Genomic DNA, 247,110 nt, shown 5'->3' with positions numbered 1-247,110 from the left:
ACCAGCTCCACAGTTTGTGGAGCTTTACTTACATTCTTATGCTGTGATCTCAGCTGTCCACCACTTCCAGACTGGTGTACAATATGTATCCAGTTACAAATGTCCCCCAACAGTTGGCTTTATGTTAGTTGTTCCAGAGGACTAAAGTCCACATTTTCCTACCTATAGTATATTTTTAATCTCTGCTATTGTGCCTTTCAGTCCCTTAATTTCTGTTGTTTCTTTTTATTCTTTCAAATTCTTCTTTATGCTCATATTTTCTTCTTAAAATCTTTCATCTTTATCCATATTTTCCTTCATCTCCTTGAATTGACTTAGATTTGCTCAAACTTCTTTGATTAGTTACAAAATCTATGTCTCCTCTAAAGTTTTATTTTGTTCCCGACTAGCCATATTTTCCTGTTTCTTAGTATGGCTTGTAACTTTTTGCTGATATCTACACATCCAATTATCTTGATGAGTTTACTATGAAAGTCAGTTTCTCCCTCTTGTCTTGGGTTTTATTATTGATTGGTATTGTGTTAAGGCTCTTCTTTGATGCTTGTCCAACTTACTCTAGGCCCCTACAGTAGCCTGTGTTTAAACGTTTCTTAGCTCTTCTTCATCTGATGCTTGTCCTGAATATGCGGTATAATTTTTAAGATTGCACTTTTTGTGCAATTGTTTGACCTCCAGGAGAAATCTTCCTTTCCTCTGTTCCTTCTCTGGGAATCTTGATCTGTTTTGCTTTTGTGCAGATTTTTCTCCCCAGCTCCTATGATATGTTTAAATTCTCCCTTTTCACTCAGTGCCCCCTTTTCCTTACAGTTTTCAGTTCTGGGACCCATTCTATCTTAAGCTAATTCATTTCTTCCCTCACCTCCAACCCCATTTTTTTTTTTTCTGTGAGGCTGTGCCAGTTTGGATATATTATGTTCCCCAGAAAAAGCCATATTATTTAATGCAATCTTGTGGTGGCAGATAGATTAATCTTTTTGATTAGGGTGTGTCCTCTGGATACAATGTTTCCATTGGAACTTGGCCCTGCCCATTCAGGGTGGGTCTTAATTAGTTTACTGCAGTCCTTTAAAAAGAGCCACACAGGCCCAGATGCTTGCTGACACTGACACTTGGAGATGCAGACAGAAGGACGTTTAGCTATGAGATGAAGCCCAGAGTCTGCTCCAGGATATGCTAAGACAGGACCCCCAGGTGCTTAGAGATAAACATTCTGGGAGAAAGAACCAAGAACACACAGGAGCTAAGAAGGGAGCTGGAACAAACTGGGATCAACAGATGCCAGCCACGTAACTTCCCAGCCAACAGGTTTTCTGGATGCCATCAGCCATCCTTCAGTGAAGGTATCATCTGTAAATGCCTTAGTTTAGACACTTTTATGGCTTTAGTACATTTAATTTTAATTTGTAACTTAATACGTCCCCTTTATTAAAGCCAATCCATTTCTGGTATTTTGCACAATGGCAGCATTAGCAAACCAGAACAGTGGCTTTTCTGCCTCCTCTTTTTTTTCCCCATTAGTGTACCCAGCCACAAGGTGCCCAGTGAGGTCAATCCAGAAAGGGGGGTCACTCCAGAAAAGTCCATTTTGCATTTACATGTTCCAGTCAATGGACACTGGATTGAGTACACATCTTGCCAGAAGTTCTACCACAGTCTGTTTCCCCCTGGGGGCTCTTTTGTATACAGTACTCCTCAGTGGCTTGTGTTCCACCCTGGGCCTCTGTGAACTTGGGACCCTATGCCTGGGTATGTGTGGGGTTCTAACTCACTTCTGTGAATGGCTCTGTCATCTGTGTCCATGGTGGGAGACGCTGTCTGCTGCCTCTGCATTAACTCCCAAGTTACACGGGACTGAGTGAGGGGCAGAGGAATGGACCTGATGGTCGAGGATGGAAATTTCCAATCTATTTTTCTTTTTCTTCAATTCAGGGTTTGCAGAGTCCTTCTCCAGTCTCTACCATCCTCCAGAGATCTGAGCATATGTGATTTGTCCTTTTATTCACTGAATCTCTGGGGAGACTTTTTCAGGGGATGCTTTATTCACCATGTTGATGATGTCACTTCCACTCCCCTTCAATAAGTTTTTTTTTGTTTTGTTTTATTTTCCACTCATCAACATTTGAGATTATAAATACCTGGAACCTCTTGGTTTAAGGAGATAATAAATACAGGAACCTTATGCCAGGGTCTATAAGGAAAATGAGTGAAAGCAAAGCCTGCTTGAAGCACTCACACCATCCACATTAATCCTATCATTACTTTCAGTCAAGCAGGTGTAGATCCAAGCAAAGCAGGCAGTGGACCTCCTTCGCTACACAAGTACTTGGATACAATCTTGAGCTCTGCTCAAACCTGGGGCTGTTTACTTTGCAGGAATTCTAAGACCCCCTCTCCACCTTAACTTCTAATCTCTTACCTTTTCTTACGACAACAGAACAAGTCTGGAATGCTTCCATATGCCTTTAAAAAAAAAAAGTTTCAAGCAGCAAAGACAATGACTGGAGAGGGGCGGAGAAGGGGTAGAGAGGAAAGTGGGGGATCCAAGCCTTTGAAATCAGAGTTATGAATCCCACTACCAACAAACCTTAGAAAATGACTTTTATGGGTAAAGCTACTGAAGTTTCAAAGATAGCAAGTAAGGCAGCAAGATATTTAACACAGTAAGTTAAAACTCTGCTACACTAGTAGACTGAGAATATATTTTAAGAAAAGCTTTAAAATTTTTTAGATAAATCTTTGATAGATTCCTAAAGTTTCATGGAACACTGGAGTGTTTTGAAGTGATCAGGAAAGAAAACCACCTCACAGATTTTTCTTGGTGACACTGTCAAGAAACAACCAACAGTGTTTCAAGTTCATGAGACCCTCAATATATGTTTGTTGACAATGGATGTGCTCGAAGGATATACTAATGCATGTTTTCAGGTGAGTGCAGGCTTTTTCTTCATTTTCTTTTTATTTCTACTTACAATGGAAAGCTTAAGTATTAAGTATCGTTCTAGGATTAAATTTGAACATCTTATATTAACAAAACAAATTTTATCAGAGGTATAATTATCTTTCCTTTTGATAATCAGTTGCTCTAGCATCAGCTCAGGCTAACCTTTAAATTCCTCTCCAGAAGAAGACACAATGTTCCACTCCTCCCTTCCTTGCTGAGTCCAGCACCTCAGCTCTCCACTCCACAACCTCCCACCCACCCCTCTCATTTTCTCAACTTATTTATTTGGTATCAAAACCACTATTTCTCTCTCAGTTGTTTTAGAGAAGATATACTTTCTTTGACTTTCTTTTTGGTCAAATGCTACTTGTTTTTATCTTTATCTCATATCTCTATGATATGGGACAGAGGAATACAAAAACCCTGAATTTTGCCAATCTTTGGGAATCTTTTCCTTGATGGTTAAGGTTGCCTTTTCTTGGAGAACAATTTTTAGTGACTTCAGTTATTAACAGCCTTGCCTTACAGGTTCCTTTGGTAACAAATTTAAAATATACATTTGTGAAGTTAAAAATGCAAATTTTAAAAAATAAAAATTCAAGAGACAATTTTCTTAACAGGAAATTAAACAGATAAAATCAAGGACACTGTGAAACAAATAATATACAAACTTTTATTCAAAGATAATTCAAGAAAGACATGTTTTGGTCATTTTTAAAGTGAGATTAGTTGAAGATCTCCAAAAAATTATACCTGATCAACACACATGACTACTCACAGGAAGTTCTCTCTTCTGTTAATAGCAGCTAATTTTGTACACACAGAAAAAATTCTTAAGACCATGCAAATTCAGTTGAATTCCATACATTCATTATATTCATCAAAAACCTGCAGTAATGTTCATGCCAAAGTGTTACTTTAAGAAAAAATTTTAAAAATACACACCAAAACATGACCAAGATTAAACTAAAGAAATAATAAATAAGCATAATTTATATTTTAGTTAAAAAGTTTGGCATCACACATATTCAGGTGTGTTACACCATGTTCATTCCTCAGAAGTGGCATTTTAAAGTGTTAAGCATTGTTAAATATCAAAAAATACAACTCTGTTTTACAATGTAGTACTGGCATAATTCAAAGTACTGTGCCAATTATAAATAGTATAATCAAGTTTCAAACATCTTTTCAAACATTTTTAAAGGAAAGCATATAGACACACATTCATATGCACACAATTTATTATACTCATGTAATCAAAGATATTTTATAAAAGCAAACAGTTTTATCCCTCAACTAGTTTGTATACTTAACATAGATTTTAATACCTGTTCAAAGAGTTTCAGTTCCTGGGTATACAGATTTTCAGGAGAAGGAATAAAGATATAAATTTAATTTTACAAGAACATACATTACTTTATCCTCCTTCGCAAAATATGTCATAGTCATTCAATGTTGATAAGAACCAGTCTGTTGAAAGTCTTTATGAAAACAACTGCTGTCTAAAGACTACAGAATATGTACTGCAGTCCAGGCTTCTTATTAAAATTCAATCAGCTGCTGCTCATTGCAGAAAAAGCCTACATGGTGCTTCTACCAAAAATAATCTTCAGTATCCAGGGCCTAGAAAGGCAGACGATCTTATCTTCTGCTGAGACTTAAAGTGCAGCTACAAGTGGAGAAGTGCTAGATTTCTTAGTCACTTCAGAAATACTTGTTGAAGCCTGTTTCTCATGTATAAATATGCAGAAAATGTCCTTCAGGCTCATAATGGTTTATCAATAACTGTGACCCCTGAGCAAAGAAATGAAGAAATGAAACAGAAGTCACAGGCAGCATTCTTTATTGCCAAGAAAATAAGGATTTCTTTTTACTACTAAAGCAAGAGGGACCAAACAAATCATGTTTTAGAATTTCCTTCTTAAACTTGAATAGTACTATCATTTTCACCTAAATGCTACTGAAATCTCCGTTTAGTTATGAAAAAGGATAATATTATATATTAGACCATTTAATCCAGAACAGGTCTTTTGATCAACTTGGGAAAATAAGTTTATTCAAAAATTACCAAAATTCACTTAATACTTAAAGGGGAACAATGAAATTTTTGGAGGTGATGGATATGTTCAGTATCCTGATTGTGGTGATGGTTTCACAGGTGCATACATATGTCAAAACAAATCAAATATATGCTGTTTACTGTATGTCAATGATACCTCAATGAAGCTGTTAAATTCACCTAATACTGAGCCATGTTATTCTGGGATCCTGCTGTACATAGCTCTTCTATGAGGTGTTATTTTGGATGATGCATAAACAACAGTGATGGCTAATTAGTATAAAGTTCTCTTTTTTTTTGTGACTACTGGATTAATTTTGTCACAGCAATATTCTAATTTTGAAGGCACTATAAATATCTATCATCAAAGAAAAATTAAAATAAATATACAGTTTTGAAATCTCACTTATAAAGCCCTAATTTTAAAAAAATGATCCAGTTTCTCTATTTATTAAAGAACATTACCATTTCTCTTACTAAGAGAATGGACCAAACATGACATTTTATTATTCAACCATGCTTAAGAAAAAAATTATTTCACATCCTCACTATAATACTATCTCAGGGAGCCCTGCAATGGGGAGATGTTTTAGAGGTCATGTTTCTTGGCTATCTGAGTAATTAAAGCCATGCCACTTAACGAAATCCATTCCACTGCAAAGGTTGATTATTACCTGCATAACTTCTCCCTGTGCTCATACAAGATGACACAATTGTCCACTTATCAGTTGTTGGGTTATAATATTCCACCGATGCCAAGTTACAGGAACCATCATCTCCTCCAACTACATATAACAGACCATTAACTGCACAAACTCCTTTAACAAAAATTACACAGAGAAAACAATTATTTCCAAAATTTGGATGAATATGAACTGCAAGATCAAGTAGAATTAATTATAATTCTATTCTGTTGTTGACAATCACAGTCCATAGTAATCACATTTAAATTGAAGAGTATTTTTTGATGTATCTTGCAATATCATCCAGTGATGTACAAGGAGTTCAAGGATCAAGACCTTATTTTAGACTATCGGAAACAGTATGAAGATAATGGCATTTTAAATAAGACTAGCATTTCCCAAAAGACTAGATAACCACCCTGAATCTATTTTCCACATGTAGTTCCCTTCCATGGGTCTTTTTTACAAGTCATTAGTTCACTAACCTTGAAGATCTCTTGAAATTATATTTTTTGATGTTGTTGCTTTAGCTTTTCCATTTTCTAAAGATCCTGAACTGCATTATATTAGGGCCACCTTCTTCAGGACTCCCCTAAGATGATATTCAACTAGCTTTTTAACTGGTTTAAATATTTCCTCAACTAGACAACAGCTCCTGAGAATCAGGATAATGGCTTATCAATCTCCAGTGTATGCCACATGGTAGGACTCAAAAATGCTTGTGATAAGAATGAATGAATTCAAGCTATCAGATAAAGAGAGCTTTTATCCTAATTAATTAGTCTCCATTAAGCAGCAAAAAGAAGTCACCACATTGAAGGTGGTTAATAGCGCAAATATAAGAATGTTCTTCCATGAACTACAACAAATATATGTCACCAGTAAGTGGTATTAATAATAGGGTGATATATGGGAAAATATGCCTAACATAAATTGTGGACTAAAGTTAACAGTAATATTATAATGTTCTTCCATCAATTGTAACAAAGGTACCACACCAATGCTAAGTGTCAATAATAAAGAAGGATATGGGGTTTTCTTTTTGGAGCATGAAAGTGTTCTAAAATTGACTGTGGTGATGAAAGCACGACTGTGATTATACTGAGAGCCACTGATTGTACATGTTGGATGGATTATAATCGTGTGTGAATAAAACTGCTTTAAAAAATATTAATCAAGTAACAATGAATACAAATTCTTTTGGTGAAGAAGATATGTGACTTTTACCTAAAAAAATAATTATGTTGAGCATTTAAAGTGAATTGGAGATGAAAGTGAAGCATATTTCCAAAGCAACAACAATAATTTAAAAATTTCTATTAGTTGTCTTGTATCTTCTTCTACCACACGAATACATTGTTTGATAATTAGAAGACACAAATGTTTACTAAATGCTTTTAAGAATCTGGTGTAAAAACTGACTGAGGTGATGTATCATTTTTCATTAAGAAATAACTTGACCAGTCATACCTTCTATGTTTACTTAGGGTATTTTTTTTTCCAGTAACTGAAAGTTGAAGGTATTTCTGTCATACTGTAGACAAACATCATAAATGTGTTAAAACATTTTTAAGTGATTTTTTTGTATAAACCTTTCATCATTACAAATTATAAATCATCTTCTGGAGACTCTCCCAGTACAAATTTAAAAAATAAAAGCAGTCATTAGTAGAAATTATAAGTATAAATGTCACAACTGCCTATGTTCTAGACACTATACTTGGTACTCACTATAAAGAATTATTATTTAAGTTTCTCGCTTTAAAGAGCTCAAACTCTATTATGAAAACCAGATTAGTAAAAACACAAACAAACAAAAACACAGGAAGACACAGTGATACTAGTGAAACTTTAACTGGAACTGAATATAAATTTCATAATCTTAATCTAGACTGATACCTGCATTTCTTCTGCACATGTTCATATCTGCAACCTGCCTCCATGTATTGGTGGTGGGATCATAAACTTCAACACTTTTTCTCACTAAAGGGCCATCATGACCTCCGACAGCATACAATAAGTTGTTTAACACACCAACACCTATAAAACACAAACAATGAAATGAAAATAGAGCAAAATGGACAAGAAATATATAACATGTTAGGGTTTATTCAATTTACTTGTAAGCAAATCTTTTCAAATTATTACTTGTAATAAAAGTAAGTTGATATTAAAGCATTCAATATAAGAAATGGAGATGGAAAAGAATTGACAATTAAACAAATATCCTAAAAAGAACTATTATTCTTAAAAAGAAGTATGTGAAAAAAATAAAAATGATTTATACAGAACACAGAAAATAAGTCCTTTAATATAATCCTTTTGAAAACAACTTTCATGATAAAAGTAAATCTGCAACAAAGCACAAAATTTGTAACAAATAGAAATAGAAATTCTTGAACATTAAAAAAGTTCCCCAATTAGCACTCAAAACAAAAAATAAAAAGGAATGCCAAGCAATATAAATATACAAATAAAACAGAAAAGAAGATTTTTAATTTAGCACTTCAAAATTAAATTTTAAAAGTACTAAACTGTGGTAAATTGTACTAAACTGCACTTAAATTAGTCTGTCATTAAAGTCAGCATATATTTTCAGATAATGTAAAGTAATGCTAGTGAATCATTTCACTTGTTTAATTATTTTCCATCCTTTCCTCCTTCAATTACTAAATGAGGTTCATATTTACCTGCGCCACTCCGTCTGGTGCTCATTTCCGCTATATACGTCCACTCGTTTGTGGTAGCATTATAGCATTCAACTGTGCTAAGACACTGACGGGAAGCTCCATCATAACCCCCTACAGCATAGAGCAAACCTAAACACAATCACAAAGAAAGCCAAATTCATGAATTTTTCACACAGTTTTTTCAAATCAGAAAATATTAATATATTTTCCTCAATGGTAACAGTTGCCTTGCAAAGTGTACTGATTTTTATGAACTAATATTAAGACTTTGCCTAATAGTTAAAAGTGGAGTCATCAAATCATATAAAGATCTGCAAGGTACAGGTAATACTTTTCACCAATAACCTTACTAATAGAAGATACACTCATTTATTTTTGCATAACACTTTGATAAGTGAATAAGATCCTGGAAAACAGAATTCAATTTTCTCTCAGTAAACTGAAAAATAAAAGTTAAACCAAGAGTTAGTATAGGGATACAATGGAATATAATTCAGCAATACAAAGAAATGAAATACTGACACATGCTACAGCATGGATAAACCTTGAAAATATTATGCTAAGTGAAAGAAGCCAGTCACAAAGGACTACATATTGTACAATTCCATTTATATGAAGTGGCCAGTAGAGGTAAATCTATAGAGACAAAAAGTAGATTAATGGTTGCCTAGGGCTGGGGATGATGGTGGGATGGGGGGGGAGGGGAACAACTAAGAGGAGCAGGGTTGCCTTTTCAGCTAATGAAATGTTCCAAAATTGATTGTGGTGATGGATGCACAACTCTGTGACAATAATACAAGCTATTAAATTATACATTTTAAATGGGTGAATTGCACTGTATATGAATTATATCTCAATAAAGATTTTTTTTTTAAGTTACTACCAGGAATTACATTCACAGTAGAAAGGGGTGCCCAAACTGATATCAAAATCACATAAAATAATAATAATACTTACAGCCTTTCTTAAATTCTATTTGGACACAAAGTAGGACATAAATAAATAAAGGTGGTAATCCATCCCTTAAATGAAACAGCTCTTCTCCAGATATAATATTTTATAAATGTCACTGATTTTCTCCCTATACAATTGTGCTAAGATCAGGTGACAATCTTACATAGGTCACACAAATACACACATATAGATAGAGAAAGAAAGAGAAGGAAAGAAGGGAGGGAGGGAGTAGGTGAAAGGAGGCCTTATACAGGAAAGTTTATATAGATTAGCTAATTTTTAAAAGAGGATAATGAAAATTTTATAATAATTACTACTTTTCTATTTTAAATGACCATTTGCTTGCCCAATTATAACATTAGTGTTTAGATCACTGGAAAACCCCACTCCCAACAATCAAGCCATATGTACTGGAAATGTTCACCTGGAAGAACCGCCAGCACCTACCTCCAACAACCCCTACACCAACACTGCTCCTCCTTGTGTTCATCGGAGCAACATGAAACCATTCATTAGACTTTATGTTATACGCTTCCACAGATGATAAACCTATAACAAAGTACAACACTCTTCATTTCCTCCTCTAAAACAAAGTTAATTGTTCTTATAGACACATATATATATATACTTTTTTAATTAGGAAAAATACTTCAGGCATGCTAAATTGGACTAACATTACAGAAGAAAACGGTGGAATGTAAATATATCATTTACATGATGAACAAGAATAGCTTCCTTTCCAGAGAGCTCCTACCCAAGCTACTTACATTTATTTATTAGCTTTTTAAGACTGGGGAGACGACTGAAACTGATGCATAAGAAAGAAAATGTATACAATTAAGACTCATATCATTTAAAGGAATACTTGATACAATTTTTAAATGTATTTTAAAAAATACCCATTAAAATATTCAAGTGTCTCCTAATGTTGCCATAATTTGTTCCATAAACATGGTTGTTGGGTTAATTCTAAAAGCAAGGTAGAAAAGATAAAAAGGAAATTACCTGTACTCCCATCAAAGCCTCCCACAGCATATAACAATCCATTTAACACAGCAGCTCCCAAAGTGCTTCTCCGGTCTCGCATGTTTGCAACGCTAGTCCACTGATCCTTCACGGGGTCGTAGGAATCTACAGTGCGGACTCTTAATGAACCATTAAAGCCACCGACAGCAAACACAAGTCCGGCCATGTAGACCATTCCTGTAAAACGAATACAGCATTTAAATATGAACATGCTACCAAGTTCCACCATAATCTTAAGACTGCTTTACAGTAAGTCTACAGATGTCAGAATGTAAGTTACTTCTATGAGGATCCTGACGGAACAGGTTCTAAGAGACACTATTCATTTGCTATATAACTATTAAATTGTCTTTCTATGGTTACTGAACATGCTCTGGCACAGGCTCAAGTACCATTCTGACTCATGTTTGATTTCTAAATATTAATTTACAGGCTTAAGTAATCAGCCAACATTTTCCAAATACTTGAACCTATAGACATCTTTTATGGCTTTCCATTTTGGATCTTCTATTGGATGTTAATAAATGAAAATCTTTATGTTTATACTTTATTTGCATAATGTACTTCCAGTTCATCATGTTAGTGGGCTAAATCAAGGTCAGCAAATTAAAACCTACCTATCAGCCAAGTCTGGCCTGTTATTTTTGTATGGGCCGTGAGCTAAAGACAGTTTTAACAATTAAGAAATTATATGAAATTCAAATTTCAGCACTCATGTTTACTGGAACACAGCCACACCCATTATTTACATATTGTCTATAGCTGCTTTTGCAGAGTGGCAGAGTTGTACAGCTGCAACTTGAGACTATGTGGGCCACAAAGCCTAAAACATTTACCTATGGCCCTTTACGAAAAGTGTGCTGACCCTGGGCTAACAAGAAAGTAGGGGATCCCTGGGTGGAACAACTGTTTTGCTACACTCAGGGTTTCAACCATCTTTTCATTTTTCTGAACTTTTGTCCATGCCATTGTCCTGAACTGAGAAGCTACTCTCACCATCCACTCTATCTTCAACTTTCAAGCCCCAGTTCAAATTCCACATTCTCTATGAGGCTTTCCCTGAGCCACTTCAGCCTAAACGGATTCCTTCCAGCTCTTGAAGCCCCACAGCAAACAATACCTATGTAGTGTATTTGTGATTAATAAATGTTGTACAGGCTGGAATTTCACTATTTTAAATTGTTCAAATTTTACTGTTCTTAATATTATTCCTGCTTATATCACTGCCCCAGCCAGATTATTAAACTACTAATGGCAGGCTTTGTGCCTCACATTTCTCTGAACTCCAGCAGGGAGAACTGAAATCACCAGATATAAGTGTCTGACTAGCTCAATGTTTTATATGATGTTTGTATTTGAATGTCATCAGGTGAGGCATGCACCACTGCTCATTACTGTCTTACCCAGATGCTTTATCTCCCCTACCCACCATCACAAATCCCCCAAAATATTTGAATGTACAGTCCTTTATATTACATGGCATCAAGACGTCTTACAGTTCAAATGAACCTGACTTCCATCAGGAAATGAATACTCAAGCTACTTCCTGGTAAATCCAGAGTGTCTGAGGCAAGTGTCTGGCCATGAATAGTTTAAGTAGGCAGAGAAATAGCAAATGATCAAGGGTAATCACTAGATTTCCTGAGCTTACAGGCCCTCCTTGGGAGGTCCGGGGAACCAGTAAGCAGTTACACAGCAGATAGCATATTTCAGAATGAAAAAATACTGTATTCAAATATCGTGACACTGGGGAACATTCACTGTGGGAATTCCGGCCAAAGCAAGTTTTATTTTCCTTTCCCTAGAAACAAAACCAAAGAAACCAAAATGTATCATCTCCTAGAGATGTTATAGTATGCTTTCAAAGCTTTAGGATATTTCGGATGGCAGAAAGAAGAGAAAAATGAATCAATCTACAAGGTGAGATTTTCCCCCAAGGTTTCTGTGTGGAGAGGATATTGAACTAAAAAGAAGTATGGGAACCTCTCACCATGTTACCAGAGAAACAGAGTACCCAGAAGTTTGAGTAGTTTGGCCAAGATTACAGTTAGTCAAAGAACAGTTATCATCAGCTCTGAGCTGAAGGGGATGGTAGGGGTAGCTGATGAGTGTTGAGAGGAATGAGGGCACAATGAAAGTAAAATTTACTAATAGTTACCCAATGAGTAAACTGTACGCTTTGGAATAAATGCAGTCTAGGGATTTATGATGCAATGAAAAGTTAACCATACCAGGACCCAGATGTGAATTAAGAAACTAGTAGGCAAATATCATAGAAGACCCCATTTCTAACAGTAACAATAAAGTATCTAAGAATAAATTTGCAAGAAACATACAGAACCATATAAAGAAAATGTTAAAAATCTGAAGGATGTAAAAGAAGACATGAATACATGGAAAGGTATCACTTGTACTTAAAGGGGAGTTTCAGTATTGTAAATGTGGAAATTTGCCCTAAATGAATCATTCCAGGGTAGCTAGGAAAATTATGATTCAACTGGAGTAATGAGGAAGGAACCAATCCTACCAAATATTAAAACATATCCTAAATTAAAACTACTTTGTTTTGACACATGAACAGTCAAGAACAAATCAAAGGACAAGAACAGAAAATTTAGAACAAAACTAAATAAATGTGAAAATTTAATAAATATTAAAGGCAGCATTTCAAGTAAGTCCAGATAGGTTGATTAGTTAATAAAGGGTATCGGGACAACTAGCTAGTCATTAAAAACAAAAATCCATACTTTTCTTGTTATACCAAAATAAAGTTCAGATGTTTTAAAAATTAATATAGAAAATATAATTGTAAAAGCACTAGAAAAATTCATGTTTTTAAAATACAGTTTTGTTACCGTGCAGAAATCAGGCAGACACAACTTCAACCAAGTGATCAAGGTTAATATCACCAGAAACAATCATACTGATACTACGTACCCTGTAAAGGAAACTTCACTCTGGGGTGTTTCATAACCTCAATCTAATCATGAGAAAACATCAGACAACCCAAACCGAGAGATATTTTAAAAATTACCTAACCAGTACTCTTCAAAAGAGTCAAGGTCATGAAAGACAAGGAAAGAATAAGGAGCTGTCACCTATCGGAAGAGACTAGAGAACATGACAACCAAACGCAATGTGGGATCCTGAAACAGAGTAAAGGCCTTAATGGAAAAGCTGGTGAAATCCGAATAAAGCTTGCAGATTAGTTCATAATACTATACCAATGCTAATTTTTTAGTTTTGATAAGTGTACCATGGTTATATAAGATGTCAATATTAGGGAAAGCCAGGTGAAGAGTGTATCAAACTCCTTGTACTATCTTTGTAACTCCTTTGTAAATCTAAAATTATTTCAACATAAAAAGTTTTAAAAAGTATGAGTGCATGATACACACACATATAAATAACACTTTTCTAAGTTAGAAACAAATCTCTAAGTCCAAAGATGCAAAATCCTGATATACAGAACTAAATAAAAAGTTAAAATTTTTACAGGGCAAAAACAGCATAGTCAGAAATAAAAGATTAAGATGTAAATATATACACCATATATGATAGACAAAAGGCTACTTTCCTTAATATATAAATGTAATTGTCAAATCAATAAAACAAAATCAAAAATGGAAAAATTCATGAACTGACAATTCAGAGAAAAATGGTTAACTTTCCTCATTAAAGAAGTACAAATTAAAGATTTGTACTTCAATTAAATAAGTACAAACCAAGAAGAGAGAGCATTTTTCAGCTATCAGACCGGCAAAGGTCCAAATATTTAAATACATGGTGTTATTAAGAGCGTAGAGAAACTAGCACCTCATATTTTACTGATAGTGGGAGTAGTCATTGGTGTACTCTCTTAGGATACCCTTTAAACCAGAATTTTATCCTACTGAAAAATATTTGAATATGTACACAATGATGTATAAGGAAATTCATTGTTGCAATATTTATAATAGCATAAGATTAAAAACAATTTTAATGTTCTTCAATTAAAAACTAGTAAACTTATACTACATCCAGACTCTGCTCCCAATACTACACAGCTCTTAAAGAATGAAACTTAGATTTGCAGATAATGTAACAGTTTCCAAGATACAGTGTTAGAATCATAGAAATGTTCCATTACACTTGGAACTCATTTTGTTATGGGAGATACAAATTATAAAAAATATGGATCCAAGTTTGAGTCTCAGGAAGTATCCTAAGAATCTGTAAATGCTTCTTGTGACTGCAGTTTTGGCTAAATAAGGTCAGTTTCAACAAATGTTTATAAAACAAATACCTGCAAGAAGACAGCTGTGGCTTACGGTTGAGGCAGGAATCTCCTAGAATTAAGAGTCTCAAACCAAAGAATTCTCTTCTGAACACATTAGCAAAGGCAACTAGGAAAATACCATGCAAATTGCTAGCTCCTCCACATTATACTTAGAAAATCAGACAGACAAGTAAATATGAACACAGAAGCAGCTTTTCCCATCTATGTCTTAAATGAGTTACTAGGCTCCTGAATCATTGTTAACCACGCAGCTATTTTAATCAAAGCTTTTCTAATAAAGATTCTTTTAATTAAAAAGTAAGACCTGAGACAGACGCTCCCAATGACCCAGCAGGAGGAAACCGACCAGAGTGCATCATGCTTACCTGCTCTGCACCTCCTGGAAGGTAATTCTGCAACTTGGTGCCATCGTTCCTCTTTAAAGTCATAGCATTCCACACTGCGGATAGCCTTTGGGGCTTGGCCGCCAACCACCACCATCAACTGGAAGGGCAGAAATATAAGTCCTTGAATAAATGACTATTACATATTCAGGGATTTAAAATATCCTACAAAGACACTGGTGTGGACACTGGTGTGGAGAGTATTAGGATGAAGATGGTAGGATGAGCTGGGGGGAAAATGACCACCTAAATCAACATTTAATAAACATCAACAAAGGGGGCACATGTTAGAACTAAAATTTTATTATCTAGCACATTGAGTTAAATATAAGGATTTCAGAAACTAAGTTTCTGATCCTTCGAGCAAAAGCAGTATTTAAGCCAAAAAACAGCAGGCAGTCAGCACTGGCAAGGCTGCAGTATGTCCTAGTAATTGCTATAAACTAGAGCCCGGTTTTGCAATGACCAGGGACTAGATCTTCACAATCTAGGAGAGCAGAGAGAAACAAAATTTATGTTAGTGGATAAGTGAGGTGAAAAGGACAGTGAGGAAAATGAAAGATGGAAGAAGGAAAAAAAAAAAAAACCTACTGAAAAAAGAGGAGTGATTGAACTGGAGTTCACAAGAGCACAGATTCCTCGATCTCAATTGTAAAGAGACCTCTCTGATGCCCACAAATAAACAGCCTGAAAGGACAGATAATGGAGATGGTAGAAATCACAATGAACAAATGCACAATAGTTTGATGCTGAGAATAAATGAGGTCTATGTATTTCTTCAATTCAACTGAATCCAACAACTATTTACTAAGGGCCTACTATATTTGACCTGAACTGTGCTAAGCATTATACATAAGAAATAGAAGACGTCGTCTCTACCCTCCAAGAGCTTATACATATCACTGAGGAAACAATAAGACTCATGAAGTAATTCAAGAACAACATACAATTTGACAATTACAAATGATCAAAAAGTTATATAATTAGTAGAGACATTAACTGCTGTTGCTGATCAGAAAATGGAAAGTTGCCTTAATTTAGTGAAAACTTTCAGGAGAGGGTGGAACCTGACCTAGGGCCTTTCGAGATGGATGGAATTTAGAAACCAACATGTTTACCTTTTACTGAGTACATACAGGCACTCTCTGACAACCCTGAAAATACAGGTGTTAAACTGGAAGAACATAAATGTTAATGATGTCTTGAATAGAAAAATACTGTAAAGAATGACAAGGACCTCGGGGAAAAGATAAATTATGACAAGAAAAGCACATGTTAAAAAGAAAAACAAAATCAAAATTAACAGAGCATGAAGTAATTATACATGCAAAAAAGAGGTCTGTGACCTTGACTGAGCAATGACCTACCAATGCTTAGAACTACAGAAAGATGGGTATATAGAAAACATAATTCCTGAATCAGAGCAAATCCCAATTTTCCAAAAAGGGTCCTATTTAATAATTAAGTTAGTAGCTGAAGAGAAGAAGGAATTATAAAGGACTTAAAAAGAAGACTGAACATAGACCAACCAAACAGTTCTTTCAGGTCTGCCATTCTTCCAGTGTTGAATGCAAATGAGTAAAAGGAAGAATTAACAAAGAAACTCACCAACACCCTCCCCTTTCACCATCAAAGGAAGAGATGGGAGGCAAGCAAGGTTGTAAAATCATAGAGGGAGAATGCTCAGTAAGATCAATATTGTATTTAGGGTTTTATATAATACCTATCCATGTTCAAAACTTCAAATTCTACCTGGCAAAGTTAGACGACTTTTGAAAGAGACTTGGATTCTATATCTGATGAAGATATTAAACAAAACAAAACAAAACAAAAAAACACCAAACAAAAAAACCTCAGAAGGGAATACAAAACCCATGAGAAAAAATATTGATTTATAGATTACATGATTCTCGAACTTTGAATTTCATGATTTCCATGAAATAATTCACTTTTGCATATCAAAACGAAGGTGGGAGGAAAAACGTGTTCCCAAGATACAGAGAACAGTGGTAATATTTGTTCTTTACTAACCCAAGAGAAGTGAATGGGGTGGGGATTTGGGACTCTAGGAATTAGGGATAACAGGGACAGGGAGAACGTACAATGGGAGGACAGGAGAAAAGGGATATTTGTATGAGATCAAGAGAATGCTAAAACCACTGTGTGGCTACCATCAAATGAACTGCTCAAACTCACACCCAGTTATTTGTAAAAGCCACCCGATCTCATTTGAGAAATTGCACACTAATTATACTAATGTAAAGAAACTAGAAAATTGGGAAGACCTTTGGTATGGAAAAGTTAAATGTAACAAATGAAGAGGGCAAGGGGTATGGAGTTAAGCAAATTAAAATAACTGACCCCAAATACAGGTTAACTAAACTTTGCTCTTTTCCATTTCTTCACTTATTACATGTTAGTTAAAAACGGAAATTCCTGAGAAATCAAGTTTCATGATTCTACAGTTGGGAATTTCAAAATATATTGGGTAAAATATTTGTGATGGTTAGGTTCCTGTGTCAATTTGTCCAGATGTTTGGTCTAGCAAGCACTGGCCTGACTGTTACTGTGAGGACATTTCATGTACTTAAATCATCAATAAGTTGATTGCATCTATGGCTGATTACATCTATAATAAATTGAGGAAACTGCCTTCAATAATGAGAGATCTTTCATGCAATCAATTGAAGACATTAGAAGGAGAAATGATAATTTCAGCAGTCTGAAGAGAGAATTTCCATCTCTACTTTGGCGAGCCAGCTTCTCCTTGGGGAATTCATCAAAAACCTTCATCAGAATTCCACCTTGCAGCTTGCCCTACAGAATTTGGACTTGTGCATCTCCTCAGTCCGATGAGACAATTTTTATAAAATCTCATAATATTTACGGATATCTCCCATCAGTTCTGTTTCCCTAGAGAACCCTGACTAATACAATATAGAAAGATATATACCCAGAAATATGACAGCATTTGTAAAAAATAGAATTCCAAAGAGAAAGAGAAGCCATCAATAAAGTATACATATACCGTTTTCATTATGATGTCTAAATCCAAGGATGCCTTATGTAATCCCAGTGCTATTAATCAAGAATGCAAAACAAATATTCAAAATATAAAAAGAATCATTCATGCAAATTATTACCAGTCCTAGATTAGATTTCATTCTAACTTAGATTTAATCTTAAAGGTAACTACTCTCAAATGACAAATGGTACTGTTGAAAGAGCATACAATACAAGCAACTTTAAAGATAAACCTTGAGAAGAGATAATGCCAGTAGACATGCAAAGTCAAAGAAATACTGTTGCTCCTTGCTGTCTACCAGCTCTGCTGCCACTCCTTCTTAGCCACATTGACAAAGCATTATAAAAGAGAACCTTTATGGATCAGTACACCCATCACAAAATAAAAGATAAAGAATTGAGATTTAAAAGTACAACACGGTTGTATGTCAAAAGACATAATTCAGTGGAGAGGATAGAGAGTAATAACTAAAGATGAAAGATATAAGAAAACAATGGATAACATATTAACTATTAATCCATCACTGCCCCCGCATACAAGAGTAGAAAATAAACAAACAAACAAAATAAGTAAATAAAAACATATTATGGATCATTCTGATAAGACCATATACAAAGTGGTGCTTAAAGTGTTGGTATTCCAGTACTGTGGCCATTCCAAGGCCACAACTGAGAAGTACCCAAACAATGTCAACTGAACAGACAGCACAACCCCACCAGAGAAAGAAAAATAAAATACTTGATAGGATTTTACTAAGAACTCTCCAGAAAGTTTTCAAAAATGACGTGTGTATTTCAGAAATTCGAAGTAAATTAGTTCACCCTAAAGGTCTCTCAGCAAAGCTAAAGATGGTAGAAGATAATTCTATGGGTTAAAAAGAGCTATTTTTTACAAATATGTAATGTTTAAAAAGTATTAAAGATAAAACAAATTACTTAGAAGGAAGTTGGAAAGACTACCATGAAAGAAATGATAACTTTAAGTTGACTAAGATGCTGAACACTTTTTATAAATTTATTTCTTGTAAGAACAAAAACTGACACCAAATAATATGGACAATTATGAAGTAATGAAGGCATATAAAGATGGCTACTCATAAAAGCAGGTAAAAGGGAAATTGGGAAATGTAAACATTTATAAAATCAGCAGACCCAGATGGCATGCATACTAAGGTATCAAGGGAACTAGCTAATGTACTTACTGAGCCACTTACAATTATTTTTGAAAAATCTTGGAGAACTGAGGAGAGATCAGAAAATTTTAAAAAGGCAAATACCAATTTTCAAAACAGAATAGGAGGTGAATGCCTTGTAAATACCTTTTGTTAAGAGATAATATTCTCAGTAAAACTTTCGACTATTTTGAGAAGAATATTCAAACTTCTAGGGGCCAACAAATGATGAGAAGCAGACAAAGGGATGTTAAAAAAAAATCTTTCCAAATTTGAAACCATTTGATCCTGAATCTCATTGGATGTTATATGCCAAATCGTTTTATTTTTGGTTTGGGTAACAATCATAATCATATGGACCGAAACTTTCTACAAATAGACTGTGTCAGTGGGTGGGTATTTCTAATGAGATGTCACCAGGGAGAGTGTTGGGGTTCATTCTAAATTAAAATATTTACTAATGATCTAGAAAAGGAGTAAAAAGCACACTGGCAAAATCTGCAGTTGGTTCTAAATTGAGAACTGTTGCTAACACTGGGCACAACAGAAAAACAATACCAATACAGATTTGAAGCAATCAAAAATGTAGACTCCAAAAATAAAACCTGGAGAAACATTAAATAAAAGCATTAATATGAAAGAATTTAAAAAACGTAAGTCAATGGAGAGGATAGAGAGTAATAACTAAAGATGAAAGATATAGAAAACAATGGATAACAGATTATTAATCCATCATCCCTTCCCACAAGAGCCAAAAATAAATAAACAAACAAATAAGTAAATAAAAGCATTTTATTATGGATCATTCTGATAAGACCATACATCAAATGGTGCTTAAAGTGTTGGTCTTCTGGTACTATAAAGATGCAAAGAGCAGAAGGAATTGCAAACAAATGCAATTATGAAGGGTTATGTTGTAAGGACAATTAAATCAATAAAACAAGAATGGCTTCAACTAAAAAAATAAAGGTGGGATATGGACTTTTTAAACAGGAAAATATGAACACTGATGATATGGGTAGACATATGAGAAATCTACGCTGAAATGGCTACATATGATGTCTGGGCGCACCTTCAAATAGTATATACATTAGGGGACAGTAAGGAGATGAACTGATCAAGCTATTTTACCATCCTAGTTCCAATACGTACTTCTGTGAAAACACTGGGATTCCAGTTATATAAACACTTAGCTTAACAGAGAAATTTTGCTACCTTGTCTGATTTGCCTCTTTCTATTTTAACTAGAGCTAACACAACTCAGAAGGGACAAAAACCAGTTGCCTTCTGTTTCAGAAGAGTGACATCATACAATTTATAAAGATTAAATGAGCCAAACAATCCCCACCTTAAAGGGACAAAATCAATAGAGGAGTTCAATTCAATACAGTACAATGAATTCTTAGATGTACTGTGTTGTTTGTGGCAGGGAAATTAAAACAACACAGCACAGAAATTCAGGCAAGCTAAAATTAACAGTTCATTTCACTATGGGCCTTTCCTGTGAGGTGATAACAAGTGTGAACAACATATCCTACTTTGGGAAGGTTCATCGGTGTCCTCAGCCGTGTCCGGACACTCTTCATTAATATACGTTGCTCTGTTGGCAGCAAATGGTACTTCATAGCTTCAATGAGGTAATCTTTGCAAGCGCTGCTGTTTTTGACCAATGCTTCCTCTTCAACCCTCTGTAAGAAGAAATCAGGCATACTCCGTGAGAAGACTGCTATTTCATGATAAAACCGACAACAAAACAGAAATAAAGAAAAGGGTGGGGGGGGGGGGGGACAAAAAACCAGTAACTACCCAAGCCAGTAACTATCCTCTGCAGTTCAGCCTAAAAGTAAGAAAGTTTGAAGATCACCAAGAAAATAAAACAAACAAACAAACAAAAAGATCACAAAGAGAAAAATAAATCAAAACAAAAAAGTGCTCAAGTATCTGGCCTGCAGAAATAAACATATATATGGGTAATAAAGAGAAGAACTACAATGAAAAATATGACATACTTCAATGTCAGCTATACAATATGATGCACTCTAGACACTACTATACTCATTTATTTCTTTTTTAAACATCAAGCCAGACAGAAAAACAAGAAAAAAGATAATGAGTACTTCGGGAGGGGTAGGCAATACTAATAAACTGAAGATGCCCTGTCAAACACAAGATGGCAAATAAAATATCCAGCAAAGAGATTCAAACTACTTTAAAATAATGTGTCTATAGCACCAATTAAGTCTTGTCTTTACTATGCCTGACCCCAAAAGCAGGACAGTTTTTTTTGTTCATTTTTTAATGGTAGAGCTCTGACCAATGATTACACAGACTACAAAAAATAGAGGTATTAAGAAATCCTAAAGTGCGCACAGATCTAATCTCTTAACAAAGAAATAGTGCGTTAGATGGTTTTGATTATAAAAATGTTGAAATTTTTCTAACAAGATGAGAATAATAAAAGAGTAAATTGAAAATTGTTCAGGGACTACTGAAGAATTATGTATTCCTATTTCTAATAGGCTGATTTTCCTCAGCTTAAAAATAAAGATGAGCACCAAATGCATACCACTGGGAAATTATGAAGTAGAATTAAACAGTATTTGGGTCAAATCACCAAATTCCATTTCTGCGGGTGAACTAGAAGAGACGAACAAAAGAGAAGCAGAGAAGAACAAGGCAGTGATGTAGAGGCAGAGGCACACATTCATTAGTTAAATGACCATGACACATATTGCCTCGATAAGCTCTAATACTTGACTACCCAAACCAGAAAAAGGGATGGCAAACAAATTTCTAATAATGGGGAACAGCCTAAGAGGGGGCAGCTGCCAAAGACTGCAGGTGCCTTTATGGCTCTGCCTTGCGCTCGTTGGCTCTACCTGTGTTCTGCAGCTCTCATCACTGACTACTGGGCACCTACACACTCCTCAGGCTGGTGACAAAGTGTTATATGTAGTCAGGTGCTTTGCATTCATTTACCTGAACTAAATACTCCCGAGGAAGCAAAGGTAACCTTACATGTTCCATCAGCCGGGCCATAAACTCTTGCCTTACATCTTTGTCATGGTTCACCCAAGCTATTACAGCTTCAAATACCTTCCAGAAAATATGGGGAGAAGAAAAATAAACAATGAGTTATATAGTAAGGCATGTGGAAGAAATATGATGAGATTACTTTTAACATACAACTACTGCTAAGATACCCAAGTTTAATCCATCACTCAAACTTTTTAGAAAATCCTGATTTATGATGTATTTACAAAGCCAGTCACTCTATTCCCCTTGCCCTATTTGGTATTCAGTAAGTACATTTGACATTTGTGAAGCATTTTGACAAGTACATTACCTAATCTTCTTGAATTTGAGCAATCACTAGCTGTAATAATCTGATGATATATAATTTTCATTGTTGATAACCTTTCCAAATTGAATTTAGTTCTACTTACCTAGATTTAAATCTCAAGTCCCTTTGGAATAAGGATGGTAAAGCACCCAAAATAATGAAGCAAAGTGAAGTTCTAGAATAAAAATTGATGTACCCTTAAAAACAATTCATTTTTTGGCTTTTTATTTAGATTTACAAACTAACAAGCCCATGCACTTATAAATCAAGACAAGAGATTAACTCTCCTTTTTCATAATCACAGAATATATTAAAATATTTTGAGGTCTTAAAAATAAACTAAATAAGGGGCATTACTACTTACAACATATATGAATGAGAAAGCTAATAAACTAATGTGAATACTATATTTCACTACATAATTTCTTTTCAGACTGATGAATATATCATCCAATAACCTCTAAAAGGTTGTTGAAAGTGTTTGACAATATAAATGGATTACTGGTAGCAAAAAAAAAAAAATAGTTATTTTGATTCAGGAACACAGCAAAAAGCTAAAAATAGTCCACATTACAATTATCATCCCTTTTTAATTTATTCACTTAACAAATATTTATCTGTGCTTGGTGCAAGAGATAAAGTGAATAACCGAGAGATAGACCACATCCTGCCAATTCTACTATTTCTCAATTGTGTGTCCTCTTCTCCACCCCTGCTTCTACTAACCTATATCAGATCCTTAATGCTCACTGGTATGACTTCACCAACCTCCTATTGGGCCCCCACATCCATTCTCACCCCACTTTTGGTCCACTCTACACACTGTGATACTGGTTTCCAAAAATGCCCCTAATATACCACATCTCCCAATATTCACACCTTTATGTAACAACCTCCCACAAACTGAATCTGAGTTGGCCCTTTGTAACCAATAGCATGTGGTAGAAGGAACACTGTGTTGCTTCTGAAATTCTGAAGCTGGGTCATAAAACCTTGAGGCTTCCCATCCTCATCTCCTGAAATACTCATTTTGGGGAAACCAGATGTCATGTAAAAAGCTTGACTACCTTAAGACTACTATCTTAAGACCAGGTGTTCTACTGTGCTGATGCTGCCAGAATGCAAAACACCAGAAATGGATTGGCTTTTATAAAAGGGGGTTTATTTGGTTACACAGTTAAGTCTTAAGGCCATAAAGCGTCCAAGGTAAATGCATCAACAATCAGGTACCTTCATTGGAGGATGGCCAATGGTGTCCGGAAGACCTCCGTTAGCTGGGAAGGCACGTGGCTGGCGTCTGCTCCAAAGTTCTGGTTTCAAAATGGCTTTCTCCTGGGATGCTCCTCTCTAGGCTGCTGTTACTCAAAAATGTCACTCTAAGCTGCCCTTGGAGTGTTTGCCCTCTCTTAGCTTCTCTGGAGCAAGAGTCTGCTTTCAACGGCCTCTTCAAACTGTCTCTCATCTGCAGCTCCTATGCTTTCTTCAAAGTGTCCCTCTTGGCTGTAGCAGCTTGCTCCTTCTGTCTGATCTTATATAGTGCTCCAATAATTTAATTCAGACTTAACCTGAATGGGCGGGCCAACACCTCCATGGAAATTATCCAATCAGAGCCATCACCCACAGTTGGGTGGAGCACATCTCCATGGAAACACTCAAGGAATTACAATCTAATTAACACTGATAGGTCTGCCCACACAAGATTACATCAAAGATAATGGCATTTTGGGGGACATAATACATCCAAACAGCACATTCCACTCCCTGGACTGCAAAATGACATGATCTTTCCATATACAAAGTACATTCATCCCACCACAATATCACAGAAACTTAAATCATTTCTGTAACAATAGTTAAGTACAAGATCCCATCAAAATCAATTATAGGCATGGTCACTCTTAAGGCATAATTTTTCTTTAGCTTTGGATCTGTGAACTTAGAACAAGTTATGTGCTCCCAATATACAAAGGAGGGACATTCATAGGATAAACATTCCCATTGCCGTAAGGAGAAACAGTAAGGAAAACAGGGTTCACAGGACCAAAACATTTCCTAAAACCCGCAAGACAAACTTCACTAGATTTCAAAGTCTGAGAGTCATTTACAGAACGATGTTGCATCCTCGAGGCTTGAGAGAGTGGGAGTCTAACCCTTCCTAAGGGCCTTTTTGGCAGCCCTTTCCTCTCCAAACACTGGGGTGAGTGCTCCAACATATCTACACATTGGGGAGACCACCTTCTCGGGCCCACCCTCCTCAAACATTGGGGTAGCACCCGGATTCCCTTCCATCTCCAGGGCACATGCTCAATCCCTTCAGAACTGTGGGGTGGCAGCCAGGCTCTCCCCAATTCCCTGGGAATGTGCTCCACCCTCTTTGGGGTTTGGGGTGGCAGAACACTTCCTGAGCATTGAGGCAGAAGGCCCACCCTCGACCTCCAGGGCAAATTCACCCTTTCCATGTGTGTGGGCCACTCCGCTCTCCCAGTCTGAGACCTCTTGACTCCAGACTTCAACCTCCATGGCACTGTCTTTGAAGAAATTTTTCCTTCAATTTGTTCCTTGTCTGTCCTCTCCAGTCCAGATCGGCAGCAGCTCTGTCTATAAAGATTTCGTAAAAATTCTGTTGGCTTCGCACGAAGCACAGGGGTCAAAGCTGTCAGACAATAGGACTTTCCACAAATTCTTTCTGCTTAACTCCTTTTCCAATCTTGGCTTGTACTGAAATGGCGACTGGGTTCCATGTTTGGTTACATCCTCATGTTGGGCTGTAGCTTCTGGGATTCCACTCCCTGGAAGCCCGTAATTTTCCAAGCCATCAGCTTCTGGTTTCTTTGAACCCAAGAGTTCAGTTCTAAGTCTCTCTCTCTCCGCTTGCATTGTACTATAAGCTGCAAGGAGAAGCCAGGGTACATCCTCCACATGTAGTCTGGAGATCTCCTCAGCTAAATATTCCAGGTCATTGCTTTCAAATTTTGCCTTCCATCCAACAACAGGACTCATTTTGCCAAATTCTCTGCCACTTTAAAACAAGGATCACCTTCCTTCCAATTTGCAACAATACATTCATCATTTCTATTCAAGGCCTCGTCAGAAGTATCTTTAGAGTCCATATTTCCACAAACAGTCTCTTCAAAGCAGTTTAGGCCTTTTCTATCAAGCTCCTCACAATTCTTCCAGAATCTACCCCTTATCCATTTAAAAAGCCATTGCAACATGTTTGGTATTTGCAAACTCAGCAGCAAAAGCACCCCACTTCTGGTACCAAAATCCGTTCTAGTTTGCTAATGCTGCCAGAATGCGAAACACCAGAAACGGACTGGCTTTTATAAAAGGGGGTTTATTTGGTTACACAGTTACAGTCTTAAGGCCATAAAGTGTCCAAGGTAAGGCAACAACAACATGGTACCTTCACTGGAGAAAGGCCATCGGCATGCAGAAAGCATCTGTTAGCTCAGAAGGCACGTACCTGACGTTTGCTGACCCTGAGTTGTGTTCCAGCTCTTCTCTTGGCTCCTATGCATTCTTCAAAATGTTGCCCTTGGGGCATTTTGTCCTCTCTTTGCTGCAGCTCCTCTTCAAAATGTCACTCTTAGTTGCACTCTCTTGGCTGAAGCTCTGAGCTCCCTCTGTCTTGAGCACTTACAGGCCTCTCATAAGCTAATCAAGGTCCATGCTGAATAGGCAGAGCCTCGATTCCATGGAAATTATCCAATCAGAGTCATCATCCACAGTTGGGTGGGGCACATCTCCATGGAAACACTCAGGGAATTACAATCTAATTAACACTGATAGGTCTGCCCACACAAGATTACATCAAAGATAATGGCATTTGGGGGGACATAATACATTCAAACTGGCACACCAGGCTAGCGACAGGAGGAAGGGAGAAGAAAGAAAGAAGGAGAGAAAGAGAAAGAGGTAAAGAGATAGAACGATGCCAAACAACCCCTAGCCAAGAAGACAGACAAATGGGTGAAGGAACCATCTTAGGGATACCAGAACCAGAAGATGCCATACAGAGAAGAACTGAAGTGCTAGGTATATGGCTCTAATAGAACCATCCCAGGTACCTCCAGCTATTCAAGCCACCCCTGCTGAGGCCCCAGAAATCGTGAAGCAAAGACAAGCTGTCCCTATTCTGCCTTACCTGAATCCTGACCTACAAAATTGTGAGCATAATAAAATAGCTAATGTTTCATGCCACTACATTTTGGGGTAATTTATTACCCAGCAGTAGATAACCAGAACAGCTCTCATGACATTTCTATTATGCAGGTCTTATCATGGCATTCGCCTATTGTTTAAAAAACTTTAGTGACTCACCATCACTATGATAAAGTCAATGTTTTTTAATTTGCCTGAGAAGATTATTATGTCTTCATTATGTCATTATGTCATCTTTCCATCTTATCTCCCACCAGTCTCCCCAACATCTTCTGAAATCCAGTCATAATGAACCAATCAAATAAAATTATTTTTCACACCTCTTCATATTTGCATATTTTGATTCTGTTCCCTCTATATGGAATGCCCTTTTCATTCCCACCCCTCATTTCCCTAGCAAACTCATACTCATTTTTAGAAACTTACATCATAAATCTCACCCAAACTAAACTCCTACCCCCATCCCAAGAATAATTAAATGTTCTCTCAACTGTGCTCTTATAGTACCCTCTAATCATTTATCATGCTATTAGTTATCTTTCTAGTCTATGAGTAAAGAATTTTATTTTGTTCTTCTTTTCATATTTAGGGATCATGACAGTGTCTGGTACATGCTTGGCACTCAATGTATGTTTATTAAATGTTAAAAGTAATGTCTTCCTCTTTTATATTTCTAGAATGCTAAGCTTATACATCTCACAACCAGTTTTTACAATTTTTCTCATACTCTAGATATTGGAGTAAATGTGTTTTGTTTTGTTTTTTACCCCCAGGGGGAAAGAATATCCTTGAGGAATATCAGAGTTTATGTAACTTTAAATGCAAAATACACAAAAGAGAAACTCAAGTTTCATTTCCAGCAAGAATAATGTTTTCACAAGCTTTTGAGCTCTAATTTCAATGTGCTAGAAAACCCACCTAAAGCAAAGTTCATAAGCGAAGCCTCTCTCCAACTGTACAAAAGATGCAGGTGGCTGACAGAGGCAACCCCAAATGTGGGGAGACAGAAGGCTACGACCAGACAAAGCAACTAACTGCACAGTGCTCTGGAAGGAAGGAGGCAGGGGCAGGGGTAGAGACGTAAGGGGCAGGGAACCACCTAAAGGAAGCGGATTATGGAGGATGTTCATTCCGGAATAAGCTAAACTTTGCCAGCCTCGAGAACTTCTCCCTGCTCATAGGATGGTGAAAGTTACTTTGGTTTGAGAAATGCAGCTTTTGGATCACAATTCTGATAGGCATAGAAATGTGGAGAGAAACCTGCTTCCCAAAAGGCAACTGTTTCAGATATTTTAATGTGTGTAAGCTCTTGCTGAGGGGGTCAAGTATAAAGCTCTAATGTCTGACAATTTAGGGAAACCAACCTCCTAAGAAGTGGAGAAACAAATTTTCACAATCAATATATCAAGTAGCTGAATTTCTTAACTTCCAGATTAAAGATTACTACTGGCTTTCACCACATATAAAGGATTCCAAAGTTATGAAACCACTTGAAATAAAGAAAGGGAAAATACCATATTATATTGCATTATAGTACATGGGACAAGAAAAATACACGTACCTTCTCTTCTGAGGAAATGGTAAGTTTATCACTTGAGATTAAGCTGCACACTTGTTCTATGCCAAGATTGAGAAATTCCTCACTGAGTACAACATCTGCAAAATGTTGTTCTGTTTGGGGGTTAAAAGAAAATCCATTAACACCAACATTCCATTATCATAGTTTCAAAACGCTTAAAAAACAAGAGGTCACACTTAGTCTGAGAATGAGAAAACCAACTGCACTTCCTATACATAAGACCTAAAAAGACAAACCTAAAGAAACTCAGAGACACCTGAGGAAATGGTTTGTACTTGAGTGATTTGTTTATGGCATAGCAAAGCAGAAGCACAGGTATGAAGGTTGCCTTAATATATATACACTGGTTTAGTGAAATCCTCTCTGTTTTACATGGTGGTATTTTAAACATCCATTCCTTATATGCTGATAAGACCATAAGAGTTTACATTTGTAAAACCTTTTGCTTTCACCAATAAGTGTATATTACGTTATATATTCAAACATTTGAATGTATTATGTAAGATATTAAGGAACTCTAGAAAATTAATGGAGTAAGGAAGAAAACCCTGCTTTATCTGATGAGAAGAAAAAGATGTGCAATAATAACCAACACTAATCACAGGAACCATATTTTTAAAAAATCTGTTTGTCAAATCTATCTGAATACAGTAAGACCTACATTTCTAAAACAAGACACCTCTTAAAGGAACTGTTATTAGTCAGGGTTCTCCAGGGAAACAGAACCAAAAAGTGATATCTGTAAATATGAGATTTATGAAAGTGTCTCATGCAACTGTAGAGATGCACAATTCCAAATTCTGTAGTGCAGGTCTCAAGCTGGTGAAGTCTCTGATGAAGGTCTTTGATGAACTTCTCAGGAGAGGCTGGCTGGCTGAAGAAGTGAAAATTCTCTCTTCTCCCTTAAAAGTCTTCAACTGATTGGATTAAATCCACCTGATTGTATTCTCTCATTGCAGAAGACACTACCTTAGCTAACTGTAGATGTAATCAGCCATGGATGCAATCAACTGATGATTTAATAAACCAGCCTTCTGGCTTATTAACCAGCCACAAATGTCCTTGCAATAATGGTTAGGTCAGTGCTTGCTTGACCAGACATCTGGGCACCATCACCTGGCCAAGTTGACACATGAACCTAATCATCACAGTCCATCCCTTGTCAGCTTGGCAGCTATACACATCACTTTAAACATACTTATTCTCTAAATAGAACACAATAACAGACATATGTTTCGCCTAACAATACTCAGCTGACCTGCATACTATCAGAAATGCACTAATTCTCTCCAGAATAGGGTGCAAATCCTTGGGTAGTATTCACTCTTAAACTTGAAACCCTAGAACTTAAATACTGTAACATGAACAATACAACTTATGTCATAAGATAAGGGTATAAGATAGAAAGAAAGCAAAGATATTTGCTTTATGTACAAATACAAACATACTCATAACGAAACAAGGAGGAAATATTCATGCAATCACAGTCCTTATTTCTGTAACTGGTCATGTGGTCATAGTTTGTATTTATCACTACCTTCTTCCACTACCCATTCCATGTTCCCTTTACTCTCAGCAAGCACTTCAGCACTTTGTCTGGTGGGGTGACCCAAACTTTCATTCCTGAAGTTTCTGAACCATTAGTAGTCCTGCTCGGATTGTTTTTCTTGCAGTTTTCCATTGACTTTAATTACAGTGCATGGTAGTACTAAGAGATGCCCTAGGGAATCTCCTATATTCCAGGAAAACTCTTCTTTTCCTCCATTGTGTAGCTGCAGTCCTATTTCCCCTGGATAGTCAGGATCAATCACCCCAGCCAGTACAGTAATCCACTTCCTTGCCTGTTGATTCAGAGGCATGAGAAACCCAAAGTGACCCAGGAAGCAGTCTTAACTTTCAGTTCAGTGGATTTATTGTGTCTTCTGGTGGGAGCACTCCTCCTTTTGGAACTAAGACTTGTAGACCAGCAGAGCTTAAGGCTGCAGGGACAGGAAGCAAAAATTTTCCTAGTGCATCAATAGAGGTGATAGTGAATGGTGTCACTCCCATTTTCACCCCTTGATTCCTGGACCCATGAATCCTGGCTATTGAAGAAACAGCCCCATAGAGTGGATGCTGATTCAGAGCATACACAGCCTCCTGGAGAACACTGCCCCAGCCATGCAAGGTATTGCCACCTAGTTGGTGCCATAATTGAGTCGTCAAAAGGCTATTCCATCGTTCTATCAACCCAGCTGCCTCTGGATGATGGGGAACATGGTAAGACCAGAGGATTCCATGAGCATATGCCCATTCCCATTTCATTTGCTGTGAAGTGGGTTTCCTGGTCAGAAGCAATGCTGTGTGAAATACCATGATGGTGGATAAGGCATTCCGTAAGTCCATGAATGGTAGTTTTGGCCTTTGGCATTGCTTGTAGAGAAGGCAAACCCATATCTAGAGTATGTGTCTGTTCCAGTTAGAACAAATTGCTGCCCCTTCCGTGATGGAAGTAGTCCAGTGTAATTAACTTGCCATGAGGTAGCAGGCTGATCACCTCAGGGAATGCTGCCATATTGGGGACTAAGTGTGGGTCTCTGCTGCTGGCAGACTGGGCACTCAGCAGTGGCTCTGGCCAGATTGGCCTTGGTGACTGGAAGTCCATGTTGCTGAGCACATGTATAACCTCCATCCCCACCACCATGACCACTTTGTTCATAAGCTCATCAAGCAATGACAGGAGTAGCTGGGGAAGAGGCTGACTGGTATCCACAGAACAGGTCATCTTATCCAATTAATTATTAAGACCATCCTAAGCTGAAGTCACCCTCCGGTGAGCACTCACATGGAACACAAATATCTTCATGTTTTTTTGCCCACTCAGAAAAGTCTATCCACATACCTCTTTGTCACCAATTTTCCAATCATACTCCTTCCAAATCCCTGACCATCCAGTCAAACTATGAGCAACAGCCCATGAATCAGTACACAAACACACCTCTGGCCAGTTTATCTTCCAAGCAAAATGAACAACCAGGTGCACTGCTCAGAGTTCCACCCACTGGGAGGATTTCCACTGACTACTGTACTTCAGGAACATCCCAGAAAGAGGATGCAATGCTGCAGGTGTCCACTTTCAGGTGGTACCTACATATCATGCAGAACCATCTGTAAACCAGACCCAAATTTTCTCGGCAACTCGAGTCTCATGGTAACTTGGTGACACTGGCTCAGAAGCGACATTAATTCCAGGAGACCCAAAACATCACTCTGGTCCACCAGTCAGAGTAGGGGCTTATGGAGGTCAGGTGATGGATGGAGTTTTAGCTCAGATCCATCTCACAGTGGAGCCAGTGAATCCCTGGACCTATTCTATGGTTATTTCCCCAATTCCAGAATGCATAATTGGAACAGACATACTCAGCAACTAGCAGAATCCCCACATTGGTTCCCTGACTTGTGGAGTTAGGGTTATTATGGTAGGAAAGGCCAAGTGGAAGCCACTAGAACTGCCTCTGCCTAGCAAAATAGTAAATCAGAAGCAATACCAGATTCCTGGAGGGACCGCAGAGATTAACGCCTCTCTTAAGGACTTGCAGGAGTGGTGATTCCCACATTCTCATTTAACTCTCCTATTTGGCTGTGCAGAAAAAAGATGAATCTTGGATGATAATAGTGGATTATTATAAACTTAATCAGGTGGTGACTCCAATTGCAGCTGCTGTTCCAGATGGTATCATTGCTTGAGCAAATCAACACATCCCCTGGTACCTGGTATGGGTTGGTGACCACTCCTTCCTCTCAGGGCCCCCATTCACTAAGCTATGTTCTTGTGGCTTCCAGAGCAAGGGGTCCCAAAGGACACCACAGACAGTCTCTCTGATGGAGAACTTTGGGGAAGATACAATCTAGAAGGAGGACCATGGGCTCAACAGGGACAATCTGCCCCTGCATAACCCCCTCCCCATAATCCCAAGACATGGATGGTAAAGGAGGAGGATCCTATAGGTCTCCCACTCCTCCCTTCAGCCCCAACTGAGAAGTCTGGCCCCAGGAAGGACATCTGTACCCAGACTTGACTAAATTGAAAATACCCTAGGGGTGGGGCCAAGGGCCCTGACCACCCCGCAGGGGCAGAAGGCAATATATCCCACTGTGTGCAGAATTTGGGCATAGTAAACAAAGCTTTATAGTGCTTTTGGATACAGGAGCCCAGGTCACTATCATTCTCGGAGAAGCCCAGTGGAGGGGGTGACAAATAGCTTTGGAGTTACGGGCATTCTACCACATGACTTTGGGGAGGGAAGTTACTGTCACCCAGTGAGTTGGTTCCTTTGCCCCTGTGGTTCTGTTTCCCTCCAGGGAATGCATAATAGGGACTTACATCCTGCCCTGCAGCACATTCCAGCGACAGTTGCAGGGATACACTCCCCTATCCCAACAAATTCTGACCATCACTGTTAGATGAGTGACGAACCACACACTCCCAATGTTCCCATCTCCTCACTGAATTGTCCAACAGTGGCAATACCCCCTCCCTGGTGGGAAAAAGGACACACTTAACTCATAAAGGGCCTTTAATCTGCGGGTGTCCTCTGCTTCCACAATCTCTGCCTATCATAGCTTGGCGCGGCCAATAATAAAGGCAAGTGGAGCTTGGCAGCTGACAATGGACTATGGGTGTGTGAATACAGAAGTGTCCCCTTTGGCGCCTGCGGTCCTAGACATTGGGCTATTTGCATATTGGTACCAGCATATTCCCCATCTCAGTATCCTCTTGGCACTCCTATATTGGGTCATATGGAAAGCAGGTGCTTTCCACTGGGAAACGAAGAGGAACAAGCCCTGTAAGACATAAAGGTGGCCATTTCAGCTGCCCTGCCTCTAGGACCTTTAGACCCTGGATCTCCATTCGAGCTACAGGGTTCTGCCAGCCAGACCTATGTCAACTGGTCCTTTTGGCTGAAGGAAGGAGCAAAAGGAATTTGCAGAACCCTGAATTTTTAGGATCAAGAAGTTCCCAGATGCAGCCTAGTGCTACTTACCCTTAGAGAGGCAACTTCTGTGTGCTACAGGGTCTTGGTGGAAACAGAAGGGATTACTGAGAGCTCTCAGGTCTTCCTAAGGCCAGAAACCCCCTTCATGTCCTGAGTCCTGGGTAATCAAAACACTAACCCAGGCAGTGCTTAACAGCAGAGCACCATCAAATGGAAGGGCTATATTCAGGATTACACTCACCCCAGGAAGTGACGTGCTTTCATGACCATGCGACAGAGGCTCCCCTCAACAAGGATCTGGTTCCAACACCAGATGAGGGCCCTTCCCTCCCTGCATTGGTATCTTAAGGACCCCAACTCAAAGATGCTCCACCCGATGCTCAGCACTGGTTCAATGATGGTTCAGCCAAGTTGAAGCCATCTGGAGTTCATTGGGCAGCAGCTGCGATTTCCCTTGCCTCAGGCAGACTATATACCACCTCTGGCATTAGAAAAAATACCCAAAGGGCTGAAATGCAAGTAGTCCTCTTAGCCCTGGAACACTCGGACTCAAGCACCTCCATGTATCTATTTACTGATTCATGGGCCATTGCCAATAGCTTAGCAGTCTGGTCAGGTTCACGAAGGGAACACAATTGGAGAATCAAGGGTTCCCCAGTGTAGGAAAGCAACCTTTGGAAACAAGTGGCAGCGTTTATGTTACCCAAGTTGATGCACATGGCAAAGGGCCATATCATGATGAACATTATTGGAATGACCAAGTCCCTAAGGGATGCAATATGTGTGTTGCACCCAAGGAGGCTGGAGATCTTCCTGGGAGAGAGGCAAAGCATAAGCCCCAACCAGGAGATGAGGACAATGAACTTATCCTTGTTGACTCACGAAATAGCTGAACTTCTTTGCTTCCACCATGGGGTAGATCCACTACCAAAATGGATATGGAAATTCTAACACCATGAAATTATGGGTCTAGGAAAAAAAAAGTAATTCCTTCATTAAAAGAGGCCAAATTTGCCATTTAAAAATGTGAGAGATGCCAACTGCCAGCCATAACCCGAAAAGAGCATTTAAATGCTACTTCCAATGGGACTGCTGTGGGCTGCTCATGACAAGTAGACCACATCAGCCTTCTTCCACCATCCCAAGGTATGTCCTATGCCCTGGTCACAGAAGACACCTATTCAGGCTCTGGCCTTGCCTTTTCAGTTCATCACACACATGCAGTACATACATGGGATACCTTGGGAGAGCATCCTTGCCACTCGTTTGGGTACCAAGATGACATCTCCTCTGACCAAGGATCCCATGGCTCCAGACTCACAGAATTAGATGGACCTTCCATGTTACCCACCACCCCCAGGCAGCCAGCATTGTGGAGAACATTGAAAAGGGAGCTTTGGCACCTACACCTTAACAGCTCTCTTACTGTCGCCTTATTTGGGACCTCTGTAAGCTGAACTTGGCAGTTCTCTGGAAGGGAAACATGACCTTATCCCACCTCCAAGCATAGGGAGGAGACAAGCGTGGGGGCGGAACTCAGGCTATGCCACACATGTGTCTTACACCCATCAAGATGAGGATTGGCCCATAAAGGGGAACCAAGGACACACAAATTCGGACTCTACTTTTCAGCCACTGTCAGGGAATCATACCGCTTTTTCCTCCATACACCCTCATGTGATTTCCAGGACAGTGGGAGGTTAGGGCAGCAGGCAGAGGGGTGGAGTGACAGAAGTGGACCTAGAAGTGCTTAGTACACATGGGGTGACAATCCAGTAGGTTGGACCTATGCAGCCTGGCACACATACTGGAGGTTGGTGGGCAACATCCACACACCTACCTGATTGGGCCACTAGCCCTCCTAGGAACAGTCATGGGACACCTTCATGGAGTCCTGACACCTCCCATCTATCAGGAAGGGGTGGAAGTAGGCTGGAAAATATGAGTAAGGCACTCAAATCAATGGGAAGGAGGTGAGATTATAGCTTAGAGCAAGGGGCAGAGAGACTGGGTGGCCTCAGAGAGAAAAGATAAGTTACTGTAAATAGGCTGAGCAAAGTCTTCCATGGGAAGTGGTTGCATGACCACCCTGTAGGACTAGTTATTAATTCCCCCTTCTGCTTCCTATAGATTTGGCCTGGTGGCAACCTGGAAGGAAAACAGTTTTGTCCAGCTGTCCTGGGCCACTGCAGCAGCAGGAAATGTGACCAACTGCCGGATCTGCCATCTGACCCCTCGCTCCCTCTACTCTTTGCTGAGTCGGACTGACACTCAAGAACTGCTTTGCCCTGACTCATGCTCGAACTAACATCTGGAAGACCTTAATTTATGCAGTGTGACAAAGATAATGACACTGCCTTTGGCTAAGGACTCTTATTGGCTAAGGACTCTTATTGTCAACATCTCTGGACAACCTGTCAGGATGCAACAACTCCCGATGTAATGAAACAGGTGAATGGCTCAGTCATCTTTAAAGCTGGTTCACCAGTGAACATGTGACAATCTATCATCCACCTTGGCTGACATTGCTGAGGTCACAGCAGAAGTCCTTCAGGTTCAGCAAACATCATTAGACTCAAAAACGAAAAATAAATAAATAGAAAAAAATTTAAAAAAATAAAATAAAATCATTTGATACTCAAGTCAAAGTAGTGCCTGATAATCACATTGCCTTAGACTTTCTCCTAGACCAACAAGGGGACAGACATGTTACTGCTAACACCTCCTGCTATATGTGGGTTAATACCTCAGGGGAGGTGGAACAGGAGGAAACTAAAACCCAACGGCAAGCCCACTGGCTGCAAAGTGTACAAACTGATTCCATGTGGGACCTCTTCAGCTGTCTTTCAGCAGGAAGGGAGGCATGGATGCCACCATTATTCCAGACAGGCCTGATCATGCCATTTGGAGTAATGGTATGCACAGGTGAAGCCCTCCTAATGTGCTACAGCCGCTAGTTTTCCCAAATCTTTACTGTCAAAATTGTGAGTGCCATGAGCCAGTACCGATCTCCACCTTGGTATCTGAGGTGGAAGGTGGGCTTATGTAGTGGAAGCTAACCTGGACGAATAGGCTAGGCCTGGTAGAGAGGGTGAGGGGTGGGCAGCTGGGGAAGTCACAAACACACCTGGAGGCCAATTCCCAGCCTTCACTATCCCTCCCTTCCTTCCTTTGTGTGCAGATGTTCCGATGCTTTCTTTCTGCAGCCTTGGGGAGATATTAGGTCTAACAGAGTACCCTAACCATCCCTGAAAAGCAGCACTACCCCAGCTGCTTTTCAGGGAATTCTCAGTGGCAGGGCCTCTTACTCCTGGGTTGTATAAATACCCTATCCTTGAGCAGCACAGACCTGTCTCTCCTCTCCAAAGTGAAGTGGGGCATGTAGAGCAGCCAATCCCTGACCGAACAGTTGGTCTCCCCAGGTGACTGTCCACTAGGGGATCTCTTCCCCTGGTCTTTTGGACTCTTTGTGCAGTGTAAGTAATAAAGTGGTCATTTGCTGAAAGTTTCTGTTGTGCCTGAGCCTGTTTTCCTATGACACACCATATAGCAACTCACTCCACACTGGCCACACTGTATTTGGCTATGTGGGCTGAACGCCCTGCCCAGTCTGGGAACCTCCAAATTGATACTGCCCTTCACTGCTGGTTCTCCCTCAAGCGATCAGGACTATGACCCCACATGCTCCTCAAACAGCTTCACAGCTTCCTCCCCACACCTGCTCAACCTCTTGTGCTCCTTCTGTCTCTTAATGGCTCCCACTAACCAATCTGTTTCTAAGGCTGAATGGAGCTTTAGTCATAATTGATTCCTCTGTCTCCCTAAACCCTAAAATAAATCATTTCCCAAATCCTGTTGATTATTCCTAACACCATAGAAATCGTAAGACTGAGTAGTATAAGGGATCTGAAAGGTTACCTGATACAGCCTTTATCATATGTATGAGTAACCTCCAAAACAGCCATAATAAATGGTTAACTAGCCACAGTTTGCACACAGCAACATCATTCCTGAGCACTTGTAATTGGTGGAAAGATATTCCTTACACTGCAATAAACTCTCCTTCTCATTCTATAACAATGGTTTCTGTTCTAGTCAAAAGAACAAGATTATGCAATTCCTTCAAAATTTTGTAGAGAGCATTAATTCTTCCAAATTCGCCTTCCTTGTCCATACTTCTAGATCCTTCAACCATGTGTGACATGGTTTGGGGTCCTCACCATCATCCTGGCTCTGAATTCGGGGCTTCTGTCAAAATGCAACACCTACAAATGAACTCAATTTCACAGATACAGTCTGACCTGGGTAGAACAGAACAGAATCTTCTTGATACAATTATACTATTGATTCATACTGAATACACTATCAACTAAAACCCTAACATCTTTGGATTAATTTGGCCAATACAGGTCTAATCATTGTCATAATGCTGGAGCAAGAAATTCATTTTCACTGAACGAATATTTATTCTACTCATGGTGCCTCAGTAAAGTATAGCAAAAATCAGCAGCTACTGCAAACTGGCAATAAATACGCACACACTAAAACGTGCCTACAAAGCATTTACCTAAAATGTATTGGTAAAGGGCAGGGCAGCTCAGAATTTAATCTGTTTTCTCTATTTCTCATACATGATTCCCATATTTGTAATTTTGTTTCAGTCCTCTTCTTTCTGTCCTCATCACTGCTACTCTAGTTCTCACCCTGTTATGAAACTCAACTATTGTTTCCAATCCTTTGAATCATGTGTTGACAAATTAATTTGCTTATAGAGCACAACCTTCATTGTGATACTAGTAGTTTGTAGCTGGCCACTAAATAAAGCCCAATCTATTCATACTGGCATTCAACATTTAGTTCCTTTTGTCTGAACAAATATCATGTGCCAGTTTGAATATATTGTGTCCCCCAAAAGCCACTGTCTTTGATGTAATCTTGTGTGGGAAGATGTTATCAGTGTTGATTAGATTGTAATTCTTTGAGTGTTTCTTTGGAATGTGCCCCACCCAGCTGTGGGTGAGGACTCTGATTGGATAATTTTCATGGAGGTGTTGCTCCACCCATTCAGGGTGGGTCTAAGTTGATCAGTGGAGCCATATAAATTAGCTGACATAACAGAATGAACTCAGTGCAGCTGTGAGTGACGTTTTGAAGAGGAGCAAGCTTGCTAGAGAGGAATGTTCTGGGAGAGAGCCATTTTGAAACCAGAACTTTGGAGCAGACGCCAGCCACATGCCTTCCGAGCTAACAGAGGTTTTCCAGACGCCATTGGCCATCCTCCAGTGAAGGTACCTGATTACTGATGTGTTACCTTGGACACTTTATGGCCTTAAGACTGTAACTGTGTAGCCAAATAAACCCCCTTTTTATAAAAGCCAATCCATCTCTGGTGTTTCGCATTCCGCAGCATTAGCAAACTAGAACATACCATAACTGCAATTGGGCAAAATTCCTAGTTATACAGAATATGCCATAAAGATGGAATACACATTAAACACACACATTGTGCATGTATAATTTGCAATATATATTCTTCCATATATATTAAGTAAGGATTCTCCCCACTCTTTAGAACAACTGAGCTTTTCTGGTTGCTTCCCTCCAGCAAATAAAACAAGTTTATCAGGAAATGAAAGACAAGTCCCTAGGATGTATCACAGCAGATCTATACGGTATATTAGGTCAGGTCCCTCATTCCAAATTAAGTCCAATGAATTCAACAAAATTTTACTCATTCTGTTTTATGCCCTGTGATGAGCTACAAATTACACTTGATTTCTAAACACCAAGCACTTTTATTTTAAAACCAAAATTAAATGCCATGAGAGGTTCCTATAATTTCTCTACATTCTGTCTAGTGCAGAATTTCATTTGGAAAGTGAGGGTAAGTGCATGGATAACAACAGCATCTCACACCCACAACAGCTGACTTCTGAGAGACTGCTGGTAAAAATCAAAATATATCTGGTCTGCATCTCCTAACTTATTAAATGAGAATACTGGACTAAATAGCTGCTCATGTTTTTTACAAGTACTAACATTGTGCTCCTCTGATTTTGAATACTGTTAGTTTCCAGGAAAAAAAAAATCCAGCAATTCCATTAACAGTTTGGAGAAACCTGAAAACAGTTAACTCAGCTAGAAAAACTTTCAACAAAACAGGGCAGAGAAACTACACGTAGTTTCCCAAGATATAAATGAAGATGAAAATGAATACAAGAATATAAAAATTAGTTCCTTTGAGTCAGCATGAAGTGCTATACATCAAATGCTTTCACAGTTCTCCAGAGGAAGAATCTTCTGTATTAGTAAATTCATATTACAACAGACTCTCAAATAATCAACATCTATTCTCTACTATGTGTATCACAAAATTGAGACCAGTAATACCGCTATTAATAACTACTCTCTCGACACAGGTTTCTTTCAAGAGGGCAGCTTTCAAAATCATGGGCTTATTTTCACAGATGTTTACCCCAGGTAGTGATTCCTGGCATAAATTATACAAGGGCAGGTAACTGATTGAAATAAACTGATTATAGAAGAAAAGGTTAAGGGAACTACTTTTACACAGAATAAGCTACAAATTGGTTACACTTAATTTTCCTTGTAAGAAGCACCTAAATCTTATAGAGCCCGTAGGATGACACGCTTATCACCTGTAGCAGAATAGGGAAATGCCAAGCACATAAAGTGGGTAGCTCTGAAACGACTGACCACTGGGCCTAACGTGAACAGCCAAGAGATGACTGGGAAAACTGGAACCACTGAGCACAGAAAATACATAAAGAAACACAAGAGAATGAGAAGAGAGGAACATGGTCAGCACAAAGCTGAGACTTTGGAGGTTCACATACCAACAGGGTCCACCATGTACTGGAATTGTAGCCTAAGGAGGTCAGTGGGTTTAGTGGGGGAAAAGTGACAGTCATGAGGCACAATGAAGAAGGATCTCAAGTGAGTCAACGGTATAGATTTTGAAGTTTCTGAGCTGATGGCAGGAGTCACAGGTACAGAGGAACAATACAATCTAAGTGTCAAAGAGTATGCAAAAGGAGGCCTACAGAAAGAGGGCTACAGGAAGAATGCTGTAGGCTAATAGCCAGTTGATGCAGAAGCAAGAATGATGATCGTGACAGAACAACAGTCTGGAAGGAGTACTCTTCTAACCACCTTCCCAGTGAGTTGGCGGAACAGTCCCTTAAAGAAGTGTGCCCCCAGTATGTAGGTTTTTGAAAAAGCCAAGTTTCAGTTAGGACAACAGGAGTAAGACACACAAGAAAATAGTTGATGATATAAGAGTTTCACCATTTCACAGGCAGTAGAAGGGACAGAAGACAGACAGTATGGGATACCTGGATAGGCATGGGTAGGGGTAGTTACTATCCCTGAGCCTGGGAGGTGCAAATAGTTAGCAGGGTTAAGAGCAGGAAGAGAACGGGAAATAAATTAAAACTACATTAGTGAGGGAGAACCTAAGATGGTGGTTAGGTGAGACAGAGCAAAAAACACCTCTGTGAAAAACACTAGATAAAAGCCAGAAAGTGACCCAGAACACCAGTTCCAGCGAGGCACCAGCTGGACAAGGTCTGCTAAATCCCCAGGGACCATACATTTGGTGAAACCAGGAGCCTGCATTCAGAAACGAGTGAGTGAGCTGCCTGAAAGTCTGGCGGCTGCGCTGCGGTGTGGGGAAACCATAGGTTTGCATTTGGAGATGGACTAGTTCTTTTTAAAAAAAACAAAAAAACCAAACAACAACAACAACAACAAAAAACCCTGGGAGCGGCTGCGGTTACAACAGTGAGAACCGTGCAGTGAAGCACGGTGGGAGCATGCTGTGTCAACATCTCAGTGTCTGGTCTGGAGGACAGCCCGCTGCTGATAGTCTCAGGGCCAGGGGGCAAAGGGGAGCCAAAAGGAGAAAGAGACCGTACCCCTTGCAGCCATCTTCCTGCCGGCTGGGAATGCTCCTGCCCAGGGCCGGAGCTATAGCCCAGAGCCACGCCAAAGGTCCCAATGTGACGGGGAGTACTTCCCGCAGCACTGCACACACGCCACAATATTGGCCGTGGACAGTGGCCTTTAGTGCACTCACAGCTAACTGTCCCAGAGCTGGGAAGGTGAGGAGCCGTGTGAAAAGGGGGATATTAACCTGCCCCATTCAACCGTCTTTACAACAGGCTGGGAATGCCCCTACATGGCCCAGCAGTCCCAGAGCTTCCCTAGAGGGCCAGCGTGCACTTGTGATGTGTCACAGCCTTCCCTAGGCAGAGGTCCTGGAAGAGCACAGCTGGGAAGGGGGACCCACTCGGAAATCCCAGGGACCCTACGCCAATACCAAGGACTTGTGGGTCAGCGGCAGAGACAATCTGTGGCAAGACTGAAATGAAGGCTTAGACTCTTGCAACAGCCTTAAATCTCCAGCCGGGAACACCTGGGAGGTTTGATTATTAAAGCTGTCCTGCCTCCCTAACCACACAGACACATGCCCCACATTAAGCACCAACAACACATCCAAACATAGTACACCAATTGGATCCCACAAGAATCAGATCCCCACACACCACAAAGACAAAGTTGGGAAGAACTCACTTGAGGGGAATAGGTGACTCGCGGACACCATCTACTGGCTTGTTAGAGAAAGTGCACACCACCAAGCTGTAGATCTGGCAAATCAGAGATCAGTACTTTTTATATCCAGAAAGAACCCTATTAAGTAAAGCAAATGCCAAGAGGCCAAAAACAACAGAAAATCCTAAAGCATATGTTAAAACCCGACAATATGGAGAACCCAAACCCAAACACCCAAGTCAAAAGATCAGAAGAGACACAGTACTTGGTGCAATTAATCAAAGAACTAAAGTTAAACAACGAGAGCATGGCACAGGACATAAACGACATGAAGAAGAGCATGGCACAGGACATAAAGGACATAAAGAAGACCCTAGAAGAGCATAAAGAAGAAATTGCAAGAGTAAATAAAAAAATAGAAGATTTTATGGAAATAAACTGCTGGCCAAATTAAAAAGACTCTGGATACTCATAATACAAGATTAGAGGAAACTTAACAATGACTCAGTGTCCTCAAGGACCACAGAATGGAAGATGAAAGAATAAAAGAAAGAATGGGGAAAAAAATTTAAAAAATCAAAATGGATCTCAGGGATATGATAGGTAAAATAAAACCTCCAAATTCAAGACTCGTTGGTGTCCCAGAAGGGGAAGAAAAGGGTAAAGGTCTAGAAAGAGTATTCAAAGAAATTGTTGGGGAAAACTTCCAAAACCTTCTAAACAATATAAATACAAAAAGTATAAATGCCCAGCGAACTCCAAATAGAATAAATCCAAATAAACCCACTTCAAGACATATTCTGATCAGACTGTCAAATACTGAAGAGAATGAGCAAGTTCTGAAAGCAGCAAGAGAAAAGCAATAAGACTAAGTAGTGACTACTCAGCAGCCACGATGGAGGCAAGAAAGCAGTGGCATGACATATTTAAAATTCTGAGAGAGAAAAATTTCCAAACAAGAATACTTTATCCAGCAAAATTCTCCTTCAAATTTGAGAGCTTAAATTTTTCACAGACAAACAAATGCTGAGAGATTTTGCTAATAAAAGACCTGCCCTACTTCAGATACTAAAGGGAGCCCTACCGACAAAGAAACAAAGAAAGGAGAGAGAGAGAGAGAGAGAGAGAGAGAGAGAGAGAGAGAGAAATTTAACAGACATATATAGAACAATACATCCCAAATCACCAGGACACACATTCTTCTCTAGTGATCATGGATCTTTCTCAAGAATAGACCACATGCTGGGACATAAAATAAGCCTAAATAAATTTTTAAAAAAAATGAATTTATTCAAAGCACATTCTCTGACTACAATGGAATACAAACAGAAGTCAATAACCATCAGAGACTTAGAAAATTCACAAACAACTGGAGCGTAAAAATGAGGGAGAGATGAAAACATTCCCGGATAATCAAAAGCTGAGGGACTTCACCACTAGTAGATCAGTCCTATAAGAAACACTAAAGGGAACTGAGCAGACTGAAAGGAAGGGACACTAAACAGTTGACTGAAACCACATGAAGAAATAAAGATTTCCAGTAAAGATCACATGGCAAATATAAATACCAATACTACCATATTTTTGATTTGTAACTCCACTATTTACAGGATCTAAAATACATAAACTGCAATGAAAAATCAGTGGTTTTGGACTCAATGTAAAATATGTAATTTTTGACAAGAACTACATAAAGGTGGGGGAATGGAGGAATATAGGAACATAGTTTACGTGTCCTGTTGAAGTTAAGTTGGTATCAAAGAAAAACAAGACTGTTATAGGCTTAAGAGGTTAAATTTAAGCCCCATGGTAAACACAAAGAACGTATCAGAGAATAGGACCATAGAGATGAAAAGTAGAGTATGGGTTACGAGAAGTGGGGGAAGGGGCAATGGGGAGTTAAGAAATGAGTGTAGGGTTTCTGTTTGGGGTGAAGGGAAATTTCTAGTAATGGATGGTGGGAAGGTGATAGCCTTGCAACATTCTAAATGTGATTAATCCCACTAATTGAATGCTAGGGAGGGGGTGGAATGGGAAGATTTAGGCTATATATATGTTTCCACAATAGAAAAAAAAAAAAAAGTCTAAATAAATAATGGCTATTAAATGCCAAGGATGCTCCTGGATGGGATCTGAGGATGGAGGAGAGGAGGCTCAAAGGGACACAGTTGGGACAAAAGAAAGAAAAAAAAGGAAATATAGAATGTAAGCTTTGTATCAATGTTGAATTTCTTGAACTTCTTAGCTGCGCTTAATGGGATTGCATAAAAGAATTTTCTTGTACATGGGAAATGTATATGTGAATTATATTGTTTGTTCAAGGATGTGTGTAGCTTGCTCTCATATGTTCAGAAAACAGAGCAATAGATGATGGATGATAGGGAGGCAAAGAAAGAAATGTTGGTGTGACAGGATGTTAAAGTTGGTGGATGGGGGTATCAGGGGAGGGGGGTCAGGGTATGCTGGAGTTCTGTGTATGGGGTTTGTATTGTTTTTCAAAATAAAATTTAAAAATTAAATTAAATTAAATTAAATTAAAATTTAAAAAAAAAAGGTACATGAGTGACTGGGGAAGAAGAGGACTTCATCATAGGCAGTCTTGTTACTGAGGAATGTTCAGTATTTACCAACACCAAGAATTTCAACTAGAGCACTGGTTTGAAAATGATACTGCAAATTCCCCCAAAGGTCAATTAGAACAGGTATTAAGTAGCTTCTCAGATTTTTAGCATGGGGGTGGGGGATTATGGCAAGAAATGGGGATGACTAAGAATTTGAAACTACTTTTTCCCTTAAATTTGCTTGAAATTCTTGAAATCTACTGCTGGTAAATCCTGACTATCAACAGAGAGCTTTAAATGAAATTCATTTTTCTATTTATAATTATAATCTAATTTCCAAAAAAGTCTTTTGCTGGAACTGCTAAAATGCATCTAAACTGATGAATTCAATATTTATCTTCCTTTTGGTCTGCCAAAATTGCTAAAAGCAAAGGTCACAATGATTTGGAAAATGGCTAAAATTTGGACACCATACAGAAAATACCGCTCTTTTCCTTAAGAGCCTACAAAGCAGCATTCCCCAAACAAGTCAGTACACTTTGAGCGAGCGGCAAAACTTTTCCTTTTTAGGTATGAAGCAAAAAATAATTTCATACAATTTTCAGCTAAGAAAATAATCATTCAAGAACAAAACAAAAGCTGACTACAGTCCAGAACACCAAGCCTCAACATGCAGGCCACTGAACCTGGCTGGTCTGGTGGCTCTCAGTTGTCACTGGTTTGAAGCTGCTCACTGCATACCTTGCAGAAGCAGCGCCGGCCAGCAGGCCAGGTTGGGATTGCCAGCCTCATGGGGCTGAGCCATGAGAGCAAGTGCAGCAGGATGAGGGGGATGATTCCAAGCCCCCCTCAATTCATCAGACTCTGAGATTCTCACATTTTTACTTTCTCTGATGATGCTGATACTATTAAAAATAAGCGTTTGAGTTCACTGAAGAAATTTCCACCTTAATTCTTTCACTACCCCTGTACGATTTAACTACAGTAGACATTAGAAATCACAATTCCAATCTGCAATAGTAAGGCATGCAATGGATCTTATGTCCAGAATCTCTGGGGGGTTTTCAAAGTACAAGGAGCGCTCCAGACACTAGGGCACACAGAGTCATACCTCGGAACAGAAAGTACCCCAAGCCTAGCAAAGTTTCCTCCCTTTTCCATCCTTTCTTCCCACCTCAGCTCTTTTCTCTCCTTCCCCCTTTCCATTCATTAATTCAATAATTCAGTTCTATTCCTCTGTCACTGCTATTCATCTCTTCCTTTTCTTGTTCTTAAGCCTGCCATAGGTCCTAATTAATTAGCCCACTGCTTAAGATATGGAAAAGAAAAGATAAGCTATGAACCTTATTGCCACAGTCCCACTTCACGCTCCTAGAGCCTTTCACATGCTATACGATTTGATGTGGGTAGATTTTTCTGAACATTTAAGGTGCTTGGGTTTAGAATAATTAATTAGGAAACTAGAAAACAATTGTTTATGGCAGAAAGAGAGTGCTATGGGCATCTTCCTGCATGAACTCCTTACTTGCCCTCCTTTTCGCTTCATTATGAAGAACAATTTTTATTATTATAATGGATTATTTATTTAGAAAGCTTGTTGCAACTAGTTATCAAAATGCCAAAGACATGGACAAAAGACATGGAAATAGCTCTGTTATATAAAGTTGGTCTTTGTAATAAAATTCGTTAAAAAATCAAAAGGATAAAGCATATGGATGAAAATAATATGACAGAATTTACTTCAAAATACCATAAGAGAATGCAAAAACTCACCAAGCTAAAGACACACATGTATTGGTGCACTTTTTTATGTGTATTAGATGCCAATAAAAAATTCATATATAAAAACAATAACAGAGGAGGGAGAAGTAAAGAGGGATATAGTAGAAACAGGATTGTGGTAGTTTGGAAGCTGTATGTACCCTAGAAAGAATCATGTTCTTCTAATCCATTCCTGTGGGTGTAGACCTATTGTAGGTGGGACCTTTTTTCTTTAATTCAGTTTTTTTTTTGAGATATATTCACATATCATACAATCATACATGGTGTACAATCAACTGTTCACAGTACCATCATATAGTGGTGCATTCATCACCCCAATCTATTTTGTGAACATTTTCCTTGTATCAGAAAAAGTAAAAATAATGAAAAAATAGAAGTAAAAAAGAACACCCAAGTCATCCCCCCCAACCTATTTTTCATTTAGTTTTTTCTATTCACCCATCTATTGTAGGTGGGTCCTTTTGATTAGGTTATTTCAATTGAGATGTGACCTATCTCATTCAAGGTGGGTCTTAACCCTTTAAATAGGTTATCCTTTATAATAGGATAAAACACATACAGAAGCTTAGAAATGAAATTAAAGAAGCTCATGGAAAAGCCCCTAGAAAAGCTAAAAGAGACAGAAGCTAGGAGAGAGAAACATTCAGAGAAGTTTAGAGAAAAAGCCACAGACAGAGAAGCCAGAAGCTGAAGCAACAAAACCCGGGAGAGAAGGACAAGTAGATGTCGCCATGTACCTGGCTATCTGGCAGAGGAGCCCAAGCTCACTGATAACCCAGTCTTCAGAAAAGGTATTGTCCAGTTGATGCCTTATTTAGGACATTTTCATGGCCTTAGAACTCTAAATTTATAAGCTAATAAATCCCCATTGTAAAAGCCAACCCATTTCTGGTATATTGCATTTTGTCAGCAAACTGAAACAAAGAATATCCGTGAATTGACAACTGCTGAAGTTGGAAGATGGGTACTATTCTAATTTTGTATGTGTTTGCAGATCTCCATAATTAAAAGTTTTTAATGTTACCTATAACCTAAGGAACCCAAGCAAATATAAGATTCAGAATCATGGCATGAAAGGAGAACATCCTTTAAGATTAAACACTGATTTAAAATTAAGAGCATTAAAAATGAAGAATAATGAATCCTTATAATTTTGATGAAAGTGACAATTTTTCCTGAAAACTTTTTTATATAGTTATGAAGATGGAATCTAAGCTAAAATAATGAGATGTTCTAATTCTGGTGTAAATTGTTCATATTTTGTATTATTCTACAGTAAATTTAAAGTTTTTAAAAGAGAAAAATAATAAAAGAAAATCCAATTGTGGCCTAGAAACAAGGTAAATGAGCTGGTTCTTGTATGAGTGAAACTAAGAGTTCTTTTGCATTAATCTTTTACATTAATTCCACTTTACTCATTCTTCCCCTTTCCTCCATCTTAATAGTTAGTAGTATTTATCAAGCACTATGGAGAAGACTAGCAGCCCAAGAAAGATATTATATTAAATAGCAATTGCTTCAAGCAGGAAAAAAATACCAAAAATGCACACGCCTCCTTGCTGTTCTTCCAAATATAAACCATTGATAACAGGTGTATCCAGCAGTTAATGGCATTTAGATTTAGGAAGAGTAATTTCTATTTAGCTGAAGAACAGAACTGGCTGCACTGGAATACATCAATGAATCCAAATCTATCCTTGTTCTTCTTAAAATGCCTCATCCCACCCAGAGATTACATGAATATCGTTAAAAATTGTAAGCATTCCCCAACTTACAGATGGGTTGTGTTCTAAAAATTCACCTGTAAATCAGCTCTTTGGAATTCAGATCACATTTTACCAGTGAAGCAATTTATAAAAGGGTAGTCTGGCTATCAGGCCACTCCACAGAATAAAGTTCAAATTTACTGGATTACTCTGTTTTATGGATGCACTGTGGGTTTTTTCAACAGCCATAGGGACCCCCTGTACCATTATTTCTTCAGTGAATTCAATACAGATTCTAGGAATATTTCTCCTCCCCAATGCTCTGCATCAGCCATTTTCTGCCCCAATCCCCACCACCTCACCCTAGCACACACACACAAATGTTGTCCAGGTCTAAGTGCCAAAATGTCTCCTCACTCATCACAGAGTGAGAACTCTTACTAAGCACGCTGAAGCCAAGCTTAGATGAGGGGCTCTAGCATTTCAAGGCTGAGGGGAAGTCAGAGTTCTAGACCTAATTAGGAGTCAGTGGTCATGAAAGCTTCTGTAGGAACTGTGCCTGCTGGATCTCACAGGTGCAGGACAGATGGTGGAATATAACTTCCACCAGGTTTATCTTTCAGAAAGATGGTTTAAAAAAATTAGAAAGCGTAAAAGAAAACTTCCTAATAATCACTTTTAATACTTATTTTTAAATGTTAATAACTCAGAGCAAATTAAATTAGAGATTACTATCGTGAACTTAAACTACATCCAAAGCTATATTAAGAATCTCTCCTTCCCTACAAGAGAGGGGCGTGGGGGTAGTATCTGAGTGTCCTGCATAGCTACTAAAGTGACCGCTTCCTCAACAACAGCAATGGACCCTAAATCTGCCAGTGGGAGAGGGTGCTAGCAGGAGGACATGGAAATCACAGTGTCTATTTGGGTCTACTTTTCTAGGTCACCGAAAGGCATCTAGATTTCATTGTTTTAAAATCTTAAGCCAGAAGATGTAAAGAGAGAGAGAGAGACTCTCTAACCAAGCCACATTGGAAGGTGATCTCACTGCCCTCCCCCCATATGGGACCTGACTCCCAGGGATATAAATCTCCCTGGCAATGTAGGATATGACTCCTGGGGATGAATCTGGACCCGGCATCGTGGGATTGAGAACATCTTCTTGACCAAAAGGGGAGTGTAAAATGAAACAAAATAAAGCTTCAGTGGCTGAGAGATTTCAAATGGAGTTGAGAGGTCACTCTTGTGGACATTCTTACGCACTATACAGATAACACTTTTTAGGTTTTAATGTATTGGAATAGCTAGAAGCAAATACCTGAAACTACCAAACTCCAACCCAGTAGCCTTGACTCTTGATGATTGTATAACAATATAGATTACAAGCGGTGACAGTGTGATCGACAGCTGGGTAAGTAGGAAATACTCAATATAATTCTTCAGCTGGAAAATGCTTAGCATAGTCTTCAATAGCCAATAGGAAAGGAAAAAAAAAACTGTTTATTAAGATCACTTCATTCAAGCAGCCTTGAGTTATTCTGACCATGAAAAGCCCTCGTTAAAATAACTTGCTGTTGCTCTAATTTAAACAACAAAAAAAAAACTTGCTCTTTTTAAAAAAACACTGGTTTGATAAAGAACTGGCATTTTGAAAAACAAACCTGAATGAAGGGAGGACTTCAGGACTTCAAGATAACAAGGAGATGCTGACAGAACAGCTTTCTCTCTTCTGTTTTTCTTCCTCTCTGCTTCCTTCTGGCTTCTAGCCATTTCTTTGTCTGTCTGGGGTTATAAAAGCCCAACCAATTCTTCTCACTTTGAACTGGGCTTGAAAGGTTTTCCTTTCCTCCAGTTCCTTGTTGATGCATCTTCAATAAACTCACCTTCTCACCAAAGAAAGAGACTTGTTTCTCTGTTTGATGCGGGATCAGGCGGGCCTGACTACCTGAGACTGGTTTTTCTACCAGTAACGTGATTGTGAAAACCTTGTGGATCACACTGCCTTTATCCAGTGCATAGATGGATGAGTAGAAAACTGGGGACAAAAACTAAATGAAAAATAGGATGGAATGGGGGGGATGATTTGGGTGTTCTTTTTCATTTTTATTTTTTATCCTTATTCTGATTCTTTCCGGTATAAAGAAAATGTTCAAAAATAGATTGGGGTGATGAATGCACAACTCTATGATAGTACTATAAACAGCTGATTTTACACCATGGGTGATTGTATGGTTTGTGAATATATCTCAAAATGATTAAAAAAAAATAAAAAAAATAAAAAATAAATAAAAAAAAAACTGAATTAAAAAACAAAGAGAGACAGATGTAAACCATCACTGAGATAAAATGACAATTTCATGTGCAAATGCTTACTTATATGCCATTCATTTGACAATTTAAAAGAAAAATACACAGATTAAATACTTGCACAAAACGACCTGTTCTACTGTTCACATACAATGTATCAGTGTTTTTTTCAAAAGTTCAGAATTTTATGAGCATGCTTCAATTATGCACTACCACCATTTTAAGATTTTAAATGTATTTGCCCAGATCCCAGAAACAAGGCACAGTTTTCCAGAGACCACTGTAAAATCATATTAGAACTCAAAAGTCCTAGATTCTTGGTCTCAAACTCAGTCAGCGGTCTGTTCTACTTGCCTGCATAGGTGTTGGCCTTGTGTAAGAGATCTGTGCACGCGTGCATATCAGCGAAAGCCCGGATTCCTAAGCAGTTGACAGGGTGAAGCTGGGATTCCAAAAACTCACAGCAAGTCTTCTTCACATCCTGTAACTGTAACAGACCAGCTGCTGGAAGAAGTACCTGCAACACACAGTAAGCATGTTTAGCTGGCTGGAAAAACAATGTCATTATTTACTGCTTCTAAAGTAAGGCATGAGAAGTCCAGCTGTAGTTTATAATCTGTACCTAGCTCCGAATATTCCACAGAAAACAAACATGAAAAATATTTTCAAAAATGGTTGTTGAAGATGGCGGAATGGTGAGGTGCAGAATTTCGTCTCTCCCCTAGAGCAGCTGGCAATTACCCAAGAACTATATGAAACAGTGTTTTCAGGGTCTCCATAACCAGTCACACATCGGACACAAGTTTGGAATCTGAGGAAAGCTGAGATCGCAGCGAACATTGTAAGTTCCTGGGACCAGGGGTCTGGTGCCCCTCCCCACCCAGACCTCACAGACCGTCTTGCTGCTGGCTCCCTCAAAAGGAAAACAAAAAACAAAAAGCTATCTGCTGAGGGCAAGAAGTGGGGCTCAAGCCAGCCTCAACTGCAGAATTTAACAAATTAATTAACTAATTTTGGAGCTGGGGGTGCTAAAGAAGGGCTGGGATCTGAGAAGGGGGAGCACATAAAAGTGAGCACCCATTCCCAGGCTCCAAAAAAGCCATTTTTCCCCCTACATTTTGTCCCTTCTGGCTTCTCACTGACTCCTTATCTATTTGCATTTCAATAGCCCCCAGCAGGAGTGGAATTGAAGCTGTTGGAGAGTAATTATCAGACAATAGCCCAAAGTACATCTTTAAATGCTCTATTCTGACACTGACAAACCTTCTAGGATGGGGAAAGACTATTAAAAGGGACTCCTTGTTCTTTTCCTTTTTTCTTTTTCCTTTTTCTTGTTTTTCTTTTCTATTTTTTTAATCTGAAAGTAACATACATGGTTATTTTCTATTGGAAAGCCCAGGTTGAGGGACTAAGCTGGGCTTGGGGGGAGACACAGTATCCACAGCATCTTTGATTCCAGATTCACTTCTCAAGGTCTCTACCCCGTCTTTAACTGGCAACTCAGGTTGACCAAGGAATTTATCTGGAGATGCCCCAAAGAGGAGAGGGGAGAAGGGAATAGTGCCCCTGAGAGACAACTGGAGTTCCTAGGATTGGGAGAGTGGAGAGGTCCAGCTCAACCCATAGCCCTACTTCTGGGAACTCAGACCCCAGGGGCTGCAATTCAGATTCCAGCTTCAGTCAGCCACGTCCCCAACAGGATCAGAGTCACCAGGAGAACTAAAGTCTCCATACCTCCTTACACTGGTGGGGGAGATGCGGGCTGGCAGGTGCCACCTGCTGGACAGGAGAGGAAAAGCGCCAATTCTAAAGGCCTCATAGGAGGGTCTCATTCTCAGGAAAACTCCATATCCTCCCAATGAGACCTGGGCCTCTCTAGACTGGGAAAATCTGACTGGGGTTGACCATATCTGAGAAGACCCTCTCACAAAAAGGCTACACAGAGGCAGGGTGTGCCAGTTTGAATGTACTGTGTCCCCCAAACGCCATTATCTTTTATGTAATCTTGTGTGGGCAGACGTTATCAGTTTTGATCAGATTTCTTTGAATGTTTCCTTGGAGGTGCGCCCCACCCAACTGTAGGTGATAACTCTGATTAGATATTTCCATAGAAGGCCCATTCAGGGTGGGCCTTGATCAGTGGAGCTATATAAATGAGCTGACAGGCAGAGGGAACTCAGTGTAGCTGAGAGTGACATTTTGAAGAGGAGCTACAGCCAAGAGGGACACTTTGAAGAAAGCACAGGAGCTGCAGATGAGAGACATTTTGAAAATGGCCGTTGAAAGCAGACTCTTGTTCCGGAGAAGCTGAGAGAGGACAAATATCCCAAGTGCAACTAAGAGTGACATTTTTGAGAAACTACAGCCCAGAAAGGAACATCCTGGGAGAAAGCCATTTTGAAACAAGAACTTTGGAGCAGATGCCAGCCACGTGCCTTCCCAGCTAACAGAGGTTTTCCGGACACCATTGGCCATCCTCCAGTGAAGGTACCCGATTGCTGATGTGTTACCTTGGACACTTTCTGGCCTTAAGACTGTAACTATGTAGCCAAATAAACCCCCTTTTATAAAAGCCAATCCATTTCTGGTGTTTTGCATTCTGGCAGCATTAGCAAACTAGAACACAGGGCAAGAAACAGAAAAACTAAGTGAAAAATTCTGATCAACTAAATAGAACCAAAATTAGAGGTTTAGAATAAGTTGAACTGAATAACAGAGGTCAGAGAACTAAGCCAACCAACAAGAAACCCCTAGGTAAAAGATAGAAAACGAGCTCCAGAATAAACTAATCAAGAAAATCAGATGCCTAGACAACATAAGATAACAAGCCATACCAGGAAACACAAAAACATGGACCAGCCAAAGGAACAAACTAATAGTTCAACCAAGATACAGGAACTGAGGCAACTAATGCTAAATCAATTCAATGAACTGAAGGAAGATACAGCAAAAGAGATGAAGGATATAAAGAAGACACTGAATGACCATAAAGAAGAATTTGTAAACTTGAAAAAACAACAGTAGATTTGAACAGGCAGAAGAAAGGATCAGTGAACTGGAAGACAAGACATTTGAATTCACACACACAAAAAAACAGATGGTGGAAAAAATGGAAAAATATGAGCAGGGTCTTAGGGAGCTGAGTGACAACATGAAACGCACAAATATACGTGTTATGGGTATCCCAGAAGGAGAAGAGAGGGGAAAGGGGGCAGAAAGAATAAAAGAAGAAATATTCACTGAAAATTTCCCAACTCTTATAAAAGACAGAAAATTAGAGATTCAAGAAGTACAGCATACCCCAAACAGAATACATCCCAATAGACCTACTCCAAGAGACTTACTGATCAGATTGTCCAATGTCAAAGAGAGGATTCTGAAAGCAGCAAGAGAAAAGCAATCCATCACAGACAAGAAAAGGTCAATAAGACTATGTACAGATTTCTCCGCAAAAACCATGGAGGCAAGAAGACAGTGGCATGATATATTTAAGATACTGAAAGAGAAAAACTGCCAACCAAGAATTCTATATCCAGCAAAACTGTCCTTCAAAAATGAGGGAGAGATTAAAATATTTTAAGACAAACAGACACTGAGAGAGTTTGTGAATAAGAGACCAGCACTACAAGAAATACTAAAGGGCATGCTACAGGCTGATAGGAAAAGACAGGAGAGAGAAAGTTGGAGAAGAGTGCAGAAATGAAGATTATCATGAAAGGTAAAAGGAGAGAGAGGAAAAAATAAGATATTACATATAAATTCCAAAAGACAAAATGGTAGTAGAAAGTACTGCCCTTACAGTAATAACACTAAATGTAAATGGGTTAAACGCCCCAATAAAAAGACACAGACTGGCAGAACGGATTAAAACACAGGACCCATCTATATGCTGTCTACAAGAAACTCACTTCAGACACAAGGACAAAAAAGACTGAAAGTAAAAGGTTGGAAAAAGATACTTCATGCAAACCACAACCAGAAAAAAGCAGGAGTACCTATATTAATATCAGACAAATTAGACTTCAAAAGTAAAACAATTAAAAGAGACAAGAACACTATACATTAATAAAAGGGTCAATTCATCAAGAAAACATAACAATCATAAATATTTATGCACCAAGCCAGAATGCCCCGAAATTCATGAGGCAAACCCTTAGATCACTGAAAGGAGAAGTAGACACCTCTAAAATAATAGCTGGAGACTTCCATATACCGCTCTCATCAATGGATAGAACATCTAGACAGAGGATCACTACAGAAATGGAGATGTTGAATTGTATAATAAATGAACTAGACTTGACAGACATTTATAGAACACTACATCCAACAACAGCATGATACACTTTTTTCTCAAGTGCTCATGGAACATTCTCTAGGATAGACATGTTGGATCACAAAGCAAGTCTCAACAAATTTAAAAATATTAATATTACACAAAACACTTTCTCAGACCATAAAGGAATGAAGTTGGAAATAAATAAAATGCAGAAGGTCGTAAAATTCACAAACATATGGAGGCTAAACAACACCCTCTTAGAAAACCAGTGGGTAAAGGAAGAAATTACAAGAGAAATTAGTAAATACTTTCAGGCAAATGACAATGAAAACACAACATATCAAAACTTATGGGATACAGCAAAGGCAGTGCTGATAGGGAAATTTATTGCCCTAAATGCCTATTATTAAAAGAGAAGAGAGAGCAAAAATACAAGAGTTAACTGTTCACCTGGAGGAATTAAAGAACAGTAAACTAACCCCAAAGCAAACAAAAAGGAAGAAATAACAAAGATTAGAGCAGAAATAAATGTAATCGAGGAAAGGAAAACAATAGAGAGAATCAACAAAACCAAAAGTTGGTTCTTTGAGAAAAATAATAATATTGATGGCCTGCTGGCTAGGCTAACAAAAAAATAAAAAAGAGCGAGCGGATGCAAATAAATGCAATCAGAAATGGGAAAGGAAACATAACTGGAGACCCTGCAGAAATTAAGGAGATAATGAGAAGATACTATGAACAACTACATGCTAATAAACTAGACAACTTAGAAGAAATGGACAACTTCCTAGAAAAGCATAAACAACCAACACTGACTCAAGAAGAAACAGATGACCTCAACAAACCAATAACAAGTAAAGAGACTGAGTGAGTCATCAAAAAGCTCCCAAAAAGGAAAAGCCCGGGACCAGATAGCTTCACATGTGAATTCTACCAAGCATTCAAGAAAGAATTAGTACCAATTCTGCTCAAACTCTTTAAAAAAATAGAAGAAGAGGGAAAGCTACCTAACTCATTCTATGAAGCCAACATCCCCCTAATACCAAAATCAGACAGATAATATAAAAAAAAGAAAATTATAGACCAATCTCTTTAATGAATATAGATGCAAAAATCCTCAACAAAATACTTGCAAATCAAATGCAGCAACATATTGAAAGAATTATACACCACGACCAGGTGGGATTTATTCCAGGTATGCAAGGCTGGTTCAACACAAGAAAATCAATTAATGTAGTACAACACATCAATAAATCAAAGGAGAAGAACCACATGATCATCTCGATAGATGCAGAAAAGGCATTTGACAAAATTCAACATCCTTTCCTGATGAAAACACTTCAAAGGATAGGAATAGAAGGGAACTTTTTCAATATGATAAAGGTGATATATGAAAAACCCACAGCTAACATCATACTCAATAGGGAGAGACTGAAAGCTTTTCCTCTAAGATCAGGAACAAGACAGGGATGCCCACTGTCACCATTGTTATTCAACATTGTGCTGGAAGTTCTAGCTAGAGCAATTAGGCAAGAAAAAGAAATAAAAGGCATCCAAACTGGAGAGGAAGAACTAAACGTTTCACTATTTGCAGATGACATGATTCTATATGTAGAAAATCCAGAAAAATCTACAGCAAAGCTACTAGAACTAGTCAATGAATACAGCAAAATGGCTGGCTACAAGATCAACACGCAAAAATCTGTAGTGTTCCTATACACAAGTAATGTGCAACAAGAGGAGGAAATAAAGAAAAAAATCCCATTTACAATAGCAACCAAAAGAATCAAGTACTTAGGAATAAACTTAACCAAGGACAAAAAAGACCTTTACACAGAGAACTATAAAAAACTGCTAAAAGAAATTGAACAGGACCTAAAAAAATGGAAGAACATACCATGTTCATGGACTGGAAGACTAAATATAGTTAAGATGGCAATTTTACCTAAACTGATTTATAGATTCAATGCGATACCAATTAAAATCCCAACAACTTACTTTACAGAAATAGAAAAACCAATAACCAAATTTATTTGGAAGGGCAAGGCGCCTCGAATAGCCAAAAATATCTTGAGAAAGAGGAACAAAGTGGGAGGTCTCACACTACCTGACTTTGAAGCATATTATAAAGTTATAGTGCTCAAAACAGCATGGTACTGGCATAAGGACAGATATACCGACCAATGGAATGGAATTGAGTGTTCAGAAGTAGACCCTCGCATCTACAGACAATTGATCTTTGATAAGGCAGTCAAGCCAAAGCAACTGGGACAGAGCAGCCTCTTCAATTAATGGTGTTTGGAGAACTGGATATCCATTTCCAAAAGAATGAAAGAGGATGCCCATCTCACACCTTATACAAAAATTAACTTGAAATGGGTCAAAGACCTAAACATTAGCACCAAGACCATAAGACTCTTAGAAGAAAACATAGGGCAGTATCTTAAAGATCTTGTGATAGGAGGTGGTTTCCCAGACCGCACACCCAAGGTGTGAGCAACCAAAGAACAAATAGACAAATGGGATCTCCTCAAAATTAAACACTTTTGTACATCAAAGGACTTTGTCAGAAAAGTAAAAAGGCAACCTACACAATGGGAGATGATATTTGGAAACCACATATCAGATAAGGGTTTAATATCCCAAATATATAAAGGAATCCTACAACTCAATAAGAGAAAGACAAACAATCCAATTAAAAAATGGGCAAAAGACATGAACAGACATTTTTCTGAAGAGGAAATACAAATGGCTCAAAAACATAAGAAAAAATGCTCAACTTCACTGGCTATTAAGGAAATGCAAATCAAAACCACAATGAGATATCATCTCACACCTACCAGAATGGCAATTACCCAAAAAACAGAAAATGACAAGCGCTAGAGAGGATGTGGAGAAAGAGGCACACTTATTCATTGTTGGTGGAAATGTAGAATGGTGCAACCACTCTGGAAGACAGTGTGGAGGTTCCTCAGGAAGGTAAGTATAGATTTGCCATATGACCCAGCTATTCCATTGCTAGGTATATACTCAGAGGAGCTGAAACTTAAGACACAAACAGACATTTGTCAACCAATGTTTATTGTAGCATTATTCTCAATTGCCAAGAGATGGAAACAGCCCAAATGTCCATCAATAGATGAGTGGATAAACAAACTGTGGTATATACACATGATGGAACATTATGCAGCTGTAAGACAGAACAAAGACATGGATCATAAAATAACATGGATGATGGGGCGGGGCAGGATGGCGGACTGGTGAGCTGTATGTTTTGGTTGCTCCTCCAGGAAAGTAGGTAGAGGGCCGGGAGCTGCGTGGACTGGACACCGCGGAGCGGTCTGACTTTGGGCATACTTCGTGCAGCACTCATGGAAACGTGGAACTGCTGAGATCAGCGAAATCTCTAAGCCAACTTGAAAGGTGAAACCGCTGCCCTCCCCCCTGCGTGGGATCGGACACCCAGTGGGGTGAGTCTCCCTGGCAACGTGGAGTGTGGCTCCCGGGGAGGAATGCAGACCTGGCATCGTGGGACAGAGAACATCTTCTTGACCAAAAGGGGGATGTGAAAGGAAATGAAATAAGCTTCAGTGGCAGAGAGAATCCAAAAGGAGCCAAGAGATCACTCTGGTGGGCACTCTTATGCACACTTTAGACAACCCTTTTTAGGTTCTAAAGAATTGGGGTAGCTGGTGGTGGATACCTGAAACTATCAAACTACAACCCAGAACCCATGAATCTCGAAGACAGTTGTATAAAAATGTAGCTTATGAGGGGTGACAATGGGATTGGGAAAGCCATAAGGACCACACTCCACTTTGTCTAGTTTATGGATGGATGAGTAGAAAAATAGGGGAAGGAAACAAACAGACAAAGGTACCCAGTGTTCTTTTTTACTTCAATTGCTCTTTTTCACTTTAATTATTATTCTTGTTATTTTTGTGTGTGTGCTAATGAAGGTGTCAGGGATTGATTTGGGTGATGAATGTACCACTATGTAATGGTACTGTAAACAATCGAAAGTACGATTTATTTTGTATGACTGCGTGGTATGTGAATATATCTCAATAAAATGAAGATTAAAAAAAATAATAATCTAGGGGGGTAGTTAGGGGTATGGAAGGATTTGAGTTTCCCTTTTTGTCTTTATTTCGTTTCTGGAGTAATTAAAATGTTCTAAAAAAAGAAAAAAATATGAATTGTGATAGATGCATGACTGTATGGTGGTACTGTGGGCAATTGATTGTACACTTTGGATCTTTGGATAATTGTATGGTGTGTGAACAATCTCAATAAAAAAAGGCTACATACTAAAAAAAAAAAAATGCTACGCAAAAAGGTTGCAAGGCTCATGTGGCAAGTACTGAGTGTTAAATATGTAATTTATTTATTGAAGACACTGTATTAAAACAGAATATTTTCATTTCTCTCTTTCCCATAAGGAGAAGAGTCCCACAGATATTGGAAGTATACATAGTCAAAGCAGAGCTTCTTTTAACTATGTAAGTCAATAAATCTTGTGTCCTCTTTCACTACATACTTATATGTTCAGGTGGGCAGGGTTTGGTGCCAAATATTTTTTGAAAAATCCACAAGCCACATAGATGGAAATGTTGGACTATGGTAGCGTTTATTTTGGCTTCAAATAAATCATCTCTTTCCTTTTTCAATGCAAAAAAAAAAAAAAAAAAAAATAACATGGATGAACCCTGAGGACATTATGTTGAGTGAAGTTAGCCAGAAACAAAAGGACAGATTCTATATGGTCTCACTAATATGAACAAACATTAATGAACAAACTGGGAGTTAAAAGCTGACAACACAGGCTACTAGGAGATAGAAAGAGGGTAGAGATCAGGCATTTGATGCTGAAGGACTACAGAATGTTCAGCAGGATTGATTGTATAGATCCAGAAATAGATAGCATAATACTGTGTGATGGTAGTGAAGATATCTGTGAGTAAAGCTGCAAGAGGTTGGAGAGGAGAATGTATGACACCATTCATTCATCTGTAGGATAGGAGAATGTATGACACCATTCATTTGTAAAGAGAGATGATAAAGACAGTATAACTTGGCAAAAACTGGAGTGGCCAATGACTCTTACTAAATATACAAATATAAAATGTTTTTGCATGTGGGAGAGCAATGAATGTCAACCATGTTGAGTGTTGAAAAAGGGATGGTATTTGGGAGAAAACATAATCAAAGCAAACTGGAGTCTATGGTCAACAGTAACACTGTAATATGCTTCCATTAAATGTAACAAAGGTAATATACCAATGCTAAGTGTGTATGAGAAGGGATACAGGGGAGGGATATGGGATTCTTGGTAGTGGTGTTGTTTTCTGTCCTTACTATTATATTGTATTGTATGACATGTTATTTTTCTTTTTATCATCTTTTTTATTATTTATTTAAAAAAAAAACAGTTTTTTTTTGTATTAATCAATATGTTCAAGTGCTGATTGTGGTGATAAATGTAAAACTTTTAAGATGATACCATGAACGACTGACTGTACACTGTGGATAAATGTACGGTATGTGAATATAACTCTATAAAATTGTAGGAAAAAATATATATAGGAGTAAAAATGTTGGAGAAAACATAGTGAGAGGGATGTACCTATCTACTGTTGATGAGCAGACAGAACGGTGTACCCTTTATGAAGGTCAGTGTGGTGGTTCCACAAAAAGCTAATTATATGGGGACCACAAGGTCCTGCAACCTCATTATGGGGCATGTCATTGGAAGATCTGAGAGCAGAGTCATGAAAGGACATTTGCACACTGCTGTTCATGGAGGCAGTATTCATGGTTTGTAATGGCTGGAGGTGGCCTAAGGGTACATACACTGAGGAACAGAATGGTGTACGGTGGTGTATACATAGAATGGAATATTGAGCAACTACGAGAAGGAGTGAAGCTGTGAGACATGCAACGAGGTGAATGGATCCTGTACACAGCATTTGAGTGAAGTACACCAGAAATAAAGGCAAACACTATAATGTCTCACTAATATGGACTAACTAGAATGTGTAAACTCAGAATTGAATCTCAGAACACAGCCTAACAGGGAAATGATTATTGTAAAGGTCCCTAGATTGTAAGCTCTTACAGCAGTTGTTCCAGTTTGCTAATGCTGCCAGGATGCAAAACACCAGAAATGGATTAACTTTTATAAAAAGGGGTTTATTTGGTCACACAGTTACCATCTTAAGGCCTTAAAGTGTCCAAGGTAACACATCAGCAATTGGGTACCTTCACTGGAGGATGATCCAGTGCATGGATGGATGAGTAGAAAAATGGGGACAAAGACTAAATGAAAAATAGGGTGGGATGGCAGGGATGGTTTGGGTGTTCTTTTTTACTTTTATTTTTTATTCTTATTCTGATTCTTTCTGATGTAAGGAAAATGTTCAGAGATAGATTGTGGCAATGAATGCATAACTATATGATCATACTGTGAACAGTTGATTGTACACCATGGATGATTGTATGGTATGTAAGTATATTTCATTAGAACTGAATTTAATTAAAAAAAAAACAAAACAATTGTTGACTCCTCACATTTCCCCTAACTTCCAGAGAATCTTCCAAATTCCAAAAGTCCCTTTTGGGTCACAAGAATGAGACATCAAATCATACCAGGCTAACGGTCCTTTTTATAAGCATAAACAAAATATTCCTTTGAATTTTAAAGACTCAAATTATTATGATGCCAGTGGGTGCTATGGTTCTATGAAAATGGTCGTTAGCAAACATGAGCTTCTATGATATGGGGAAGGAGTGAACCCAGAATAATATATACATGATGAAACCTGTTCTTCTACTGTCTGAATAACACAACAAACTGCTTTCTTTAAGAGTAGAATGATTTATAATTCAACAGTCTCTAGCTGAAAGCAGTTTCTCTAGAATGTAATAAGTTATAAAAAGGAAAGTAGGGAGGCGGGGCAAGATGGCAGACTGGTGAGCTGTATGTTTTAGTTACTCCTCCAGGAAAGTAGGTAAAAAGCCAGGAACTGCGTGGACTGGACACCACAGACCAATCTGTCTTTGGGCATACTTCATACAACACTCATGAAAACGTGGAACTGCTGAGATCAGCGAAATCTGTAAGTTTTTGCGGCCAGGGGACCCGCGCCCCTCCCTGCCAGGCTCAGTCCCGGGGGAGGAGGGGCTGTCAGCTCCAGGAAGGAGAAGGGAGAATTGCAGTGGCTGCTCTTATAGGAAACTCATTCTACTGATTCAAACTCCAACCATAGATAGACTGAGGCCAGACACCAGAGACTGTGAGAGCAGCCAGCCCAGCAGAGAGGAGACGGGCATAGAAGGAAAACAACACGAGAAGCTCCAAAGTAAAAGCAGAGGATTTTTGGAGTTCTGGTGAACACAGAAAGGGGAAGGGCGGAGATCAGGCCTTGAGGCGCATATGCAAATCCCGAAGCAAGGCTGATCTCTCTGCCCTGGGCACCTTTCCTTAATGGCCCTGGTTGCTTTGTCTATTAGCATTTCAATAACCCATTAGATCTCTGAGGAGGGCCTTTTTTTTTTTTTTTTTTTTTTTTTTTTTTTTTTTTTTTTTTTTTTAAATCCTTTTTGCTTTTTCTAAAACAATTACTCTAAGAAGCTCAACACAGAAAGCTTCAAAGAATTGAAATTTGGGCACGTCAAGTCAAGAGCAGAACTAAGAGAGCTCTGAGACAAAAGGCAATAATCCAGTGGCTGAGAAAATTCACTAAACAACACAACTTCCCAAGAAAAGGGGGGTGTCCGCTCACAGCCACCATCCTGGTGGACAGGAAACACTCCTGCCCATCGCCAGCCCCATAGCCCAGAGCTGCCCCAGACAACCCAGTGTGACGGAAGTGCTTCAAATAACAGGCACACACCACAAAACTGGGCGTGGTCATTAGCCTTCCCTGCAACCTCAGCTGAATGTCCCAGAGCTGGGAAGGGGGAGCAGTGTGAATTAACAGAGCCCCATTCAGCCATCATTTGAGCAGACTGGGAGCCTCCCAACACAGCCCAGCAGCCCAGAACTGCCCTGGGGGGACGGCACTCACCTGTGACATAGCACAGTCATCCCTCAACAGAGGACCCGGGGTGCACAGCCTGGAAGAGGGGCCCACTTGCAAGTCTCAGGAGCCATACGCCAATACCAAAGACTTGTGGGTCAGTGGCAGAGACAAACTGTGGCAGGACTGAACTGAAGGATTAGACTATTGCAGTAGCTTTAAAACTCTAGGATCATCAGGGAGATTTGATTGTTAGGGCCACCCCCCCTCCCCGACTGCCCAGAAACACGCCCCACATACAGGGCAGGCAACACCAACTACACACGCAAGCTTGGGACACCAATTGGGCCCCACAAGACTCACTCCCCCACTCACCAAAAAGGCTAAGCAGGGGAGATCTGGCTTGTGGAGAACAGGTGGCTCGTGGACGCCACCTGCTGGTTAGTTAGAGAAAGTGTACTCCACGAAGCTGTAGATCTGATAAATTAGAGATAAGGACTTCAACTGGTCTACAAACCCTAAAAGAACCCTATCAAGGTCAGCAAATGCCACGAGGCCAAAAACAACAGAAAATTATAAAGCATATGAAAAAACCAGACGATATGGATAACCCAAGCCCAAGCACCCAAATCAAAAGACCAGAAGAGACACACCTAGAGCAGCTACTCAAAGAACTAAAGATGAACAATGAGACCCTAGTACGGGATATGAAGGAAATCAAGAAGACCCTAGAAGAGCATAAAGAAGACATTGCAAGACTAAATAAAAAAATGGATGATCTTATGGAAATTAAAGAAACTGTTGACCAAATTAAAAAGATTCTGGACACTCATAGTACAAGACTAGAGGAAGTTGAACAACGAATCAGTGACCTGGAAGATGACAGAATGGAAAATGAAAGCATAAAAGAAAGAATGGGGAAAAAAAATTGAAAAACTCGAAATGGACCTCAGGGATATGATAGATAATATGAAACGTCCAAATATAAGACTCATTGGTGTCCCAGAAGGGGAAGAAAAGGGTAAAGGTCTAGGAAGAGTATTCAAAGAAATTGTTGAGGAAAACTTCCCAAATCTTCTAAACAACATAAATACACAAATCATAAATGCTCAGCGAACTCCAAATAGAATAAATCCAAAAAAACCCACTCCGAGACATATACTGATCACACTGTCAAACATAGAAGAGAAGGAGCAAGTTCTGAAAGCAGCAAGAGAAAAGCAATTCACCACATACAAAGGAAACAGCATAAGACTAAGTAGTGACTACTCAGCAGCCACCATGGAGGCGAGAAGGCAGTGGCACGATATATTTAAAATTCTGAGAGAGAGGAATTTCCAGCCAAGAATACTTTATCCAGCAAAGCTCTCCTTCAAATTTGAGGGAGAGCTTAAATTTTTCACAGACAAAGAAATGCTGAGAGAATTTGCTAACAAGAGACCTGCCCTACTGGAGATACTAAAGGGAGCCCTACAGACAGAGAAACAAAGACAGGACAGAGAGACTTGGAGAAAGGTTCAGTACTAAAGAGATTCGGTATGGGTACAATAAAGGATATTAATAGAGAGAGGGAAAAATATGGCAAACATAATCCAAAGGATAAGATGGCCGATTCAAGAAATGCCTTCACGGTTTTAACGTTGAATGTAAATGGATTAAACTCCCCAATTAAAAGATATAGATTCGCAGAATGGATCAAAAAAAAATGAACCATCAATATGTTGCATACAAGAGACTCATCTTAGACACAGGGACACAAAGAAATTGAAAGTGAAAGGATGGAAAAAAATATTTCATGCAAGCTACAGCCAAAAGAAAGCAGGTGTAGCAATATTAATCTCAGATAAAATAGACTTCAAATGCAGGGATGTTTTGAATGACAAAGAAGGCCACTACATACTAATAAAAGGGGCAATTCAGCAAGAAGAAATAACAATCGTAAATGTCTATGCACCCAATCAAGGTGCCACAAAATACATGAGAGAAACATTGGCAAAACTAAAGGAAGCAATTGATGTTTCCACAATAATTGTGGGAGACTTCAACACATCACTCTCTCCTATAGATAGATCAACCAGACAGAAGACCAATAAGGAAACTGAAAACCTAAACAATCTGATAAATGAATTAGATTTAACAGACATCTACAGGACATTACATCCCAAATCACCAGGATACACATACTTTTCTAGTGCTCACGGAACTTTCTCCAGAATAGATCATATGCTGGGACATAAAACAAGCCTCAATAAATTTAAAAAGATTGAAATTATTCAAAGCACATTCTCTGACCACAATGGAATACAATTAGAAGTCAATAACCATCAGAGACTTAGAAAATTCACAAATACCTGGAGGTTAAACAACACACTCCTAAACAATCAGTGGGTTAAAGAAGAAATAGCAAGAGAAATTGCTAAATATATAGAGACGAATGAAAATGAGAACACAACATACCAAAACCTATGGGATGCAGCAAAAGCAGTGCTAAGGGGGAAATTTATAGCACTAAACGCATATATTAAAAAGGAAGAAAGAGCCAAAATCAAAGAACTAATGGATCAACTGAAGAAGCTAGAAAATGAACAGCAAACCAATCCTAAACCAAGTAGAAGAAAAGAAATAACAAGGATTAAAGCAGAAATAAATGACATAGAGAACAAAAAAACAATAGAAAGGATAAATATCACCAAAAGTTGGTTCTTTGAGAAGATCAACAAGATTGACAAGCCCCTAGCTAGACTGACAAAATCAAAAACACAGAAGACCCATATAAACAAAATAATGAATGAAAAAGGTGACATAACTGCAGATCCTGAAGAAATTAAAAAAATTATAAGAGGATATTATGAACAACTGTATGGCAACAAACTGGATAATGTAGAAGAAATGGACAATTTCCTGGAAACATATGAACAACCTAGACTGACCAGAGAAGAAATAGAAGACCTCAACCAACCCATCACAAGCAAAGAGATCCAATCAGTCATCAAAAATCTTCCCACAAATAAATGCCCAGGGCCAGATGGCTTCACAGGGGAATTCTACCAAACTTTCCAGAAAGAACTGACACCAATCTTACTCAAACTCTTTCAAAACATTGAAAAAAATGGAACACTACCTAACTCATTTTATGAAGCTAACATCAATCTAATACCAAAACCAGGCAAAGATGCTACAAAAAAGGAAAACTACCGGCCAATCTCCCTAATGAATATAGATGCAAAAATCCTCAACAAAATACTTGCAAATCGAATCCAAAGACACATTAAAAAAATCATACACCATGACCAAGTGGGGTTCATTCCAGGCATGCAAGGATGGTTCAACATCAGAAAAACAATCAATGTATTACAACACATTAAAAACTCGAAAGGGAAAAATCAATTGATCATCTCAATAGATGCTGAAAAAGCATTTGACAAAATCCAACATCCCTTTTTGATAAAAACACTTCAAAAGGTAGGAATTGAAGGAAACTTCCTCAACATGATAAAGAGCATATATGAAAAACCCACAGCCAGCATAGTACTCAATGGTGAGAGACTGAAAGCCTTCCCTCTAAGATCAGGAACAAGACAAGGATGCCCGCTGTCACCACTGTTATTCAACATTGTGCTGGAAGTGCTAGCCAGGGCAATCCGGCAAGACAAAGAAATAAAAGGCATCCAAATTGGAAAAGAAGAAGTAAAACTGTCATTGTTTGCAGATGATATGATCTTATATCTAGAAAACCCTGAGAAATCAACGATACACCTACTAGAGCTAATAAACAAATTTAGCAAAGTAGCGGGATACAAGATTAATGCACATAAGTCAGTAATGTTTCTATATGCTAGAAATGAACAAACTGAAGAGACACTCAAGAAAAAGATACCATTTTCAATAGCAACTAAAAAAATCAAGTACCTAGGAATCAACTTAACCAAAGATGTAAAAGACCTATACAAAGAAAACTACATAACTCTACTAAAAGAAATAGAAGGGGACCTTAAAAGATGGAAAAATATTCCATGTTCATGGATAGGAAGGCTAAATGTCATTAAGATGTCAATTCTACCCAAACTCATCTACAGATTCAATGCAATCCCAATCAAAATTCCAACAACCTACTTTGCAGACTTGGAAAAGCTAGTTATCAAATTTATTTGGAAAGGGAAGATGCCTCGAATTGCTAAAGACACTCTAAAAAAGAAAAACGAAGTGGGAGGACTTACACTCCCTGACTTTGAAGCTTATTATAAAGCCACAGTTGCCAAAACAGCATGGTACTGGCACAAAGATAGACATATAGATCAATGGAATCGAATTGAGAATTCAGAGATAGACCCTCAGATCTATGGCCGACTGATCTTTGATAAGGCCCCCAAAGTCACCGAACTGAGCCATAATGGTCTTTTCAACAAATGGGGCTGGGAGAGTTGGATATCCATATCCAAAAGAATGAAAGAGGACCCCTACCTCACCCCCTACACAAAAATTAACTCAAAATGGACCAAAGATCTCAATATAAAAGAAAGTACCATAAAACTCCTAGAAGATAATGTAGGAAAACATCTTCAAGACCTTGTATTAGGAGGCCACTTCCTAGACTTTACACCCAAAGCTCAAGCAACAAAAGAGAAAATAGATAAATGGGAACTCCTCAAGCTTAGAAGTTTCTGCACCTCAAAGGAATTTCTCAAAAAGGTAAAGAGGCAGCCAACTCAATGGGAAAAAATTTTTGGAAACCATGTATCTGACAAAAGACTGATATCTTGCATATACAAAGAAATCCTACAACTCAATGACAATAGTACAGACAGCCCAATTATAAAATGGGCAAAAGATATGAAAAGACAGTTCTCTGAAGAGGAAATACAAATGGCCAAGAAACACATGAAAAAATGTTCAGCTTCACTAGCTATTAGAGAGATGCAAATTAAGACCACAATGAGATACCATCTAACACCGGTTAGAATGGCTGCCATTAAACAAACAGGAAACTACAAATGCTGGAGGGGATGTGGAGAAATTGGAACTCTTATTCATTGTTGGTGGGACTGTATAATGGTTCAGCCACTCTGGAAGTCAGTCTGGCAGTTCCTTAGAAAACTAGATATAGAGCTACCATTCGATCCAGCGATTGCACTCCTCGGTATATACCCGGAAGATCGGAAAGCAGTGACACGAACAGATATCTGCACGCCAATGTTCACAGCAGCATTATTCACAATTGCCAAGAGAAGGAAACAACCCAAATGTCCTTCAACAGATGAGTGGATAAATAAAATGTGGTATATACACACGATGGAATACTACGCGGCAGTAAGAAGGAACGATCTGGTGAAACATATGACAACATGGATGAACCTTGAAGACATAATGCTGAGCGAAATAAGCCAGGCACAAAAAGAGAAATATTATATGCTACCACTAATGTGAACTTTGAAAAATGTAAAACAAATGGTTTATAATGTAGAATGTAGGGGAACTAGCAGTAGAGAGCAATTAAGGAAGGGGGAACAATAATCCAAGAAGAACAGATAAGCTATTTAACGTTCTGGGGATGCCCAGAAATGACTATGGTCTGTTAATTTCTGATGGTTGTAGTAGGAACAAGTTCACTGAAATGTTGCTATATTATGTAACTTTCTTGGGGTAAAGTAGGAACATGTTGGAAGTTAAGCAGTTATCTTAGGTTAGTTGTCTTTTTCTTACTCCCTTGCTATGGTCTCTTTGAAATGCTCTTTTATTGTATGTTTGTTTTCTTTTTAACTTTTTTTTTCATACAGGTGATTTGAAAAAAGAAGGGAAAGTTAAAAAAAAAAAAAAGAAAAAAGAAAAAAGACAAACAAGGGAAAAAAAAAAAAAAAAAAAAAAAAGATGTAGTGCCCCCTTGAGGAGCCTGTGGAGAATGCAGGGGTATTCGCCTACCCCACCTCCATGGTTGCTAACATGACCACAGACATAGGGGACTGGTGGTTTGATGGGTTGAGCCCTCTACCATAAGTTTTACCCTTGGGAAGACGGTTGCTGCAAAGGAGAGGCTAGGCCTCCCTGTATTTGTGCCTAAGAGTCTCCTCCTGAATGCCTCTTTGTTGCTCAGATGTGGCCCTCTCTCTCTGGCTAAGCCAACTTGAAAGGTGAAATCACTGCCCTCCCCCCTACGTGGGATCAGACACCCAGGGAAGTGAATCTCCCTGGCAACGTGGAATATGACTCCCAGGGAGGAACGTAGACCTGGCACCGTGGGACGGAGAACATCTTCTTGACCAAAAGGGGGATGTGAAAGGAAATGAAATAAGCTTCAGTGGCAGAGAGATTCCAAAAGGAGCCGAGAGGTCACTCTGGTGGGCACTCTTATGCACACTTTAGACAACCCTTTTTAGGTTCTAAAGAATTGGGATAGCTGGTGGTGGATACCTGAAACTATCAAACTACAACCCAGAACCCATGAATCTCGAAGACAGTTGTATAAAAATGTAGCTTATGAGGGGTGACAATGGGATTGGGAAAGCCATAAGGACCAAACACCACTTTGTCTAGTTTATGGATGGATGTGTAGAAAAGTAGGGGAAGGAAAGAAACAGACAAAGGTACCCAGTGTTCTTTTTTACTTCAATTGCTCTTTTTCACTCTAATTATTATTCTTGTTATTTTTGTGTGTGTGCTAATGAAGGTGTCAGGGATTGATTTAGGTGATGAATGTACAACTATGTAATGGTACTGTAAACAATCGAAAGTACAATTTGTTTTGTATGACTGCGTGGTATGTGAATATATCTCAATAAAATGATGATTAAAAAAAAAAAAAAAAAAAAAAGGAAAGTATAAAAGCTAATTGCCTAATCACTTTTTAATTTGTATTTTTATTTGACTAACTCCTCCAAGCAATTTTATATTAATTATAGGTTATTCTGTGAGATTTAACCACTATCTTCACTATAAATACTCCATCTGACACTGCAACTGTTTTTCAAATAGATCAATAATGGAAAATTTTCCTTCTAAATGAATTTGGATGGCGCTATGTAAAGGACCACATTAGAAAGTCAAATTAAGAAGGAAAACTTCATAAAAAAATAAATTATTGAGCACCTTGTTCTTTTATAAAAATCAAAAGAAAAAATTCTCAACTATTAGAACAATGGTCAATTTTAGAAAATATAGCATTATCATAAAAAATATATAAAACCTTCTCAGTTCCTTCAGGAACTGATTTTCATATATGCCAATCTATACTCTTTAAAAGAGAAAAATTAGAGAAAACTCCCAAATACATGTAATAAACCTAATTGTAGAAAAGGGTATTCGTGTCTTTCAGTAACACATACTACTCTGTTTTCTTAAAGGATGCACAGAAGCTTAACCTCTCAGATCTAAAGGCCATGTGTGTATCTGTGCACACAGTCAAATGGTAATAACGGGCAGATGGTATTAAGGACTAGGAGGGTGACTTCTTGTGTTTTAGCCCAATTCTATCAATTAATATGTTTTCTCTGAAAAATGGAGATAGTATCTAGAGATAATGCCTTTTTCCTTCTAAATTTAAGAAAAATTAAGTACAAAAAATGTCATTACAGCCAAACCTTTTGCATAGTTATAACATGTATCATGTGTTTCATTATGTTAAAAAGATGACTCTCCACGGAAGGCTTTAATTTGGTGATAATTTGCAAATTGGAGGTTTTCCTATACTAGTATAATTGTGCTCTGAAGCATCAAAAAGTAAATTTCAACATGCTTAACAGTACAGCCATTTAATTCAGCAAATAGCTGTAATAGTCCTCAGAGTAATATTCAATTTGTGAAATTTGCACAAATAATAATGATCACCCATCTTATCAGCTTTTTCCTAGAGACAATGCAGTTCAGTATAGTGGCAACACAGGGCTCCTTGAAGAAAAAAAACAAACATGTTTGAGCAGAAACAGGCTCACTCATACATTACTGGTGGGAATGAAAACTGATTGAACCTCCATGAAAAGAAATTTGTCTCTTTCAATCAAAATTGCAAATGCACATTTAATCTGAACCAGCAATTAAACCTACAGATATACCAACATATGCAAAAAATTTCATTATCTTGGGTACTATCAGAAGTTAAGAGAGCCTTAATGTCATCATGAAGAGACAAATTAAATAATTATAATCATCTATTTAATGGAATTCTGTGGAGTCATTCAAAAGAATCAGGCAGTTCTATATAGGACAATATCTAAGACATATTCTTAAGTGAGAATAAAAGCAGTAAATGGTACATGTTATGCTAAAATATACATATACACATCCATCTAAAGAAGAGCCCATAGCAGGCTTTTTAATTTTTTTGTCTGTTTCAACTTCACTATTACGAAGTCCAGACCTACCTCATCAGGAGACTGAAATTCATAAAATCACAGAATCTCTGGTCTGGAAGGGACATAATAAGTCATATGTCTGAAATAGCTTCTCAGATATAGAAGCTATTTCAATAGTGGACCATGGGACCAGAAATTCACAAACAATTTTTTATTGATGGCTCCATGCTTGGAGACAACGGGCTCTGTTCTAGTTTGCTAATGCTGCTGGAATGCAAAACACCAGAAATGGACTGGCTTGTATAAAAGGGGGTTTATTTGGTTACACAGTTATGGTCTTAAGGCCATAAAGTGTCCAAGGTAACACATCAACAATCGGGTACCTTCACTGGAGGATGGCCAATGGCATCCAGAAAACCTCTGTTATGCTGGGAAGGCATGTGGCTGGCATCTGCTCCAAGTTCAGGTTTGAAAATGGCTTTCTCCCAGGACGTTCCTCTCTAGGCCTCAGCTCCTCAAAAATGTCACTCACAGTTGCTCTTGGGGCATTTGTCCTCTCTTAGTTTCTCCAGAGCACAAGTCTCTTTCAAAGGCCATCTCCAAAATGTTTCCATAAGCTGAAGTTCCTCTCTCAGTTCCAGTGCATTCTTCGAAGTGTCCCTCTTGGCTGTAGCAATCTCGCTCTTCCTGTCTGAGCTTATGAAGTGCTCCAGTAAACTAATTCCAACCCTACCTGAATGGGCAGGGCCACACCTCCATGGAAATTATCCAGTCAAGAGTTATCACCCACAGTTGGGTGGGGAGCATTTTCATGGAAACAACCTAATCCAAACATTCCAATTTACTCCCCACTAATATGTCTGCCCCACAAGATTGCATCAGCGATAAAGGCATTTTGGGGGACATAATACATTGAACTGGCACAGGCTCCATGCTTGGCTTACCTTAAATGTGAATCATAAGAATAAGAAGAGTTTATTCGTATTTTCCTTTTGTCAGCAAAATCCTTCATAAATTCCTCAATTCTATGATGTAATTTTACTAGGACAAAATTTCACAGCTCATAATTATGTAATTAATTACACACAGCTTCAAAAACAATAAGTAATTGACCCAGGCTTACCAATATGACCCCTGGTAAAATCATGATGAAAACAGTAAAGCACCTGGGGCCACAGATTACTTTGTGTGGTAGCTAACCAGTTAGAACAAAATAACAAACTCCCCAATTATCAGATGAACCTTATCCCAGCATCAGGAAGAAGCCAAATCCAAACGAGGCTAAAAGACTAGACCAATCATACAGTTAGTCAGTTGAAAGCTAGGGATACAATCAAATCTGCCAACTCTTTGGTCTACTTGTTCTTTCTATTACCTTAAGCTCTACCTCTAGATATAGAATGGCAGTGCTTGTCTAATTTCTAAATCTCCAATATTGTTCTTTACAGCAAAAGTAATAAAAACGGCCACCATTTCAACAATGCAATCTTGCAGTTGCCTCCATTTATTGAGTAACTGTTATGTTGGGCATTATGCTAAGCACTTGCCAGGCAAGATCTCATTACCTCCACTATGCGGAAGTGAGTACAAAGGCTTGGAGAGGTTAGGTAACTTGATCAAGGTCACATACCTGGAATGGGACAAGTTGATTCTGTTTTGAGAACAGTGGGTATGATGATTTCAGATGGCAGACAGGTAAACATTCTCATTTTAATAGTTAGGAATATATTTTTAAGGTTACCTTCTATTTATTTTAATAGTATAAATATTCTTTAAGCAAAATTTGAGTCAATATAGAGAAAAGCATTAAATATTTAATAGCATCAGTAGTACAGGATATAGCAAAATAATGAAGGTGGCACAAAACTGAAATGTGGACAACACTAATTCAGGAGATCTATCTTAGTATTCAACCTCTCAATATCTTATATCATTCTGATTCATGTGTTTTTACATATCACTGAAAAGGAGAATGTGCTTTAATCTGAGGCTACCATAATCCTATGCCTTAGTTTCCACTTTTAAAGTGAATTAATTGTACTACCGTTAACAGATATGGAAAAAACTAGCAATGTTGGGCACTGTAACTAAAAGGTCTGAATAATAAGTTTATGTCTTTAAATCAATTTTTCTGAGCTCTCTAGAGAAAAGGAGCAGTTACATAGTGCTGTTTCTTACGTGAGGTGTTACTAAATTGGTACAATAACCCCAGTCACCTAGCATTCTGATCTAATGGAAATGTTCCATTTATTTATGCTTCACTGATATTAACCCTGAGACTGATGAAAATAACCCTATGGCACTCTTTAAGATCCTGAAGTATATTTCAAAACATCAAATATAGAGCAACTATATTTGCTACATATTCTGGTTGTTGAAGATGTATTCTAAAAACTTTAAAAGTGATTAATTCCCACCAGCATATATACCATGGGAGGGCCATATCCCAAAAGCCAAAACATCTCTCTTGGGTATGTCGAGCCCCAAGAAAAAAATACTAAGTAGGCAGTTCATCTTGGGGTGACACCTCCCCATTCTGCACCCTCCTCCCTCCATCTCTCACCTTCAGTTCTATTCCATGAACCCTGTGCCTCTCCACTCAGACACTGGTGTTCTCATCACAGTCACAGTTCCTTTCAGGTCACTAACAACACCGCTGCTCCATTTCATTTGCTTCATAGCACTTACCACTGTCAGAATTGATCTTATTTATTTGTTCCCATGTTTAGTCTCTTTCTGTGCCAAAAAATATAAGCTCTGTGACAGTAGGGTCACGTCTGTTTTACTCCTTGCTATATTCTCAGGTCCTAGAAGAATACTGAGGCACCTAATAAATGAATCATCTGAATGGAAATTAATTTGTTATTCCCAAGGGTATTTGTATTTTTATACAACTTTATTGAGATATATTCACATACCAGATAATCACCCAAAGTGTACAATCAATGATTCACAGCATCATCATATACTTGTGCATTCATCACCACAATCAATTTTTGAACATTTTCATTACTCCAAAAAAAGAAAAAAGAAAAAAGAAAAAAAAAAGAACACAAAACACACCCCACCCCTTATCGCCCCCTATTATTTATTTTTTGTCTTTATTCTCTTACTCATCTGTCCATACATTGGATAAAGGGAGTGTCAGCCGCAAGGTTTTCACAATTACACAGTCACACCATAAAAGCTATATAGTTACACAATCATCCTCAAGAATCAGGACTATTGAATCACAGTTCAACAGTTCTAGGTATTTCCTTCCAGCTATTCTAATACACTAAAAACTAAAAAGGGGTATCTATATAATTCATAAGAATAACCTCTAGAACGACCTCTCGACTGCATGGGAAATCTCTCAGCCACTGAAACTTTATTTTATTTCATTTCTCTTCCTCCTTTTGGTCCAAGAAGGCTTTCTCAATCCCACAATGCCAGGGCCAGGCAGCATTGGGAAATGTGGAATGTAGTTAGTCCTAGATCTACAGCAGCTAGTAAATAGCCAGGAACTGTCTGAAACTACTGTTTGGGGGACATGCATGACCGGACACACACTGTACATCAGTTTGGAGTGGGTGGAAGGGCCACCACAGCACAGAACTATAAGCAAAGCCCCTAAACTGTGGAGCATGGTGCCCCCCCCCCCCAACTAACATGGTAGGCTGAATTGGAAAATTCCCCTGTGGGGGAAAAAAGCAGTCTCTGCTAGGAGCAAGGGAAGGTAGCTCAACAAGCTCCATTACTGGTTTTAATTAACAAGCTACAAGCACAGATAAACCCAGAGCAAGCAGAAAAGGAACCCTGGGGTCTCTCCTGGCAGAGAGGAGACGGGACTGATGGAAAATGCATACATACATAGAGAGGCTTTTGGAGTTGGCAGAGCTCAAAATACTGAAAAAGGGTTGTGCCCAAGAAAAGGATACAGAAAGCTGGGTACCAACTGTGGCTCTTGACTGATGAACCTTGGGGGCTGGTGACTGGGTCCGAAAAGGGGATTTTTTTCTTTCATTTTTGGATTTTTTTAAACACTATTCTAAGTAGGCTCATTAGAGAAAGCCTCAGGCATTGTCAATTGTCACTGCTGACCCAGGCAAGGCTGGAGTTAAGATAAGTCTGAGAGACAAAGTAAGGAGTCAAGTGAAGGAGATAATTCCCTAAAGAGCATATCTTCCCCAAGAAAAGGGGGGAGGGAAGGTGTAAGGCCCTGATCAAGTGGTGGCCCTCCTTCAGAGAATTCAGACCCCAGGGGCTGGCAGACAAAAACAACAGCAACAACAACAACAAAAACAGAAACATCTTAAGCTTGGCTTCTGACTCACCCTGGGTCTAAACCACACCCCCTGGCAGGAACAGTGTCTGCCAAGAATTAAAGGCACTGCACCTCTTTATAGAAATGGAAAACTGCAGGCTGACTAGTGCCACCTGCTAGACAAGATAGGAAAAGCACAGAGTCCAGAGGCCACATGGGAAAGTATTACAACCTGCTGGGTCTCATCCTCAGGGAAACCAGATACTGATTATATCATCCTCTGAGTCCTGGGCCTGTCTGGTCTGGGAAAATCTGATTGGGGTTGATCATATCTGGGAAGACCCTGCTCAAAAAAAAAAAAAATGGAGGGGGTGGTATTTGTATTAAAAAAGACAGAAGATACAATTTTGAATGTCCTTTGACCCAGAAATACAAACTCTATTTCTAAGAATTTATCTAGATAGGAGATTTCTTGGGTCCTACTGTCAATCATCTCTGTCCTATTTCTTGTTCAAGCCACCATTGCAGTGACCAGGTCCATGCAGGCTTTGATCACTTTTGTGAACAGGAAACTTTGTGTCTCACCCCAGCCCCTGCCACATTTCTCTCTGGCTTTCTATCCCAGGACTTTGGTGAGGTACTGGGCACTCATGCCTACACAATCCAGAAGCACTGGGATATAAAGCTTGTGAGGCCACCCTCTATCAGTGGAGAATGGCCCAAAAGAAGAAGATGGTTAAACATACCCCATTTTATCCCCCAAGCAGAAAGTTCTGAGACACATTTCATAAGGCTCTTTAAAAGATCCTAGCTAGATAGACCTGTTTATAATTGTGCTTACATGTCTCCTCTTGAATGCCTCTTTGTTGCTCAGATGCGGCCCTCTCTCTCTAGCTAAGCTAACTCGGCAGATGAAATCACGGCCCTCCCCCCTACGTGGGATCTGACACCCAGGGGTGTAAATCTCCCTGGCAATGTGGAATATGACTCCCAGGGGGGAATCTGGATCCGGCATCGTGGGATGGAAAACATCTTCTTGACCAAAAGGGGGATGTGAAAGGAAATGAAATAAGTTTCAGTGGCTGAGAGATTCCAAAAGGAGCTGAGAGGTCACTCTGGTGGGCACTCTTTCGTATAACATAGATAACCCTTTTTAGGTTCTAATGAATTGGAATAGCTAGCAGTAAATATCTGAAACTATCAAACTACAACCCAGAATCCTTGAATCTTGAAGACGATTGTATAAAAATGTAGTATATGAGGGGTGACAATGTGATTGGGAAAGCCATGTGGATCACACTCCCCTTTGTCCAGTGTATGGATGGATGAGTAGAAAAACGGGCAAAAAAAAAAAGCACCCAGTGATCTTTTTTACTTTAATTGTTCTTTTTCACTTTAATTTTTATTCTTATTACTTCTGTGGGTGTGGTAATGAAAATGTTTAAAAATTAATTTTGGTGATGGATGCACAACTATATGGCGGTACTGTGAACAACTGATTGTACGCTTTGTATGACTGTATGGTATGTGAATATATCTTAATCAAATTGAATTATTTAAAAAAAAGAAGATCTTAGCTAGAATAAAAACCATTCTATTTAGCTGTGGCTAGACCTATATTGCATCTTTGAATCAGCTTTCACTTTCTTCCAGTTCAAATGCCCCATTCACTTATTCCTGTTCCTTGGGACCACTTCCCAAATAAACTAACTGCACACAAACACCGTTTTCAGGGGAACCCTAGGCTATTATATTACACAGTGCAACAAGCAGTGAATGTGGAAACACTTCGCCAGATGAATATTAATTATAGTGCTGTTTATAATATAAAAAATTTGCAAGAACCTGAATATCCATTAACAAGAGATAGATGAATAAGTCCCACATTATTAATAAAATGGGTCACTTTGAAGCTATTAAAAGAGATATAGAAGACAAATATTTAATGAATTGGAACATGTTCTTTATATTAATTTTGAATAGCTAGTCTTTAAACAGAATATACAGTATAATCCTTTTTTTTTTTTTTTTTTTGGTAAACACACATACACATACGAAAGTACTACCAGGAGAGGGATATACCACAAACGTTAATAAGGATTATCTTTGGTGAGAGGTAGTATGGAAGTTTTCTACATACTTCTTTTTAGTAGTATGGGAGCTTTCTATATTCTTCCTTTTACTTATTGGTATTTTCTAAATTTTCTATAATGAATATGACTCATTTAAATGGTCATACATTATTTAAAAGAAAGTCAGGGAGAAACAAGCAAAGGTATTCCTTGATAGATTTCCAGAATTCTAGCCAATGTAGCAATGTGTAGTGAGGGCTATTTTTGGGTTGTGGCTTCTCCAGTGACTATCACCCACAGCTCCCTGGATATGGTTTCAAAGGCCTTTACCATCAAGCTAGTTTTTGTAGAACATTAAGTAGGTTCCACAAATTACTCTACTTGCCCATGTGAATAGCAGTGTCTTTAAATGCTTGGAGAAACATGAAGTAAAAGAATCATGGCCAGTTGATTAAATAAACTTAACTTCAAGTGCTCTCATTTTGTAAAATTTTCATCTAGATATGTTGATGTCCAACATACGGAGACAAAAGGCTAAACATTTTATACTGTGGAGATGCTTTCTGCACTGAACAAAGAAGAGGGGAGGGACTACCACTGATTAGAGACGACAAGCACACCACCAGACAAGACATCCCAACCAAACAATTAGCATCCGTATGACACTCTCACGCCAGCTGCACATTTTAAAGTAAGATGCTTTCACCCTACTTCACGTTGTTTGACAAGCCAAATTACACATAAGATGTTTCGCTTAGACAAGTACACTCCTGCTTGGTTATTAGGATCTGTAGTTTATTTTCAGCTTGGGCATTTACTCCATAGAGGGAAATAATTTATGTAGTAAGTCTTTTCAATCTAGAGCCATTAGCACTTCACTTATTAGAAGAGACAACCAAGGGGTCTGATTTTCCCTATGTAAAATAAGACTCCCAGACGTCTAGAAAAACATGGAAACATGAAACTCACAGTCAGTCACTGTTAACTTTACAGTAAGTACACTGCTAAAAGGTAGATATTTTATTAATTTTCCAGCCCTTTTGTATTATACTAGAAGCATCTGTTTATTTAAAGTTGAAGGGCTTTGTGTGCTAGGAATGACCTGAAAAAAACCAACCGACCAACCAACCAACAAACAAGGAAACAGCTGTCCAAAAGGCTTGAGCAAAGGGAAGAAATTATCCCAAACTAAGGAAGCTGAAAGTTGGACTGAAAAAGTTTTGCAATAAAATGGAATTGATACCTTTGATTAGCATACATCTTCTAAAATCTGCATTTAGTCCCCAATTTATAAATGTCACGTTCCACAAGTTTTATCTTTCAATTGGCTGCTGGACACTGCACATCTACTTGCAGAACAGTATTATAAATGGTTATAAACCACAATATGATGAACATAATATTACTGCCTGACTGCTCTGATCTCAGGGGGTATAGGGTGTAGGAAAGGAGTAAGAAAATTTCCTTCCTCTTTCTGGGATGCATGGCTGACCCAGAAGAGTTTTGAAATGAGAAATGCTTGTCTCTGGCATCGTGCTACCTCTTATTTGTGATATAAACTCCTAGGTCTTGGCCACCCTGAGCCTATCCTCTGATCTGTGCACCCAACTATTACTTTCCACCCAGATCTGTTTTTCTTGATTCCTAGGTGTTTCATCCTCTGAATACACCTACCTCTCCTCCCTCTTCCCAACACACCTCTACCCAAGCTCCATCCCTCATGATTGCTACTGCCAGCAGGGTCAAAAGGAAAGCTGTCTTATTATTAATTCACATCGATGGTCAATAATGTAAGACCTTCCAGAACCCCTTAAAGGGGTACCTAAAGTTTTAAGAGAGGCTGCCTCTTTAACAGAATACATCTCTAACTGGTGGAATTTCCAATGTTATAAAAAGTGAAGTGGAAAAGCAGTGGTAATACAGAAAGAAGAAATTTGGGGACGGTGTGACTTTCAGGCTCTTCTTGAGGGCCTGTCCCTCCAGCCACCTCTCCTATACTCTCTATTCTTTTTACAGCTTCTTCTTCCATTATTTTTTATATGAAAATATTTTTATTGCCACTATAAAAACCAGCATTAAAAAATGGCTGCATTGAAAAGCTGAACATGTATAGAACAAATGGGCAACTCTTAAAATGTTACCTGGTTCCAGACAGTCCAAATTTTGTGTCTTGTTAGCAAATAAGATAAATGACTTTTCTAAAATGATATTTTATAATTCCTATTAACAGGCTATAAAGGAGGCAGTGGTTCTCAAAACAGGAGAAATAATTTCTGAGTTCAATATCCATCATACACACAAAAATGTGGGGGAATCTGGGGAGCTTATTGTTCATGCTGTTTCTTTTTAATGCAACTTTATTTCTTCCATGATTTTTATCTGAAGGTTTCTCTAAAATCTCCAATTTATTTAACAGTTGCTCAAATGTATAATGAAAACAGCAAAGAGTTGTTAAAAAATTAAATAAGCTGGTCAATCATTCAACGCAGTGTTGGGTACATGACTAGTATAGATAGGACATTAGTGCTAACTCAATGCTTTTATTCTTAGACTGGACTGAATTGACTATTCAACCCCCATGAAAATGGAATGCCAGGATTTCCTTTCTCCTTCACAAGATATTTTATCCTGGATCATTCACAATAGCATAAGGCTACTTTCTTTTTTTGATCAAATATTCTGAAAGTAAAAGACGTAATCAGGGACAATTTGCAAAGAAGAAACCCAAGCATACAAAAATGGAAAATGTATTTAATACCTTATTAAATATATTTGATACCTCATTGGTTATGAGAGAAATATAAATTAAAACAATGAGACCTTTTTATGATTATTAATACTTTAAAACAACAACAACGTATATTCAGGTCAAGGTATAGTAAGCCTTTGACCCTGGCACATTTTTTTGCTGTCAAGGTAAAACAGTTGACCCCCTCCTAAAGCAAATGGACAACAGTCATCAAGAGCTACCAAAAAGTATAATTTAAAGCCTTTGACCCTGGAATTGTTTCTGGGACTCTATCCCAAGAAAATAATTCTAAATATGGAACATATTATATACATAATTTTCCTTTAGTACTGTTTTTAAGAATAGGGAAAAAAAAAAAGAGAAACAACTAAAATCAAACAATATAGCAATGATTAAGTTAATTATGGTAAATCCACATGAAGAAATGTTAGAACTAATGACAATGAAAACTAAAAATGGTTCAAAAGTAACTGCCATTTTATAAATATTTTCTATAGCATATAATCATATTATAAAATTAAATGAACACAGCCATAATCATATTAGAAAACCTATAATCATATTAGAAAAACTTCATGGACATAAAGTTCCTTTCATCTCTAGATCATATAGAACACTAGAAAATCACTTTGCCACTCTTAGCTGCACTTTTCTCATTTGTAAAAACAATCGTCTGAAGTCAGTACTTAGCAAGGTGCCTGGAACAGAAAAGGTATACAGCCTCTTCTTCCCATGTGAATATTTATTCTATTTCTATTATTATTTATCTGAACTGAACTACTCTTTCTCTTCTCCAAAATCACTACAAATCAAAAAACATGACTGCTAGTCTCTTGACTAACTGAACATGCACTTTTTCTCCTACAGATCAAAATTTCCTTCCATATCTCCACTGGATCCATCAGGATCCCAAAACAATAAAAAGCATTCCTCCTTTCCACAACCTTAGAATTTCATGGATAATTAAAAAACAGACTGACAGACTATTGCTGAACCCCTACACACCTTCCAAAAACAGAATTTAAACTGGCTAAATCAGAATGGTGAGATTGAGGTATCAATTCACCATCTAAAAAAGAATATAGGGACTAACAAGTAACTTCAGCAGCCCACGAAAATCTTCTAAAAAAAGAAAAACAAAGTATTAAAAAGCAAGTTTAAGAGGCCAAGACTATCATCTAAATGAAACAGAGGTAAGATGTAAGGCCCTTAAAAGAAGGAACTAATGACACCTCTGTCTTTACAAAAGGGCTGCATCGGTACATTTACAATAACTGTGAATGATCATTGACAAATTAATTCCCAAATATAATTGTCAAAATAATTTATCTTCATTGCCTCCTTTTTTGAGGAGTCATTCCCTATAACAGGGAAAGCAATACACACAGGTCCTCAGGGCCCTATATTATTTCACTACATACAACTTCCTTTTCCTTCTCTCCTTTGTCCTTTTCTCTCTTATCTTTCTCTCCCTCTCACCTTTTCTTCCAGGTATGCCCCTCTTTCATCCCTCTCAAATGAGTTATATCAGAGGCCCCCATACATTACTAGTTTACTCCAATGGAGATTTTTCAAGGCTGAGGAGAGTGCTAATCATTTTTTTAAGATTTTTTTTGTTTGTTTTCTTAATGTTAAATCAAATTACACACACACACACACTTTCTTACCCTTCTACAGCTTTTTTTTTACAGTTGAATATTTTTTCACCAGAAATTATTTTATACTCTCTTCTCCCAATTCTGTCTGTAATCAATACTCATAGTCTCCCAAATTTGTTTCTCAAAGCCAATGCTTAAGATGAAAAAAGAGAGATTATAAGATAAAATTAAATTAATGCAGTAGAAATACTAAGTAAGAAAATACATAATAGCAAAGCACATGTTAAGCAAAAAGTGAAATCATATTCATGAATCTCACATATATTATGTTGCATAAAAGAAGCCAGTCTCAAAAGAAAACATTTTGTATGATTCCATTTATATGAAGTTCAAAAATAGGCAAAACTAGTCTATAGTGGTAGAAATCATATCAGTGATTACCTGGGATGGATGGGGATTTACTGGGAAGGGACACGATATTATAAATGCTCAATATCTTGATCTGGGTATAGGGTTAATGGGGATATGTATGTTTTAAAACTTATCAAACTGGACAGTTAAAATCCATGGTAAATAAATTATGCCCTACTAGAGGAAAAAAATAAGTGCTTTAAGGCCACACTAAGAGAGTACCCCTAGGGTAATGGAAGGTATTTATTAACTATGGAACAAAATTTTGATACTTAACAATCCCATTAACAAACAATCATCACCCATATCCATTACCGTATCTTTGAATTCATCACCAAACTGAACAAATTACGTTATCATTCCCCCTCACTAGCTACTATCTATCACTAGGTCCCCAATTTTCTCATATTATAAGACATTGATTTTACATTGTTCAGATAGTTCATAGAAGTGGTAACATACAATATCTCTCCTTTTGTGCCTGAGTTATTTCACCCAGAATTATTTCTTCAAGGTTCATCCATGTTGCCACATGTTTCAGGACCTTGTTGCTTCTTACTGCTGCATAGTATTCCATCGTATGTATATACCACATTTTGTTTTTCCACTTATCTGTTGAAGGACTCTTGGATTGTTTCCATCTCTTGGCAATTATGAGCAACGCTATGAACATCGATCTGCAAATATTTATTTATGTCACTGCTTTCAAATGTGCTGGGTATACCAAAAAGTGGAACTGCCAGATCACAGGTTAATTCAATATCCAGTTTTCTAAGAAATTACTGAACTATCTTCCAGAATGGCTGTACCATCATAGAGTCCCATCAGCAATGACTAAGGGTTCCAATTTCTCCACATCCTTTCCAGCATTTGTAGTTTCCTGTTTGTTTGATGGCAGCTATTATTATCGGTATGAGATGATACCTCATTGTGGTTTTGATTTGCATTTCCCTAACAGCTAATCAAGATGAACATTTGTGTCAGTTTGAATGTATTTTGTCCCCCCAAATGCCATTATCTTTGATGTAATCTTGTGTGGGCACACCTATCAGTGTTAATTAGATTGTAATTCTTTGAGCGTTTCCATGGAGATGCGCCCCACCCAACTGTGGGTGATGACACTGATTGGATAATTTCCATGGAGGTGTTGGCCCACCCATTCAGGGTGAGTCTGAATTAAATTACTGGAGTACTATATAAGATCAGACAGAAGGAGCAAGCTGCTACAGCCAAGAGGGACACTTTGAAGAAAGCACAGGGGCTGCAGATGAGAGACATTTTGAAGACGGCCATTAGAAGCAGACTCTTGCTCTGGAGAAGCTAAGAGAGGACAAATACCCCAAGTGCAACTAAGAGTGACATTTTTGAGGAACTGCAGCCTAGAGAGGAACGTCCTGGGAGCAAGTCATTTTGAAACCAGAACTTCGGAGCAGATGCCAGCCACATGCCTTCCCAGCTAGCAGAGGTTTTCCGGACACCATTGGCCATCCTCCTAGTGAAGGTACCTGATTGCTGATGTGTTACCTTGACACTTTATGGCTTTAAGACTGTAACTGTGTAACCAAATAAACCCCCTTTTATAAAAGCCAATCCATCTCCGGTGTTTTGCACTCTGGCAGCATTAGCAAACTAGAACAGGATGTAACAATCTATATATGTCTAAGTCTAATTCATCTATCCTATTGTTTACATTCTCAATTTCCTAATTGGTCCTCTGTCTAGTTGTTCTATATATAGAAGAGAGTGCTGCATTGAAGTCTCCCACTATTATTGTAGATGTGTCTATTGCTCCCTTCAGTTTAGCCAATGTTTGTCTCATGTATTCTGGAGCTCTTTGACTGGGTGCATAAACATTTATCATTGTTATTTCTTCTTCATGAATTATCCATTTTATTAATACATAGTGTCCTTTATCTCTTTTGACATCTTTGCATTTAAAGTCTATTTTGTCCAATATTAATGTAGCTACCCCAGCTTTCTTCTGATTGCAGTTTGTGTGGAATATTTTTTTCCATTCTTTCACTTTCAGTCTCTTTGTGTCACAGGATCTAAAATGAGTCTCTTGTAAACAGCATATTGCTGGGTCATATTTTTTAATCCATTCGACCAGTCTGTACCTTTTAATTGGAGAGTTTAATCCATTCACTTTCAAAGTGAAGGGAGTTCTTGAATCAGCCATCTTTTCCTTTGGTTGTTAGTTGTTAGATCTATTTTTTTCCCTTCAAGTTACCCTTACTAATAAGTCTTTAGTTCTGTGCTCTTCTCCAGACCTCTCTCTCCTTTCTGTTTTTCTCAGCTGGTAGAGCTCCCTTTAGTATTTCTTGCAGGACAGGTCTCTTGTTAACAAATTCTCTCAGCATTTGTTTGTGAAAATTTTAAACTCTCCCTCAATTTTGAAAGAGAGCTTTGCTGGATAAAAAATTCTTAGCTGGTAATTTTTCTCTTTCAGAATTCACTTACTTCTCGCCTCCATTGTGCCCGCTGAGTAGTCAGTACTTAGTTTTATGTGTTTCCCTTGTATCTGGTGATTCGCTTCTCTCTTGCTGCTTAAGTTTCTCCTTCTCTTCAGCATTTGACAATCTAATCAGTATATGTCTTGGAGTAGGATTATTTGAATTTATTCTATTTGGAGTTCATTGGGCATTTTTAATTTGCATATTTATGTCATTTAGAAGGGTTGGGAAGTTTTCCCCAACAATTTCTCTGAATACTTTTCCCAGGCCTTTACTCTTCTCTTCCCCTTCTGGAACACCAATAATTCTTATATCTGTGCACTTCATGTTGTCCATCATTTCCCTGAGATCCATTTCAAATTTTTTGATTTTTTTCACCATTTGCTCTTTTGTGCTTTCACTTTCCATCATCTTATCCTTGAGGTCTCTAATTCAATCCTCTAATTCTTCAAATTTGGTGTTATGTGTTTTAAGAATATTTTTAATTTGATCAACAGTATTTTTTATTTCCATTAGATCTGCTATTTTTTTATTTACTCTTGCAAATTCTTCTTTATGCTCTTCTAGGGTCTTCTTCATGTCCTTTATATCCTGAGCCATGATACTGATGTTTGCGTTTACCTCTTTGATTAATTGCTCCAAATTTTGTGTCTCTTATGGCTTTTTAATTTGTTCATTTGGCTTATTCATGTCTTCTACATCCTTTAAGTGCTTCGTAATTTTCTGCTGGCTTCAGGGCATTTGCTTGTCTTGATAGGATTATTTTGGGAAATGCAGAATTAATTATTTATATACAATTTCGTTTGCCGGAGTGCAGTTTCCCAATTCTACCAGCAGGTGGCACTCCTGAGGTACAGCTTGGAGTGCAGTTTCCCTAAGCTACCAGCAGGTGGAGATCTCTAATAGGTCTTCCCCTAAATTCTCCTGTGCAGTGAGCAGAGTCTAAACCAGGTGGGGAACCGATCAGTGCACCAGATCTCCACACACTCTAAGGAATCTTGTTCCTAGGGCTGCAACGCTGGCCAAGCAGGTAGGCAGGGAGCCCCATCAAGGGTACCTGCAGGTGGAACGTGGGCTCTGTCTGCCAGTTCTCTGCCACCTTGCACCCAGAGTCTCTGGGGGTGTGGGAGGGGCTTCTGATTGCTGGTGTGGTGCCTGTTCCCTCTCCCACTTTGTTACAACCCAACTTCCTTCACTACCTGGGCTCCCTCATGGGAGCTCCCCACTGTCTGACTGGAGGATCACTCCCCAGCAAACCATCAAGGTAGGTGGAAGGGAGTAGAGAGCCACTACTCACTCTCTTGCCCAGCAGCACTTTTGCTGCTGCTGGCCTGGGGTGCAGGGAGTGATCCAGATTGGGAACTCACTCACTGTGACCCTCCAGCCACCGTTTCTCCTCGGTTTTTGTTGGGTATCCCCTCCACATACTGTGGGGTACCCTCTTTGGCTGGTCACACCCTGGAACCATGGTCCCTGGTGTCCTCTAGCCCCTCTGTAGCTACTCTAATGGAGGAGAATCCGGTTCTGTCTCACTTACTCTGCCATCTTGGAACAAAATTTTAAACAGCAAAATAATAATCCTATCTGCTAGTATCTAAAATAAGAAAGTAAACCAAAAACTACCAAAGGTATTTAAGTGACCAATATTTCTACATACACATTCATAAACCTCATTTAAAAGTGACTTATGAATATATAGCTATACCATATTTTCACAAGGAATAAGTTTTCATAAATTACATATCCTAGGGAAAGCTACAATACATTTAAAGTAGATGATCAGAAAAACAACTTGAATGATCTTTTGCCAAATTAATTCCCAAATATAATTGTCACTCAACTTACACAGAGTTAAATATAATTTAACTGGCATGGTTACAGAATGGATGTTCCAGTTGGTCAAATATTTTGATTTAAAGTAGATGATCAGAAACACATTAATTTTATTAACCTGACACTGAGATCAGGTCATAAAGGTCCAAAAGGCAACAGTATCTTTTTTTTTAATTAAATGTCAATAACTACAGAGTTTATAAAACCTTTGGCTGACCTTAAACTAAACATGCCAGAAACTCAGATAATCTAACAACTCTAGACTCTCACCAGCTAAACTGGCTAACCTTTTGAATGATCCTAGAAAAGGAGCAGCTTGTCCTTGGAGAGGTACCCTTAAAATGGGCAAAAAGCCTAACACAGATGTGCTATCCCACCCACAGACTCCAAATCTAAACAACATGAGGCAAATACCTAAGTTCAAGAAAAAAAAATCCACCTAATAAGGACTCTGGTTTATTTCTAACTTTCCTCATTCCTGTTCAAACTACTACAACACTGCTATATGCTCCTAAGTTATAAACAGGATTGAATCATTTTGTTCAAGATAAATGCCTTTTATGTGCTCAAGATAAATGTCTTTTATGGACCACATGAAGCTACTTAAAACATGAATTGCAACATGACTCAACTGTGTGGACACCTTCAAAGATTATATATTTTAATGACATAAAGCCACAACAAGTAACTAAATTACTAATACTTCCAGAGTACCTAGGTTTGCCCCAAACAAGAACTTAAAAACCCATTTCAACTTTCATGTCCGTCTAGTTTTATAAGATGTTCTAATAATAAAGCTTCTAGATTTTCTCAAACTACTTGACTGAAAACGGCTCTTCCATCCTAAATTTTAAATAACAGGCTTTTCTATTGTTCTGCACTCTTAACTTATATAGAGTTAAATATAATTTAACTGGCATAGTTAAGAGAATGGATGCTCCAGTTGGTCAAATATTTTGACAGAATATTATGTGGACCACCAAATTTCAAAGACTTAAAATATAATAAAATGCACTAACTCCAAAATTCAAATGTAGATAATTTTCAATTTTATACTAATTACTAATATAAAAGAAATTAATAATTTTTTGCCTTTGGACAATAATAATAAAGTATCACTAAAGTAAACAAAGTAATAAAATATCAGCCTAACAGATTTCTGGGTATTAAACTGCCAGATAAATTCACTCCAATAATAGGATTTCCCATTGCTATACCATAAACAACCACTAACCACAGACGTTTAATTCAAGAGATTTTTGTGTATTTTTTTTTCTTTTTAACTTGCACTTTATAGGCACGTATCTGCCAAATTCTTTTACTCCCAAAGAACTTTCTATCTTATAAGAGAAATAGAGTACAAAAGGAAAAGCAATAAGCCTTCTATAGACTGCTGGGAGAAACATCAATTTTCCTTCAGCCACCACGTTAAACCAATGGAAAAGGGCCCTTATAAATCAAAGTTAGAGACAGGACTGCAAACACCCCAGAGTGCTGTCTCTACACTAACCCAAGTACACAAACCTCTCTAAGTAGAGGGAAATCTATAGCAAATTAAGAATCTATTTTTCTTTTTTTCTTTGTCCTGACACAGAATATAAGGAGTGAAAGAAAGATTACAATGAACCATTTTCTACCAGCGATCCCAAACAATCTTAATGAGTTCTTCCTCAAAGCTTCAAGTCTTTTTACTGCTGCCCCATTTCTTATTCCTGCTCAACATTCATATAGCACTGAAATATTTTTACAAGCTTTGGTATTTTTTTATAGCATTTCTGTGAGGTGTCAGGGTATTATTATCCTCATTTAATAGCTGAGAAACAGACAGAATGGTTAATGTTTTGCTCAAGGCCATTCTTGAAGTCAATGGTAAATTCAAGACTTGAACTCTGAATTCCAGTATGATATTTAGCCAGAGCCCACTGGACCATGAAGTTTTCTATCAGAAAGCCAATCTAGGCTCCTTATTATTACTTTCTGAGTTGCTCAACAGGAAGTTACATTATATACTTAATTTAAAAGATTTTTCCTAAGATGCTGCTGAGAATATTTTACCAAACTGCCCCATAGCTGTCTGTTCACCTTGAAGATGAGCCTTCTGCTAAACTCCTTTGGTACTGGGACAACTTCTAAATGTGTGGCTGAGAACAAAGAATGGTCATCCAATCAAGATGACTAAAAGGCAGTGGTGGAGGAGCGGATCTGGAATATGACTGCAACTAAGCTTAAAACCTACTCAAGTGGGAGGAGGATCTAAGATGGCGGCATAGAGAGGAGTGGAAGCCAAGTAGTCCCCTTGGAACAACTGAAAAAAAAAAAAAACCAGAAACAACTAGTAACTATGTAGGAATAACTGCGAGGAGACAAACGTGACCATCCACTCATCATACACCAACCTGAATTGGGAGGAATGCTTGAGATCACAGCATAAAACCTGTAAGGAAAAATTGTGGATCCAGACCCCCAGAAGATGGCAATTAGGAGAGACAGGGCAAAAAAACACCTCCATGAAAAATACTAGACAAAAGCCAGAAAGTCACCCAGAACACCAGATCCAGCGATGCGCCAGTTGGACAAGGTCTGCCAATCCACAGGGACCATGCACTTGGTGAAACCGGGTGTCTGCGTTCTGAAACGAGTCAGTAAGCACTGTGGTGTGGGGAAACCATGGGTTGGAGTTTGGAGTCAGACTAGTTGTTTTTTAAAAAACCCAAAAGCGGCTGTGGTACAGCAGCGAGAACCACACAGGGAAGCACGGCAGGAACGGTGTCTCCACTACTTGTGAGTATGCCTCAGTATCTGGCGTGAGTGACAGCCTTTTGCGCACCCGCTGCTGTCTCAGAGCAAGGCAGGCAGAGGTTAGCCAAAAGGGGAAAAAACCACACCCCTTGCAGCCATCTTCCTGGCAGGCTAGGAACGCTCCTGCCCGGCACCAGCGCCACAAAAACCCAGGGTGATGGGAAGTTTTTCCAGCATCACATGAACACACCACAATATCGGGCATGGACAATAGCCTTTCACGCACCTGCAGCTAATTGTCCCAGAGCTAGGAAGGCAGAGCGGTGCAACAAGGGGGAAATTAACAGACCCCATTCAGCCATCCTTAAAGCAGGCTGGGAACACCCCTACACGGCCCTGTGGCCCAGAACTTCCCTTGAGGGACGGCGCACACTTGTGACGTAGCACAACCTTCCCTCAGCAGAGGCCCTGGAAGGGCACGGCTTGGAAGAGGGACCCACTTGGAAATCCCAGGGACCACAGCCAATACCAAGGACTTGTGGGTCAGCAACAGAGACAATCTGTAGTGAGACCAAACTGAAGGTTTAAACTCTTGGAACAGCATTAAATTTCCAGGAACACCTGGGTGGTTTGACAGTTAAAGTTGCCCTCACTCCCTAACCACTAAGACACATGCCCCACATTCAGGGCAGACAGCACCAACTACACACGCAAAACAGGTGCACCAGTTGGACCCCACAAGAATCAGACGCCCAGACACCACAAAGACAAAGTTGGGAAATAGGTGGCTAACAGACATCACCTGCTGGTTAGTTAAAGTGTACACCACCGAGCTATAGATCTGACAAATCAGAGAGAAGTATTTGAATTAGCATACATACTCTAAAAGAACCGTATCAAGTTAAACAAATTCCAAGAGGCCAAAAACAACAGAAAATTTTAAAGCATATGAAAAAACCAGATGATATGGATAATCCAAACCTAAACACCCAAATCAAAAGATCAGAGGAGATGCAGTACTTGGAGCAATTAATCAAAGAACTAAAGATAAACAATGAGAGCATGGCACAGAATATAAAGGACATAAAGAAGACCCTAGAAGAGCATAAAGAAGAAATTGCAAGAGTAAATAAAAAAATAGATGATCTTATGGAAATAAAAGAAACTGTCGACCAAATTAAAAAGATTCTGGATACTCACAGTACAAGACTAGAAGAAGCTGAACAATGAATCAGCGACCTCAAGGACCACAGAACAGGAAATGAAAGAACAAAAGAAAGAATGGGGAAAAAAATAGAAAAAATTTAAACGGATCTCAGGGATATGATAGATAAAATAAAACGTCCAAATTTAAGACTCACTGGTGTCCCAGAAGGGGAAGATAAGGGGAAAGGTCTAGAAAGAGTATTCAAAGAAATTGTTGGGGAAAACTTCCAAAACCTTCTACACAACATAAATACATAAAGCATAAATGCCCAGCGAACTCCAAATAGAATAAATCCAAATAAACCCACTCTGAAACATATTCTGATCAGACTGTCAAATACTGAAGAGAAGGAACAAGCTCTAAAAGCAGCAAGAGAAAAGCAATTCACCACATACAAAGGAAACAACATAAGACTAAGGTAGTGACTACTCTGCAGCCACCATGGAGGCAAGAAGGAAGTGGCATGATATATTTAAAATTCTGAGAGAGAAAAATTTCCAACCAAAAATTCTTTATCCAGCAAAGCTCTCCCTCAAGTCCTCAAATTTGAGGGAGAGCTTAAATTTTTCACAAACAAATGCTGAGAGATTTTGCTAATAAAAGATCTGCCCTACTTCAAATACTAAAGGGAGCCCTACCAACAGAGAAACAAAGAAAGGAGAGAGAGATGGAGAAAGGTTGTGTAATACTAGATGAAGATGCATTTTTTAAGCCATATAGTGACCACTGAATAGAAGTCTGGCTTTATTATCATCATAGTCATCATAAGACACAACCCTATATTAAATTATTTTTAATTCCATATTTCAGAGAGGAATAAACAGACATTGCAGAATGGTGACATTATGAAGGAGAAAACATACTTGGTATCACATCCTATTCCATGCCACCATTTCTTTCACTCTATTTCAAATGGATAACTCAGGTTTATGGTATGGCATTCTTTCTGAAACACCAGAAGTCAGAAGATGAAGATACTTGCCTCACTTTTCTGACTTGCTGATTGTAAATGTGGTCATCTCACTTAACTTGTAAGATGACTCTTAGTTTCCTAATTGATAAAACAGGAATTAGACTAAGAATAATTAAAAACTATTAAATTTAAGTCTGAAAATATAGACTCCTTTTGAAAATCCAAAGGAATACTCTTACACTTTTTGAGACCATTGAAAAATGTGTATTCTCAATTATGTTCTATTGGTTGATGTAGATTAGATGCCATTGTCTGTAGATAGGCACGAGATACATAGAACAAAGGCATATAGGGAGCAGTGTTGGTGAAAATGTCTATATATGAAGAGACATCTGTTATTGTAGTCATTGAACAACTAAATTTAAGTGGCAATTATTAACTTCTATTTCATACACTGAAACAAAAGAACATTAATTGTGGATGTAAGATCTGCTATTTATTGCATAGTTAATGGAAAATACTGAACCATTTTAGCTTCTGAGTTTAGATAGAGGGTTTGGCAAAAAAAAAAAAAAAAAAAAAAATCTATTTACTCTCTGATCCCTAAGCTTGTATAGTTTACAGTGAGAATTCCTATAAATAAAACAAAATTATCTCAATGCATTTAGTTCCTTGGTTCAGATAAAAATAATCTGAATAGCAAGGGTTGTGTAGGCATGTTTGTAAATACACAAAGGGGGAAGAAGGGGAAGTATTGATCTGCATTCAGATTTATTCTGCAACGTAGGTATGGTAAGAATAGTGGAACAATATCCTCATCTGTAAAATCTATAACACGGCCACTATTTTGTGATATCAAATAAGATGAAATTAAATACTGAAAATTAAATACTATTCTGAAACTTAGAAAAAAATAATAGAGGGGCATATAGGGAAAAAATATACCTGTTGCAAACTACTACAGTTAGTAGTATTTTAACATTCTTTCATCAACAGTAACAAATGTACTATACTGATACTGTGAGTCAACAACGGAGGCGGGGTAGTTAGGGGTATGGGAGGTTTTGAGTTTCCTTTTTTTTTTTTGTCTGTATTTCTTTTCTGGAGTAACGAAAATGTTCTAAAAATTGAAAAAAAAATTGTGGTGATGGACACAAAGCTGTATGATGGTACTGGGGGCAACTGACTGTTTGATTGTACACTTTGGATCTTTGGATGATTGTATGGTATGTGAACAATCTCAATAAATAAAAAATTAAAAAAAAAAAAAAACCTACTCAAGTGCCCAGTCTCTGGCAGAAAAAAAAAAAAAAGAAAAAAGAAAAAATACATATATATATCATATGGTTTAAAATGGTCCATATCTTACAGAGATACAGATAAGAATTCAAAATATCCAGGACTCCTGCCTCAAAGAGCCACTGTGGCTGACAGAGTCTGTTACATCTCCCAAATACTTGAGAGCAGAAAGAGATAACTACCAGATTATAACAAGTTCAGGAACAGGTGAGAAATTGAATTTGGCAGCACTCATTCAATCTCCTGGTCACTAGAAACTTGTGTTCTATAATGAGATGACAGTTCATCAGGGCCCTCCCCTATGCATTTGAAGCAAACCACTGACCTTTCTTCCCTCTAATTCCATGCTCACCAAATCATCCTCTGATTACTAATTCTGTCTCTTATGATGCCCCTCGGATAAAATATACATTTACAGTCACTAGAAATGCCTATCACCTCACTGAAAATTAGTTTAGGATCACTACAGTTCATATATCAGTCTTAGTTTTGGCTAATCTGAACTATTCCCCAAGAGTTTGATCCATTCTGAGGGAGCTAACAAAATAGTTTCTAGACCTGTAAAGCCAAGAAATAAGCTCCAGTATATAATGCCTGGCCCCTCAATCTGACATATCTTCACTGCTACCCATCTCCAACAGGGTCCATCTGCATCTCTGTGCACTGTTCGCAGGGGTTGCACCTGTGAGCCAGCATAAATAACACAACATTACTTTCTGGAGTATTCCTGAGTACATATGTCTTCCTGATGTTCAGGCAGTTAACATTTATTAGTCGCCTATGGGCTTTCCCATGTTACAAATGGAATAAAAAACACACACTGAAGCAACCAAGATGTCCCTCAATACACAAAACAATAAATAAGCTGTGATACATCTACACAATAGAGTATCATTCAGTCATAAAAAAAAAATCATTTATCCAGCTACAAAAAAGACATGGAGAAACCTTAAATGCATATTGTTTAGTCAAAGAATCCAGTATGAAAAGGCTACAAACTTTGATTTCAACTAATGACATTCTGGAAAAGGCAAAACTATAGAGAGAGTAAAAAGGTAAGTGGCTGATAGAGAGGAGAAGGAGGGAGAACCAGGGGATGGACGAATAGTGGAGCACAGGAGATTTTTAAGGTGGTAAAACTGAACTGTTCTGCATGACGACACTGTAACGGCAGATACATGACAGTTTACATTTGTCAACACCCACAGAAATGCACAACACAAAGAGTGAACCCTAATATAAACTACAGACTTCAGTTAATATTAACGTATTAATATTGGTTAATCAATTTTAAGAAATGTACCACACTAATGAAAGCTGTTCATAATAGTGGAAACTGGGAGGGGGGTCAGGTATGTGGAAACTCTGTACTTCCTGCTTAATTTATCTGGAAACCAAAAACTGTTCTGAAAAATAAAGTCTGTTGAGTAACACACACACAGAGACAAATAACATAAAAATCAACAAATTTATGCATAACCAAATATATTCAGTCACATATCTACTGTTCTTAAAGCATGGCAATTTTTCTCTCCTACACCCCAAGTAACTTATGGCCGAATTTTCACACTTTTTTGAAAAAGTGTGAAATCCACAGGAAGAAATGCTTCTGACATCACAACGTAGACTTTAAACAAGGTTTCGCAAAATGTGGGGTCTTGCTAGGTTCTGCCATTTTCTATTTTAGTCTCTACTAAATTTTTTCCTTAAATGCTAAAAATGAGTTACTAAATTTATTTCTTGACCCACTAATCAATCATTACCCGTACCTGAAAAACAAAACTAAATTTCAGACATGCAGCTGTAGACTGACAGTGCTGCTCCGTTACCTTTTTCCAAGAACCTCTGCCCCTTTGAGGCACATGTCCTCTTTCCTCCCTTATCTGGATTATCCCATGACATCTCAGTCACCCCTACTCATTTACTGATGAGTTTTCAAAACGTAAGTCACTATTCTCCTCTCTACCACAACTTCTGACTATTACTGGTGAGCTCAACATCCACACAGATGGGACATCTCAGTTTTCTGAGTTCCAGTAATCTCTTCCTCCACTCTCCAGTTCGGCTATACTCTTAATGCTTATCTGCATTCTTAGCCCAAGCACCTCCAATCAGAGGCCTCCTTACCAGAGTCCCTCAGCCAAGGCCTCCTCTAGGCACCTCTGCTAAGAACTCCTCATCAGGGGGAGGAAAAAGTCCTTGAAGACACTTTTTTCCACTTTGACTCAGTATTCAGTACTTTTCCACTCCTAGCCCTTCCCCTTGTCTGTTCCCCAACTCTCAGGTCCATGAAACAGCAGTAGCCTTTTGTTCAGGACTCTCTGACAGTGAGATGAACCCCACATCTGTGCTAAATCACCTAACCCTCACCTGACACTGTTCCCTGGGGAAAAAAAAAGGAGTTGTTAGGGGAGCTGGTGCTTCCTCTGTGTAGTCTCCTGTGTAATATAGTTGCTTATACTATCACAGTAGATAAAGGCTTGCTTGTTATTTTAATATTGGCTTGTCTTAACTGACTACTTAGACATCTGGCAACTCAGTTCTAGTTCAGCTCTTAACAACCTCCTTACCAAGGTCTACAAATTCCCACTTTTATCTGTTTCCATCCACCTTTCTAACCTCATCTTTCTCCACTTTACCCATCATTTATTCTGCTCAAATCACAATCACCTTTTTCTTTCAGATCCTTAAATATGGCAAGCTTATTCTCATCTGTTACTTGATGCTTCTTCTACTTGGAATGTTCTCTACATCTATCTTTGCATGGCTCCCTCCTTCTCTTCTTTCAGCTCTCTGCTGAAATGACTCCTCCTCAAAGAGTGATAACATAAAATTACCTGTTTATCTATGTGTTTTATTATTTGTCACCCCCCCTCCCCCCCCCCCACACATACAATGTAAAGGCTATAGGACAGGGACCTTGTGTGTCTTCCTTGGCACTGCATCCCCAGTGGCTGGAAAGAGCTCCATAAATATTTAATGAACCTATTGATTGAAAACTGGAGTTCATCAGCATCAATACCAGCACTGAAAGAATGGTCAAGCTCAACAACTTAGAATTTGAAAAAGGAAAGGGCAAGGCATATTTAAAAACAGTAAAATGGTTATTACACCTTACTTGTTCTAGCCTAGTCCAGCTGTAGATTTTAGAAGCCTTCAACTTCAGTTCAATTCAGCAGTTCATGCATCATTATGGTATGGTTTGTGCAAGAAAGAGTATGTGGCTCTCCAACCAGCTGCCATATTTAGTTTTTCACAACAGTTTGGTATACAATTGTATATTTACATATTTTAGGTTAAAATAAAATACATAGGGCATAATGTATATATACATCTACATATATACAAATATATACATGTATCCCACTTTAACAAGTTTTTTTGATTAAGTGGTCAATTATCTTAATAGGCTTCATACTGTGTAAGCCCCCTGTGATGCCCTCCTTTCAGGAATGCCTCATAGATATGACTCATAGATAAAATAAGGACATACTTCTAGTACTTCCAATTCAAAATAAAAAAAAAAATAACAAAAAACCTACTGTTCCAGTTTGCTAATGCTGCCATTTTGCAAAACACCAGAAATGGACTGGCTTTATAAAGGGATTTACTTGGTTACAAAGTTACAGTCTTAAGGCCATAAAGTGTCAAGGTAAGGCATCAACAGTAGGGTACTTTTACTGGGGAAAGGCCATTGGTATCCGGAAAACCTCTATTAGCTGGGAAGGCACGTGGCTGGAGTCTGTTTGCTCCTAGGTTGTGTTTCAAAATGTCATTCTCCAAAATGTCTGCATCAGCTTCCAACAGCCATCTTCAAAATGTCTGTCAAAGCTGCTCTCTAAAATGTCACTCACAGCTGCTCTGAGTTTCTTCTGTTTGTCAGCTCTTTTTATGGCTCCAGTGATGTAATTCAGACCCACCTGAATCGGTGGGGTAACACCTCCATGAAAATTATCCAATCAAAGGTCTTGCCCACAGTTGATTGAGTCACATCTCCATGGAAACACTCAATCAAAGGATTCCAACCTAATCAACACTAATACATCTGCCCCCACAAGACTGCATCAAAGAACATGGCATTTTGGGAGACATTATACATCCAAACCAGCAAACCTACCAATAAAATGGACATTCTATGTTGAATTTTCTACTCTCCTGAAATTGTGTTCAACATTATGGTGTGTTTATTGCTAATAATTGTTTTTAAATGTTACTTGAAAAACTCTCATTTAAATTTTACTCCTTTCTAAAGGGATAAGATGTTTCTGTTTCAAATAATCTCAATTTATGGGACATTTAAAGTTCATGAACTGTTTACAACTCATCTATTCAAAATTCTCAATGCTTCTGAAATTCTTCCAAGATGATTCTTTCAAGATGATAAAATTTCTAATGTAGACAGAAGTCATTAATGAACACTGATAATACTAATTGGGGAAGGAGGGCATTTAAGTCATTAATGAACACTGATAATACTAATTGGGGAAGGAGGGCATTTACTTACACTGACACCATCTATTAACATCTTACCTTTGTTTTCCACAGTTATATCAAGTGACAAACTCTTACCTACTTTTAGCAAAACAAGACAAATATCCAAAAGTTGAGAAGTCAAAATGCATAAAACAAAACTAAAAATTGAGCACAAATCTGAAAACTACAAAGTTCAAGATCCTTTAGGAATCTCTAAAATAAAGTTAAGTAACACATCTAATGCAGAAGATTATCTTTAATAGTCTTTGGAAAATGAAAAACATTTTTCAGTTGTAACAGAATTTACATTTTCCAATTTATAAATTCTCTTTGTAAGCAATACTAGTTAATGACGAGCTATTGACCCGAATGCAAAGACACCATGGGAGAAGCAGAAAGGGTACAGATTTTGGAACTAAATATGATTCAGATCCAATCTCTTACAGCTTAATAGCTGCTATGTGGTGATGAACAAATTACTTAACCTTCCTCAGCCTATTTTCTCATTTACAAAAATGGAGATAATACCTTTGTTATATGGTAATGTAAAGGTCAAATATATATATTAAATATATATATTATATTTATATATATTATATATATATATATTAAATGCCTAGCATATAGGTGGAGATTAATCCATGTGAAAATTGTCGCTTTATAGTTCTAATGTAGACAGAAGCTGTCTCTTTCTCTCTAGATAGATAGATAGATAGATAGATAGATAGATAGATAGACAGATACACAGATACACAGATAGACAAGCTGTCTCTCTGTGTGTGTGCATGTTTAATATCTAAAGCCAAGTATTCTTCACAATGGGGCAGGGGGAGAGAGACAAAATACAGGAAACCTCTCAAAATGTATGCAAAACTTTGTGTATGTATGCTTATGTGCACTTTACTTAGGAAAGGGCCAACAGATTTCATGAGATTCTCAAAGGTGTTCATAACCTCAAAAAGTTTAAAACCCCACTTCAGAGCATTCTTTCACTTTATTTTCTTAGTTCCCTCAGATTTATAAAGTTTATAAAGTTTACCTGGAAATTGTAGACGTAAGTTAAACCTTAATTCCTCAACAGCAACAAGAAAAAAAAAGGTAAATTAAAATCATGGTCATGGGAAAATATATGCTCTTTCATCAACCATAAAAAAAAAAAAAAAAAAAAAAAAACTAAGTGTAAATTCATTTAGCTCAAATTAACCCCAAACATCATAAATAAAAACAAATTATCCAAACTCAGAACCAAAGTTTAAAAGCCTAAACAAAAATAACAACAACAACAACAAGAAAATCAGAGAAACCTAAGTAGCCAAGAATTTAAGCCCTATTGTTTGTATAATACAGTAAGAATTATTTCTTCTTGGGAGTTCATTTTTCAAATTACTTTATTCACTCAATCTGACTCAAAGTTAACAAATTTCACTTTAAATAGCTATTATATATATATTTTTAATAGGGTAAAAAGGAGATTATATGGTATCATAGAGGGGACCCTGAACCAGAAATCAGGAAACCAGGGTTATGATCCTGTTCTGTCACCAAATGACTCCAAGACAGCCAGAGCTCAGCATTCCATGGCTTATGATTCTACGTGGAAATATGCAATCCCAAAACAGAAGACTAACTTACCTGCTAACCTAACATTGTACTTTATCACTAAAACAGAAATTTACAAAAGGGAGGCCATCTGACAGGAGATCTTATTCTAGGTCTAATGAGAAAATAAACCTACAACTATAATCACCTTTATTATAAAGTTCTGTCCCTACTGTCAGCACTCTAAAGACAGGTATACTCAAAACAGGGATTCCAGTTGGGCCCGTTTTAAATTTTAGCTTAACATTAATAAGAACATCAGATCCATGACACACCTTTCCTTAAGGTAAACTGCTTACAAGGAAGATTTAATAAAGTTTAGATAGACAAGAATACAAAGAACAGGGCAAAGAGCAGTTTGGTGTATTTGGGTATGTAATGCCTTGTTTTATATTACATGAAAAAAATACTTGCTTTGGAAAAGGTAGTTCAGTTTAATCTATTTTATTTCTAAATTGCCTTTTCCAAAACAAATATTTTTCAATGGAATATAAAATGAGGCTTTATATACCAGGATACTCTTATGCAGAAGAGACAAAACAAAACAAAAAACCACTATACAAATGTGAAGCATTTAATAGGTCTGCCAAATCCAACTCTCTGTATGTATTCCTGTAAGAGCTCAGCAATATACACAAAAAGCAAATTAGCACAGCAAGAGGTTTTCTGAAAGACTGTGATGACTAATATTTCAGTACTGGAACATGATAGTTATTAAAAGAAACAGGAGAGCAGGCCCTTGTCCCTTTGCAAGAACTACTACAAACAACATTCAGAGCTGTGCTCACAGGGTCTAGTCTCTTAGACCTAAATCATCTTTTGCAATTTTCCCCCATGTGGCCCACATGTGAATTACAGAAATCAGCCACTAATTCATTGGTTCAAGGTCAGATATAGTACATAATGAGGTCCAATCACAAAAATGAATACAAAGAGGGAGCAAATAAAAATCCAAGATAAATTCCCACTGAAAACAATGCCCTGGAATCCAACAGAGTAACTGTACAAGTAAGAGCAAAATGGGTGATACATGGGTACACTGCTATTTCATGGCATGTGCCAAATACTTCCTCTCATGTTAAAAAAGATTCATTTAGCCTCTGATTTACACCTTTATACACAACCCCATACTGGTCACAGTTTTTCAAATGCCTTACTTCATGAATGGGACTTCCAAGAAAAGAACAGTGAGGCCATATGGGAAAAATCACCAGGAAGCCTTACCACTGCTTATTTCATATTTAACAGTGAATAGCATTTATTAACAAGTTAAAGCGGAAAGAGATCAGTCTTCAAATTCAAATATGCTTCAAAGCATCTTGTAGCATATTTGACTAATTAGAAGAGAAAAAAGATTGAACCCATAATTTCCTATTTGTGCAAACAGAATTTAGAGATTATTTCCTAACCATTTAGTCCTAGTTCTCTTCATTGTCCTCAAAACACAGGGTCCTATTAGAAAGAGCATAAAAAATAAAAAATTTTTAGATGGCAATCTGACATATTTTATTAAAAATTAAAATGTGCATGTACTTTTTGATCCATTTTGAGGAATCCATCCTATAAAATTTATGAATATGAATACAAAAATATTCACGGCAGCATTTTCTGTAAAGATGAGAAATCATACATGTTGATTAATATATGGGATACTACAGAAAAGAATGAGCTGGAACTATATATACTGATGTAAAAAGAACTGTAAGACATTTTGTTCAATGAAAAACAGCAAGTGGCAGAACTAAAGGTATAGAAAAAACATATTCATATAAAGGACAATGTGTTGCATGTGTATGTGAATAAATGTACAAAAAATGGTCTGAAAGGATTCATACCAAACCAGTAACAACAGAGGTTACCCTCAGGGAAAAGAGAGTAGATCAATGTGTGTGGGATGGGGTGGGACCAGGAGGGGAAGGGCATTTAGAAGAAGGCCTTCCCTTTTTACCCCATATGCATCTGTGCTATTTAAATGTTTAAGTCATGTATATATAAAACGTTCTTTATAGAAAATAAAAACGAGGTAACTTCAAATTCTAACAACTCTAGAATCATATAGAGAGGATGTTTTAAAGAGTGAAAGAAGGTTGCTGGCAGTCATAAACATCCTTTGTAGACTTTACTCTTCAGAGGAATAAAGAAAATTGTAGGCAGCATCAATCAGTAGTTATAAATGAATGTGACTGTGTTTTGATGAAAGAATAAGCATCACTCAGAGAACTAAAGGATTTGTACCCTGGAACTTTAGGAACATAAAAGATACTGAAATAAAAAAACATTTAAATGATGTACTCATTCCAAGTGTCCCTTGGAAATAAAATTTTCACAATATATTCTATTATTTCAGTACAAAATAGATCCTATGTGGGTAAGCTTTTTGGATTAAAAAAAAAAAACCTGGCATAATAAAGAGCTAAACTGTGCAAAATGTCTACTCTTACCTGTACATTTTCTTCTGTAACCTGGATTTCTGCAGTGTAAACATAGTCAATTAGCATCCTCAGCGTCCACCCATCTACCTCTTTTATTCGAACTCTCTTTGCTCGGCTCTCACTCATCTCACCTAAAACACAAAGTGTAAGAATGAAGTTACAGCAAGAAACAGCTATGGAAATACCAGTATTACCAACGTCCGAGTTAAGCTGATCCAACTTCTTATAACTCACTGTATCAAGTGGCAACTTGATCAACCATTTTTGCAGGCCTGAAATACTACCCGACCTCCCGCAAAAGCATAGCTGAACAAACTGTAAAATGTACTTCTGTTACCCACTTGTACCTGAAAATCACATCACAATAAAGAACATGCCATGTGTCCAACTGTATGAAATACAATACCTGGAGCTGCAAGATCAGTATCTGAAGCTGCCGTGCTTTTGAGTAGTTCTCTTTATTAGTTAGTACCATTTGTTCAATGAGCACATGAACGCCTACATGAACATGCATGGCCTGCACCAGATACAGAGATTCTGACCTCAGTGGGAGAGCACACCCTCATGCAGGAAACCATTGAAAAGCAAATTACAAAGATGCTGAGGGAATGCACGGCAGAAGAGGAATTATAAAAAAGGGTTAGCAAATGGCAAAGGCTTCTTTACAGAGATCTAGCCCAAGCTCACCTCTTTAATGTCATCTACAGTAACTTCATCCTGAAGTCATCTCATATCACCACTTATTACTAAAGCCAGGTGCCCTTCTACATCACAGCTACCTTAAAAGTGCCAGGAGACCTCGCTCCTAACACCTGCTGAGCTTATTGAAGCGTTCAAGGGTCATAAATAAGATGCTCTCTCATGGAAAGAGACAGCGTTGCAGAAGAGAAGGGATGGCCCCTAGATCAAAGGGACTGAAGAAGCAGGTCTGAGCACCTATGTGTGGACAGTATAAAATTACCCAAGATATAGGGAGACTGCAAGCAACTGAATGGTTGGGGGGGGAGCAATTAAAATCTAAAACAGGTCTCTAAAAATTACACTGGGTGCCATGGGACACCTTTAGCAAAAGGTTTGGTTCTAGCATTCATTAGGTTTTTAAGATAAACAACGCATAAAAAATGATGCCACCATCCATCACCTTCACTTTAGTTTGGCATCTCCTGTTAGAAAAATGACACAATGGCCTCAAGATTTCTTGAAAGCTCATTTCTTTTTCAGACCCAGTGCACCATCAGCGATGGTAAGCTATCGAAAAAGCCTATGGGAATCCATAATTACACAAAACTCCTCTGCAAACACAAACCCTGGAAGAAGAGAAATAATAATAGTGATGTACATTAGCTATGTGCCTCCCTGGAGATTCTCTGTGTCTCAGAATCTCAGATCTCAGAAAGAAGCTGTTTTTCTAAGAGCTAAAGTATCTCAAAACCTACCCTACTACTTCTTGGGGGGATGACGGAGGTAGGGGTGGGGAGGGTGGAGTGGGGTGTGGCTATCCATCCATATTATAAGGGAAAAGGGAGAAAGAAAGTTAAAGAGAAAGGGCCCACAGAGCAGGAAGAAAGGGGGTTGGGTTAATACCTGCTGCTACAGTAAATTTGTTGTTTTTTCCCCTTTAAAGAAAGGGTCAAGGAGGGTCAAGGAAGGTCAAGGAATATCGAAAAACAACTACTCATCAGCACAGAAGGCACTTTTCTCCATGAAACGTGTGTACAGACAGAATTTGTATAATCTGGAGGCTCCTCTCTGCCTAAAACTAGACACTTTGGTGACTCCCACTCAGGTTTTAGCCAAAGGGTACATCTAAATCACCCACAGGTCCCCTATGACCTACAAAGCCCTCATGGGCTGGGGCATAAAGCTACATACCTAGTTTTCAAGCAGTGTATTCACTCCTCAGGAATTAGGCATGACTTAGCATAGACAAAAACAAGTGACTTTAATTTACATACATGCCTGAAAAAGTCATCTGCCAAGACGTTTTTAATAGTTTAGTTTTTAAAGTATTGCTGTAAGATGTACTTTTCTAATGCATATATTCCTTATGTATCATTTGTACTAGTATTTCTCTCCCCAGAAAACGACATATACTTCCAATAATTTCCATCTCAATCATAGTTTTTTAAACATTTTAATCTTTTTAATTAATTTACCAAAAACAGTGACAAAAACAAAAAGCTTTCCACTGATTGCATTAGTAGTACAAAAATCCCAGTAACCATTATACATCAAAACATGTATTAAAGAGAATTGCAAAAGCTATATATATCTAACTTTGGTTGTTACATATAACCTTAGTTACTGCCCTTTGCTGTGTTTATAGATAAAATCTTTAAACAGTCTGATTTTGTGAGATTTATTTTTGATAATGTTTTTTAAAAGATATTTAAAGGTACTGTATAGTTTATCCTGTACCATCTGTAACTTCTCATAATCTTTCTATTAAGAGTCTTTTGTTTCTGTTTTGATCACATAGAGCTCTGCAGCTATATTAGAATATCCACGCAGCCAGACACTTGTACTAAAAATCTGAGTCACCCTTGACTCTCCCCTCTTCCTTATCCACCCATCCCATCATTCACCAAAACCTGCAGATTTCACCTCAGATAGATTTCAAGTCAATCCCTCATCTTCTCCACGTGCCCTCTGCCACTGTGCTCACTGGGGCTTCCATCATCTCTTGCCAACACCACTGCAGCAACGTCCTAATTCTCTTCCTGTCTCCAGTACTAATTCCACATATCTGACAATGGCTGACAAGATCCTCCAGCTGCTGCCCATTACATGGGGATCATGTCCAGGCATTCAAACCCCTTCCATGTCCAGCCCCTGCTTCCTTGTCTAGCCCCATCTTTCTCTCCCACTTAGAGCTTCAAAATAAATTAACAGGGAAATTTTTATAGTTTTCCACACACATCAAGCTATTTCTTACCTTGATGCCTTTTTCTTCGTTTCCCCACTCCTCAGTCTCCAAGCTAATCCCCACACATTCTTCAAGATTTAACTAGAACCTCTCCAGGAAACCTTTTCTGTTACTGTCCCAAGGCTGAGTGAGGCTCTCAACAACCCTGGAAACACTTGGGAACTTTGTACAAATCCAGCGTCATAATCACCTCTTTACCTGGTTCTCCCCACCTGCATTCTTTAGCTCCCTTAGCACAGGGATCAAGTCTTTCTTATCTCTGTTCCCGTTGATGCCTGGCACACAGAAGACACCCAATAAATATTTGGTTGGATGAATGACTGACTAAATGAACGAAGAGCAAAACAAATGCCAGTTTAAAATGCAGCATTTTACTTAACACAATTAATGATATTTAAATTATCATTATTCAATATTCCTTATGTATCATTTGTACTAGTATTTCTCTCCCCAGAAAACCATATATACTTCCAATAATTTCCATCTCAATCATACAGTTTTTAACGAACATGGGTAGTCTAGCAACAAAGGACTTAGGTCAACAAACATTTATCGAACATCTACTATACATTCCAGCCTCAGCTAAGCACTCTTACAACTGAACCTTCATCATCTCTACTTTTTTTTTTCCTACTTTTTTTGAGAAAAGAAATGAAAAAAAGCTTAAGGACATATGTATAGCTAGAAACATTTCCACCTCTAGGGCCTTATATGAGAGTTCCCAAAGCTCAGCACAAACTGGCAACTTCATTTAATCATTCTGAAGTTCTAAAAATGTAATAGGTTTAAAGAAGACAAACCCTAAGGTCCATTTCAATTAAAAATTTCTATGATTCTAATTTCAGTTATTGTTTAGAATTAAAAATTTCTGAAAAACAGAAAAGTGTAATACAGAAGTTTTTACTATGCTGAAACCCTAAGAAGTGAATCACAAATTTACAGCTAGAGTCAATAAATAAATTTTATTCCATTACATTTCAAGTTCCACTTGTCATCTACTCTAATCATTATTGCTCTTTTGATTATTTTTATTGTTGGATTATAAAGAAGCTACTGACAAGCAGATATTTTCAGTCTGGTAAGCAGACCAGGCTGCCCACACCAGCCACTCTCTGTGGTGGTCATAATGGGTAACTCACCAATTCTACAACTAACCAAAGGCAAACATAGTAACTGCATTCCCCTGCCAGTCTTGCAGTGGTTTGGGTAACTTCTGGGAAAAGTTTCCTAAAGATTAACAAAAAAAGAGCGAGTGAGCGACAGTCCTATTCCCTCCATAAGATGCTGGGTCCACTCTTACGGACATTTTGCATCCAGAATGGGAACCAGCCTTAAGATAAAATTTTTACTGGAAGATAGCAGAGTATGGAGACAAAAGGAAGCAGGTACCTGATGAAATGCTCAGACTGCAGATCCAATCACGCTTGTGCACAGCCTATTTTCCAGTTCTGAGATAATATACTTCCTTACTATTTAAACCAGTTTGAGAAGAGCTTTTTGCTACAAGCAGCCTAAGGCATCCTAACTTCTGTTCTGTTCTGTTCTTCATCCTAACTTCTGTGGCTGGTGTGGGCAGCCTGGTCTACTTACCAGACTGAAAATATCTGTGCGTCAGTATCTCAATAATGCTCAACACCTTATTCCAACTTCATAACATTTCATCAATATCAGAAATTATCTTTTCTTTAGGTGTTTACTGTCTGTCTAACCTTTCTTCCACTCCCCAACTTGAATCATGCGGACAGGGACATGTCTGTTTGTTCACTTCTATTCAGGTATACCTCATTTTATTGCACTTCACTTTACTTCACTTTACAGATACTGCATTTTTTACAAATTGAAGGTTTGTGGCAACCCTGCATGGAGCAAGTCTATCAGCACCATTTTCCCAACAAAATCTGCTCACTTCATGTCCCTGTGTCACATTTTGGAAATTCTTACAGTACTTCAAACTTTTTCACTATTATATCTGTTATGGAGATCTATGATGTAACTATTGTAATCACAAAACACACCCACATGAGATGGTGAACATAAGCGATAAAGTTGTGTTCTGACTGCTCCACCAACTGGCCGCTCCCCCACCTCTCTCCCTCTCCAAAGGCCTCCCTATTTCCTGAGACACAGCAACACTGAAATTAGGCCAATTAAGAACCCTGAAATGACCTCAAAGTGTTCAAGTGAAAGGAAGGGCCACACATTGCTCACTTTAAATCAAAAACAAGAAACGATAAAGCTTAGTGAAGAAGGTATGTCAAAAGCGGAGAAAGGCCAAAGCAAGGCCTCTTGCACCAAACAGCCAAGTTGTGGATGCAAAGGAAAAGTTCTTGAAGGAAATTAAAAGTGCCACTCCAGTGACCACACAAATGATAAGAAAGCAAAACAGCCTTACTGCTGATGTGGAGAAAGCTTCAGCGGTCTGGACAGAAGATGAAAACCAGCCACAACATTCCCTTAAGACAAAGCCTAATCCAAAGCAAGGCCCTAAGTCTCTTTAATTTTATGAAGGCTAATAGAGGTGAGGAAGCTGCAGAAGAAAAATTTGAAGCTAGCAGAGGTTGGTTCATGAGGTTTAGGGAAAAAAGCCAACTCCATAACATTCAAGTGCAAGGTGAAGCAACAAATGCTGATGTATAAACTATAGCAAGTTATCAGATCTAGCTAAGATCACTGATGAACATGGCTACACTAAACAACTGCTCTTCACGGAGAAGAAACAGCCTTCTACTGGAAGAAAATGCGATACACACACTGGGAAACTGAAAAATTGTGAAGCTTGCTTTATTGCAATATTCACCTTACTGCTGTGATCTGGAACCAAACTCACAATAAGTCTGAGACATGTCTGTATTTCCCAGAGCCTAGGATGATGCCTAGCACAAAGATAATCAATAAATAGATCTTGAGGAATAAAAAGGATGAACCTTATATAAACAATCATGCATACAACTCTAAAAACTCTGACTTCTTAATCATTCAAATATTCTATCTTTTCCTATTAAATTCCCCTCATAAAAATTATGTTCACTATGACAAGAGAAACCATCAAAAAGCACAGAAAAATAAAGTAAAAATAAAGTTTTAATATTTCTCACCACATACAAGAAATTGTAGTCTGTGGCACCAAATGAACCACAAATGATCTGTTCAATAAAAAGCTTTTTAAATGCCACATTTGCAACAAAAAAATTAATATAAAAACATAAGAACCCAATTTGATATGTTCTTTCTCAAGTAACAGTTAAGTAACCTGGCCTCACTCTAAATAGGCCCTTACTTCACAGAGTAAAAACCTGTGACTACATCATAGAATTACTTTTCACCTCCCTCTCTATCCAAATATTTGGAACTACTATGAGTAACAGAATTCTTTTTGAGGTGAAAAAATTTGAATGAAAAACTTCCCTACAGCTTAAGAGAGATTGAAAACAATAGCGAAGAAAGAACATCTGAATATTCTCCATTTCCTAGTATGTGAGTCATGGGAAAGCAAAACGGTACCGTAACACTGCCCAACACAAAACACTATGAGCAATGAGCAATGTTCAATGAACAAGAATATATAAATACATACATTGCTTACTGGAATGGAAGTATCCAAAGATCCACTCAAAGGCCTTAATATATATTTGACAATAAAGTTTAATGGACTTCAGACCAAGAAAAACAGATAAATAAGTGATTCATATTCTGGCAAATACTTAACCGAATACACTTAAACTAAACTGCCTGGAATGAATCTCCATGTCTTCTTTACTTAACTCCTACCAAATTGTGGATTATACGATGGATTCAAAAGCAGAAAACAGTACAAAGATTGCTAGAAAGGTAAATAGCACCTGTTGCAGAAGAATCATAAAACTCTTAATAAGTACCTGAAAAGATACATTAGGGAAATGCAAATTAAAACAAAAATGAGATGCCATTTCACACCCACTAGAGAGGCGATCATAAAAAAGACAGATAGGAACAAGTGTTACTTGAGGATACGGAAAAATGGAACCCTCATTCATTACTGGCGGGAATGTAAAATGTTGTAGCCTCTTTGTAAAACAGTTTAGTAGTTTTTAAATGCTAAATATAAATTTACTATATAATCCAGCAATATCACTCCTAGGTATGCACCTAAGAGAAATGAAAATATATTTACAATCAACTAGTCACAGCAGCATAATTCTTAATAGCCAAGAATTGGAAATAATCCAAATGTCCATCATTTGGTGAATGGATAGTCAAACTGTGGTATAGCCATACAATGAATACTATTTAGAAATAAAAAGGAACCAACTAATGATACATACGATGACATGGATAAACCTCAAAAACATTATGTAGGTATGAAGATGTTCTAAAACTGATTTGTAGTAATGGCTGTACCACTCGGTAAATTTACTAAAATTCAATGACTTGAAATGGGAACAGTTTATGATATGTAAAATATACTTCACTAAAGTTGGAAAAATGTAACTTAGGTACTCAAAGTAATTTCATATTTTATATACATCAGAAATTAATGTAATATGCCTAAAAAAAATCTACCTTAGCAAATGGCAATCTAAAACTTGACCAAGTATAGAAGGTATATTTCTCAGGCAGAAACAAGTCCAACTGCAAGAAATACCCACCTACCAGTTAACTGAGATACACTAGAAATATTTACAGAACCAGAATGACCTCAGGGCCTCATTCTCTTCATTAGGCAAAGCACAGCATATTCGTAAATTGCATGTCAGCTGCAACACGAAAAGTAGAGAAACATTAGATGACCAAGTCTGGAAAAAAGCTAGTTTTCTTATTTATTTACTTCATAATCTAAACTGCATTTCATTTTCCCTCTTTTTTTGTCTAATCCCCCTTTCCCTTTTCCGGGCCCCGAGACTCCCTCCCTCCTTCCCTCCTGTCCACCTCCCCTTTCTCCACCTGCCGCCCCGGGTCCATACCACCTTCCGGGCCAGGTGCACTACAATGCATGGCCCGCGGGCCCAGTATATGACCCGCCGTCCTGTTGCCCCTCGCTCTCCTCGCCCCATGTGGCTGCAGGGCTGCGGCGGCGCTGCTCACTACAGCCCTGAAAGCAGTTAGCAGGAAGAGGAAAGGGTCCGCCTCACTCGGAGCGGAGAGCGACGCTCAGGGCCCGCAGTTTGGCTGGGATCACTCACTTCACAAAAGGAAAAGGCTTCCCCCAGTGAAGAGGTCTGTAGTATACTACCTGAAGAGTCGGGAAGCCAGGCTACAGAATGAAACCAGCTATTCCCGAGTGTTGCGTGGTTATGCAGCACAACTGCCCAATCTCCTGAAGGAGACTGAGTTTCACCTTGGGACCCTTAAAGTGTTTGCATCTCAGTGGTTGAATCATAGGCAAGTGGTGTGTGGCACAAAATGCAACACATTATTTGTAGTGGATGTCCAGACAAGCCAGATCACCACAATCCCCATTCTGAAAGACCAGGAGCCCGGAGGGGTGATGACCCAACAGGGCTGTGGTATCCATGCCATCTAGCTGAATCCCTCCAGAACACTGCTAGCTACTGGAGGAGACAACCCCAACAGTCTTGCCATCTACCGTCTGCCTACATTACATCCTGAATGCGTGGGAGATGACGGACACAAGGACTGGATCTTTTACATTGCATGATCGGTGACAATATGGCAGTGTCTGGTTCATGTGATGGTTCTATGTGACTCTGGTAGGTGACAGAAGATGTGCTTACCAAAAGTGATGCTAGGCACAATGTGTTGTGGGTCCCTGTGTATGCCCACATCACTCACAAAGCCTTAAAAGCATCCCCAAGGACAAAAACCCTGACAACTGCAAGGTCCAGGCTCTAGCCTTCAACAAGAACAAGGAATTAGGAACAGTATCTCTGGATGGCTACTATCATCTCTGGAAGGCTGAAAATGCACTATCTAAGCTCCTCTCCACCAAACTGCCAGATTGCCATGAGAATGTGTGTCTGGCCTACGGTAGTGAATGGTCAGTGTATGCAGTGGGCTCCCAAGCTCATGTTTCCTTCTTGGATCCACGGCAGCCATCATACGTCAAGTCTGTCTGCTCCAAGGAGTGAGGCAGTGGGATCCGATCAGTGAGCTTCTACAAGCACATCTTCACTGTGGGCACAGGGCAGGGCTCCCTGCTATTCTATGACATCCAAGCCCAAAGATTTCTGGAAGAGAGGCTCTCAGCTTGCTATGGGTCCAAGCCCAGGCTAGCAGGGGAGAATCTGAAACTAACCATGGCAAAGGCTGGCTGAATCACAATGAAACCTGGAGGAATTACTTTTCGGACATTGATTTCTTCCCCAGTGCTGTTTACACCCACTGCTACAACTCATCCAGAATGAAGCTCTTTGTGGCAGGAGGTCCTCTCCCTTCAGGACTCCATGGAAACTGTGCTGGGCTCTGGAGTTAATGTCAACTAACTCTCCCAAAATGCAGAGATTTACACTAACTTCCATCCTCGGTTTCTTTGTTTTGCCTTCTGATTTGTCTTTCAATTGTGTGACGCTCTCATATTTTAGTGGGAACACTGTGGTTTAAACATTTTACTGAAAAAGGCACTATACAGAAAACTGAATGGGGCTTTTTTTCTTTTTTCGCTTTTGGTAATAATAATTTTACTTTACTACTTTTTTTCTCTTTTGGTTTTCAGCCAAACGTTGTTAATCCCTATCCATATGTTTTCTTTAAGTGACACACACTCTCCCCTCTTTGGCTTCCTCTTTAGGCCGACACATTCTTACCCTCACTTTCACTCTTGAGAGGTAGGGCTCCTTTTATTATGTGGCTGCTGTCAAACTTCCTGTAAAAGATTGGGAGCCATGTGTGTATGCGTGTGTGAGCTTGTGTGCCTGTAGATACTGTGTGTCACTAAAATTACCAGGACTAAGGATTACTTAAAATATTCATAAAAGAAACAACTTTATTCAGAGTCCAGCTTTGGGACTAGTCTTTATCTTGTTTTTTAATGTCTAGCAATATGGATTACAGGAAGTAAAATCAAAGAAAAACAAATCACCACTAGGAGAACCCTTTGAGTGAGATTGCAGGCCTCTTGTGGACTCTATGCCAGGACTCCAGCCCCTACCTGTCTTCCCTCCTGTGTGTCCTCCAAGTGAGAACATTCTGTGTGTCACTTCCCTTCCTCCCATCTACTTAGCCAGTGGCCACTCCACTAGAACATCAGGGTCTCCATCCCAGTGCAGCTCTGGAGGCTGCAAAAGTATTGCTAGGATTTGGTAAAGAGAATCCCCATCCCAACTGCCCCTTCCTCCCCCTCAAACAAGTTCTGATCTGGTATTTCAGGGGCCAACGCTGGAGGTCAAATCTAAGATGTATATGTTCAATCCCCTTAGCTTGGGGAAGAAACATTTTTCTCCATTCTTCCATTCTCCCCCAATGGGTTTTGCTTTTGTTTTTGAAATTAGGTTCAGTCCAGAAGGGTGGGGTGAGCAGGGGATGTATCTGTGTGGCAAGTGCTTCATGTGCGGAATATTCATTTTCTCTGTGCAGTGGAGCTGGGGTTGGAGCCATCCCTCCAACTCTGTAGGCTCAGCCTTGGGAAGGTGGTGGGGTGGCCTGCAGCCAGCAACACTGTGCACATAACAGCATCGACATGATGAGTAATTTCTTCCTCCCCTGAACTGTCTAGTAAGTCCAAGATTTTTAAACTTGCAGGCAACTGACTGACTGTGATGTCCGGTTGTTCCCTGCTTTTTATGCATCATGTTGCAGAGAACTAACAGCTGTTCCCACCCACCAATTCCTCCTCTCCTCTAAGCACATACACTGCTTCTCTGTCAACAGCCCACTGTGGGGAAAGGAAAAGTCATATTTACTCCTGCACCCCAAATTTTAAGTTACTTTCTCAGTATCCTCCTCTGCTCTGAACATAGGGGGAGACTATAAGAAACAGTGTCCAGCCCTTGATGACCGGGAACTGCTGGGGACGGGAGACAACAAGTCCACCCTAATTTGGTGGTACAAGACATACACCACTGGTTCTGAAAAATTCTTCTAACCTAGAGAAATAGGTGTTATAAACAGGGAATTAAGCAAAATGTTGGATGCTATAGATCTTTTAATTGTCTTAATTTTTTTTCTATTATTAAACTACAGGCTGTAGATTTCTTAGTTCTCACAGAACTTCTATCATTTTAAACTAACTTGTATTAAAAAAAAAGGAAAAAAAAAAGATCTTAAGTAGGATGTTTTGTAATATTGCCTCACCCTCTTCTGTGATGGGTAATGCGTTTTATTGGTTGGGATTTTCTGTTTTTAAAAATGTAACACTTGATTTTTTTGCCAAGGAAAAAAAATTAAATATTATTCCAGTGGGGGAAAAAAAAAGAAAGCTGAAGACATAACAAGCTCTCTCATCTCCCTCTAGTATCCATTTCTCCAGGTGTCTAAGGCTCAGGGAATCTGGAGACTCTAAGTGATGCCTTTAGAGGGGAAAGGAAACTAACTTTGATCTCATAGTTCTGAGTTAATATTGTATTTTTGTTACTCTGTGGAAAATAAAACATTTTTAACAAAAAAAAAATTGTTTAGCCTAAGGCTTTCTCAATATACTATTCTCACAGAATATAGAATAAAGAAATTCAGGTATTCAGTGTTAAAAAAAAAAAAAGATGATCATAATTATTGTCAACATTCACTGAGCATTTTCAAATGCCAAATAAAGTCTTAAGAAATTCACAAATATGATCTCATTTAAGCCTCACAAAAATCCCATGAAGTAGGTAATGCTGTCATCCAAACTCCAGATGGAGAAACTGAAGCACAGAATGATCAAGTGAGTTTCCCAAAGGCCCAGTAATTCTGATAAGGAAGTGGTAATAGCAGTGTCATCTGAGGGAAAGGCCAATTTGAAGGGACAGCACTTCTTTAGGGAATTCCTAAATTAGGCCAACACATTCCAGACCAAGTCTTCCTCTTACAAACCTAGAGATTCTCTTTAAACAGTGTCCAGGAATAATAAATAAGATCTAAACCAAGAGAATGAAGTGAACCCAAACACAAAAATCTGACTAGCCTCACTTCATTAGTATCAGCTTTTCAAATCAGCCTCAACTGAAGGCGCCCTCCCAATTACTCCCACAACTTCGCTTTCAACTCCTGCTATCCTTCCTATATTCCTGATTATACAGCTCTATTCAAGAACAGCAAGGCTGCAATAGGCTGAAAAGTGAGGGAGGCTCCAGTCCCCTCTCTACTCCTGAGACATCCCACAGAAAGCCCATTTTCTCCACATTGCCTCCTGAACTCGTCTTCATCTGTGTGAATACTTTACATCCATTATGTTTCAGGAAATGTCAGACCCTCTATTCATAAGCATTGCTTTTGTATTCCTTGCATGATCTAGCAAAATGTGAGGTATACTGCTTTTGTATTCCTTGCACTATCTAGTAAAATGTTTGCTCCTAGCAAAATAGGAGGTACTTACTAGTGATTGAAATATGAATAGCTTTGTATTTCCACTTTTTTGTACAACTATATTTTATTTATAGGTATTCTGTTTGTCCTACCAAAACCCTAAGATTGTAAGTTCACTGATGGAAAAGATAATTTCTTTGCACAGTATTATATATTTGATTTTAAGAATGAGGTTAAGCACTTTAAGTTTAGTGGACATAAATTACTTCTTTTCCAGAAGTACTAAAATCATTCTATATCTTTTTACAATCAGTTGCCTAAGTAAAATCTAAGCTTGTAGAAAACTATCCTACTTTCTTACAATTCCAAATTAAAGCACATGAAACACCTCTTTGTCCACTGTAAACACTGGATGGAACAAATGTGAAAACCATTTTTAAAAATCTGAAACATAAAAGTACTTTCCTTTTCCCAAAATAGCGAAGGGTCAAAAAGCTGTTATAAATGGCAGGGGGTGGGGGTGAACTGAACCAATAAATGTAAATACAAATGTAAAAGTAAAAGTTGAGCATAAGATTGTTAGTATGTGTATATATTTATTGATCACAGCAATGGAAATCAAAGATGAGGAATTTGGAATGAACAAAAGTGTTTACTACCATTAAAATGCTTAACTTCATATGAATAAAATATTAAAAACAAAAGAAAATGTGAAAAGAAAAAACAAAGATCAGATCCGTGTACATTACAAAAATAACCGTAAGTGAAGTCTTTCATACCTGTAAACATGGCATGAAAATAAGGACTACAGGCGGCCAGCACCACTCTATGAGCAGAGATTTCCATGTCTTCGGCCACAAGTGTGACATCGCAGAGCAAATTCTGACTGTTTACGAAGCAGAGGGGAGAAAAAATATAAGATGATACCAGTAATAAATGTACTGAATACCGTGTGCAAATTACAGTTAAAGTCCACTTTTCTGAAGTTGAGAATAACTTTAACAGCCAACCATTAGAACAGCATCCTTAAAACTGACCAAGTATGTAGAAACTATTTGTGACAAAGGCTCAATGTACCTTGGGCCCTCACTCAGAATCTTGCCTTTATTTAATAGAGAAATCTTTCCAAACTTGATTATTGATGTCTCAACCTAAAGGAAATTATGGGCAGCAAACCATCAATGGACTGTAAAAGGGGAGGTTGTTATGAATTGAGAACAAAAATGGCAGCTGTGGCAGATGACAGTCTGACATTAAGAAGAAGTAAAAATAACACTCACAGAAAACTAAACTGTGTCAGGGTACCAAAAAACATGACTGTGGGTCTCAAGCAAAGATAAAATTATATTCAATTCTATTCATCACCTGCTGCTTAAAAGACACTTGAGCATTTGAAGTTTATCTTAATCAGAATATTTTACCAATACAAAATATTGTAATCCTCAAGGCCAGAAAAGATTACCACATATAAAACTAAAGAGCATTTTGTTGCCTTATACCATTATTCAGCAACCCTAATGATAGATCCAACTATAAAATAGCCATTTTAATTAAAAAACATGCAGTGAGCATTTTTACATGTTATATGGGGTGCTAGATCAGACTCTTCAGTAAAATTAAGAATGTCACAGAATAGATTTTTGGCAAAAAAGGTTGCTGACACTTATTTCAAAACAGGCAAGAATGTTCTGAGTCTAAAACCTACCTTGCTGACAATTATAACCATTTTCATGTCACTTATGGCTGAAACTGGTGTGGTGAAACCAGAAGTCCTTTCCACACCTCAAATCTCTGAGCACTGTATTTATGTGTATGTGTAAAGCGTACTTAGGTCACACTTCCCCTCGCCCTCCAACTATTACACCTATTTCCTACCAGGGCGGCCTGCCTACTTCTGTAATTTTCTGGTAGCTTACAAGCAACACTTTTGTACAAGCTTAACTAAGTTTTAAAATTTTTCCACTTGTCTTCAATGCTTACAAACTTGTTCCTGTTGAGTTCACACCAAAACTTTCTGAGATCCTAATGGCGTCTATTCTCTCTTCCATCTATGAGAAACTGTCAGCAAAAGGAGTATGCAGTACCAGTGATGACTGCATTCCAGGGTCTCACTGTTGATGAACTTGCTGTGCCATTTAGACTGAAGGATGGCTCATGGGTGATACTGACTTAAAGGCTCACAATGCTGTATGAGACATAAGGCAGGTCCCATATGAGAGTCATAAAAGGTGGCACAATGTCACTAACTTGTAATTCCTACAGGTTAGTGTGGAGAAGTGACAAAGTCTGTCGTCTGCTCTGAGAATATAAAATCACTCTGCAATTCCACAAATTCCGTAGGTTCACAAATAACCAAGGTGGGAAAAGTCAGTGGTGTTTTCAGGAGGATACTATGAAGGAGATTTATCTGCATGTATAATTTCATTTAATCCCCACCACACTCTTATGAAGTATTATTATTATTATTCCTAAGTTATAACTGGGGAAACCCAGTCATAAGATGAATAAACTTCCTAACATTCCCCAACTAGTGGCAAAGCCAGGATTTAAATCCATGGAGTGTGACACCAGACCTCTTAACCACTACACAAAGCTGTGTGGTGTGGTTTTAAAGATTAAAGCTTTAATGTGTTAAAATTTGAATAAAACATAGAATAGAAATTATAAATAAAATAACTATTTATTATTTGACATACTATATACTAGAAACTACCTTTCAAGTTCTATATATAACTTATAAAAGGCCCAATTCTATTGGATTTTTAGCACTGACCCCACAACACTTAGAAAAATCAAATAAAGTTTATTCATTCATTGGACAAAGCAGAGCAAGATCATTTCTGCCCTTAAGGAGGCTAGTGGAAAGGACTGTCAATGCAACAATTAAAGGATCAAGTGGAAAGCACCATAATAAAGAGCATCTAAATTAGACGGGTGGTCAGAAAAGCCTTCCTTCAGCTACTGACACTAAGCTGAGTTCTAAAACCAGGAGTTAGCAGGATCTAGAGGGAGAAAGAGTACCCCGAGCAAAGAGAACAGTATGGGCTGTGGCATGGAGACCTGAAGCCGGAAAGCACAATGGGGAACCGTGGAACAATAAGAACAGAGAGAGAGAAAGGTGTGAGCGAAGGAGAAGAGGGAGGAGGACAGGAATCAAGCAGAGTTCACACCGCCTTTCTAGAATAGGGGCATCCAGATTTTTCTATTGTGGCCTGGGGATTTGGACATAACTCAAACATGAGTCAAGTGCATCTTTATGCCAAATCTCCTTTTGTCAGAATCCTTTCTAGTGCTCCAATTTCATGATGGAACTTAAGTGGAATTATACTTGAATACTTCAAAAGCAAGTAATTAATTACATTCAGCTTCAATTACAATTACTCATTGATCCCAACTGTCTGGCATAGCACATGATGGCTGACACATAATTAGCTCGACCTTACTGGTTTATTAGTTGATATGAGTTAACCAATAAAGTTAAAACATTGCCAAAATATTCTGTAAGCATACCCTGGGTCAGGTCACACTGAGTTTAAGGGCCACATTACAAATCAATAACATACTTAATTTTAATGCTTTATTTTTTATCTTTTGTCTCCAGCAATAACATATTTTAAAAAGTACATGAGGAGGCGGGGCAAGATGGCAGACTGGTGAGCTGTATGTTTTAGTTACTCCTCCAGGAAAGTAGGTAGAAAGCCAGAAACTGCATGGACTGGACATCACAGAGCAATCTGACTTTGGGCATACTTCATACAACATTCATGAAAACGTGGAACTGCTGAGATCAGCGAAATCTGTAAGTTTTTGCAGCCAGGGGACCCGCGCCCCTCCCTGCCAGGCTCAGTCCTGTGGGAGGAGGGGCTGTCAGCTCCGGGAAGGAGAAGGGAGAACTGCAGTGGCAGCCCTTATCGGAAACTCATTCTACTGATACAAACTCCAACCATAGATAGACTGAGACCAGACACCAGAGAATCTGAGAGCAGCCAGCCCAGCAGAGAGGAGACAGCCATAGAGAAAAAAAACAACACGAAAAACTCCAAAATAAAAGCGGAGGATTTTTGGAGTTCTGGTGAACATAGAAAGGGGAAGGGCAGAGCTCAAGCCCCAGCTCAGGCCCTGAGGCGCATATGCAAATCCCGTAGAAAAGCTGATCTCTCTGCCCTGTGGACCTTTCCTTAATGGCCCTGGTTGCTTTGTCTCTTAGCATTTCAATAACCCATTAGATCTGTGAGGAGGGCCCCCCCCTTTTTTTTTTTTTTTAATCCTTTTTTCTTTTTCTAAAACAATTACTCTAAGAAGCCCAATACAGAAAGCTTCAAAGACCTGCAATTTGGGTAGGTCAAGCCAAGAGCAGAACTAAGAGAGCTCTGAGACAAAATGCAATAATCCAGTGGCTGAGAAAATTCACTAAACACCACAACTTCCCAAGAAAAGGGGGGTGTCCGCTCACAGCCATCATCCTGGTGGACAGGAAACACTCCTGCCCATTGCCAGCCCCATAACCCAGAGCTGCCCCAGACAACCCAGTGTGACGGGAGTGCTTCAAATAACAGGCACACACCACAAAACTGGGCGTGGACATTAGCCTTCCCTGCAACCTCAGCTGATTGTCCCAGAGTTGGGAAGGTAGAGCAGTGTGAATTAACAAAGCCCCATTCAGCCATCATTTCAGCAGACTGGGAGCCTCCCTACACAGCCCAGCAGCCCAGAACTGCCCTGGGGGGACGGCACTCACCTGTGACATAGCACAGTCATCCCTCAACAGAGGACCCGGGGTGCACGGCCTGGAAGAGGGGCCCACTAGCAACTCACAGGAGCCATACACCAATAACAAGGACTTGTGGGTCAGTGGCAGAGACAAACTGTGGCAGGACTGAACTGAAGGATTAGACTATTGCAGCAGCTTTAAAACTCTAGGATCACCAGGGAGATTTGATTGTTAGAGCCACCCCCCCTCCCTGACTGCCCAGAAACACGCCCCATATACAGGGAAGGCAACACCAACTACACACGCAAGCTTGGTACACCAATTGGACCCCACAAGACTCACTCCCCCACTCACCAAAAAGGCTAAACAGGGGAGAACTGGCTTGTGGAGAACAGGTGGCTCGTGGACGCCACCTGCTGGTTAGTTAGAGAAAGTGTACTCCACGAAGCTGTAGATCTGATAAATCAGAGATAAGGACTTCAATTGGTCTACACATCCTAAAAGAACCCTATCAAGTTCAGCAAATGCCACGAGGGCAAAAACAACAGAAAATTATAAAGCATATGAAAAAACCAGACAATATGGATAACCCAAGCCCAAGCACCCAAATCAAAATACCAGAAGAGACACAGCACCTAGAGCAGCTACTCAAAGAACTAAAGATGAACAATGAGACCCTAGTACGGGATACAAAGGAAATCAAGAAGACTCTAGAAGAGCATAAAGAAGACATTGCAAGACTAAATAAAAAAATGGATGATCTTATGGAAATTAAAGAAACTGTTGACCAAATTAAAAAGATTCTGGACACTCATAGTACAAGACTAGAGGAAGCTGAACAACGAATCAGTGACGTGGAAGATGACAGAATGGAAAATGAAAGCATAAAAGAAAGAATGGGGAAAAAAATTGAAAAAATCGAAATGGACCTCAGGGATATGATAGATAATATGAAACGTCCGAATATAAGACTCATTGGTGTCCCAGAAGGGGAAGAAAAGGGTAAAGGTCTAGGAAGAGTATTCAAAGAAATTGTTGGGGAAAACTTCCCAAATCTTCTGAACAACATAAATACACAAATCATAAATGCTCAGCGAACTCCAAATAGAATAAATCCAAATAAACCCACTCCGAGACATATACTGATCACACTGTCAAACACAGAAGGAGCAAGTTCTGAAAGCGGCAAGAGAAAAGCAATTCACCACATACAAAGGAAACAGCATAAGACTAAGTAGTGACTACTCAGCAGCCACCATGGAGGCGAGAAGGCAGTGGCACGATATATTTAAAATTCTGAGTGAGAAAAATTTCCAGCCAAGAATACTTTATCCAGCAAAGCTCTCCTTCAAATTTGAGGGAGAGCTTAAATTTTTCACAGACAAACAAATGCTGAGAGAATTTGCTAACAAGAGACCTGCCCTACTGGAGATACTAAAGGGAGCCCTACAGACAGAGAAACAAAGAAAGGACGGAGAGACTTGGAGAAAGGTTCAGTGCCAAAGACATTCGGTATGGGTACAATAAAGGATATTAATAGACAGAGGGGAAAAATATGACAAACATAAACCAAAGGATAAGATGGCTGATTCACGAAATGCCTTCACGGTTATAACGTTGAATGTAAATGGATTAAACTCCCCAATTAAAAGATATAGATTCGCAGAATGGCTCAAAAAAAATGAACCATCAATATGTTGCATACAAGAGACTCATCTTAGACACAGGGACACAAAGAAACTGAAAGTGAAAGGATGGAAAAAAATATTTCATGCAAGCTACAGCCAAAAGAAAGCAGGTGTAGCAATATTAATCGCAGATAAAATAGACTTCAAATGCAGGGATGTTTTGAGAGACAAAGAAGGCCACTACATACTAATAAAAGGGGCAATTCAGCAAGAAGAAATAACAATCGTAAATGTCTATGCACCCAATCAAGGTGCCACAAAATACATGAGACAAACACTGGCAAAACTAAAGGAAGCAATTGATGTTTCCACAATAATTGTGGGAGACTTCAACACATCACTCTCTCCTATAGATAGATCAACCAGACAGAAGACCAATAAGGAAATTGAAAACCTAAACAATCTGATAAATGAATTAGATTTAACAGACATATACAGGTCATTACATCCCAAAGCACCAGGATACACATACTTTTCTAGTGCTCACGGAACTTTCTCCAGAATAGATCATATGCTGGGACATAAAACAAGCCTCAATAAATTTAAAAAGATTGAAATTATTCAAAGCACATTCTCTGACCACAATGGAATACAATTAGAAGTCAATAACCATCAGAGACTTAGAAAATTCACAAATACCTGGAGGTTAAACAACACACTCCTAAACAATCAGTGGGTTACAGAAGAAATAGCAAGAGAAATTGCTAAATATATAGAGACGAATGAAAATGAGAACACAACATACCAAAACCTATGGGATGCAGCAAAAGCAGTGCTAAGGGGGAAATTTATAGCACTAAACGCATATATTAAAAAGGAAGAAAGAGCCAAAATCAAAGAACTAATGGATCAACTGAAGAAGCTAGAAAATGAACAACAAACCAATCCTAAACCAAGTAGAAGAAAAGAAATAACAAGGATTAAAGCCGAAATAAATGACATAGAGAACAAAAAAACAATAGAGAGGATAAATATCACCAAAAGTTGGTTCTTTGAGAAGATCAACAAGATTGACAAGCCCCTAGCTAGACTGACAAAATAAAAAAGAGAGAAGACCCATATAAACAAAATAATGAATGAAAAAGGTGACATAACTGCAGATCCTGAAGAAATTAAAAAAATTATAAGAGGATATTATGAACAACTGTATGGCAACAAACTGGACAATGTAAAAGAAATGGACAATTTCCTGGAAACATATGAACAACCTAGAATGACCAGAGAAGAAATAGAAGACCTCAACCAACCCATCACAAGCAAAGAGATCCAATCAGTCATCAAAAATCTTCCCACAAATAAATGCCCAGGGCCAGATGGCTTCACAGGGGAATTCTACCAAACTTTCCAGAAAGAACTGACACCAATCTTACTCAAACTCTTTCAAAACATTGAAGAAAATGGAACACTACCTAACTCATTTTATGAAGCTAACATCAATCTAATACCAAAACCAGGCAAAGATGCTACAAAAAAGGAAAACTACCGGCCAATCTCCCTAATGAATATAGATGCAAAAATCCTCAACAAAATACTTGCAAATCGAATCCAAAGACATATTAAAAAAATCATACACCATGATCAAGTGGGGTTCATTCCAGGCATGCAAGGATGGTTCAACATAAGAAAAACAATCAATGTATTACAACACATTAAAAACTCAAAAGGGAAAAATGAATTGATCATCTCAATAGATGCTGAAAAAGCATTTGACAAAATCCAACATCCCTTTTTGATAAAAACACTTCAAAAGGTAGGAATTGAAGGAAACTTCCTCAACATGATAAAGAGCATATATGAAAAACCCACAGCCAGCACAGTACTCAATGGTGAGAGACTGAAAGCCTTCCCTCTAAGATCAGGAACAAGACAAGAATGCCCGCTGTCACCACTGTTATTCAACATTGTGCTGGAAGTGCTAGCCAGGGCAATCTGGCAAGACAAAGAAATAAAAGGCATCCAAATTGGAAAAGAAGAAGTAAAACTGTCATTGTTTGCAGATGATATGATCCTATATCTAGAAAACCCTGAGAAATCAACGATACACCTACTAGAGCTAATAAACAAATTTAGCAAAGTAGCGGGATACAAGGTTAATGCACATAAGTCAGTAATGTTTCTATATGCTAGAAATGAACAAACAGAAGAGACACTCAAGAAAAAGATATCATTTTCAATAGCAACTAAAAAAATCAAGTACCTAGGAATAAACTTAACCAAAGATGTAAAAGACCTATACAAAGAAAACTACATAACTCTACTAAAAGAAATAGAAGGGGACCTTAAAAGATGGAAAAATATTCCATGTTCATGGATAGGAAGACTAAATGTCATTAAGATGTCAATTCTACCCAAACTCATCTACAGATTCAATGCAATCCCAATCAAAATTCCAACAACCTACTTTGCAGACTTGGAAAAGCTAGTTATCAAATTTATTTGGAAAGGGAAGATGCCTCGAATTGCTAAAGACACTCTAAAAAAGAAAAACGAAGTGGGAGGACTTACACTCCCTGACTTTGAAGCTTATTATAAAGCCACAGTTGCCAAAACAGCATGGTACTGGCACAAAGATAGACATATAGATCAATGGAATCGAATTGAGAATTCAGAGATAGACCCTCAGATCTATGGCCGACTGATCTTTGATAAGGCCCCCAAAGTCACTGAACTGAGTCATAAGGGTCTTTTCAACAAATGGGGCTGGGAGAGTTGGATATCCATATCCAAAAGAATGAAAGAGGACCCCTACCTCACCCCCTACACAAAAATTAACTCAAAATGGACCAAAGATCTCAATATAAAAGAAAGTACCATAAAACTCCTAGAAGATAATGTAGGAAAACATCTTCAAGACCTTGTATTAGGCGGCCACTTCCTAGACTTTACACCCAAAGCACAAGCAACAAAAGAAAAAATAGATAAATGGGAACTCCTCAAGCTTAGAAGTTTCTGCACCTCAAAGGAATTTCTCAAAAAGGTAAAGAGGCAGCCAACTCAATGGGAAAAAATTTCTGGAAACCATGTATCTCACAAAAGACTGATATCTTGCATATATAAAGAAATCCTACAACTCAATGACAATAGTACAGATGGCCCAATTATAAAATGGGCAAAAGATATGAAAAGACAGTTCTCTGAAGAGCAAATACAAATGGCCAAGAAACACATGAAAAAATGTTCAGCTTCACTAGCTATTAGAGAGATGCAAATTAAGACCACAATGAGATACCATCTAACACCGGTTAGAATGGCTGCCATAAAACAAACAGGAAACTACAAATGCTGGAGGGGATGTGGAGAAATTGGAACTCTTATTCACTGTTGGTGGGACTGTATAATGGTTCAGCCACTCTGGAAGTCAGTCTGGCAGCTCCTTAGAAAACTAGATATAGAGTTACCATTCGATCCAGCGATTGCACTTGTTGGGATATACCCGGAAGATCGGAAAGCAGTGACACGAACAGATATCTGCACGCCAATGTTCATAGCAGCATTATTCACAATTGCCAAGAGATGGAAACAACCCAAATGTCCTTCAACAGATGAGTGGATAAATAAAATGTGGTATATACACACTGGAATACTACGCGGCAGTAAGAAGGAACGATCTCATGAAACATATGACAACGTGGATGAACCTTGAAGACATAATGCTGAGCGAAATAAGCCAGGCACAAAAAGAGAAATATTATATGCTACCACTAATGTGAACTTTGAAAAATGTAAAACAGACGGTTTATAATGTAGAATGTAGGGGAACTAGCAATAGAGAGCAATTAAGGAAGGGGGAACAATAATCCAAGAAGAACAGATAAGCTATTTAACGTTCTGGGGATGCCCAGCAATGACTATGGTCTGTTAATTTCTGATGGATATAGTAGGAGCAAGTCCACAGAAATGTTGCTATATTAGGTAACTTTCTTGGGGTAAAGTAGGAACATGTTGGAAGTTAAGCAGTTATCTTAGGTTAGTTGTCTTTTTCTTACTCCCTTGTTATGGTCTCTTTGAAATGTTCTTTTATTGTATGTTTGTTTTCTTTTTAACTTTTTTTTCATACAGTTGATTTAAAAAAGAAGGGAAAGTTAAAAAAAAAAAAAAAGAAAAACAAGGAAAAAAAAAAAGATGTAGTTCCCCCTTGAGGAGACTGTGGAGAATGCAGGGGTATTCGCCTACCCCACCTCCATGGTTGCTAACATGACCACAGACATAGGGGACTGGTGGTTTGATGGGTTGAGCCCTCTACCACAGGTTTTACCCTTGGGAAGACGGTTGCTGCAAAGGAGAGGCTAGGCCTCCCTATGGTTGTGCCTAAGAGCCTCCTCCCGAATGCCTCTTTGTTGCTCAGATGTGGCCCTGTCTCTCTGGCTAAGCCAACTTGAAAGGTGAAATCAGTGCCCTCCCCCCTACGTGGGATCAGACACCCAGGGGAGTGAATGTCCCTGGCAACGTGGAATATGACTCCCAGGGAGGAATGTAGACCCGGCATCGTGGGACAGAGAACATCTTCCTGACCAAAAGGGGGACGTGAAAGGAAATGAAATAAGCTTCAGTGGCAGAAAGATTCCAAAAGGAGCCGAGAGGTCACTCTGGTGGGCACTCTTATGCACACTTTAGACAACCCTTTTTAGGTTCTAAAGAATTGGGGTAGCTGGTGGTGGATACCTGAAACTATCAAACTACAACCCAGAACCCATGAATCTCGAAGACAGTTGTATAAAAATGTAGCTTATGAGGGGTGACAATGGGATTGGGAAAGCCATAAGGACCACACTCCACTTTGTCTAGTTTATGGATGGATGAGTAGAAAAATAGGGGAAGGAAACAAACAGACAAAGGTACCCAGTGTTCTTTTTTACTTCAATTGCTCTTTTTCACTCTAATTATTATTCTTGTTATTTTTGTGTGTGTGCTAATGAAGGTGTCAGGGATTGATTTGGGTGATGAATGTACCACTATGTAATGATACTGTAAACAATCGAAAGTACGATTTGTTTTGTATGACTGCGTGGTAAGTGAATATATCTCAATAAAATGAAGATTAAAAAATAAATAAATAAACAAACTCTGGAAAAATCAAAAAAAAAAAAAAAGTACATGAAATCAAGAGAGATATGAAAAACCTTCTCATCTTTCAACTAGTCTGTGTACCTTGAGTCTAGCCCTACCTATTTCCAAATATTCATGTTTACAAGAAGGTAGAGAGGGCTGAAGATAAAAAGTCAGCAATATAAATAAGAGAAACTTGTTTTAGCAGCCCAGAATCTGGCATGATGAGTTTCTGAATTGATATTCTCATTATTTGAAATTTAATAAGGAAATGGACTACAGAAGGAAAAAGCTTTCAGAATAATGGAATTTTTAAGTCGTTACTTAGCAAAGTTCGCGTTTATCTATTATTACATCAAACATCCACAAAGTGTCTACTAGGTGCCAAGAACTATGTCAGGTACTACAATAGCACAGTAACAAACAAGATAATGTCTCCAACAGCAAACAGTTTACCGTCCAGTGGGGGAGACAGACAAGGTAAAAGGTAATTACAAAATGCAGCCAGGACTATTAAGATGGGACAAGTGTGGGGTATTAGGAATGTACAGGAGAGGTCAGCCCCAACCATAAAGGAAAGCTTCAGAGAGGAAGTCACTTTTAAGCTCAAATCTAAAGGGAAAAGAAAAGCAGTTAGGTCTCACGTAAAACCATTAAATGGCACAGAAAAAAGGCACTCTGCCTCCTAAACCAAACAGTATCATGAAACAACAACAAATGACAATGAAACAATAAATGAAACAATAACAAGTTCTCATAGGAAAAAAAACTGCTTAGAAAATGAATGAAACATGCCTGAACATGCTAGCACACCCTTTGGTTTTTGGATAGAAAATGAGTGAATTTCATTAGACTAATAAAACATATCATTGCTTTTAAAATACACAGTGTATATGTTCTTAAAGTCAAATGTGCCACAGAGCTCTGAGATATCAAGAATAGTTATTAGTTCTATGAAACACGAAATTTACTTTCTACTGGGAGGATGGGGGGTGATTGGGAGATTCTATGGCATCTGTCTACCTCTTTTCCTCAAGGTGCCAGGAAAAATCCGGAGACACTTCCTGCTACATGGAGCAGAATTGGAATAACACCCAAGGTGCCAAGCTGGTGAGGTGAGTTGTTAGCCAGAGTCCACTGGGCAAACACAAATCACAGGCTGAGAATCTAGAAGGAGCAAGACAACCTCAAGCAAAGAAAACAGTATGGGCTTTGGCGTGGAGACCTGAAGGAGGAAAGTACAATAGGGAACTATGGAACAATAAGAAGAGCATCAGGTGTTAGAAGAAAGAAACCAGAGCAAGGCATAAAAAGAAAGAAAGCAGGTCAAAAGTCAAAGAAATTAGAAACTGGTCAAGAAGCAGAGGGCTGAGCCAGACGTAGAGATGCTGCTCAGGATACAGCCATATCATCTAGTGTTAAGCGACCTGGCATGGAAGGAGGTGGGGTAGGGAAATGAACTGTTTTAAAGGTGAAAGCCTTCCTGACTGCCAATTTAAATGAGTCACATTTAATCCAACCTCCTATAACTGGCAATGTCATTTAATAGACAAGGCAGATGCAGCCTGTCTTGTTAATAACCTAATGAGCAACAAAACTCTGTTTCTGCTGTCTTCATTCTTCTTCTTCTTAAAAGCATGATGGTAGGCAACATCTCTAAATTTCCATGACAGTTAAGTACAGGGAAAACCTAGATATTGGGTTTAATAAGATTCACCACCGCAATCAGAGTCCTGAAAAACAGTAGCTGCCTCAACAGGGAACTGAGATTTTCAAAGAGGAAAGCAGGAGGAGATAACAGTCAACTTGAAAGACAAGAAAACATACTATAGTCAATGATTTAGAAACCGCTTTAAACTGGTAAAGGGGCTTAGAAACAGAAAATCTATCATTCTTTTTCACATAGTATTGAGATCACAGGATGACAGTAAAAAATTACAAACAAGAGATACAAAAAAGACACTGGAAAACAGGAAGAAGACAAAAAAAAAGACACTGAAGGAAGCATGATACTGAATATCTGAAGAGAAGGTAAGGTAACAAGCTACAGATTTGGGGACCTGAAAGAAAACCAGGTCACAGTTGAGAGAAGGAAAAGAGGAAAATAATTATAAATAAAGGGAAGAAAGATTAAGGACAGGGAAAAGATGGTGAAAGTGGGCAGAGTAGAGAGATGAGGAGGCTAAAGGATTTCAGAGGGGGAACAATAATACAGAGATGAGTTTCTGAATGTGTGGGTGAAAATCATGACTACATAATAGAAAATGTAGACTATGTACAAAGAAAAAAAAACCCTTGTTAAATAAATCATGAGGAAGATACTCTTGGCTATTAATAATTTAAAAGAAAATAGCCAAAGTAAGCTTGGATTTTCTGATTTAAGAGGGGTACTAAAATCAAACTGAAGCAGCACAGTGTCTCATACATGGTAGGTATTCAGTAACATGGAGGGAGGGAAAAGGAAAATGAGGTTGGTTTAGTAAATAAATTCTTTTACTACTATCCATTCTTCACATTCTAGGAAATGTTTAATGATTGTATTCATGCTCAATAAATATCACTTAATAAGAAATCAATCACAAGTGTTTAAGAAACACTGTAGAAGATTACCAGTTAAACTGAGACTATAGGCTTCAAAATAACTCAAACTGTCTTAATAAAATAAGTTTGCTTTATTTGAGGGTTCTTCCCAATTGCTCTGTCCTTCAAAGAATGCTTTACATTTTACTCTAATGCAATATGAAAACAAAAAAACCAGGTGTATTCTATTACAGAAAGAAAATACATAGGTTAGAGCAATAACCAAAAAAAAAAAAAAAATTCATACTTTATGCAATTTCCTAAAATCCCTTTTTGAAACAGTGATGTAAAGCTATGAAGAGAAAGAAAGACATGCTTGAAGTCTGCTGTTTCAATCACTTGACATCTAAGCAACAATAAACAATAACCAAAGAATAACCACAACTCAAATTTTTCATAGACACACAATAGATAATCTAATCTGAGTAGTAATCTGGGTCCGTGATGTCTAAAAAAGTCCTAAGAGAAAACACAAAAACACCTGCTTCAGGACCTTTTGTTTAAATATGTTCTAGAATGTAATAACTGCTGTTATAACTGAACAAGGAAATATTTATGGTTTGTGTGTAATATGTAAGGGAACATTTGAATTGCTTCATATGATTTAGTCTTACAGAAAAGTTTCAAAGAATCAAAAATTACCTTTCTTCTAAACAGATACAAAACTAAATAGGGTGGGTCCTATTAATATTCCTTGAAACTTTAAAAGAGTCTTATCCCATATTCTAAAAACAGAAGTTCTTATGTTTTAAATTTATATAAAGGCTAAAATGCTACCTGTTAACAGTTCTTATTTGATCATCTCCAAAAGCCTGAAGTCTACTTTTCTCAATAAAACTTAGGTCTGGGATACAGACTGCTTCTCTGTCTGCCACACAGATCCAAGACAATGTGTTGCACATAATAAACACTGTAAAGAGCTACAGGTTTGATTTTGAAAATGCTGGTGTTTTGCAAACATGCCCCCACCATCCAAGCTTGAGAACTTTAAAGTTAAGAGCTAAATTACATTTGCTGCTGCACTATACCCATCCTTTCACATCCCTGATGGATTGTTTCTCCAGCACCATTAATCTTACAATGCTGTACTCCCTTTCTCAGAAACCTTCACCAATTCCCACTGCCTGGAGAATTAAGTCTAAATTCATCATGATAGTTAATCCTGCCACACTTCTCTCCACCTCTCACTTCATAACCTTTCCTACACAGACTCTCGAACAGGAACCTTTTATTCACTTTATCCAACAGGTTATGTTTATCCCTCCCCTAGAGCATGTGCAATTATCTAGACCAGAAATGGCCTTCCCTCTCCCTTCCTCCATCTAAATCCTACCGCACTCTCTTCAACGCCCAGATGAAGGCTGCCTCTGTGGGCCATTGTGGATCAGTCCTGTGAGAATCCTTTTCAGCACCTACATTTTGCACACAACCTTTTACCACCTCATCCTCTTCTCTGAACAATTCTCTGAAGCTCTCAAAAACCTTGGGGGCATGGGCCAAGTCCAAAACTGCCTTTTGGGCATGCTAGCTGATTTCAAAGGTGAAACAGGTGCTTATAAATACTTGGTAAATAAAAAGTGTGAGAAGTGACTGCAGGGTTTAATCAGAAATTTTAAAGTTAAACCAAATACATTTAAACTTTTCAAGCTCATATTGGCTTGGGATATAGAGCTAGGCCTCTGGATCTCTTGCTAAAAAAAAAAAAAATATATATATCAGTTAAAAAAAACAGTAAAGAAAATGCCAAGTTCCTTTACTATGAAACAATCTGAATTCTGTAATTTAAACCTTAAAAAATTCCCATTCCCTACCCCCATTCCCCCACCCACACCTTACACCAACTGTAACTGAAAGAAAAGTAACTTCTGCTCCTAAAATTTAAGCTTCCATCACCCAAAGGTTCATAAAAACACCATCCAGACATAGCTGTTATTTTACTACCTAGAGGTTAGAGCCCAAGAACAGAGTGGTGAGAACAAGGAAGGAAATTTTCCCTTCCCAGAAGTCAGGAAACCACTCTCAGCTACCCTTTCCTGACAGCAGGAAGTTGATGCAAGACAGGAAATAATTAATGATTTCCAGCTGCATAAGGAGTAGACCTCTTCAGAGACTTTTTTTATTTTTAAAGAATTACTCAAATTGGCTATAAGGGGTAAATAGGAGGAGGAGACTAACATTTAAAAAAAAAGAAAAAGATTCTGGTGAACCCAAAAGATAATTCATTTTTTAAAACCCTGTTGGTTTGCGACTTCATTAAAACAATCCTGGCTATAGACCTAGCAGCCAACATTCTGGCTATTCAAAGGTCATTCTTTGTTCTGAAAATCAGCATCAACTACCATCCTGGTGGCACACCAGCTCCTGAAAGGGTAAAGCACAAAATAACAAGGTGGTACTATTTTGTAGTTCACACACAAAATGTGACAAACAGAAGCAGAAAGGCTAGAGCTAAATAATCCATAGAAAAGGTCAGAGTAACAACGAACCTTAGATACCATCCTGTTCACTCTCCTCATTTTACAGTTAAGGCTAAAGAAGTAAAACAGTTGGCTCAAGTCCAGAGTGTCTCACAACTCCAGTCATTCATCTCAGGAGCACCAGGTGTTACCTTCCCTGCAGTTTAGTGAGTCATGCCTGGGATTAACAGAGACCCACTCTCACAACACTAGTTGACTCTCCATGCCCTACAGGAATGGGGCGGGGAGGGCAGGGATGTGAAGAGTCCTATTAAAAGCCAGTCTTTCTAGCAGGGACTTGGAACAGATACTTGCACAATGATGTTCATAGCAGCATTATGCATAATTGCCAAAAGATGGAAGCAACCCAAGTGTCATCAACTGATGAGTGGATAAACAAAATATGGTATGTACATACAACAGAATATTATTCAGCATAAAAAGGAATGAAGTTCTGATGCATGCAACAACATGGATGAACCTAGGAGACATTGGGTAAAGTGAAATAAGTCACATACAAAAGAACAAATATCGCATCATCTCACTTATATGAAATAATTAGAATAAGCAAAGTCATAGAGTCAGAAACTAGAATATAGGTTACCAAGAACCAAAGTGGGAATAGGGAATGGGAGGTTAATGCTTAATTCGAATACAGTTTATGTGTGGGATGATGAAAAAGTTTTGGTAATGGATGGTGGTAATGGTAACATAACACTGTGAATATAATTAACACCACTGAATTATATATTTGAATGTGGTTAAAAGAGGCATCTTAGGCTGTATATATGTTACCAGAATAAATTTTAAAAAAACCCACAGGACTGTACAAAACAAACAGTGAACTCCACTGTAAACTTTCTGTATAATTATAAAAATATTGTTTCATCAATTGTAACAAAGGTATCACACTAAGACAAAGCGTTAATAAAACTGTGTGTGTGAGGGGAATATAGGGGAACTCTGTATTTGCTGCTTGATTTTTCTATAAACCTAAAACTTCTCTATCAATATTTTTAAGTCAGTCTCTCTATACTTTCCAAAAAGAAAAGCCATTAAAGATGGCCAGTCCTAAAGTAATCAAACTATTTTTCTTATTTCAGTTCTACTTAGTAACCACTGCATTTTATATTCTAGTAACTACTGTCACAACAGAATTAAAAAACAAAAACAGCACAGCCAGACCTGCTGTATTATCCGAGCTATAGATTCTTCCAAAGAAAAGATGAAAACCTACATTTTTCAAATGTTATCAGAGAAGCAGTACTAAGAAGCAAATCAAATAATCCAATATTCAGTTTAACTTTCTCTTGTCCCTCTCCAATCCACTTTCTACCTGGTAGCCAGTATGTTCTTTTCAAAATACAAATCTGATCATGTCACATCCCTGCTTAAAAACCCTCCAGTGGTTTCTCCCCATGGCAACACCTGATACACATCAAAACATATAAGGCCCTAAACAGGCTGGCTCTCTCCTCCCCCTCCAGCCTCCTCTTGCTGTTTTCCGCGGCCACCTGTACTCTAGCCACCCTTTTAGTTCCTCCAGCGAGGCCAGCTCCTCCCCACCACAAGACTCTGGCACTGCTGTTCCCCATGCCTGGAATACCATTTTCTAATCTCTCCCACCCCCATCCTGACTTCATCTCCTTACCTTTATTTTCCTTTCAGACCATAGCACAATTATTCCTGTTTTATTTTTAGGGAAGCCTTCCCTGACCACTGTTATCCACCTTCACTGTACCAGGCAGCTCTCCTTTGTTGTACTTATTGCCATTAAAATTTACAATTACTTGTGGGATTCTTTGATTACTACTTGGTTCCTGCAATCAACCATAAGTCCCATGAGAATAGCAACCATGTCTGTTTTTGCTCACCACTGTATCGCTAGCAGATAAATATTTATTGAATCTTTAATTCAACTAAAGAAGAAATGAACAAATAAATGGACAAACAAATGATGGACTTAAAGAGTAGAATTTTAGGAAGACACAGGACAGAGAAGTTTAGGGAAATAAATTAAGCCACTCCATTCTTAACCCAAGCTTTCAGCATTTCAGGAAGATGTGTCTGGAATACTTTCAGAAAGGGAATAGGAAATAAAATGTCTTTCATAAAGTGCTAAGAAAAAAAAAAAACAAGACTGTTAACACAAACATGGCCTTTTAATTAAAAATTTTAAAAAAGCTACTTTTTTTTTTCATCAACTACTAAAGTGACTCTTTTCACTGCAGTGTCTCTTAACACACTTAAGAATTACCTTAACAATGGGGTACTTCACTACTTCCCCAAAGTACCACTACCACCATCACCACCACCACCACCGCAAGTTACATTTTTCTCTGTCAAAATTTTCTTTCCACATTCTTTGCAATGATAAGTTAGAAGCCTAGGCCAGTGCTGTCTAACAGAAATGTAATATGTCACAAATGTGAGGCACTGATAATTTTAAATTTTCTAGTAGTTACTTTAAAAGGGGGAGTGAAATTAATTTTAATATACTTCAACCAAAAAATCCCAAATGTTATTGTCTTAACATTAATCAAATATTTCAAAAAATTATTAATAAAACATGCTACATTCTTTTGTACTAAGTCTTTGAAATCTGGTGTACATTTTCCACTTATAGACTATCTCAATTTGTACTAGCCACATCTCAAGTGCTCAATAGCCACATGTGGACAGAACAGCCCCACACCAAGCACACTTTTGATAAATTATTTGCTCTCTTCCTTCCTTTAAAAAAAGAGAAAAAAGCCTTTAATGTTCTCTATGTCAAACAAAACAATAGGGGTGGGGTTGGATATTCAGTATAAACAACTGAAAATAAAGGGAAGAGACCCATATTACAGAAACATTAATATAATGATACCTTCTTAATTCGTTCATGACTTTAAAAGCTTTCTTCATATGCCAAGGATTCACTGTCACTGGGCAGTGCTTTTCGGTATTATCATCTTTTGAATCGAGAGACTTCTGATGACCCTGCTTTGTGCATCTGTATATAAAAGAAAAGGAAAAAAAACAAAACAAAACAGAAAAAGGCTTTATTAAAGATAATTTAGTTCAGGCTTAACAGGCTATTAGCAGTACAATGAAATACTTTCCCCCACTCCTTCGTAGGAAATCTCACCGCATATACCAGTGTAAGATTAAGACATGATTCAGAAAACTTTCTGATGGTCACAATTGTTTCAACAAAAAAAAGTAGGTAGTTACCTCCCTGGAGTCAAAACTGTCAAAGTTGAACACAGAAAACTCAGTAAAAGCAGTTTAGCAGATACCTCCAAGTAAAAATGCTGAGAAATGATCTTCTCTATTAGAAATCAACTTGCTTTTACAATCTGCCATAGTCATATCATTTATGAATCAAGACTAGTGCAGAATATTTTGCACAAGCTTCAAAATTCAATCTGATTGAACTTTGCTGTTCACCTGCAAAGATATTTACACTACATATTTTGAATCTACTCTAACAAAAGATAAATCATGTTCGCTAACAGTTATTCAGCATTTACTCTCTAGCAGCCACTGTGCTAAGCAGTTTAACTTCAATTATTTGATTAATCTTCATTTCAGCTCTATGAACAATTATTATCCCTATTAACAGAGGAAGAAATTGAGGCAAAAATAGTTTGGGTAACATGGTAAGTGGAAGAGTTGGGTAAGAGTGCAGCCAATCTGACTCTCGATCTCATTCTTTTAACCAATGCTTAATACCACTTCCTACATATTAAGCATGGATATTTAGCTTCATATTTAAATTTATACTTTTTGATTATCCTTTCAAACTTGGGTGTCAAAAAATTAATGAATAAAAATCAGGATACCACAGTGGGAGTGGAAATCTGAAAACGACCACAAGGGAACTTTGTGGAATGACGAAAGCACAATTCCATAAATTTACTAAAAATCATTGGACTGTACAATTACAGTGGGTGAATTTTAAGGTATGTAAATCATACCTCAATAAAGCTATTAAGTAAAAAAAAAAAAAAAAAAAATCAGGGTACCAATTTAAGCCTAAAAAATATCATACTTATGTGTATGTTTCTGTGTGTATGTGTATCACACAAGTAACAGCAGGCAAACATCATTATTTATTGCTGCATTTCTCTTCACAGCTTTTCCTCTCCTAAACCATTTCTGAAAGGATGATTCATTTTTAAAGTATCATCATTCACAAATTCAAGCAGCAAACTTTGAGTGCCAACCATACACCAAGCACTATTCTAGGTACTTGGAATACATCAGTGAACAAAACAAAGAACCTTGCCCTCACAGAGCTTGGAGTCTAGTGCGGGAAAGACAATGAACACAACAAATATCAATACAGTCGATAGCATGTTAGAAAAAAGTGCTATGGAAAAAGGGTAAGTCAGACTGAAAAAAAGGGAGTCAGGAGTGTGGGGCAATGATGGTAGAAATGTGTAATTTACAAACTTACATAAGGTGTTCAGGGAAGGCCTAATGAGACTTGAGATTTGAAAAACAATCGAGGAGGTAAGGGAGTTATCCAAGTAAATATCAGGGAGAAGAATGTCCAGAGAGAAGGAATAGCTAGAGCAAAGGCTAGTAAGTTCCTGGTGTGTTCCAGGAACTGTGAGACTAGTGTGGCCAGAACAAAGGGAGGAGGAAGGAGGTGTGTGGTTATAGATTGTGTAGGGCCTTGAAGGACATTGTAAGGACTCTGGCTTTTACCCTGAATGAAATGGGGAGGCACTGCAGAAGAGTAACATGATGTGACTTATGCTCTAAAAAAATCGCTTTGGCTCCTGGTTGGGAATAGTGGAAATAGGTCAAAGATGAAAAGGTGGATACTATTTAGAAGGTCAGTGTAGTAATCCAGTGAGATTTCACAGTGACTTAGAGAAGGGTAGTAGCACTGAAGTCAACTGAATTATCTGGGTTCTAGATATATTTTGAAGGTACAGCCAACAGGATTTGTTGACAGAACAGATGTGAGATGTTAAAGAAAATCAATGACTCCAAGTGTTTTTTTTTTGGCCTAAGCAACTGGAAGGACTGAGTTTCCATTACCTAACATTGGGAAGGCTGCAAATGGAACTGGTTTGGGGGAGGAAGATTAAGAGCTCAGTTTTTATATAAATTGGCTTTAAGCTCAGACATCAAAGTGAAGATATCAAATCAGCAGTTCAGGTCCTGAGTGGGAGGGAAAGGTCTAGCTGCAGACACAAATTTGGGGATCACTGGTTACATGGATGGGATATGATGTGACGAAACTGGATAAGGTCACTAAGAGAGTAAATGCAGATTGAGAAGAGAAGACAACCAAAGACTGAAGCCTGGGGCACTCTAATATTAAGGTACCTCCAACATTAACCACAGAATTAAGTCATCCCTGCTCCTTACCCCATCCCCCAGAACTAACACGAGTTGCACCAGATTCCTCAAGGGCCTGTCCAGTAGAAATGGACATGAGTCCTGCTTCCCCTCTTAGGAGTATTTCAAGGCATCTTATAAATGAAGTAGCCCAAGGCACTGTCTCCAGTGAGAGTCCACAGCTGGAGTGGGTGATGGGCAGGTACAATCTACTCCCTGGCCTTCTGTTGTGTGTGTGCAGAACTGGAGTTACGCCTGGTCAGCGAAGGGGAAAGAGGTGGTAAATCCAGAAGCCAAAAGATGAAAGAACATCCAGATTTGAAGGAAGGGGCTGAGGAAACACTTTCTAGTATAAAACAGATATTCTCATAATGCCATTTCTCACCATCCTTTCATGAAGAAAAGGGTAGAAAAAGAGGATAATGGAAAATTATGTAGATATAGGCAGCCTATGCAAGCTTTCTGAACTTTTAACAGTGAATGTCCACATATATAACAAGTTAGTAATGTTATCTACACCTGCTTCTAGTTTCATAATTTAGAGGTTGCAAACACAGAGGAAAAATATTATACTGAGGGCTGGCAAAACTATCATAGAAGACCTTCAATGCTCAGAGTGGTAACAAAAGCAACTCTGCCCTAGAAAGAATATCCTTATTTAAGATACAAGAGAGTTCATATTTGCTTAAGCAATTAGGAATGTAAACTCCCTGCACTAGAGGATTAACTTTAAGACAGATACCATACAACAACCAATGTCCACACTGGTCCATCCTTAAAGCTATTTTCAGCTTCTGCTTTTTCTGATGTACTCCTTTCTGGGGCAAGGAAAACACATTAGGAAAACAGAAATTCTACAAAGAAAAGACTTCATTCAAAAGGCTTAAAGGAATAAGTAAGACATAACATTGAATTTTTTAAAAAGTGTTCTCTATACTGAGAGCCACTTACAAATACAGCACCCCTGCTGCACAGGTCTATTTTCAACACTAATGCCTTTTCCATAATTTTTCATTTCCTATGTGGCTTTGTGTTAGACGGTCTGTCATTCAGAAGCAGAAGTGAGTTAACAGAAAATGACGCCATCATGTCTAAAACTATAGATGTAAAAGATGTACATATCCCAGGAACAAGCAGGAAACAAAGGTAAAGGTTTACCCTTTATGTTACACCATGGAGTCCAGTGTTACACCTATTCCCTACTTTCTTTATGAAACAGAGAGCTAAACTACTCCAGAAATCTTCTCATTCTGAGAATTGACTTTTCTTAAACGTCTGGAGAAGGTGCTTTTTCAAGGTTTTTCTTTAATTCTCCCCAACTCTACACATCACAACCAGTCTTAGAATCAGCCAATAGCTTATTATCATCAAAGTGTACTCTAAAATAATCAAGGTTTCAAGGGGTTTGGATTCAAGTATACACTGTTTTATAATAGATAATCCTGAAGTCTTCTTTCAATGACTGGCTCTTCTGCAAATTCCCAGCCATGGGCAAGGTTGACTTTGCCTAAGAACACACCACTGACAAAAACAGATTCTCAGAAAGGAAGAAAATAAAGCACTCTAACAGGGCTGTGCCCTTCAAATAGCCAAGATTCTACAGCCAGGCAGAGTTTTAAACCTATCGCAAAAATTCTGAGGATGCCTTAGAAATGAGGTATAATTTCTTTAGATGTATACTATTTGCTTTGGAAAAGAATCACCCAAGCAATTTTTTCAAACTATGCATAATCACCCTTCCTCACCATGAAGACTCAGGCAGGCCCTTTTGGGGACTGGATATATCCAAATGGCAGCATCCTCAGGGGTAGTGGTGGAAGGTAGCATGTATGATTTAAAAAACAAAAACAGGTGATAATATGCCCCACCACTACTTACCTCCCAACCCAGGACAACCATCCCAGACTGAGAGCAAGCACTTTAGAAATTATGGGTTGTTCAGAGTTTTAAGGTTTTCTGGTAGGAACAATGCTACGATTCATGTGAATGATGCAGCTGTAAAATTTAATAGGGAACCAAAGACATTTTCACAGGCAGGACACAAACACTTGGCCTTGGGTGGCCACCATATCTGCTTTCCCCTCTGCTTATTCTCTTCGAAAACTGCAAGACTCCCCTGCTTGCAGTGAGTCACCCACCATTACTCACAAATTTATGCCAAGTTAACGTCAACAGCTGTTGTTTTCAAAGTCACCATCCGTGCTGCACTGCTTTGAAGTTTCTCCATTACTTTATAATATTTCTTCTATTTTCTCTGCTGTCTTCTCAGCTAAACTTGCACTGAAGTAGCTGGTATCTTAACACTGCTCCCACACAGAAGTCCAGGATATTAAAGATTCAACCATAACTAATATTTTAACTAATATTTGTTATGTCACGGCACTCTACAGTTACCAAAAAACACTCGCAGATTCTTCATCTCATCCAAATAACCACCTCAATACTTAGAGGTTATGAAAGTAAAGAGCCTTCTCCTTTGGAAACATGTTTTGTCTTGTGGTGGTGTTGCGGTTTCAGTTTTTGCAATTAGCTAAAGGCAAAGAGACATGCTCTGCACATTTTCTTCGAGTGTCTGGAATGTAAACTTTTATTAGGTACAGAGTCAGCAGATCAACTGTAATTGACAAACATGGTCATACCACCAAATAAGCAGAGCTCTTAAAAATGTTAACAGCAGCCCTACAGACATCTAAGAACTGGGATTATACCTTCGGTACATAGACCCTTAGAATTTAATATAAAGCATCTTGTGAGATGAAAACCTCCTATCCCGCATCAACTCACAGAACCCCTTACAGATAACATAATGATAATGTCACTGAATACATTAGTTGTAATACATACGTTGCTAAAAGTTTTATTTCTCGTTTTCCAAAGTGGGAAGGAAAACCCCTAGAAATGCTGGAAATGCCCAATTTTACTAAAATGAATTAGCAGTTAAAAACCAGAGTGCTGAACCTACTGGAAGACAGATGGAGGTATCCCAAACTACCCTTTTTTCTCCTCCAGAAATTGGCTGTGTAGCTTTATGCTAAGTGTGTGGGGAAGCATTGGCAGGAGGAGGTGGTTAGGAAGTCTGAGGTGGAGAGGTTGATGGAAGCTGGAGTATAATTGCTCCCTGATAGTAGAACAATAGAGCTGTAAAAAGCTCTTGCTTCAGTTCAACTCAGCTCTCTCTCCCTTTCCCTCCCACCTACATGACAAACAGCACAATCAAGCACTTTTTGTCCCTGACAGTGACTATTACCAGAAAAGGGACTGGGGTAAAAGCATACTTTGTGCAAGATCCATCTTTTAAAGAATATTTTATAAACAATTAACAAAGCACTGTCAGAGTGGGCTATTTGTGAGGTGCTAAAATAGGGAGAAGGAGGAAGATCATCTATTTCAAACATTTCCATGTCTTTAATCACTCATTTTTCTGACCTTTCTTTTCCCACTTTTCTTAGAATTGCCACTTGGCAATTCAGTTGGCTGGGCTACATTTTCTAGCACTTGAATCAAAAAACACTAGAAGACGACCTAAATTGGGCAGGAGACCTGAATTTTAATCCTACCTACCCCAAATACTAACCAAGTGACCCTGGATTAGTCACTTATCCTCCTTGGACTTCAGATTGTTTACTTATAAAATAAGGTTTTGTTCTACAAATATGTCTAATGTGAAATGCAATATGAAAATCAGACAGTAACACCTCACCTACTCAGCTCAGGGAACAGTACATGCCCCAAACACTATTAGTTATAAATATAAAGTTTGGAAGAAAACTATTAATGTTAGGGGCTAAATTGATATGAGGACATATATTTTAATGGATTTCAATGGCCTTCCTCATTTTTAATTGCAAAATTCAATTAAAAGTTATTAGCAACACTCCAGATGACCACAGCTGTTAATAAATCAAGTATGTAATCACTGCCTAGATGCCCACTGCATGCCCTGTATTACTTGGGGTGAGGGATATAAAGAATACTGAATTGGGATCCTTTTCCAGTTACCATTTAACAGGGGAGGCACATCTGAAACCATAGGGAATGGCACAATTCAGTATATAGGTGCAAGACTGTAGACTACTATAGATTTCATATACTATAGGAATGCAAAGATAACCTGGAATTAGTTGGAGTAAATAAGGAAGGCTCTGTGAAGAAGACGGAGCTCCAACTGAATAAGGCAGGCTCTGTGAAGGAGATGGAGCTCCAACTGAGCCTTGGTGGAACTCCAGTTTCAACTGGGGACAAGAAGACGGAAGCATAGGAAAAGGCTGGAGAATCCTGGCCTGTGGGACAGCAGAGTTTATGATGGGAAGCTAAAGCACATAATGATTTTGAACATATAAATAAGACCAAAATGATAAGAGGTTTGGGACTAACTGACTGAGCTATCTGGTTTTGATACATCGTATAACATGACCCTAAGATGCTGAAGGATCAAAAGTAAAGTAGTAAGGTAGATTAAATGGTGGAAAGAAAATACACAGAGTTTGTAAAGAGACTAGTGAAAAAGTTCAGGTATCAAGTGATGAAATCTGCTCATCGGAATAGTGGCAGTCAGAATGGACACTTGAAACCAAGACTTTACTGTGCCTGGGGACTGATAAAGAGGGGAGGATAAAGAAAGAGAACTAAATCAAAGACTTTTCCAAGGTTTTGGGTATCAGGGACTAGAAGAATGATTATCCCATTGAGTAAATGGTAATTTTGTATGAGTTTGAGAATTAAGATTATGAGTTCAATTTTAGACGTGTCAAGTTGGCTCCATGAGCTAAGAGGAGATAATTCTGTAAGAAGCTCAAAATTCAGGATTGGAGCACAGATCTAGAGCCCTGGCTGGACATACAGATGGAGCCAAAACTTTGAGATTAATAGTTGATTGAAAAGAAGAGTTGATCAAGGCCTGAGTCTGTGAGGAACAGCTACTGTCAACAAGCAGAAATGGAAGAAAAGCCGTGTAAGACAACAGAAAAAAGGAGACCGATGGAGAAAGATTAGAGTCCCAGCTTTTATACTACTTGATGAGCTTGAGAAAGCAATTTAACCTCTATTTTCTCATCTGAAAAAAAAATAAATAAGAGCTACACTACAAGACTGTTGACAAGATAAGTGAGATAAAGTAATAAACTATGTGAATCACATTTAACAAGGAAGCAACCAAGAAAAAGTAGTGTCATGGAAAGCAAGGGCTTGTTTTTCAAGGCAGTCAGCAAAAAGAACTGGTCAAGAGGATACTTTAGCAAATGCCAATAGTATGCAATGTAACAGAGGAGACTGCACAGCACAAAGTATACTGACTCATCACCGTTTTTTTCTTTGTCCATGTAAGTTACATTAGTGGGGAAAGAAAGCAAGAATGTCTTTGTACTTGCTGTTCTCTCTACGTGGAATGTTCTTCCCCACTTCTGGACTCCTCAAATATCACCTCATCAGGGATACCCTAACCCTATATGAAATAGCATTCATCACACCTCATGATTCTCTATCCCCTTATCCTGCTTTATTTTTACTTCATAGTACTTACCATCACCAATATTTTATCTTTTTTACTGCAAGTTTTAACCAGGAAGAAAAGGACTTTGTTTTATTTTCTGAGATAGCCCGAAAGCAGTAAATACATTTGGAATTTGATACAATCCTATAGAAGCATCTGAAAGGCAATTTTCATTCTATCACCTTGAAAGAGATTTCTTCTGCCTGATCTTAAGAAAGAAGTTCAGTGGTTTTCATCAACACTCTGGGTACAGCTGCACAATAGGTACATATATGTACATTCACAAAAGCACACTTACTAATAAGCACACTTATTAAATGTTCTCTGGGGAAATGAGAAAATGTGAACCAGAAATGAGCTTTGGGTTCTTTTGGGGGGGAAGGGGACAGGGAAAGGAGGTAGCTTCTCAGCATCAAAAAATTCTAAGACTACTATATAAATGCTACCAATTTCCAGAATCCACTTCTGAAGTTCCCAAATGCACCTGAAAATACTTTTTCTTATATATGACACTTCCTTCAACACACATTGAACCATATGTCTTCTTTTCAACATATATATACTTTGTGGACCATTATTGCTCCTAAATACTTTAAATATCATTGTCCATCACTGAAGAGATCTATGATCTAAGAGATGCCCAACTTACATAGTTAAAACAAAAACAAGAATACACTCCAATGTGCTATAAAAAACAAACCCATAGCGAGGTTCCAAATTCATAGTAATTGAATCTTAGAAAGAACATTAAAGGTATCTGGTCCAGTGGATCGAACATGTCAGGCTTCTATGAACTTTTTACTGATTTGTGACAAAATGAGGACAATATAATTTTCATAAAATTATATTTATTCAGTTTAAAGACTGACCTTTAGTTTGAGATTATGTCCTTCCTCACATCTGGGGAGGGGAATTAAAATGCCCTTTTTTTTTTTTCATAAAAAGATGGTGATAGCAGGTGATAATATTTTAACAATAATTATTTTACTTGGCAAAATAAAAAAAAAATGTTAATAATTCTATGTTGGGCTCCAATTTTTTTTTTTTTTTAATTTTAAAGGTCAGTGAAATTCACAATCTGGGAAACTCTGATATGACCTAACAAATCTTCCAATGCCTGAATCGCTTAGAACATGGTCAACAAGATGTCTGCCTATGCTTGAATACCGCCAATGACAGTCTCCAGTGATGCAGAATGACCAACTGAAAAAAAAAAATGTGGTTGTATCTGAGACATGGTTTGCTTACTTTCATGAAGGAAAAGCAAAAAAGCAAGGCCTGTGGAGAACAAACCTACTTGTGAAAAAAGGAGTCAATACAAAAACAAAAACAAGGGCCAAGAAAACTGTTCAAAAAGGGGATGTCAAAGGGATGCAATCAGTCCCATCCCTTGTAATGTTTCTTCAATTCAATAATTGTGAAAATCCATTACGGTAACTATAAAAGTATAAAACATTCATGAAGTCAGGGCTCATCAGTTTACATTTTCTTTTGCATGTCTCAGTTTACTGCCTGAAATTCCTTTACTAGTTTACATCTAGTTTTCAGTTGCACACCTTCCAGGTTTGGTCAGAAGCAAATGCCGCATGGTCTTAATATCACCCAGACCCCAAAATACCACAGAAGCAAAATGCCACATTTACACCAGGATGTCCAATGACAGCCAACACGAGAATCAAAAAGGATTAAAGAGAACTTGGAGGGAAGGAGTGGAAAGAGCACTGGAAACAAAAACCTAATTTCACTGATCTCATCCTGAAGGAAGCAGGGGATCTTGGTACAGAGCACTGCCATCCCTCAAAGACAATGTGCTAACAGGCTCAAGTGGAGCAAAGCAGGAACAATGTAAACCTGGTTGTTAAAAAGAGAACCAGGAGAAAGCAGCACACACAGTACCAGGCAGATACAGACATTCAAATATTTGCAGAATGACTGAACAATAAATAGACACATACAGAAGAGGATCTGAGTCCCTGCTTCCAACAGCATCATCTAAGGCACTTTAAGTCCAGTTCAAACATCTTTCTTTGTCTTTCAGCTCAGGCTAAAAATCAAACCTTTTCAAAAGGTGAGTTCTCCCAGTAACTTCTACTAGCCTCTGTCATAGCCCTACTCTGACACAGTGAGGCTTGATGAAGCCCCTTCCCAAAGACACTGGCTGCATTTCTTAAATCAGGCAACCACACTCCAGTGTGAAAGGAAAAACAAGGTAATGGGAGTGAAGGCAAACTGGCCAAGGGGTGAAGAGGAAAACAAAACAATTTCTGACGTACAGAAAGGTAAGTAAGAGTAAAATGGGCTCTAGAATTAGGGTGAACCCTGGAGATACAAATAAAAACAAAAGTTATCTGTATTTATAATTAAATGGACAGAAACAATGAAAAAGTCTTGGCAACTTTAGCCACCCAAGATCAAAAGGAGTTTTAACCATTCTTTCGTCCATGCTGGCATTCCAGGCTTTCCATTATCTCTCAGCTTCTCATTGTTCCAGCACGACTGGGGGCGGGGGGGGGGGGGGGGCACGGTTCTCAACACAAAAGAATTGTGCTGGACACCAAAATTATGATCTGCACTAAATTCAGTTATCAATATTTTCATGCACACATTTCATTTTTAACTATTTCAATTTAAATTATTTTCTAGGTCTCTACTCCCTCTCTCCAGGGTCTGCTTTTCCACACCTTTTTTTTCACCTGCAAGATCACCCTGTTTCCTTTAATTCTCTCTGCTCCAAAAGTAAAAAGGGCAGGTTTACTACCAATAACATACCTACATGTAATACACTATTTGCTGTGTTACCTATATACAGGTAAGTGTATCCTATCTTAAGTACCCCTGAGCCTTGACAGAACCCTAATGTCCTAGTGCTGTGGTCACGATGCTGACAATTCACCATCATGCTTCCTGAGGGCTAAGTAGCCTTCCAGAATATGCTGAAGAACATGATCAGATCACACTGCCCTCAAAGCCACAGAGATCAAAAAGCCGCTTACTCCCTGCTTCTATGAAAGCAAAAGGGTCAGTTCAAGAGTCTTTTCATCTACTCCTCTGATCCCACATGATCTAGTCCACTCAAGCCAAAAATTCTGAAAGGCACTTTTAGAAATTGTAGTTCCAGAATCCTACTAGCTCTCCTAAATGGGCTCAAAATCAAAAACCTATTCAGCCCAAACCAGGTATCTATATTTTGGCTGGAATTTTGCCAAATAACTACAAGAGACTTGTACAGTACAACTGCCATGGAGTGAGACCAGCCAAATCTAAATGAAAAATGATAAAGCCCCATGAATAAGCTCTCATGAAATGGTACACAGTTTCTTCAGAATGAGATTTGTGTATGGTTTGAAAAGTCAGAGTCAAAGAGCTCGTTTCTTCCTAAAGGTTAAACTCAAGAAAGCAAATATAAATCGAAATTTCCAAAACTCTCAGGGACAGTCTACTTTTACCAAAAACAAAAATTTTTTTTTTTTTAAATCTTGTACTGAACAATGCAATACTGTCCACATAAATTTTCAGTTGTTTCTATTTTCTGGTAAGCAATTTTGTTGCAGGTGATCTTGAATGTATTTGAGTACCAAGTAAAAAGACACCTGTGCCTGGCCGGTTGCTACACTACTAATTTGCCCAGGGTATCAAAGAAACAGAAGATGCTCTCTGATTTCTGGATAAAATTTTCTGCAGTGCCAGGTAGAAGAGGTCACATGCCCAGACAGCAGCGGCTCATTTAGAGTGATGCAAAAGCTCCTCAGATATTAATTTTGCTAGAAATTCGGGGAAGCAAGAAACCCAAGATCAAATGATTTAGATGCCTTCCTGGTACTTTCCAGTTTCCTTTTCTCGGCGGACTCCCGGGCATCGTATCTCTAGCCCTTAGAAAGGGGTCGGCAAGCTGGGTACCAACAGCGCGTGCATTTCAGGGAGGTATACACAGGATGGGTCGAGTCCCCATGCACAATCCCATCCCGAATCTTCTTTACATCTAGGACGGGTAAGACCCTTCCCTGGAAATTCTGGGGACCAATGCCAACTCACTGCCTGCCCAGACTGAGTTTCCCTCCGCGTCCGCCCCAGGACTGCGGGCGACCGCGCCTCGTCACGACCCGCATCTTCCACCTCCGGCCGCCCTAGGCGCCCGCTGCCGAGCGGCCCCGGGCATCCTCCGCCAGCGGGAACTGGGTGGCTGTCCCTAGGCAGCTACCGCGGCCGGCGACACGCGCCCCATCCCTGCGTTTATCCGCAACGGCACAAGCTCGCTCGCCTGCCCGGCAGCTCACTCACGCGGAAGGCAGCGGCGGCGTCTCCATTGTGGCTCCTCTCGGGCTTCAGAACGCAGGCACCGACCGCCGCCACCAGCACCATTCCAGCCGCGGACGCCGGCCCTGCCCGCCCGCCAAACTGCGTTCCATTCGCCCCGGAAAGGGGGCGCCACGCTCGCCTCACCGCGCGCCACCACCTGCGGCGGCGGCCCCAGCGGCCATGGCTCGCTCGGCCGAGTGCGCTCCGTCCGACTGTGCGACTCCCGCGATTGCCCAAGTGAGGGGCGGCGGCGGTGGCGGCGGTGAGACCGGCGGGCGCGCGGGTTCGGCCACTTCCGGGTTCAGCCCCGGCCGGCGCCGACGCCGTGACGGGACGGCGATGCGGCCTCCCGCCGCGCTGAGGGTCCCCTCCCTCGGCACCTCCCCTTCCTCCTCCTGCTGCTGCTGCTGCTGGTGGAAGCAGGCGGGCTCGGGCCGGGAGCAGGGCGGGCGTTCCCACACGCGGGCCCGCCCTGCAGTAGGGTCTGTGGGTCACCTGGGTGGAGAGCTAGAAGATGGGATGTGAGTGGGGTTTTCTTTGCAGGAAAGGGGAGGTGGAAAGCACAGAATGATAACTCAGTATTCCCTTACTACTCTGCTTCACAGGCTGCTCACATTATTTCCTTTTGACTTAGAGCCTCTGCCCAGGGAGCAGGAAAGGGTAGGCACAACCAACCACTTCCTTTACAAATGGTGAAACTGAGGTAAAAAGAAATGAATTGGCTTACCCAAGGCCCCACGCAAGAAGCTGGGCCTCCCTCCTCATTATGGTATCCATTCGATGGACGAGTGAACTGAGTACCAACTAGGCAAGGTTTTGATGCTAGGGATAGGGGAGAGGAGAGGGCAAATCCAATCTCTGTGTTTGTGGAGCGGTGGATCTAAACCGGGAGAGAGAAACAATAAACAATGCCTGCCATGAAGAAAAATAAATCAGGGGGAAGGGAGGGAAAGCTATTTAGAAGGGATGGTCTGGAAGGCCTCTCAAAAGGAATCATTTGAACAGAGACAGAAACGATAAGTGAAGCAAAGAGTGCCCACGGCAGAGGCGAGAGCAGGGCAGAGACCTCTCGGCAAGAGCCTGCATAGCTTGTTGAAGAACAGGAAGAAGAACATTGTAGCAGGTGGTTCTCCAAGAGTCTCCACTGGACAACAGCAGTGCCTGGAAATGCAAATTTTTGGTCAGTTCCCCCTTAAGACCTACTGAATCAGAACCCAGCTGTTTTAACAAGCCCTCCCGGTGATGCTGATACCCACTAAGACCCAGCGGTGCAAATAAAGCGAGTGAGTACTGGAGACAGTGGTAGGAGTGGTACAGGAGGCGGTAGTGACAGATCACATAGGCCTTGTAGGCCATCATAGATTAAAAGGATAACTTAGCTGGTATTGGTTTTAAAATACTCCACCAAAAAAAAGTTGGGGGGGAAGAGGGGGTAGGAAACAAGATAGGCAAAACATTGTTAATTTTTGAGGGTGAGTGATGGGTGCATGGGGGTGGTCATCATAGTATTTTCTCTATGTTTGAAAATGTTTGTAAGTTATTTTTTAAAAGATGGCTGGTTTTGCTTTATGGGCAATATACGAAGGGAGGCAAGAGAACAAGCAAGGAGCTTATCCTAATCCAGGTGAAAGGTAAGAGTGGACTAGAGTCAGAGTAATGTAAAGAAGTGGTCAGATTCTGGATCTATTTAGAAGATAAAGCACACAGGAATTGCCGATAGATTAGATATGGGTATAAGAAAGAGAGGAGTCAAAGATGATTCTAAGGGTTTTGGTCTGAACACTTGGGAGAAAGGAATTGTCATTTACTGAGATTGGGAAGATTGGGAAAGAATAAATTGGGGGAAGGGGTCGATTTGTGCACTCTGATTTAGACATGGTAAGTTTGAGATAATATCCATGTGAAAATAAGGTGTCAACAATTAGACATATGTTTCAGAGGGTAAAGAATTTGGAGGGTGCTGCATATAGTTGGTATCTAAAGCCACAAGACTAGTTGAAGTCAGCTAGATAATGTAGCTAAAGAAGAGAAGGGACCAAGAACTGAGCTGTGGGGCACTCTGCCAGTTTGGATGTATTATGTCCCCAAAAACGCCATGTTCCTTGATGCAGTCTTGTGGGGGCAGACGTATTAGTGTTCATTAGGTTGGAATCCTTTCATTGTTTCCATAGAGATATGACTCAATCAACTGTGGGCGAGACTGATTGGATAATTTCCATGGAGGTGTTACCCCACCCATTTAGGGTGGGTCTTAATTGAGTCACTGGAGTCCTATAAAAGTGTTCACAGACAGAGGAGGTGCTGCAGCCAAGAGAGACACTTTAAGGGATGTACAGGAGCTGAGAGTGGAGCTGGAACACAATCTGGGATCAGCAGACGCCAGCCATGTGCCTTCCCAGCTAACGGAGTTTTTCTGGATGCAATTGGCCTTCCTTTGGTGAAGGTTATACTTGTGTTGATGCCTTCATTTGGACATTTTCATGGCCTTCAGACTGTGATTTTGTAACCAAATAAATCCCCCTTATAAAAACCAATCCATTTCTGGTGTTTTGCATAACAACAGCATTAGCAAACCAGAACAGGCGCTCTACATTTTGAAGATAAGATGAGGAGGATTCAATAAAGGATTCAGAGGAGGAATAGCCAGTGAAGTAGGAGGAGGACCAGTAGAGGCATCTTGGAAGCCCAGGGAATTGTTCCAGGGAAAGGCAATGCCTTAAGTATGCCTTAGCATGTGCTAACCTCTCTATATCCTGGTGGCATAATGACCCACCATGAATAAGAGAAAGAAAGATGAGTTAGTTTTCTAGTATTAGTAATGGTTGTATTCAGATTCGTAATGCTGTACATAGATTATCTCGTTTAATTCTTACAAGAACTTTATATAAAATTACTATGGTGACCACCCCCATGCACATATCACTCAGCCAAAAAAAAAACAAAAAACAAAAAAACCATTTTGCCAGTCTTGTTTCATTTCTATCCCCCTCCTTCTTTTTGGTGGAGTATTTTTAAACCAACATCAGAAAAACCATCCTTCTAATTATCATATCAAGTTGCTCACAATGAATATCAAGTTGCTCACAATGAATATCAAGTTGCTCACAATGAATGGCTTCTCATCTCACTCAAAGTAGAAGCCAAATCCTTTATGATGGCCAGCAATCTGTTTAAACAAGCTCTACAGATGATGCTGATACTGGCTAAGAACCACCAGTGTAACTGAAGAGTGAGTACAGGAGACAGGTAGGAGTGGGAATTGACATTAGTGACAGATCACATACGTCTTATATATAAAGCATATAGCATGCAAGTATATAAGGGAAGCACTTAATAAATGTTAGTTGCTGTTACTATTCCTATACATTTCTGTGGCCATCAATTACACCTGATTAAGGTAGGAATTACGGCTAAATGCTAGAGCCAGGAGGTACACACTAATTTGTTTGATCAAACTTTTGTCCTGACTTCCTTCTTCTTGCTAGCTGAGTGAACAGGGACGTATGATCAGCCTTTCAGGAAAAAAAAAAAAATCTCATCTATTGCTTTTGTATCCTCCCATCCAAAATAGTGTTATATCTACCAGTAGATACTAAAAATGAGGACCTGTCCCTCTGACAAGTACGCACACAACTCCAAACAGCTCCTTTCACATCCTTCTCTAGATTATTCGATTAGCCTTGTCTTCTCTACTTCTTAAAGAGTCTAGCTCATGTATCATGCTAAATGTCTACTAAACATTTTCATGTGTCCCACATATACACACAAAAATTTTACAGGTTTTCAGTGTGGACTGGAGAAGAGTTTTTTTTGTTTAGTTTGGTTTGGTTTTTACCCACTTACAGTCCAACCTTGGTAAGAGTTAAATGTCAGTCCATAAACACTAACATCTGAGTCTAGTGGCACCAAGTAGATTCAAAGACAATCTGTGTTCCTCGACCAAGTCTATACCCTGGACCTCATTCTCCACAGAGAAAAGGAATTGCTGAACCCACCACACAGACCCTGAAACCTAGATTAGGCTCACTCTATCTTCTTATCTAAGAATCTTGAAGCAATTTGAAAATATTCATTGATCTACACCAAGTCTTTGTTGTTTTCTGAAAAGATAATGATTGAACCCTTGGCTTTCAGACTTGGGCAGACTTACCTAGGATCAGCAGCAATTTATGAGGCCAAAGTTTCCATGTTCATCTTTATGTGGGCCAAGTCACTTCACAAAGCTGGTACTCAGCCAGATGCAGCCTCAAACCTCAATCCTGTCTTACCATTCCCAAGAAAAAGGGAACAAAAAATGCTTGACAGGATGAACACAAATACATCATTACTGTGGGGAAAAATCTTTTAAATTTTTCTTTACTAAATACTTTCTTTGTATGTCATCTTCTCAAGTAAAGGACAAAAAGAATTAGGAGCGAGTTACCCAGGGCCACTGAGGACTTCTTGTTTCTACTTTATTTGGCAGAAGAACTGATTTGACATGCACAGTTGTTTGACAGACCCAAGCTCAGATTATTAGCTCCACCCACCTTTGGGTCATTCTTTAGAGGAGCCTTCCGTCTCCACACAGTGATGAGATCTTACAAAAGTCCATCCATTTCTTATACTATTGAAATAGAAGTATATTTCAATTTCTTCTACATATTGATATCCATAATCTAGATCAAATACAAGTGATCAGAATATATCACTTGTAAAGAAGAGGAAACCACACAGAGGAGAATGTCCATGGCAACAGCTGGTGGCAAAAGTTACTCTGATTGAGTTAAAATCAAATGTTATAATAGGAATCATGTCATCGCATTAGTCATGTTAGGTATGTTAGACACATTAGGCATGTTAGGCACAAAAGTACCACGTGGCAAGAATCTGGAAACTTAGAATTGCTCCTGTAAAACAACAACAACAACAACAAACAAAAAACAAAACAAACAAAAACAATTTCAACAAAGAATATAAAACTGTAAAATCCTATTTTTGTAATTTCTTCTAGTGTAAAGAAAGCAAGTATGAAAAGAATAAATCAAAAATATGATACTAACAAAGATGGAGACCTTCTACAATGTCTTATTTTCTATACTGAGTTAGCCTAAAATGCACTGTTTGAGTTGTTTTTTTACCTTTGAATTTCTGTTTTTACTCCTTTTGATTTGGAAGCAGCTTAATGTATGTAATATATTATGAAGCTTTGAAATAGTCTTGTGATATTTTGCAATTTATCAAATGGGTTTGTAAATACATTAAGGTATTTATTACAAGGTTTGTGGCTTCAAATGGGATGATATGAGTCTTCTGATCCAGACCAAGGGAAAATCTTTAATTGAGGGGTCCTTTGTTTCTATAAGCCCTGTTTACAAATACTTGCTTCATTTGTAGTCTTTAAGATATAAACCTTACTTAACAACACAGCACACTTGCCCATTATACTCTATCAGAGGTTCCTGGAGAAATGAAAGCAAATTCTTTGCTTCAAAGTTTAATTGGGAATCTTCTGTAATTAGTAAGGAACTATCCAAATATAGATATTGCATTAATATATATCAGGTGAGCAGTTTCTCTGTATTATTTTAAGAAAAGGAAATTTACTTAATCTATTTTTATTTGTATATACTTAGATGGTATCTATTTATGTAGTCTGGTGATGTAATAACCTCATTATAGAATTATCTGGGACTAAACATCTTTCTACACAGTCAGCAATGCTGCAGGGAAGAAAAAGCAAGTAAAAATTCCTGATAAATTATATGAAGTGTTATTAGCTTATTGCCATTCATCTCAAATTATGCATATGGACACACACAAAAATCTTCTACCCATAGCTTCTGTTTTTCCATATACAGCCAACTGTTAATAGCAAGACCCTAAGCAAAAATGTGAAGTATTTTTGTTTTGGCATTGTCATTTTCCCCATTCTATTCTCTTTTCTCCTTTTAGCCTCAATACACTTGTCACCCCTGACCCTGCCATCTGTAGGTCTGCAGTGTCCTCTCTCCATCTTAATCAAACTTAGAATTTATCAGTCAGTTAATATACTGACTAGAGAATTATGCTTTAATATAAATGGATTTTAGACACAAGGTAGCTTCATATAGGTATTATTTTAACAAAATAATATCTTCGACCTAATTCCCCATTCTCCCTCCCCTTAGAATGCATTCCAATGTCTTCTGCATTATTTTAATCACAAAATTTTTATAACAAAGTGTGATGTCAAAAAGTGTCTTATGCATTAAGAGAAGTATTACTTTACTTCTTAAAGGAATGCTTTACTTTAATAAAGGACAACCCTGAGTAAGGGAGATGAAAAATATTCTTAAACTCTAGACCTTTTGAGACCAAACATCTGGGAGTTTGTATTATTTGTTCAAATTGTTCAAATGGTAAAGTAAAAAGATATCTTGAATTTCCATATAAATTTGAGCTCAGCCCAAGCCTTGTAATTATTTTTTTGAAATAAGAATCCTTTGCCAAAAAAATCCTTTTTATTTCTTAATCTGGTACTAGTCAGCTTCTGGATGTAGAGAGCATGTTTAATGCAGGATATAAGTGGTTAGTCAATTCCTGAGGCACCCGTATTTCTTCATTTTCCTTGTTAAGATCTTGGTAATAATCCAATCTAACAAATAGAATGGAATCCAGGCTGCATATGTATGAGATCTATTCTTCATTGAACTAAAAATGAACCTGAGCTGCCATTTTGAAGTCTTTGTTAAAAGACAGCGAAAATTAAATCATGAGAAAAATATTCCTAGTCATATTTTCTAAGGCAAACTGATTCAAGGCAATCTTAATTGTACTGTACTTGGGTATTATACCAACTTCACTAATAGCCAGATCGGAAAAATACTTACCACCCTATTTAAAGTTGCAACTACCCCCTGACCTTTTACATGCCATAAACTCCTTTTCTGATTTATTTTTCCCCAAAGTACTTAACAATTTCCACAAACTATATATTTTACTTACATATTTCATTTATTGTCTATCCTCTCCCTCTGGAATGTAAGTTCCATAAACGCATGGATTTTGATGTTCGGTCAGTGCTATATCCCTGGGCCTAGAAATGTATCTAGCCCATAGTATGCATGCAACAAATCTTTGAATGAATGGACTGGCATAATTTATTCTATGAACCACATAAAGCATTTACCTCCAGGAATATATATATTCTAACATATTCATTCAATGTGCATTTTAACAGCTATATACCAATTCTATATATTAATTCTTATTTTTTTTTAACCTTTGGAAGCATGTAAGGAAGGTACAGAGAATTTTTTGTATTAAAATCAATCATTCAAAATTTATTGAATGACTTCTTTGATGAATACATTCTGATAGGTGCCAGAATGGGGGGAGGAATAATATAAAGCTTAAGTCAAGGATTCTGTCCTTAAGAAATTTCCTATCAACTTCAGACATAAAATCTATTAAGTAAAACTAATTAAATAATTGCAGATGCATAGTTTCCACCAGTAAGATCAATGCTGATGTGAGCACTTAAGGAAAGAGAAAGGTATTTAGTGGGACAAGGGGATGTGTGGAGTGGACAGTAGAGGGGAAATTTTAGACAAATGATTGCAAGAATAAAGCCAAAATGTTAAGGTCAGATTTTGGGGATCCTTGAATGTATTTTAGGTTTTATATAAGTAAGTAGATGATCATTGCAGGAGCATGCACACACGTGTGACTGTGTGTGTGTGCATGCATGCACGCACTTTAGACAGGTAGTAGAATAAACAAACTATGGGAAGACTATATTTGTCATTGGTGTGTAAAATTAATGACAGATGGGAAAGACTAAAAACAGGAAGATTTGTTGGGAAACTATTAGAAGAGCTCATGTGTGAGAGGACAAAAGCTTGAAGTAGAGTAGTGCAGTATAAATTAAAAGGAAAGATCAAATGGGAAAGGTGGAATCAGTATGACTTGATGACTAATTGGATATTAAGGGCAAGAAAAGTGAAGTAGTCAAATATCCCAGGGTAGCGAGCCTGAGAATGTGGAGATAGAATTGATAAAAATAAGAAAGTCATGTGGAATAGATGATGATGTGTGGGTTTTAGGCTTTCAGAGTTTGCGGTAACATCAAGATATTCAAGTAAAATGTCCAGCAGGAAGTTGTAGAAAGGCTAGGACAAAGACACCTGATAGAAAGATAGAATCACTCTCATAAAGTTATTCGTCCCTGAAGAAACTGGTAACGCAACTTTCTGTGGTGAGCTACTTGGTTACAAAATGTAAACCATCCTACAGGTTCTCCACATTTCTCTCTGGATAGCTTGGCATCCCAGTTCTTTCTTAATTGTTAATTTTTTAATTAGTCAGATAATAACATGATTACATTCTCATTATAAAAATTCAAACCATAAAGTGAAATTTCCTCTCCCCAACCCCAATCTTCTCCCCAGAGGTAACACATGTTGACTGCACTGTGTGTGACCTTCCAGATATTTCTCTGTTTAGATGCATATATATATGTGATACATATAAAAATTTATGGGTCTGTGTTTCTTTTGTATAACTGGAATCATGCTGTATAGTACCATCAGCCCATTAGCAGCTGCTAATGAAGTTTTACTGCCAATTTGCTGTAGCTGTGGGGAACCAAGGTAGGGAGAGCTCAGCTATCAGTTGCCAACATGCTCAGGATTTAAATTGATACTAATTTCAGGAAAGATTTTGAACATCAGAAGGTTAACTAACGCATTGGATTAAACAATACATGGCAAGGTTGATACTCCGCTGCATTTTAGTACTACATTTTCTTTCCTTCCCTCTCACCAAAACACACACTCTTCTGGAAATCTTATTTTTACTCCAATCCTTAGGGAGCAAGATTGAAAGTCACTACTTCTCCAATAAAGATGAGGTTTTAAAAAAAATTGATTTTATGTTACCAAAACTCATTCATGTTTCTAGATTCTCTATTGGTATTTTTTTTCATATATTTTGTTCCAGTTTGTACTTCTCTCCGTGATTTTTCATTCCAGATACCTCGTCTAGAAAGGCTTTCTTGAAACACAGGCTATGAGGAGATCTTGAATGAGGGGTTAGGAGAGATGAGTTATGGTGACTGTCCATCATATGTTGGTCAAGAGGTGCTAAAATTTTATTCTCTTGTATTTTCATTCCTGTTTAAACCTTCCTAAAACCATAGTAATTACATGTCTACTTACAATAATGATTTACTTTAAGGCATGTTTAAAAATGGCAGCAACATGCATTTTATTTAGCACAATCCATTTTTAAAGTTCTAACTGTGGCAAGCTATATATGTTCATAATTACAGTTTATTTGAATGTGTAGTATTTTTGGAACAGTAAAGTACCATACTTTGGGGGGGGGGTGGAATCAAAATAATTTATGTATTTTTAATGAACTAAAGTTTCCTTTAAAAAATGTTCAGTATCGAGGGTAATTTTAAAATTCATTGCTTCTGTTTTATACCATAAGCTATGAATAAAAATATCTTTATACAATGGAGCCTCACTAATGTGGTTTTCAAAATCCATGTGATGTCACTACCACTTACTGCTTTGATAATTGTGGTGATTAAATCATCATTTAGAAAATTTTCCCCTATACTGAATTCTATAGCAAATAATCTTCATATGTAAATGGAGGTGTCTTTCACAGGACATGCTGGAAATTATTTGTAATATTTCATCAGAAACTTATTTTTTTCTTTTTACTTATTATTTTGAAATAAATTCAAACTTACAGGACAGTTGCAAAAATAATACAAACCCCATACACAGAACTCTAGCCTACCCCAACCCCCCTCCACCGATACCCAGATCTATCAACTTTAATCTTTTGTCACTTTAACATTTCTTTCTTTCCCTCCCTCCTTCCTTCCCTCCCTATCTATCATCCATCATCTATTGCTCTGTCTTCTGGACATATGAGAGCAAGTGGCACACAACCTTGAACAAATAATATAATTCACATATACATTTCCTATGAACAAGAATATTCATTTATGTAATCACATTAAGTGTAGTTAAGAAATGCAAGAAATTTAACATTGATATAAAGCTTACATTCTATATTTCATTTTTTTCTTATGTCCCAATTGTGTCCTTTTGAGCCTTTTCTCCTCTATTCTTAGATCTCATCCAGGATCATCTGTGGCATTTAATTGTCATTATCTATTTAGACTGTCTTTTTTTTCAGTAGTGGAAACATATATATAACATAAATCTTCCCATTCCAACCCCTCCCAAGCATTCCACTTAGTGAGATTAATCACATTCACAATGATGCAATGCCATCAACTTCCCACCATCCATTACTAGAAATTTCCCTTCACCCCAAACAGAAACCCTACACTCATTTCTTATTAACTCCCCATTGCCCCTTCCCCCATTTCTCATAACCCATACTCTACTTTTCATCTCTATGATCATCTTCTCTGATACTTTCTTTGTGTTTACCATGTGGCTTAAATTTAACATCTTAGATCTATAACAATCTTGTTTTTCTTTGATACCAACTTAACTTCAATAGGACACATAAACTATGTTCCTATACTCCTCCATTCCCCCACCTTTAGGTAGTTCTTGTCAAAAATTACATATTTTACATTGAGTCCCAAACCACTTATTTATCATTACACTTTATGTATTTTAGATCCTCTGAGAAGTAAATAGTGGAGTTACAAATCAAAAATTTAGTAGTATTGGTATTTATATTCACCATGTGATCTTTACTGGAAATCTTTATTTCTTCATGTGGTTTCAGTCAATTGTTTAGTGTCCCTTCCTTTCAGCCTGCACAATTCCCTTTAGCATTTCTTATAGGACGGATCTACTGGTGATGAAGTCCCTCAGCTTTTGATTATCCAGGAATGTTTTCATCTCCCCCTCATTTTTAACCTCCAGGTGTTTGTGAATTTTCTAAGTCTCTGATGGTTATTGACTTCTAATTGTATTCCATTGTGGTCAGAGAATGTGCTTTGAATAACCTCAATTTTTTTTTTAAATTTTTGAGGCTTGTTTTATGTCCCTCCATATGGTCTATTCTGGTGCAGGTTCCATGATCACTAGAGAAGAATGTGTATCCTGATGATTTGGGATGTAATGTTCTATATCTGTCTATTAAATCCAATTCATTTATCAGATTGTTTAGGTTATCAGTTTGCTTATTGGTCTTCTGTCTGGTTGATCTATGTATAGGAGAGAGTGATGTGTTGACGTCTCCCACAATTATTGTGGAACCATCCATTGCTTCCTTTAGTTTTGCCAATGTTTGTCTCATGTATTTTGTGGCACCATGATTGGGTGCATAAACATTTATGGTTGTTTTTTCTTCTTGTTGAATTGCCCCTTTTATTAGTATGTAGTGACCTTCTTTGACTCTCATAACATCCTTACATTCAAAGTCTATTTTATCTGAGATTAATATTGCTACCCCTGCTTTCTTTTGGCTGTAGCTTGCATGAAATATTTTTTCCATCCTTTCACTTTCAATTTCTTTGTGTCCCTGTGTCTACAATGAATCTCTTGCATGCAGCATATTGATGGTTCATATTTTTTGATCCATTCTGACAAACTATATCTTTTAATCGGGGAGTTTAATACATTTACATTCAACATTATTACTGTGAAGGCATTTTTTGAATCAGCCATCCTATCCTTTGGTTTATGTCTGTCAGATAGATATTTTTCCCCTCTCTCTCTTATTGTCCTCCAATGAACCAATATTGAATCTTTTTAGAGCTGAACCTTTGTCTATATCTCTCTCTCCTTTATTTGTTTCTCTGTTGGTAGGGCTCCCTTTAGTATCTGAAGTAGGGCAGGTCTTTTATTAGCAAAATCTCTCAGCATTTGTCTGTGAAAAATTTGGAGGAGAGCTTTGCTGGATAAAGTATTCTTGGTTAGAAATTTTTCTCTCTCAGAATTTTAAATATGTCATGCCACTGCCTTCTTGCCTCCATGGTGGCTGCTGAGTAGTCACTACTTAGTCTTATGTTTTTTCCTTTGGGTGTGGTGAGTTGCTTTTCTCTTGCTGCTTTCAGAACTTGCTCTTTCTCTTCAGTATTTGACAGTCTGATCAGAATATATCTTGGAGTGGGTTTATTTGGATTTATTCTATTTGGAGCTCGCTGGGCATTTGTGCTTTGTGTATTTATGTTGTGTAAAAGGTTCGGGAAGTTTTCCCCAACAATTTCTTTGAATACTCTTTCTAGACCTTTACCTTTCTCTTCCCCTTCTGGGACACCAGTGACTCTTATGTTTGGACATTTTATTTTTTCTATCATATCCCTGAGGTCCATTTTGATTTTTTCAAATTTTTTCCCCATTCTTTCTTTTGTTCTTTCATTTTCCATTCTGTGGTCCTCAAGGTCACCGATTCATTGTTTGGCTTCCTCTAGTCTTGTACTATGAGTATCCAGAATCTTTTTAATTTGTTTAACAGTTTCTTTCATTTCCATAAGATCATCTATTTTTTTATTTACTCTTGCAATTTCTTCTTTATGCTCTTCTAGGGTCTTCTTCATGTCTTTTATATCCTGTGCCATGTTCTTCTTCATGTCCTTTATATCCTGTGTCATGCTCTTGTTGTTTGTCTTTAGTTCTTTGATTAATTGCTCCAAGTACTGTGTCTTCTCTGATCTTCTGATTTGTGTGTTTAGGTTTGGGTTCTCCATATCGTCTGGTTTTATCATATGCTTTAAAATTTTCTGTTGTTTTTTGGCCTCTTGGCATTTGCTTTACTTGATAGGGTTCTTTCAGGATATGAAAAACCCCAATCTCAAATTTGTCAGATCTACAGCTTGGTGGTGAACACTTTCTCTAACCAGCAGATGGCATCCGCGAGTCGCCTATTCCCCTCAAGTCAGTTCTCCCCAACTTTGTCTTTGTGGTGTGTGGGGGTCTGATTCTTGTGGGGTCCAATTGGTGCACGAAGTTTGGGTGTGGTGTTGGTGCTGTCTGCCCTGAATGTGGGGCACGTTTCTGAGCAGTTAGGGAGGCAGGACAGCTTTAATAATCAAACCTCCCAGGTGTTCCGGAGATTTAAGGCTTTTGCAAGAGTCTAAGCCTTCATTTCAGTCTTGCCACACATTGTCTCTGCTGCTGACCCACAAGTCCTTGGTATTGGCATAGGGTCCCTGGGATTTCTGAGCGGGTCCCCCTTCCCAGCTGTGCTCTTCCAGGACCTCTGCTGAGGGAAGGCTGTGCTACATCACAGGTGCGCCCTGGCCCTCCAGGGAAGCCCTGGGCCACCAGGCTGTGCAAGGGCATTCCTAGCATGCTGTAAAGATGCCTGAATGGGGTGTGTTAATTTCCCCCTTTTCACACAGCTCTGCCTTCCCAGCTCCAGGATAATTAGCTATGGGTGCACTACAGGCCACTGTCCACGGCCGATATTGTGGCATGTGCACGGTGCTGCGGGAAAGACTCCCCATCACACTGCAACTCTTGGTGTGGCTCTGGGCTGTGGCTCTGGCCCCAGGCGGGAGCATCCCCAGCCCACCTGGAAGATGGCTGCAAGGTGCGTGGTTTCTTTCTCCTTTTGGCTGCCCTCTGCCCTCCTGGCTCCAAGACAATTAGCAGCCGGTGCAGTAAGGGGTATCTTCCACACCAGATATTGAGGTGATCGCAAGGCCCACTCCTGCCGCGCTTCACTGCGTGGTTCTCGCTGCCGTATCCACAGCCACTCCTGGTTTTTTTTTTTTTTTTAAAAAAGAACTAGTCCATCTCCAAACGCCAACCCATGGTTTCCCCACACTGCAGCGCGGCTGCCGGGCTTTCACCTGGCTCACTCACTCGTTTCAGAATGCAGACTCCCGGTTTCACCAAATGCAAGGTCCCTGTGGTTTTAGCAGACCTTGTCCAGCTGGTGCATCACTGGAACTGGTGTTCTGGGTCACCTTCTGGCTTTTATCTAGTATTTTCACGGAGGTGTTTTTTTGCCCTGTCTCACCTAGCCGCCATCTTAGATTCTCTCCACATACGGGTTTCTGATGTTTGGAGTGAAGCCTATTACGGAAACTGCTAGAACTGCCTCTACCCATAAAAATAGATCACCAAAAGCAATATTACAGTCCTGGAGGGATTTTAGAGGTTAGTGTCACTATCAAGGACTTGAAAGACATAGGGGTGGTGATCCCTACCATGTCCTCCATATCCTCATTCAACTCACTTATTTGGCCTGAAAACAAATGGATCCAGAGAACGACAGTGGATTATCTAGGTGGTGATTACAATTGCAGCTCCTGTTCCAGATGTGGGTTTGTTGCTTTATCAATTATTTAGTTAGACGACATCAAAGGAGAGGAATGAAAATTACCAAGGACTTTGCATCCTCTTCTGGGGAAGGATAAGTACATTTTCAGTTGTGTGAAGGAGAGTTGTATCAGGTTAGGCAGAAATATGACTTTGTTATTGTCTTTATTTGTAGATTAAGTATGGTTCAAGGAGATGTGTATGTGTTCCAAACTGACAAGCGATGAACTGAGGTCTGAGCAAAGATTTGGAAGAGGTACAGAAGTTAGACAAGTATATTCCTTTAGGACATGCATTCCAGTCAGAGAGAACCACAAGAGCAAAGTCTGTAAGTAGGAATTTTCAAGGAGGAGCAAGAAGGTCAGTGTGACTGGAGCATAGTGAGTGAGGGGGAGAGAAGTAGAAAAGGGGATGAGAGAGGTAAGGGATGGGACCAGAAAGCCAGGATCTGATAGGGCTTATGAATCATTATAAGGACCTTATATTTTACTCAGAATGAACTGGTAAACAATTACAGGGTTTTAAGCAAGGGATGATATGATCTGACTTGTTTTAAAAAGATCACTTTTGTCTTAAAAGAACTAATAGGTTGAGAATTAACTACAGAGGGTGGGGATAAGAACAGAAGCAGGAAAATCTGATAAATTATTGTAGTGATCCAGGTGATAGGTGATGGTGATGTTTGAAATGAGTCTTGAAGGCAGAGCTGATATTCAGGTGGAACACAACTGATTGGTTGGTGCCCAGGCCTTCATACCAATTGTTAAATATTTTGAATATCCCCCTGCTTGAGTGACAAGTAGAAGGGAGGCAGTCAGTGGATTCAGGCATGGAAATTTTAGTTATGTGCAAAGACATGGTTACATAAGAAGGCTCAGCACATTCATGAGTCTCCAGAGTGATCAGTACAGCTTAAATTATTGTGAAATAGTAATAAACCACTACTGACATCAAATACATGCCATGTACCAGGTACTTATCTCTCCATGTGCGATGTAAAATTCATCTATCTTTATATCAGTTATAATGTCACACTTTGTATCTGTGCAACAATACTACCCCAAAACTTAATGACTTAATCACCACTTATTTGCTCAAGATACTGTGGATTGGCAGTTGGGGCAGGGTGTAGCTGGGAAGGCTTATCTCTAGCTACTCCATGTAGGGTCAGCTGGACTCACTCATGTTTTTACAAACACTTGACAAGTTAGCTGGGATTGACTAGTCCCAGGTGGTCTCATTCACATGTCTAGAGGTTGGCTAAGGTAGTGTCAACTGGGAGAGGTATTCTCATCATTTAAGAAGCTAACCCTGGCTTCTTCATGTGAAGGCTAGGTTCCAAAAGCAGCAAGTGAGAGAGGGCAAGTCCCAACATGTAAGCATTTACCAAGCCTCTGCTTGTGCCATTGGCCAAAGCAGGCCACACGGTCAAGTTCAAAGTCTATGTGGGAGGGGACTTGACAAGGGCATGGGCATAGGAGGGCATGATTCTTTGGACTTTCCATTACTGCAGTGATCCACCACAGTCTTTATAAAAAACCCGGTGGGGTAGGTAATGTTAATATGCACATTTTTTAGATGAGGAAACTAATGCGAAACAAGGTGTTAAGTAACCCATTCTAATAAGGGGCACAGCCGAGATTTGGACCCAGACAGTCTGGCTCCAGAGATTGTGCTATTAACCACTGTGCTGTGCATGAGGAAAAGCCACAAGAGATGAGCCATGAGAGGTAACCGGGGACAGATCACCAAGGCCCTTGAACACTGTGAAGTTCACATCTTCCAGGTCAATGCAGACTGCAAGGTGGGGTGGGGTAGTGGGTGAGGGCTTGTAGGTTGGGATCCCTGGAAAAAGGAGAGATGAAAGCATTAGCTGAAAAATGGAGGCAGAATCACAGGCTGGGAGAAAATGAGCCCTGAATCAAACTACAGAAGGAAAGTGGAGGTAGAAATAGAAGTCAACGGTTTTGGAAGTCAACATCGAAGGAGGATGATAGAAGAGTGAAAACAAAGTGTTCTACACATTGTCGCTAAAAACTAGAAGTCAGTTTTGCATTTTGGGGGTGGGGCATACCTAAAAAATAATATCTAATTTTGTAGCTATTTATCTGGAACTGTGGTCATCCTAGCAGAAATAAAATTCAGTTTTACTCCTTTTGTGTGAGGGTGCTGGTGTATACAAAAACTGGGAATAGTGAATGTGCTGAAATAACAGTGAGCAGCTTTGAGCAGCCTCTGAGTGTATTTATAGATATCAAGCACACGAAACACGCCCACATCATACACCCTCTTCCCAGGAATCCAGGATGTATGAAGAATAATACAAGGTGTACATTGGCAGTTTGTACCACACATGGTGCACTGAGTGTAATAACTTAAAAATCCTTTAAAGTACTTGATCAGTGCTTTATCAAAGCTATAAAATGAATTATGGGAAGGCACATAGAATTCTTTTGCATATGTCTTTCTCTTTTCAAACATTGGCACTGGTGTAATCTGTCTGAATCTCTCAAGGTTAAGTTTTTATCATCTGTGGCATCAGTTGAATGGATTGAGGACAGGGAATGGTCCTTTTCACTCCATACAGTTCTCTGCTATCACTTTTTAACAGTAAAAATAGATTACTTTTATAATCAAGGAAAATTATTTTTAAAATGTTACAGGCTCTTTAGACAACTGCCTGGTTCTGCTAGTGCCGAAACACCAAGAGGACTGTGAAGAAGGCAGGTGAGACAGGAATTCCAGGCAGAGGTGAATTTCTGCCATCCCCACCAGAGTCCCAAAGATTTGGGAATGAAATCGTTAAACTCTAGGACCGAATTCCAATCAGTAATATCTCCAGGGCTCTGGGAATCATTTGATTAATCATCTTTAGAGGCAATGTATCATTTACCAGACAAGTTACCGTTTTTCACTCACCCCCAAAACACGAGAACGAAGTTACTGTGAGACCAAGCTTAGAACTGATATCTTCGTCTCTAAAAGGAGGATTTGAAGATCTGGAAGGTCCGCTTCCACCCCCACCCCCGCCTCATCTCTTGCTGTAGCATGCAATAGAGACTTCGGCTAATGTTTGCTTGGATCTTGATCCAGATATTTCCCACCCATCTCTTTTATGCCACTTTTTGCATTTTTCCATTTCCTTCCTTTTATCCTCTTTATGCCTGCAATAAAACGATTACAGCTTATATAAGTGCATTTGTCAGCCATGGCCGCAATTAGGCTGCATATAAAACCACCCCTCCATTTAGTAGTTTTCAGCATAAATCCTCACCCTTACAGGTTTCTGGGGTAGCTGATCTAGCCTGGAGTGTGCTGGGCAGCTCTACTTCAGCCTCCAACCTTAGGATGCTCTAGCTTGTTCTCATTATGGCTTTCAAACAATGTTCTGGATCCTTCATTTGTCTACACCATCTCCCAACACATTGCTTATGAGGAAAAGGATATAGATAAATATTCATTAGACAATCAACACAAAATTTTCTGGGATCCTGTTTGATGTTGAAATGAATGTCCCAGAAATAGCTAAAATCAAGCCATAAGGAACTGCCTTCTGGACTGTTTTCCACACAGTTTATACACATGACACAACTGCCATTCTTGTTTGACAAAAGTTATGAGGACCATTCCAGTAATGTCTCATTAAATAGGCCTAGTATTTAAGAAGTTGGAATAATTTTAGTGCAGCAAGATCATGGCCTTTGCACTTTTTCTGAGGAAAATGTTTGCTAAATAAATTATTAATGAAAAAAAAATTCCAGAGGGAACTATTAACCTTCTTTAGGAAATCCTTTCAAGCACTCCCAAAATTTTGTAGCAGCATTTATTTGCGTATGAATGATGAATTAATCAAGAATGATTTTTATCTGTTTGCTAAAGCACGTCCAAAGGGAGCTCTCCTTGGAAATTTCTGAGAATCAGCTCAAGTTCCAGGAGAGCTTTAAAATACAAACTTGTAGATTTCAAAAAGAACTTTATAAATCAGACTTTAACTAATTCACTTGAGTTTCAGATAATTATTCTGAATTAGAGTTTTCACTGTGTTAAGCAATTTTACCCACCTACTGATGACTTTTAACAAAGCGTTTTAGGAGGGAGAGCAAATGGAAAATTACTTTAGATATTTTAACCCAGATAAGTCAGCCGAGACAAAACTCATTGCATAGTGTAGAACCCAACTGCACCACACTGCCTGAAAAGAAAGGTCATGAGAAACACAAAAATAAATGAACATTATCTTTCCAAAAGAGGCTCTCCTTATATCTTAAAAAAGTTTTCCTCCATAGATACAGGTGGAATGTCCCCATTTGTTCTCTAGGAAATATATTTCTTTAACAGGTCAATGTAATTCTTGTAAAGCAAATGTGTGTCTGCTTTGCTATTGACTCCAAATAATATATGCTTTTCATTATTATTTTGTAATTCCAGTTTGAGGCCACAGTAGATTTTTTACCCTAAAATGTTACCTTGTGCATTGTAGTGAACAGCATCTTTTACTTTTTACTATATATTCAATTTTATGATGATTTATTGTTTGTGCGCTTATGAACTTAAAAATCAAGTAAAATTTTCTTAAATTCTCTTTCTCCCTCTCTTCCCCAGCTCTCTTCTTTTTGCTTCCTATTAGCAAATCTTTCCCTCTTTATGTCCCCAATCATCTCCATCCCCAATCAAAAACTCAAACTTGTGGAATTACCCCCTGGCATGTTTATCTATTTATCTATTTCGGGTTTGAACTGCACAGCGCCAATGATTTCAATTTCACTCAGCCTTTAATCAACCTAATCAAGTCATAGATTAAGCCATCCAAATTCACAGCTTGCTCATGAACTAGGCAAGTATGGGATGGAGGAGGAAACTGGAACACTCTGGGTACTGCGTGATCCTCCTCATCCCTCTGCCACCTTTTTTACCAAGAAAATGATTTTAAGTTCCCAACTAAGTGGCCAGCTCTTTTTAACGCCCTTTCCTTCACAGTAGTGCTGCTCAATCTTGTTAAAACTATACAACTAATTTTTTCCAGAGTATTACTTTCTTTAGTTTTATCACAAAATTTAAAATTTTTCTCCCAAAATGTAAAATTATAATATTGAATTCTTTCCATTTATACATATGTAGCAATTCTTCTCTCTTCTTGAGTAAGAAGTGGAGGAAGCTGGGGTTGCCTCTCCACTGTCTCATCACACCCTCTTTGGGAATCACTGGTCCAACTGTATTGCTTCTTGTAGCTAAGTTAGTAAGCCTGAAAAAAGTGAAAGAAAAAAAATTCTAAAGATTAATTTCTATTGTTGTAGATATTCCAAATTGCATTAAACCAAGAGTTTGGTCTGTAAATAGGGACTTAGCTGGTCCCTGGGGAAAATGCTTAAATTTCCTGGAGGCTGTAAGTTGCAATAATGACTTTAGATTTTGCAATTAATAAAAACTAGGAGCCCATGATATTCCTTGTGTTTCCGCTCATGTTAAAGGAATTTTAGAGTCTAAATGAGTTTTCTATTTTCAATCCCTTTTCTAAAATATGTGGCTCTGTATTTCCATTTTTGTGCAAAACTGGCTTATGCATATTCTTGAAAAATGAGATCCAGAAGTTACTGGTTGACTAATGGGTGAGGCTGAAAACACTGGAACAATGTGGCACACTTGCCTTCTGTTAGCATTTCTTTGAACTTGGGAGGTCTGTATTTCTAAAGCTGAGGTTTTTTTTTTTAAACTTCTTTGGCAAGGCACTAGTCTTTGAAAGTGCAACATTAAAAATATTAAATATTACACATGCTTTTTGTTTGTGGAACTATATTTTGTGTTTTAGATACCAATATGCAATTTTTTCCTTTGTGTTAAAAATAGTTTCTCAGTATTATCTCATTAACCCTTGCTGCCACCCTGTGGAGTAAGAGATTGTTCTCTCCTTTCTTAAATTGGATTGGTCATAGTTTCTAGAAATAAAGAAGTTTGGCCAAGGTCAACAGTATAACAGTGCTGGAGCTGGAAATAGAATTCGAAACTACAGCATTGAAATTTTCCCAATCAAGTTTTAGCAGAATATAAAACTTGGCTGAATATGTATAGTTTCAAAGAAACATATTTAAGACAAATGTTTCTTTAGAGGTTGGCTATTGGCATCATTATATTAAAAAATATCCTAAATAAATGTACATGAAAATTACAAGAAATATCAAATAAAGCACACATATATTGATTTCAATACTATGTAGTTCTTGCCTGATGCTGCTGGTGTTCAGAAATACTTCTGGTCAGGGAAAGGAAGACTATATCTTTCTTGAAATCTATTCCATTTCCTCTGGAACATAATACCCTCCTGAAATGAATTTGATAGTTCAATTACCAATCCTTGTTTTTTTGCCAGAAATATGTTTCTGGCAGTGATGTGCAGTGTACTTGGCCCTGCCTTGATACTAGTTTTTGGCCTCTGACTGCAAATGTAAGTTTCCTTTATGAGAACAATTATAGTGATGCTTTATTCTGGCTTTGTGATATATATCTTCTTTATATATATATATATGTTCCACCACATGAACTTGTATAAATTCAAGACATTTAAATTTCTGAATATTGAATGCCACTTTTTAGTATAATGTGATATTTTGGTGGAAGAATTTTTAAATGGATATATGACAGTTACATGAACTCTTCAGGGCCACATTTTTTAGGTATCTGACTCTACAGGAACCAGTGTACTAAATACTTCCCAATCTATCCTTCTTTAAGACTGAGGGTGTTTTTTTTTAAATGTAATTTTATTGAGATATACTCACACACCATATAATCCATCCAAGTGTACGGTCAGTGGCACACAGTATTATCATATAGTGGTGCATTCTTGCCATAATCAATTTTTGAACATTTTCATTACTCTAAAATAAAGGAAAAAGATATAAAAAATGAAAAAAATAGAAAAGAACACCCAAACCATCCATTATTATTTATAAATTTTTATCACCCCTATTATTTATAATTCTTTTCATTATTTTATTACTCATCCACCCATACAATGGTTAAAGGGAATGTCAGTCACCAGGTTTTCACACAGTGTCAGTGGCACAATAAAAGCTATATAGTTATGTGATTATCATCAAGAATCAAGTCTACTGGATTACAGTTCAACAGTTTCAGGAATTTCTTTCTAGCTATTCTAATTCACTAGAAACTAAAAAGGAATATCTATTTAATGCTTAAGAATAACTCCAGATTGACATCTTGACTCTATTTGAAATCTCTCAGCCACTGATACCTTATTTTGTTTCTTTTCCCCCCTTTTGGTCAAGATAGCATTCTCAATCCCATGATGTCAGGGCTGGGCTCATCCCTGGGAGTCCTGTTGCTCGTTGGCAGGGAGAATTCATCCCTGGGAGTCATAGGACTCAGGGTGTTTTGAAGGAGAAACAGCCCTGATGTATGATCCTAGCTTCAATGTCTGTGCCAGACTGCTAACACATGCATTGCTATGATGAAAAGAAACTGCACTTAGGGTCAATATATTAACATTAGCTTACTGGTTTTAAAATATGATACATGCTCATTGCAAACAAAATTCTAACATGACAGGAAAGTATAGAGAAGAAAGTAAAAATACACCTAAAACCCACCACTAGAGAAAATTTCTGATATCAGTATGGTAAACGTCCTCTAGTCATTTCTCTATGCATATTTACACATTTGTAGATGAATGTAATTTTACATAAATGAAATCACAATGTACATACTGTTCTGAAACATCTTTTCATTCAACTATTCATTCCAGACATCTTTCCCTATCCATCAATACAAAGCTACTTCATTGTTTTACAGGCTGCAGTGTAGTCTGTCGAATGTATGTATCATAGTTTACTTAATCACTAGGCTGTTTCTAAATTTCTACTAGTATAAACAAAGCCAAAATCAATATCCTTATGCTTCCATCTGTTCTCACGTTTTCAGTTGTTTGGAAAAATTCCTATATGTGGGATTTATTGGATCATTTATGTATGTATTGCCAAACTATCCTCTAGAAATGTGGTATCAATTTACATTTTCAGCAATAGGACATGAAACAATCTATTTCCTGAAACCGTCTCCAATTCTGAATGTTATTAACTGTTTTAACATTTTCCTATCTGACAAAATACATGATTTTGCACTGATATTCTATTTGCCAAGTCTTTAATTCCTAAATAAGGTTGAACAATTCATATGTTTATTGGTCATTTGGATTTTTCTTTTTGTAAATGACCTATTGATATTTTTTGTCTTTTTCTCTTCATTTTTTCCCTTGTACATTGTGGCAGTTTGAAGCTGTATGAACCCCAGAAAAACATGTTCTTCAACCTAATCCATTTCTGTGGATGTGAACCTATTGTAAGTAGGACATTTAGATGAGGCAGTTAAGGTGAGATGCACCTCAATCAGGATGGGTCTTAATCCTATTACTGGTGTCCTTTATAAGAGAATAAAATTCAGACAGAGAGAAAGCAACAGAAGCAAGAAGCTGAAATCAAGGAAACATGGAACAGGAGAGACCAGCAAATGCTGCCATGCACTTTGCCATGTTACAAACCAAGGACCCTTAAATACCTCCGGCAGCTAGCCCCAGAAACTGCAGTCTTCAGGGAGAAAGCATTGCCTTGATGGTGCCTTGATTTGGACATTTTCCCAGCCTCAAAACTGTGAGTGAATAAATTCTCATTGTTTAAGCTGAACCATTTCATGGTAAAGGCTTTGAGCAGCCTAGGAAACTAAAACAGATTTGTATAAATTTTTTTAACCCTTTGTTATATGTCATTCTGTAAAAATACTTTACCAATTTGTCATCTGTCTTCCTCCCTTCTTTATACTGTGAGTTATGAGTTTGATTGATTGGTTGTTTGCAACCCTGAAGTTTAAAAAGTCAATGTTTTCAATCTTATACTTTTTTGGTTCCTGAATTTTTATAACATAGTTGAAAAAGGTCTGCCATGTCCCAAAGGGAAAGATATTTATCTATTTTTTTCTTCTAGTATTTCCAATATTTCATCAATCATGCTTATACATGTGATCTATTTAGCAAGTATTTGGTTGTAAGGAGTTGAAATCTTGATCTGCATAATTTTTTCCAGATAATTGGCCTATTGTTCCAACCCTTTTACTGAAAATCCAATTTTACCACTTATCTGAAATGCTACCTTTTTCATATAAATGAATATAAATGACTGTAGCCAGCATAGTGGTTAAAGCATTGTATCTGGTGTCAAACAAATGTCAATAGTTTGATCATTACCTTCATGAAGAACTTCTTATTAAGTTTTTTTCTTATGCAATTTACATTTTTATTACTATTGAGATTGATGTGTTTTCTACCAAAATACTAACAGGTTATATTTTTGTATATAAGCAAGCTACTAATTTTTTTAAAATTCATTTTCATTGAGATATATTCATAATGCATACAATATCCATGGTGTACAATCAACTGTTCACAGTACCATCATATAGTTGTGCATTTATCACTACAGTCAAATTTTGAACATTTTCATTACTCCATAAAGGATGAAAATAAGAATTAAAAATAGGAGTAAAAAAGAACACACAAATCATTCCATCCTCCCAATCCCACCCTATTTTTCATTTAGTTTTTGTCCCCATTTTTCTACTCATCCATCCATACACTGGATAAAGAGAGTATGAGCCACAAGCTTTTCACAATCACACAGTTATACCTTGTAAGCCACATAGTTATACAATCATCTTCAAGAATCAAGGTTATGAGTTGCAGTTTGACCATTTCAGGTATTTCCTTCTAACTTCCAATACACTAAAACCTAAAAAGGGATATCTACATAGCGTGTAAGAATGCCCTCCAGAGTGACCTCACGATTCCATCAGAGATCTCTTAGACACTGAAACTTTATTTTGTTTTATTTCACTTCCCCCTGTTGGTCAAGAAAATTTTCTCAATCCCACAATGCCGGGTCCAGGCTCATCACCAGTAGTCATGTTTTACATTGCCAGGGAGATTTACACCCCTGGGAGTCATGCCCCACATAGCGGGGAGGGCAGTGTGTTCACCTGCTGAGTAGACTTAGAGAGAGATAGAGACCCACATTTGAGCAACAAAGAGGTTCTCTGGGGGAGACTCTTAGGCACAATGATAAGTAGGCTTAGCCTCTCATTTTCAGTAACAAGCTTCATAAGGGCAAGCCCCAACATCGAGAGCTCAGCCTACTAAATTGTTAGTCCTCAATGTTTGTGAGAATATCAGTAACAACCCAGGTAAGGATGTCCGACATTTCCACATTTTCCCCCCCATTCCTCAGGGTGGCCCTGCAAATATGTTTTTATTCTCTGCCCAAATTACTTTGGGATGTATCAATATTTCACACTAACCTGTACAAACCTACCAGACCTTACTTTCTATTCAAAGTTCTATGTAATTATGGTGTTTGGATAAACTGACCATACAAGTTAAATTATTTAGTGTGCTGCAGAAAATATATATCCTGCACCAAATAAACATCTTTTCCCTTGGTCTCACACAGAATTTGAAGTTTAAAAACACAGTTGATATTGTCCTTTATCCTTCGGCCTGATTTGCCTTAGTCCTAACCAGATCTGCTTCATTCATACCTCTAATTGAAGTCTGAACTCTTTTTCAGCTTTTTTTAACAGTTGTTGTATGTGCTAATACTGACTTTCATAGCTGCCAAGCTCTAGCTCTGAGTTTCAGGTGTCACACAGATACGCAAGTTCCAGAGACCGATCAGGTTATACACAAAGAGATCAGCATCTCAGAATTTGGAGCTAGCCATTACAATTCAGGAGTAGTTGTGACTGCCGTAAGAGCTTACAATCTAGGGACTGTTACAAAAAGCATTCCCCTAATAAGCTTGTGCTCTAAGATTCAATTTTCAGAGGCAAACTATTAATTTTGTATAGTTTAAAACTACTTGCAAAAATGATCATTTTGCTGCCTCCATTCCAGCTCTTGTTTGATTCCCTGGCTTAATACATTAATTGAATCTCTGTTTTGTTCCTGACTTTAATAAGTTAAGAAATTTTAATAAGAAAAATTACTTTGATATATTTTATTTTATTATGTATTTTCATTGGAAATGCATGTTAAATTTTATTCAATACATTTTTGGCATCCATCAAGAGGATCATATGGTTTCTCTCTTTTGACTTATTAATATGGTAAATTACATTAATAGTTTTTTTAAATCTATACACATTTGCATTTCTGGAATAAATACCACTTGGTCATGGAGTATTAGTCTTCTAACGTACTCCTGGATTCTATTCAAAATACTCAAGGTTATTTTTCCATTTATAGTTTGATTATAAACTTTGTATCTTGACATTTAATTCTAAAGTCTCACCATTTTTTTTGCCTTACCTCAAGTAGTAAATTCAAAGTCAATTAATTAAAAATATTGTATGTGTTATAAAATGTTATACATTTACATGTGAATTCACATTTATAAAGCAAACCAGTTATATGAATTTATTTAAATAATAGGTTAATTACAAAAAATTTTTGAAATCACAGTTATATATATCCAAGAGAGTTGAAAACATGTTCACACAAAAACATATATGTGAATGCTCATACCATTATTCTTAATGGCCCCAAGTTGGGAACAAACCAAATGTCCAACCACTGATGAATGGATAAGCAAACTGTGGTATTTTTCTGAATGAGCTCAGAACTATATTTGCAATCTCTCAGCCACTGAAACTTTGTTTCATTTCTCTTTCCCCTTTTGGTCCAGAAGGCTTTCTTAATCCTACCATGCCCAAGCTCATCCCTGGGAGTCATGTCCCACACAGGGGAGAGGGCAGTGAGTTTACCTGCAGTGTTGGCTTAGAGAGATAGGCCACATCTGAGAAATGAAAGAGGTTCTCTGGGGGTGACTCTTAGGCACAATTATAATTAGGCTTATTCCCTCTTTTGTAATAACAAGCTACATAAGGGCAAGCTCCAAGATCTATGGCTTGGCCTTCTAAACTGGTAGTCCCCAATGCTTGTGACAATACCAGGAATTCCTGAGCTGGGAAAGTTTAATATTTCCAAATTTTTTCCCTGGTCCCTCAATGGGGTTTGGCAAATACTTTTTATTCTCTCCCCAAATTACTCTGGGATATATCAAGGTTTCAGGCTAACCTGTACAAACCAACCAGCTTTCACCCCCATTCAAGGTTCCGTGTAATTATAGTGTTTGAATAAACTGACCATACAAGTTAAATTATACACAGTGCTACTGAAAATATAGATTTTGCACCAAATAAACATCTCTTCCTTTAGTCTCACACAGAAATTGAGGTTTTAAAACACAGTCAGTCTCATCCCTTTCCCTTAGTCCTAACAAAGTCCATTTCTTTCATATCTCTAATTGAAGTCTGATCTTTTTTAGCCCCTTTAACCTTTCTGTCTGGAGTAATGCTGACATTCACAGCTGCCGAACTCTGGCTCTGAGTCTTAAGTGTCGCACAAATACCTGATGTTCCAGGGACCGACCAGGTTATACTCAAACAGCTCATCATCTCAGAATTTAGAAATAACTCATGAATAGATGTGACTGCTATAAGAGCTTACAATCTAGGAAGCTTTACCATAAGTCTTCCCTTGATAACCTATGCTCCAAGTTTCAATTCTCAGAGTTTGCACATTATAGTTAGTCCATATTAGTGAGGCACTATAATGTTTGTCTTTTTGATTCCGGCTTATTTCACTCAACATACTATCCTCAAGGTCCATTCACTTAGGTGCATACCTCACAACTTCATTCCTCCTTGCTGTTGCTTAGTATTCCACTGTATGCATACACCACAGTTCATCATTCCAATAATCAGTCAATGTACCCTTAGGCCACCTCCATCCACTGTGAATTGTGACTATTGCCACCATAAACATGAGTATGCAATGTTCATTCATGTCCCTGCTCTCAGTTCTTCCAAGTATATACCCAATAAAGCAGTTGCAGGACCATATGGCAACCCTAAACTTGGCTTCCTATGGAACCACCACACTACCCTCCAGATGGACTGCACCATTCTACTTCCCCACCCACAGTGAGTATGTACATCCCTCTCTTCACATTTTCTCCAGCACTTGTATCCCTCTGTTTATTTTTTAAACAGTTTTATTCACACAACATACAATCCATCCTAAGTAAACAATCAATTATTCCCAGTATAATAACATAACTATGTATTTACCACCACAATCTATATGGGAACATTTCCATTTCTTCCACAAACGAAGAAGAAGAGGAGAAAAATAAATGAAGAAAAAAGTAAAAGTGATATAAGAAAAATAAAAATAAATACAATGAAAAGGGCAGAGAACAACACCACCAAGAATCATGTATCACTCCCTTATATCCACCTCTTATAGACATTTAGCTTTAGTATTTTGCCTTTGTTACAATTAATGGAAGCATTTCACAGTGTTACCATTAACCACAGACTCTAGTTTGCATTGATTATATATTTCCCCTGTACCATCCAATTTTCAGTACCTTGCAATGTTGACATTCATTTGTTCTTCCTCATTTAAAAATATTCTTATATTTGTACATTTTATCACCATCACTGATCACTCCAGGTTTTTCTAAGTTATACAATCCCAGTCTTTATCTTCTATTGTTCCTTCTGGTATCATACAGACTCCTAGCTTTCTTCTTTCAACCATACTCACACTCATCTTTGTTCAGAGTACTTACAATATTGTGCTACCATCACTCAATATTATGATATCCATTTCTGGATCTATAAATCAATCCTGTTGAACCTTCTGTATGCCTTCAGCATCAAATGACCAATCTCTAATCTCTTTCTATCTCCTGATAACCTGTGTTCTCAACGTTAACGCTCAAATTTTACTCATAAATGTTAGTTAATATTAGTGAGTCCATACAGTATCTGTCCTTTTTTCAGGGTAATTTCACTCAATATAATGTCTACTGTCTACCATTTTGTCTTTTGATTTTATATGTCATATTTTATTTTGTTTTATTTCTCATTCATTTTACTCTTATTGATAGTCTTCATTTCTACTCTCTTCTCCAAACCTTCTTTCCTGTCTTTTCCTATCTGCCTGTAGTGCTCCCTTTATTATTTCCTGTACAGCAGGTATCTGTTTAAAATATTTTAAACTCTCCCTCATTTTTGAAGGACAGTTTTGCTGGATATAGAATTCTTGGTTGGCAGTTTTTCTCTTTCAGTATCTTAAATATATCGTACTACCGCCTTCTTGCCTCTATGGTTTCTACTGAGAAATTTGCAGATGGTTTTATCGAGCTTCCCTCGTATGTAATGGATCACTTTTCTCTTGCTGCTTTGAGAATTCTCTCTCTGTCTTTGACATTTGAAAATCTGAATAGTAAGTTTCTTCGAGTAGGTTACTCTGATCTATTCTGATTGGGGTATGCTGCACTTCTTGGTGTCTTTCATAAAAGATGGGAAGTTTTCAGTGATTATTTACTCCATTATTGTTTCTGCCCCTTTTCCCTTCTCTTCTCCTAACTGGGACACCCATGACACATATATTCATGTGCTTCATGTTGTCATTCAATTCCCTGAGACCTTGCTCATATTTTTCCATTCTTTTCTCTACCTGTTCTTTTGTGTGTAGGAATTCAGATGTCTTATCCTCTAGTCCATGAATCCTTTCTTCTGCCTCTTCAAGTCTGCTGTTTCATGTCTCCATTGTATTTTCATGTCTTCTGTTCTGCTTTTCATTCCCACATGTTCAACCAATTGATTTTTGAAGCATTCAAGTTCTTCCTTATGTTTGTCCAATGGCTTCTTTTTATCCTTCATCTCTTTTGCCATATATTCATTAAACTTGTTGATTTGATTTTTGAATTATTTACCATATTTGTTTGAAGATATTTGATTAGATGTTTCAACTCCTGTATCTCATTTGAAATTTAAGCTTTTTCCTTTGACTGGGCCATACCTTCATTTTTCCTAGTGTAATTCATAATTTTTGTGGTCTAGGCATCCAGTTTCCTTGATTACTCCAATCAGATTTTCCCAGACCAGACAGGCCCATGTCTCAGGAGGAGGGTGTAATCAGTATCAGGTTTCCCTAAGGGTGAGACCCAGAAGATTGTCAGACTTTCCTGTGAGGCCTCTTGCTGAAAGCAGCAAGAGAAAATTGATCCATTACATACAAGGGAAGCTCAATAAGACTATCTGCAGATTTCTCAGAAGAAACCACAGAGGCAAGAAGGCAGTGGTATGATATATTTAAGATACTGAAAGAGAAAAACTGCCAACCAAGAATTCTATCCTGCCCATCAGGTGGTGCTTGTTAGCCCACAGCTCCCCACTGGTATAAAGATATGTGGTGCCTTTAATTCTCAGAAGACCCTGTTCCTGCCAGGGGCTGAGGGTGTCAGAAGCCAAGCTTAAGCTGTTTCTGTTATTTTTTCCCCAGACCCTAGGTCTGCATTCTCTGAGGGAGAGTAGCCACTTGAGCTGGACCCTGCCCCCTTTTCTTAGGGAAGATAGGCCCTTTAGGGAATTATCTCCTACACTTGACTTCTTCCTTTGACTCCCGGGGTCAGGGCTGACAATTGAAAATTCTTGAGGATTTCTTCACTAATCTACTTAGAATGAGAGGGAAAAAAAGGAAAAAAGAAAGAAATCCCCTTTTCAGATACAGTCCCTAGCCCCCCCCACCCAGTTCACCAGTCAAGAATTGTGGTTGGTTCCCAGTTACATGTGCCCCTTTTCTTGGGACCCAGCCCTTTTCCAGTGTTCTGAGCTCATCCAACTTCAAAAGCCTCTGTTTTTATTTATTTATGTATTTTTTCCATTAACCCCACCTCCCCTCTACTGGGATAAACCTCCAGTTTCCTTTCTTGCTGATCCAGGTTTATCTGCACTTGTAACTTGTATTCAGTAGTCCAAATTTGTTAATTAAAACTGCAATTGGACCTTGGTTGAACTACTTCCCTTGTTCCTAGTAGATTGCTTCTTTTTCCCACAGGGAAGTGTTCCAACTCAGCCTGCCATGCCATTGGGAGAGGGGCATCAGCTCCTCAGCTTGGGGAGGTTTACTATGCTGCAATCTCAGCTGTTCCACCCATTTCAGACTGGTGTACAATCTGTGTCGAGTCACAGAAGTCCCCCAAACATTTGTTTCAGATTATTTACTAGTTGTTCCTGGCTGTTTGCTAATTGCTTTAGGGGACTAACTAAATTCCACACCTCCCTATTCCACCATCATCTTGACTTTCAGATTGCTTTTTTTTTTTTTTTAAGAAATTTTATTTTGAAATAAATTCAAACTTACAGGAACAGTTGCAAAAACAGTACAAACCCCATACATAGAACTCCAGCATACCCCGTCCCCCTCCCCCGATACCCTGATCCACCACCTTTAACATCCTGTCACACCACCATTTCTTTCTTTCCCTCCCTCTCTCCCTCCCTCCCTATCATCCATCATCTATTGCTCTGTCCTCTGAACATATGAGAGCAAGCTGCACACATCTTTGAACAAACAATATAATTCACATATACCTTTCCCATGGACAAGAACATTCTTTTATGCAATCCCATTAAGCGCAGCTAAGAAGTTCAAGAAATTCAACATTGATACAAAGCATACATTCTATATTTCCTTTTTTTTCTTATGTCCCATCTGTGTCCCTTTGAGCCTCCTCTCCTCCATCCTCAGATCCCATCCAGGATCATCCTTGGCATTTAATGGTCATCTATTTAGACTGTCTTTTTTTTCAATTGTGGAAACATATATACAGCCTAAATCTTTCCATTCCAACCCCTCCCTAGCATTCCATTAGTGGGATTAATCACATTCAGAATGTTGCAATGCTATCAACTTCCCACCATCCATTTCTAGAAGTTTCCCTTCACCCCAAACAGAAACCCTACACTCATTTCTTAACTCCCCATTGCCCCTTCCCCCATTTCTCGGAACCCCTACTCTACTTGTCATCTCTATGGTCATATTCTCTGATACTTTCTTTGTGTTTACCATGGGGCTTAAATTTAACATCTTAAATCTATAACAATCTTGTTTTTCTTTGATACCAACTTAACTTCAATAGGACACATAAACTATGTTCCTTTACTCCTCCATTCTCCCACCTTATGTAGTTCTTGTCAAAAATTATGTATTTTACACTGAGTCCAAAACCACTGATTTATCATCACACTTTATGTATTTTAGATCCTGTAGGAAGTAAATAGTGGAGTTACAAATCAAAAATACAGTAGTGTTGGTATTTATATTTACCATGTGATCTTTACTGGCAATCTTTATTTCTTCAAGTAGTTTCAGTCAATTGTTTAGTGTCCCTTCCTTTCAGCCTGCACAATTCCCTTTAGAATTTTTTATAAGACTGATCTACTGGTGGTGAAGTCCCTCAGCTTTTGATTGTGAATGTTTTCATCTCCTCCTCATTTTTAACCTCCAGGTGTTTTTGATTTCTCCAAGTCGCTGATGGTTATTGACTTCCATTTGTATTCCATCATGGTCGGAGAATGTGCTTTGAACAAATACATTTTTTTTTTTAATTTATTGAGGCTTGTTTTTATGTCCAACATATGGTCCATTCTGGAGAAAGATCCGTGATCACTAGAGAAGAATGTGTGTCCCGGTGACCTGGGATGTAATATTCTATATATGTCTGTTAAAATTCTCTACATCTCTCTCTCCTTTCTTTGTTTCTCTGTCGGTAGGGCTCCCTTTAGTATCTGAAGTAGGGAAGCTCTTTTATTGGCAAAATCCCTCAGCATTTGTTTGTCTGTGAAAAATTTAAGCTCTCCCTCAAATTTGAAGGAGAGTTTTGCTGGATAAAGTATTCTTGGTTGGAAATTTTTCTCTCTCAGGATTTTAAATATGTCATGCCACTGCCTTCTTGCCTCCATGGTGGCTGCTAAGTAGTCACTACTTAGTCTTATATTGTTTCCTTTGTATGTGGTGAATTGCTTTTCTCTTGCTGCTTTCAGAACTTGTTCCTTCTCTTCAGTATTTGGCAATCTGATCAGAATTTGTCTTGGAGTGGGTTTATTTGGATTTATTCCATTTGGAGTTCAATGGGCATTTATGCTTTGTGTATTTATATTGTGTAGAAGGTTTGAGAAGTTTTCCCCAACAATTTCTTTGAATACTCTTTCTAGACCTTTACCCTTGTCTTCCCCTTCTGGGACACCAATGAGTCTTAAATTTGGATGTTGTATTTTATCTATCATATCCCTGAGATCCATTTCAAATTTTTCAATTTTTTCCCCATTCTTTCTTTTGTTCTTTCATTTTCTGTTCTGTGGTCCTCGAGGAGGCTGAGTTGTTGTTCAACTTCCTCTAATCTTGTGTTATGAGTATCCAGAGTCTTTTTAATTTGGCCATCAGTTTCTTTTATTTCCATAAGATCTTCTATTTTTTTATTTACTCTTGCAATTTCTTCTTTATGCTCTTCTAGGGTCTTCTTTATATCCTTTAATCTTGTGCCACGCTCTCGTTGCCTTTCTGTAGTTCTTTGATTAATTGTGCCAAGTACTGTGTGTCTTCTGATCTTTTGATTTGGGCGTTTGGGTTTGGGTTCTCCATATCATCTGGTTTTATCATATGCTTTAAGATTTTCTGTTGTTTTTGGCCTCTTGGCATTTGCTTTACTCAGTCTCTAATTTGTCAGATCTACAGCTTGGTGGCGTACACTTTCTCTAACTAACCAACAGATGGTGTCCACGAGTCACCTATTCCCCTCAAGTCAGTTCTTCCTGACTTTGTCTTTGTGGTGTGTGGGGATCTGATTCTTGTGGGGTTCAATTGGTGCACTAAATTTGGGTGTGTTTTGGTGCTGTCTACCCTGAATGTGGGGCATGTGTCTGGGTGGTTAGGGAGGCAGGGCAGCTTTAATAATCAAACCTCCCAGGTGTTCCCAGAGATTAAAGGCTGTTGCAAGAGTCTAAGCCTCCATTTCAGTCTTGCCACAGATTGTCTCTGCCTCTGACCCACAAGTCCTTGGTATTTGCATAGGGTCCCTGGGATTTCCGAGCAGTTCCCCCTTCCCAGCTGTGCTCTTCCAGGACCTCTGCTGAGGGAGGGCTGTGCCACATCACTAGTGTGTGCCAGCCCGCCAGGGAAGCCCTGGGTCACCGGGCCATCAGGGGCCTTCCCAGCCCGCTTCAAAGATGATTGAATGGGATGTGTTAACTTCCCCCTTTTCGCACAGCTCCGCCCTCTCAGCTCTGGGACAATCAGCTGTGGTTGCATTAAAGGCCACTGTCCACGGCTAATATTGTGGCATGTGTGCAGTGCTGTGGGAAAGACTCCCCGTCACACTGGGTTTCTTGGCGCAGCTCTGGGCTGTGGGTCTGGATCTGGGCAGGAGTGTCCCCCGCTTGCTGGGGAGATGGCTGCAAGGAATGTGTTTTTTTTCTCCTTTTGGCTCCCCTCTGCTCCCCTGGTCTCAAGACAATCAGCAGCAGGTGTGGGAAGGGGTATCCTCCACACCAGACACCAAGGCGTTAGCCCAGCCCGCTCCCACCATGCTTCACTGCGTGGCTCTCTCCGTCTTATCTGCAGCCACACCCGGGCTTTTTTTTTTTAAAGAACTAGTCTGTCTCCAAATGCCAGTCCACATTTCCCCACACCGCAGCGTGGCCACCGGACTTTCAGCTGGCTCATTCACTTGTTTCAGAATGCAGGCTCCTGGTTTCACCAAATGCACAGTCCTGTAGATTTAGCAGACCTTGTCTGGCTGGTGCTATGCTGGAACTGGTGTTCTGGGTCACTTTCTGGTTTTTATCTAGTATTTTTCATGGAGCTGTTTTTTTGCCCTGTCTCACCTAGCTGCCATCTTAGGTTCTCCTCAGATTGCTTTTTGAGGTGATGAAAATGTTCTGAAATTAGATAGTGGTGATGGTTGTACAACTCTTTGAATATACTAAAAACCACTGAATTCTACACTTTAAAAGGCTGGATTTTATGGTATGTGAAGAATGTTTCAATACCTCAGTGAGGTGATTATTTAAAAATATTATATGGGGGAAAATATTGAAATCACATATGATAAGCAATTATTTGCTCCTTTTCTTTTTGCTTTCCAAAGGCTGCTCTAGGAATTTTGAAAACCTCCATTAAAAGCTGAGGCTTTGCTGCAAGAGGAACAAAGAACACTCTAAATCTCTGACTAGTGCAGACTGAGAAATTGGTGCTATTGCCGACCACAAATCATAGACCAGCAGTAGAAAACTATAGGCAAGTTTTCCCAGTCTGTAACATTTGCCCACAAAGGGTTTTACATTTTTTTCTTTTATATTGTGGAAAACTATACATATATTAATATTTGCCATTTACAAAATTTTTGTGGGTATAATGTTAAATCTTCTAATCTGTGAGCATGGTATGTCTTTTCATTTATTTAGGTCCTCTTTATTTTCTTTCAGTGATATTTTGTAGTTTTCAATGTACAGGTCTTCCAACTACTTGGTTAAAAATTTATTCCTAAGTATTTTATTCTTTTTGATGTTTTGTAATATAATTGTTTTCTTAATTTCCTTCTTGTAGTGTTCATTGCTAGTGTACAGAAATACAACTGATTTTTGCATGTTGATTTTGTAGCCTGAAACTTTGCTGAATTTTTTTATTAGCTCTAACAGTTTTTGGTTTTTTTTTTTTTTGGATTCTTTAGTGTTTTCTACTTAGAAGATCATGTTGTCTGTGAGCAGACATAATTTTACTTCTTCCTCTTCAATTTGGATGCCATTTTTTGCCTAAATATTATGACTAGAACATCTAGTATTATGCTGAAGAGAAGTGGTGAAAGCAAGCATCCTGGTCTTTTTCTGGGTCTTAGGGAAAATGCTTCCAGTCTTTCACCACTGAATATGGTGTTAGTTGTGGGTCTTTCATATATACCTTTATAATAATGAGGAAATTCCCTCTTTTCCTAGTTAATTGAGTGTTTTTATCATAAAAGGGTGTTGGATTTTGTCAAAAGCTTTTTCTGTGTCAATTAAGATGAACATATGGTTTTTTTCTTTCATTCTATTAAGGTTGTGTTACACTGATTGATTTTCATATGCTTCTGGGATAGATCCCACTTGATCATGGTGTATAATCCTTAAAATATGGTGTTGAATTTGATTTGCTAGCATTTTGCTGAGGATTTCTTTAAACTCATAAGTAATATTGGCCGGTAGTTTTCTTTTCTGAGTAGTCTTTGTCCAGCTTTTGTACCAGGATAATTCTGGCTTCACAGAAAAAGTTAGGAAGTGATCCCCCTCTTTCATAGGTTGAATTATGTTCCCCAACAAATGCTTATTCTTAATCTTAATCCACATTCCTGTAGGTGTGAACTCATGTTAATTAGGACCTTTTGAAAATGTTATTTTTAGTTAAGTTGTGGCCACCTGAAGCAGGGTGGGTATTAACCTAGATTACCAAAGGTCTTGTGAGGAGAAGGCCACAGGGAGAAGCAGGAAGTTAGTGGACACTGGATGAGCAGACAGAGAAAAATGAGGACATTGCAATGTGACAGAAAGCAGAGATACAAGCCAAGAGACCCCAAGGAATGCAGCAAGAAAGCAACATAATGCTAATGACCCCAGGAGTAAGTATGTCTTCTAACCTTTAAAACCACAAAACAGTGAATTTCCATTTTTGAAGCCAACCCATTGTGGGGTTTTATGATAGCAACATGGTCACAAATGGAAGTTTCCAGTCCTCAATAAGCAAAAATCAGCAATCCATGAGTAGCTAGAAAACCAGGTTTCAATAGTTACCACATTATAATATTCAGAATGTCCAGTTCTCAACAAAAAAAAATTATAAAACACATACAGAAACAGGAAAGTGTGGTCCTTTCATAGGAAAAAAGCACTTGACAGAAACCATCCTTGAGGAATTCCATAGACTGGAATTAATAGTAAATATGTTAAATCATCTGTCTTAAATATACTCAATATGCTATAAGAAACCAAGGACAAATAAATGAAATTAGGAAACCAATGCATGAACAAAATGAGAATATCAATAAAGAGACAGAAATTATTTAAAAGGCACCAAACAGAATTTCTGCAGCTAAAAGTACAATAGCTGAAATGAAAACATGTACTAAGGGAGTTCAACAAAAAGTACTGGGGAATGGTGGATGGTTACTGGTTTATGAAAGATCAGCAGCTTCTCCATTCATCAAGCTCTCCTCTGGTTATGTAGGTGTCCAATAAGGTCCCAGAGTTGCAAAATAGTTTGCTTAAATTGCTCTTTATAGCCCAGTGTTTGCTTTCATGGAAGGACTCTCCCTTAGACTTTTTGCTCTGTCATTTTGCCTGATGTTATTCAGGGATTTGCATTTTAAAAGATATAAATATAAAATACATCTACATGAATTCAGTTGACTTTCTGGGTCCTTTTGTTCTGCTCTTAGTACAAAGGTAGTAACAAAATTTCTTGGAGTGGGTTGATGGGTAGGTGGGTGGAGAATTTCTACAAAGGGCAAAACAGTAGAGGGCACATAGAACACTGACATATTTGTCAGGGAAGGATGCTGTAATCCATAAAAATTTTCTCCAAGCTTTATACTCTTGTTGGAAGAGCTACGATACTTGTCATCAGACACAAGAACAGTCCTGGGACTCCCAGTTCTCACTACAATCCCTGAAAGAAGGCACAAATCAAAACCCAAGTTATCCTTCTGTTCTTCTTGCTGGCTAAGGGATCACGTGGCTTCAGAAAATTAGCCAGTTAGAGTCTGGTCTAGGGATCTTTTAGGAAAATGTAATCAAGTCTGTGTTTAATTCTTAATTTCAATCCAATAGGGACTGTAAATGAGCACTGACTAATTTGGAAATTATAGTGCTGTAGGGTACAGTAGAACTGGTTTCAATTCTCACATAGGAAAAATTCTACCTCTGAATGTGCACTCATATGTCTTTGGGACTTGGATTTAATTTTTGAAATATCATTTTAAGAGGTATAATTACCTAATTAGTTGTTTGGGTTGGATATCTGCCTTATATGCCTGCTTTGAGAAACAAATAACACAATGGAAATGTTTGATGTTTTCTAAACAGTACAGTAGAATACTGTACTTCTGCTACTGTTACTAGTAGTAATAATTATGTAGGGTTAGATATCTCCTTGTCTAGTATATTTAGAATCTATTACTTAAACAAAAAGAAGAATAGGAGGCCTGGTAACCAAAAAATGTGGGTATCTGAAGCATTTAGCATGTTAGCAAGCATCCCAGAGAAGGAAAACCTATTAAAAATATGTCTTCATAGATGAAGATGTGCCTATTTATTAAGAATAAATTTTAAGATTTTTCCTACCATGGTGATGAACTTATATGACCTACTACCACTTTCTTGCCAAGATTTTCTCAAAAGGGAAATATTTGTGCAACAGGTATGATAACTGAAATGACATATCACATGGATACCCCTATATAGAGGGGGCTGACTGAGAAGAAGAGATCATGGTATTAAATAAGGAGAGACATGGCTCAATGAAACAGAATAGAAAGTCTATAAGTAGACCCACACAAGTATGGTTAACTGACTGTAAACAAAGGTGCCGAGGCCATTTAACTGAGAAAGGACAAATGGGACTACAACAGTTTGATTTCCCTATGGAAAAAAAAGAACCATACAAGCCATACACAGATACTAACTTGAATTAATGGAAGAGATCAAACATCCGGAAAAATCACTGGAAAAAATCTTTATGGTCTCTGGTTAGGGAAAGAATCCTTAGAGTACACCAAACACATAATCCAAATAGAAAAAAATTGAGGCTAGCTCTGGGGGTGGCCATTGTTCCAAAGCCCCTTATGCAAAGGTGGCAGAGGAATCTTAAAGACAATAAAATTCCTCAAAACAGTTAAAGGGATGCATTAATGAGACAAGGAAAAAGCAGCTTCAAAAATCATAGGACAGGAGGCGGGGCAAGATGGCAGACTGGTGAGCTGTAAGTTTTAGTTACTCCTCCAGGAAAGTAGGTAAAAAGCCAGGAACTGCGTGGACTGGACACCACAGAGCAATCTGTCTTTGGGCATACTTCATACAACACTCATGAAAACGTGGAACTGCTGAGATCAGCGAAATCTGTAAGTTTTTGCGGCCAGGGGACCCGCGCCCCTTCCTGCCAGGCTCAGTCCCGGGGGAGGAGGGGCTGTCAGCTCCGGGAAGGAGAAGGGAGAACTTCAGTTGCTGCTCTGATCGGAAACTCATTCTACTGATTCAAACTCCAACCATAGATAGACTGAGACCAGACACCAGAGACTCTGAGAGCAGCCAGCCCAGCAGAGAGGAGACAGGCATAGAAAAAAAACAACACGAAAAACTCCAAAATAAAAGCAGAGGATTTTTGGAGTTCTGGTGAACACAGAAAGGGGAAGGGCGGAGCTCAGGCCTTGAGGCGCATATGCAAATCCCGAAGCAAAGCTGATCTCTCTGCCCTGTGGACCTTTCCTTAATGGCCCTGGTAGCTTTGTCTATTAGCATTTCAATAACCCATTAGATCTCTGAGGAAGGCCGTTTTTTTTTTTTGTTTTGTTTTGTTTTCTTTTGTTTTTATTTTTTTATTTTTTTAAATCCTTTTTTCTTTTTCTAAAACAATTACTCTAAGAAGCCCAATACAGAAAGCTTCAAAGAATTGCAATTTGGGCACGTCAAGTCAAGAGCAGAACTAAGAGAGCTCTGAGACAAAAGGCAATAATCCAGTGGCTGAGAAAATTCACTAAACAACACAACTTCCCAAGAAAAGGGGGGTGTCCGCTCACAGCCACCATCCTGGTGGACAGGAAACACTCCTGCCCATCGCCAGCCCCATAGCCCAGAGCTGCCCCAGACAACCCAGTGTGACGGAAGTGCTTCAAATAACAGGCACACACCACAAAACTGGGCGTGGACATTAGCCTTCCCTGCAACCTCAGCTGAATGTCCCAGAGCTGGGAAGGGGGAGCAGTGTGAATTAACAAAGCCTGATTCAGCCATCATTTGAGCAGACTGGGAGCCTCCCTACACAGCCCAGCAGCCCAGAACTGCCCTGGGGGGACGGCACTCACCTGTGACATAGCACAGTCATCCCTCAACAGAGGACCCAGGGTGCACAGCCTGGAAGAGGGGCCCACTTGCAAGTCTCAGGAGCCATACGCCAATACCAAAGACTTGTGGGTTAGTGGCAGAGGCAAACAGTGGCAGGACTGAACTGAAGGATTAGATTATTGCAGCAGCTTTAAAACTCTAGGATCATCAGGGAGATTTGATTGTTAGGGCCACCCCCCCTCCCCGACTGCCCAGAAACACGCCCCACATACAGGGCAGGCAACACCAACTACACACGCAAGCTTGGTACACCAATTGGGCCCCACAAGACTCACTCCCCCACTCATCAAAAAGGCTAAGCAGGGGAGAACTGGCTTGTGGAGAACAGGTGGCTCGTGGACGCCACCTGCTGGTTAGTTAGAGAAAGTGTACTCCACGAAGCTGTAGATCTGATAAATTAGAGATAAGGACTTCAATAGGTCTACAAACCCTAAAAGAACCCTATCAAGTTCAGCAAATGCCACGAGGCCAAAAACAACAGAAAATTATAAAGCATATGAAAAAACCAGACGATATGGATAACCCAAGCCCAAGCACCCAAATCAAAAGATCAGAAGAGACACAGCCCCTAGAGCAGCTACTCAAAGAACTAAACATGAACAATGAGACCATAGTACGGGATATGAAGGAAATCAAGAAGACCCTAGAAGAGCATAAAGAAGACATTGCAAGACTAAATAAAAAAATGGATGATCTTATGGAAATTAAAGAAACTGTTGACCAAATTAAAAAGATTCTGGACACTCATAGTACAAGACTAGAGGAAGTTGAACAACGAATCAGTGACCTGGAAGATGACAGAATGGAAAATGAAAGCATAAAAGAAAGAATGGGGAAAAAAATTGAAAAACTCGAAATGGACCTCAGGGATATGATAAATAATATGAAACGTCCGAATATAAGACTCATTGGTGTCCCAGAAGGGGAAGAAAAGGGTAAAGGTCTAGGAAGAGTATTCAAAGAAATTGTTGGGGAAAACTTCCCAAATCTTCTAAACAACATAAATACACAAATCATAAATGCTCAGCGAACTCCAAATAGAATAAATCCAAAAAAATCCACTCCGAGACATATACTGATCACACTGTCAAACATAGAAGAGAAGGAGCAAGTTCTGAAAGCAGCAAGAGAAAAGCAATTCACCACATACAAAGGAAACAGCATAAGACTAAGTAGTGACTACTCAGCAGCCACCATGGAGGCAAGAAGGCAGTGGCACGATATATTTAAAATTCTGAGTGAGAGGAATTTCCAGCCAAGAATACTTTATCCAGCAAAGCTCTCCTTCAAATTTGAGGGAGAGCTTAAATTTTTCACAGACAAACAAATGCTGAGAGAATTTGCTAACAAGAGACCTGCCCTACTGGAGATACTAAAGGGAGCCCTACAGACAGAGAAACAAAGACAGGACAGAGAGACTTGGAGAAAGGTTCAGTATTAAAGAGATTCGGTATGGGTACAATAAAGGATATTAATAGAGAGAGGGAAAAATATGGCAAACATAAACCAAAGGATAAGATGGCCGATTCAAGAAATGCCTTCACGGTTTTAAAGTTGAATGTAAATGGATTAAACTCCCCAATTAAAAGATATAGACTCGCAGAATGGATCAAAAAAAATGAACCATCAATATGTTGCATACAAGAGACTCATCTTAGACACAGGGACACAAAGAAACTGAAAGTGAAAGGATGGAAAAAAATATTTCATGCAAGCTACAGCCAAAAGAAAGCAGGTGTAGCAATATTAATGGCAGATAAAATAGACTTCAAATGCAGGGATGTTTTGAGAGACAAAGAAGGCCACTACATACTAATAAAAGGGACAATTCAGCAAGAAGAAATAACAATCGTAAATGTCTATGCACCCAATCAAGGTGCCACAAAATACATGAGAGAAACACTGGCAAAACTAAAGGAAGCAATTGATGTTTCCACAATAATTGTGGGAGACTTCAACACATCACTCTCTCCTATAGATAGATCAACCAGACAGAAGACCAATAAGGAAATTGAAAACCTAAACAATCTGATAAGTGAATTAGATTTAACAGACATATACAGGACATTACATCCCAAATCACCAGGATACACATACTTTTCTAGTGCTCACGGAACTTTCTCCAGAATAGATCATATGCTGGGACATAAAACAAGCCTCAATAAATTTAAAAAGATTGAAATTATTCAAAGCACATTCTCTGACCACAATGGAATACAATTAGAAGTCAATAACCATCAGAGACTTAGAAAATTCACAAATACCTGGAGGTTAAACAACACACTCCTAAACAATCAGTGGGTTAAAGAAGAAATAGCAAGAGAAATTGCGAAATATATAGAGACGAATGAAAATGAGAACACAACATACCAAAACCTATGGGATGCAGCAAAAGCAGTGCTAAGGGGGAAATTTATAGCACTAAATGCATATATTAAAAAGGAAGAAAGAGCCAAAATCAAAGAACTAATGGATCAACTGAAGAAGCTAGAAAATGAACAGCAAACCAATCCTAAACCAAGTACAAGAAAAGAAATAGCAAGGATTAAAGCAGAAATAAATGACATAGAGAACAAAAAAACAATAGAGAGGATAAATATCACCAAAAGTTGGTTCTTTGAGAAGATCAACAAGATTGACAAGCCCCTAGCTAGACTGACAAAATCAAAAAGAGAGAAGACCCATATAAACAAAATAATGAATGAAAAAGGTGACATAACTGCAGATCCTGAAGAAATTAAAAAAATTATAAGAGGATATTATGAACAACTGTATGGCAACAAACTGGATAATGTAGAAGAAATGGACAATTTCCTGGAAACATATGAACAACCTAGACTGACCAGAGAAGAAATAGAAGACCTCAACCAACCCATCACAAGCAAAGAGATCCAATCAGTCATCAAAAATCTTCCCACAAATAAATGCCCAGGGCCAGATGGCTTCACAGGGGAATTCTACCAAACTTTCCAGAAAGAACTGACACCAATCTTACTCAAACTCTTTCAAAACATTGAAAAAAATGGAACACTACCTAACTCATTTTATGAAGCTAACATCAATCTAATACCAAAACCAGGCAAAGATGCTACAAAAAAGGAAAACTACCGGCCAATCTCCCTAATGAATATAGATGCAAAAATCCTCAACAAAATACTTGCAAATCGAATCCAAAGACACATTAAAAAAATCATACACCATGACCAAGTGGGGTTCATTCCAGGCATGCAAGGATGGTTCAACATAAGAAAAACAATCAATGTATTACAACACATTAACAAGTCAGAAGGGAAAAATCAATTGATCATCTCAATAGATGCTGAAAAAGCATTTGACAAAATCCAACATCCCTTTTTGATAAAAACACTTCAAAAGGTAGGAATTGAAGGAAACTTCCTCAACATGATAAAGAGCATATATGAAAAACCCACAGCCAGCATAGTACTCAATGGTGAGAGACTGAAAGCCTTCCCTCTAAGATCAGGAACAAGACAAGGATGCCCGCTGTCACCACTGTTATTCAACATTGTGCTGGAAGTGCTAGCCAGGGCAATCCGGCAAGACAAAGAAATAAAAGGCATCCAAATTGGAAAAGAAGAAGTAAAACTGTCATTGTTTGCAGATGATATGATCTTATATCTAGAAAACCCTGAGAAATCGACGATACACCTACTAGAGCTAATAAACAAATTTAGCAAAGTAGCGGGATACAAGATTAATGCACATAAGTCAGTAATGTTTCTATATGCTAGAAATGAAGAAACTGAAGAGACACTCAAGAAAAAGATACCATTTTCAATAGCAACTAAAAAAATCAAGTACCTAGGAATAAACTTAACCAAAGATGTAAAAGACCTATACAAAGAAAACTACATAACTCTACTAAAAGAAATAGAAGGGGACCTTAAAACATGGAAAAATATTCCATGTTCATGGATAGGAAGGCTAAATGTCATTAAGATGTCAATTCTACCCAAACTCATCTACAGATTCAATGCAATCCCAATCAAAATTCCAACAACCTACTTTGCAGACTTGGAAAAGCTAGTTATCAAATTTATTTGGAAAGGGAAGATGCCTCGAATTGCTAAAGACACTCTAAAAAAGAAAAACGAAGTGGGAGGACTTACACTCCCTGACTTTGAAGCTTATTACAAAGCCACAGTTGCCAAAACAGCATGGTACTGGCACAAAGATAGACATATAGATCAATGGAATCGAATTGAGAATTCAGAGATAGACCCTCAGATCTATGGCCGACTGATCTTTGATAAGGCCCCCAAAGTCACCGAACTGAGCCATAATGGTCTTTTCAACAAATGGGGCTGGGAGAGTTGGATATCCATATCCAAAAGAATGAAAGAGGACCCCTACCTCACCCCCTACACAAAAATTAACTCAAAATGGACCAAAGATCTCAATATAAAAGAAAGTACCATAAAACTCCTAGAAGATAATGTAGGAAAACATCTTCAAGACCTTGTATTAGGAGGCCACTTCCTAGACTTTACACCCAAAGCACAAGCAACAAAAGAGAAAATAGATAAATGGGAACTCCTCAAGCTTAGAAGTTTCTGCACCTCAAAGGAATTTCTCAAAAAGGTAAAGAGGCAGCCAACTCAATGGGAAAAAATTTTTGGAAACCATGTATCTGACAAAAGACTGATATCTTGCATATACAAAGAAATCCTACAACTCAATGACAATAGTACAGACAGCCCAATTATAAAATGGGCAAAAGATATGAAAAGACAGTTCTCTGAAGAGGAAATACAAATGGCCAAGAAACACATGAAAAAATGTTCAGCTTCACTAGCTATTAGAGAGATGCAAATTAAGACCACAATGAGATACCATCTAACACCGGTTAGAATGGCTGCCATTAAACAAACAGGAAACTACAAATGCTGGAGGGGATGTGGAGAAATTGGAACTCTTATTCATTGTTGGTGGGACTGTATAATGGTTCAGCCACTCTGGAAGTCAGTCTGGCAGTTCCTTAGAAAACTAGATATAGAGCTACCATTCGATCCAGCGATTGCACTTCTCGGTATATACCCGGAAGATCGGAAAGCAGTGACACGAACAGATATCTGCACGCCAATGTTCATAGCAGCATTATTCACAATTGCCAAGAGATGGAAACAACCCAAATGTCCTTCAACAGATGAGTGGATAAATAAAATGTGGTATATACACACGATGGAATACTACGCGGCAGTAAGAAGGAACGATCTGGTGAAACATATGACAACATGGATGAACCTTGAAGACATAATGCTGAGCGAAATAAGCCAGGCACAAAAAGACAAATATTATATGCTACCACTAATGTGAACTTTGAAAAATGTAAAACAAATGGTTTATAATGTAGAATGTAGGGGAACTAGCAGTAGAGAGCAATTAAGGAAGGGGGAACAAAAATCCAAGAAGAACAGATAAGCTATTTAACGTTCTGGGGATGCCCAGAAATGACTATGGTCTGTTAATTTCTGATGGATGTAGTAGGAACAAGTTCACTGAAATGTTGCTATATTATGTAACTTTCTTGGGGTAAAGTAGGAACATGTTGGAAGTAAAGCAGTTATCTTAAAAAAAAAAAAAAAAAAATCATAGGACAAGTTCCTGGTACATGGCTGGCCCCTCCCCCACCCCACCACAGTGCCGGGTGCAGCCGCTCACACTCCCATTGGGGGTCCCTGGCCCTGTTGCACAGGGAGGAGAGTGGCCCCTGTGTGCATACTGGGGTACATTTATGGCAGGGCCAATCAATTCCACTAGAATGGCTAGCATTAAAAACAAAACAAACAAACAAAAAGACAATTACGTGTTGAAGAAGATGTGGAGAAACAGTAACACTCATTCATAGTTGGTGGGAATGTAAAATCATGCAGCTGCTGTGGAAGGCAGTTTGGTGCTTCTTCAGAAAATTAAGTATAGAATTACCATATGACTCAGCAATCCCACTTCTAGATATATACCCAAAAGAATTGAAAGCAGGGACTGTAACAGATATATGCACATCAGTGTCAACAGTGACATTATTCACAATTGCTGAAAGATGGAAGCAACCCAAATGTCCATCAACTGATGAATGGATAAACAAAATTTGTTATATAGATAGATATAGAGATAGATATATAGATATATAAAATGGAATTTTATTCAGCCATAAAAAGAATGAAGTTATGATACATGTGACAATATGGATGAACCTTGAAGACATCATGTTGAGTGAAATAAGCCAGAAACAAAAGGACAAATATTGTATGATCTCTCTGATATGAAATAATTAGAATAAGCAAATTCATAGAGTCAATAATAGAATATAGTTTACCAGGGACCAGGTTTGGGGTAGGGAATAGGGAGTTAAATTGAACAGAGTTTCTATTTGGTTTGATGGTAAAGGTTTGGTAATGGATGGCAGTGATATTAGTACAACATTATATTTAACAGCACTGAATTATGTATTTGAATGTAGTTATAAGAGGAGATTTTAGGTTTTATATATGTGTGCTGGTTTGAATGTATTATGTCCCCCAGAAAAAGCCGTATTCTCTGATGCAGTCTTGTGGGGCAGACATTTTAGTGCTGATTAGATTTGCATGGAAATGCACCCCACCCAACTGTAGGTGATAACTCTGATGAGATATTTCCATGGCGGCATGGCCCCACCCATTCAGGGTGGGCCTTGATCAGTGGAGCCATGTAAATGAGTTGATGGGCACAGGGAACTCAGTTCAGCTGTGAGTTACATTTTGAAGAGGAGCTACAGCCAAGAGGGACACTTTGAAGAAAGCACAGGAGCTGCAGATGAGAGACAGTTTGAAGACGGCCGTTGAAAGCTGACTCTTGCTCCGGAGAAGCTGAGAGAGGACAAATATCCCAAGTGCAACTAGAGTGACATTTTTGAGGAACTGCAGCCTAGAGAGGAATGTCCTGGGACAAAGCCATTTTGAAACCAGAATTTTGGTGCAAACGCCAGCCACGTGCCTTCCCAGCTAACAGAGGTTTTCCAGCACACCATTGGCCATCCTCCAGTGAAGGTACCCAATTGTTGATGTGTTACCTTGGACACTTTATGGCCTTAAGACCGCAACTGTGTAACCAAATAAACCCCTTTTATAAAAGCCAATCCATCCATGGTGTTTTGCATTCTGGCAGCATTAGCAAACTGGAACAAAATGTTACTAGATTAAAATTTAAAAAAAACACCATAGGACTGTACAAACAACAATAAACTCTTGTGTAAATGACGGACTATATTTAATAGTACAATTATAAAAAAGTTCTTTCATGAATTGTAACAAATGTACCACACTAATGCAAAGTGTTAATGATTGGGTGGTGTATGAGAACTTTGTATTTTATGTGTTATTGTTCTGTAAACCTCCAACTTCTCTAACAAAAAATATACATGTATATATAAAATTGATACATTGAATTTCATCAAAATTAAGAACTTTTACTCTTGAAAAGACACAGTTAAGAAAATAAAAAGACAAGATACAAACTGGAAGAAAATATTTGCAAAACACTTGTCTGGAAAAGGACTTAAACCCAGAATATATATATTTTAAAAAAAAACTCTTACAACTTGATAATAAGACAAGCAACCTAATTTTAAAATGAGCAGGTTTATACAAATACTTCACCAAAAATATGTTAAAATGGCTAATAAACAAATAAATGTTCCAAATCATCAATACTCATGGATGGCAAATTAAAACCACAGTAGTTACAACCCGCTAACATAGATTAAAATGGAAATACCAACAATAGTGAATGTTGTCAAGTATATGGAGCAACTGGGACCCTCATTCATTGCAGGTGGGAATTGAAAACGATAGCGCCACTTTGGAAAACAGTTTGGCATTTTCTTATAAAGTTAAACGTATGCAACTCAGCAGTTCTACTAGTTGTCAATCAAAGAGAAATGGAAACATAGTTCTACACAAAGGCTTGCACGTGGATGTTCATAGCAGCTTTAGTCATAGCAGCCCAAAATGTAAACTCCTAAATGTTCATCAACCGGAGAAAGGATAAACAAATTATGATAGATCCATACAGTGAAATTATTCTTGGCAATAAGAAGGAATAAACTACTGATACATACAACAATGTAGATGAATCTCAGAAGCATCATACTAGGTGAAAGAAGCCAAACATAAACACTACATGCATATATTTCATTTATATGAAATTCTAGAAAAAGCAAAACTATAGTGACAGGAAGATCAGTAATTGCCTATGGCTGAGTACAGAGGAAGAAGGATGGCTGCAAATGGTCATGAAGGAACTTTTTGGGTTCTGAAAATTCTATATCTCAATTTTGGTGATAGTAACAGGACTGTATTTGTCAAGATTCATCAAACTATATACTTATATGGGTGAATTTTATTGTATATAAATTACACCTTAATAAAGTTTAAAAAAATATGTGGTTATTTAGGGTCAAAAAATAGGCATAAATATTCAAATGTACATGGAATTAAGAAGAATTTTTTTTAAATGACCATGTCAAATTCTTCACTATTTCTTATGTGAATATAACTGGGATTCAAAATTATACAGTATCAACAGTTTTTTGTTCTTCAGTTATTTAATGTGATGTCATTGCATCTTTGGGCTTCCTGGATGAGCTATCAAGATTAAGTATAAACTTAATTAGGAGGTTTAGAATTAAATAACATCATTGGTGAAGTTAGTTAAACAGAAATTTAAAAAAAATCTTTGTGGATAAGCAAAAGGACTAAGGCTTTCCACATTGCTGCAAATTTCAAAAAATTTGGCTTTAATTTCAGGATGCTTGGGAAAATCGTCTCCAAAAAATATTATACAGGCTTTTCATCAAGAAAATTTCATCAAGAAAAATATTATATTTCAGAAGTTTTATATAATATAAGAAATATTATATTTCAGAAGTTTTCCAAACTAAAGGTAGCTTTTAAAATTATCAGCTACTTCCATCAACTTTCTGATCACTAGGTAGTACAAATGAAAAACTATTATCTGAGCTGAACATCAGTCAAACAATTATAGAAAACATGGCTGAAATCATTACTCACAGGCTGGACTTCAGACTTCCCAGATACATTGAAGGGGCAGGAATCTATTGGATACCTTCTTTGGTAGATGAATAAAATGGCTTGGATGGTAAAGATCTATGAATGGTGGAATAACAATTAAGTTCTGTAAAATTTAGGCTTTAAAGACCTTTACATTTGTATATTGTAGCTTTATAGAAATGGCTCTTGGGCAGTGGAAGAAGCATGATACACGTGTCTCCATGGCCTATTTGAAATACTCACACATGAATGCCAAAGCTTGGTGTTTGCCATCTTAATAAACTCCTGGAACAGCATTCCCTGCCTTCTTAAAACTGGGCTGTTTTTACCATGAAAGTAACAACAAAGATAAACAGAAGAAATAAGTTAGCAAAAGACAAAGACCAAGGATATATTGTTCCCCTAGACTCTTTTGGTTCTTTAGGTGATCCCATACTGCACCGTATTGTACCATATACCTGGCCTGAAAAATGAATATGTAGGTGATTAGGGGCCATTTTTGAGTGGCAGCCTTCCAAATTTATGGAATTAACACCAACTAAGAAGTTGGCAGGTGGCTCTGAAAGTCAGAGGTTAGAAGTCTATGTCCCTACACCTTCTGAGCACCAGCCTCTAGGTTCCCTTTCTCATTGGTGATCTGGGGATGGGATGAGAAATGAGAGACAAGCAGGCAACAAGGATGACGTCAATGAGATGCTGTCCTACTGCCAAGGCCTCTTCAAGCTGGACCCGTTTTTGATGCCTTGATGCTATTCCTATTCCACCACACAAATATTTATCAAGTCACTACTATAAGCCAGGCACTGGCAGGACACACAAAGGGGTGGAAATGGAGCTGAAAGCAAATGGGTAACTGGCACAAAGAGAGAATGATGTATGGCTCATTTTGTGAGGCTAAATTAGTCTTGCTTGATTCCAAAACCAGATGTATTAGTTTCCTAGAGCTGCTGTAACAAAGTATCACAAACTGGGTGGCTTAAAATAACAGAAGTTCATTCTCTCATGTTCTGGAGCCTAAAAGTCTGAAATCGAGGTGTCTGCAGGGCCATGCTTCCTCTGAGGGCCCTAAGGAAGTATCCTTCCTTGTCTTTTCCAGCTTCTGGTGTTGCCAGAAGTCCTTGGTCCTCCATGGCTTTTATTTACATAACTTCAACTTCTGCCTCTGTCTTCACATGGCCTTCTTGCCTCTGTGTGCGTGTGTGTGTGTGTGTGTGTGTGTGTGTGTGTGTGTGTTTCCATATAGTTCTCTCCTTATAAGGATTTAGGGCCCTCCACAATTCAACATGGCCTCATCTTAACCTGGTTACATCTGCAAAGACCCTATGTCCAAAAATGTACCAGGAGTTGGGACTTCAACATACCCATTTGAGGGGACACAATTCAACCACACCAGGTAAGGTCAAATGAAGAAAATTATATGTCCATTTTACTTATAAGCCTAAATAGAATATTCAATATACAAAACCACAGTGTATTCAAAAATTAATATACCATGAACAGGCTGGAGATATCTTAAGAATGATGGGGTAGTTCAGCATCAGAAAAAAGAATTAGAGCAATTTACTAAACTAGTAGAATAAAGGAGAAAAATTGTGATTATCTAAATCAATGCATATAAAGCATTTGAAAATGTTTACCAACTATTTGTAGTTTAAACAATTGGTAAACCAGGAATGAAAGAGAACTTCCTTAGAGGTATATACTAACCTACAGCGGTATTTGATGCATACGTTGCTGTTAAGTTCAGGAATTAGAAAAGAATGCCTATTCTTCTTGTTTTTTAACCTAGTCCTGTAGGCTCTGGGCAAAGCTAATGGAAGCAAAAAGGAGTAACATGTATAAGAACTAGAAGAGAAATGACAAAACTGTAATTTTTTTTTTTTTTTTAGATACTGTGAATGTCTACTTAGAAAAACTAAAATCAATAGACAAATTATTAGAACTAATGAGATAGATTCAGCATGGTTACTGGATATGTGATTCATTTTTAAAAAATCAATATCATTTTTCTACCTCAGATAAAAACAATGCATTAAAAACAAAATATTACAAAAAATAAGATACCAATCACAACAGCAACAAATCTATAAAGTATCTAGGAATTATTTTAACAAGAAAACCACACAAGGCTTCTATAGAGAGTACTTTCAGACTCTAATAGTGTATATAGAACACAATCAGAATGAATGGAGAAAGATTCCGTGCTTTTGTATTGGACAATGTAACTTCATATACATGGAAATTCTCCTTAAATAAATCTATATATTTAGGGCAATTTCAATTAAATTTCCAGTTGAATTTCTTGGAGAAACTTATTAACTTATGCCTTATGCTAATATATATATGTATATATATATACATGTAAGCTTAAAGATTTAAGAAACAGCAGAATATATACTGCAATGAAAATGAAAATCTTAAAAAATATGGGTCACTTTTAATAATATAATGTTAAGTAAAAAATCAAGACAAAAGAATACCTTAGTATTACAGTATAATTCCATTTTACATAAAGTTAAAAAGACACAACTCTATTGCTTACAGATCCATAGCTGGGTAATAAAACTGTATAGGAAAGCAAGGAAATTATCACCACTAAAACTATGAACATGGCTTTCTTCAGAGGGAGGGAGAAGGTTATATTTGGGAAGGAATACCAGAGTACTGGAAATGACCATTTGTTTGTTTCTTTTTAACCTGGTGTTGGCTGCACAATTGTTTTCCTTGCAGTAAGTCACTGAAATGTAGTTTTGTTTTATGTACTTTTTCTGTATGTGTTACATTAAAAAAAGTTTTAATCTTTGATTAAAGAGAAAATAAAGGAGAACTTTCCATATCAGATAATAAGACATACTACAAAGCTATAGAATTTTTTTTTTTAATTAAGGATGGTAAGAAATTATTTCTAAATAGTGTTGGGAAAATTGGCTCACTAAATGAAGTAATATAAAACTGGATGACTGCTAACATCACTTACAATTATGAACTCCAGATGGATTAAAGACCTAAATGGGAAAGTTCTATAAACTATAAGGTTACTAGAAGAAAACAATCTTTGTAAAAATCTAAAGATGGGAAAGGATTTATTCCAACATTAAAAAAACTGATTATAAGGCAAAATATTGAATTTAATTACATAAAAATTAATGATTTCTATCTGACAAAGAAGACAATGAACAGCACTAGTAGCTACATAAGAGAAGATAACTGCATTGCTAAATCCAACAAAGGATTAACCTAGTATATGCAAGGAACCCCTGCAGATCAACAGGGGACAGAAGATACTTTAGTAAAAATATGGGCAAGAAATATAAATAGGTGATTTCCAGCAGAGAAACCCAAGAGGTTAATGAGCATATGAAGAGATGTTCAAACTCATTAATAATTAGAGAAATGTAAATTAAAACAACAATGATGCACCACTTTACACATATTAGACTGGCAAAAATTATAAAGTTGGATAATGAAAATGATGAAGAGGTTGTAGGACTAAAGAAAGACTCATATGCTACTGATGGAAGGTAGATTCATGTGCCATTCTGAAGAGCAATCTGGAAGTACTTACATTAAGTATATGTATAACCTGTGAGCCAACAATCTCTCCTCTGGGTTTATATCCCAAAGACATTCTCACACAGGTCCATGAAGGGACATGCATAACAATGTTCACCGTAGTACTGATTGTGCTGGAAGTAGTTGGAAGCCATCTAGCTATCCATCACTGGGGGAACAGACGTGCAAATCTAAGATGTAAACCCAACTTGAAGTACAGAAGTTAGAAGTAAAGGACCACTTACGCACATAACAAAAGCAATTTTCACAACAACCAGTGCTGACTGAAAAGAGCGAGAAACAGCATATCCTTTATGTACATAAAATATGTACACATGCAAAGCATAATATAATCTTACATGAACTCATACAAACAAAAAGACACAACCTTAAACATATTGGAAAGATTGCAAGGACCTGTGGGAGAAAATAGGTGTGGAAGCTGAAGATAAAGGGGAATATATAAAACAAGGAGGGGTAGAATGAAATGTAATGGCATATATAAAAGCAGCATGTGAAAACTAACAGGCACAGATTTGGACACTCAATAAATGTTACTTGTCCTACATTTGTTTGTTTGTAATGAGGCACAAAAGAAGAAATTAGGGATGGGAGAACATTGAAAATCCCAAGCATTTGATAGGGGATACACTAGTATCTACTAGTGCTGTTCATTGTGTTCTTTGTAAACTGATACAAGCACTTTGGAGAATAATCTGACAATTCATAGTAAAACTGAAAATGTACACACCTCATATGACCCTGCAATTACACATTTCCATGACAGTTCCTAGAGAAATTCTTACACATTTGTATCAGAGACATGTTCAAAGATACTAATCACAATATCATTTGCAATGGTGAAAAACTAGAAACATCCCAAATTTTCCTCAGCAGTAAATAGTTCAATTTTGTGCCCTATTCATATGATGTCATGTTATTCAATAACCAAATAAATGAATTAAAATGATGTGTAACAAACAATAAGAGACCTCAAAAACATAATACTGAATTTAAAAGCAAGCTTCAAGACCTTACCTACAGTAATATTCTATTAATGTAAATTTTAAAAAACAAAGCAAAACTATACATTTTGTGGGGTAATAATAATAATAACTAGCACTTATAAAGGGCTTATTATGTGCCAGGCACTGTCCTAAGTGTTCTTCATATAGTATTTCATTTCATCTTCCAGCCCTCTGAGGTAAGTACTATTTTAACACCTGTGGCAGCCACGAAAATGCAATACTGAGATCTGTGCAGGGTGTGTAACTGACCATCCAGTTGCTGTGCTCTAAGCCCACCACCTCAGTCCCTCCCAAGCCATGCCTCTCAAATGCTACTCTTAGTCAGGGACTAAGCATGGCAGGGATACAAAAGCAAGACTGTTCCTGTGACACAGGGTTTCCTCTGATGGGTGACTTTTCCCTTTCAGCCTAGCTGAAATGTTCCTACAACTGTGCTGCAGTCTGAGTCTATGCCTATCCACCTTTTCTTCCTTCCTTCTCTGGCTCACAGGGGTCCATCCTATATCACAGTCTGACAGCTGTAAAATATCCCCACCTCCTGGTGTTCACATGCTTGTGTAATGCCCCCTCCCCAGCACACACTTGAGTGTGGACTGGACCTAGAGACTTGTTTCCAATCAATGGGCTACAGAAAAGAGGTTGGAGGTCAGTTTCAAGAGTAAAATACAAAAAAGACTGGCTTCTGTCATGGGCATTCTCTAGGTCTCTCTCTCTCTTCCTGGCAGTGAAGAAAGCCGGCTGCCATGTTTGAGCTCCTCTTTGGAGAGGCCCTTGTGGCCAGGAACTGAGGGAGGCCTTCACATAACAGCCAGGAAGGAACTGAAGCCCTCGGTCCAACAGCCCACAAGGAAATGAATCCTCCCAACAACCATGTAAGTGAGTTTGGATGTTGATCCTCCCCTAGTCAAGCTTTCAGATGAAACTGCTGCTTTACTGATACCTTGATTGCCTCCTTATGAGAGACCTTGAAGCACAGGCACATAGCTGAGCCACTCCCAGATTCTTGATGCTCAAAAACCGTACATTGCTATGCCACTAAATTATGGGATAATTTGTCATACAGCAAGAGACAACAAAGCCCCTTTGTTTTTTCCTCACAAGTGTTCCCTCAATAAGTCTTTTGCATGTCTAATCTCATCTTGGTATCTACTTTTGGAAGACCTAAACTAATATGCCCCCACTTACATTTTAAAAACTGAGACACTAAGAATTTACGAATTTCCCAAGGTGACACAGCTAGTAAGTGGCAGAGCAAGGTTTCAAATGTAGGCTTCAGGATCCATGTTCTTAATAGTAATGCTGTATTTCTGTAGTATATTAAAAATATAAAACTATTTGATGATTTGGATGCTTTGGGGCCCCAGAAGATCATATTCTTAAAGCTAATCCTTCTTTTGGGTGTAAACCTATTGTGGGTGGGGACTTCTGATTAGGTTATTTTAGTTGAAGTGTGCCCCAGATAGGTCTCAGTCCTCTTACTGGAGTCTTTCATAAGAGAATAAAATTCAGAGAAGAACACAGAGAGACCAAGAAGCTCAGAGAGAAAGCCACAGAAGCGGGAAGCTGAAAGCAATGAAACACAGAAGAGAAGTGAGAGAACAGCTGATGCCACCATGTGCCTCATTATCTGACAGGAGTCCAAGATTGCCAGTAGCCTGTCTTTGGTGACAAAGCATCACCTGTTGATGCCTTGATTTGGGCATTTTCGTGGTCTCAGAACTGTAAACTTGTAAGTTAATAAATCTCCATTATAAAAGCCAACCCAATTTTGGTATATTGCATTTCAACAGCTTTAGCAAAATAAAACCAACTATTAACCTGAAATATACCATGTTCATCTTAGGGTAAGAGATAAAGAAATAGAACTGGAGAAAGGACCATATGGGGATTTCAATGTCATCTGGAAACTTTTATTTAAAAAACTTTTTTTCATCTGATACAAGTAAAATTATCTTGGGTAACAACATCATGGATAGTTGCTCTTTTATAATTTGCACAATTCCATATTATAATAATATGTCAATAATTAAAACTCAGTTCAAACAGTGTTTTTTGTCCAATTTATTTTGTTCCCTTTGCTCTAAGGAGCAGTAATTGTAACTGCATCTAATGATATATAGGCAATATCAGAGATATTGCAGTTCAGTTCCAGATGACTGCAATAAAATAAATATCACAATAAAGTGAGTCACATTAATTTTTTGGTTTCTCAGTGCATATAAAAGTTATGTTTATACTATACCGTAGTCTATGAAGTGTGCAATAGCATTATTTCTAAAAAAACATTAAAAAATACTTCATTGCTAAAAATGTTAACCATCATCTGAGCCTTCAGTGAGTTGTTATCTTTTTGCTGGTGGAGGATCTTGCCATAATGTTGATGACTTCTGACTGCTCAGGGTCATGGTTGCTAAAGGTTAGGTGGCTGTGGCAATTTCTTAAAATAAGACAACAATGAAGTTTGCCACATCGCTTAACTCTTCCTTTCAAAAAAGATTTCTCTGTAGCATGCAATGCTGTTTGGTAGCATTTTCCCACAGAATAATTTTTTTTCAAAATTGGTGTCAAACCTCTCAAACTTGCCATTACTTTATCAACTAAGTTCATGTAATATTCTAAATTCTTTCTGGTCATTTCAACAATGTTCCTAGCATCTTCATGAGGATTATTTTCCATCTCAAGAAACCACTTTCTGTACTCACCCATAAGAAGCAACTCTTCATCCATTAGTTTTATAAGGTGGCAGCAATTCAGTCGTATCTTCAGTCTCCACCTAAAATTCTAATTCTCTTGCTATTTCTGCTACATCTGCAGTTACTTCCTCTACTGAAGTCTTGAACCCCTCAGAGTCATCCATGAGAGTTGGATCCATCTTCTTCCAATCTTCTGTTAATGTTGATATTTGACCTCTTCCCATGAATTATGAATGTTCTTAATGGTTTCTAGAATGGTGAATCCTTTCCAGGAGGTTTTCCACTGACTTTGCCCAGATCCATCAGATGAATCACTATCTATGGCAGCTACTGCCTTACGAAATGTACTTTTTCAATAATAAAACATGAAAGTCTAAATTAATCCTTGAACCATGGGCTGCAGAATGGATGTTGTGTTAGGTGTGCCAGTTTGGATATGCTATGTCCCCCAGAAAAGCCATGGTCTTAAATGCAGTCTTGTGGAGTAGATTCATTAGTCTTGATGAGGGTGGAAACTTTTGATTGAATGTTTCCATGGAGATGTGATCCACTCAACTGTGGGTGAGACTCTGATGATATTATTTCCGTGGAAGTATGGCCCCACCCATTCAGGGTGGGTCTTAATTAGATCACTGGAGTCCTTTAAAGAGAGTTCACACAGTGAGCAGAGAGGACAAAATGCTGCAAGAGAAGCTGAGAGAGACATTTTGGAGAGAAGCTAAGAGCCAACATAGACGCTGATGCTTGGAAATGCAGACAGAAGGATGTTTGGAGATGTTATGCTAAGAGATGAAGCCCAGAGTTTGCCCCAGAGAAGCTGAGACAGGACCCCCTGATGCTTAGAGTGAAACACCCTGGGAAAAAGAAGCAAGGATGCACAGGAGCTGATAGAGAGGAGCTAAGACAGAAGCGCAGAGACATTTTGGAAAAAGCCTTTTGAAACACAATCCAGGAACAAACAATCAGCAGACATCAGCCACATGACTTCTCAGCTAACAGAGGTGTTCCAGATGCCATTGGCCTTTCTTCAGTGAATGCATCCTGGTGTTGATGCCTTAGTTTGGATAATTTTATGGCCTTAGAACTGTAAATTTGTGACCTAATAAATCCCCTTTATAAAAGGGAACCCATTTCTGGTATTTTGCATAATGGCAGCTCTAGCAAACTGGAACAGCAGGCATGAAAGCAACATTAACTTCATTGTGCATCTTCATCAGGGCTCTTGGGTGACCAGATGCATTGTCAATGAGCAGTAATCTTTTGAAAGGAATATTTTTTTCTAAGCAGTTTGTTTCAACAGTGGGATTAAAATATTCAATCAACTATGTTGCAAAAAGATGTGCTGTCATCCAGGCTTTGATGTTACATTTAGAGAGCACAGGCAGATGAGAGTTAACATAATTCTTAAGGGCCCTAGCATTTTCAGAATGGCAAAGGAGCATTGGCTTCTACTTCAAGTTACCACCTGCATTACCCCTAACAAGACAGTCAGAATGATCTTTGAAGCTTTGAAGCCAGGCATTAATTTTTCCCCTAGAAAAGAGAGAGTCCTAGATGGCATGTTCTTCCAATAAATAGAAGGCTGTTTCATCTCCATTGAAAAATTTGTTCTTTAATGTAGCCACCTTCTTCAATTATTTTAGCTAGATCTTTTGGATAACTTGCTGCAAACTTCCACATTGGCACTTGCTGCTTCACCTGGCACTCTGATGTTATGGGAGATGGCATCTATCTTTAAATCTCATGAACCAACCTTTGCTAGTCTTTTCTTCTGCAGCTTCCTCACCTCTCTCAACCTTCATAGAGTAGAAGAGAGTTAGGGCCTTTCTCTGCATTAGGCTTTGTCTTAAGGGAATGTTGTGACTGGTTTGAGCTATTCAGACCACTAAACTTTCTCCCTATCAGCAGTAAGGCTGTTTCGCTTTCTTATCATTCGTGTGGTCACTGGAGTAGCACTTTTAATTTCTTTCAAGAACTTTTCCTTTGCATTCACAACTTGGCTAACTGGTACAAGAGGCCTAGCTTTCAGACTTTTTTCAGCTTTTCACATGCCTTCCTCATAGCTTCTGATTTAAAGTGAGAGATCTGTGATTCTTCCTTCCACTTGAACATTTTGAGGTCATTGTAGTGTTACTAATTGATCTAATTTCAATATTATTGTGACTCAATAGGGAATAGCAAGGCCTCAGAATAGGGAGAGAGATGGGGAACAGCCAGTTAATACAGCAGTCAGAACACACAGCATTTATCCCTTATATTTGCTGTCTACGGTGCAGCTCATGGTGCCCCAAAACAATTACAATAGTAACATCAAAGATCAGAGACCACAGGTCACCATAACAGTTATAATAATAATGAAAAAGTTTGAAATACTGCAAGAATTGCCAAAATGTGACACAGAGACATGAAGTGAGCATGTGCTGTTGGAAAAATCATGCCAATAGACTTGCTCAATGCAGAGTTGCCACATACCTTCAACTTGTTAAAAAAAAAAATGCAATATCTGTGAAGTGCAATAAAATGAGGTATGCCTGTATTCTTGGAAAATGATAGCAAAAACTAGTATCTTACTTAAAAGGAAACTGATGCTCAAACAACAAAAGTCCTTCAAAATTTGAGATGTCACTTAATTCTGAGTCCAACAAATGGCATGTTCTGTCTTACATTGCTCTTAGTTATCTCCAATTATTTTAAGTATTTTCTAAATTGTATCTTTAAGCTTGTAAGTTTTTGGAAGTGACCTCCCAAGGATATAGATACAGATCTTGGTAGGTGTTCAGTATCATTATGGCATTACCTGGATATACAGTTCATCAACACACAGGGAAAATCTACTAAGCCGAGACAACTCTTCAATGCACATAAGAATCACCTGGAGAACATGTTAAAATGCATACTCCTGGGCTTCAGCAGAGCTTCAAATTCAGGTGATCAGGCTCAGGTGTTCAGGTTAAGCCCAGGAATATTAGTGTTTAAAAGTAGGCTTGGGTGACCTGACCCATTTGGAAAAGAAAATATACAGGAATTCTATATTGATCTGTCTTTTGTTAATACCTTCAGCCAAAGACCACCCATAACATACCTGTGGTCAAACAAGTCTGTGTTATTGACTTGGCTAGTTGCAACAAGGGAGACTACACCTCTGGGAGAACTATGAGGTATCTCATTAAGAAAGAGTTAGAAGGGATATGCATCAGAATTGGGCTTGTGTTTGATGATTTGGGGGGAGGAGGTCCAAATACATTTGCTATGTATTGGGTGTTGTCTGGAAGTAGGAGCAATCCTGTGATTGAGTATCTTATTAATTTTTATCTAGAAGGCAAGGGAAATGAAGAGTGCTGTAATTGGTAAAGAACCAGCACTCAGTTCAGCTGGGAGAGAGGGACATGTGGTCACATGTGTGGTTTCACAGTTACCTTGTTTTTGGCTAGCTCAGACACAGTTATGGAATGGTCTTGTTTTTGCTTTACTTCATCATGGTCACAGAGTGATCTCATCTGATATTGGTGCTCTGAGAGATTGTTTATGTTCACCTGGTATTAAGCCTGCTTTTTTCTCTCACTCTTGGGCATCAACTTGTTTTTATTTTCTTCTCTCTCTTCCTTGGCCCTGCCTCTCTCCTGTGCTCCATTTTTGTCAATGTCTTACCAGTTTCTAGTCCAGCACTGCAGACACTGGCAGGATCAGTCCTAACTAACCACTCCTTTGACAGTCAGCCTAATATGTGCATAAAATTTCTGTTTCCCATTCTCAGATGTATACCAGCTCTTTTATTTTCTGAAAATGCATACATATGCAATACAGAGAAATGCTCTCCAAACACATAATAACAAGATAAAAGTAATGTTGATACTTTAGGTTGTTATCTCAACTGAAGAAATTTTGTCTTTAAGTGGTTCTTGGCATATCATAAATGTTCAGTAAATGTGAAATGTGATTTGGTGGTGATTGTGGGGAGGAAAAAAGAGGATGTAGTGGCTTTAACAGGGAACCAGAGATAATTAATGTCATTTTAAATCCCAGAGCAACTATAACTGCCTCTAACAGCTCTAAATGTGTAGCAGCAAGAAGATGTGGATTTAGTGGTGATTAAGAAAACCAAAACATGTAATTTAGTTTGCTTTATCAGAACTGCCAAATCTATTACTTTTCAAGAATCTTAGAACAGCCAAATTAAATTTTCCTTTGGCTCTGGGTCTGCCTTTGGACATGATGCCTAAAACTGATGGGTTTGCATGGTATTGTGAATGGTAAATGGAGTGGTGGCTACAATAAATATGTTAATTGTCACTAAAAATATGTGCTTAAATTCAGGCATTCTCACTATGCTTTCACTTGCTAGGAACCCAGGGAGTGGAAATTTCAAGTCCAATGTTTTATTATAAAAATATGATTTTTCCAATGAATATATTTGTGTTCAGATCACATATTTTACCCCATTCCACATCAGAAAAATTTAATAACAAGTTTTGAAATAGTATAGTATCCCTGTAAAACAAATATCTGATAGTTCAAAATGATAAACTGAGTGTTTTAAGTGCCTGAAGGAGACAATCTACTTTTACCAAAAATGGTAAAATAAAGAATCAGGATGAAATGGGCCCAGGGGAAAAGAATAATCATGACTTGGAAAATGAAGTGTCCCTGGATAATCTATGAATAGCAGGATCTCCAAATTCCAGGTTAGCTTAGTTTCTCTCTGAAACAATTCACTTTTTTAAAACTCTATTTTAAAAGGAAAAAACCATATGTGCAAATGGAGGTTACCTTGTCACCCCCTTACTGTCTGTTTTAGTTTCCTAGAGCTACCATAACAAAGTACCACAAATTAGGTGGCTTAAAACAACAGAAATTTATTCTCTCACAGTTGTGGAGGATAAAACTCTTAAATCAAGGTGCTGATATGGCCCTCAGAAACTTGCAAGGGAGAATCCTTCCTTGCCTCTTCTAGCTTCTGGTGTTTGCTGGCAATCCTTGGCCCACCTTGGCTTGTGGGTGCATCACTCCAATTTCTGCCTCTGTCTTCACACAACTTGCTTCTTTATGTGTCTGTCTGACCCTGCATCCAAATTTCCCTCTTCTTATACAGACACAACCATATTGGATTACTGTCCACTGCAATACAATTTGGCTTCATCTTAACTAATCACGTCTTCAAAGACCCTATTTCCAAATAAGGTCACATTCACAGGTACCAGGGGTTAAGACTTGAATTTATCTTCTGGGGGAGACATAATTCCAACCTTAACCCTGTCCTTACCCCTTAATTTCTCTATATATTGTCTGGAAATGCAATATGTCTATAAGGAGAGCTGTTATAAGCATTCAGAGACTACTCTGTTTTTTAATGCTAGATTTATTTCAGGGAGATTTATTGTCCCATGGAAGTGTATGATTATTCCATAAATGAGCCAAGTCAAATATGTGCTTTAAGATCTTTATGGGTGTGTTAAATGTATAGTCAAGTTCAATAAAACAGTTTGAGAAAAATGAATCCTTTGACCAGCAATGGGCAAATGTAAGTGTATTTTAGTTTGTATCAGAAGCTAAAATAATGATTTAACAGTTTACAACATTTAAAACTGAAATGTGTTAACCCTCCAGAAACAGCTCTCTTTGTAGTCAGCCATAGAAAACATGCTGTAACTCATCTCCATGCCTTTGCTCATCACATTGGGAAGGCAGTATAGTTTGTCTCTATTTAAAATTAGGCTTTGGAGTTTGACTGACATGGGTTGGAATCCTAACTTCTCTAGCCTCAGCCGTCTCATCTGAAAAACAGAAGATGGCAGTAGCTGTTTCATTGAGTTGTCATGAGAGTCAAAGGAATTTCACCGAGACCACCCGGTACAACACTGGAAGGCATCAAGGCTGGTGAGGAAACCAAGACTCAGTAAGGTCTCTCTGAGGTCACGCAGCTGAAATGATCTAAACATACTTCAGGCAAGGCTTTCTTCCCAAAGATTTGCTGCTGGCAATCCTGGACTCCACTGCCACATGACAAGGCACATGGCGGTGTCTGCTGGTCTCTCCATTCTCTTCCAGGTTTTGTTGATTTCAGCTTCTTGCTTCTGTGGCTCTTTCCCTCTCTCTCTTGTTCATCCCATTGATAAAAGGCTCCAGGAAGAGGATTAAGACCCACCCTGGGCCATGTGTTAACTGAAGTAGCCTACTCAAAAGGTTCTCCTTGTTAGATCCCAGAAGAAGAAACCAACATGTAAAAGGAGTTTCTAACTCAGGGGCCCCACAGCTTATCTCACAAGAAAACAGGTGTCCCATAGACTAAAGAATGAAGGCTGTTCAAAGCTGTTCAAGGCCGTCCAGTTGCCCCTCAAAGGCGGGTAAGGCAAGGTCAGAGATGCCCATAAAATGAACAACCAAGAAGGCCTGCTCTCCCTAGCTAGATAACACAGCTGCTTTCCTAAAAAGAATATTGTCTCAGAATTCTACCAACCAATCAGCCCAAAACTAGATAAGCACTCATCCATTTGAGGCACAGAACATCACAGCAGATACCCTACCCAACGTGGGTTCCTTTTTTCGTTAAAAAACGCTGCTCTCAGACAGACAGCGGGAGCCATTATCTTTTTCTTCTTTTCTGCTGGCTCCCACCTGCTTTCTTTCTCTAATAAATCTTTTTTTTTTTTTAATTTTAACTTTTTATTGTAGTAATCTATATACAATTCAAAATTTATCATTTTAACCATTTTCAAATGTACAATTTGGAAATATTTTATTGCATTCAAAATATTGTGCTACCATCACCAATATCCATGACCCCAAATTTTTCACCACATTGTGCAAAATGAGTAGTCAAAGTGTTGAAAAAATGTATAGTCTAAGGCCAATTGTACTTCACTTTTTGTTTATAAATTTACATTGCTCTGGGCTCTTTTCAAGCAGTTTCATCAGCTACATGGAACAAGAAAATCAAACATGCATTTCAGAATTTATCCTTCTTGGCCTCTCAGAAGATACTGAAGTGCTACCCCTCCTCTATGGGCTGTTTCTGGTGATGTATCTGGTAACTTTCATTGGGAATCTGCTTATCATCCTGGCCATCATCTCTGATTCCCACCTCCAAATGCCCATGTACTTCATCCTCTCTAATTTGTCTTTCACAGATATTGTTTTCACCTACACCACTGTCCTGAAGATGCTGATGAACATGCAGACAGAGAGCAAAAACATTACTTATGAAAACTGCCTCACCCAGATGTATTTTTCATGCTTTTTGTAGGATTAGACAACTTCCTTCTGACTGTGATGGCCTATGACTGCTTTGTGGCCATCTGTCACCGCCTGCATTACATGGTCATCATGAACCCCCAGCTCTGTGGTCTCCTGCTTCTGGCATCATGGTTATTGAGTATTCTTGTCTCTCTTTTACATGTCTTAATGGTTTTGCAATTGACTTTTTGTGGAGACTTGGAAATCCCACACTTCTATTGTGATCTGAATCAGGTAGTCCAACTTGCTTGCTCTGATGTGTACATTAATGACTTATTGGTGTATTTTGTAACTGTAATTGTGGGTGTTATTCCACTCACTGGGATCCTTTTCTCTTACTCAGAGATTGTATTCTCCATTTTAAGAATTTCATCAGCTGCAGGCAAGTATAAAGCATTTTCCACTTGTGGGTCTCACCTTTCAGTAGTTTCTTTGTTTTATGGTACAGGTCTTGGAGTGTATCTTAGTTCTGCTACTACCCGAAACTCAAGCGCAAGCATAATAGCTTCACTGATGTACACAGTGGTCACTCCCATGCTGAACCCCTTTATCTATAGTCTTAGAAACAAGGACATAAAGCACACCTTACAGAAACTCTTAATCTGGGCAACATTAACTCTATAAATGGATCCTTTGTCTCAAGTTTAGAAAGTTGCTTGTCAGTAACAGAGGTTAATACTGTAATATCAAAATCTTGATACTCTTATCAGTATATAGAAAGATAATCTGATATCTGCTTAATTTCTAGAATTCTCTCTTTACTTTTTTTTTAATCTTCATTTTATTGAGATATATTCACATACCATGCAGTCATACAAAACAAATCGTACATTCGATTTTTCACAGTACCATTACATAGTTGTACATTCATCACCTAAATCAACCCCTGACACCTTCATTAGCACACACACAAAAGTAACAAGAATAATTATTAAAGTGAAAAAGAGCAATTGAAGTAAAAAAGAACACTGGGTACCTTTGTCTGTTTGTTTGTTTGTTTCCTTCCCCTATTTTTCTACTCATCCATCCATAAACTAGACAAAGGGGAGTGTGGTCCTTATGGTTTTCCCAATCCCATTGTCACCCCTCATAAGCTACATTTTTATACAATTGTCTTTGAGATTCATGGGTTCTGGGTTGTAGTTTGATAGTTTCAGGTATCCACCACCAGCTACCCCAATTCTTTAGAACCTAAAAAGGGTTGTCTAAAGTGTGCATAAGAGTGCCCACCAGAGTGACCTCTCGGCTCCTTTTGGAATCTCTCTGCCACTGAAGCTTACTTCATTTCCTTTCACATCCCCCTTTTGGTCAAGAAGATGTTCTCCGTCCCACGATGCCGGGTCTACATTCCTCCCCGGGAGTCATATTCCACGTTGCCAGGGAGATTCACTCCCCTGGGTGTCTGATCCCACGTAGGGGGGCAGGGCAGTGATCTAATAAATCTTAAACTTTATACTTAAACTTTGACTCGCTGCATTGTGTGAATTCTTGAACAGCTCCGAACCTAAAACTCCTTACAATAGGTTTACAACCACAGGAATGGATTGGCTTTAAGAACATGATTTTCTCGGGTACATAACAGCTTCAAATCACCACACTCATCCACAGCTCAAGTCCTCCACACCCTCTGAAATATCTCCGAAGCAGCACCACCCACAGCCTTCATGAATTCAGACACAGTCATCCTTGGTTCTGAGAATATCAAGCAGAAGGCATGTAAAAATGTTTCCCTGGGACCTGAATGCTGTGCAACATGGAATGGATGTTTAGCGTTAAGAGTTGCATTGTGCCAGGTCTGAGCACCAGATCCTAAGTGACAGTCTCCCATGTATTCTTTTAAATAAATTCAGGTTCAATGTGTTAAAAAAAATTGAAATGTGTACCACATAATTATTTGCCATACTTCTCCATAAGATGCTGGAAGATAGGAAATGCTTTCCTTCAATCTCATTTGCTTTTAGTCCCATTTAGAGATGTTACAGAAAAAGCAAAAACTAGTCACCAAGCTTAGACTTTAAAGAGAAATGAGTTTAAAGAAATTCTAAGTGGATCTAGAAATGAATATGCACAGAGGTAATTAAGCTGGGGTACACAGATATAGGGTTTGTGGATACATTTGAAATGCATAGTTCTGTCTGACCTTTGCCCAATTTTCCATCTGTACTTAGACTCGGTCTTTGTCCCCTCTTAGCCTCTAAGATCCTGAACTTCTCAACCTCCATACAACATACTAGAGTACACATACTTTGTTACTAAAATATATGTGACTCTAATCTACAACCCTTATTTTCATGGCTTTGAAAGCCAGGTGTATTGTTTATGTGGTAATTATAAACAGCAATATCTGTTGCATTTACTTGGTGAACAACCAAGAATAATGCAGAAGGAAAAATATCCTAATTAAGAGGAGAAGGATGAAAAGATACTTCACTTTCATGAATGTATTGTTGGAATTTATATATACATATATGATTTATATATGTTTATGAAATTAAACCATTTATTCTGCAAGACACACTGTAACACCTGAGAGCAGACATGATATGAGATAACACAATCACAATAATAGCATTTAGGTGTTCTCTTTTTAGGGTTAATGCATTACAATTTTATTCATTCTGTTTGTATGTTTAATTAGCCTTCTGTTAATATTTTTTATGCAACTATCCAGCCAGAGACCAATGAATCAAAGCAATTAGGGTTGGCTTCCATCCTTCAAATGAGAACAGATCCTACCAATTGCAGCAAAGTTCACCCTTCACTGACAGACTTATCCACATCTCTGTCTTCATAAATCTGCTGGCAGAATGGAGGGTTTAGGGCATTGTTCACGTAAACTGAGCCCCCCAAACAATTTGGATGAAAAAATGTATTTTCTAAAATACAATATTGTTTTAGTTTCCTGGGCTGCTCAAGTGAATACCATGAGATGAGTCAGGTTAAAAAATGGGAACTTATTTCCTAATGGTTTTGAGGTTAAAAGAGAGTCTGAATCAAGGTATCATCAAGGTGATGCTTTCTTCCCAGAGACTGCTGTTCTCGGGTAGGCGGCTGGACCCTTGGTCTTTAGCTTGTCACATGGCAAGGCAAGTGATCTCTCTCTTCTCTTCTGGGTTTCATTGATGTTCAACTTCTTGTCTCCAATGGCTTTCTCTCTCTACATCTGAATTTCATTCAACTTATAAAGGACTCTAGTAATAGGATTAAGACCCATCCTGATTGAGGTGGGCCACACCTTTACCTAAGTAACCTCATCAAAAGGTTCTACTTACAGTGGGTTCACACACTTAAACTTAGGTTTAAGAACATGTTTTCCTCGGGAACACAAAGCTTCAAACCACTACAAATATGGTTACTAATTTTTGTGAATTGGTTTATAATGTATTTAATACACCAGATAAACAATTGCTGAGCACCTCTCTTCACTTAGACAAGTACTTAAGATTTATTTAATAATGTGCATACCAGTTATGAACATATGGATGAATGACAATAGTTTAGCTTATGTGAATAAAATTTTATAAAGAAACTAAAGTTTACTTTTGGTTATAACTTACAGACATCATTTTGTGTTAAAATAATTTATCAGGTTTTTTTTTTCACTGTCTTGTTCATTTCTTTTCCCTCTCTTTATACAATGGTTAAGTATGTTTCTTTCTAAAATACTACTTATACTTGAACATGCTTATATATTTTACTATCAGCTTTACCCTTATTATTTAACTCCTTGTTCTATAGCCAATTCCTAAAATTATGTAATTGTTCAATTTTTTCCTCTTGTAAAAAGGGATCCATTTTGGATTCACATTATTTTCAAAGCATAGGCTCCCGTATTATTTTTCTACTTTGACTTACTTTCTCTTTAGCATTCACTAATTTCTCTCCTTATCTTTTATTTAGATTTACTTTCCCAACACTCAAGACATGTTTCTCAGTTTAATAGTGTCCTAGATACATTTTTCTGTTCAGTTCTTTCCATTTAGCATCTTCCTTCTTTCTTTATATATTCTTTTTCATGGACCATTACATATATTTTTTTAATTCCTTAAGGAAAGAAGCTCACATTTATTGTTTTAAACTGGAAGTTAACTAAACTCACAAAATTTGAATTGCTCAATTCTCAACACATTTTGTAGACAATGTTGGAAACAGGAATATATTACAATGACCTTGTAGCACTCTTTGTGTTTCTTTGCTCTTTTAACTGTCAAGTAAGAGTCAAGATTCTTCTACCAACCATGGCTTGTGAAATCAGAATTCACCCTTAAAATGGCTGTTGTGGACAGGATCTTAATTGTGGTCTACATTGTGGTGGGTGTGGACCCATTGTAAATAAAGTCTCTTCAAAATGTTACTTCACTTAGGGGGGGTGGTCCAACTGAGTCAGGTTGGGCTTTAGTGTGGCGTACTGTAGTCCTTTATAAGCAGAGTGAAAGTCAGATGGAAGAGAAGCAACAAGGAGCAGCCAGAAGGTGGAAGTTGATGGAAGCTGGAAGAGAAAGCAGAAGATGCTGCCTTTTGCACTGCCATATGACAGAAAAGCAAAGGAATCCTAAAGATTGCAAGCCAGCCAGAAGATACTGACCCTGGGAGGAAGCAAGCCATCTAGCCTCTGAAACTGAGTCAATAAATTTCCTGTTGTTAAGCTAATCCATTGCATGGTATTTTTTTTTTACAAAATTTTTTGTGTGGAACTTTTTGTTATTTCAGAAATGAACATTTCTATCTTGTACTATTTTATCTTTTAATTTTTATTCTCCTGACATATATATATATATATATATATATATGTATCTGTATATAACCTAAAATTTCCTCTTTTAAATTCATTCAGCTATACCATCACTGCTAACCATATCCAAAACTTTACAATCAACCTAAGAAGAAGTGCTGTATGAATTAAACATTGTATCCCCATTCTTTACCCCTAACCCAGCCCCTGGTAACCAGTACTGTAGACTTTAACTTATTCAAATTATTTCAAATCAGTGAAATCATACAATATTTATTATTTTGTGTCTGACTTATTTCCCTCAGCATAATGTCCTCAAGGTTCATCCATGTTGTCACATGTATCAAGGCTTCATTCCTTTCTATGACTGAATAATATTCCATTGTGTATATATACCACATTTTGTTTATTCTTTGGTTGATGGGCACTTTGGTAGCTTCCATCTTTTGGCAATTGTATGTAATGCCACAATAAACATTAATGTGCAAATATCTGTTCAAATCCCTGCTTTCAATTCTTTTGGGTAAATACCTAGTAGTGAGATTTCTGGGTCATACAGTAGTTCTATATTTAGCTTTCTGAGGAACTGTCAAACTGTCTTCCACAGGGGCTACACAATTTTACATTCTCACCAGCAATGAATGAGTATTCTATCCAACATCCTATCCAACACTTGTAAGTTTCTGTTTTTTTTATAGTAGTCATTCTTGTGGGTGTGAAATGGTATCTTATTGTGTTTTTTTTAAAAAGCAGTTTTATTGAAGTATGTTCATATTCCATACAATCCATCTGAAGTGTATAATCCATGGCTTAAGGTATATCCACAGAGTTGTGTATTCACCACAATCAATTTTAGAACATTTTCATTTCTCCAAAAAGAAAAAATCCATAGTCCCTATACCCCCTTACTATTGGCACTTAACATCGGTATAGTACCTTTGTTACAACCAATGAAAGAATATTACAATATTACGGTTAACTATAGTCCACAGATTGCATTAGGTGTATTTTCCCAATATTCCACCCTATTGCTAACACCTTGTAATAGTGATGTACATTTGTTCTAGTTCATGAAAGAACATTCTTATATTTGCACTATTAACCACAGTCATTATCCACAACAAGGTTCACTATGTCATACAGTCCAATGTTTCCGCCTCTGGCTTTCCTTCTAGTGAAATACATGACCCTAAACTTCCCCTTTCAACCACATTCGCACACATAATTCAGCACTGTTAATTACTCACAATAATGAGATATCATCCATCCCATCTATCCATCTCCAAACATTTACTATCAACCTAACTAAAAATTCTGCACACATTAAGCATCAGCTCCCCATTCTTTACCCTCATTTTGTTTTCTGTTAACCTATATTCTAGATTTTAACTCTATGAGTTTGCTTTTTATAATTGGATCATATTAGTGAGATTTTAAAATATTTCTCCTTTTTGTGTCTGGCTTATTTTACTTAACCTAATGTTCTCAAGGTTCATCCATGTTGTTCATTCATCAGGACTTCAATTCTTCTCACAGTTGAATAATATTCTGTCATATATATATATATATATATATATATATATATATATATATACACCACATTTTGTTTATCCATTCATCAGTTGACAGACACTTGGGTTGCTTCCATCTTTTGGCAATTACGAATAATGCCACTATGAATATCAGTGTGAAAATGTCTGTTCACAGCCTGGCTTTCAGTTCTTCTGGGTATATACCTAGTAGTAGGATCACTGGATCATATGGCAACTATATTTTGCTTACTGAGGAAATGCCAAACTGTTTTCCAAAGTGGCTGCACCATTTTACATTCCTACCAGCAGTGAATGAGTGCTCCTATTTCTCCACATCATCTCCAACACTTGCAGTTTTGTTTAATAGCAGCCATTCTAGTAGTTGTGAAAGGATACCTCATTGTGGTTTTGGTTTGCATTTCCCTAATAGCTACTGATGTTGAGCATCTTTTTATGTGCTTTTTAGTAATTTGTATTTCCTCTTTGCAAAATTGTCTATTCATGTCTCTGATGGTTTGGAAGTTTTATGGACCCCAGGAAAGATCACTTTCTTAAAGCTAATCCATTTCTGTGGGTGTAGACCTAGTATGGATGGGATCTTTTGATAGCTCATTGAGGCATGCCCCAGGGGGGGTCTTAATCCTCTTCCTGGAGTCTATAAGAGGATGAAATATAGAGAAAAATAGCAGCTGAGAAAGCCAAAAAACAAAACAAAACAAAACAAAAACCAAACAAAAACAAAAAACAGAGAGGAATCCACTGAAGCCAGAAGCTGGAGGCAAGGAAATTGGAAGAGAAGGGAGAGACCAGCAGACACCAAATACTGTGCCTTCTGATAGAGGATCCAGGTACTGTCTGCTGATGCCTTGATTTGGATATTTTCAGGGCCTCAGCAATGTAAGCTTGTGAATTAATAAATCCTCATTGTTAAAAGCCATCTTATTCCTGGTATATTGCATTTCAGCAGCTTTAACAAACTAAAAACAAAGTCCTTTGCCCATTTTAAAAATTGGGTTGTTTGTCTTTTTATTGTTGAGTTATAGGATTTCTTTATATATTCTGGATTTTAAACCATTACTGGATCTGTGGTTTCCAAATATTTTCTCCCTTTAAATAGGCTGCCTTTTGACTTTCTTGACAAAGTATATTGAAGCACAAAAGTATTTAATTTTGAGTCGGTCCCATTTACCTATTTTTTTCTTTCCTTGCTTGTGCTTTGGGGTAATGTCTAAAACCATCCTCTACAACAAGATCCTGAAGATGCATCCATGCATTTTCTTCTAGGAGTTTTATGTTCCTAGCTCTTATATTTAGGACTTTGATTAATTTTCAGTTAATGTTTGTATAAGGTGTGAGATAGGGGTCCTTTTTCATTATTTTGAATATGAATACCCTGTTCTCCCAGCACCATTTGTGGAAGAGACTGTCCTTTCCCAGTTGAGTGGACTTAGCAGCCTTGTCAAAAATTTATTGACCCTAGATGAGAGGGTCTATTTCTAAACTCTTAATTCAATTCCATTGATCAATATGTGTATCTCTATGACAGTACCATGCTGTTTTGACCACTGTAGCTTTGTAATATGCTTTAAATTCAGAAAGTGTGAGTCTTCAAATTTCCTTCTTCTTTTTCAAGATGTTTTTGGCTATTCAGGGTCCCTTTCCCTTTCAAAGAAATTAGATAATTGGCTTTTCCATGACTGCAAAGTAGACTGCTGGAATTTTCATTGGGATTGTGCTGAATATGCAAATCAATTGGGTAGAATTGACATCTTAATGATATTTAATCGTCCATTCCATGAACATGGAAAGTACTTCCAGTTATTTAGGTCTTCTTTGATTTCTTTTAGCAATATTTTGTAATTTTCTGCTTACAGTTCCTTTACATCCTTGGTTAAATTTATTCCTAGATATTTGACTCTTTTAGCAATTATTGTAAATGAATTTTTTCTTGATTTCATCCCCATATTTCTCATTACTAATGTACAGAAACACTGCTGAGTTTTGCATGTTCATCTTGCATGCTGCCTGTGCTGGATTGAAGCTGTTATGTACCTCAATCTTTAAGCAAATAAATTTCCATTGTTTAAGCTTAACTGTTGCATTTCTATTTGCTTGAGCAGTCAAGGAAACTAAAACACCAACTTAATTTCAGTAGCATTCATATTCTTTGCTCCTATATCCTTCTGTTTCCCTTCCTTATGTTGTTTTAGTCCCACATTACCTATACATTTTCATGTCCATAATCAGGTATTGTGCTTATTTCTTATTCAATTATATTTTAACTCCAATAGGAATTAAAGAGTAGAGTTAGACACTGAGGATTTCACTTTTACCCAATTAGTTTCCATTATGGAAGAAACTTACTTCCTTATTTTGCTCAGGCACTCTCTTGTCTTTTCCTTTCAACTTGATGAACTCCCTTTATCAATTCTTGTAGAGAAGGTTTTTCAGTGATAAACTTTCTCAGTTTTTGTTTTTCTGTGAATGTCTTAAATTCTCCCACATTTATGAAAGACAGTTTTGCTGGATAAGGAATTTTTGACTAGCAGTTTTTTCTTTTATTACCTTAAATATACCACTGCCTTCTCACTTCCATTGTTTCTAATGATGTTTAGTTTACTTCTGTCCATATTTCCTTCAGCTCATTGAATTGATTTAGGTGAGTTGACTGGACATCTCTGATTAGTTCTTTCCTTTGAAATTTTAATTTGTTCCCTTGGCTGAGCCATATCTTCCTCTTTCTTAATATAGTTTGTATTGGTTTTGCTGTGGTCTGGCTATCTGATTATTTTGATGTGCTGACTCTGAAAGTCAGTTTCTCCCTCTTGCCTAGGGTTTTATTGTAGCTTGACTATGTGTTAAGCCTCTTCTTTGATGCTTGGGTTTACTTAAGCTGAACCTTTAGAGCAGCCTGTGTTTAACTATTCAGATTTTCTCAGGTCTTGTGCACCTGTTTCTCACCCTGGACATGCAGTGTAACTTTTATGATTGCCCTATTATGATCCTTCTCTGGGAGCCCTGAGCTAATCTCTTTGTTTTTGTGCAGATTTTTGTCATCAGCTCCTGTGATTTGCTCAATGGCTCTCCCTCACTCATAACACTTTTCAGTCCTAGGAACTGTTCTGTCTTACAGCAGTTCAATCCTTTTATTTTCAATCTACTTGTGTTGCGAAATTTATATTGTCTCTTGTAAAGATCATATAGTGGGGTCATGCATTTTTATCCATTAAAGGCAATCTCAACCTTTTGACTGGAAAGTTTAACCCATATACATTTAAAGTCCATGTTGATGCGGGACTTACTTCTGCCATTTTGCTCTTTGGTTTTTGTAAATCTTATTCCTTCCCCTACCCTAAATTCTTCCATTACTGCCTAATATTGTAATTAGTTGACCTTCTGTATTGAACCCTGTAGAATTCCTTATCATTTTCATCTGTACATATTTTTCTGATATTTTCTTTGTGGTTAACATGGTGCTTAAATTTAACATCCTAAATCTATAACAATCTCATTTGAATTCATATCAATTTAACTTCAATAGCATGCACACACTATGTTCCTATACCCCTCTGTCCCCCATCTTTCTTCTGTTCTTGTCACAAGTTATATGTTTATACATTATGAATCCAGAACCATAGATTTATCATTACTTTTTATACATTTGCATATTATATCCTGTAAGAAGTAGAAAGTGGTGTTAAAGGCCAAATATAGTAGCACTGATGTTTGTATTTATCCATGTCATTACCTTTACCAGAGATCTTTATCCTTCATGCAACTTAAATTTATCTAGTGTCTTTTCCTTCAACTTGAAAAATTCCCTATAGCATTTTTTGTATGGTCAGTCTACTGGTGACAAACTTCCTCAGCTTTTGTTTATCCAGGAATGTCTTAAATGCTTGCTTATTTATGAAAGACAGTTTTGTCAGATGTAGAATCGTTGAATGACATTTTTTCCTTTCAGCACTTTGAATATGTCATCCCATTGCCTTCTTTCTCCATGGTTTCTGAAGAATAATCGGTACTTATATGTTTAATTGTACATGATGTGCTGTTTCTCTCTTGTAGCTTTCAAGATTCTCTTTTTGTTATTGACATTTGATAGTTTGTTTAAAATGTGTATCAGTGTGAGTCTGTTTGGCTTTATCCTATGCAGAGTTCCTTGAGCTTCTTGACAGTGTATATTCCATGTATTTCATTAAACTTGGGATGTTTATGGCCATTATTTCTTAAAATATTCTTTCTGCCCCTTTCTCTCTTTTTTTCTCCTTCTGGGGCACCTGTAGTGTCTAAATTGGTATGCTTAATGGTGTCCCACAGGTTCTCAGGCTCTATTCACTTTTATTCATTCTTTTTTCATTCTGCTTCTCAGCCTGAATCATTTCATCTGTCTTGTCCTTGAGTTCACTGCTTCTTTCTTCTGCCATCTCCAATCTACTGCTAAGTTCCTCAAGATAATTTATTTATTTCAGTTATTGTGGTATTCAGTTCCATCATTTCTGTTTGGCTCCTTTTTTTTAAAATTTATTTTGAAATAAATTCAAACTTACATGAACAGCTGCAAAACAGTACAAACCCCATACATAGAACTCCAGGATACCCTGATCCCCCTCCCCCGATACCCCAATCCATCAACTTTAACATCCTGTCACATCTTTCCCTCCCTATCTATCATCCATCATCTATTGCTCTGTCCTCTGAACATATGAGAGCAAGCTGCACACATCCTTGACCAAATAATATAATTCACATATACATTTCCCATGAACAAGAACATTCTTTTATGCAATCACATTAAGTGCAGCTAAGAAGTTCAAGAAATTCAACATTGATACAAAGCTTACATTCTATATTTCCTTCTTTTTCTTATGTCCCAACTGTGTCCCTTTGAGCCTCCTCTCCTCCATCCTCAGATCCCATCCAGGATCATCCTTGGCATTTAATTGTCATTATCTATCTATTTAGACTGTCTTTTTTTTTTTTTTTCAATTGTGGAAACATATATACAGCCTAAATCTTCCCATTCCAACCCCTCCCTGGCATTCCATTAGTGGGATTAATCACATTCAGAATGTTGCAGTGCCATCACCATCCCACCATCCATTACTAGAAATTTCTCTTCACCCCAAACAGAAATCCTACACTCATTTCTTAACTCCCCACTGCCCCTTCCCCTACTTCTCATAACCCATACTCTACTTTTCATCTCTATGGTCATATTCTCTGATACTTTCTTTGTGTTTACCATGGGGCTAAAATTTGACATCTTAGATCTATAACAATCTTGTTTTTCTTTGATACCAACTTAACTTCAATAGGACACATAAACTATGTTCCTATACTCCTCCATTCCCCCACCTTTAGGTAGTTCTTGTCAAAAATTATATATTTTACATTGAGTCCCAAACCACTGATTTATCATTACACTATGTATTTTAGATCCTGTAGGAAGTAAATAGTGGAGTTACAAATCAAAAATACAGTAGTACTGGTATTTATATTTACCATGTGATCTTTAGTGGAAATCTTTATTTCTTCATGTAGTTTCAGTCAATTGTTTAGTGTCCCTTCCTTTCAGCCTGCACAATTCCCTTTAGCATTTCTTATAGGACAGATCTACTGGTGATGAAGTCCCTCAGCTTTTGATTATCCATGAGTGTTTTCATCTCCCCCTCATTTTTAACCTCCAGGTGTTTGTGAATTTTCTAAGTCTCTGATGATTATTGACTTCTATTTGTATTCCATTGTGGTCAGAGAATGTGCTTTGAATAAATTCAATTTTTTAAAATTTATTGAGGCTTGTTTTATGTCCCAGCATATGGTCTATTCTGGAGAAAGATCCGTGATCACTAGAGAAGAATGTGTGTCCTGGTGATTTGGGATGTAATGTTCTATACATGTCTGTCAAATTTCTCTATATCTCTCTCTCCTTTCTTTTTTTCTCTGTTGATAGGACTCCCTTTAGTATCTGAAGTAGGGAAGGTCTTTTATTAGCAAAATCTCTCAGCATTTGTTTGTCTGTGAAAAATTTAAGCTCTCCCTCAAATTTGAAGGAGAGTTTTGCTGGATAAAGTATTCTTGGTTGGAAATTTTCCTCTCTCAGAATTTTAAATATGTCATGCCACTGCCTTCTCGCCTCCATGGTGGCCACTGAGTAGTCACTACTTAGTCTTATGTTGTTTCCTTTGTATGTGGTGAATTGCTTTTCTCTTGCTGCTTTCAGAACTTGCTCCTTCTCTTCAGTATTTGACAGTCTGATTAGAATATGTCTTGGAGTGGGTTTATTTGGATTTACTCTATTTGAAGTTCGCTGGGGATTTATGCTTTGTGTACTTATATTGTACAGAAGGTTTGGGAAGTTTTCTCCAACAATTTCTTTGAATACTGTTTCTAGACCTTTATCCTTCTCTTCCCCTTCTGGGATACTAATGAGTCTTAAATTTGAATGTTTTATTTTATCTATCATATCCCTGAGATCCATTTCTATTTTTGTGATTTTTTCCCCATTCTTTCTTTTGTTCTTTCATTTTCCATTCTGTGGTCCTTGAGGATGCTGAGTCATTGTTCAGCTTCCTCTAGTCTTGTACTGTGAGTACACAGAATCTTTTTAATTTGGTCAACAGTTTCTTTTACTTCCATAAGATCATCTTTTTTTATTTACTCTTGCAACTCCTTCTTCATGCTCCTCTAGGGTCTTCTTCATGTCCTTTATATCCTGTGCCATGCTCTTCATGTCCTTTATATCCTGTGACATGCTCTCATTGTTTGTCTTTAGTTCTTTGATTAATTGCTCCAAGTACTGTGTCTCCTCTGATCTTCTGATTTGGGTGTTTGGGTTTGGGCTCTCCATATCGTCTGGTTTTATCATATGCTTTAAAATTTTCTGTTGTTTTTGGCCTCTTGGCATTTGCTTTATGTGATAGGGTTCTTTCAGGATATGAAAAACACCAATCTCTAATTTGTCAGATCTATGGCATACACTTTAACTAACCAGCTGATGGTGTCTGCAGGTCACCTATTCCATTCAAGTCAGTTCTCCCCAACTTTGTCTTTGTGGTGTGTGGGGGTCTAATTCTTGTGGGGTTCAATTAGTGCACCAAGTTTGGGTGTGTTGTTGGTGCTGTCCGCCCTGAATGTGGGGTGTGTGTCTGAGTGGTTAGGGAGGCAGGGCAGCTTTAATAATCAAACCTCCCAGGTGTTCCTGGAGATTTAAGGCTGTTGCAAGAGTCTAAACCTTCATTTCAGTCTTGCCACAGATTGTCTCTGCCACTGACCCACAAGTCCTTGGTATTGGCGTAGGGTCCCTGGGATTTCTCTGCTGAGGGAAGGCTGTGCTACATCACAAGTGCGCCTTAGCCCTCCAGGGAAGCCCTGGGCCGCCAGGCCATGCTGGGACATTCCCAGCCTGCTATAAAGATGCCTGAATGGAGCATGTTAATTTCCCCCTTTTTGCACAGCTCCGCCTTCCCAGCTCTGGGACAATTAGCTGTGGGTGCCCTAAAGGCCACTGTCCACGGCCAATATTGTGGCATGTGCACGGTGTTGTGGGAAACACTCTCCGTCACACTGGGACTCTTGGCACGGCTCTGGGCTGTGGCTCTGGCCCCGGGCAGGAGCATCACCAGCCCGCCAGGAAGATGGCTGCAGAGGCACAGTTTCTTTCTCCTTTTGGCTTCCCTCTGCCCTCCTGGTTCTGAGACAATTAGCAGTGGGTGCGGGAAGGGCTATCTTTCATGCCAGATATTGAGGCGATTTGCAAGGCCCGCTCCTGCCACGCTTCACTGCATGGTTCTTGCCGCTGTACCTGCAGCCACGCCCGGGTTGTTTTTTTTTTTTTTTTAAAGAACTAGTATGTCTCCAAATGCCAACCCATGGTTTCCCTACACTGCAGTGCAGTCGCCGGCCTTTCAGCCAGCTCACTCACTCATTTAGAACGCAGACTCCCGGTTTCACCAAATGCATGATCCCTGTGGATTTAGCAGACCTTGTCCGGCTGGTGCATCACTGAAACTGGCATTCTGGGTCAGTTTCTGGCTTTTATCTAGTATTTTTCACAGAGGTGTTTTTTTTTGCTCTATCTCACCTAAGCCGCCATCTTAGGTTCTCTTGTTTGGTTCCTTTTTATGATTTCTTTATCTTTATTGAAATTCTCTTTTGGCTTACTGTTATTTTCCTGATTTCCTTTACTTCTTTGTCCATGTTTTCCTTTAATTCTTTGAGAATATTTAAGAAACTTTTAAAAACAGTTTATGTCCAAAGTTTTATATTCCTTTTTGATGGCATGGCCATCATTTCTTGTTTCTGCATATGTATCATAATCTTTTGCTGCACACTGGAAATTTTGTACTTTAGTGTTTTATCTTTGAAATTTAGTCACTGAACCATTTGTTTCTTAAGCATGTATCCAGCTATTGTTATGACAGAGATATCCTTGCTTGCTAGGAGTTAGAAAAAAAGAATAAATTTACAACTTTCCCAGTCTTTTCTGAATGGCTTGTGCATGTGCTTTCAACCAGAGCTTAACCTGCCTAACAAAAAGATTAAAGAACAGCCTGAGGTGAAAATGTAGCCCAAGGTGAGACAGTCATTTCTAAATGTGCATTGTTTTCTGGGCATGCACACATGGCCTTAGGAATTTCCCCTTTTACACAGATCTAAATGTTCACTCTCCCCTAGGAAATAGTATTTCTTCCTTGTTCTGTGTGCTATACTATGTGTCCTACAGCCAGAAATCCTTTGCCCCAGGCAGCTGTGATTTGACTACTCTCCTACAGTGTCTAGCTGCCCTGTGAACCATCTCTCTGTGCACAGCAAGTTCTGGGATGGCAAGCCTGCAACAAGTGTCTTAGTTCAGTGTTTCAGGCTGCCACCAGATATAACTAGCCATGCTTTTTAATTATTGTGTTGTCCCCTAAAATTTTTCTTACAAGTCTTTTAATCTGGGAGGAGATCCTCAGCACAGGTATTCTAGAATTGTCTCCAACATAAGCAAGCCAGAGAAATCCCTCCCATCCCCTTATCAACATCACTAGAAACTCAAATCCTACATGGGCACCCAGCATGTTAATTAGAATGAATAGACACTAGATAATAGTATCATATAGACAAATTATTGGTTCTCAAAGTTATTTTTTTAAATAATTCTTCTCTAGCCCTTCCCTTTTAAGCTAATTTTTCCTTTATTTTTTCTTCATGATTATGCCATTGTTTGTTTACATATTTATTTCTTTTAAGGCAGTTTTAGAGCTGAATTCCAATTTAAAAAGCCCTTGGATATACAGCTATTATCTCAGTGTTGCACAACCCCAATTATCTAAACTAGGCAAAAAAAAAATCACAAAATAAAACTAAATTTTAGCCAGAATCATTAGAAAAATATATTATCAAAGAGTTTAAGAATTCTCTTCTTAATAAGCTTATTTTAACAACCTCTGATTTATTTATTGTTGACCCTGCTGTACTCCATAAGAAATATTTCATACAAGAAAAAAGCTCAATTGGATTATAGCCTGCTACCATCTTCAGATTATTTTAAATATTCCCCAATGGCATTTTGTATGATTCCCATACACCATGACCCATCCAAAGAGAATTATAGTCCAAGATTTTTAAAAGTTTGCAAACTATAGCTCTAGTTTTGAGTTAAAAAATTCAAATTCTTGAAGGATTAAAGCATGCCATGCTATACCCCAATATTGCAGTATCTATGGTAATTGCCCCATTACTACAGAGATAAAACACAAACTTATCTACAAAGATTACAGTACCCCTACCCACAGAAATAAGAATCTAACTAAATTTTTAAAAATTTAAAGAAAGGGGAAAGAAAGAAGAGAAAGAAGAAAGAAAAGATTATTCATATTTCAATTATAAGCACAGACAGGGACATCTTACAATTAAGAAATATTAACTTAGTCTGATTTATTGATTCACACATGCCTATCATCTTTTTGTTGACAGGAGAGAGATTTACTCCTTTGTAACTAGATGGAAGAAGGGAAAAATGAGAATCCATATAAGCAGGTTTGTAGTTTTGATGTCAGGAAGATGAGGAAGTTAGAGTCTGGTAGTTTCTGTTTTCTCAATGAATTTATTTTCCCAATGAATTACAAGGTGAGGGCATCATCTTGAGGATGAATGTGAAGGAGGGGATACCAGAGATTTGAGAGGAAAGTTGAATACATGAAATAGTTATCTCAAGGAGTGGGAAAATTGGCCTATAGGAAATAAAGTGGGATCGACGGGAAGACCTATACATGAGGTCTGCAACTGCATTTAAAGTGAGTGTTTAACCTAGGTTGTGTGGTTCAAAAATATACCACTGCTCAGCAAAAGAAAAGTTTCAAGCAGAATTGTACTCTGCCCACACAGGTGAACACAAAAGTTGGAGAGAGGGGAATGGATGGGAGGTGACAGTGTCTACAAGGAAGCTGTTAGAATGCTAGAATGTGGAATCCAGACCAGTAAGGAAGGAAGGGAGAACAGAGGAATCTGACACTGTGGTATGGTTAAGGCACCAGATGCCTCCATGAGGCTGAGGAGTGAGTAACTTGAGCAACTGATTGAAAAGAATAGGAGGGAGTGGCTGGAGAAATTGGTGTTTGAATATAAACTTTCAGAAGTGGTGCTCTTTCTGGAGATTGATATCTTGGTTGTGACCATGGCAAGTGGTTTCCAGGATCAAGTAGATGAAAGGTCATTAGAGATGTTTTGGATTCTCTTTAAAAAAGATCCTTAGCTTTTCCAATTGTTTTTTAAAAGTGTATAGATACAATGTTGATTTATGCATTTGTATTTTGTATCTGATGGCCTTACTAAATGATCAAAATGGTTCTAATTGTTTTGAAGTTAATTTTCTTGGATTTTCTAGACAGATTACCTGCAAACAGTGACAGGTTTGTCTCTCTCTTTCCCACATTTTTACCTTTTCTTCTTGTCTTACTGAATTGGCTAGAATATCCAGTAAAATGTGTAACAGTACCACTGATTACCAATCAAAGTCCATTTTGGTTCCTGACTTTAACAAGAATACTTCTACTATTTCACAATTAAATATGATGTTGGCTATGGTCTTCTGATATTCTTTTTTTGTTTTTTTTTGTGTTGCTTTTTTTTGTATTTTTTCATACAGTTTTATTGAGATATATTCACATACCCTACAATCATCCACTCTGGTTTATTCTCTTATCAAACTGAGAAGTTTCCAGTGCATCAAGATTTTTGTTTTAGTTTTGCTTCAAATCAGGAATGTATGTCATATGTTATCAAATACTTTTTCATCATTTATTAGAAAAAATAAGTTTTCCTTCCTTAATCTCTTAATATAATGGAACTCTTTTTATCAGAAATGCAGAAACTATTTTCATTGAATTCCACAAATACTTTTTCAAGTCCTGTCATATGCCAGGTACTAATTTAGACACTGGGTATTCAGTGGTGAACAAAACAGGTATGTTTTGAATTGCTGCTTTCATCAAGTTTCAATTCCAATGTATCCATCTAACACAGCATTTCCTCTTCTAAGGATTTATTCTACAGATATATGTTTAAATGTGTGTGGGTATAAGGGTATTGGAACAGTTCCCTATGTTGAAGAACATCCAAAAATAGGTGAGATATTAAAGAATGATGGTATAATTGTATACAAACACTGATTAAAGTAATGAGATACACACATATGTGCTGACAAAAAATATTCTTTAAGATGCATCGATTTTTTTTTTTAAGTAAGTCACAGATCCATTGTGTAAAAAAGTATATGTCTACAATATAAATGTATAGAAAAAGAAGTGAAGGATGCTCATCAAACTGTAACAGTGGTCGTTACCTTTGGGGAGGAATAAGGAATGGACAAAGGGTGAATAGGAACCCCATTATATCACTCAGTGAACTTCTGTTTTGTTTGAACCATTTGCAATGAGAATTTATTTGTGTGTTATTTGTGTAATTTTAAAAAGAGAGAAACAGAGAGAGAACAGCATGGAACTGCAGTGATACCAACAAAATTTTGACAGATGGTCTGTCAGAACTACCAGGAAAAAAAAATGCAAGCATAGGGTAAATAACAGAGAAAATATATTTGGGCAATATCCTCAGTAAATTAACACCAAAAAAGAAAAGGAAGAGAGAGGTAGGAAACATAATCCAAATAATTAGAATCTAAAACTAAAGTAGGAGATATGAAAAATCCTGAGGTGTAGTTAGTTATGACCACAGCCCATTACATCTGTGATTTATGAAGATCATTTTGTCAAAATGAGAGCATCACAAGTTCTTCCTTACAGCTCTATTCCAGAGAGGCTGGAAGGCATCATTTCATTTCAACACCCAAGAGGAAATGATCATGAGCCAAGAAGGATTTAAATATCCTCAGAGACAAGAGTTTTGCTTGCCAACTTTTAAGGAGCCAGGATTTACTTGTCAGGATGAACTGAGATGTTGAACAGAGAACAGATTCTCAGGAAAAAGGGCAGGTTCCAAGTAGAGTGACATCTGTAAGTCAGATGTTTTTTCTCAAGACTCTGTTTTATTTTAATCTTTTTGGGAGGAGTGGGGGTTCTATGATAGATGCTTCTCCAGCCCAAATCAGATTATATCCAGGAGCTTTCTGGATATATGGCTGTCCATTTCACTGAGCTCCCTTATTCTTGCATATTGCCTAACGGTTTATAAAACACTTTCTCATACAGTATCTCAGATGATTCTCACAACAACAGGCCTAGAGCTGGTGTTATGGATCACTTATTGATTTTATAAATGAGGAAACTGAGCTTTAACAAGGTCATACAAGTATTGCATAGCTGGTATGCAAATCTGTCTGCTGACTCTACTGTTCTCCACCACAATAATCATCCAGGTGGAGAACATTAATGCATTTTAACTTTACTGGAATAATATTTGTGCATTAGTGCAGGAGAAGGCAAGTACATAGTTTTGGATGGAGTAGAAGAAGCAGAATGGAAAATAAAATAAGCATGTAAAGGAGGAAGTGAGTAAGCAGTTTGATTTAGTCGGAGGTTTTTTAAAATCTGTCATGATTAGGCTTGCCAAATGTCACTTGGAACTTTGAAAAGAAAAATGCCATGATGAAAACTGTGTTTGAGGAAAATTATTTGAAGAATTAAGCACAGAGGAAATGGAAAAATGATATAATAGAAGCAAGAGACCAGGGCAAGTGTTCTGGTTTGCTAAAGCTGCCATTATGCAAAATACCAGAAATGGGTCAGCTTTTATAAAGGGGATTTATTAGGTTACAAATTCATGGTTCTAAGGCCATAAAAGTGTCCAAACTAAGGCATCAACAAGAGGATACCTTCACTGAAGAAAGGCTGATAGTATCCAGAATACCTCTGTCACCTGGGAAGGCACATGGCTGGTCTCTGCTGGTCCTTTACTCCCCAGTTCTGGTTTCAAAATGGCTTTCTCCAAATTGTTCTGGGCTTCTGTCTCTCTTAGCTTCTCTCTCTCTCAGCTCCTGTGCAAGGGCTTGTTCTCCCAGGGCATTTCTCACTAAGCATTGGGGTTCCTCTTTTAGCTTCACTGAGGCAAAATCTGGGGTTAGCATCTCCAAACGTCTTTCTGTCTGCATCGCCAAGTGTCTGCATTGGTGTCGGCTCTTAGCTTCTCCCAGGGGCAAATTCTTTATTACATATTTTAGCTTCTCTCCAAAATGTCTCTCAACTTTTCTGAGCTCCTTCTCTCCATGAGCTCTCTTAAAAGACTCCAGTAAACTAATCAAGACACACTCTGAATGGGTGGGGTCACACCTCCATGGAAATAATCTCATCAAAAGGTCTCACCCTCAGTTCAGTGGGTCACATCTCCATGGAAACAGCCTACTCAAAATGTCCCACCCAAAAAGATTGGATTAAAAGATCATGGCTCTTCTGGGGTCCATAACAGTTTCAAACCGGCACAGCAAGAGATGATGAGAATCTGCAATATTGAGCACAGGAAAGATTCTCAAGGCCCTGGAAAGAGCCTTTTGGACTGTAAATGAAGAATGAGTCAAAAGATATATGCCAAAGTTTTATATCAAGTACACCAGACTGATAGCAATGCTAGTAATTAGTGAAAATGTTTAGAGGGTGGGGAAAAATGACCCAGCTGAGTATTGATATGTAAAGCTTCAGGTATCAGTAATCAAGTGAAATGCTCTTTTAAGAAGTTTGTAGTATAAATATGGAGAAACATGAGAAATGTGTGCTAGAATTTTATATCTGAAAGCCATTTATTTAATCAGGTGGCCATTATAATTCAAAGAATGGTGGGTTGCCCATGTGTAAGAAGCACTAGAAAAGTCTATCCATCAACTAAATAGAGAGAAGACATAAGAATAATAAATCTGCCCAGCAATATATAAGAGTCTGTAAATATAGACTCCTGGAACATGGTTGGTGAGCCCATTGGGCAATGACAGGAGTGGCTGGGAAAAGATGCCAACTTGTATCCAAAAAACAGATCATCTTAACCACCCTCTGGTTACTCCAGCTTCACAGCAGAGGTTGTGAACAAATGAACATCCTCTTTATTTTTGCCAACTTCTTTCAAGTGGAGGCAACCCTAGGCTTATAAGAACTCATTATGGCTATGAAGTGGTCATTGCAGAAAGCAAGGTTTTAGAATTACCTCATTCCAAAGGTCATTACAAAAGGGATAAAAGCCAAATCCAAAGACCAAGTTTAAAAGAGGGTCCACAATTAAAGAACAGGAGAAAGAGAGAGGAAGAGAAAGGTGGAAGGAAAAGGGAAAATAATACTACTCCATATCTCACAGAGATATGGTGAAGAGATGGAAGTGTTGTTAAACATGGTAGAAAAAAGGATGGGAACCCATGAAAAAAAGAGAGAGAGAGATTTCAGTTATTCAATAATCAAGAAGTCATTGGTGATGAAAAGGATAATTTTAGTAAGGATGTAAAGATGAATGCCTAATTGCTGGGAAGAAAAAGTAATTGTTGGAAAATGGAGACCTTAGGGATAGAGTAAGTATGCAAGATTGTAAAATAATGGAATTATAATTGTTCGGGGAGGAAGACTGGATTTAATTGAAGGAACATTTACTATATGCATAGCATCATGTTAAATGAAAAAATAAATGTTCTAAGAAGAAAGAAGCAGACAGAGGAAAATAAATAGGGGTAGGGAAGATAGCACAAGCAAGGTGATTCCTAGGAGGCAGACAGAAAGAAAGCAGGAGATGTGATAAAGTGTCAGCTAGGGGTTTCAGGTATGGTGGAGGGAAGGTGGAGGAGAATTTGGGGTAAATGAGCAGCAAGAGCAGAGATCAACCCAGGGTGGAAGCATAGACTTTAAAGGGGGTAGAATTATTAATCAAGTCCAAATTTGGCAACTCCAGTCACATTTATATGTAAATGTGAAGAGGGGATGAAGGAGAAGATATGACAGGTCTTCACAATGGAAGTGCAAGAAGTGGTCACTTTTCTAGCTGTGTGACCTTAGGGAAGCTACTTAACTTTTTGGAGATTCAGTTTTCCCCTCTATAAATAGCTATCTGTTAGTGTTATCATAAGAATTATATTAGATAATGCTTGTAAAGCAAGTGTCTGACATATACCAAGTACTCAGTAAATAGCCACTGTTATTAATATGAAGTACATAAGGAAAGAAACTTGAGCATGGGAGTGCAGGGGTAGATTATTTTTACACACCATGACACCATGGTTTTGAGGGAATGTGGTAAGGAAAGCAATAATGGAGAAACCTGAGAACATTCAGGCAGAAGAGGGCTGGGGAAATAGCCTTTGATGCTTTCCAGAAGATACTATTGATAGTGCAATCAAAGAGGACTACTCTGCCCTTAGAATGCAGCTGAATACTATTTCAATTTTAATACCATATTTAATATGAAATTAATACATATGATCTATGAAAAAAATTAGAAAATCCAGAAAATATAACGGATGGACTAAGAAAATTAATGTAATCCCATATGCAGGAGATAACCACTATAAAAAAGTGAGTAAATTCCTTAGTTTAGTTTTTATATAAATATGCATGTGGGGGTAATAAATTAAATCCTACTTTTTTCACTTACCATTATATCATAGCTTTACTCCATCATATGTGTATAGTATACTTTATTTATTAAATACATTTCTATTAAATATTTAACTGTTTTCACTTTTCCCTAATATAAATACTGGAGTGAACTTAGTATCTTTGCATCATTTAAAACAGTTGCATAGTTTTCTGTTGTTTTACTAAGCTTAATTTATTCAGCCATTTAGTCCCCTCATATTTGATATTTTGATTTTTTTTTTCTCTCTCTCTCTGACATTTGTTATTGGAACAATGTTGTAATGAACATCCTTGTACATATTCCTTTTTTAAAACTTAAAAAAATTCTTGATACAGACAGCCAAAACTCTAGAAAGTTTGTGACAATCTCCACCCTGTCAGCAAAGCCTGCAAGTGCTCACTTCAAAACATCCTTATCAATAATGAATAATGATCATTTCCTTAAATTTATTGCCAAATTGCTGACCAAACCAAATGTTTTTATTATATTTTTAATTTGTTTGGTTATTAATGAAGTAGAAGTTGCATACTTTAAAATTTTTATTAATGATTTGTTTTTCATAAAATACTTTTTAACTCTTTTTAAGACAAAATATCATAATGGCAGAAGCATATTTTTAAGTACTTCACTAGAACCCCAGAAATAATGCTTCCTGAATAATCTTAAGAGGGTTTCCTTTAAGCTTATAGCTGGTAAAGAGCATTTGGCTCCAACTCCTAATAGCTCTTCATTATTTAAATCATGGGATGGAAAATTCTAGTGGATATATGAGACTATGTCAGTAACTGAACCTTTGTTATCTTCTCCTGAATGCAATTTCCTAGTCAGTGTTCATCACGGCTCATCCAAAGGCTAAGTTTAATAGATGATATATATTTTTTCTACCCTGTGATATTAAACTCCACCATGTTTTAAAGTTTGAAAGAAAATATTGGACATCGGAAGTGTTGAATTAATTTAAATGTTTTTTAAATTAGAGAAGTTGTAGGATTACAGAAAAATCATGTAAAAAATACAAAGTTCCCATATACCCTTCTATTATTGACACTTTGCATTAGTGTGGTACCTTTGTTACAACAAATGAAAGAATTTAAAATTGTACTATTAATTATGTACTATAGTATTTTTTCCCATATGTGAATTAATTTTTAAATAAGACTCCACCCCTGTGTGTGTGTGTGTGTGTGTGTGTGTGTGTGTGTGTGTGTATTTTTCATGTCTAGTGGTGGTAAGAATTTTAAACAGAAATAAATGTATTTTGACAGATGAGTCCACAAAGATCTCAGTGGTGAAAATCTATTTGATTGCTCAAATTTCTCTTTTTCTGGGAGCATCTTCCCACTCTTCTTATCCCCAAATTCTATCTAAATTATTATCAATGATTGTGCTGAGGACAACTGCCCCAAACTGGGCCAATCCCAATCCTTAGGAAATGGATCACTCTCTCACCAGATGGCTGGACTTGTAGGCTATTACATTTTTGGGAAGTTTTGGCAGCCTGATTTTCTGACATGTGGCTTAGGAAACAAAGCTGGTCAGAAAGGAGAGAGAAAGTCATAGATGAGAGGCGGTGGAAAACATTTCCTTAGCTCATGACAATGCTGCAGGCTCTAGTTTCAGTCCGTTTCTGGCATGCCTTCCTGTCCAGAGCTTTGTAATAAATTCTCTCTCTCTCTCTCTCTTGCCTGCATAGTGCTGGCTAGGGTTGGTTTCTACTGCTTGCAGCCAAGAGCATTCTAAATAATACAACCACCCAAATGCTTTTTTCTACCACCCTAACTGAAAATAAAGAACATGATAACTACTTCAAACTGGTAAGGAGAGGATACATTTTCTCCCCTACTGCCTTTATCCCATGTGTTCTCTTTTCTTCAGCAGAGCAAAATACTTGCAAACTGTTTATTATCATAGTGTTCTTGTACATGTAATCAGTTTAATTATAATTGTGATCAATTCAATTGGTAAATGTAATCAATTTAACTGTAGGAAGATGTTATTGTGTGATTGCCTTGGATATTCATTTTAAAAGAATACCATATCTTTCAAAGGACATTCCAATCTATCTTTCATAGTTAGGCACAGTCTTATAAAGTAATGTAGGCATATTTGGGGATATACTGTTGAAAGATTTTGATATTCAAAAATCTCTCCCCTTTTGGGATGATGTAAGTGTTCTGGAATTAGATGGTGATGATTGCACAACCCTGTAAAAATACTAAAAAGCCATGGAATTGTATACTTAAAAATGGTGAATTTTATGATATGTGAATTGTAGCTCAAAAAAAAAATAATAAAAGTGACAACAAAAAGACAAATAAAAGAATCTTTGCCACAAGTGAGTAATAACGTTTAAATTGGATCATGATGTAATAAAATTACATCTGGAGATGATGTAATATAGAAAAAAAAAAGTCTTCCCAACTGGCATGCTAAAATTCCTCTAATTCTATTATTGTAGAAATTGGCCCTTTATTTAAGACATTGCCTTTCCCAGAAACTCCTGTTAACAAGCAAATATATATTTTTGCAGATATATATATATATATATGTATATACATATACACTTTTTAAACCTTCTAAAGACAAAATATGACAAACAAAAGCCTATTTTTAAGTACCTTTCTAGAACTCCAAAAATAATGCTTTCTGAAAAGGTCTTGGTTCTGTTTCCTTTAAGCTTATAGCTAAGTAATATGAGCTATATATATATTTACACATTCACTCCTTTAGGTAACTTATCTAGTGACTAGCAATCAACTATCAGAGTCTTGAGTAAAGAACATATGATGAAAATGTACAAGTTCTTTTCAACATGGGTAATTAATGGGAGAAGGGAGAGTGGTGAGAAGGTGGGAAATGGTCAAAGAATGGGATATATTGTACTGGATCCTTAACAACTTGAGAGTAGCGTTAGTGTTTGGGGTCTATGATATGGTGGTAAAGGATTAGACTATGGAGTAGGGAAGAGAAAGAAGACAGGAAGAGAAGGACCAAAAAAAGACTGAAGTCCTCAGGAAAGGACTCAAGCCACTCTTAACCTCTCTTATAACTTCCACATAGTGGATCCAGCCTGTTGTCCTCCTTCCTAGAATCCTGTGCTTTCCATGGAAATTGATGCCAAAGACAAATATTAGAACAAAACTAAATTATTAATGATTCCTAAAACAAAATGAACTTTTTATCTCTCTTGGACAACATCCTTGTTATACTTTCCTTGATAATCACATAGCTTACATTTCTCTTTCTTCTCCAAGTGGAAAATGAAGAACTTTTTGAACTCTTGCCATATTACAGAATGACAGGATGGGGTTTCCTAAATGAGATTTGATGGGTAAGTCTTAGTTACACAGGCAGCTAAGCACTGAATTTTGGACTAAGTTAGCTAGCCCCTATTTCAAATAATGAATCTTTTGAGAGTAAAGCAAAATGAAGATAAATTCTTTATAAATTATATTTACTAATATTAAAAAAATAATTCAAATGGTGTTAATGATTCTGCCCCAAATTAGACTTAATATGTTCTTACAGGTAGAGAATTCAACATGACTTCGTAAAACAGTATTTGCATAGACAGTTTAGATAACATGTTATGGAAACTTATTTCTTCATCAAATAGTTTTTGGATGAATTATCTTTATCATGAAAATATCTTTATCATGAAAATAACTGCCTATCAGAAATGTTAGGTAAATGGAATTATTTTAAATTTATAATTAGTAAAATTTATAATTAGTAAATTATATTAAGACCAATTATATTACATGAATGCTGTGGTTATGGTTAGATCATAGGATACAGTTATTCTAATAATAACTACAATTTACTGAGTGCTTACTGTGTGCCGGGATTAGTTCTAAGCATTTTATGTGTACTAACTCATTTAAAGTTTTACTACAACCCTATGAGATAGGTACTGTTAGTATCTCCATTTACAAAATGAGGAAACTAATATGCCAGTTTGGTGGTGGCAACAGCAATAAAAAAAATTACAAGAAGATTCCAAATTTTAAGTAAAATTCAAGAAGGCAAATGATCTTAGTTACTCCCTTCTCCCTAGAGATTCTCCTTTCAATATTAAAACTTGGAGGTTTTAGGTTTTGTCTCATTATGTAAAAAATGCCTTGCCCAAATGCCCAAAATATAGTTATTCTGTACAAATTCTGTGGATATAGATCTTTAGAGTCTCCCAAACTAAAGTGAATTCTGAGGCTTTCCAAGGAAGATGGCAGAGTAGGGAGCTCCAGGACCCAGTCCTTCCATCAAAACAACTATTAAACAGGCAGGAACTCTCTAAAACAACTATTTTGAAACTGTGGAGGCCAGAAGAATACTGTACAGCATCCAGGGAAGAGCAGGAGGAAGAGGCTGATAAACTGTGGTAAAGGACAGTAAATTGCTCTCTCTGCCCAGTTGCTCCCAGCGCCCATCCTCCACTCTCACTGAAGGCCACCTTGAGGTCACTTTACAAACACACACTTCCACATACATTGTATTAATCTAATTGATCTCCACAGCAAATTTTTAGAACAAGTGTTATTAATATCCCCAATTTTTAAGTAATAAAATTTCAGATTTAAAAAGGTTAAGTGGTATACCTAAGATCATATAATCAATTGGTTTTAATTATTAATGATTCCTAAAACAAAATGAACTTTTTATCTCCTTTATCTCCTTTATCTTATTCTAGATCTCCGGACTCTATATCATGCTGCTTCTTTGCATTCTTCCTTCTCCCAACTCACAACACTCTCCCAAACTCACTCCATTTTTCTCCACCTTGAAATAGTAACTTTTCTATCAAAGGAGGATTTTTCAAGGAAATGCACACTGTCCTTGCCAATATACTTAACCTTGCCAAAGTGAAAAGACAATCAAATACTTGCCATGGAGCTCACAATAAAAAGGGAAGAACTTGCTGGGTATATCATTCTTCCCCTTTCTTCTCTATTCCTTTCTTCTATCTACAAATCCCTGTTTGAATGTATTTTCCTTTATCTCATTGAGCACATTTATTATAGCTGCTTTAAAGTTCTTTTAATTCTAATGTTTGGATCATCTCATAGTTGTCTTCTACTTGTCTTTCCCTTGAGAATTTTCCTGGTTCTTTGTGGGTCAAGTAATTTTGATTGTATTCCGGACATTGTGGATGTCATGTGTAGGGCCTCTGGATTCTGTTATATTTCTCTGAAAAGTGTTATAGTTTTGTTTTAGAAAACAATTAATTTGGTTAGTCTTAAATTGCAATATTGATCTCACCTGTGGTGGGTGGTAGTTAAAATCACATCAGTTCTTTTATCTTTAGCTTGGTGCTTGCAGTATAGCACCATACATAGTTCAGAACCTTGAGCTAAATTTATACACAAAATTTTGGACTACCTTCTCTAGCTGTCTTTCCAGGATTCCCATCTCATGGTCCAACTGCCACTGGTTGTCCTAAACCTATTATTCAGGACACAAAGATGTCAGGCTTTGTAGTGGAGTTTTAGTTGCTCTGTACCCTGCCATAACTGTGGCCTCTCCTCAGGGAAAATGCAAAAAATAGAAAACTCACCCTGTGATAGTTCCTTCCTCCAAGTTTCAACTGTTGATCAAAACTGCCTGCCTTTGTTTACCATTCAGAGCCCTTCAGAGTTATTTTTTGTATTTTGTCCAGAGTTTATAATTGTTATTTTCAGGAGGGTTGATTTGTTAGGTGCTTACTCTGCCATGCAAGAACTAACTTACCATATAGATCTCAATTTCAGTTTTTTATTGCTGTTGTTTTAAGCCCCAAAACTTAGTGGCTTAAAATATTAACCATTTGTTTGCTCACAATTCTGCAATTTGGGCTGGAATTAGGTGATTTTACTTCTCTGTGCTGTGCTGACCAAATGAAGGCTTAATTGGGGCTAAAAATCCTAAATGGCTTCACTCATATGTTTGATTCCTCAGCTGGAATGTCAGCTAGAGGGCTGGTGAGTGGCTTTCTTTTTGCGTAGTCTTTTTAGCAGTACCTCTTTGCATGGTGGCTTGATGCTTCAAAAGGAAGTGTTCCAAGAGTGCAAGCCCCAATGTACAAATGCTTAAAAAGCCTCTGCTTGCATCACACTTGCTAATATATTTGTTTTAGTATCCTAGGCTGCTCAAAGCAAATACCATGAAATGGATTGTGTTTAATGAATTTATTCACTCATGGTTTCTGACGCTGAGAAAATGTCCAAATCAAGACATCATCAAGGCAGTGCTTTCTTGCAGAAGACTGGCTGCTGTCATTCCTTGCTCTTCAGTTACATGGAAAGGCACATGGCAAGGTGGTGTCTGCTAGTCTCTCCCTTCTCTTCCAGGTTTTATTGATTTCAGCTTCTTGCTTCTGTGGTTTTCTCTCTGTCTGAATTTCATCCTCTTATAAAGGACTCTAGTAATAAGATTAAGACCCATTCTGACTGAGGTAGGCCACACCTTAATTGAAGTAACCTCATCAAAAGGCCTGACTTGCAATGGGTTCACACCCACAGGAATGGATCAGGTTTAAGAATATGTTTTTCGTAGGTATACACAGCTTCAAGCCACCACAATACCATTGCTGAAAAAAATCACAGGTCTAAGCCAAGAGTCAATGTGGAAAGGGACTACACAAGGGAGTCATGGTTCATTGGGGCCACCAATGTAGCAATCTACCATAACGTCTCAGGCACCTGTCCTATATTCAAACTATAGATTACCTCCCATCCTCTCCTTTTCTCTCAAGGATCTTGCTCTGTCAGTTATTCCTCCATCTCTCTATCTTCAACTCTTTCTCTCTTCCTATTGTTTTTTTCTATCAACATTTAGGTGAATTCTGGATACTCCTTAAAATAACAACAACAATACTCTACTTCAAACTATTCTCCCTCTTAACCAAACTTCTTAAACTAGTCCTACTTAACTGTCTCCAATTCTTCATCTGATGATTATTTATTCATCAGTAATATAGCTTTTGCTTCCTCAACTATTCTTGATTACTCTTGTCAAGGTCACAAACACCTTCTTGTTGCTAAATCCAACAGAAGTGGCTCAATTTTTCAAAATAAAATTTCAGCAGCATTTAATAAGGTAGACCAATCCCTCCTTGAAACACTCTATTGCTAGACTCAACTTACTTTACCTTTAATTCCTTGATAGCACAGTTCCTTTTTGCACCTTTCCCTTTCATACATCTGTACTTCTTTCTGTTATGGTATTTATTACACTGAATCATCATCTCTTGTTTATTTCCTTGCAATACCATCTGATGGGGAATTCTGTGGGTCATCTTTCTTGTTCACTTATTCTCTTTCTCATTTAATGTCTAGCACCATGCTTTGCAAAGAATAGGAGCTCAAAAATATTTGTTTCATGAAAATGAGTCATCCCTGTATTCCTCCAATCCTATGAGGAGATGCCCCAAGGTACTGGAGCAACAGTAACTAGTTAAGTCTTCTTTTCAAGACCAAAGATAGTTAAATGCAGAAATGTGAAATTATACCAAAATCTAAGTACCACCATGTTGCAAATACTTGCAAATCACTTCCCTCCCCCGCCCCCATTTCAGAAACAGAAGACAGGAAATCTTAGAAAACATTTTTATAAACAGCTGAAGCAAAGGAGAACATTTACAACACCTATATTCCAATCAACTTTGCTTCTGACTTATTTCATCCTTATTATTTAGTTAATGGGGATGGGTTCTTAGAAAAGTCATCAAAATTGCTGGGGATGTCACAACAAGGCATCAGATACTTCCAAGTCCTTCAGGCTCCCCGAGTTTGCACGAAAGTAGCAGGGGGGAAATAATTCAAACAGATATTCTTATGATCAGACAGATTTTCTCACTAGGAAACAACTTCCATTCTTTCTTTAACCTTCTCTCAATAGGCTGTACTCAATCTGAAGAAGAGAATCAAATTAAATGATCCCTCCATCTTTATTATGCTGGTATGTTAGCATGTAAATGTTATTTAATATCTTTCCCTAGAGCAAAAAATGAAGCTTCCTTAAATTTGTAAAGTTCACTTGAAAATATCTGCTAAACAATTAGAAGAATGAAATGAAACTGAAAACATGCAATGAAACAGTTTTATATTGCCTCACATTTAATTTAAAATCCTCATTCACCTAATATTTCTATAAAGGCTATATTGAAGAAACTTGTAATAATATGTAAATAAATGTGCATAATTGATTTCTAAACAACACAGCAACCTTATTCAAGTTTCTTAATCTTGCAATTTAAAAAATAATTTCAGAAAAATAAAAACATTTTGTCTCATCAGAAACGTCAGCTTTTACTTTGTTGTTGTACGTTGGAAAACCATGGACTCTGGTATCACATATATTTGTGTTTACCCCTTGGCTCTACCACTCATAGGTGTGTGACTTTGGTCAAGTCATCTAGCTTATCTGAACCTTGTTTTCCTTGTCTTAAAATAAGCATAATATTTCTCACTTCATGAAGTTCTGAGGTTTAATGAGATAACTTTTCTAATACAGCAACATAGTACCTGAGATACAGTGGGCATTTAGCAAATATTAATCTCCTTTCTTGGCTCTCCTTCTTGTGAAAGGGAAAATAGAGGCAATTAGAATGTTCTTCTCAAACTCACAGTTAAAAAATTTTGGTTATGCTATGTGTCTTCATGTTCCTGCCCCCTGCACAAAAAGAAGAGATTCCAAGTATACAGTAACAGCTTAACGGAGTGCTTAAGAGACTGGCCTTAGTGATAATGACAAGGAGGAAGACGATGGGGATGATGATAATGATAATAGTTGAGACACATCAGATGAGGTCTTGCTTTTTAAAATTCTGTCTTTGGATATCCAGACATATTAACATCCCAGCACAATGCCTGACACATACCAAGTGCTATTCAAATGGTAAGTCATTTCACTTCTTTAGTATCCACTAAAAAGTCTCTTCATGAATATCTATCTTCAAATGCTTAGTCAGAAACATTACATATTTGTCCCTTTTGAAGGGAAAATATTGCACTTCTAAGAGATCACAGGCTACATCTTACTAATAGAGGAACAGCACTGCTCAGTGAGCTGGATGAGAATTGTACCCCTAAATGCAAGTGTGGTTTTGGGGAACATAGTATGTGTTTGCTAGGGCTGCCGTAACAAATTACACCAACTTGGTGTCCTAAAGCAACAGAAATTTATTCTCTCACAGTTCTGGAAGCCAAAAGTCTGAAATCAGGGTATTGGTAGGGCTATGCTGTCTCTGATGACTTTAAGGAAAAATCCTTCCCTGCCTCTTCCTGGCTTCTAGTGGTGCCCGGCAATCCTTGATATTCCTTATGGCAGCATAACTCCAATTTATGCCTCCTTCTTCAAATGACTGTCTCCCTGTCACTCCTTTTCTTATAAGGATACCAGTGATATTGGATAAGGGGCCCACACTACTCCAGTATGACCTTACCTTAACTAATTACAGCTTCTAGGACCCTGTTTTGGTTTGCTAAAACTACCGGAATGCAATATACCAGAAAAGGCTTGGCATTTACAATGGGGATTTATTAGATTACAAATTTACAGTTCTAAGTCTATGAAAATGTCCAAATTAAGTCATAAACAGGATGATACCTTTTCTGAAGGAAGGCTGCCAGCATCTGGGACACCTCTGTCACTTGGAAAGTCACATGGTTGGTGTCTGTTGGTCCTTCTCTCCTGGGTTTCATTGTTTCCAGCGTCTGGCTTCCTCTCTCAGCTCCTGTGGGGGCTTTTTCTCTCTATGAGCTTCTCTCAATTTCATCTCCTTTAAGGGACTCCTTTTAAAGTCAGAGCATTAAGACCCACCATGAATGGGGTGGGTCACATCTCAGTTAAAATAACCTAACCAAAAGGTCCCACCCACAACAGGTCTGCACCCACAGGAATGGATTAAAAGAACATGGCCTTTTCCTGGGGTACATAACAGCTCCAAACTACCACAGATCTCATTTTCAAATAAGGTCACATTCTAAGGTACTGGGGTTTAGGACTTCAACATGTATTTTGTGGGGACACAAGCCAACCTATAACACAAACAAATTCTTTAGGTATTGTGCTGGTTTGGATGTACTGTGTTCCCCCAAATGCCATTATCTTTGATGCGATCTTGTGGGGGCAGATGTACCAGTGTTGATTAGATTGGAATTCTTTGAGTGTTTCCATGGAGATGTGATTCAATCAACTGTGAGTGAAACATTTGATTGGATGGCTTCCATGGAGGTGTTGCCCCACCCATTCAGGGTGGGTGTTGATTGGATCACTGGAGTCCTATAAAGGAATTCTCAGACAGAAGGACCAGAGAGCAACTGAGAGTGACATGTTGAAGAGGAGCTGCAGCTAAGAGAGGACAAAACATCCCAAGAGCAACATTTTGGAGAACACCATTTTGAAATGCAACCTAGGGAGCAAGTGGACGCCAGCCATGTGCCTTCTGAACTAACAGAGGTTTTCTGGATGCCAATGGCCATCCTTCAGTGAAGGTACCCTATTGTTGACGACTTACCTTGGACACTTTATGTCCTTAAGACTGTAACTTTGTAACCAAATAAACCCTCTTTATAAAAGTCAATCCATTTCTGGTGTTTTGCATAATGGACAGCATTAGCAAACCAGAACAGGTATTATAAGGAAAATCAGTTTCTTTTTTTAAATCTTCTAGACGGCTGTCCCAAAAAGCATTGTGAAGGATATTCCCATATGCTCAAACCACATTGCTTGCTCCTAGGGGGTGTTGTAGGGGACATGGTGTGGAGTAGAAGAGAGAGAAGGAAGGGGTGATGAGGTGGAAAAAATTTCATGCCACAGAATTTCTCTTCAGATGAGCTCTAAGTTTAGAAGAAATACCTCGATAAACTGCTTGGGGAGGAGGGTGGGATATTAAGGGCCTGCTGAAGCAAGAAAAGATGTAAGTTAAACTGATATGCATGACTCATGGAAAAAAACATCTTTTGCTCCTGAAAAGGAGGGAAAAGTGGAGGAGTGTAAAAGGACTGAGCCAGTAGGACAGTAGAAGGCCCGACATTCTTTCCCAAATCCTCAGAAAATTCTACAGAGCCCACAAATGCCAGGTGCATATTGGTTTCTTAAAAATTAATGAAGGGAGAAGAGCAAGGAGATCCCAGCTAACTCTAGTCTTCTCTGGAAAGCCTGGTCTCCTGAGCTGACTCTCTCTTCCTGATTTGTGAAGGAGTGGGTAATGGTAATAAACAAACCACTTGAGTCTCTCTGACCAGCTCCCAGCTTCTCAACCTCTTTGCCTCTATGGTGAATAACTAGGTTATATGCCAAAGGGCAGGCCCTTAAGTTCTAGCCATCTGACTGTCTAATGTCATAGAAGCAAAGTTGTGAAACAGGTGGGAAAACTATCATCCTACTTTGGGGAGTAATGAATTGAAGCATCATTATGTGATTTGCCAAAAAAACATTCTGAATTTAGCATTGGTGCCATCTGAACTTCTGCCAAGGAAAAACATCTAATCAGAGTAATTGAGCAAAGTGCTTTTCACCTGCTATGATGCTGCTGAACTTAATCAAAAAGCATTTATTAAGTACCTAATTACATGCAGTGCTGTGCTGGATGCCCACAGAGAGAACTATGTGTAGCTGGCCCCTCCCCTCCAGCAGTTTACAATATAGAGAAGCGGAGTGGTTGGGGGGGAGGCGGGCAGGAAGGAAGCTAAAATTTCATGAGTTCCTGCATTGTCCCAAGTCCCATATATGGATTCTACATGTGATTTAATTCTTCCTTAAAACAAAAAGTCAACTTCCTAGGAATTAGGTATGGGAGGCAGAAATGTGTATATTGTAGTAACATGGGATTCCATGTGCCTTGCCATTTGACAAGTTAAGGACAACGGATCGCTGGCAGCCAGCTCCACAACACCAGTCTTATGAAGAAAGCATCACCTTGATGATGCCTTGATTTGGACTTTCTCTTAGAAACAAAACAATAAGCAAGAAGTAGGTAGAAAGCCAGGAACTGAGTGGACTGGACACCACAGAGCAATCTGACTTTGGGCATACTTCATACAACACTCATGAAAACGTGGAACTGCTGAGATCAGCGAAATCTGTAAGTTTTTGCGGCCAGGGGACCCGCGCCCCTCCCTGCCAGGCTCAGTCCTGGGGGAGGAGGGGCTGTCAGCTCCAGGAAGGAGAAGGGAGAACTGCAGTGGCAGCCCTTATCGGAAACTCATTCTACTGATACAAACTCCAACCATAGATAGACTGAGACCAGACACCAGAGAATCTGAGAGCAGCCAGCCCAGCAGAGAGGAGACAGGCATAGAAAAAAAACAACACGAAAAACTCCAAAATAAAAGCGGAGGATTTTTGGAGTTCTGGTGAACATAGAAAGGGGAAGGGCCCTGAGGCGCATATGCAAATCCCGAAGAAAAGCTGATCTCTCTGCCCTGTGGACCTTTCCTTAATGGCCCTGGTTGCTTTGTCTCTTAGCATTTCAATAACCCATTAGATCTCTGAGGAGGGCCCGTTTTTTTTTTTTGTTTTGTTTTGTTTTGTTTTTTAATCCTTTTTTCTTTTTCTAAAACAATTACTCTAAGAAGCCCAATACAGAAAGCTTCAAAGACTTACTATTTGGGCAGGTCAAGTCAAGAGCAGAACTAGGAGAGCTCTGAGACAAAACGCAATAATCCAGTGGCTGAGAAAATTCACTAAACACCACAACTTCCCAAGAAAAGGGGGGTGTCCGCTCACAGCCATCATCCTGGTGGACAGGAAACACTCCTGCCCATCGCCAGCCCCATAGCCCAGAACTGCCCCAGACAACCCAGTGTGATGGAAGTGCTTCAAATAACAGGCACACACCACAAAACTGGGCGTGGACATTAGCCTTCCCTGCAACCTCAGCTGATTGTCCCAGAGTTGGGAAGGTAGAGCAGTGTGAATTCACAAAGCCCCATTCAGCCATCATTTCAGCAGACTGGGAGCCTCCCTACACAGCCCAGCAGCCCAGAACTGCCCTGGGGGGACGGCACTCACCTGTGACATAGCACAGTCATCCCTCAACAGAGGACCCGGGGTGCACGGCCTGGAAGAGGGGCCCACTTGCAAGTCTCAGGAGCCATACGCCAATACCAAGGACTTGTGGGTCAGTGACAGAGACAAACTGTGGCAGGACTGAACTGAAGGATTAGACAATTGCAGCAGCTTTAAAACTCTACGATCACCAGGGAGATTTGATTGTTAGGGCCACCCCCCCTCCCTGACTGCCCAGAAATACGCCCCATATACAGGGCAGGCAACACCAACTACACACGCAAGCTTGGTACACCAATTGGACCCCACAAGACTCACTCCCCCACTCACCAAAAAGGCTAAGCAGGGGAGAACTGGCTTGTGGAGAACAGGTGGCTCGTGGACGCCACCTGCTGGTTAGTTAGAGAAAGTGTACTCCACGAAGCTGTAGATCTGAGAAATTAGAGATAAGGACTTCAATTGGTCTACAAATCCTAAAAGAACCCTATCAAGTTCAGCAAATGCCATGAGGCCAAAAACAACAGAAAATTATAAAGCATATGAAAAAACCAGACGATATGGATAACCCAAGCCCAAGCACCCAAATCAAAAGACCAGAAGAGACACAGCACCTAGAGCAGCTACTCAAAGAACTAAAGATGAACAATGAGACCATAGTACGGGAGATAAAGGAAATCAAGAAGACCCTAGAAGAGCATAAAGAAGACATTGCAAGACTAAATAAAAAAATGGATGATCTTATGGAAATTAAAGAAACTGTTGACCAAATTAAAAAGATTCTGGACACTCATAGTACAAGACTAGAGGAAGTTGAACAACGAATCAGTGACCTCGAAGATGACAGAATGGAAAATGAAAGCATAAAAGAAAGAATGGGGAAAAAAATTGAAAAAATCGAAATGGACCTCAGGGATATGATAGACAATATGAAACGTCCAAATATAAAACTCATTGGTGTTTCAGAAGGGGAAGAAAAGGGTAAAGGTCTAGGAAGAGTATTCAAAGAAATTGTTGGGGAAAACTTCCCAAATCTTCCAAACAACATAAGTACACAAATCATAAATGCTCAGCGAACTCCAAATAGAATAAATCCAAATAAACCCACTCCGAGACATATACTGATCACACTGTCAAACACAGAAGAGAAGGAGCAAGTTCTGAAAGCAGCAAGAGAAAAGCAATTCACCACATACAAAGGAAACAGCATAAGACTAAGTAGTGACTACTCAGCAGCCACCATGGAGGCGAGAAGGCAGTGACACGATATATTTAAAATTCTGAGTGAGAAAACTTTCCAGCCAAGAATACTTTATCCAGCAAAGCTCTCCTTCAAATTTGAAGGAGAGCTTAAATTTTTCACAGACAAACAAACGCTGAGAGAATTTGCTAACAAGAGACCTGCCCTACTGGAGATACTAAAGGGAGCCCTACAGACAGAGAAACAAAGAAAGGACAGAGAGACTTGGAGAAAGGTTCAGTACTAAAGAGATTCGGTATGGGTACAATAAAGGATATTAATAGACAGAGGGGAAAAATATGACAAACATAAACCAAAGGATAAGATGGCTGATTCAAGAAATGCCTTCACGGTTATAACGTTGAATGTAAATGGATTAAACTCCCCAATTAAAAGATATAGATTCGCAGAATGGATCAAAAAAAATGAACCATCAATATGTTGCATACAAGAGACTCATCTTAGACACAGGGACACAAAGAAACTCAAAGTGAAAGGATGGAAAAAAATATTTCATGCAAGCTACAGCCAAAAGAAAGCAGGTGTAGCAATATTAATCTCAGATAAAATAGACTTCAAATGCAGGGATGTTTTCAGAGACAAAGAAGGCCACTACATACTAATAAAAGGGGCAATTCAGCAAGAAGAAATAACAATTGTAAATATCTATGCACCCAACCAAGGTGCCACAAAATACATGAGAGAAACACTGGCAAAACTAAAGGAAGCAATTGATGTTTCCACAATAATTGTGGGAGACTTCAACACATCACTCTCTCCTATAGATAGATCAACCAGACAGAAGACCAATAAGGAAATTGAAAACCTAAACAATCTCATAAATGAATTAGATTTAACAGACATATACAGGACATTACATCCCAAATCACCAGGATACACATACTTTTCTAGTGCTCATGGAACTTTCTCCAGAATAGATCATATGCTGGGACATAAAACAAGCCTCAATAAATTTAAAAAGATTGAAATTATTCAAAGCACATTCTCTGACCACAATGGAATACAATTAGAAGTCAATAACCATCAGAGACTTAGAGAATTCACAAATACCTGGAGGTTAAACAACACACTCCTAAACAATCAGTGGGTTAAAGAAGAAATAGCAAGAGAAATTGCTAAATATATAGAGACGAATGAAAATGAGAACACAACATACCAAAACCTATGGGATGCAGCAAAAGCAGTGCTAAGGGGGAAATTTATAGCACTAAACGCATATATTAAAAAGGAAGAAAGAGCCAAAATCAAAGAACTAATGGATCAACTGAAGAAGCTAGAAAATGAACAGCAAACCAATCCTAAACCAAGTACAAGAAAAGAAATAACAAGGATTAAAGCAGAAATAAATGACATAGAGAACAAAAAAACAATAGAGAGGATAAATATCACCAAAAGTTGGTTCTTTGACAAGATCAACAAGATTGACAAGCCCCTAGCTAGACTGACAAAATCAAAAAGACAGAAGACCCATATAAACAAAATAATGAATGAAAAAGGTGACATAACTGCAGATCCTGAAGAAATTAAAAAAATTAAAAGAGGATACTATGAACAACTGTATGGCAACAAACTGGATAATGTAGAGGAAATGGACAATTTCCTGGAAACATATGAACAACCTAGACTGACCAGAGAAGAAATAGAAGACCTCAACCAACCCATCAAAAGCAAAGAGATCCAATCAGTCATCAAAAATCTTCCCACAAATAAATGCCCAGGGCCAGATGGCTTCACAGGGGAATTCTACCAAACTTTCCAGAAAGAACTGACACCAATCTTACTCAAACTCTTTCAAAACATTGAAGAAAATGGAACACTACCTAACTCATTTTATGAAGCTAACATCAATCTAATACCAAAACCAGGCAAAGATGTTACAAAAAAGGAAAACTACCGGCCAATCTCCCTAATGAATATAGATGCAAAAATCCTCAACAAAATACTTGCAAATAGAATCCAAAGACACATTAAAAAAATCATACACCCTGAACAAGTGGGGTTCATTCCGGGCATGCAAGGATGGTTCAACATAAGAAAATCAATCAATGTATTACAACACATTAACAAGTCAAAAGGGAAAAATCAATTGATCATCTCAATAGATGCTGAAAAAGCATTTGACAAAATCCAACATCCCTTTTTGACAAAAACACTTCAAAAGGTAGGAATTGAAGGAAACTTCCTCAACATGATAAAGAGCATATATGAAAAACCCACAGCCAGCATAGTACTCAATGGTGAGAGACTGAAAGCCTTCCCTCTAAGATCAGGAACAAGACAAGGATGCCCGCTGTCACCACTGTTATTCAACATTGTGCTGGAAGTGCTAGCCGGGGCAATCCGGCAAGACAAAGAAATAAAAGGCATCCAAATTGGAAAAGAAGAAGTAAAACTGTCATTGTTTGCAGATGATATGATCTTATATCTAGAAAACCCTGAGAAATCGACGATACAGCTACTAGAGCTAATAAACAAATTTAGCAAAGTAGCGGGATACAAGGTTAATGCACATAAGTCAGTAATGTTTCTATATAGTAGAAATGAACAAACTGAAGAGACACTCAAGAAAAAGATACCATTTTCAATAGCAACTAAAAAAATCAAGTACCTAGGAATAAATTTAACCAAAGATGTAAAAGACCTATACAAAGAAAACTACATAACTCTACTAAAAGAAATAGAAGGGGACCTTAAAAGATGGAAAAATATTCCATGTTCATGGATAGGAAGACTAAATGTCATTAAGATGTCAATTCTACCCAAACTCATCTACAGATTCAATGCAATCCCAATCAAAATTCCAACAACCTACTTTGCAGACTTGGAAAAGCTAGTTATCAAATTTATTTGGAAAGGGAAGATGCCTCGAATTGCTAAAGACACTCTAAAAAAGAAAAACGAAGTGGGAGGACTTACACTCCCTGATTTTGAAGCTTATTATAAAGCCACAGTTGCCAAAACAGCATGGTACTGGCACAAAGATA

General features: G+C 38.1%; 1 protein-coding gene and 2 pseudogenes across 2 annotated transcripts; 2 read left to right on the top strand and 1 right to left on the bottom strand.

The window, feature by feature from the left end:
* Positions 1 to 3,591: 3,591 nt before the first annotated feature.
* Positions 3,592 to 144,969, bottom strand: KLHL2 (kelch like family member 2). Of its 2 annotated transcripts, XM_037830960.1 has the most exons (15): positions 144,695 to 144,969; positions 132,458 to 132,583; positions 113,887 to 113,993; positions 100,816 to 100,937; positions 50,558 to 50,720; positions 28,280 to 28,389; positions 22,191 to 22,307; positions 20,750 to 20,899; positions 14,998 to 15,115; positions 10,333 to 10,530; positions 9,775 to 9,876; positions 8,374 to 8,502; positions 7,583 to 7,723; positions 5,675 to 5,818; positions 3,592 to 4,735 (listed from the first exon to the last, which is right to left on the bottom strand). In XM_037830960.1, exons 1-15 carry the CDS (start codon positions 144,718 to 144,720, stop codon positions 4,707 to 4,709), a joined length of 1,782 nt encoding a protein of 593 aa, XP_037686888.1. In that variant the 5' UTR covers positions 144,721 to 144,969; the 3' UTR covers positions 3,592 to 4,706. The 2 variants fall into 2 exon arrangements, with proteins under 2 accessions (XP_037686888.1, XP_037686889.1); XM_037830961.1 differs by lacking the exons at positions 100,816 to 100,937; positions 132,458 to 132,583; positions 144,695 to 144,969 and having other exon boundaries at positions 113,887 to 113,976.
* Positions 101,989 to 110,141, top strand: LOC119529098 (annotated as a pseudogene).
* Positions 144,970 to 207,262: 62,293 nt separating the features above from the next.
* Positions 207,263 to 208,200, top strand: LOC119530578 (annotated as a pseudogene).
* Positions 208,201 to 247,110: the final 38,910 nt, after the last annotated feature.

Source organism: Choloepus didactylus, chromosome 3 (assembly GCF_015220235.1).
Source record: "Choloepus didactylus isolate mChoDid1 chromosome 3, mChoDid1.pri, whole genome shotgun sequence".
Lineage (NCBI taxonomy): Eukaryota > Metazoa > Chordata > Mammalia > Pilosa > Megalonychidae > Choloepus > Choloepus didactylus.
Note: the sequence above shows the minus strand (reverse complement) of the source record. Positions and strands in the feature narration are given on the sequence as shown.

Excerpts from the sequence above, each read along its gene's own strand:
- KLHL2 (XM_037830960.1), bottom strand. The coding sequence starts at position 144,720 with ATGGAGACGCCGCCGCTGCCTTCCGC. Across the intron at positions 113,994-132,457 it reads GTCATGAACGAATTAAGAAG|TCAGAATTTGCTCTGCGATG; the intron begins GTATCATTATAT and ends CTTCGTAAACAG. Across the intron at positions 22,308-28,279 it reads CCATTTCCTCAGAAGAGAAG|GTATTTGAAGCTGTAATAGC; the intron begins GTACGTGTATTT and ends ATTTTCTGGAAG.